The sequence below is a fragment of the Pipistrellus kuhlii genome, unplaced genomic scaffold (genome assembly GCF_014108245.1).
Source record: "Pipistrellus kuhlii isolate mPipKuh1 unplaced genomic scaffold, mPipKuh1.p scaffold_m20_p_2, whole genome shotgun sequence".
NCBI lineage: Eukaryota > Metazoa > Chordata > Mammalia > Chiroptera > Vespertilionidae > Pipistrellus > Pipistrellus kuhlii.
This window is the reverse complement of record NW_023425515.1, coordinates 108575419-108863776: the sequence shown is the minus strand read 5'-3', so window position 1 is coordinate 108863776 and position 288358 is coordinate 108575419. Positions and strand designations below refer to the sequence as shown.

The following is a 288358-nucleotide window of genomic DNA, read 5'->3' as shown; positions in this document are numbered from 1 at the left end:
TTGGGACCAACAGCCCCCAAAAGTGTCAGGACTTATTGTCAGAACCAACCAGTTTGCCCACAAGAGACTAACATTATCCAGAGGATTTGTTAACAGACCTTAATATCTTAGAACAGTTTTGGGTTCAAAAGCTTGCAACCAGTTTACTCTATTATTAACATGTTACATTTATATGGTACATTTCTTACAATTAATTAACCAATATTGAAACCTTATTAAGAAGTAAATTTTATAGTTTACTCAGATTTCCTTCATTTTTACTTGTCTCCCCTTGCTCGCCCCCACCTGCCTTCAGGAACCCAGCCAGAATACCAGGTTTCATTTGCTGTCACATGTCCTTTGGCTCCTCATGGCTGTGGCAGTTTCTCTTGTCTTCTTTGTGTTTAATCACTTGAACAGTTTTGAAGAGGACTGCTCAGGTATTTTGCAAAACACTCCTCATTGGATTTTTGTCTGATGTCAGTTCATTAGACTGGGCTTATGAAGTTTTGTTTCTGAGATAAAATTCACAAAAGATAAAATCAACCATTTTAAACTGTACAATTCAGTGGCATTAAGTATATTTACTTTTTTCCAATTGCAAAATATTTTCATCATCACCAAAGGAAACCCCATAAACAGTCACTTTCATTTCCCCCGCCTCTCCAGTCCCTGGCAACCACCAATTTGTTTTCTGTCTCTATCAATTTACCCATTCTGAATATCTGTATAATAAAAGCCTAAGTGACATTACGGCGAATGACCAGAATAACCGGTCGCTATGATGCACACTGACCACCAGAGGGCAGACACTCAGTGCAGGAGCTGTACCCTGGTGGTCAGTGCTCAGCCAGAAGTCAGGTTCACTGCTGGTGAGCACAGCAGCGGTGGCAAGAGCTTCTCCCACCTCCGTGGCAGTGCTAAGGAGCAGTGAGCTGAGCTGTAAGGGTCGAGTAGGCAGGCATTAAGGAGCGAGGGATCCCAGATTGCAAGAGGGATGTCCGACTGTTGGCTTAGGTCTGATCCCTGAGAGGATCTGGCCTAAGCTGGCAGACGGATATCCTCCAAGGGGTCCCAGGATGCAAGAGGATGCAGGCCAAGCTGAGGGACCTCTTCCCCTCCACTGCCCAGTGCATAAGTTTAATGGCTTCACACAATATGTGACCTTTTTTTCTGGCTTCTTTCACCTAGCAAGGTTTTCAGATTCATCCATGTTGTATCACATTATCGGTATTTTTTAATAATAATATTCCATTGTATAGACATACCACATGTTGTATATTCATTCATTTGTTGATAGAAATTTGTATTGTTTTCACATTTTGGCTATTCTGAATAATGTTGCTATGAACATTGTATACACATATTTTTTTGAAAATCTGCTTTCAATTCTTTGGGGTACATACTTAGGAGTGGAATTCCTGGGTCATATGATAATTTTATACTTAACTTTTAAGGAATCACCAAACTGTTTTTACTAAGTGGCTATATCATTTCACATTATCACAAATATTATGTGAACTTTCCAGTTCCATTACATTTTTACCCTTTGTCAGAGCAGCCAGAGCACAGCTGCTCTGACTCCGTATATTCTTTTGAATACTGCCCCACTAAACTAAGTGTTGAGTCTGAGGCCCTCTGCCAGGGGCCAGACCTTCTTGGATGCCGGGTCTTAGATGGAGAAGCCATGAGAAGTTGTGGGTGTATAAGAATGAGTCTTTATTGTAGAAGCCAGTGGCCATATAGCCATCAGACAGAACAGTTCTTCACAACAGTCCCATATAGGCAGCTGCACACTGGCTGGTGAACAAATACAGCTTTCCCTGTTTTATTCTAAGCATTCGCCTCTGTACTCACAGCTATTATCTGAGCAGCCACACGCTGCCCCTAGACTCACCACCTCACATAGTAGCAGCACCTGAGCTTTCTGCCCAGAAGCCTCAGTAGCCTCTTCCCTAGGCCTCTTCAGCCTCTCTAGACTCACATAGTAGCTACATCCTCTGTGCCTGCCTTGTCTCCCAGCATACTGGCTGGCTAAAATGTATTACACTATTTAGACAAAAGAGGCTTTCTAAGTAGTGACCTTATTGTGCAGCTGCACATAATCCTTAGACATTTTGATTAAGATTCCCATATTCAGAGTGGCCTTGGCCATCTGGCGTACTATCAACAAGGCTTCCACACTCTAATTAGCAGTGGCGACTATGGCATGGCTCCCACACCCTGGTTATTGAATGTCTTTTTTTATTCTAGCCATCTTAGTAGGTATGAAGTGACATCTCATTGTAGTTTTGGTTTGCATTTCCCTAATGACTAATGACTGAGTATCTGTGTATGTGCCTCATGGCGTCTGTCTATCTTGTTTGGAAAATGCCTATTCAAATCATTGGTTCATTTTTTAATGGGGCCTTTGGATTTTTGTTGTTAAGAATTTTTGATACATTCTGAACACTTCGACCCATATTAGACATAAATTTTGCATTTTTTTCTTTTCACAATATCCTTTAATGCATAAATGTTTTTAATTTTGATAAAGTCAATTTTATTTTTTTCTTATGCATTTATAGTCATATCTGGGAAACCACTGCCAAATCAAAGGTAAAGATTTTTACTCCCATTTTATTCTAAGACTTTTATAGTTTTAGTTCTTACATTTAAATACTTGATTCATTTTGAATTAATTTTTGTAAGTGGTAGTACTCCAAATTCATTCTTTTCCATGTATATTTAGTTGTTCAAGTACCATTTGGGGGAAAAGACTGTACTTTCCCCCATTGAAGTGTTTTGGTACCTTGGTCAAAATCAATTGGCCATTGATGCATGGGTTTATTTCTGGACACTTAATTGTATTTATTGACCTATAGGCCTATCATTACAGCTATACCACACTGACTTAATTACTGTAGTTTTGTAGTAAAATTTCAAATTGGGAAGTGTAAGTTCTTCAACTTTTTTAAAATATTGTTTTGACTATTTTAGGCCCCTTCCAATTCCATGTGAATTTGAGGATTGGCTTTTCTATTTTTGCAAAAGATCATTGGAATTTTGATAGGAAGTGCAATGAATCTATAGATTGCTTTGGATAGTCTTGGCATCTTACAATATTAAATCTCCAATTCATGAACATAGAATGTGTTTTCAGTTTATAGGTCTTTTTAAATTTCAACAATGTTATATAGTTTTTAGTGTGCAATATCTACACTTCTGAGTTTCAATTTATTCCTAAGTATTTTATTCTTATAAATGTTGTTTTCATAATTTTTGCATCATTAATTGCTAGTGATTTTTTTGTGTTTTGACTGGTACATTGCAACTCTGCAGATTTTATTTATTAACTCAATTAGGTTTTTTTGTTTTGTTTTTTGTTTGTGTGTGTGTGTGTGTATTCATTAGAAGTTTATATGTATATACAATCTGTCATCAACAATAGAGATCATTTTACAATAGGGATTACTTTATCCTTTCCAATTTGGATGCCTTTTAAACTTTTAATTAATTAACTAATTAATTAATTTCCCTAATTTCTCTGACTAGGACTTCCAATACACTGTTGAATAGCAGTAGTAAAAGCAGGAATTCTTGAAATTAGGGAAAAAAACGTATTCTTTTACCATTGAATATGATGTCAGCTCTGAAGTTTTCATAAATGTCGTTTATTGTGTCAAAAAAGTTTTCTTCTATTCCTGGTTTGTTGAATGTTTTTATCATGAAAAGTTATTGGATTTTGTCATACTCTTAAAATAATCATATTTTTCCCTTTATTCTATTAATATGTATTATATTGACTGATTTTCACATTTTGAGCCAGCCTTGCTTTCTTTGTATAATCCTCTAATACACTGTTGGATTTGGTTTCCTATATTTTTAGAAGATCTCTGCATCTGCATTTATAAGATATATTGGTCTTTACTTTTCTTGTAGTAACTTTGCATGGCTTTTATTTCAGGGTAATGCTGGACTCATAGAATGAGTTAGGAAGTGTTCTCTTTTATTTTTGGAAGAGTTTAAGATAAAATGGTATTAATATTTCTCAGAATGTTTAGTGGATGTCACCTCTGAAGCCATGTGGTATTGGGCATTACTTTTTGGGGGAAATTTTAAATTGCTGATTCAATCACTTTGGTTGTCATATTTCTGCTCAGATTTTATATTTCTTCTTGTGTCTAGGAGATATTAATAGAAACTAGGATCTCACAAAATAATACTCAAAATGTATAGGATTCAATAAAAAATTAACTGACATATGAAGATCAGGGAAATGTGTCAAATTCTCTAGGGAAAAGACAATCAAAAGCTGCAGCCCTGAGATGACCCAGATGTTGGAATTATCAGGCAGTCTTCAAAACAGCTATTATAAATGCAATATATGAGATTTTCAAAATGAACCTTCTAAACAAATGGAAAAATAAAAATAATCTCAGCTGAGAAACAGAAAGTATAGAAAAGAACCAAATGTAATTTCTAAACCTAAAAAAATATAGAATATCTTCCATTAAAATATCCCAGGTGTGTTCTATAGCAAAATGAAGGTGACAAAGGAAAGAGTCAATAAACTTGAACATAGGTGAATAGAAAATGCACAGTTTGAAATATAGAGGACATTAAAAAACTGAACCAAGTGCCTGACTGACATGGCTCAGTGGCTGAGCATCGATCTATGAACCAGGAGGTCACAGTTCGATTTCTGATCAGGGTACATGCCCAGGTTGTGGGCTCCATCCCCAGTGTGCAGTGTGCAGGAGGCACCCAATCAATGATTCTCTTTCATCATTGATATTTCTATCTCTTTTTCCCTCTCCCTTCCTCTCTGAAATCAATAAAAATAAAACAAAAATGAAACAAACAAAAAACAGAACAAAGCATCAGGGACCTGTGGGACAATATCAAACAATCTAACATTTGTTACTGGAGTCCCAAAAGAGAGGAGAAAAAGACTGGTGAGAAAAATGTATTAAATAGTAAGAGCCAGTTTCCAAATTTGTAGAAGACAAAATTTTAAAGATTTGAGAAGCTAAGCAAAATGCAGTATGAAGAAACTCATACCCAGACTCATTTAATCAAATTTCTGAAAACCAAAATTAAAATAGCCTTGAAAGCAGCCAGAAGAAAACAAGACATCCTATATAATGAAGAGGTAATATGCAAATTGACCCTCACACCCTTACAAGATGGCTGCCCACCACCGGGCTGGCAGGGGGTTTAGTGAGGGACAACCAAATGACTGAACAGCAGGCTGCATAGGGTGACCAGGTCGATGAGGGCAGTTGGGGGTGACCAAGCTGGTGGAGGGGGGGCAGTTAGGGGCAACCAGGTCAGCGGGTGTGTCTGTGTGTGTGTGTGTGTGTGTGTGTGTGTGTGTGTGTGTACAGTTGGGGGAAAACCTGGCTGGCAGCAGGGGGCAGTTAGGGGAGACCAGGCTGGCAGGGGGCGCAGTAAGGAGTGATCAGGCAGGTGGGGGGAGGGGCAGTTAGGAATGACAAGGCCGGCCGGGAGGGGGCAATTGGGGCAACCTGGCCAGCAGCAGAGAGCAGTTAGGGGCAATCAGGCTGGCACGCAGAAACAATAAGGGGTGTCAGGCCAGGGGTGGGGAGGGGGGGCAGTCAGGGGTGACCAGGCAGGCAGGCAGGTGAGCGATTAGGAGCCAGAGGTCCAGGATTGTGAGAGGGATGTCTGACTGCTGGCAGTTGAAAATCCCTTAAGGGGTCTCAGATTGAAGAGGGTACAGGCTGGGCTGAGGGGGACCCCCTTGCCCCCATGCATGAATATTGTGCACTGGCTTCTTGTTACATATAAAGGAATAACAATTTAAATTACAGATACTCTGGATTTCTCATTAAAAACCATGGAGGCTAGAAAACAGCGGAACATATATTTAGAGTCCTAAAAGAAAATAACCATCAAACAGAATTTTATATTGAGTGAAAATATTTTGAGGGCTAATGTGAAATAAATATAACCTCAATGATTAAAAAGTAAAAGCATTTGTTATCAATGGACATCAAGTAAAAGAATTATAAAGTTCTATAAGCTGGAGGAAAATTTTGTAATCTCAGGAATCAAGGATAGGCAACCAGCTTTGCAGAAATCTGAATGAATATTAAATAACTTTTCTCCCCTTACATTTCTTAAAATATACATGACTATTAAAAAAAACACTGGTGGGGTTTTCAATGTATATTAAAGGGTAATGAGAACTATATGGTTGTAAAGCTTCTATGTTGTTAATCCTCATCTGAGGAGATTTTTCCCATTGTTTTTTATTTTAGAGAAAGTGGAGAGGAGAGAGATAGAGATAGAGAGAGAGAGAGAGAGAGAGAGAGAGAGAGAGAGAGAGAGAGAGAGGTGAGAGAGACACATTGATTGGTTGTCTCCCTTTCCCACCCTGACTGGGGCCTGGAATGGTAACTACACCTGAGTTATGTGCCCTTAACCACTGAGAAAAACCGGCTAGGACCATCTTGTATTTTTAATAGTAAAAGTTGGTAATGATAAATGGTAATTATATATATATAATTTATTCAGAAAAAAAAACCACTTAAAAATGCAGAGAGAGAGAGGCAAGAAGTGAAGTGATATCAAACCAAACCTAAATAAATAAATAAACAAACACTAATAAATGTTCTAGCAATTCAAAGAAGTCAGAAAAAGGGGAACACAGCCCTAACCGGTCTGGCTCAGTGGATAGTGTTGGCCTGCAGACTGAAGGGTCTCAGGTTGGATTCTGGTCAAGGGCATGTACTTTGGCTGCGGACACATCCCCAGTAGGGGGTGTGCAGGAGGCAGCTGATCGTTTCTCTCTCTCATCAATGTTTCTAGCTCTCTATCCTTCTCCCTTCCTCTCTGTAAAAAATCAATAAAATATATTTTTTAAAAGGGGAGGGCTGGCAGGAGAACAAAGAAATGCAGAGGAGAGACTAACCAAAAACAAATGATGAAATAGTAAATAAAATAACTTTTAAAATGACTCTCAAATGCATTATGCTAAGTGTAGAAAAATCTAATAAAGTTAAATACTATATGATTCCACTTATATAAAATTCTGGAAAATGAAAAATTATAGGGATGAAGATAGAGGTGCAGAGGTTGGTTTGATGCAAAACAAGAAAAGTTTTTGGCATTTTTGGTATAATGGAGTGTTCTGCAGCTTCATGATAGTGCTGATTACAGAACTGTAAGCATTTGTCAAAACTCATAGAAAATATTCCTGTATGTAAATTTAAATATAAAAAATTTAAATTCCTGAAAACATGACTGCCCATCACCTCATCAGCGTTTAGCTTGATAGCTCCTCTCACCTCAGCGACTTAAAAAAATTTTCATGCTATAATGAGCACTCATTATGGAAACAGGGTAGCCCACTTGAGAAAGCAAAATTTAAGGCCATTAGCTAGCTGGATGATATTACTAATTATTCCAGAAAACCAACTCACTCTTTTTAAAGACCATTTAGAAAAGCTACTATCATTTTAAGTTGGAATTTGAGGATACACTTATCATGGTACAGCCATGGAAGTAAATCCAGGGCTCCTCCCCCTGCTTCCCTCCCAGGAGCCTAGATGGGGGAGGTGAACAGGTGTCCTAGGAGTGTCCAAGAGGAGAAGAGATTTGCACTGATTGGGCAGCTGTTCCTAGGTGGTCGTAACAAGTTCCAAATGCCTCTAGGGGGTTTGGGGGAGTCAATATGAAGTAAGCATAGCAGCAAAGTGTAGAGTAGAAAACCAGTAGTAGGAAAAAGTAAGATGTGTACATTTTCTAGATGACATTTGGATGTACAATATATATGTAATAACACAGCTAATTTCTAACGTTCTTTACTATGTATCTCAATACTTGACTGGTTGGACCTGTATGTTGAGAAAGGTGAAACCACCTTGCTCTGCAATAGTATCATGCCCTGGGTGTTCCCCAGACAAATCTGGGCCTTGACTTTAGTGCTCTCCTTGCCTGGACATGACTCCGCCTTGAATGTCCCATCCTCCTCATCAGGCACATGAAACTGCTGAATTGGCACGGCTTGGAAATATTGTTCCTGCTTGTGAAGGGGTTCAGACAGGCCTCCCCATGATGTGCTCCTGGCATGTAGATGATTTTAAGCTGAAAGCAATTGGGACCCTCAGAGCTAAAGAGAAACTTCTACCTCTCCCTTAAATAATTTAAATTTAGGACCTTGCCTATAAGAGTTATCACCAGAAATAACTTTTTATGGCCTACTCACAGGGCAGGGCAAACTTCTATTATTAAAATACCTGCTCTTCTTATCATTCTGTGAATGACCCTCATCCCTCTTGAAGCCCTGGGGTCAGGATCTCTGACTCTCTCATGTATGTCATTAACTATGGTTATTCTCCCTTGCTAATCTACCTCAGATCAACTTAACTATTAGACCAGCTGGAAGAACCTAGAAGAGTAGAGGAAAATTTCTTCCTCCCTCACAGCTGCATAACTAGAAATGTGCTTACATTAAACTTAGCTTCTGAAAGCCATGCGTTATCTATGAGCATCTGCACCATCATGTTCATTTGGAAATTTCTAACTCAAGGGCTACTGATTCTAAGAGCTTTGTAGATGCAGGTGCCAGCAACAAAGTGAAGTTCATTGAGGAGCTGGCAGCAGTGTTCATGACACAACCCAAAGTGGGAGTGTGATCCCTCAAGCTAATGAGGGCAGCAATGGGTAAGCTGCCATTAGTCTAAAATGTCTCTGCGCAGACTGGCTACAAAATTCATTGAAATGACTATGGGGTTTTTAAATTCAAATATCATACTTATGATTGATTATTAAGCAGGAATTCTTGCTGATTTCTGGTTTTCCTCTGCTTTCATGAATTTCTAGCAGCCTTCCTGCTCTGATAGTGGGAGCTGAGGCCAGCTCGGCTGACCTTGCTTATTATCCCCATCATCTCCTATCTCTGCTGGGAATGCAAGCCCTGCTGGACACCTGTCCTCCCTGGCACTGCCATCTCTAGCAGCTATCCCAATTTCTTTCCATTCAACATGACACTCTTTCCCATCTTCCCTATCCTCTCTTTGGTTCCCTTTGGATTCTTGTCTCCTGGAAACAAATAAAAATTTAAGCTCTTGCCAAATGTTTTTTCCACTTCTAAAATCTGACTCTACCCTGAAGACCTGGCCTCTTTAGCCTCTCCAAGTGGTACATGCTATTTTTCTAAATCTCTTTATCCACAGGTGAGGCTGCATTTTCATATAACTTTTCTAGTAGGGGAGGAACACCAATATTCCTCCCCTGTGAGGCCCGTGCCATCAGCTCTGCTATACTGTCTCTTAATAGACTCCACCCTCCTATCCTGGGCTCCAGTTCTTCTCCTGGAATGTCCCCTAGGTATCTGGGAATTCTTCATCTTTGCCCAAACCCACTGCTCCTCCCAGCCTCTCCTTACATAACCTCAATCCTTTAGCTCACGCTGGTCCTTCTTCCTGGCTGCTTACTCATCCCTATGACAAACTGGTCAGTCTCTGAACTCAAGTTTTGAGACACCTCTCTAAAAGAACACCAATTGTTTTCCAACTTCCAGGAAGTGTGAAGACCTGACTCCTCCTTTCTTCTAATAAACACTGTGCATTGCTGTAGTACAAAAATTACTAAAACTTTTTGGAATTAGTTAATGCAGTTTCTCCCAATTGACCTAGAACATACTAATGGCATTCTTCTTTTCTTTCTGCTCTCCCCCCTTCTCCAACAGTGTCTTCTCCTTTGCCTCTTCTCCTTCTTTTCCCTCTTTTTCTTTTAGTAGTTTATTTTTGTGCATAGATTTATCTGGCTATGGATTCTTCCTGAATGAAGAAATGAATAATTTTAGTGGGATGCAATATGTCTGAATAATCTATCTTTATTTGACAGATAACAAAACTGGAACTGGGGTCCACAAAGGTGATATGATTCCTGAGTCATACGGCTTGAGCCAGCACTAGAATCAGATATCCTGAATTTTTCTCCAGCTTTTTCACTGTGTGCTACACTTTCTGTACTTAGATGCATTTCAGTTTTTAAATTAACAATTCCAGCCATTAAAATTATATAAATATACAGAAAGATACATTTATTCTGTTAAAATTTGGGGGAAGACTTCTAAAAATGTCAACGATATGTTTATGATTTAAAAATAATATTAAAAACCTTCAAGACACCTGCTAAAAGGAACATAAGGATTATAACTCCACTAAAACTAAGGAAATATTCTATGTGATTTTTACCAACTTGAAAGACTATTGGCCAGAGGGAGCATGGTTTGGATTGAATTAAATGACATCTTTATTCTCTGAAACACAACAATGTAAACTGTTAAGTGAATCAGCTATGGGTAGGTGGGATGGGCCAGGGAACCACTGGGACAGCTCAGAGGCTCTCCAGCAAAGTAGCTGTTTTACCTCCAGTATCTTCATCGGAGCTGGAGGGGGTTTGTCAATCAGAATGTTCTGAAGAGGAAATTACACATTAACCTATATTACATGCTGAGGGAATCCTATCAGCCTGGACTAACCTATCTAATAAAAGAGTAATATGCAAATTGACCATTACTCCAACACACAAGATGGCTGCCCCCATGTGGTCAAAGATGGCTGCCCTCATGTGGATACAAGATGGCTACCACAAGATGGCTACCACAAGATGGCTACCACAAGATGGCTACCACAAGATGGCCACCACAAGATGGCCTGCAGGGGAAGGTAGTTAGGAGGGACCAGGCCTGCAAGGGAGGGCAGTTGGGAGAAATCAAGCCTGCAGGGGAAGGCAGTTAGGTGTGACCAGGCCAGCAGAGGAGGGAAGTTGGGGGCAACCAGACCTGCAGGGAAGGGAAGTTGGGGCAATCAGGCCTGCAGGGGAGGGCAGTTAGGGGCAATCAGGCTGGCAGGAGAGCAGTTAGGCATCAATCAGGCTGGCAGGGGAGTGGTTAGGGGGTGATCAGGCTGGCAGGCAGAAGTGGCTAGGGGCAATGAGGAAAGCAGGCAGGTGAACAGGTGGGAGCCAGCAGCACTACCAGGATCGGGCCTAAACGGGCAGTCAGACATGCTTTGAGGGGTCCCAGACTGGAAAGGATGCAGGCTGGACTGAGGGACACACATCCCCCATGCACAAATTTCATGCACTGGGCCTCTAATTCTATATAATAAAAGGCTAATATACAAATTGTTCCCTCGGGAGTTCGACCGACCTGAAGTTTGACTGCTCGCTGTGACGTGTGCTGACCACTGGGAGCAGCGTGGAACTAAGGAGGACCCCAGTGGGCAGTCGGCATCCAGGGGAAGAAAGTCCCTGATTGCTGGCCAGGCCTATGGACCCTACCCATGCACAAATTTCTTGCACTGGGCCTCTAGTAATTTATAAATACAATCAAGCAAAGGTAAGTTACATTTTAGAAGAATGAGTAACCAGAAAGAAGGAGGCTAGACTAGGCAACTAGCATAAATGGCTCCTAATTAAAAAGATTTAATACAAAAAACAGAAGATAATTGTTAATAAGTTTTGATTAGTATTTACAGTTACATCTAAGAGGATAAAATAACAAGCAAAGGCTCCTATACAAAAGAACTCACTAGAGATGTAAAACATTGTTGTAGAGAGAAAATAATAATTAAAGAAATGTAACCTTTAATCAAGCAACTGACCAATAGAAGAAGCACTGGTAAAAACATAATATTGAAATTAGTAAATGAACTCAAGAAAGTCCCCCAAACATGATAAAATGGCAAAGGGTCTAGAAATTGTAAAATGAAGAAAGAAAATAACTCACAGCATAAGTATGAGTCCATATCAATATATCTTTAACAGCAGCTACATAAATTAAAAACATGCAATGAGCAAAGCCTTTATTAAGAAATACTAGATGATTAACACTAACAACTTTTATTTTCTTCTGAGTTGTACCAACCTAACCCAAAGCATTTAAGCCCATTCTCATAGGCAAGTGAAGATCAGCTTAATTACCCACAATGCTTTCTCCCACACAATTGGGCATTTCTCCCAAAGAACAGTGTTTGGACAGCACTGAACCAAAACAAGTCAGCTCTATGCCAAGCCTTGTAATTCCTTCTACATGAGATGGAGAAAAAAATGACCTTGCATGAAAACCATGCTGTGGACCAACCTAACTCCTGCACAAGTGACTCGCAAGAGGAAGAGCTCATCATGTGTGAGCAAACAGTGATCTTTCAGCACAGGCCAGTCTTTGTCCATTGTAACCACACAGAACAAAACACTTAGTATTCAATTCAAAGCAGTTGTACTTGGGCTAATTCAAGTCCTCTCCTAATGAGTGGATTCTTTTCTTATACGACTAAAAGGGTTCATCAAAATGTTCTTTGAGAACAAAGGGTTGTATACATTCCAACATGATATTCTTCTCCATCCTAAAATATTAAAATGATTTCAACCTCCAATTCTCACCACTACATATAATATTGAAAATTAATTAATTTTAAATTACTTTTAAGGAATGAGTGGGAGAAGAAATATGAATAAGAGTTCAGATTACATAATAGAAAACAGTTGATAAAAGGAAGAAAAATGAAGAAAATGCATGTTAAAATTCTTGACTGTGGAGGCTGGTGATTGTGAATAATATTTAATTCTTAACTTTGATAGAAGAATGTAGAGTAAAATATGTTTATAATAATCTAAGGCTAATCACTATTAGAATATATTTAGATATAATATTTCATATCACTAGAGAAAAAAGAACAAAACAAAAAAAAAGATCAAACAAGGAAGAGGTAGGAAAGGTGAAAATTAGAATAAAAAATTACAATGAACATAAATCCTATATTATAAAAACCTAATGTGCTAAGTGTCCAACTGTTCAACCATTTGACCAGTCGCTATTATCCATACTGACCACCAGGGGGTAGACGCTCCAACTGGTAGGTTAGCTTGCTGCTGGGGTCCAGTGTACTAGGTGAGATGGGCTGGACACATTCTGGAGCCCTCCTGTACTCCCTCCCTGGCCCCCTGGAGCCCTCCTCTGGTCCCTCTAGTTATAAAATAAGATGTCAAGAGAGATTGAATGTATCATTAATCACTATAGGTAATGCGCATGGATAATATTATTCTACTAGAGGCCCAGTGCATGAATTTGTGCACCAGTGGGGGCCCCCTAGGCCTGGCCTACAGGAGCGGGCCAAAACTGGCTCTCTGACATCCCCCAAGGGGTCTCAGATTGAGAAAGGGCACAGGCCAGGCCAAGGGACTCTACCAGTGCACAATTGGGACCAGGGAGGGACGTGGGAGGTTGGCCAGCTGGGGAGGGACTGCAGGAGGGCTCCAGAGCATGTCCAGCCATCTTGCTCAGTCCTGATAGGCAAGACCCCAGCAGCAAGCTAACCTGCAGGTTGGAGCGTCTGTCCCCTGGTGGTCAGTGCATGTCATAGCAAGCAGTTGAGTGACCTTAGCATATTATTAGCATATTACACTTTGGTTGGTTGAATGTCTGACCAGACACTTAGTATATTAGTCTTTTATTACATAGGATTAGTCTTTTATTACATAGAATTTATATTCAATAGAAAAAGAATAGATTAAGTGACAGAGCAAATATCAGCTAAATGCTATTTTTAAGGTATATATAATGAAGGAAAGGATAGAAAATGAAGAAGTGATCAATATATCAGGAAAATGCTAACAATGACTAATGGTAGTAACATTAATATTACACAAAGTATACTTTAAAATAAAAACAAAATAAGGCTAGGATAAATTTTATTGATAGAAGATACTATCTCTAAAGAAGTTGTAAGAGTCATATTTACACACTAAACTACACTGTATGGAAATTTTGACAAGATCATAATGTGTTTTAAATTTTTATATCAAAATGTAACAGATCCTGTGAAAAAAATAATTACTATGATTAGAGTATTTGAATTATACAACAAGCTTTATTTAATAGACATATTACTTTTTTATAAAACAGAAAAAAATTAAATATTCATGTACTATTTCCACAAATTGTTTATGGACTGTGCCATAAAGAAAATCTTAACAAATTTCTATTGGCAGCTGTTTCATTTTAAGAAACATCCAAACTTGTAAAATATTTTTGTAAGAGTTTATTGGAGCCAAACTGACAATTGCAGGGAAGCAGGATCGCAAATGTACCAGAGAAGGACAGTTTTGCTGTTTCTTTTTCACACTTGGCATTGGGGAGGGAAATTTACATGAAAGTGGAATTACGGGATAGTTAAGCTTATGTGCTCTCTTGACAATGGTTATGCTTATTTTAAAGGTGTATTAACCTAGATGTGCAGAAAGAATAGACAAAGCTTGCTTAAGTCAAAGATTAACTTTTATTAAAAGTATATATGACTGAGCATGACTACCCACCATGGTTTGCCAAATCAGGAATTCAAGATCAGACCAGCCTGTGAGATTCCTTTCCTTGGAACCCTGTTTTCCCCCCCAGAATATATAGATGATAGATTGATAGATAGCAATTGAACATTCCACATTATCTGGCAACAAAATAAACTAAAATAAAACAACAAAATATAGCCCTCCTAATATATTTAGAAATTTAAAAGTACTCATAAGTAACTCTTAAATTAAAAATTACGTTATTTACTTCCCTTTTAGGACACCTGCTGGGTCTGATGTGTGGCCCGGGGGCTGTCAGGGAAGGGCAGAGCAGTTGGCCATGGCTGTGGGTGAGACGGCAGCAGGATGTGCTGTGGGTCTCCTTCAGTACTGGGACAGACCAGAGGGGGAAAAAAAAAATTACATTATTTAGAAATTGACATATAAAAGAGCCCTGCATTTCGTAACCTATGGAATGTCACCAAACTCTTAGCAAAACAAGAAGCATGCAAAAATATTTGATTTGAAAGAGAGAAATACCCATTTATTGTTCCAAGTATTTATGTACTTACTGGTTGCTTCTTATATGTGCCCCTGACTGGGGATTGAACCCACAACCTTGGCATATGGGCATGATGTGCTAACCAACTGAGCTACCTGGCCAGGGTAAATATTTGAAAAGTAGTCTTTTAATTGCTTAAGAGCATAGTTTCCAGAGTCAGGTTACACAAGTTTGAATCCCAGCTCTTCCACTTAATTTGTGTGACCTTGGAATCATTATGTAACTATTAATAAAAAGTGCTCAGTCTCCTCATATTTAAAATGAAAATAATAATAGCACCTATCTAAGGGTGTTGTGAAATGAGAGTAGATATAGAGGGAGAGAGGTTGAATTAGAGGGAGAAAATAATAAGATTGGGAGGGTGATTGATTGATTAAGAGATTTCAATAATATGGGCTGAAATTTGTCCCCCTCCAAAAATTCCTATGTTGAAGTCCTAACCCCTGCACCTCAGAATATATATATTTGGAGAAGGGCCTTTAAGAAGTAATCAGAGTAAAATGCAATCATTAGGGTGGGCCCTAATTCAACCTGACTGGTGTCCTCAAGAGAAGAGATTTTTTCAAACACACACACACAAACCTCCAGAGGCAGGCATCCTGACCCACTTGGCCAGGGTAGAGACAGGAAGGTGAGGAGATGAGAAAGGGGCTGTTCAGCCCAGGCTGCTGCCCACCAAGGCAGGAAGCCCAGGCCAGGTAGTGGGTCTGCCAGGTAGACTGGTCCCAGCAACAGAATGAAGGGATAACTAAGCATAATGTCATCCTAGCAGTATTTCAGGTTTCTGATTCTGTTCAGTCATAAAACATGATTTTTCCTGTTTGGAGGACAGGGGAGAGTATGTGGAAATGAAAAACTCCATCCACAGCAGTCACTAGGAACTCAGGTTGTAGCCTTGGCATTTCAACAGGCGAGGGGAGGGTGGTGCTTCCTAAGTGGCGCTGGGTGACAGAGAAGGTGGAGGAATCGATAGATCCCCTTTTCAACTTGCTACCATGAGACAAATAATTCCCAGGTAGCCAAATTACTTAAAATACAAGAAGGTCTTTCTCTAACTGTAGGTTAGAAAATTCTAAACATACCACAAAAACCCACAAGTTATTTTTAAAAGATTAAACTGACTAATAAAATTATATAAAGACTTAAATATTAAAAACATTATAAATGAAATTAAATATCTGACAAACCATAAAAATATTGACTAAAATTTACAAATAAAAGACAAGAATTAATAAAGCAATGAAGGCAAAATAATTGTTTTAAGGAACAAGTGACAGGAACAGAAAATCCACAAAGAAAAAATAGAAATGACTAACAAGCCTATGAAAAGAAACTTTATCAAAAAACAAGAAAAGGCAAATTATCACAGAAGTGAATATCCCTTTCCATTCATCTGATTGGTAGATACCATCAAGGATCTATGAGAGTGGGGAAAACAGGCCTTTTACTCCTGGTAGGAGGTCAGTTGGAATAAGAAGCATTTGTATTAAAATTTTAAGAAGATTCCCTGAGGGCACTGCTGGCCCAGGCCCCTTCTGCAAGGACCTGTCCAGAGTCCCTTGGACCCTTTCACTCTTATGCCAGGTGGGGGCAGCAGGTAACCTGTGTGGACTGGGGTAACCTGAGGTCTGATGCTGGAGGGAAAGGAGCCAACCCCCACTCCCCTGACTCTGCCCTGGCTGCAGGAATGTGGTTAAGCTCAAGGCCTGCACCTTCATTCCCTCCTGCCACCCCTCACAACTGAGCCCACCCATCTTCCCCATCAAATGAGAACCAGACACTTCCTGGAGCCAGGTCTTCAGCTACTATTGTCATTGCTTATTGTGAAACCCACTGAGCCAAGCCACCCACATGGGAAGACATTTTCACTCTGCCAACCCATAGTCCTCACCTTTGGGGATCCCCCACCTGCCTTCTCACCCCACCTTGTGATAGGCCTGGTTTAGCATCTTTCTGGTCTAGACCTGGACTTATCCATAGGCTCTGCACCACAGGGTCTAGCAGCATCAGTCTCGGCACAGCCAGCTTCACCCAGCAAAGCTCTCTAAGAGGCAATTGGGGGTTGGGCACTATTATCTGTGCCAAATCAAGGCATAAGTGTCTCGCTGGTCATTATTAAAAATGCTGTTAGAAGATATATACATTTTAGCTCGTGAGCCCCCTTAGGGATACCTACCCCAGAGAAAGCTGACACATGTAAAAGGAAGTGTATCCATCGAAGCAGGTTTCTTAATGCTGATTTATTATAAGCAAGCAAGCACATTTACCTGCAGGGAGTAGAGTGCTGTGTCTATATTATGAAATTAGAGGCATAGTGCTTGACATTTATGCACTCGGGGACAGAAAGGTACTCCTCAGCCCAGCCTGTGCCTTTTAGCAGTTCAGGAGCCCTTGGGGGATGTCCAACTGATGACTTAGGCCTGCTCCCCCTGTGGGAGTTCTGTGTTCAGTATCTGCCCCCTGTTGGTCAGTGTGCATCATAGCGACTGGTCATTCCACTGTTTGGTCAATTTGCATATTACCCTTTTATTATATAGGATACCACAATAGGCCTAAGAGAGTAAGGTAACTGTATATGCATTGATGTGAATGCTAATCAAGACATATTTCTGAGTGAATCAATAACCTTCAGAATAATGCAGACCACAGCATTCATTTACATATATGCATACCACATATGGATATGTGTATTTGTGGCTATGTAGGCCTCTCTCCATATATATTTATAGATATAAAGCCACAAAACTGTAATTTTATGGAACATATGTACAAGACAGTGCCCAGCTTAAAAGTCAGAAAGAACACATACAAAATAAGAACAGTAGTTATTTCTGAGGAAAGGGTAGGTGCCAAATGTCTTCATTTCTCACAAGAAGAAAATAGTCATTAAAGTTAATTATGCAGATAAGAAATTCTCAGAATAAATACAATTGGCCAATAAACTTGTGAAAAGATGCTTAGCCTTGCTACAATCAAAGGCATGGGAATGTTTTCAGCGGTGAGGGTTATCATTCTTGCTAGACGTAAAAAGTGTGGGATTTCTGCTGTAGGGAAGGTTGGATAAAAGGAGTGTCAGACACCTTTCACGGCGGCGCACACCCAGAGACTTTTTCATCCAGCTGTTGCTGCAGCAACCAGCTGTGAGGTGCAGTGATGGGTTCTCTCCTTAGCGTGCTCAATCTTTTGCTTCCTCTGTTGCTCTTCAGTCTTCCACCCCACCCTTTCCCCAGATGCTGGACCATTCTGGGCCTGTGGGACACATGGTAAGTGTTCAGAAGGTAACATCCAGTGGCAAAGCTTGGCCGGAGCTTGGGACACTCTGCTCCATTTCTCTGAGGACAATTCTGAGCACGGTCTACACAGCTCCTTGGTGGGTCCCCAGCAATGACTTGCTCAAGAATTTGCCCCTGCACTGTTGACACTTCCCTCTCTCCCACTCCATTCTTTGGACTTGCTTCCCAAAGTCATAACCTGCACAAAGCCCGTCAGGCTCTGCATTCGAAGGCCACCTCCGATGTTCAAGAACGGACTTGGAGCCCAGTCTGGTTACGAGTAAAGAGTAAGTGTGCATAACTCTGGTCTCTACAGTTCCACATCTAGAAACATATTCTGCAAAACCTTGCACAAGAACAAAAAGATACCTTCATCTATCCATGTATGATGAATTCACTTAGGATTAAGTTTACTCATCCATTTGTGTTCATCTGTTTGTTCTGTTCCAGGCACAGGTGACTAAGGCAGATAAACTCTTACTTTCTTCTATTAGGAGAAAGAGAGTAAACAACAGGCAAATGCAGATGAATGATTATGCAGGAGTCCTAGTCCTCATTGTTCCTGATAGCAAATGCAGGAAATCTGGAAACTCCCCAAATCAAAGGAAAGGGGTCAAATAAATTGCATTGCACTCATACCCAGGGTTAGCATGAAGCCATGACAAAAAGCAGTTCCTGAGATGCCAATATGGGAAGATGTAGAAGATTTATGTAGTGAATCAAGCTGGCTATAAAGTGACAGTCTGGAGAGATTCTATTTTTCAAAAAAAGAGTTATTTATTTCCGTACACATCCTCATACACACAGGATTATATCTCAACTATTATTAATGAATTTTCCACTTGTTCCTAAGTCCAGAATCCATTAGCATCCATCTGCCTGGAGATGACTTGGGTCTGTTAGAGAAAGATAAAAAGAGAAAAGAGAGGAGGAGGCAGATCTGACATGCAGAGTTTTATCCTGAAAGGGGACCACCAGCTGTCTTGCTTCCCTCAGGTCCGCCTGTTTAGAGAAGAGGTGTCCTTGTTCACCCCCATGGCAGGGTCTGGAGCTGGAGTAGAGGAGGGTTTGGTGCAGGAGAGGGGAAGGGGGACAGGAAAGGAGGAGAGGAGGACCCACCCATTAGAGCACAAATATAATTGTTATTTTCCCCCACCTTGGCCTCAGCCCAGATAAGCACAGTGGATAAACGCAGGACACGGAGTAAGATGGGCTTTCGTTCCCGATGCCTGTCTCAGACTCTGAAAAGTGCTCATCGACTAGCTGCCCCACCAACCTCAGGTGTGGCCACATCAACCTGGTGGAACAGCTGGGCAGAGGTGGCCCTGGACTGGTCTCAGTGTCAGTGGGGTGTGGACAGTGGCCAAACATCATGGGCCAGCTGCAGCCTGTCATGTTGGTGATGTTGGTGGGCACTGACCTTGCAGAAGAGCAAGTGAGCAGGCAAGGGTCCTGGGTGGTGAAGGTCTCTGAGGCAGAGAGAAATAGAGAGAGAGAGAGAGAGAGAGAGAGAGAGAGAGAGAGAGAGAGAAAGAGAGAGAGAGAGAGAGAGAGGGAGAGAGAGAGAGAGAGAGAGAGAGAGAGAGAGAGAGAGAGAGAGAGAGAGAGGTGAGAGGTTCAGGGTCCACAGACAGTGGTGGCAGGCAGGGTTCCCTTTGCCAGTGGGAGAACAACAGTGGGGACATGGGACAAGCCAACTTTGCTGTGTCCTCAGAGCCACCCCTAGGGCTGGAGACCCTCAGTGCATCTGCAATGCAAGCTTTCCCACCCTTGTTTGGAACCTCACAGACCTTTCTGTAGGATCATGTCTGCCACCAGCCATTTCAGAACAGGGTTTGGGTAAGTCCACCTGAGTGCCTCTGACTCATTTATTCACCCTCTCAGCACTTTTTGAACACTTTATTCATTCAACACAAATTTATTGAGCTCCTGTTATGCACCAAGGCACTCCCCTCCTTTTCAGCTTTAGGCCCCTGGTAAGATCCTCATTATGCTCCAATGATCTGTGCAATTAGGTTATTGATAGAGAAAGAGGTTATTTTGCAATTTAACCTGTCATTCTGACCTAAGTCAAAGAGTAGTTACTTTTCCTTAAATTTATTTCCAAACTTAAATGGGGCCAACTTTCTTTTGATATACTACAACTTTGATAATTTATTCTTATTAATAAACTGTAATTTCTCAATATTGTACAGCTTGAAATAAGGTTTTATCCTCTGAGCCTCGAAGAAATACAATGTGATTGGTGATGACAGATTTTGCAGGGTCCTTTCTTGTGTCTTAGGAGGGCTGAGCTGTTTCTGAGGACAGTGATGGTGGGCATACATTTTGGGGTATATTACACTAGAACAAAGAGGAGAAGCTCTTTGAAATGTCAATAAGCCCTTCAAGATATTCTCCTAAAATATCTATATTTCAATTGCTTTTATCTTGAAAAACAAACAATGTGGAGGTGGTAAAGTCACAGCCCAACTCCCCAGGGTGGAAGTAGAGCTGGCCCCAGCCCCACCAGTGGCCTTGCTTCCGCAGGATGCACAGGGGACCTGCTGTGAACCACCAGGAGTGCAGGGGGGCCCAAGACTGCTCTTCATTCCCTGGATCTCATCAAGGCAGCCTCCCAACACACTGGGAATAGTTCAACTGGGAGAATGGAACTTCAAAAATTGATTCTTGACACTAGAAATGGCTGTTTGGCTCTTCTTCCAGGATCAGAATAATCATAAAATAAATTGTTCACAATGAGCTCTACGTTCATTCTCGTAAAATGAAAGCTGAAAAAATCCCTCTCAGCACTGAGTGGCTGACCAGAATCGATGTTGCCATCATAATTTCTGGATGACAGATAAGATCCTATAGATAATTGAAGATTAGCTAAGGGAGCTCGCTCCCTGCAGCTCAGTTCTGAGGGACTGAATCATGCTGCCTATAAATGTCTCCATAGTCTTTACTAAGATCCACACTTTAGAAAAGAGAGGCTGAGCAAAGTCATTCACATACCTGCTCGCTCAATCATTGCTGCAATAAAGTCCTCGTTATTATGGGGGGAAATCAGAACTGATGTACTGAAGGCTCAGGTATCCTAATATATAAAAGACCAGGGACTGTCACACCGAAACAAACAGATGGATGACTGAACACAGGCTGTGTGGGGTGATCAGGCTGCTAGGGGGTGCATTTGGGGGCAACCAGGCCAGCAGAGGGGGCAGTTGGGAGCAACCAGGCTGGTTCCCAGAGCATGTCCCAATAAACTTCCTGCAAGTTTCCTGCTCAGGGTCTGCTCCTGGAGAATTAGAATTAATTAGAATCTAAAAGAGTCACTACCTTTGCCTGTCTAGTCTGTCTCCATCTCAAAGAGCTGGAAAAGGTACAAACCAAACAACACATACAGTGTCTGAGGAATGGGAATCACAGTGGCACCCAGTCACCATGTGACAGAAGCGCAACACAGTGGATGTTGTGGGCTGCCCTCCCAATCTCATATGTTGGAGTCTGAACCATCAGGACCTCAAAATGTGACTATTTTTGGAGACAGAGCCTTTAAAAAGGTGACAACATTAAACTAAAGTCTCAGGGTGGCCCTAATCTAGTAGCACTAGTGTCCTTATAAGGAGAGGAGACCAGAACACAGAGACGCACAGAGAATATATTTACCTACAAGTCAAGGAAAGGGGTCTCAGAAGGAACCAACTTGCTGATACTTTGATCTTGGACTTCAAGCCCCAGAATTGTGAGAAAATGAATTTCTGCTCTTTAAGCCTCCCAGTCTGGGTATTTCATCATGGCAGCTCTAGCAGACTAATATAGATTTTGGTGCTGGGAAGTGGAGTGCTACTGTAACAAATCCCTAAAAATGTGGAAGTGGTTCTGAAAATGGGTATTGAATAGAGGCTGAAAGAGTTTTGAGTGCATGCTAGAAAAATATAGATTGCCTGGAAGAAATTATTGGTAGAAATAAAGATTTTTAAAGGCAATTGTAGTAAGAGCTTAAAAAGAAAAGAAGAGAACTGGAGAGAAAGCTTATATCGTCTGTAAGGACAGAAAAAAAGGACTTTCTTTTTATTTGCTGTGGCCTTCCACAATTTATGAGAAGCACCTGGTAGATAAACTCCAAGATTATTAGCTCCTATGATTCAAACATCTCTTTTGTTAAAACTGTAAGATAAGATAAGCTACTCTCAAAGCTACATTCTTGCACCATCCTCCCTACTGTTTTTACAATTCAAGGATAATTCCCACGTAGGAGTCTCTCTAGTTAGTAGAAAGTTCCCTTCTCCTCCCCTTCAAATAAATCTCTTGAACTCTTCATAATTTTTGCTCTAAGCATTTTTTACATACTAATAAAATACCTTCCTAGGACAACTGCCTGGACTGTCTCCGAAAAAGCAAACAAACTTTTCAAGACAACACCCAGTCAGTGCTTTTCCTAGTTTTCCTATTGAGTCACTTCTCACTGATTTGTAGTAATTCTTTATATCCTATGGTTGTCAATCCTTTATCAGTCACCTGTGTGGCAAATACCTTTTCCTAGTTTGGTGGCTTGTCTTTTATGAACACTGCCTATCTCTGTGCTATCACCGCCTCTGGGATTGCTGACTTTTGTGCCTGACAGGTAGAGGCCAAGAGCTAAGTTAGGACCCAAGACAGAGACCCTGGCCCGGAAGGAGATGGTTAGGCATGGCTTAGAGAGAATCAAGTCCAAGAGCCTGCCTCAGCTTGGCTTGCAAGGCCTTCGGGGCTTGCCACCTGCTCACCTCTCTTGCCAGGCTCACCTCCTCCACCAAATGTTCAAGCCACAGTAAACTTTTCAGACCTCTAAGTGTGCCCTACTCTCTCTGCTTTGGGCCTTTCCCCATGCTATTTCTTCTCCCAGAGCCTCGTTCCAGCTTCTCCCAACCCGCTCTACCTGGGAGATTCTACTGGCCCGTCAGTTCTCCCCTGCCTGTCTTCTCCCAGTCATACCAGGACCCAGGCTCCTGGGGAAGCTGAGAAGCTCCTTTTTACTCCCTCCAAAACTACATTTATTTCTCCAGGTAGATTTTTAACTTCCGTGGGCAATGCCTTCTACTTCTTTTGCCAAGTGCTTGGATGACTATTTAATACATTTTTTAAAAGAATGAAATTACTTGATAGAGGCATTTTGGATTGTAATGATACTTTTAAGCCAGGGTTTCCTGATCACTAGTATAAGTAGAGTCATTTCAAAAATCAACATCAGGTATTTCATAATCTATATTTGACTTAGATGGCAACCTGCTGCCAGAGTTACCTGTGGTGGATGCAGTGACAGAGGCAGCCCAGGCCCACGTCACTGTTGGCGGAGAACCCTGAGGCTGACATTGGACTAGGCCATATTGCACTATGCTCATTGTGTGTGAAGCCTTCACAGCAGCCAGGTTTCCTTTATTCAATCTTCCTGGCTAAAACAGTTATTTTGGAATTGCCTTTGAAATCTATTTGGAATATTCTCAGTGCTATCAACCCATTAGCCTTTGAATAGAAATGAATTCATTGATTCCAGTCAGTTCAACAAATGAGTATTGAGCCTGTAGTGTTCAGATAGAATGGCAGGGCAAGAAATAACAGCAGGCTCAGTTGGTAGCCTCTGCTCTCCTGAGCTCACTGTGTGGTGCATAGGAACACCTTTGTAGCCAGCTGTACCTCTAGGTCTGGACGAAGTATGTGGCCAGGAAGATGTCAAGGGGATAACCTGAGTTTTAAGTTTTAAGGCTGCTTTCTTGGAAAACTCTGTATTGAGAGTACCTGCTATCCTGGTGACTGGGAGCACATGTGAAATCCACAGCCAGTCCAGCAACAATGTTGAATAGCCTTATTCTTTACCTAGGGAGACCTGCTCCTGGCTTTGGGTGTGTGGTGATAGGCATCCACTCGAGAGGGATACAGCCTGCAAGGGAAGGTGATGGGCTGGAGACTCTCCCTGTCTCATGTTCAGTTATCCAATGTATCTAGATAAGACTGACCACTTTGGTGGCTCTGCTTCCCCACAGGTGACCCAAAGTAAAGAAGAAACATATTTGTGTCGCATCACCAGACTGTGTAAGTCCAGCAAGTGCTTTGAGCTCAGGAGGCTTATTGTGATGAATAAATCATGGCGAGTATTGATGCCATTATCCATGATGGCTGGGCTCCCAAAGCACTCACTTGACTGCTTTTTTAAAAATTTGTTTCTGAAGGGACGTATTTAGCAAGAGTGTAGAGATAAAACTGATGGAGAAATGGGGGACTATAAAGACTGCCCCATTGGGATAAATAAAACAGTTTACACAAATAGAATAACATAATGAGGGCTCAAGCACCTGTCAAGCTTCAGCTCCAGCTTCAGAACATGCCCCTGGCAGCACCAGCGGCCCTAACAGCTAGACTGATGCTAGGGCAAAGCTGGAGGCAAGGCTAAACAGACTTCTCCAGCTGCTCATCTCACACACTAGCTACCCCACATGGTAAAGTGAGATCTGTAGTCTTGCTCTGTAGCTCACATTTCCACTCTGGGCACCACACAAATTCCAGTGCTTACCATCTCCTTGGAGGTAGGCTAAGCTTTTCTGGGCTCATCCAATCTCTGAGGGCCCCAATAAAACAAAACAAAACAAAACAAAAACAAAAGGAGGAAATGAGGAATTCCTTCTTTCTTTCTTCACCTGATTGCATGAGCTGGGACATTGATCACCTGTCCTGGGACTCAAGGACCAATACTATTGGCTTCTCTGGTTCTCAGGCCTTCAGACTCAGACTGAACTACACCCTCAACTATCTTGGGTCTCTGCTCTTGCACACAGCAGAGTAATCATATGATCCAGGTCTTTATAATAAGTCTCTCATTAGATAGATAGATAGATGATACATTCTATATAATAAGAGGGTAATATGCAAATCAACCAAACAGACAAATGACCAGTTGCTATGACATGCACTGACCACTAGGGGGAAGATGCTCAATGCAGGAGCTGCCCCCTAGTGGTCAGTGTGCTCCCACAGAGGGAGCACTGCTCAGCCAGAAGCAGCTGGCAAGTGCAGTGGCAGTGGCAGGAGCCTCTCCTGCTTCCACAGCAGCTCTAAAAATGTCTAACTGCCAGCTTAGGTCTGCTCCCCATGGGAAGCAGGGCTAAGCCATCAGTAGGATATCCCCCAAGGGCTTCTGGACTACAAAAGGGTGCAGGTCAGTCTGAAAAAACCCTACCCCATGCCCGAGTGCACAAATGTCATGCCCCAGACCTCTAGTATAGATAGAAATGTAGATAAATAGATAGATAGAGATCTCCTATTGGTTCTGTTTCTCTGGAGAACCCTGATTAATATACTGCCTCTCAAGCCAAAACCATCTTTTGTGGTTGTGGTCCTTTGTGATCTTTTCCTCTTTGCCAATTCCCTAGGTTAAGGATAATGGAATGGAAAGTCTGAGTAACAATATATTTATTTATCCATCTACCGATCAACATCAGTTGCTATTATGTTAAACATAACTTCAATCTAAGTTCACTATTTTTAAGTTAAGATCACTTTACAGAATTTCTCTTCCCAATTTCAAATAAAAATAAGAAAAAAATTAAACTGGAAAAAAAATAATTTTTCAATAGCAACCAAGAAGGAAAAGGGAACAATAATCTTCTTAAGTGCATTTCAAAACCTGGAAGCCAAAGAAAGGAAGATTCTGGAGTGGAGCACAGAGTACAGACCCATCATAGCAAGGTCTTGCGGGCAGCCCCCATACCACTCCCAGAAGCCATAGTAGGACTGTTGAGAGCTGAGCAGAAGGGAGAACTGGCTCTCTCTCCTCTTCTGTCCAAGGAGTACTAGAATCAGCTATGAGAGAAATGGGTACAATAGGGAAGTGGGCAAACTTGGCCTGAAGTAAGGCCACTTGGCTTGCATATTCCATTAGGAACGTGATCTAGAGTGTTTCCCATGGAAATGGGGTATATCTGCAACTGGGTGGAGTAGATCCTGGTACAAGATACTTAACAAAATTCCCCTTCTTTAAATAAAATCCAGATAATACAACAAATATACCATATCTTGCCAACTGAATTCCTTCCATCTATGCCTGAAATTCTCTATGACAACAGAAAGAGAAATAGTCTTCAAATGGCTTGCAGATAAAAACTATTCTGTCTCAGAGAAGAGAGAAGGAAGGAGGAATGTCAAGTTGTAACTAAAACTAAGGCTCAGCTTCCTGCTGTCACTAAAGCCAAACTTGTGAGACATGTGCAGATTAAAAAAAAAACAAAAAACACACAAAAAAACCAAACAGGAAAGGGGTTTATTCAAGTACTGGTCACCTAAGAAGATGAGAGACTTTTCACAAAGCCCATCTCAAGATCTCAGTGCAGGCAGAGGTTTTTATAAAGAGGGAGAGGGAGAGAAAGTAGAACAAAGAGATCAAGGTGAGAGGGTTAACTTGAAATGCAGGCAGATAGGGCAGGAGGGGTCCAGTGGAAAACAAAGGTAGGTGAAACATAGCCAGGGGCAGACATGGCAATTTGAGAAACCAACCAAGCAGAAATAATAAAATATTTCTGGACTCAAAGTGGGAGGCATGGGAAAACAAGGGAAGGCCTGTAGCAACAAGATGCATGAACACATAGAAACAGTAAAGGTTCAGCATAGGAACAGAATAACAACACATAGAAACAGGGAAAGTTTAGGTCCATTGCTGGGCAAAAACAACTAAGGGAATCAATCACGTGACAACACAGTTAGATATAGAAGCAGGCTTGTAGCAAATATATACCCCTGGAGTACCAGGCTTTAAGCTGCAGCCCATTAGTGTGTCCCCCTTCCCTTGCAGGGAGTATGAATCTGCTTATGATAAACTAGAGGCATGGTGTACAAATTTGTGCACCAGTGAGGTCCCTCAACCTGGCCTGTGGGATTGGGCTCTCTGACATCCCCCAAGGAGTCCCAGATTGCAAGAAGGCATAGGCCAGGCCTAGGGATCCCACAGACGAATGATCAGGGCCAAGGAGGGACATGGGAGATTAATAAGCTGTGGAGGGACTGAAGGGGGGCTCCAGAGATTGTCCAGCCTATTTTGCTCAATCCTGATTGGCTGGAATCCAGCAGCAAGTTAATTTACTAGTTGGAGTGTCTGCCCCCTGCTGGTCAGTGCACAGCATAGTGAGTGATTGAGTGGCCTTAGCATATCATTAGCATATTATGCTTTATTTGGTTGAACGGCTGACCAGACAACCAGACACTTAGCATATTAGGCTTTTATTATATAGGATTTTCCACACTTATACTTAAATCTTCTGGTTCTCATAGTTCATTATTTGGCATTGTGAGACATGACCCTGGGAAAATACCTTGGCTCACAGTTCTGGTTATCAAAGGGAGGGGGTTGAAAGTATTCTATATGCACTCCAGCACAGTCCATTAAAATAAGAATCTTTTTTGTTGCTAATCCTCATCTAAGGATATTTTTTATTGATTTTAAAGAGAGTAGAAGGGAGGCAGCAAGGGAGGGAGGGAGAGAGAGATAGGCACAGTGATTGGTTGCCTCCCACACACAACCAGAGCTGGGAATTGAATCTGCAACCCAGGTATGGTCCCATGACTGGGAATCAATCCCATGACCTATTGATACACAGGCCAATGCTCTAGCCATTGGGACACCAACCAGCAGGATCTTGAAACTTGTTGGGTCATTCTAGTCTTTATAATTCTGGTTCTCAATCATCCTTTGTTCTAGTTGAATGTCAGCAAATCTTCCAGAACTGGAATAACTGAAGGTCAGAGCCTGCATCTTCTGAAGTTACTATATTTTCCCATGTATAGGATGCCTCCATTTTCTAACCCAAAATTAAGAAATGAATATTTTAAACATAAAACAAAGCAGATTTTTTTTAGTAATTACTGCAGGTAATGTTTACATACTAGTACTATGATATGCAGCATACGATTTTATTCAGCCTCTGTTGCTTCACTACTCTCTTCTTCATCACTATTAGTTCCAGACATATCAAGTTCTTCAACTTCTATTGCATCACTGCTGTCTTCTGAGTCACTGTCTATATATGTGAGATCATCCTCATAAACTGGTGGTATTTTCTGAGCTAACTTTGTTCATGTTCTCATGGCCAACCCTTCTCTCCTCATGAAATTGAAGCACCATTTTGCCTTTCCTATAAAATCAACAATGTTCATTTTGCTTGCAAACATTCTTGTCTGACATTGAATAAGCTTGGTTGACACACATCAACCACTCTGGCACTGCTCCATAACCCAAGTCTTAAGTTTCTGCTCCAAGTTTGTCCATTTTGCTGGTTTTCTTCTTAAGGACTTTTTCTTTTTTGGCATTTTAAGGAGTTGTTATTCTTTTTTTCTCCACTGTCTGATCATACACTCAGTGGGAGGAGGTCCAAATTGTCTCTCTGCAGCTCTATTTCTATGCTCTTTTGCAGAGCTAATTACATTCAGTTTGAATTTTGCAGAATAAGACTATCACTTACCGATATTTATCTTTTTTTTTTTTTTTGACATCTTTATGGGCTCAGAACACTCTAGTCCCTGTTGTATTTGCTCACTCTCCACTTCCACCTCCAATTAGAACATCAGCTGACGTCAGTAACAATAAGGTTCATGATTGGAGGAAGCCTGTTTGACAAGGTATGGGCAGCTATACACTTGTACAGCTCCCTCCTCAGCTGACTTCCACATATGACATCCCTCAATTTTCAGTCTAACAATGTTAGAAAAACTTAGCATCTTATACAGAGAAAAATATGGTAGTTCCATCCTAGCCAGTTTAGCTCACTGGATAGAGCATTGGCCTGGGGACTGAAGGGTCCCAGGTTTGATTCCGGTCAAGGACATGTACCTTGGTTGCAGGAGTCAGTTGATCAATGTTTCTCTCTTATTGATGTTTCTAACTCTCTATCCCTCTCCCTTCCTCTCTGTAAAAATAAATAAATAAATAAATAAAAATAAAAATAAAAATAAATATATATTTTTAAAGAACAATATGGTAGTTCCTATGATTCTTTTTTATTTAATTTATTTATTAATTTGAGGGGGGGGGAGAGAGGAGGGGGAATGAAGGGGGGGGGGGGAGAGAGAGAGTTGTTGTCCCACTTATTTATGTATCATATGGTTGATTCTTATATGTTCCCTGACTGACCAGAGAGATCAAAACCCCCTGACAACCATCAAAACTTTCAGAAAGCATGTAAGGAGGGAATCAAGATGGCAGGGTAGGCAAAGGCCTGTACTAGCTGCCTCCCACAATCACATCAAAATTACAACTAAAATACAGAACAACCATCATTCGGAACCACTGGAAAGCTGGATGAATATAAGTCCTACAAATAGGGAAGTAAAGAAGAAAGCACACTGAGACTGGTAGGAGGTCCAGAGGTACAGAACGGGGTTGGTCTAGCATCCACGTGGGTAGCTTTTTTAATAGGGAGGGAGATTGTTTATGCAGAGGCCACCCAGAGGAAGGGGTCCTGGCCCTACACCAGACCCTTAGCCCAGAATCCCAGACCTGGGAAAAGAAGTGCCTATGAGCAGTAAGAATTATGGGCTTTAAAAATCATTGCAGATTAGAGCTCAGTGATACAGAGGCTGCTGGAAATCCAGATGTTCCTCTTACAAGCCACAAACTGGACTTACAAGGTTCTGCTTCCTCTGAGCTCCAAGACTGGGATGAGGCTCTGAGGGGACACATTTGTCTGGCATTGGGGCAGAAAACTAGGGGTGGCTTTCTCCTAGATGGAGGTCTTTGCAGGGATCATTGTTCCTGTGCATGGCTGAATGGCAGCCATTCTGTTTGCTCTGCCTTGGTGATTCCCTTAGACTTTACCTCATCCTATTTATAACCAAATTCAAGCAGTGGATTTTGCATTTGAATGGCCTGTCCTTGAAAATCTCAAACAAGCTGCAGCTGGGTCAGGAGGCCCCAAACTTATCAATAAAAGGCCCAAAGATCCAGCACCAGCACCAACCTGCCTTGCTTCATAGCTGGGCCTCATCTGGGCAATTCCAAACCTCATACAAAGAAGAGAAATCTGTATAACTCTCTGTAGCTACTGCTGGGTGGCCCCAGACAGTGTGACTTTGCACCTCCCTGGAGACCCAAGAGCCAGTGTACCCAGTGGTCAGTGTGAGACCATACCAGATTACAACTCTACATATCCATAAGTGATATACTCAAGGAACAGACTCAGTGAGTACCAAAGCCCCACTGAAGCAAGTCCTGCTCCATAGGGGTGTTTCCTGCAGCTCTCCCACTATAGTCAGCTGGTCCTCAGAGCGAATTGGTCTGGAGATCTATTCCTCCCTGTGACACCAATAATAGTCAAGTCTCAACTACAACTACACACAGCCCACAGAAGGTGCACCTAAAGCTCCCAACTCAAGTGACTGGGGAAGCTGAGCCACTGGGCCCTATAGAACACCTACTACACAAGGTCACTGTATCAACTCAAAGAGATATAGCAGCTCTACCCAATACATAGAAACAAATTCAAGGAAGCAGCTAAAATCCAAATACAAAGAAACATGTCACAAAGGAATTAAATGGAAGAAAGCAAAGTACTTGATATAAAGTTCAAAACCACAGTTATAAGATTACTCAGGAATCTTTTAGAAACCCCCAGTAGACTTAGTGAGACTTTCAAGAATCTTAGTGAGAAAGCCAAATACCTGAAAAAGGACCAGTCATAAATTAAGCATACACTGACTGAAATAAAGAATAATATACAGGTATTCAACAGTAGAATAGAATATTCTGAGGATCAAATCAATGATTGGGAATATGAGAAAGCAAGCAAAAAATACTCAATCAGAAGAGCAAAAAGAAGTAAGAATAAAAAAATATGAACATAGTGTAAAGAGCCTCTGGGACAATTGGGAGTGCCAGAAGAAGGGAGAGCACATTTGAAGAAATGATGACAGAAAACTTCCCCTACCTGGTGAAAGAAATAGACTTACATGTCCAACAAGCACAGAATCCCAAACAAGAGGAATCCAAAGAGGACCACACCAAGACACATCATAATTACAATGCCAAGGGCAAAAGACAAAGAGAGTATCTTAAAACAGCAAGAAAAAAGCAGTTAGTTGCCTACAAGGGAATGCCCATTCAAATATCAGCTGATTTCTCAACAGAAAGTATGCAGGTCATAAGGGAGAGGCAAGAAATATTCAAAGTGATGAATAGCAAGGACCTACAACCAATGACCAATTCTACCCAGCAAAGCTATCATTTAGAATAGAAGATTAGGTAAAGAGCTTCACAGACAGAAAAAACTAAAGGAGCTCATCACCACCAAATCATTATTATATGAAATGCTGAAGGGTATTCTTTAAGAAGGGGAAATAGAAGAAGAAAAAAAGATAAAAAAATACGAACAACAAAATGGCAACAAATACATACCTATCAACAAATGAATCTAAAAATAAAAATAAACAAATAAGAAATCTAATGAACAGAATAAATTGGTGAATAAAATAGAATCAGAGGCATGGAAATGAAACAGACTGACGATTCTCAGAAAGAAGGGTGTGGGGAGGTGGGAAGAGATTAAACACAGATTATAAGGTGGCAAAGGCCTGGGACAGGGCAGGAACCAGGTGGAGGGAGGCAGTGGGAGGAGGGGTAAGAGGGACATCTGTAATAATCTCAACAACAAAGATTTGGGGGGGAGGGCGGGGGAGAGAAATAAAGCATGTGAATAACCCTGATTCTTTTTTTTTTTTTTTAATATATTTTATTGATTTTGTACAGAGAGGAAGGGAGAGAGATAGAGAGTTAGAAACATCAATGAGAGAGTCATGGATCAGCTGCCTCTTGCACACCCCCTACTGGGGATATGCCCACAACCAAGATACATGCCCTTGACCGGAATCGAACCCGGGACCCTTCAGTCCCCAAGCCGACGCTCTATCCATTGAGCCAAACAGGTTTTCGGCTAACGCTGATTCTTAATCATCTGAACCTTCAGAAGCTAGCAACATGCCTGCCTGCTTAATATGTGCTTGTTAAATTGGATTAGTTTGTTACTAATTGTGCAGAGTGTTGAGCCAGTTAACACATAACAAAACTGAAGCCACCATGTCCTGTGGAACCTGGCATCCACAGAGGTACAAGGTGTTCAGCCTTCAAAGACTTCATTTTTTCATTTCTCTTTTGCTCCTAACAGTTTAGTGTGGAGGATTGGTCACAGCGATAGTTGAGAGGAAAAGACCAAAGCTGTCCTCTGATGGGCTGACCCTGTACTGAAAGAGAAAACTAATCCCTTCCTTTTGTCTGTGTTCAGGAGCCCCTGCTCTATAGTCATATTCTCTGGCAAAAGTAATTGCATCCCTGGCCAACAGAATCTGCTGGTAAAAGGCCAAGGGTGAGATCCATCAGCCCCTCAGGTTGGACTTCTGCCCCTTAGAGGGCATTATTGTTGTTGATGAATTTAGCCTGTCCAGGAGTGAACTGACACTACTGCTGACAGGTGCTGCAAGGCATGCTGGGGCACCTCTACTGTCTTCTCCTCCCCTCCCATGCCAACTCATCTCCAGCCTCTTTGGGAGGCAACAGAGAGTGGCTCAGGTTCAGTAAAAATCAACTTGCAAATATGGCACTAGCCTTAGTTCTTATTAACAGGCTCTTGAAAAGAAAAACCAGAGCCAAGTGCCTTTACCTTTTATCTGCATCTATTTGATGTGAATGTCTCTCTCTTCTTCCCCATTTTCTCTCTGTTCTTTGCACCCCAGTGAAATCAATTTCCTGCTCAGTTTAGACTAAGGGCTGCCAGGCTGTGTCTGATCTGATGCTGACTCATCCTTGAAGCTCATCATGGGCCAAGTGCTCCCTCTGATCAGAAGTGCTACTTGGTGGAAACTCCAGCTCCAATCAGCTTCCTTTTTCCTTTCCACGGAGTGTCACTGGGTCTTCTCCTGCACCTGCTACTCCAGAAGTCCCTGAAAGGCATGAGTACAGGCTCAGGGCTTGCAGGACTCAGCCAGAGGTTGGCGCAGGAGAGCCTTGTCCCTCGGAAGTGTCAGGAAGCAGCTGCTAGAGAAGAAAGCACCAACACTGTGGACCGAGGGCAAGGTTGCAGCCTATAAACACATGGTGTGGCTTCTGCCTTAGCACAGGATTTCTTGTCTCCATGTCGGTTTTGATTTTCTGGTTTTGTGTGCTAACTAAGAAGAATGAGGCGTCAGAGAAAAATAAATGCTCACTTGAGCATTCTTTCCTAGCTGTTGAGTGATAGAGGTCTTACATGGAGGAGACAGAAGAACGCTGAAGTGGCTTCCCCGAGGTCACAGGGGTGGATAGGGTCTCTGTCCAGGGCTATTCTCTTGCTTCTTTGAAATGTGATCTGTCTGTGCTACCATCCAAAATGTTGATTCTGTCCAGCATGTTACTCTGCAAGATCTAAGATTTGGACCACACAAATGAGAGCAGCACCAGTAGAGTGACCTGCTGGGAACTGGCAGGTGCTTCCTCAGCAGTGATGGAAGGTCACAGAACAGTAGGGCTCTGGGTAGAGGCAGGGCAGCTGGAAGCACAGACTGGGGGAGCTTCATCCTAGAGGGGTCCTGGGAATCACAAGGGATGAGGCTCATCCTGATTCAGTAGCAGAGAATCTGAAGAAGTTAATGAACAATTTGGGGTTCTGTGTCTTTGGGTCATGAAGCAACCTGATCTCTTCTGAAAAGTTCTCTTTGGCCTGTGGAAATGTCTGCAGAACAGTGTTTGGCTCCTATTCATTCTGCTTCCTTGGTTTGCAGTGAAGTTGATGGGGGTGGGGTGGTGATAGGGAGTAAGGGGGATTGGGGTAAAGGAAGGGAGTAGGGTGGAAAGGTAATGGGAGGGAGGGAGGACAAAGAGAGGAGGCAGGTAATGGGGAGCAGGGAGGTTTCCTTGGGAAGTCTGGCTATTGTTCTGTGACCCTTCAGAAACATCAGGGTTAATTAAGCTGAAGTTTGAGGTTCAGAGGACACTGGTGCAGCAGAGGAAGGGGGAACTATAGGAACATACCATGCCAAAGTGCTACTCCATGGTCAGTCAGCCCAGGGCTCTCTTAAAGGAGAATTTGGAAAGAATGTTTGTGGATTCAGGCAGCCATGAGCCCCGACAGTGGCAAGGCCTGGGGATCAGGCAGCTGTGAGCCCCGGGTTCAGGCCTTGCAGCCACCATGGCTGGCAGTGGCAGCAGAAGCGGGGTGATGGGGGCCACACCTTCCCCTGATCAGTCCAGTTGCCTCCTGCAGAGGGAAGCTGTCATAGGACATCCCCTGAGGGCTCCTGTACTGTGAGAGGGGGCAGGCCAGGCTGAGGGACGCCACCCCTTCCCCCCTGCCAGTGCATGAATTTTTGTGCACCCATCCTCTAGCTCATATATAATAATTAAATAGTGAAAATGTATGTGAAATTCCATTTATGCACAGGCAGATATAATAACAATATAAGTATGTTCCTTTGGGCCAGCTGCTCTTTCAGATGCTTTACATGCATTTCCCACTTAATTCTCATAGCAGCTCTATGACCTCAGGTGTTTTGCACCTAATTCCAGATCTTGTCTTCCCCTTCACAACCAGGTACTTTATGCCTTATTGAGACTGAGCAGGCCTTGTACTCTAGCATGTCTATTTAGACACAATTCATAACCCCTGATATGTGAGGAGCTAGCCACACCAGAGGCAGGCCTGCTCCTCATAGCTGGTCACCTTGGTTCCCATGGGGCTCCCACACAAGCTAACTGAGTCTTGAGAATTGATATATAAACCGCTGAATGATCCGTTTATTTGTTCATTGCTCTCTGCTGCAGATATTCACCTGGTCACGCCTTTAGTATATCTGTTAGACACTGTGGATCATGAGAAAAAAGATATCTACCAAGGACTCCTGGTGGCTAACTGTACTCAAATTTAAAAGCAGAGCCTAGCATCCATCTTTAGTGTTTAATCTTTGGCAGTTCAGTCCAGCTGGAGAAAAGATGCCTTCATCTTTAGGGGAAAGGGGAAGTGCATCTCATGCAAACTGCATCTTCAGGGCGAAACCTGTACTGAACTGCCTGCCTCTGCACAGAACTACCTGTCTGCACTGTGTTCCTGCCACCTGAGCCAGCCCCTTAGAAAGGAGTTCCTGGAACCCTATTTCAACTGATATGACTGAGGCTTTCACCCTGTAATCAGAGCCACCAGCTATAGCTCCATCAGCTTCTTCACCAACCAATCAGAGTAGCTTCATTCTAATCAATCAGTACAGTGTTTTTTGGACCAAACTGTGAGGATTTGGAGTCCTCATTTGCATGAGTAGAGCCCAATCGTGGACCAGGGGAGGGACTTCTGTCTATATTATCTGAGTGGGGCTCATACTTCCCCTTTCCCCTAAAGACTGAAGATGTCTTTTCCCCAGCTGGACTGAACTGCCAAAGATGAAACACTAAAGATGTCTTGCTGGACCAGAGTTGAACTGACCATCACAGGAGCAGACAGGCTCAGACAGGCCCAGGGCAGAGTGGAGTGGAATGGGGCCAGACTGGGACAGGTGGAGCAGAACAGAACTCCACCCCAGGGCCTCCTTACCTCAGGGCCACACCACAGCTGTGCTGTCTCATAGCTGGGCTCTTTTCACAATTGTGCTGTATCACCATTGAGCTATTGGAACTAAATAAGGTTTTCTTTTTCACTGTACCCAAAATTGGGGATTCCTGTCGGTGTTGAATTGGTGCCAATGACCACTGGTTGATAATCCATTAGTTAAATGTTATTTATCCTGTTAATTTGCTCATGACACAGAAGTTCCAACAAAACTCAGACCTGAACATAGTGCTGATGGGTGGTTGATAGGGAATGGGCCCACGCCTCTATTGACCTCATAAAGAATATTCCTTTACTTCTCAGACTTGTAGATGAATAGACCCCCAACTGTGACTGGTCCCACACAGCCATGGAGAGTTGCTTCTGGTTCCACTGTCTGACATACGCTGGGAAAGGGACCAGGAATGGCTGGTCAATAGCATCTTCTGCTTCCTTCAAGGACTTAGTGCCATACAGATGGCCCTTCAAACATGTAACTCAATCCTAGCAGTCTGTGCCTTTCCTAGCTGAAAACACACCCCTTTCTCATTAGGAAGCAGGCATGAAGAGGCCCAAGAAAGCTAACATTTTTCTGAAATCTAACATTTTCAATATCTTTATCAAGGTGTTACTGAGTGCTGCTTCCAGCCATCCCTCTCACTCCTCACTCCGGACAAAACTTAAGCTCTATACCATTATCCCAAGCAATTCTCAGGCTCTCAATTTATCTATCTATATAGATCAGAAAACAAAAGACCCACAGGGAACTGCATCTTTATTCTCTGGAAGGCATGTTAGCCAATGTGTTGGGGTGGGGAGGGACTACCCCTAACACTGAATTACCCAAGGAGCCTTTCCAAACACAGTGGGTGATCTCCCTGAGCCATGCTCTGTAGCTAAATGTTTTTCTTTTCCCTGTGACTTTTCTGGACTGTGCTAGTGATTGTCTTGGGTCAGGCTCCCAGAAGCAGGCCTGAGACAGGATTGGTGGTTACTTGTCCCCTTGGAGACACTCATTAAGGCATGAGGACAGCAGGACAGGAGATGAGAGGTAGTGACACTGGGCTATACAAGAAGCCTCAGAACATCCCAGTGGCATGAAATTATACCTTGGAGTGTGTCCTCCATCAAAACAATGGACCGAGATATTCATGACTTTCCATCAGTCAGTCATTGCTAAGAGCCATGCCCAAGGGGATATGATTCTGGACAATTTGGAGCTCTGTGAATGAAGGCATAGGGCTCCAGTCACCCAAGGACAGCCCAGGCACAAGGGTCACCATGAGCAGCAAAGCACAAGGACTCAGAGGTGTGGGCACATAGGAACGATGAGAGGGGACCACACACCCTGGGTGGAGCACCCACAGTGCCCATGTTGAGATCCATGTTGAATGACACTTTGAGCAATTGCTGCCCAGCTGGCTTAATCTGGCTCTGTCAAAAATTGGGGACTAACAAATATCCCAGTAGAATGAGTTACCTCATTCTCAGGTAACCAAAGTGAGTCTCAATCTTAATATCTTAGTCTCTCCTCTCTTCCCCTCTTCCTCCTCCTCTTCCTCCTCTTCTTCCTCCTCTCTCTCTCTCTCTTTCTCTCTCTCTCTCTCTCTCTCTCTCTCTCTCTCTCTCTCTCTCTCTCTCTCTCTCCCCCCCCCCCCCGCCCCCAGCTTCTTCAGCAAAAGCTGGATCTCATTTATTGGTAGCTTTGAGAGAAATGTCCCAGGTGGGAGCCCCAATCCCTGACTCGGGGATCCCTATCATCTTACAGCCTTGCTGCCCCTTCCTGCTCTCGCCTCTTAGTGCTTCTGTGTCTCTTTGAGAAAGAGCACCTATTTCCCAAATCCTGTTTCCTTCCTAACTGGCCCTGTGTCTTCCTCTGTATCTGCAGGATTTATCTGTGAATCCTTTCCTGGCACACACACAATTTGTGTGCAAACCTTTCTCACAGATTTCTGGAGACTGAGGTACCGACCACGAGGGTTCCACTCTCTGGAGCACTGATCCACATCTTGTAAGGTAAGGAGCTGTCCTTTCTTAGTATTATTGTTGTTTCTCCCAATTTTACTGTGGCCAGAGCCTGATGGCCGGCTGGAGACCAATCCATAACTCCGACCCCAAGGTTGCACCCGACAATGTAGGGCATTGTGGGAATGCCACATGGAGTATAAGGAAAATATAGTGTAGAAGCACACAGCCAGCTTTTAGTCCCATTCCTACCATGTGCCAGGGAAGGGAGCATTAATTCCCTTTCCCCATCTGTCAAGTGGAAATAATAATAGTGTCTACCTACAGGTTCTGAGAGAACAAGATCATGCTGTCAAGTGAATAACACAAAGCCCCGAGCAGTGTGGGTATTCCCTAAATGGTGGTGGTGGGCACAGTAGCAGCAAGTATTGTTCTTATCATTGTGGGGATGGACCCAAGGGAGAGATTTAGTGAGAGTCCCTCTTGGTTTTGCAAAACAAAATCAACTAACATTTTCTGGTCATTGACACTACAAACATACACACACCAGGAGCAAGCCTGTTCTCCTGGTGCCGTAGAAGGAATTACTAGCTTAGGGAAATGCCCTCTCAAAACTGACCAATTGGCCCTACCTCGAGGAATTAGTGGCTTAGTGGCTGGCTGTGTGTGTGTGTGTGTGTGTGTGTGTGTGTGTGTGTTTGTATTGTAATCAAAATAGCGGGGATTGATTATGGCAGTTGAAAATAGAATTCACTGACATTGATTGATTGATATCCTTCTGGGTTAGGGGCAATGTATTAAAAGGCAAAACCAAGCAGGAAGAAGTTCATACCTTTTCACATTCTCTTCTCCTGTTCACTCACTCAAATATTTTTCTATTTTAATAAGTTTAAGTTTACAAGAGTTACAAGAATAGTTCCAAGAACCTGGTTATTAATAGATAACATTTTTCCAGGTTTACTTTATTATTCCACTCTAAGTTTATGTGTATACTTTCTTTATTTTTTTTAACATATATTTTATTGATTTTTTACAGAGAGGAAGGGAGAGAGATAGAGAGCCAGAAACGTCGATGAGAGAGAAACATCGACCAGCTGCCTCTTGCACACCCCCTACCGGGGATGTGCTCACAACCAAGGTACATGCCCTTGACCGGAATCAAACCCAGGACCTTTCAGTCCACAGACCGACGCTCTACCACTGAGCCAAACCAGTTTCGGCTTATGTGTATACTTTCATTTTTTTCTGAACAATTCGAAGTTAGAAGCATACATCCACTAACTACTTCATCATGCATTTTGTAAGAACAAGAATATTCTCTTACATGACCACAGTACAATCACCAATACTATGATCAGTCATAGCACATGTTCTATTTTTAATTGTCCCATGAACGTCCTTTATGGATATCTCCCCCTGATTGCAGGATCCAAACAGGGCCACACAGTTTTTGAAGTTGTCATTTCTCCCTCATCTCTTTAATTTCGACCAGATCCTAAGCATATTGGTTTTTCAGCTTTATCGAGGTGGAGTTAATCATGCTGGTGTTTTTTAAGAGGACAGGCTGCTTCTTTGGGAGAACACTACTATTTGATTCTGTATAGCATGTTCTTGTTATTATATTCAGTTGTTCATTTTGGCAGGAATATGGCCTGAGTGATACTGTGTTCTTCCTGATGCAGCCCACCAGGAGGGATCTCCCATCAGCTATGAGCGATAACTTCTATCACTTGCCAAGGCAGTGTCTACCAGGTTTCTTGACAAATCATTATTTTAAAGAACATGTGAGTACTAAACATGTGAGTTCTCCATTAATAAATTTTTTAAATTTAACACAATCTTCCAAATTTTTCTAACAAGTTTCCTTTCTTCAGGAGTAGAAAACGTAACTTGGCTCAATAAACTCCTATAAAAATTATAAAAAGCAGACAAATAGATTCACTCATAAATAAAATAAGAAAGGAAGGCCCTGGCCATTGTGGCTCAGTTGGTTGAATGTTGTCCCATGCAGCGAAGGGTCGTGAATTCCATTTCCCAGTTAGGGCAGATACGCAGGTTGCAGGCTTGATCCCAATTTGGGGCATGTATGGGAGGCAACCAATCAATGCTTCTCACATCTATGCTTCTCTCTCCCTCTCCTTTCCTCTCTCTCTAAAATCAATAAAAACATATCTTCAGATGAAGGTTAAAATAACAATAATTATTATTATGAATAAATAAATAAAATTTAAAAAGCAAGCATAGCTAAGGAGAACTCTAAAGTAGAAGCAAAATGAAGCAGAATTGATCTCACAGTTCTTAAAACACATCATAAGGCCTTAGTAATTAATACAGAATGGCCCATTAGAATACCCACAAAGCCCAATGAAGAGAAAATCCAGAAATAGGCCTAAATGTATATGTGATATTAAAATATGACAAATATGGACATCCTAATCATAAAGGTAAAGGTAGACTTTGCAATAAACAGCATGGGACAAGTGAACAGCCATTAAGGAAAAGATAAAGATGGAACCAGACTGCACTTCGTACATCAAGATGAATGCCAATGGATCAAAGTTGTAAATGTACAAAATAAAGCCATGTGAATACTTCCAGAAGGTGTTCTACAATGGGCTGGATCTCTCCCTCCACCCATCCCAGCTCCAGGGAGTACAGACCTATGCACTCTCCCTCATGCTCCGCACCCTTTGGCTATCAGGGCGCATGACAGGATACAGGAAGGATGAGGAAAATGAAGGCAGGGGATTCACCTCCTGGTTTCCTCCTGCAGGGGCCATTCCCAGACAGACAAGAGGGCTCTTCTCTAGGCAGCCTGGTCTACACAGCTCTCTCCTTCCAGGCTGCCATCACTGCTCTTTCCCCTCATCCTGGGGCCTCAGGGATGATGCCATCTCTGCTGCTGCTGGTCGTGACTCTTGTGCCACCCTTTGGAAGGCCCCCAACACTTGCCCTTATAAATGAGTCCCTCTGTACACAAACCCCTCCTGAATGACCCTAATGTGAATGTGCCATTTGCTTCCTGTTGGGACTCAGATGGAGAGGATAACCTTCGGCGAGCATAGCTGTGTCTCAAACTCAAGAGCAGAAAGGAAATATTAGTAATTGTAAATAAATAACAACTTTGACATAGAAAACAAAACTGAACATGACACAAAGAAAAAAAAAAGACAAAAACCAGGGGAAATATGTGTACCTCATGCAACAGCAATGTGTTTTTCTCCAATGTAGAAAGAGCTCTCAGAGATGAAAAAGACCACAAGACCAATAGAAAAGCAGGTACTGTCATGGCACTTCACGGAATGGAATTGCAAATGGTCCTGAATACTTACTAGAACTCAAAATCAGAGGCATGAAAATTAAAACTATAATAGGATGCAATGTTTCCTCGATCAGATTGGAAAAACTACAAAAGGTTGACCAAGCACTATTGGCTGGGGGCTAGGGAAGCAGACGCTGCTGCTCTTTCTCAGGGGACTGCCAGCAGCGCAGCCCCTGTGAGGGAGGGAGACATCAACATCTCAGGCACTTTCCTCGGACTCAGTGACCCCACTTCTGGGGTTACATCTGAGGAATGGGAAGTGACATGTGACAAGATCATCCCTGCAGCATTGGTTATGATACTAAAAAACAAACATCCATGGAAACTGTCCAAGCATCCATGGCTAGCAACTGGCTAAATAAATCTATACTTCCCTCTCTGGCTGGACTAGCCTGGAACTGTGAAAAGAATGAAGAAGCTCCCTGCAAACTGAAATCAAAGTATCTCCCAAACACATCACTAAGTACAATCAGAAGAATGCCAACCAACCTCGGGGAAAGGAAGTAGGAAATAAGAACAGGCATTGCCATTTTATTGTGTTTGCATGAAGAATCACTGAAGGGTTTACCAAAGAAACAAATGCCTGCCGATAGCCCGAGAGGCAGGAGTGTGGTGGGCAGGATAGGCGTGAGATTTCTCTATCACACACTTAATTATGAGTGCAATTTAAAAATGTGTGTGCGTGTGTGTGTGTGTGTGTGTGTGTGTGTGTTTATTGATTTTAGAGAGAGGAAGGGAGAGAGAACTACAGATCAGCTGCCTCCTGCATACCCCCTACTGGGAATCGAGCCCTGCCCAGGAATCTAACTAGCTGCCTCTCAATGCATGGGATGATGCTCAACCAACTGAAGCCACACTGGCCATGGCTGTTTGATTTTTGAATGACATGAAGGTAGTACCTATTCTAAAAGATGGTGATGATAAAAGAGGTGGAGGAGCTGACAGACATGGAGAGGATGAAAAATAAGACCAGGAAGAAGACAAAGACAGAAAAAGGAGAAGGAGGTGAAGAAATCGAACGTGTTGCTTGCGTCTGAGGCTTGGTGAGTTCTGACTCTCCTGTAACTGTCTCTCCTGTTATCAGAGTCATGGACTGGGAGTCCAGAGGTAAAAAACACAGGCTTTAGGAAAAAACAGGTCTCGGTTTGAGACTTGGTGTTTCTGTCTTCTTGCTGGGCAAATGGCCTTTCTGAGCCACGTGTGCATAACCAGTAAAAGGGGCCTTTAGTAGTACTCACGGCCCAGTGTTGTTGTCAGGACTGAATTAGGTAATCTGTGTCCTTAGAAAGTGCTGGCTCATAGGGAATATAAAACCTATAGCTTTTAAGCAGATATGTTGAAAAATAAGAATTTAACTGCCTATATAAACTCTTTTTACTGAAAATTCTCCCTGGAAAATGAAATTACTGTTTTCCATGTAAATACTGAGACTTCTGTTTTGAGATGCATTGCTGAGGGCTTTTTACTCAGCTGCAGTTCCATCATTTAATCATCCTCCATTAAGGATACAGAATGTCAAGGCACGTACTATATTCCAACAAAGGCAATGCTGGGTTCTCCTCTCTTCCCCTTTTCCTCCCCCTCACACTTCTCTTTTCATTTCATCCTCTTCTTCCACTTCTGCCGGCTTTCCTCTTCACCTCTGTAGTCACAAATGACCTGAATGTTAAAAGCAGAAGCAGCCTTAGGAGACCATCAGTTCAATCCATCCATGTTGCAGAGAATCAAGGCCCAGAGAATAAAAAGGGTTCACCCACAGCCACCACTGCCTCCTGCTCAGGTGGTCGCTGACCGGAACCGGAGCTAGTCTTCCCATAGTTTCACTTTCAACTGGCAGTCGGAAGTGCAGTTATACTAAGAGAGGGGGAAAAAAGGACGAGGAGAAAGGGAACAGAGGAGGGGAAGGAAGGAAGGCAGGGCAGGAAGGAAGGTGGAAGGTAAGCGAAAGGAAGGATGAGGAAGGAAGGTAAGGGTGAGGGGCAGGAAGGGCAGGAGGAACGAATGGCTAAAGGTGAGGTAGAAGCGGAATAGACAGTCAGAAATGAAAGAACTAGAAATGAATTACGGAGACGGAAGGCAGGAAGGACGGCAGGAAGTAAGGTACGAAAGAAAGAACAGCAATGAAGGAAAGCAAGCCGGAATGGAAGGGCAAGGCGTTAATGAAGGAAGGAGGAACGGAAAGGACACGAGGATAATCGCCGCGGAATGAATTGGAAGGACGAAGTACGGAATAGGATAGGTAAGGACGGAAGGAAGGAAGGAACGGAAGGGATTTAGTGAAGGAAAAGGAAAGAAGGAAAGAAAGGGAAGTAGAGATAGGAAGGACGGAAGGAAGGAATGAAGAAAAGGACGGAAAACAACATATCAAAGAAGGAATCACACATAAAGCCTGAATGCTACCGCGACCTAACTCAGACCTACCGACCCTCCCTCCCTCTCTCTCCTCCCCCTGTCCCTTTCCCTCCTTCTTTGCTTTTCTTTCTTTCTTCTGCTTTTTCTTTCTTTCTTCTTTCTTTTCTTTCTTCCTTCTTTCTTCCTTCCTTCTTCCTTTCTTTCTTTCTTCTTTCTTTCTTTCTTTTCTTCTTTCTTTCTTTCTTTCTTTCTTTCTTTCTTTCTTTCTTTCTTTCTTTCTTTCTTTCCTTCCTTCCTTCCTTCCTTCTTTCTTTTTTTGTCTTCACCCAAGGATAAGTTTATTGTTTGAGAGAGAGAGGAAAGCAAAGAGAGAGAAGAAACAAAAACATCAATAGGCTGCCTCTCGCATACACCCTACCAGGGATAGTCTATCTCCCACATATGCCCCAACAGGGATCAAACCCCATACCTGAGTGTGTGCCCGACTGGGAATCGAATCCACCACCTTTTGATGTGCTGGATGACACTCCAACAAACTGAGTGACACCGGCCATGCTGTAGACACATTTTCAATTGATTTAGAGGGATCTGATCCTCCCACCCAGTGTGACTCTAGGTCATATTGTTTTGGAACAGACCACATCTCCATCATTTCAGAGGCAAACAGAGGCTATCCTGTTGGATCCTTTTCCTTTTTAAACACAGATTTATTCTGTGGGTGACCTGAGACTTTTTCCTATAAACATGACATGAAAAAAAAAAAAATATTGGGTCTCTGGGTTTTCCCCATTTTGACAAGTTGTTATCCTTCTCACAGATCCCAGTTAATCTGCCTATTTCTTTTCCCATTCAGTGATGCAAAAGTAAATTCAGTCTTTTGGTTTCTCTGTGACACAAAAGTAGGACTTCTCATTGCTGTAATAGAGACCTAGAGAAAAACCAAAGTCAATATTTCCCTGATAAATGAAATCTTCAATTGGATTCTCTTTCCACAATTAAATTTGCTAGCTCAGTGTCCTGGTTTTTCAATGTAGTGATTAGAACATTAGCCCACTTAAACTCTCTGTAAATCTTCACATTTGTTTGCATATTTTTTTAGAAGTGCACATACAGAATCAGTCTAACAAAAGGTGAGATTTATTTGTCTGCTATCTGAGTCATGGAGGACCCTCAGGGTATCTTTCAACTTGTTTTCCAAATCTTGATGAACTTTTTCTCAAAACATGCTATTTCGTTAAAATTTAAACAAATAAAATAAGGCTGCCTAGCACAGAGCCCAACTGTTCAATGTTTTCTATTTCAGTGTTGGCTCACATGACTTTAGAAATTTTGTAACTGTGTACCTGGGATTTTACAGCTCTAAATTGGTATATAGTGGTGAATATTGTTACTGTGGCTGCTTTATCATATAAATTGGAAAAGTTACTCTCCCTGGATATGGTTGTCCGTGTTAGAAAAGCAAAGCAACAATACTGGAGCCACAGCCTTCACACACCCTTTCAAATCCATTAAACTCTATGGCAGTACAGCACTAGATGGTAGTTCACCTAAAGGTCTTCCTAAATATTCACTTAGATTTTGGCCTTGAATTGAAGTAAAGACAATCAAAGGTATACTCAGTGATTCAAACCCAGATACAAGACCACAGTCTTTTTCCAGATCCACACCTCCTCTAGAATATTCATGAACTCTATGTTTGTGGCTTAGAAGACACCAGAACTCAAGATGCAGGTCTGCTGCCACTTCCCATGTAAGGGTGGGTGAGTTACTGACCCTCTCTGCGAATAACAGCTGCTAGGCCTACCTCAGGAAGTAGTGTTTGGTTTCAAATGATTTAGTGCCTGTTGGAAGCCCTATGCAGTATATGAGTTTGTCCAAACATAGAGAATTATTATGTGGCTTTTTCTTATTGTTTGTAAATAGAGAGGTCTACAGCAGGACCAGTTTGAGGGCAGGAAGAAAATATCAGAATGCCTGAATGTTTACTCTCTTTTTGTGTGCATTTGTGGAGTGTGTGGCTCATGTTTGATGATAGATTGGTCCTGCTTGGACTTCCTAGACAGCAAGAGGCTGGAAAGCTGAATATCCACACTTCCCAGGCCCCTATGGCTAAAGAACAGGTAACTTAGTTCTACATATTAACCCTGTTTCTAGCTCCTGTAAACTTGATGCTTACACATCTGTCCTACAGGCATATTCCAGACTGGTCTTATTCTGGACAACCCAGTGACATGCCTGAGCCACCTTGCTTCAGCCTCCTGCCTTCACTGTCATCCCCAGGAGTCCTCCTCCTGGGGTGAGTGTGCAAATACAAGCCAATCTGTCCTGAGCTCACAAGCCCACCACCTCCTCTATGAGCTCCACACTGGCCACTGGCCACCTGCCCAGTCACCCCAGGGCCAGGTACCAACCACCAGGACTAGCCATGTATCCCAGAGCCAATCCTAAGTTTGCTTACCCTGCCTCACCCATGCCTTCCTCCAGGAAACCACAATAAAAGCTCTTCTCACATTCCTCCTCCCCCTCTGCCTCTCCACTGATCCTGGTATTTCCCTTGTGATGCTGAAAGGCCTGGTGCTGCCCTTCTCTTGGGATATGTGAGAAATAGGCTCTTTCCAATGAAACTGTTTCCTGCTCTGTTGGCCTTTCTATACCTCATATTGTCTATTAATACACTGTATTTAAACATGTTGCCAATTGCTGCGCTCACAGGTGACTTGCATTTGGAGGATTAAGAGGGGAGCAGGTTCCAGATCCATTTCACTGGGTCCCCAGGTGCAGAGGGCTCTGGAGCTGAGAGCTTGGTAACGACCCCCTGGCCTCTGTTTGCAGCTGAGGCACAGTGTTCCTGAATCCAGAGGCTTCCCATGTACTTGCACGTGTCCTGACTGGTGGAGGCATCAGTGCCCTGGTCAGGCCCCATCCACGGAGTGCAGGGTCATTCTCAGGTTCGTGTAGGCACCAGATTCTCTACATTAAATCCCTGTTTAAACTCTCTGGGATCTGCTGCCACCCCTGCCTGATGCAATGTTTCATAATGAAAGTATCACTCAGAGTAGATAGAATGAGAGATTCACTCTGGGAGAAGTGGCTGTAGGGGAGTGACTGCTACCTAAAGGCAGCCACAGCGCACACCCCTGGCAAGGGCTCCTTGGCTCTCACAGCAGAGTCACACCCCACTGGGAGGAGCTGCAGGCCGGGCTGCTGTATAGGAAACTGTTTGCTGTGGTGCCAGCCAAACTGGATGTCAAGGCTCCTGTGGGGTGTCAGAGACTCACTTTGGAGTGTCAGCAAGAGTTCCTGGCTGGGCCGCTGGGAAAGTCACTGCAGGGAGTGTTCCAATGCTCCCCACACCACTGGGCAGCTGGGTGGGGGTTTCAGGTTGGAAGGATGATGGACTCAGTTAGAGAAGCCTGGCTTGCTGGGTGTATAACTCAGTATAACTCAGACAACTGAATCTGAAACAGGCAAACTTGAGTGAAAAGAATGATTAACTGCCCTAGTTGGTTGGCTCAGTGGATAGAGTGGCCACCTGTGGACAGGAGGATCCTGAGTTCGATCCCAGTCAAGGGCATGTACCTCAGTTGTAGGCTGATCCATGGCCTTGGTGGGGTGCATGAGAAAAGCAACAAATCAGCAAACAATCCATGTGTCTCTCTCACATTGATGTAACTCTCTCTGTCTCTTCCTCTTCCTTCAACTTTCTCTAAAAATCAAATGGAAAAATATCCTTGGGTGAAGATTAACAATAAAACAATTATCTATATATTAGAGGCCCATTGCACAAAGATTCGTGCAAGAATAGGTCTTTCTTCTTTGGCTTCACTCCTGGCCACCCGGGAGCCTGCAGGTCTTCACTCCTGGCCACTCGAGAGCCTGCAGTCTTTTCTCCCAGGCAGCTAGGAGCAAAGACTTGCCCACTCCTGTATCTCCCTCAGCCCTCCGCCCTCCCCCTCTGGGTAGGCATCCCAACCTTCCCAGCCGCTCTGCACCTGATTATGCAAATTAACACATCATCTTAATTTGCATACTCACTCCTGATTGGCTGATTGGCTGGTGGGCATTGAGAAGGTATGGTCAATCTGCATATTTCTCTTTTATTAGTGTAGATTAGGGGTGTCGAACTCAATCAGAGAAGGGGCCAAAATCTAAAATCCAGCCTAAATCGCGGGCCGAATGGTTTACTGAACAGTCATAAACTGTCATTGTGATGGAAACGCAGCGGAGTGCAGTGATGACAGCGTGGTGCGGGCCACATTGCAAGGCCTGGCGGGACGGATTTGGCCCGCGGGCCTTGTGTTTGACACATGTCGTGTAGATATAAAAGCCTAAGCAACTGTTACAACTGGATGACTGGATGACTGGCCTGAAGCTATGACATACACTGACCACTAGGGGACAGGCTCAAGACACAGGAGCTGTCCCCTGGTGGTCAGTGCATTCCATAGCCAACCTCCCACAGCCAGCCAACCTCCTGTGGTCCCTCACCCTGGCCAGCTGGTCCTGATTGGCCCCATCACTGGCTAGGCCAAGGGACCCAACCCATATACAAATTGGTGCACCAGGCTTCTAGTTTTATCCACACCATTATCCAGGGTGTGGATAATGGGGATTGACTAGAACAAAGTAAAGAGAAGTCTAAAATAATAGAAAATGCAAATTTAAGAAGCATCAATGACCCCAAGGGCTGAAATCAGAGTTCCCATGGAAGCAGCATACATCCTCCACCCCAGGCTGAAATCTAGACCTTTCTAGTAAAGTCATGGAGGACTAGGTCAATGGCAAAGAAGTCGCTGTGGTGCCTCAACAGGAGAACTTGCTGGAAGCCTGTGCCCTAAGGTACTGCGAACAGCTGTTCATGGGAGCTGTGACCAAAGGCAGTGCTGTGCAGGACACCGTGCCAGTGAGAGGCATCTGGGGCTGACGCCGACAGCCTGGTGAAGCAATTGTGACAGGAAGGCTTATCCACGTCCAGAATAAGTATCTATGTCAGAGAAGCAATCATTGCTGTCTGCGATGGGAGAGGTCCAGTGCAATTGCCCTGCCCCAAGTGGTGGGCTGGTCATCCCGGGGACGGGGCATGTTGGGACTCGGTGTTGTTCCCCACCTTAAGCCCAAAAATTGGTCTCTCAAGTTTAAGTGTCAGTTTAGGTGTTAGTTTTCACAACAGACACCAGAGTTCACTAATATACAATGCCAATTTACTTTCCTGTGTGACTCTCTTTCCCTACCAAGAAAGAAAAATAAAAGGGAAATCCTTGATAAGCCAGCTAGTACACTGTCCCTTCTTTTCTGTATTCCTGTTTTCTTTCCTTTTTTTTTTTTCTGATTCAATTTTTCATCTGTGTTCTTAAGGATAACCCCCTAAATTAATGCAAAGTTATCCTACTTGAGTCATTTTTAAAAATACTGACAATGAAATTGGAATTAGCCAGGAAAGGTATTTCACCACCTCATCACCACAGAGTCCTTTTCTCTCCCACAAGCATGGGTTTCCATGCAGGAAGCCTTTTCCTACCAGGGATCTATTCCTTTCAGGCTAGTTTGTGTGTAAAACAAGTACTTTAGGGGCACCAAAAGAGCTTATTGATTATCAATGATCCATTCTGTGGTAGGTACTCAGACAAGGGAACCAGAGGAAAAATATAAATAAACCCCAAGTTTACTTCTGCAGAAAGAAATGGACCCAATGCCACTCTGGACCTCATTAAAATTCAGAAGCACTGATCCAAGCGTGTCCTGGAGGACGCTTCCCAGAGTCTGGCTAATGGGTCTGTCTAGCCTTCTCCCCTCCGTAAAGGCGCTCTGAGGGAAGAAGGGGAGAAAGGCTGTGCTTCTCAGAGCGGAGCATGCATCAGAGTCACCTGCGGGGCTTCTTAAAGCACAGCTTGCTGGGCTCCACCAGCAGGGGGCCGGGGCCAGCCCAACAACTCACATTTCTAACAAGTTCCCAGGCGATACTGTTGCTGCTAGGCCAGGAAACATTCAGAGACCCACTGGTTACGAGACTGAAAACTGAAGTGGCTAAGAATACAGACTCTAAAAGTCAGACCACTTTGGTCCAAATCTTTGCTCCACCACTGATGACTGTGAATGACAATTACTCATTGTGCTCCAGTTTCTTCATCTTTAAAATGCGGATTGTGGTAGTCAGGTACTTACTTCATAGTGTTGTCAAGAGAAGTGAGTTAATATGGACAAAGCACTTAGAACAACACCTGTTCCTTGGTAGAGACCACATGCAAGTACTAACTAATGAAACGTTTTGCTTTAGATGACACTGTGGTTTGTTCTGTGACCCCAATCTGGCCCGCAATTGGCAAACCTGATCTGGTGTGTGAGCCCCATTCTCCTCTCGGCTCTCCCAAGGTTTTGCTGTGAGACTGAACCTGGCAAACTCATAATCGGTTTCCTTATCCATAAAATGGAAGGATTGGCTAGTTGACTTTTCCTATAAATGCTATAGCTCATTGGAAGTTCTTTGTGTATTCCTGGACCATAAAGACACCCAGTCATAGCTTCTTTCTTAATGTTCAGATATAACAGTATCTGAGTCCTGCACAGCTCAGCCTATAGCAGAGGTGACTGTGTACACTAGCCCTTGGATTCCCTGCTCTTTGTTCTTGGTGTATCTCCTGCCTACCACGTGGTGATGGTAAAAAGGGGAAAGGAGCTGAGTTGGGTGCTATATAAGTACCTCACATATTCCATATGGCAGCCCCACGGGGCAGGCGACATTGTCCCACTTTCCAGATGGGAAAACTGAGGTGAGTAACCTACCCAAAGTTACCCATCTGGCAAGTAGTGAAACTGAGATCTGAGCCCTGTTTGGAGGCCTGTGCTCAATGCTGAGGGGTACAGGTATGGGCTACATAGACACAAACAAACAAACAAACAAACAAAAACAAACAAACAGTAATACCCTAAAGGTCCAACGAAGCAGAGGGGAACACTTTTAGTGTTGCTACCAAGCCACCTCCCAGGGTCTACACTGAGTGGCCAAATTATTGTGATCTCTGAACGCATAATAACCTGGTGACTCAGTGTATATCTTATATAATAAAAGACTAATATGCAAACTGTCCCCTGGACCAGGAATTTGACCAGCAGGCAGGCAGCCAGCCACCTACGTCCCCTCCCCCTGGCCAGGCTGGCTGGACCCCACCCATGCACAAATTCATGCACTAGGATATATATGAGCCCTGATCTGGGCCCTGGCCAGGGAGGACCCTGCAACCTAAGTACATGCCCTTGATCAGAATCGAACCCAGACCCTGCTGTCTGCAGGCCAAGGCATTATCCACTGAGTCAAACCAGCTAGGGCAGGATATGACATTTCTTAGCCCTCCAGCAGCTGACCTTCATTTTTTCCTCCAGAAGTGTGGTGGAAAAACCCTAGATCACCTTTTTGAATTCTTATTACTCAAGTTACTAAGAATATTACAGGTGGCATACAGGAAGCTTAGCCTATGTGCAGTCAGAAAAGGTGTTTCCTCTATAGTTCACACCAATCTCAGGCTGGACCCTGCTCAGACCTAAAGCCTCTGGCAGAAGCTTTAGTCCTGGGCAGGGCCCCTCCAGCTCCCTCTGGTCACCGGCTCCGCCCCCGCCCAGGCCTGCTCAGGCCGAAAGCCTCTTGGGCAGGAGCAGAGTCCCAGCTCCCTGCGATCACAGGGGGTCTGCTCCTGCCCAGGCCTTACCTCACAATAACCTGGATGCCAGGATGTTCCTGGGACACAGGCGCTGGGCATCTATGTATGCAAATTAACCGCCATCTTGTTTGGGTTAATTTGCATAGTCACTATGATTGGCTATGGGTGTAGTGAAGATACAGTCAATTTATATGTTTGTCTATCATTAGGTAAAATACACACACACACACACACACACCTACACACACACACAGTGACAAGATTATTCATTTAGAGATCATAATAATCTGGCCACTCAGTATATTTCACACAATCCTCCCAGAATAAATGATTTAATGAAGGGTAATTGTACCCCTCATCTCTGCCCCAAAGACTTTATAGGTCCTATAGGAGAACAAGAGGCGACCAGCTGCCCTTCCTTGAAGTTCCCTTCTCACGGTTATTCCCTTCTGGTGGTAAGAAAGCTCTACTTCTTCCTCTACCTGGCCCCATTCCCTCAGGAGTCAGTGCTCATCTGTGAGGATCAGCCAATCATCACTCCTCTAACCTCCATAACTGCTGGTTTCTGAGACCTACTCCCTCACCCTGCAATGACCGTTCTTCCCTCCCCAAACCAGAACCCACATGTCCCTACCTTGGCCTCGGGGACACTTTAAAATACTTTCTTCCCCCTCTCTGACCTCCTATTATGGGCTGAATTGTGTCCCCCAGATTCACATGTTGAAGCTCTAACCTAGGGGTGTCGAACTCAATCAGAGAAGGGGCCAAAATCTAAAATCCAGCCTAAATCACGGGCCAAATGGTTTACTGAACAGTCATAAACTGTCATTGTGATGGAAACGCAGTGGAGTGCAGTGATGACAGCGTGGTGCGGGCCACATTGCAAGGCCTGGCGGGACGGATTTGGCCCACGGGCCTTGTGTTTGACACATGTGCTCTAACCCCAAGAGATAATTAAGCTTAAATGAGGTCATTAGGGTGGGCCCTCATTCAACATGATAGATGTTGTTATAATAAAATGAAATCAGGACACACATACACACATACACACCCACAGAGAGAGAAGGAAGACCATATAATGGCCCCCACCCCCCAGTCTGCCAGTCTGAGATATTAGTTATGGCATCCCTAGCAAATTAATGTCCCTGCCCCACAAATGTAATAAACACCTGGGTATTGTTTATCCTGAACTCCTCTTGCCTAGGAAGTCCCTTTGATAAATGGATGCTGACTGAATCAATGGGATGGTATGCAAATATATACTATCCTAGTATTGCATTATATACCTATTGTATCCTCTCCCCTGACACATGACATATGTGGTAAAAATTGAGGCCCCTCAGTCCTACCAGAACTATGCTTGAGAAACAATAAGCAAAAGGGATCAGGTGGAAACTACAGGTATTTCTTTTGCTGAGTGCTGAAAAAAGTTTAAAAGAGCTATCTCTGATATCACAGACTGTCCTAGCTGTGCTATTCTCTTATTGGACAATGCCCATAGCTCAGAACACCAACCCCTGATGTCACTCTGAAACCACAACAAAATGAAACAAAGAAAGGCCATTTCATAATTTCGTCTAAGCACAGACAAAAACAAGTTCACTGTACTGCCCCAAAAATACTCCCTTAAAATGCCTCTTTGGGCTCAAATAAGAAACTACCACTTTGCCAATTACAGCTTTATCTTGTTTGAGTCTCCCTTATTTATAAAGAAGATTTATTAAGATACACAATCGAATAATTGTCCCCTCTGTCTGACAGCATCCAATCTAGAGCCAATCCAAGCTTCTTTAGATCCTCCCCAAAACCCTCCAACAAAGCCCCAAATCCCATAGTAGGTCTTTTCTAACACCCTCTTACTGAGACACCCCTCCCTGTCCTTCCTCATGGTGAGCCTCTCACCCATTGCAGCCAGTAATAAACCCACCTTGTCTGAGCACAGGTGTGTTCCTGAGGCCCCAGTCTCCCTGGCAGTGCTGTTCAGTGGCTTTTGTTTGATGGAGTGGGATAGGCTAACTGCCAACATTTTAAGAAGGGATATTGAAAGGAAGATAAAGTGCAGGTATTGAAGATTAAGGAGGGATTTGGCAATGTCCAAAGGGAGAGAGAAGTTGAGAAGGCATATTAAAGTAGGCTGCCTCTGGGGGAGGGGGAGCAATACAAGCCTTTCCCTGATGTCCCCCAAAATAACCTTCAGTAAAGTCTGTATTATTCATGAAGCTCTTAAAGTTGGATCTGAGTTTGGGGCAGGGAGGGGCTGGTTCTTACCATAATTGCCTGAAAAAAAGTGGACTATAAGTAGATGTCTTAAGAGAGACGAGTGGCCTGAAGGCTCTATGGGGCTACTCTGATTTCCTCTCCACCAGTCTGCTAATGTCTACAGGGCGGTTTAGTAATGATAAGAATAATTTTTTCCACAGTGTCCTATACCATGTGCTAGCTATGGTGGTGCTCAAGACTTACTGAGAGACTGCATGAGAGTGACACCCCTCTATGACCAGTTCAGGAAACCCTTCAGCCTTCCAAAGAAAGTTGGCCAGGGGATCTACCCCTACCTGCCCACAACTGATGGAATGAAAACTGGGATCCTGACCCCAGAGCAGCCCATCTACAGAAGTGTCAGGCTTGTGGGCGTTGCTGATCAGGGGTGACAGTGGCTGATGGATTTATGCTCGTCACTGGCAGTTTGGATGTAAAATAGTTAAAAGACAGAATAAGTGGATTACTTTCCAATGATTGCTATAAAAAAAAAAAGGTTACTTTATTAAGTGACTGAAAGAGACATTTATTGTCTCGGACAGGGAGGCAAGATGGCAGCCGAGTAGCTGGAGGCTGTGTGTCCTTGCTCCCAGCCAAGGACTGAATTTACAGCTAAAATACTGCACAATAAACTTAAAAAACCAAGAGAAGTGTAGCTGATTTGACATATTACATCTAAGGAGCACTGAAGAAACAACAGAGTCTGGTAAGAGTCGAGGAAAGGGGGAGACCCCAGAGGCAGGTGCATGGCTGAGAGGCTGAGTTGTATCAGCTGCAAATCCCTCCCCTTGGGAGTGTGGGGTCTCAACCCTACACAAGGATCCCAAACCCAGAGCAGCTGTAGCATTGGGCAGAGGGAACCAGCGGGATTCTGTCTGCCTGGGGGACTGGGACCACATCTTCCCAGTGAAGGAACACTCTGATTGTTAGCAGCCCCAGCCTGAGAAGTTTGTTTAGGCTCTGACTGATGAAAAGGCGGTGGTGTGGTATTTGAGTCCAGGAGAGGGGCCGGTGGGCTGAACTTAGCAGTGACTTTCAAGGACTCTCTATTTTCTTTCCTTTTTAAAAAAAATTTTTTAATTGATTTTAGGGAGGAAGGGAGATGGAGAGAGAGATAAAAACATCAATGATGAGAGAGAATCATTGATCAGCTACTTCCTGCATGCCCCACACTGGGGATCAAGCCCCTGACCTGGGCAAATGCCCTGACTGGGAATAGAACTGTAACCTCCTGGTTCATAGGTAGATGCTCAACTTTAGGGCCACACCAGCTGGGCAGACCCTCTACTTTCTTGAAAGTCACTATGCAGAGACCTAGTTAGTAACTGAACTGTTTGGTTGGGGATAAGGGAAAGGATTCAATCCCTCCCCCAACCTGTGGACCCCAGGGGATTTTTGGCCCACCTTGCAGAGAGTTGGGAGCATGCGTGGAGCTGGGAATTTCGGCCCCCACTTTGCTGAGTTCAGCCATGTCGAGAGATTGGAGTCCTGTGTGGAACTGATTTTGTAACCCTTCCTGCTTGGGCCGGTGGCATGAGAGTGCTGGTTCTGAGCAGAGCTGGGGTTTTTGAACTTCATATCTTGGGAAGGCTTCTGATGGGGAGACAGATGAGTGAGTACTGGGTATTGTGACTGAATGGTAGGGAGGTTGATCAGAACTCCCTGTGAGTTCAGCCAGGCAGCCCTAGGAAAGAAAAGTAGAGCCTGTCTCCCCCTCCTGCAGGCTGAGCATACCATCCCCAACAGGAGACTGTTTAATTCAGCTCTGTGAAATCCCAGAAACCCCCCGCTGGGTGCAGTTCTGTGTGGGATGGGAGAGCAGCTCAGAGTGGGACATTCCAAGTGTGAGACCCAGTTCAGGAAACCCTTCAGCCTTCCGAAGAAAGTTGGCCAGGGGATCTGCTCCTACCCTGCCGACAGCTGATGGAATTGTCTGGGACCAGGAGGAAGTGCTTGGCCCCTTCTTGCAGACTGGGCAGGTAACATCCCGAATCAGAGACTCTATTGATCTATCTCCCTGATCCCAGGTTGTCTGAGCCTGCTCCAGGAGGGGATGACTGCAGGCTGTACCAGCAGTAAGTCCCCTTAGGGAGAACTGGAGTTGGAGTCTCTGGTAGAGACTAAGGAGTTTGGCTTTGAAGCAGAGACTAATTTCCCCTCATTGAGTTCCTGCCTGTATAATTCCCAGGCATGGGTCCCACTAGCCCAAGCTAGGCTAGCCTGAGTTCATCCTAAAGACTTTCTTTGGAAGGCTCAGGAAGAAAACCAGACAACCTCAGCGGGTAGGTTGGAATAGCTGACAGGTGGGTACAGACTTCAGGGAGCTTCAGTCCGGCCACAGATCTGCCCCCAGCTCTAAGCTAAAGGAAGCCGACCCATTTACACAGATTGGCCCCTCCCATGAATAACAGGTTTAACAGACACAGACACAAATAATGAGCAGAGTGGTAACTATACACAGGTAGCCCAAGGCCAGTAACGCACAACATCTGACAGTGACCTGCATCTGAAACCCACCCAAAAGGACCCAGAACCAACCCAAATAATGGGCTTCAGACCATACTAGGGCTCAACTCAAATTTGCACACCCAAAGGCCCCAGATACTGCTGGGAATGATGCACAGCATTTCAGACTTGGTGATAAAGATTCACCTCTATAGACACCGAGCCTAAAAGATTAACGATTGTGCTACTGAGTCCATGAAGAAACCTCAAGACTGCACCTGCATAGCAAATTGCACATTATGGTTGGGGTTGAACCTCATAGTCAACCAGCCTGAGGGTTGATCCCAACCATGAAAGGGACTCTAGTAATCAAGACCCAATTACAACAGGAGAGCCCAAACAATCCACCCAAGAGACATTTCTAGACACTTCTAGAACACCACTGGGTCCCACAGGAAATGTGCAACAGAAGGTCACCCCACCAAGACTGGGAGTCATAGCCGTCCTTTATAAAACATAAAAACAAACACAAAGAGATTACCAAAATGGGGAGACAATGGAACAGACCCAAATGAAATAACAGAAGGAAACTCCAGAAAAATAGCTAAATGAAATGAAGACAAGCAATTTCTCAGAGAGAATTCAAAGGAATGGTTATAAGGATGCTCAAGGAACTTAGTGAGAATGACAACATCATGAAGAAGGAAACAGAAACCATGAGAAATAATCATTCATAAATGAAGAATTCCATATCTAAAATACTGATTACACTAACGGAAGTGCCAGTCAGCTGGATGAGACAGGAGATCCATCAGTGAATTAGAAAACAAAATAGGAAAAAATAACCACACTCAATCAGAACAGTAAAAAGATAAAATAATTAGAAATCAGGAGGATAGTTTAAGGAAACTTTGGGATAACAAGAAACAGAACAACATACCTGTCATAGGAGAACCAGAATAATAAAGTGAGCAAGGGATACAGAACCTATTGTATTTGAAGAAATAATGGCAGAAAATTTTCCTAGCTGTGGGAAGAAAAATGTCACAAAAGTTCAGGAAGCACAGAGAGTCCCAAACAAGATAAACACAGAGACCCACACCAACACACATTATAATTAAAATAACCAAGATTAAACACAAAGAGAGAATGTTAAAGGCAGCAAGAGATGAACAGTCAGTTACCTACAAGGAGCTCCCAAAAAGGCTGTTAGCTGATCTCTCAACAGAAACACTTCAGGCAACAAGGGAGTGGCATGAAATATTCAAAGTAATAAAAAGCAAGAATCTGCAACCAAGACTGCTCTATCCAGCATTTAAAAATTGAAGGCAAAATATAGAGCTTCCCAGACAAAAGAAGACTAAAGGTGTTCAGTACCACCAAACCAGCATTACAAGAAATGTAAAGGGACTGCTTTAAGAAGAAGAAATATATAGAGAAGAATATAGCATTAAAAATTGCAATATATAAGTACCTATTGATAATAAACTTAAATATAAATGGATTAAATGATCTAATCAAATGGATATATGCTGTCTGCAAGAGACTCACTTCAGAACAAAAGATAAACACAGGCTTAAATGAAGTGATGGGAAAAAATATTCCGTGCAAATGGAATACTGAGATAGCAATACTTATATTGGACAAATAGATTTGAAAGCAAAAGAGACAAAGAAGGCTGACTACATAATACTAAAGGGATTGATCCAACAAGAGACTATAACCCTGGCAATCATATACACCCATTCTAGGAGCACCTAAATATGTATAAGAAAAAATAAATAAATTTGGTCCACTTTAAGAGAGAGATCAATAGCAATACAGTCATACTAGGGGACTTTAACATATCACTGTCGTCTATAGATAGATCTTCCAGACAAAATATCAACCAGAAAACTGCTACCTTAAACAAAACACTAGATCAGATAGATTTAATTGATATTTATAGAACATTTCATCCCAAATCATCAGAATACACATTCTTCTCAAGTACACATGGAACATCCTCAAAGACAGACTACTTATTAGGACACAAAAGAGGTCTCAGTAAACTTAAGAAGACTGAAATATCAAGCATCTTCTCAGACCATAATGGCATAAAACTAGAAATCAACTATGATAAAAAGATTTTTAAAAATATTCAAACACATGGAAGCTAAGTAATATGTTATTAAACAATGAATGAATTACCAATGAGATCAACTAAGAAATAAAAAAAATTACCTAGAAACAAACAAAAATGAACACATAACCACCCAAAATCTATGGGACATAGTAAAAGGAGTTCTGAAAGGGATGTTCATAGTAATATAGGCCTTCCTCAAGAAGCAAGAAGATAATAAAGGCCACATATGAAAAAATATACAGCCAACATCATATGGGCAAAAACTCAAAGTGTTTCCCTTAAGATCAGGAACAAGACAGGGATGTCCGCTTTCACCACCCTTATTCAACATAACTCTGTAAGTCCTAACCATAGCAATCAGACAAGAAGAAGAAAGAAAAGGCATTTAAATTGGAAAGGAGGAAGTAAAACTGTCATTATTTGCATGCGATGTGATGATATTGTACATAGAAAATCCTAAAGACTCCACAAAAAAATCACTAGATTTAATAAATGAATTTGGCAAATTGCAGGATACAAAATCAACATCCAGAAATTGATGGCATTTTTATACACCAAAAATGAACTATCAGAAAGAGAAACTAAGAAAACAACCCAATTTACTATTGCAAATCCTATATAATAGAAGTCTAAGATGCTAAGTGTCCAGTCGTCTGGGTATCCGTTCAACCAATCAAAGTGTAATATGCTAATGATAAGCTAAGGCTGCTCAATCGCTCACTGTGACATATACTGACCACTAAGGGGCAGATGCTATGACTGGTGGGTTAGCTTGCTGCTGGAGTCTGGCTGATTGGGACTGAATGAAACAGGCCAGATATGCCCTGGAGCCCTCCCACGGCCCTTCCCCAGCTGGCCAACCTCCTGTGTCTTTCCCCAGTCCAGATCGTTCACCAGTGGGGTCTCTTGGCCCAGCCTGTATCCTCTTACAATCTAGGACCTCTCAGGGGATGTCAGAGAGCTGGTTTTGGCCTAATCCCACAGGCCAGGCTGAGGGACCCCACTGGAGCATGAATTCGTGCACTGGGCTTCTAGTAATAATAATAATAATTACCAAGGAATAAATTTAATCAAAGAGATAAAAAGGCCTGTACTCAGAGAAATATATAACATTGAAGAAAGAAATTAAGGAATATACAAATAAATGTAATCATATACCATGTCATGGATTGGAAGAATTAACATCATTAAAATGGTGTTGCTACCTAAAGCAACTATAGCTTCAATGCAATTCCTATTAAAGTACCAATAGCATATTTCACAAAACTAGAAAAAAATATTCCAAAAACTTACATGGAAGCAAAAAAGACCCCAAATAACCAGAGCAATCTTGAGGAAGAATAATAAAGTTTGAGGTTACAAGACTACTGTAACCAAAACAGTCAGATACTGGCATAAGAACAGAACACAAAAGAGAGCCCAGAAATCAACCCTCATCTCTATGGTCAATTAATATTTGATAAAGGAGTTAAGAGCATACAATGGAATAAAGATAGTCTCTTCAATAAATGGTGTTGGAAAAATTGTACAGACACATGCAAAAAAATGAAAATACGCCACTAACTTACACTGTATACAAGACTGAACTCAAAATGCATAAAAGACTTAAGTATAAGTAAAGAAACCATAAAAATTCTAGAAGAAAACATGGTTAGTAAAATCTCAGACATCTCGTGCAGTAATATTTTGCCAATATGTCTCCGAAGGCAAGGAAAACTCCGGATAAACAAATGAGACTGCATCAAGCTAAAGAGATAAGCACAGAAAAAGAAACAGACACCAAAATGAAAAAAGAGCCCATTGTATGGAAGAACATATTCACCAATGATACATCCAATAAGGGCTTAATTTCCAAAATATATAAAGAACTTCTTATACAATTCAACAGCAGTAAGACAAACAATCTAATATAAAAATGGGCAAAGGGTGTGAATAGACACTTCTCCAAAGAGGATATATAGACATATGAAAAAATGCTCAATGTCACTAATCATCAAAGAGATGCAAATAAAAACTACAATGAGGTATCACCTTATACAAGGGGTGTCGAACTCAATCAGAGAAGGGGCCAAAATCTAAAATCCAGCCTAAATCGCGGGCCGAATGGTTTACTGAACAGTCATAAACTGTCATTGTGATGGAAACGCAGCGGAGTGCAGTGATGACAGTGCGGTGCGGGCCACATTGCAAGGCCTGGCGGGACGGATTTGGCCCGCGGGCCTTGTGTTTGACACATGTGCATACCTTCCAGAATGGCAACCAACAATAAATCAACAAACAACAAGTGCTAGCCAAAATGTGGAGAAAAAAGGAACCCTTGTGCACTGCTGGTGGGAATCAGACTGGTGCAGCCACTGTGAACAGTATGGAGTTTCCTCAAAAAACTAAAAATAGAACTCCCATTTGACCCAATGATCCCACTTCTAGGAATATATTTCAATGAACTAGAAGCACCAATCAGAAAAGATATATTCATCTCTATGTTCATAACAACACAATTTACCATAGCTAAGATTTGGAAACAGTCTAAGTGCCCATCTGCAGATGAGTGAATTACAAAACTGTGGTACATCTACACAATAGAATATTATGCTGCTATAAAAAAGGAAGGAACCCCTGCCATTTGCAACATCATGGATGGACCTGGAGAACATTTTGCTAAGTGAAACAAGTCTGTCAGAGAAAGACAAATATCGCATGATCCCACTCATTTGTGGAATATAATAACAACATAAACTGATGAATGAAAACAGATCCAGAGACAGAGAAGCATCGATCAGACTGTCAAACTTCAGGGTGGGGAGGAGGGGGAGAGATCAACCAAAGGACTTGTATGCATGTACACAGCATAACCAATGTACACAAACACTAGGGGGAGGTGAGGGCATGGGCAAGGGGGTGGGGAGGGGACCTTGGGGGATAAGGACACATATGTAATACCTTAATCAATAAAGGGAAAACAACAACAACAACAACAAAGCTGCCAGATGTTTCTACCACTACTTTCAGGTATCCTTCCAGGTCATATACTTATATTTAACAGATACAATTGTTTAAAAGTAACCCTAACTATAAAAATGTCAACACTAGACAAAACCGGTTTGGCTCAGTGGATAGAGCATCAGCCTGTGGACCGAAGGATCCCAGGTTCGATTCCTGTCAGGGGCATGTGCCTTGGTTGCGGGCACATTCCCAGTGGGGGGTGTGCAAGAGGCGGCTGATCAGTGGTTCTCTCTCATCGATGTTTCTAACTCTCTGTCCCTCTCTCTTCCTCTCTTATTTATAAATAAATAAATAAACAAATAAATTTAAAAAATGTCAACACTAATTTCAATGGTGAGAAAATATTTATGGACAAATAAGTCTTTTGTTCTTCAAATAGCAACAGAATGAGGTCATTTTAGTGCTTTGTAGGATCATCCTTGCCAGAAAATAGAGGGTTGACACTTGGGCTATAGTGTCAGCTCCTTTATTTGGAACAGAGAAATGTATTAATTCTCTAAGAATGCACTGAGTGTGCTCCAGGCAGGCACCAGCTCCTACTCTACACACCCCTTGGAGTCCCATGAGACAGGAAGTAGTCTTTCCATTGTTGGTGGTGCTTTAGCAAAACAAGGATTTCTAGATGGGTCTACCACCATGACCCAGTAAACACTCCCAAGACAAGATACTTGAAAATCTTCAAATATGTCTGAGAGAGATAGCTTATGTAGATCTATAATGTTAGTAATGAGAGCTGATAAAAGTAGAGTGGCATTGCAGTGATGCTATAAAAAAGAGTAGTTTTTAAAAATCATATAGAATTTGAAAGCAAACTAATAATGAAATGCGCCCCTATTAAATAGTTGTACTTGCCTCCTTGTCCAAGTGTATGACATATGAGCACTTAAGTCCTAAATACTGTACTATTTTGAATGCTCATCACACACGGTATGGTAACTGCCTCCTGATGACTGTTTTCTCCCTGACCAGAAGTCTCTTCTGGTAAAGCCTGTGTTATCTTTATCAAAGACTCCGCAGTGTCTAGCAGGATGCCTGACACAAAACATCACAGGCATAACAGATTGGTTACAAATACCAAGAGGGCAGGATGTGCATAGAATTTGTTCACTGCCTGGCACAGCAAGAGGCTCAGCAAATATTTGGTCAATGAGGACCAGGTCATGGAATCCTCGAAGGTCAAGCTCTTACTACCCACAGGTGTGCCCATGATTTTCAGTTTATTTAATTTGCCCAGATTGATGCAGTTTTAGAGCAAGGGAGGATGGGACAGGTGAGAGGTGGTGGCCATAAGAGGCAGGGAGAGTGAGGCATTTTTTATCTTGACTTTCATTCACTCTTGCCCTGAGACAGACGGGGCTCCAGCAGCCCAGCCACCTACCTTCCAACCCAACACTGAGCTCTGAGCGTCAGGAATCCAAGTGGTCTTTCTAGAGAGAGGTGTTTTTTCATAAGAAGACTGAGGTGCCCCGTTCCACAGCTCCTCTGTCTCGCACGTGCCTACCATGCAGCCCTGCCCTGATGCTCCCAGTCTTGCCCTCAAGTGACCCTGGAAGCTGTCTTTTCCAAAGGGAGAGACCCAGCACATGTTTGTCACTGGCAGGCACCTCAGATCAGGACTGCACATCCTAGATTTTAAATAGCACAGCTGATATTTGGAAAGCTGACTAGTAACCTGATGTTTGCTCAGCACAGCTGCCTAAGTTGAACTCTATTCATATCAATCCATTTGTAGCTGTTAAATACCTACCAGGAGTTTAGGACTCTGCTAGGTCAAAAGTGGGCCATACCCAGACGCAGTTTCCTCCTTCCCCAGGGAGGCACAAGGATTCTGAGGACAGCAGCTAGAAGCTTCACTGTGTGACATGGTTGCTGAGGGTAACAGCAGCTGAAGAGTGGAAAGATGACTAGGGACAGTAGTAGGCAGAGGACATGTGGTTGGGACTTGAGCAAATGGGGCACAAAAAGGAGGAAGTATGGCTGTGATGGTGATTGTAAGAGCAAAGGAGTAGAGGTGGGGAAGGGTATGATGCCTCAGAGCACCTCGGGGATGCTGTCCTGCCTAGACTGAGGGTGTGTGCTGGGACTACTGATCAACAGGGTTAACTGGCTGAGGTGGGACCAGCTGCTGGGGACATGAAAAACCTAATGAATGAAGCATTAGGTGGGTAATTCAGAGAGATCCACTTTCTCAGCTGGCCCAATAAAAAACAGCCCAGAGGCTGCCGGGACACCAGCCATGGAGGCACACAGCAGGCATAAGGTGCTGAGGCCTGGACTAGAGAAGCAGGGTGGGGTGAGAAAGAAAGAACAACTCCAGGTAAGAATGACAGGATGCTGTTAGCAGATTGGATGAGAAGAGTGAAGAAATGAGAGACCCTCAGTCCCTGGGAGGTAAGACAAGTAAAAAGTTTGGGGCAAGTTTTAGTGGCATTAGGATTAGCTGGAGAGCTTTTCTCTTTCTTTTCAAAATATATTTATCAATATTTTTTAAATATATGTTTTTATTAATTTCAGAGAAAGGAAGGAAGATGGAGAAAGAGATAAACATTGATTGCTGCCTCCCCCATGCTCCCTACTGGGGATCGAGCCCGAAACCAGGGCAGGTACCCTGACCCAGAATCAAACCAGTGACCTCCTGGTGCCTGGGATGATGCTCAACCAACTGAGCTGCACCGGGGGAGGGGCAGACTTAGCTCAGACTCCCTGGGGCGCTGGGGCCCAATCACTGGGCTCTTGTTTTTCAGTTTTCTAGGCTTTTAGTAACCCTACTAGCACTCTCCAGTGTGGGGATACATTGTTCAAGGATATGAAATCACACTGTCAGAAGACAGTAAGTACTGTTTAATGATTAAACCAAAAACTGCTATCCTGTCAATCCTCAGTATTCAGAGAAATAAGCATTGTGCCTACACTAAGTGAACATTCCACCAGTGGATTCCTGTGCATAAGCACCATGCATTGCTAAGGAAGCATGGGTAGACTTTATGCCTTGAGCATCATACCTTGATGATAAAGCAAATGGACAGGAGACTATCACAGGTCATCTCAGACAAGATATCTAAATATACTATACTAGTAAAACCCTAATATGCAAATAGACCGAATGGTGGAACAACCAAACAATTGGTTGTTATGACGTGCGCTGACCACCAGGGAGTGTGCACAGAACATGGCAGCATTGGCCACAGTGGGATGGTGGAGCAGGTGAGTGGGAGTGCCAGACCAAGGCAGAGTACCAGTTGGTTGCTGACATCAGGGTGAGCCTTTGGTGGTTACTGAAAATTCTTTGCTTGTGCACGCCATGGTCTGGCCGGGCACTCACACCTGCTGCTGACACTCACACCTGCTATTGCTATTGGCACTGGCCCTGCTCCCACCCACTGCTAGCACTGGAGCCACTGCTCACACTCACTGATAGCGCCCAGTGCTAGCCCCAGTCACTCAGCACCATCAGCACATGTGAGCGCCTGCCAGCCCTGATTGCCCCTCAGGGCTTCTCCACTTCCCCCTGCTCCTGAGGGGTGATCGGGGCTAGCAGCCACACTTGCACCTGCTGACAGTGCTAGCTATGGGTGTGAATGGGGACAGTGGACAGGGGCCGTGTCAGGAGAGGCCTGGCAAGAGTACAGAGGATGGGCCAAGACCCATCATAGTCTTGCCCACCGTAGCCTTGCAGCCCACAATTCCTTTCAAGGTGCATGAATTCATGCACTGGGTCCCTAGTTTAACAAGCCTATAAATAGTTACAAGTATATTTCCCTATGTTTACATGCCTCTCACTTCTGTATGCTCTAATAGCAGTTTTTCATTCTGTCATTAACTGTTCTCATAAGGTATTATAATTACATGATTCTACTTCATCTCTCTCACTAGACAACGAACTCCTTGAGGGCCAAGAGCACCTCCTATTAATCTCTCTGTTGCCAAGGCCTGGCACCAGTGTCTTCATTGTTAAAGTTGTGTGTGGGATGATGTAGCTGGTGAACAAAGGGAGGCGCTGTCAAGATCCAGAACTGGAGATGCCAGGCATGTCTTACTTTCCCTGCCCCTTTCTCCCATATCTCATCACCTGTGGGTCGAAGCAGGCACCACTTGATTTATTTTGGCCTTTGTGTCTGTAAAGGCATACATTCACTGGTTTTTAAAAGAGGTGTCTATTCAAAGGACAGAAATTGGATGTGATATTGGATGCTATTAGAAATAATTATGGGACTAAGAAAATGTCCTTACCCAGCATAGTAATTGTGATGCTTTCTATTATTTTAATGTAAAAAGTGTAGAAAACACAATTCACTGTCATTTTTAATGTCCTGGTACATTTCAGAGACCCATTTAAGACAAATAATTTTCAAATGGCTTGTCATTTTTTGAAAACCTCTATGGAATTAATGTGCTATAATATATTCCAATTATTTTCAATCCAAGCTGTACTTTGATATTTGTCTTTTATTGCCATCACTGGTCAAAGTCCAAGTTCACATAAACAGGGCTGCTGGGATGTGTCTTACCCCGGCCATGCATTTGAAGGCTAATTTTCTAGCTCAACCAAGATCAGCAGAGAAGTTCCAAGACAAGCACTGGCAATCTTTATTGTGAGCCACATGCAGTGAGTGGGGCTGAGATGGAGGAGCATAAAGATGTGTGCCCAGCTTCAGAGAATGTAGCTATGCACAGAGGAGAGATTTTTACATTTTGAAATCTATCAGGTAGAGTGAAGTGTTTTTTAAGTAAATATCCATGGTTAAAACTCAAGACAAATGAAAAATAATTTTAAAATATGTACATTAAAAAGTCATTCTCTGCCGAAAGTGGTTTGGCTCAGTGGATAGAGCATCGGTCTGCAGGACTGAAGGGTCCCAGGTTCAATTCCAGTCAAGGGCATGTACATTGGTTTTGGGCACATCCCCAGTAGGGGGTGTGCAAGAAGCAGCTGATCGATGTCTCACTCTCATGGATGTTTCTAGCTCTCTATCCCTCTCCCTTCCTCTCTGTAAATAATAAATAAAATATATATTTTTTAAAAAGTCATTCTCCCATCACTTATTTAGTAGTCTGGTGTGACTCTCCAGCTTTCCTTTATGTATATGGGGATATATTTTATTTCCCCCATAAAAGGATGATTATGAAGAAAGAATGCTTATTGCAAATTACTTTTTTAAAAATTCTCATTCAAGAACTTGCTTAGAAAGAGGAAGAGGGGTGAAAAAGACATCAATGTGATAGAGAGAGAAACATTGATTGGCTGCTCTCCAAATGCACCCCAATAGAGGATCTATCTAACCTACAACCCAGGTACATACCCTGACCTGCAATTGACCACAACAACCTTTCAGGGCAAGGGATGATTCTCCAACCACTGATCCACTCTGGCCTTGCCAGATTACATTTATTATGTACTTAGAACATGTTCTAAGAGGTATTACTGTAATACCCATTTTATAGATGCAGAAACTGAGACAAGTACAAACTGAGTTAAGTAATTGAACCAGGCAGGGTTGGAGCACCTAACCTCCACTTGCTTGGCTCTCAGGCAGAGAGAAAAATCTGCAGAGTTTCTGTTACCTCCCAGCAATACACTATTCAGAATCAATTGCTCCCTACATCCTAAAGAGAGACCAAGGAGGTCCCTGGAACATGAAGCCAGCGCAGCAGAGTGTTCCCAGCCTGGGAACCATAGGGGAGTCCTCAGTGCCACAGGCTGTCTTAGTATCTGTGAGAAAACCTGTGTTACTTAGGAGGCATGTCTTGGGTGTGGCAAAAATGCAGATAAGCCTGGGTGGTCCTTCTGTCTCCTCCAGAGTGAAATCCAGGCCCACTGGAGTATGAGGTTCTAACTAGCAGTGACTTTGTGTGCTCGATATCTAGTGCAATCTCCCCCACATGAGATGCTGAATAAGTGGATGCCCAGAATGAGAGATGGAACCATTAGCTGATCCATTAAAAACTGGTTGACAATCACTATGAATCTACTATTGGGCTAAACTGGTGGGGATGCAGAAGTGAACAGGGCACATTTCTTCTTCAAGGAGTCACAGTGTAGAGAAGAACCTGAGCAGAAAACACAAGATACAGTGCAGTGCTATGAATGTTGTGATGAACATGCATATGGAATACCTAGCATGGCCACTGTGTCTGCCGAGAAGTTGCAGGTATAAAGATGGAAACATATTTCATCCATATGATTCATCTGAACATAAGGTGTGAATAGGGTTAGGGAAAACAAGGGAAACTGGTGTAATATCTATACTATAATAATAAAAGAGTAATGTGCTAATTAAACTGGATAGACCAGATGTCTTCCAGATGTCCATCTGGACAAAGTCATGGTGGTGGAGGCAGAGGCAGAGGTAGAGGCAGAGGCAGAGGCAGAGGCAGAGGCAGAGGCAGAGGCACTTAGGGGCAATCAGGCTGACAGGCAGATTGGTTAGGGGTGATCAGGCAGGCAGAGTGTTTAGGGGCGATCAGGCAAGCAGGTGAGTGGTTAGGAGCCAGTGGTCCCGGATTGGAGAGGGTACAGGCCAGGCTGAGGGTCACCCCCCCTCTTAGGCATGAAATTTTTGTGCATTGGGCCTCTAGTCCTATATAATAAAAGGCTAATGTGCAAATAAACTGAACAGTGGAACAACCAAACAACCAGTCACTATGATATGCACTGACCAGCAAGGGGCATGCATGGAACATGGCGGGTATCAATTGTGGTGGGATTGTGGAGCAGGTGAGCAGGGGTGCCAGACCATGGCAGGGCACTGGTTGCTGTCATCAGGGCAAGCCTCTGGTAGTTAACTGAAAATTCTTTGCTCCCATGCACCATGGTCCCACCTAGCACTTGCATCTGCTGCCACTCATACCCAAAGCCTGAGCCAGAGCCACTGCTGGCATCCGCTTCCAGTGCCCTACCCTGACCCCAATCACTCAGTGCTGTCAGTGTGTGCGAGTGGTGGTAGTGGAAGCGGGGCTTCTGGCAGACAGGGCACCAAGGGGGCCACGGCAGGAGGAGCTGAAACCTGCCCCTGTGCCCATCACAGCCTCATGACCCACAGTTCCTTTCAAGGTGCACACATTCTTGCACTGGGTAATAAAATAAAAAGAATGTAGTCTTTGTCCTTGGTTCCTGGCACAGAGTTCCTAAAACTTTTGTACCTCCTGAGTATAGAAGTGTCTTTTGTTATTCATGATGAGCCCTTTTTGACCATTCAATTAGTGTATGCTAATTAGGTGACTCCTGGTGGGCTCCTGCGGTTTTAGGATACGGCTAATTCACAGAGGAACCACCATGTTATTAGGGGGTTGGAATTTTCAGCCTCACTCCCTGGCCTCCTGAGAGAGGACAGGGCCTGGAGATCCAGTTCAGTCATCAATGGCCAATGTGTCTAAGTTATGAAACTTCCATAAAACTCTGGACAATGAGGCTCAGGAGAGCTTCCTGGTTGGTGAATGTATTGATGTACCAGCAGGGTTGTACACCCTGACTCAATAGGGATGAAGTGCTTACATTTGAGACTTCTACAGACATTACCCTATTTATCTCTTTCATTTGACTGTTCCTGAGTTGTATACTTTATAATAAAACTTTTTTGTAAGTACTGTGCTTTCCTGAGTTCTGTGAGTCATTCTAGCAATACTGAACCTAAGGAGGCATAGTGGGACCCCTGAATTTGTCAACACGTTGGATAGAAGTATGGCTCATCTGGGGGTCTGGAACTTGTGGCTGGTATCTGAAGTGGGGGCAATCTTGTGAGACTGGGCCCCTTAACCTGGGAGGGTCTGCACTAACTTTGGGTATACAGTGTCAGGATTGAATTGAATTGTGAGACATCTAGTTGGTATCAGAAAACTGTAGAATTGTTGTTGAAAGGTAGAGGGGTGTTAATACACCCAGAGTCTGGCAACAGAGAGAAATTTTTCCCACCCTTATAGCTGGAAGGACAAGGGGGAAGAACTGTGAAAACCAGAATAGCAGGAGGGGTGTGGAGGACCTCCCTTGACATTGTCTGTATAGCTTCAGCTGTGCTCAAAGTACTGAGAGTTGGGGTTGAGGGGACATAGATGAGAATAATTGGCCTAAATTAGAAGCAGTAATGATGGAAGTAGGCACTGACTATGGAAATATCAAAGGCTGCTGTGTAGTGTGTTAGTATAAGTCAGCTGACCATAAATTGTGCTAACACCATTTGCACTATGAAATATATTTCTTCAGCAAGGCTTGCAGCCTAGGTTTAGGAGCAAAAAAGGAGAGTAAAGGTGATATAGGAATAGAGGGTTTTGTTTTGTTTTGTTTTGTCTTGTTTTGTTTTGAGAGGTGGGTTACATTAAAACAACAATGGAATTTGGGATGTTAGCCAGATATTGTGAAAATATTGGGCTAAGAGTCTAGGTAAGAGAAGGAAGAAAGCAGGGTGGTAAAGAAAATCAGATGCAGGGAGAAACCAAGATGGCTGCATAGGTAATCACTTATACTTGCTGCCTCTCACAACCACATCAAAACTACAACTAAATGGCAGAACAACTACCACCCAGGACCATGGGAAAGCTGGCTGAGTGTAAGTTCCACAACTAGAGAGGTGAAGAAAATGCATTGAGACTGGTAAGAGGTATAGATGCTTGAAAAGTGCTGGCATCTAGATGTGTTGCTCTTTAAACTGGGAGGGAGATATAAGCTCTCACTTGCTCTGAACTCCAGTTCTGGGTGAGACTCTGAGGGACCCAGGCACATACAGGGAGAAATTGGACTGTCTGACATTGGGACAGGAATGCAAGGGTGGCTTACTCTTAGAGGTGCTCGCAATAATCATTGTTCCTGCATGAGGCACAGGAATGGAGAATCCGGACTTCTCCAGTTCAGGGCTGACTGGCAGACATTGCTGTTTGCTCCACCCTGGTGATTCCCAGAGACCCCACCCCACCCAATTTACAACCCCACCCAAGCTGTGCACATCAGCTTTTGTATATGAATGGCCTGTCCTTTTGCCTAAAACAAACTGCAGCTGGGCCAGAGAGCACCAGAAATTCCAAAAGAAGCCCCGCAGCCTGGCAGCAGCAACAGCCTTGCTTCACAGCCGAGCCTCGTCTGGGCACCTTCAAACCCCATACAAAGAGGAGGAATCTGTAGATCTCTCTGTAGCTCCTGTTGGGCAGTCCCAGAGAGTGGCTAAACTTGCACCTCCTTGGAGATCCAAGAGCCAGTGTACCCAGTGGTCAGAGTGAGACCATACTGGATTACAACTTTTCACATCCATAAGCGATACATTCAAGGGGTAGACTCAATGAGCACCAAAGGCCCACTGAAGCAAATCCTGCCCCATAAGGGTGTCTCCTGCCCAACAGATCTTCCAGTGTGAACACAGCTGGTCCTCACAGCCAATTGGCCTGGAGATCAATTCCTCCCTGTGATACCAACAGCAATCAAGGGTTAACTACACCAAGATTGTGCAAACAGCCCACAAAGGAGTGCAGCAAGAACATCCACCTCAGGTGACTGGGGAGGCCGAGCCACTGGGCCCTATAGGACACCAACCATACAAGGTCACTCTATCATCTCAAGGAGACTTAGCAGTTACCAAAACATAGACACAATCACAGGGAAGCAGCCAAAATGTGAAGACAAAGAAACAAGTCACAAATGAAAGAAATGGATGAAAGCAAAATATTGGATATAGAGTTCAAAACCACCTTTATAAGGTTACTCAAAAATCTTCTAGAAACCTCAGAAATTTAGTGGGACCCTCAAGTGCTGGGAACCAATTCCAGCATGTCATAATTACAAGAGTTTCACCAAAAAGTTGGTATAGCTTGGTCAGCTCAACCAGGGGGAGTCACATATGTAGTTTACTTGTTGGAATGGCTAAACGGCACTTCCCCAAACCTGAATAGGATTAACTGCCAGACAGCTCAGGGCATTTTATTGTTTCCTGTTAGCCAAACACCTGAACAGCTATAAGCTATTCCCCAAACTGACAATGCTTCTGTAAACCCTTTGAAACCTCACCCTTTGAATTGTATTATCTCCACCTTGCCTTAGGACAAATTGTGTTAAATAAAAAGCATGGATTGAGTCTTCAGTTCCTTTAGCAGCTAGGAAGTTTCCAGCTCTCCAGAGAAATATTTAGCTGAAGCTCCTCTGACTCCCAATGCCTTTCAAAATTACCTTTCGTCTTTGAACTCTAATCATCTACACATAGCCCCTTTCTCCAAAATGCTGAACCCTTTGTAAGGCTGAGAAAAGAACCCCAGCACTCAAGAATATGAAAAATGACCAATCAGAAATTAAGCATACACTGACTTAAATAAAGAATAATATACAGAGATCCAACAGCAGACTAGAGGATTCCAAGAATCAAGTCAAGAATTTGAAATATGAAGAAGCAAAAAACACCCAACCTGAAAGGCAAAAAGCAAAAAGAATCCAAAAATATGAAGATAGTGTAAGGAGCCTCAGGGAGAACTTCAAGCATACCAACATCAGAATTATGGGGGTGCCAGAAGAAAAGAGAGAGCAAGATATTGAAAACCTATTTGAAGAAATAATGACAGAAAGCTTCCCCTACCTGGTGAAAGAAATAGACTTACAAGTCCAGGAAGCACAGAGAACCTCAAACAAGAGGCATCCAAAAAGGACCAACCAAGACACATCATAATTAAAATGTCAAGGGCAAAAGACAAAGAGAGAATCTTAAAAGCAGCAAGAGAAAAACAGTTACCTACAAAGGAGTACCCATATGACTGTCAGCTGATTTTTCAACAGAAACTATGCAGGCCAGAAGGGAGTGGCAAGAAATATTCAAAGTGATGAATAGCAAGAACCTATAATAAGATTACTGTACCTAGCAAAGCTATCATTCAGAATTGAAGGTCAGATAAATAGCTTCATAGACAAGAAAAAACTAAAGGAGTTCATCACCACCAAACCAGTATTACATGAAATGCTGAAGGGTATTCTCTAAGAGGAAGAAAAAGGTAAAGATAAAAATTATGAACAACAAAATGACAACAAATACATATCTATCAATAAGTGAATCTAAAAATCAAGTGAATAAAAAAATCTGATGAACAGAATAAATTGGTGAATATAATAGAATCAGGGGCATAGAAAGGGAGTGGACTGACAATTCTTGGGTGAAGGGGGGTGTGGGGGATTTGGGAAAAGACTGGACAAAAATCTTACACTTGTGGACAAGGACAGTGGGGTGAAGGGGGTAAGGCCATAAGGTGGGGTGGAAATTGGGTGGATGGGAGCTATGGGGGGAAAAAGGAGAAACAACTGTAATAATCTGAACAATAAAGATTTATTCAAAGAAAAAAAGAAAAGAAAAGCAGATGCATAGAAAAGCTAAACTAACCGAAACCAGTTTGGCTCAGAGGATAGAGTGTTGGTTTGCAGACTGAAAGGTCCCAGGTTCGATTCTGGTCAAGGGCATGTACATTGGTTTTAGGCACATCCCCAGGAGGGGATGTGCAGGAGGCAGCTGGTTGATGTTTCTCTCATTGATGTTTCTAGCTTTCTATCCCTCTCCCTTTCTCTCTGTAAAAAAATCAATAAAATATATATTTAAAAAAAAAACCTGTTTAAAAAAAAGAAAAGCTAAACTACTAAAAATCCCAGTGCAAGTGAAAACAGGTATAATGGCAATGAAACAGCACCAAATGTTAGATTGGTGGAGTCAAACCAGATCTTGGTTCAGCAACCTCAGTACTTGAGTTCTGGCTACGAAAGATTTCAGAGCCAAGACTCACACTATAAGAATAAGTTTTATTTATTTAGAAAGTCACAAAGGTAGAAGAAGTGAGCCATAGAAGAAATGGGCTCAGGAATCAAGTTACAGAGGCCAAAAAAGGGCCCTTGGAGCTTAGGAGAAAGAGAAATATAAGGAAAACAGGCTTGGAAGAATGGGATAGGAAAAGGTGCAGGTGTGCTCCGTAGAGAGAGCTACACAGGGTCCTTTGTTTTGAGAGTATTTATTTGTAGGTCTCAGGAGTGGATCCCAATAGAATATTCATCAACTTTCCAGGTGTGTCCTTTCAGGGTCATGGTCTCTGCTGATTGGTGGGCAGCAGGTCAGAGGATCATTAGTTAATGCAGCTGGTTCTGACGTCAGCTATGGCATCACTTGTCTGGTTTTGCTGCTTTTCTGGGCCTGGAGCTGAAACACAACTGATGACTAGATGTTATCCCTAGGGGTTAATGCTTGAGGGCGAGGTCTAGCAAGGGCCTGATTGGGAGTCAAACAAGGCCACTCTTCAGCCCCTTGTTCTTCCTCCAAGATAGTGTGCCACATGACTAGGGATATGCCAGTGGACGAAAGGTCAGGGAGGGGTCTGAACTGCATGACCAGAGATATGAAAGGTCAGAGGGTGTAAACTGTATGACCATCGACATGAAAGGTCAGGGGGTCCAAACCGCCTGACCAGGGATATGCTAGATGAGGAAATGTTACCTTGGGAGCTAGGTCCTTGTTTTCCCAGTTTTGCCCTTTCGTAGGCACCTGTGGTTTTCTACCTGGTGACCTTTTGTCCCTGGCCCATCGTCCTTGCTCTGCTCATGTCTGCTAACAGACTACCACAGAGTGCCTAAATGAGGGATCTGGAAGCTGCTAAGCTGTATTCAAGCTGGGATAATCAGTCTCAGAATTGATGCCATTTATGGTAACAATGAGGTCAGGACATTGCTATGGACTAAATTGTGGCCCCCCAAATTCATAGGTTGAAGCTCTCACCCCCAAATATGACTAATCTGGAGTTAGGGCTGCTAAGGGTTAATTAATGTTAAATGAAGTTACAGGAAAACAGTCCCTATATATATATATATACATAGTTCTGGCAGCCTGAGCTGACTAATACAGTTGTGGCCATGGGAGAAAGAGTTATGTGGAGTGGAGAAAAAGGTCACTGAAGTTGAGGAAGTCACAGAACTGAGAAGTCAGAATTGCAGAGTTGAGTCAGCCATATAAATATTAAAGTCACCAGAATTGTGGTAGGGCATAGAGTGGTGAAGACAATGAGCAATTGCTTAAGTCATTAAAGCACATATGAGGGGACTGACCAGGAGGCACAATGCAGCATATCATAGGGAGAGAATACAGACTAGCCAGACAGGGGAGTTTCAAAGCAGTAGAAGTGACTGAGAAGGCACAACTTCTAGTCCTGATCCTGAGATCTGAGGATAACAAAGAGCAACCGCTGGTGAGGATCACTGGGAAAGGAGTAGCCCGCTATCCTCAGGAGAGTTCGACTTGGTTACAGCAAGGAAGTGTACGGCATGTGCAGTGGGGAGTTGTGAGTATACATGTTCCTTATCTGATGGACTGGGAATAACAATAGAGGAAGGGCTGAAAGGCTGGGTCAGAGAGGAAGTTTCCAGCTCTTCTGAGAAATATTTTCATATTAGTCAACAGTTTTGTGCTATGGTTTAACCAATAGAAGGGCATAATGTTACAAATACATAGATTACAAAGCACAAACCATAATCAATTTATAAGTAAAATTCCTATCTATTATGTTCAATTATCAAAGCAATATATTCATGAACCTTACTCTAATCTCATGGACCCTAAGGATAAAAAGATAAGAAGTGATAGATGATAAAAAAAAAAAAAAGGGCTTCCATGTTGGGTGATAAGAAAGGGTAAGAGGTGTGTGAGCTGTGAGTGTCTGGTAGGTAGCAAGAATTACTAAAGTGTTGGTCTCTGTGCAGATGGAAGTATATATCTGAGCCTGCAGAAGTCAGGAACCCGGTCCCAGAGCTCAGGCCGGTGACAAGGTTGGCTGATCCCATTGGGGACAGCAATGGCCTCGACTAAAGGGGAAGAAGAGCAGCTCTAGGACCCAAGGGTGGGGCACAGTGAGAATAAGAAGGTAAACCACGTACTCAACAGACAAGTGACCTAAAAGAAATCTCACTATATTTACTCTGCCATCCAAATATTTAGTTCGGTACACAAATGCTTCAGGCTCAAAGTACCCATGTAAAGTTTTGTGGGGCTAAGAAAAACTATATCTTTCCTCCCACCTTCTAAGTCTTTTAGCTGGGCTAATTATCAAATTAACAGAAATTAACAGGAGAAACATCAAAATTTTACTGTATGTGCATGGGGATTTTTTATAAGCATGAAAATTCCAAAAATAGTGAGGCAACATTTGGCATAAGACAATTTTGAAAAAAGAAGAAGGGGTCTTAGATTTCAGAAGTGAGAATGGGCAATTTACAGGTAGTTGAGAAAGAGTGGAACACACGTGGCAGGAAAATTCTTACCAGGCAACTCAGAAACAATGGGACACAGGGGGTGTCTAGCTAACACGCCTGGCTTGAAGTCACCCTAGTTACCATATTTAATTCAAATTGGGCTAGGGAGACATCCTGATCTCTCCTTCCCAAAGCAGGATTCTCTGTCTGAATCTCTTGGCCATGAAAGGAGGGAAGGTTAAAAATTCCTTAAAAAAAAAAAAAAGTTTTGTGGGGGTTTGAGAGTAAGGGGAAGAGATCAACCAAGAGACTTGTATGCATGCATATAAGCATAACCAATGGATGCAATAGAGGGTGAGGGTGAGGGTGAGGGTGAGGGTGAGAACAGAATTGAGGGTTGAGGGAGGCAATGGAAGGTTGACCACACATTTGTAATACCTTAATCAATAAAAAAGTTTTTATTGGATTTTAGAGAAAGAGGAGAGAGAGAGAAACATTGATGTGAGAAAGAAATACCGATCATGTGCCTCCTACACACACCTCGACTGGGGATCAAGTTGGCAACCTGGGCACGTGCCCTGATCGGGAACCAAACCGATGATCTCTTGGTGCACAGGACGATGCCCAACCACCCTGAGCTACAGTGGCCAGGGCTGATGGTTCTTTCTTGAGACTTGCCCTCACTTGTGTTAGAAATTGCTTTCCATCTATTTTTCATTAGGAAACTGAAGGGAACCAAAGTTTTGCCACCTTTAAGTACCTTTTGGGGGTATGAACTTTTAAGCTATTTATTAAGAAACAAGGATCAGAAAGAACATAGGGTTAGTGTCTGAGAACGAATCCCATGTGCCAGCCCTTTAAAAAAAGTGACTTTGTCTCCAGTAGCTCAGTGCCCTGGCTGCTAGAAGCCCCTCCACTGGTTGCTTTATGGGCAGCTGCTCCAGGCTATGGCTGTCAAGCTGGGGGCCCTGCCTGCGGTGCAGGCCGCTCTCCAGTCTGGGGGAACCCTCTTCACCCTTGGCCAGCCCTTCTCACCACCCCTCTCTTCCTACCAATCTCAAAGGGTGTCTGCCCTTCTTTGTTAAAAGTCTCCTCTTCAGCCAGACTTCAGCTGGTATTACAATAGGTCTAGTAATAATTAATGTCGTTTCCTAATACTTTTTTAAATCGAATTTATTTAAACAATACAACAAAATTTAATCAACAATATAGTTGCCGTTGTTTTCTACTACTTGTGCCCAATGCTCAGGAAGCATTTTAATCCCTCTGTTGTAAAATTCTTGTGATTTTGATGCAAAAAATTTGGTCAATGCATTTTTGAGGCATTCTTCATTATTAAATTTTTTTTCCAAGAAGAAAGTTTTGCAAAGAACGAAACAAATGGTAATCGGAAGGGGCAATATCAGGAGAATATGCAGGTTGAGGGAGAACTTCCCATTCCAACTGGCGCAGTTTTTCAGCAGTGATTCTTGCAGTATGCGGTCGTGCGTTTTCGTGGTGAAGAATTACGCCCTTTCGATTAATCAGCGCGGGTTCTTTTTCTCTTAAAGCTTGGGCTAACCTTTCCAATTGGGCACTATACACTGCACTTGTAATGGTTTGGTTAGATGGTAAAAGTTCATAATGAAGAATTCCTTTAAAATTCCACCAAACACACAACATCACTTTTTTCGCATGCAAGTCAGGTTTTGGCGTGGGCTGCGGAGCCTCATTTTTGTCCAACCATTGAGGCCGCCTTTTCAAATTAACATACAGCACCCATTTTTCATCTCCGGTAACAATTTGCTCTAAAAACAGCAAACGGTTTTGACGAGAGAGGAGCGAACTGCAAATTGTGACTCTTTGATTACGGTTGTTGTGGGTCAACTCATGAGGAACCCATTTTCCAAACTTTTGGACTTTGCCAAGTGCACGCAATTGATTGGAAATTGTTTTCTGTGAACAATTTAAAGTTGTCGCAAGCTCTTGTTGGGTAATTTGAGGATTTTGCACCAAAAGAGCTTGAAGAGCTTCTTGATCAAAATTGGACACACGGCCTCGACCACTCTTGTCATCTAATGAAAAATTTCCCTCGCGAAATTTCTCAAACCAACGCTGGCATTTTCTGGCGCTAACTGCATCTTGACCAAGAGCACTACAGATGTTTTTTGCAGCCTCACTTGCTTTTCTTCCTAAATGGAACTCGTAAAGCATGCAGTGCCGAATATGCTCTTCATCCGCCATCTCCTTAGCCCTAGTTTTGCAACAAAAACCAAACCAAACACAAACTTTTTCAAGCAAAACTTGTTAATTGCACTTCACACGTTCTGTAGATACCACGTGTTTGAAGGTTATGTCAATACAAGTCAACGCCAAGCAAGATTTTAAACGAATGTTTAAAAACGACATTAATTATTACTAGACCCGATATTTCAGAGTAAATGTTCCCCAATTTAGTTCTAATTCCAGTGACATTCTGTGAGGAGGTGGGAAAAAGATCCACCTACTCTGCTGCCATTTTCCAAACTAAATCACTGTTTTTAAGACTGAATAAAAGGAAACAACCCAAACTTCATTAATAAGGATATGGATGAATAAACTATAGTAAATTCATAGGAATACTACTAAAATAGCAGCTCAAAATAGATGTATTGTTTCCAGAGAAATGAGTGAGCCAAATTTCCCTGTCCCTCGTGGGAGTGGGATTCTTGGGAAGATGAGATGTGGTAAAAGACTTTGTTTGCATGGAATTACATTCCTAGGGTTGTATAGTTCCAGGCCCCTAACCTACTCCTGGAAAAGATGGAGCTGGGACTTCTGCAAGCCAAAAGCAAAGCCAGAATCCAGAGCATCGATTCCATGTAGCAGCTGGGTCCGATGCAGCATCCGGCTAATTAAGGTCCCTCAGTCCATTGTGTGGGTCCCACATGGCCATGCATCACATGGGCAAATGTAGGGGAGTGTGCACCCTGTAACAGGAGTCCCAGGAGTGTAGGCAAGTAGGAGAGGCAAGCGAGAGAGGCTCCTTTGTCCAGGAGTTTAAATATTTAGGTTTCAAATTCTTGCAGTGGCCACTGACTTGTTTCCAGGTGTGATTGACAGAAAACACCTTCCTATGTTACTTAAACCTTACTGGGCTCACATCTAAACTGCCTTTGCCCAGTTATGTCCTCCACTAATAAGTAGAGATCAGACTTGGAGAGTGTTGACAGTGCTGTCTGGCACAGCTGTATAAATGACATGCCTATATTATTGGTCTCCCCCTCACTCCTTTCCCATTAAATAATAACCAGGTTATCACTATGTCTCCAAATACCAACCAGTACAAATTTTGAAAACATAGAATTGAGAAAATACATTAGCTGCAGAACACTGTGTGAAGTGCTATTTATATAAAATACAAAAAAAAACTGAGACATATTATTTACACATACACATGTGAAAATATAAAGATGTGTTGGAGTGAACAGACCCCAGGTGAGAGGTCCTGTTGAGGCAACGGGAGGAACATGAAGAGTTACTACCACGTGTTTAATAAACATGAAGCAGGCATGTCAACATGTGTAAAATCTGGATAGTACATGTTTATATTGTTTTTTTGTACTTTTCTGTATGTTTCAAATACTTCAGAGAGAGGGGCTCTCCTGGCACCCTGAGCCCCTTCTTGAGCCCCGGCCACCCTGAGCTATTCGTTGGCCCCAATCATCTAGCAGACCTCTTCTGCTCCTCAAATTGGGGTCGGTGTTGTGGACATAGACAATATGGTGATAGCCTGGGAAGGGGGTAGTTGGGAGAGGAGGGGATCATTGAGGGGAAAGGGGAACATCTGTAAAACTTTCAACAATAAAGATAAATTAAATTGGGGCCAGCCAACAGTGGATCACCTAGTAGCTTCTTGGAAATGTTAATCCACAGGTCCCTCCAGATCTGCAGATTCAGAATCTGCAATGTATCAAGTTCCAGGTAATACCTGTGTACAGTTAAGTCTGAGAAGGCTCCTGACATTGCTCCCACTGTCTCCAACCTTCTGCCCACAGTCCCTGTTACCTAGCTAACTCCTGAAGATCTGTCTGGATGTACGTCAAGCATGGTCTGTTCTGTGATTTCTTTGAACCCTTATCTAGCTCTGGAGCCTTCTATGTACACAAATTTTTCTCAAAACAGACAACATTATTGTCCTCTGCTAACTGGACTGTGAATTCCTTATCAGTTCCTACAGCTTTGGGGCACTTGTCTAGCTCAGGTTCAAAGACTGTGCTATGGATGAGTCAGAATCTTACTTTTTAGGTACCAGTAAGACCACCAACCTTACTAACCTATCCAGGGAGTGGGAGTATCTGCTTCTGGAGCACTTAATACATAGAATTAATTATTTACAGCCCAGCTGGCGTGGCTCAATGGTTGAGCATCAACCTATGAACCAGGAGGTTACACTCAGGGCACAAGCCCAGGTTGTTGGCTCAATCCTCAGAGTGGGGCATGCAGGAGGCAGCCAATCAGTGATTCTCTCTCATCATTGATATTTCTCTTTTTCCCTTCCTCTCTGAAATCAATAAAAAAATATGTTTTAAAAAGGCTAATGAAAGATGTGGACCTTCTCCTCAGATAAATGCACATGATTATATAATTTCAGTATTCACAAAAGCTTATGCCTTAAAGTGGGAAGGCTGTGTAGAATCCCCTTCCTTTGCATTTTGGGAGTTTCCCACTGTGTCACAGGAACAAAAATGTGTCCATGACAGTAACGTTGTTTTTGTTGAGAAAACAATCCCAGTAACCCATGGAAAATCAGGACCACTTTGAACTCTCTAACCATTACTGGCTGATAAAGTGACGTTTTGAAGTGTTCTCAGTTTGGATTAATCCCATAATTTCCACTTGTAGGTGCAGAAGAAAGGAAGTCACCCTGAGAATCGGCATTTCCTGGTCAGAGGCAGTCATGGGAGGAGGAATGGGGCTGAATGAGCAGCGAGTCCTGTCCTCAGTGATCTGGACCAAAGAATTTTATCCAGTGGCTATTTTTTTTCTTAAAATAAGTAGCAGTTAGAAAAGCAGTGGAAATGTTTCATTCTACTTACAAGCACCATCTAACTACTACATGTTTCAAACATAATAAACAAGCAACTGCTAAAGGGATCAAGAAATGGGAGGAGCCCTGCAAAGACCAGGGTGATGTAAGAAGCCCAGAGCATGAGCTCAGACTCAACCCAAGTTGGTGCCAATTGGCCTCAAAGAAAAATCTAATGTCCACCCCCCTCACAAGTATCCCCCAATCTCTTTGGGAGAAACATTACCTTCTCTACAGTAGTCATCTCCCTGACATTCAGTGGTTGGACCTCTGTGTACTTATATAATAACTAGAGGCCCAGTGCATGAAATTCATGCACAGGTAGTGTCCCTAGACCTGGCCAGCAATCAGGGCCAATCAGGGCTTTCAAGCTGCCAGCAGGGGCCTCCCTTTCTTGGCTGCCAGCTGTCAGCTAGGGTCTTCCTTCATTCCATGCCACACTCTTGGTGGTCAGCACACGTCATAGCCAGCAATCAAACTCCTTGTCTCAATCAAAATCCCAATGGGACATTTTGCATATTAGCCTTAGCCTGGTGTACAAAATTCATGCACAGAGGGGGAGATAGGGTAGTGTCCTCAGCCCAGCTTGCAACCTCACACAATCTGGAACCCCTCGGGGGATGTCCAACTGCCAGTTTAGGTCTGATCCTGCTTTCACAATTCAAGACTGCTGGCTCCTAACCACTCACCTGCCTGGCTGATCACCCCTAACTGCCTCTGCCTGTCTGCCTGTTTGCCTCTAACCTCTTGCCTGCCTGCCTGCCTGATAGATCCAACAGTCTCTGTCTTTACCCTGGATGCCGCAGCTTCATCTGGAAGGTTAAGTTGAAGGACGTCACCCAGAATGACATCCAGAAGGTCATTGGCTGTCCAGTCTAATTAGCATATTATGCTTTTATTATTATAGACTAGAGGTGCATGGATTTGTGAACCTGTGGAGTCCCTCAGCCTGGTCTGTGCCTTCTCACAGTCTGAGACTCTTAGGGGGATGTCAGACTGCCAGTTTTGGTCCAATCCCTGCAGGCCAGTCCAAAGGACCCCACTAGTGCAAGGGACCCCACTAGTGCACTGGGCCTCTAGTATGCATATAAGATCTTTGGTTAATCTCTTCCTGCCCTCTTTCTTTCCCCCTTCCCTCTGAGATTCATCAGTCTGTTTCATGTTTCCATGCCTCTGGATTGAGCATTTGTCTCCTGGTGGTCAGTGCACATCATACCTACCAGTCAAAAGATCCAATGGTCTAACAATTGAACAGTCACTTAGGCTTTTATATATATAGCCATTTTGACAGGTGTGAGGTGATATTTCATTGTGGTTTTAATATTTATTTCTCTGATTAGTGACAGTGTGCATCTCTTCATGTGACTATTGGCCATCAGTATGTCCTCTTTGGAGAAGTGTCTATTTAGGTTCTTTGCCCGTTTTTTAAATTAAATTTATTTTATTTTATTGGTGAGTTATATTAAGTACTTTATAAATTTTGGATATTAATCCTGATCAGATGTATCATTGGTGAATATGTCTACCCATTCAGGGATTTGTTTTTTCATTTTGTTTATGGTTTCCTTTGCTGTACAAAATCACTTTGCTGCAATGTAGTCCCATTTACTTATTTTGTTTCCCTTGCCCAGAAAAAAACATTGCTAAGAGAAATGTCTAATATTTTACTGCCTATGTTTTCTTCTAGGAGTTTTATGGTTTCAAGTCTTATATTTAATTCTTTAATACATTTTCAGTTTATTCTTATGTATGGTGTAAGAAGGTGGTCTAGTTTCATGGTTTTTTTGTTTTTGTTTTTTGCACATATCTGTCAAGTTTTCCCAAAGCATTTATTAAATAGACTATCTTTACTCCATTGTATGTTCTTGTCTCTTTTGTCAAATATTAGTTTACCATATTTATCAGGTATATTTCTGATTCATTGACCTATATGTTTGTTTTATACCAGTACTATGCTGTTTTGATTACTATGGCCTTATAGAATAGTTTGATATCAGGTAGTGTGATTCTTCCAACTTTGTTCTTTTTTAAGATTGCTATTGCTATTCGGGGTCTTTTGTGGTCCATATAAAATTTTGGAATATTTGTTTTAGTTCTGTAAAATATGGAATTTATATCTTAATAGACTGCTTTGGGAAGTGTGGACATTTTAATTATGTTAATTCTTTCTATCCATGAGCATGGTAGATGCTTCCACTTGTCTTCATCTTTTTCAATTTCTTTCTTCAGTGTCTTATAATTTTCTGAATGTAGGTCTTTAACCTCTTTGTTTAAATTTATTTCCAAGTATTTTATTTTTATTGTTTTTATGCAATTGTGAATAGGATTGTTTTATTATTTTTCCTTTCTGAACTCATTATTCACTAGAGGCCCAAGGCATAAAATTCATGCAAGAGTAGGCCTTCCTTCCCCTGGCTGACGGCACCAGCCTTCCCCTGGCACTCAGGATCCAGGCTTCCCTCCCAGTCCTGGCTTCGTCCGGAAAGTACCCTGTCTAATTAGCATATTACACTTTCATTGTTATAGATATTTGCACCATTTTTAACTTCATAACACTTTTTCATGTGTTGGTCTAGCATTTTAAGTATGTTGTCAGAAAGAAAGAATAACTTCTTCTTCCACTCAGCCCACAACCCGCAGACAAGTTCACACAGCTTGAGGGCCTCCCACAGACCCCAGGCCTGGTCAGGTAAGCCTTGTTAGTGTGGAGCTCTCCAGTGTTTGTGAGATGAGTCCCTGAAAACGGAAATTAGCTCTTCCTAGACTTTGAGTACTGAGGCTAGAGGCTGATGGAATAAAAGATTTAGTCATTTTGAAAAAAGCCCAGAAATTTCATGCAGTGTAGAGTTTATGAGAGGCTAGCCTTTCCACAAGAATTGCCTCTTGTTTGAGGACTCAAATTGTCTTTCAGTTTTGGAGGTAAAGTGACACTTTGAGTGGATAATGTTTTTGTTTTGGATTTTAGATTATTTTAAATATTTCATTGATTTAAAAAAATAAGTCAAATTTATCAAAATAATAGAGGTGTAAGATAGTGGAACTTGTTTTCACCTGTGGCTGGTTAACTAAGTTAACTGGCACTGACAGGAGAGTGGATAAGGTTCTTAGTGGGAAAGCTGGATTTGCTTTGTGTTATTCATCTCCCTATTCACAATATATTGAGCCCCTCCCAGGTACAAACTATGAAGGATATCCAGTTGGGTCTTCAGAGATCTAAAAGTTTCTTGGAGGAACTCAAAGAGAACCTATTTTCATACACTTAAGCTACTTGTTTATGAGAGATAAAGCTGGAGAATGGCAGGGAAAATGCCGTGTTGATTGTGTGCCAATAGTTCTGATATTGATTACAAGGTAATCTACACACATTCCATTTCCAGGGAGGCAGCGCCCAGAATTTAGTGACTGGGAATCAGAAGAACTAACTATGCCCTCATCCCAGGCTGACCTCTGAGAAATTCTTTGAGTTAGGTCAAAAATTTCAATTTTTCTGAGGCCTCAGTTTTCTCTCCCAGAAAACAGAGGTTTAAGGTAGATGACTAGAGGTTCCATTTAGCTTCATTATTTGTTTTTATTCCAAAAATGGTATTTTCCTGCTCAGGCAAGGGAGAAATTTTTAATTTCATGTTGTCCTGGAAGAAAATGGTTGTGGTGCTCTGGCAAATACACTAACAAGCTCCTCCCACTCTCCACCCCCACATTGCTCCTTCCCTGCTTATATTTTGACGGACCACCTCTGGACCTTCAGGTCTCTGTTAAAACAAATGAAAAGAACCCTATTTCTCCTCGGCCTGGGCAAAAGCACAGTGGCTATTTGCAAAGGTACATAAAGGCATTAATTAGTGTTAGTTCACACTTGGGTTTGATGCAAAATAGCATCTCATAGCAACAGAGAACTTCAAACAGTGTGGCCGGATTCCAGTGTAGATACTAATGGAAGCAAGCGAAAAACAAAGGGGAAGGGGAAAATGAGAGACTTTGGGACGGACTCCAGAAGCTTGGGACTTGGTAATTAGAAGAGGGCGAGGAGCCATTGGAATTATTTTCCCAAGTAGCCTCAGTAGCTGATTAGTATGTTCATCTGAGGAACGGAAGATCCCTAACAAACTATCCATAAAGGGGCACTTGTGTTAAAAATTGCCAAGTCAGGACCAGCAGGACTTCACACCCTGAGATTTAGTTAGGTGGGTCACACTCTGAAAGGGGGAGAAATAAAACATGTGGAAGATGGAGCCCAGAGGAACAGGACACTGTTTTGACTTTGTTTTCCATCCCTTTTTCTTACCACAGTTAGAAAGCGATGCCTCTTTGGCTAAATCAAATATAAAATATCCCTTTCTGTGGAGGACATGTGAGCTGGGAATGATTTAAATTCTTCTCTTGGGATTTGGACACTTTCATTAAATGAAAATGTGAAGGGTAAACGCTCAGCAGAGGTTAAAGTGGAGAGGTGTTTAAAGAGCATGGAGAAGAGAGCAAGCTCTGTAACAGCTAGTCAGAGCCTCCTCTCACATGGCCACCAGGCTGGCTTCCTCCCCTCAACGGCTTTCACGTGCTCCAAGGAACCCGTACCTCCAGAGCCACTTTAAGGACACAAAAGTAATTCTATATTTTATAGTCACAGGTCATTTTAAACCCCCAATGATATTTCTCATTTAATTACTAATCAGCCACTTTTCTTAAAGTCAAGAGTGTACACATTTTCACAAATGAGAGTATTCAGAAAAATGTGCTGTTGTCTACTGCCATACCACCCTGAACGCGCCCGATCTCGTCTGATCTCGGAAGCTAAGCAGGGTCGGGCCTGGTTAGTACTTGGATGGGAGAAAAATGTGCTGCAAACTCCAAATGTAATTTCAGGAAAAGAGGGCCGGGAGGTGTGAACAACAGCACCTCTCTCAGGAGCCTACTGATCCCACTGGAAGAGCAGAGACTTGTGCTGGACACATTCGAGCCTGCTTGTTACAAACATCCACTTCTGTTTGCAAAAGCCTCATCTAATGCACGGCCTTATGGTCACTTTCAATGAACTAGAGGAATTAAAAGGGCAAAGACGTAAAATAGAACTCAAAGCAAGTGAGTTGAGGTTCCCCTTTTTTGGACCTTTTTGGCAGAAAGTTCCCAGCAGGATCTAGGAAACTATACCTGCTGCTGTGTTGACTCAAACCAGTTGCAGCTCCAGCCTGAGGGGCGAGTCCTCATAAGGCTCCCATGAAAGGTGAGGACGGGATGGTTTGCCTGAGCTACTGCTCAGTGCTGCTTGGAGCAGGCAGAATTTCTGAGCACTCACACAGTGAAGGCAGGGAAGAGAGAATTTTATACTTCAGTGCAGTTTAGGTAACTTGGAGTCCATGGTGGACTTGGTGGTCTTGCAGGTAGTAGTTACCTTTATTTGCTGAATTTTCTTTAAAAAATGGAGGATTCTTTCTTGACATAGTTTGCAGCTAACACTTTATCTATTTTTCCCTTTTAGATTAAGGGTCCGAAAAGACAGCTATACATATTTTTTAAAATCTAGAATTTGCATGTCATTTTTAACAGGAACAATTGAAATGGACGTTGTTGTTTCTCCTTCCATGTCATGTGGATCAAGCCTGGCTAATCAGAGCTTGATCTGACTGGCCACAGTCCTGGAGCCACAGGGATAGGCTGAAAAATAGCACATGACCCAGCCAGCAGCAATCATATGTATAGCTGTCTTATTTTGCCTCTCTTAGGAAGTGAAAGTTTCTTCTCTTAAACCTTGCTACTTGACGTTATTCCCACAAACCCTCCTGATGATGCTTGTCTTCATATTGCTCATCCCTTAGGGAAAACATAGGTGTCCATACTTGAAACCTGAAACTCATTTGCAACTTTTGGGATGATAAGAGAGAGAAAGAGAGAGAGAGAAAGAGAGGAGTTGGGGATGGAGAGGCTGTTTCCTTGCTGGAATGAAGAATACAATGTTCACCTGTATATCCTGGCATTCTATCCATTTTCCAGTGTGTGGGAGGAAGACGAAGAACATTGTTAAGCACAATAAAGAAAATGTGACATCTGTGATTTTTTAGCAAACAAAAGCCAGCATCCAATTCTAGATCAATTTGTTGTGCTAGTTTGTGTTTGTTTTTTTTTAACTCAGTAAAAGAATTGAAAATTAAAAATTGAGCATGCTTTTAAAAGTGATTGAGCCCTATTGAGCCCCCAGATGTGTAGCTTTTAAGACATCACCTGTAGGTTTCCTTGGGATAAATTATGTCATATTTTTATTACTTTTATCACTGAACTAAAGCAGGTTTTTCATTTATGTTTATGATAGGTTTTGTAAATGTCAAATTCCTTATTAGAAAGTCAGAGTTAATATTCCAAAAGTCACAGGCTGATGTAAGTAATATTCATGGATACTCAGTTTGAAGTAATTTCATATCACGTTTCTCTCCAAAAATTAAGATAACCTACTTTTCAAATAAATATTTGAAAGAAATCAAGCTGCAGTCAGAATAAAAAAAGACACAGATTATTCTAAAATATGATATCTATCTAAATTTCAAGTATAAACAAACAAACAAACAAACAAAAAATGAACGTACAGGTAAGACCAATGCAAAGTCAATTTGCTATGACTAAGTTTGTAATTTTGATTAATTAATCCTGACACCAATTCCTTGGAACTTTTATAAAATTATGAAGGATTTGAAATTAGGTTTCTATCAACTTTAGCTATTGCTTTTGACTCCTGTTATCTTTAAGGAAATAAACTTGTTCAAGTATATTGGGGATTAGGTTGCATCTTTCTTTTCTTTCTTTCTTTTTTAAATGTAATAAATCTTTATTATTCAGATTATTACAATTGTTTCTCCTTTTCCCCCATAGCTCCCCTCCACCCAGTATCCACCCCACCCTCCACCCTACGTCCCCCCACTTACACACACACACACACATACACACACACACACTGTTCTCATCCATAGATGTACGATTTTTGTCCAGTCTCTTCCCTCACCCCCTATATTCCTTTCCCCCTGAGAATTATTAGTCCACTCCCTTTAGGTTGCTGCTGGGTTTCCCTAGTGGGAGGGAATTAGAAGCTCCCGACTGCACTGGACCCTAGTTCCGACTACACTGCCCCTGATTCTATTATATTCACCAGTTTATTATGTTCCTCAGATTTTTGATTCACTTGATTTTTATATTGTTGATAGATATGTATTTGTTGTTCATAATTTTTATCTTTACTTTTTTCTTCTTCCTCTTCTTAAAGAATACCTTTCAGCATTTCATATAATACTGGTTTGGTGGTGATGAACTCCTTTAGCTTTTTCTTATCTGTGAAGCTCTTTATCTGACCTTCAATTCTGAATGATAACTTTGCTGGGTAGAGCTGTAGGTTCTTACTATTTATCACTTTGTATATTTCTTGCCACTCCCTTCTGGCCTGCATAGTTTCTGCTGAGAAATCAGCTGACAATTGTATGGGTGCTCCCTTATAGGTAATTAACTGTTTTTCTCTTGCTGCTTTTAAGATTCTCTTTTTGTCTTTTGCCCTTGGCATTTTAATTATGATGTGTGTTGATCTGGTCCTCTTGGATTCCTCTTGTTTGGGGTTCTGTTCACTTCCTGGACTTGTAAGCCTATTTTTTTTTCACAAGGTGAGGGAAGTTTTCAGTCATTATTTCTTCAAACGGGTTTTCAGTATCTTGCTCTTTCTCTTTTCTTCTGGCACCCCCATAATTCTGATGTTGGTGCACTTGAAGTTGTCCCAGAGGCTTCTTACACTATCTGCAAATTTTTGGATTCTTTTTTCTTTTCTGGTTGAGTGTTTTTTGCTTTTTTTGTATTTCAAATTCTTGACTTTATTCTTGGGATCCTCTAGTCTGCTGTTGGGTCTCAGTATAATACTATATATTTTAGTCTATGTATGTTTAATTTCTAGTTGGTCCCTTTTCATATCCTCGAGGGTCTCACTAAATTTATTGGCCCTTTCTAGGAAATTCTTGAAAAATCTTATAATGGTGATTTTGAACTCTATATTCAGTCATTTGTTTTCCTCCCTTTCTTTTGCTTGTGATCTGTTTCCTTGTCTCCTCATTTCACTGCTTCCCTGAGTTGGTAGGGTAGCTTTGTGTGCTAGGTGTCCTGTATGGTCCAGTGGCTTGGCCTTCCTGGTTATCTGAGGTGGATACTCTTGGTGTACCCTTTGTGGACTGTTAATACAGCCTTGATGTATTAAGTTTTGGTTTGTTGTTGGTATCACTGGGAAGAATTGACCTTCAGGCCAATTGGTTTTGAGTATCAACTGTGTCTACACTGGGAGAACTTCTGTGCTGGAGACAGCCAGACTAACAAAATTTCAGAATCCTCTGTGCTCAGCTTGGGTGGGGCAGAGTCTCAGGGCTGAGCATACAGTCTTGGCTTCCCGTCAGTCCTGCCCTATGAGGCCCCTGGGTCTCAGTGTCCCTCGGTAATCACTGCAAGCATCTCTGAGAGAAAGCTGCCCTCACGTTTTGCCTGTTGCCAGACAGTCCAGTTTCTCCCCCAATGATTCTGGATTCCCAGATTCTTGCCCAGAACTGGAGTTCAGAGCAGTTGGGATCTTCCTCCCTCCAGCTAGAGAAAGCCTGTGGTACACTTAGCAGTCAGTCCTCTCTTTGCGCACTTGCACATGCACCTCTAGACCTCTGCCTTTCGTGGCTTCCCTGAGTTTCCGCCTGACAGTCTAGATCCCCTGTAAGAACGTGGATCCCCATGGGGCTCACCCGGAGCTGGGGTTCAGTGTAGTCAGAACTAGGGTTCAGTGCAGTCAAGAGCTTCTGACTTCCTCCCGATAGGGAAAGCAGTTAATCTTCTCTGCTCACACTCGTGAGTGAGCTCCTCCAGACCCCTGCCCGCCTTGGCTCCCCTGGGTTTCCGTGTCTCCATGTGCCTTTCTCTATACCTGACAGTCCAGACTCCCCAGGATGAGCCTGGGTCCAGTGCAGTTGGAACTGGGGTTTAGTGCAGTCGGGAACTTTCTTCTCCCTCCCACCAGAGAAAGCCAGCCAGGCACTCAGCCACCCTTCCTCTCTGTGCGCGTGTCTCCGTACCTCAGCCCTTTACAGCTCCTCTGATTCTCTGTGAATTTTTCTTTTTCCTTCTAGTTGTTGAATTTCCACTCAGTCAGCTTTCCTATGGTTTCGGATGATGTCCATTCTGTCTTTTAGTTGTAGTTTTGAAATTGTTGTTCGAGGCAGCAGTTTAGGTACTTATCTATGCTGCCATCTTGGTTTCTCCTCTGCATCTTTCTTTTCTCTTTCCTTTCATTTTTTAGGAAATGACAAGTTGGTAGTGTTAGGTTTGATGGAGCAATTGAGTTAATATCCTTCCTCTGAAAACTGGGAACTGGCTTCTCAAGTCATTTCACAATGGACATTCCCATTGCTGAAGACCACATTTCACTATGGTGACCACATTTCAGTATCTCCCCATCGAGTATGTATAAAAAAGTCTCCACCCAGAAAACAGCCCGCCAAAAGTCCTTTAAAAGCCGCTGACTACCGTCACTGGGTGGCAGAGCCATCCAGCCACCTGGTGTGTGGATGATCGAATAAATTCATAATCCCTCACCACTATGGCTTTGTGCTTTCCTCCTTCAGTGGCCCAACAGGTAGGTTATTTAATTAGCTTTCAAAGGAAGAGAAAATGGCTCAGCTTCTTTATGGAGATCAGTAAGTTCAGGAAACTCACAAATTGGGGGTCACAGATCAGATGTCTTCATAGGCCAATCTCCTGATTTTCAAGTGCTGGCAATCGTTTTTCTTCAAAGATCATGTTTATTCTGTGAGCTGCACTTAGCCTACTGCCTACAAGCCAATAACTGCCCACAATTATTTCATATTGGGAGCAAATCCAATAAGCACAATTATTTATAATAAAGAATATAATTGTCAAGTTCATTTAAATTCTCATTTTTGGCTGATCTGAGCACTATATTTGAGAACTTAAACAAATATGAAAAGGTTGCTTGGTGACTTAAGAATTAATGTAAACAGAGTTATAGGATTCTGATAGATAACTTGATCAAATAAATGTTGAGTGTTTTACATGTACCGGGCACTGTTTTAGGCATCAGAAATACAACTGAGTACAGTTGTAGTACCTATCTAGAAGTGGGTGGTAGTCAATAAATAATTAAACAAGAAAACTAGCACTTAGTGGTAGCTACCACTCAGAAAAGTAGCCTAGGGCTGTGGTTAGAAATCTGCGGCTCGCGAGCCACTTTCGGCTCTTTGGCCCCTTGAGTGTGGCTCTTCCACAAAATACCACAGCCTGGGCGAGTCTATTTTGAAGAAGTGGTGCTAGAAGAAGTTTAAAAAATTTGGCTTTCAAAAGAAATTTTAATTATTGTACCTTTAATATTTGGCTCTGTTGACTAATGAGTTTGCTAACCACTGGCCTAGGGTAATGCGATAGTAGATGCTGACTGGTTTCCCCAAAGGAGCCAGTGAACCTAAATCCTCAAGGCTATCACAGTGCGAATTCTTCCTGAAGACTCCTTTTGCTCTAGGTCCCTCAATGAAATCACTTGAGGTATGTCTTAATGAACTGAAGACTAGTTTATTTTAAATTGGTTACCTTTCAATCTTGTTGGCTAGATTTGGGGGTCATGTTGATCCCTCAGGGATTTAGGGAACTCTCTCTCATCGAACCAGCAACTTACAGTGCTGGTTACAGTGCCTGGGTGTTACAGTACCAGCAAGTTACAGTGCCTGTGTGGGTGCTGCACATGGCTGACTACAAACATTTTGTGTCGATTCCTTTAGCTTGAGCTTTAGAGAGGACGATTTTCTGAATGTCCCCAAATCCTGGGAATGTATCATTTGAGGATTTCTACCATCTTTTGGGAACAAGGACTAATAACAGCCTGGCAATGAAACTCCCTGCCAGAGCCAGGGCTTCTCCCACCTAAAAACGCACATTAACAGATACCTTTCAAACTAGTATTGTAATATGTCCCTTCACGTTGACAGGAGAAAACCTGGAATGTCAAGTCAGAGGATCTGGATTCAAAGCCAGCTATTGGCTCTTCTGTGGGCCACCTCTTTGGTTTGATAGTCACCTAACTCTCACAGCCTCATCTTGAAGACTTACTTCTTGGAGGTCCTGGGAGGACTGAATGACAGCGTGTATTTGAAAGCCAGCCCTGAAAAGCTTCATATTATATATTATTATGATTGGAATGGCCATCAAGGTCATGCATGTTACCAATGTTATAATCCAACAAATGGGTAAGGCGGCAGAGCCAAACACAGGTAGACCTCTGATGTAACAGTAGGCCACTGAAGAGCAAATAAATAACATCTTTAAAGTTAATTCTGGAATAGAAATGCAGATGGTATATAACGGTAATTGTAGTAGTGGTAATATTGATAATAATAAATGGCTGACATCTACTGATCACTTTCTCTGTTCCAGGCATGGAGGCAAACACATTGCATTTATAGTATATTTTAATGGGGTGAGGAGAGGGAAGAAAAAGTCAAGCCAATAAAGCAAAGTTGAAAATAAAACATTACTGCCAGCACATTGTGCACTATTACCCCCAGAAGCTCTTTAAATTCAAGCGGGTTTTGAGAACCCATTTCTTAGAGATTTGGTGAGTTCAGTCTTCCCCTTCTCAGCAGGAAGACCCACTACCTTCTGCCCCAAGGCCCAGCCCACTGGCAGCATTCAGAAAGAATTATCTGGGATGTGCCAATATTTTACCTAGTATCACATGTTGCTCATAACAAAAAAGAACTTCAGGTTAAATATGTAAACAAAGAATAGAAATGCAGAAGAATACATTCAGTGGATATAGCTTAGAGTGTATCCTTTGAAAAGCAAAACATTTCTTTCAAAGCCCCCTCCCCCCGATAAAACTGGAAATGGATTCTTCTATCAAGACTTCCATAGGCTTCAGAATATAAAACGTGTCCAACAAGTGGGGACGCTGGGGTGAAAGGAGGTGCCTCATTCTCAGCTGTGCATGGGTGCAGAAGGAAATAATGCTAATGTAGCCATTTGCCGCAGGGCTGGTGTTATTTATATAACGCCTCCGGCTAGGCCGGGTTGGCACTGGAGCGCGGAGAGGCGGGAGAGGCTTGTCTCATGTGCACACATACAGACGTGTGCGCCTGTGCACTCAGCGTTCGGCTTTTGAAATGTGAATTCTTGAGGAGGGTGTGGGGAATGCCATCACCATTCACGTTTCTGTATATGTCATTATGTTGGCAACACAGCCTTCTAGCATCGTACTTGTACAGCATTCATTTGGGAGTAGGGAAGACATGGCGATTTGGGAGTGGGTGCTGCGGTTGTCGTCTTCGGGTGACCTGACGCTGCTGGTTACTGAGGATCTGAAACTGGCAAATGCGCCCCCTTGATCCTCCACCAAGAACACAAAAATCAACTATATATGTGCTTTGAAACATCTTGAGAGGGTTGCTCCCGAGTGCTGGCGAACCTTGGACTCGCGGGCGGGAGTGGGATGCAAGCAGGTGGGCGGCTGGCATCTGTGAGGCGAGCAGAGGTCACCTAGATCGGGCACAGACCTGGTGGGTGAGAGCTTCGCGCGGAGGCGAGAGCCGAGCTGCGAACACAACCCCATTCATAAGCTCTGGGCACACACCGACTCCTCTGGGATCCCCGGTCCCCCCGCGCCGGCTGCTCCGCGCCTTCTCCTCCCCCGCCCACCCGGCGCGGGAGGGGGACGCCTGGGGACCCTCGAGAGAGGTGGGCCCGAGTGGCCGATTTCCCCGCCCGCCTCTCGCGGATCCCGGGCGCGGCGCATCCCGGCTGGAGGGGGCGCTCGCGCCCAAGAACCGGGCGCAGCAGGTGCCGCGGTTACCTCCACCTCGGCGGGGGGAGAAGGGGCGGGCCGGGGGCAGGGAGGAGGAGGAGAGCTGGAGCTGGAGGAGGGAGGTCGGCTCGCGGAGCCGGAGAGCGCGGCCGCCTCGGCAGGTTGGGACCCGAGCTCGCGGCTTCCGGAAGGCGCCGAGGTCGGATAAATACATCCCGGGCGCCGGGAGCAGGGGACGCGGCTCGCACCGCCCGCTCCGCCGTCCGCAGGGCGCCGAGGCGGCCGCTGAGGCGCGGCGCCCGCTCCCCCTCCTCCCGCGGCCGGCGGAGCACGGAGAGCCGCGGGCTCGGCCGCCGGCGCCGGGCCGCGGAGCGGATGAGCGGCGGCGGCTGAGGCCGGGGCTGGCCTTTGCCCGCCGTCTGCCCGGCGCCCGATCGGGGCCGCAGCGCCCGGGGCGCGGGGTCCGCGCCGGTGCCATGGGGGCGGCCTGACGCGCCGGGCGGCCACTCTCCCTCCAGCCGCGGGCCCTGCCGGCGGCGGCGGCGCGCTCTGCCCGGGGCGCCCGGGAGCCTCCGCCGCGCTCTATGCGCCTCTGCGGGCGCCGCGGGCCCGGGCCATGGCCATAGACCGGCGGCGCGAGGCGGCGGGCGGCAGGCCCGGGCGGCAGCCGCCCCTGGGCGAAGAGAACGGCTCTCTGCCGCCCGGGGACGCGGCGGCCTCGGTGCCCCTCGGGGGCGGCGCGGGCCCCAGCAGCGGCGGGGAGATCCAGGCGCTGCCCTCCCCGCACCCCGGCGGTGGCGCGGCGGCGCCCAGCCTCCTGTTGCTGGACTATGACGGGTCGGTGCTGCCCTTCCTCGGGGGCCTGGGCGGGGGCTACCAGAAGACCCTCGTGCTGCTCACCTGGATCCCGGCGCTGTTCATCGGCTTCAGCCAGTTCTCGGACTCCTTCCTTTTGAACCAGCCCAAGTTCTGGTGCCGCGAGGCCGGCAAAGGCGCCGAGCTGGCGGGAGTCACCTCCACGGGCCGGTGGGGAGCCTACGACGGGGCCACCTGGAACAGCCCCCCGACCACCTCCTTCTCCACGGCCGCCTGGGGGCCCGCGGGCAACCTCAGCAACAGCAGCGGCGCGGACAGGGGCGACCGGCCCCCCTTCGGGTCCCCTCCGGACAAGGGGGACAACGCCTCTAACTGCGACTGTCACGCGTGGAACTACGGCATCCACACAGGCCTCGTTCAAAACGTGGTCAGCAAGGTAAGGGCCGCGACTGTCCCGGCCCCACATCCTTCTCCCAAATCCCTTTCACTCCTAGGTCACCTCCACCCTTACCTCTGTCCCTCTCCTCCTAAACCGAGGTCTAAGCCAAGCAGCCTGGGACGAAGGATGGAGTCCCTAAAGTGATGCTAACCTGTGTGTATGGGCATCCCGCATTGACGTAATAGCCTCCTGTCCCCCAAACAAATGCATTTTCCTAAGCGAGGGCTTTCTGCCGCCCTCCGCAGTGACACTGCCTCCCAGCTCTAAGGGGGCATCATAGCCTCTTCTAGTTTGCACCCCAAGCTTGCCCCAGTGCACATAGGGAAAGAGTCTCCTCCTGTCCTCCCCCCCAAAAGACTAGAGCTTCCTTCTCGCATCCTGCCGGCTGTCCCCTCATTAGGGCAGGAGTGGCCGGTGGAGGGTAAGGCCTCGGACCTGTCACCAAGCCTGCCTCAGAGGCCGTGCCTCATTCAAGGTCTGCTGGCGGTTCCAGGCCCAGGGCCCCGCTCTTCTGCCTGGCTTGCTATCGCTATGTCTGCTATGAAGAGCTGTCTATCCATGAGCATAGTGCCCTGTTCCCAGAGACCTTAGCCATCTCCTGCTTGCTTTGGAAACAGGCTAAAGCCAACTAAGGAACTGAAGCTGTAGCCAGAGAAGCAAAGAGCTTCCCCCCTCCCCCCACCCCACCCCCACCCCAGGCTCAGTCTCCTCATAAGATGGACAAACTTGGCCTTAGACTTTGACACCCCACTGTTCCTTCTAATGATTGCTCAGGACTATAGTAAACATCATGGAGTACAGGAAGGACCTAAGAAGGTTTTGGTACCCAGGGAGCCCCATGCTCCTACAGAGCAGCTGCTTTATCTGAGGCATTGGGACCCTGATCAGCTTTAGCTGAACTTGCAACTTGTGTCCAGTCCACTGGAGCTCCTCTAGCAGAGGAATTATGTTGGAATGGAACAATGTTTGTTGAGAGATGTGTGGCCAGCATAAAAATGGAGAATGAGCAATGTTAGAAAATCAGTGCGCAGGACATCTATAATTTTCTGGATTTCTTAACATATAAGAGATATCTTATGCCAGTTTGTCAAGCAGTTTGTGTTTTTTGCTCCTTTTGTGTTTTAAATAACTAATTTGCATTTCCAAGTAAATGTAGACCTTTTCCTTTTCTGGGCAGTTCTGGGCAGAGTTTTAAATGATTTGTTTAAATGTGAGACTGAAATTTAACAGTTAATGATAACCAATGTGCATGTATCCCCTCCCCCCCAATGCGTGCTAGTAAACTTTGTAGCTCACAGATGTGTAAGATGAAACTCTTACATCATCATAACCCTTGTTTTAATCTTGGTAAGAAATGATCTGTCCTGTGGGAACTGTCTGGATTAGCTGTTTAATAGGGAAGATCTTTTCATTTTAGTTCACGCTGACATCCAGTGCCCCCAGTGAGGTTGGCCTTCCCAAAGGGGTTTCTGTGATTCTGCTTCCCATTGATGGAGGGCAATATTTGGTTTTTATTTTGACCAGCATGGGAAAATTAACAATGACTATTTTAATAGTCTGTATTTCTGTGAAAGCAAAGATTTGGCAACATTTTCATGTACTTTAAGCCCCCTTTTAAAGAGAGGAAGAATAAAACAGATCAAAGCAAATGTGAGAGGAGGGCATTCTCTCCTGGGTCAAATGGAGGGCAGACTCAAAAGTTAGGAGGCGGGATAGACTGTCATTAACCTAGTGGTGGGAAACCAGTAACAGCTATTCACACTTTGCCCATGGGTGGTGGGAAGAGAGAACTAAAATAGTTCTTGAATACAGACTATGCAGGCTTGTTGGAGAGCTGGAAGTTTTTTCTAAATTAGCATTCAAAAGGTAAAAAATGGCACTAATCTGTGCAATGTGTTTGGGAGTGCTGGGTAAGCTACAGTGACAGAGCTGACAAGCAAGGCTGGGAGGAGAAGACTCTGGGACAATAGGTAGACACACATTTTATTGTGGGATAAGGACTAGAAGGCTCATATCGATTCTCACACACAAACAAGATCTAAATAAAGGACTGTCCTTCCACAGTGTTCTGTTCCATAACAAATGCTTTAAAGAGCTTTTAGAGCACATTTTGGCACATGCACCAGGCAGACATTCTCCTTCGTTGGCTGTGCACTGTCAGATATACAAAAGTGGAAGGTATCCTGTGGTGGGTGCTGAATTCTAGGGGTCAGATGCTTGTGTGCTTTGTAAGTAGAAACAAAAGTGGAAGGTTTGTCATCTGTCAGTGGAGGGAAGTTCAGCGTCTGAGAAGTTGCCTTTTGTGTCCTCTTTTCTGACTCCCATCATAGCTGCAAATAAGCCTCAAGGAATGTCTTTATCATTAAACATAAAACTGTCAAGCCAGTTAGAATCCCAGGTTATTATAGTTAAAAGGGATCTTCAGGCCTTCAGGCCTCTCTCCCCTCTCCCTTCCTGAATCATATCCGTTATGTGGGTCTCTCTTCTAGGGTGGGAAGGGAGCCCCATGGCCAGGCAGTCCACTTCATATTACTCTTCCTTGCAGAGAGGCCTGTTTTTGGTGATTAGAATGGGGGTCATCTCATGCCCATGTGTGCAACTTGTCCCTCTGAAGGATTCTTCTTCCTTCATATAATACATAATTCAGGTGGTTGAGGATGCCCAGGTCCGTAGTTTACTTCCTGGCTAAGAAGTCTCCAGCTGCTTCAGCTGTTTCCATACATGACACACTTTGATGTACTGACTGCTCCACTTGACATGTCTCTTCAGCGTGGCACCCAGCACACAGCCGGCGGGCCCCACGTCTTCTAATCTGGAGAAAGGAAGAATGGACGCTGCTTCCATGAACGGAGCCTGCAGTTGATGCATTAGGCTTTTAGTACATGCTTCTCTTTCGAGACCTCAGTCACCAAATCTTTATGAGATTATACTATGTCAGGGCTTTCTCAGCCTACATGTTGCACAAGATAGGTTTCATCTGAATAGTTTTTGGGTTATTAGGTCTCTCCTATTAGGATCTTTTTTATTTCTGTTTTTGCCTTGGTCCTTGGTATTTGTTACCTGTTCCAGAATTTGTTGTGCCTTCAAAATAACAACAATAATAGCAACAATAATAATATCAATTTTATTTTGTGTAGTCCTATGAAGTTTTCAAAACCTTTGGCATATATTTCCTTTCATTAAGAATGTTGAGTAATCTGAGACTAGTCTTAACACAGAATTTTCTTGTAGTTTAAATCAGTGGATGTGAGCACACTTGAGTGGGCAGGGCCCAGTGTTCAACTTCCTGATGTCACTTATAGCTCTGTATTTATCTCCCAGTCATGTTGGAAGATACTGTCAGTGCCTTTCTGAAAAGAAGAGCCTAATAAATTCCTGCGGTCACTTATAAGGGCAGTTCTGGGGAGCTTGGGGGTGGAGAGAGGAGGGGAGGGGTTGCTTGGCCTCCCTGACCCACACCAGCAGTCCCTGTGTAACCCAGAGGCCAGGTACTTCTGAGCTTTTACTCAGCAAGGTAAAAAAAATCAACCCTGCTGACTCTAAAATATTTTTCTTAATAGCTTGCATAGTGTATTCCGCATCGTTCTGAGTGAATTCTTATTGGTTTTAACGCTCACCACTTACTTTGAATAATAACTAGAATTTTGCAAAAAGTCAATGTCAGCTAAACTTTTTTTTTTTAATATATTTTATTGATTTTGTACAGAGAGGAAGGGAGAGAGATAGAGAGTTAGAAACATCAATGAGAGAGAATCATCAATCAGCTGCCTCTTGCACACCCCCTACTGGGGATGTGCTCGCAACCAGGGTACATGCCCTTGACCGGACTCAACCCGGGACCCTTCAGTCCCCAAGCTGATGCTCTATCCATTGAGCCAAACCGGTTTTGGCAATGTCAGCTAAACTTTCTAAGCTCCATTCTTTTTCAGTAAATGAAGTTTGGGATGCTTGTCTATCTTCAGTCATCTGCAGTTTCTTCTGTTCTCCATGAATGCTCAAAGATTGCTAGCTTTTATTCTGTAAGGACACCTGCGAGGTGTTTAAATAACCCGAGAAGTAATTTGTATTCTCTTTCTGGTACTCAAGACAAAAAAAGTGACTCAGTACAATTTAATTAGGATTAAAAATAATTACAATTTAATCGCAATAGTAATATTTCAAAAAGAACCCACTGTTAGGTCATGCTAATGGTGTTTTAATTTGTTTAGTATATACAACTCAACAGTGAACATCTTTATGCATACCTATTTTTAGAAATTGACTAATTAAAAATGCATGCATGTGGTATGTAAAGCAGATGGTAGGGTAACATTTCTTGCTATCCCTGCCTCTAGTTTCACTCTTCAGAAGCAACCATGATTACCAGTTTCTTATGTATCCTTCCAGAAATATTCAAACTATATTTTCATTTATATATTTTTCTGCAACAAACAATAACATTGTATATACTGTCCTATGCCCTTTTTTGGCCTATATTGGGGATGAATGCATAGAGAGCCCCTAATTCTAATCTGTGTCTGCACAGTATTCCATTGTATGATTGGGTCATAATTTCTCTAATTAGTCACCTAAAAGGGGGCATTTAGGCTGTCTCCACTCTTAGCTAATACACAGTATAGAATGAAATCCTGGCACAAATGAAATTCTTAGCAGTGGAGGGTCAAAGTGGGCTGCATTTTTATTTTGCTAGATGTTGTCAAAGTGCTCTCTACAGAGATCTTACTACCCAGTTACACTTGCATCAGTGATGTGTGAGGTGCTCTTCCTTCCCCGCATCCTTCCTGGGCAGGGAGTTAACCACATGGCTAAAAGTCTCCCGGCTGGATATGCGAGAAAGCTGTATTTGGTAATGGTTATGGATTCACATTTGCCTTGCTTTGAGGGGGTTAAACATCTTCCTGAAGTTGGTTGAGCCATCGTGTTTCCTTGTCTTTGAACTGTCTCTCCATGTTTTGGCTTCATGTGTATGCATGTTGGGAAAGTTATTTTCTTATTGATTTTTAAATATACTTTATGCACAAAGTCAGTTAACCCTTTGGATGTCTCGTAAATAAATGCTTTTCCCTGGTTTGTTGTTTGACTTTTGATTGTGTTCATGGTGTTTTTGTTAGGCAGAAACTTTGGGTTTGGATAGAATCAAATGAATTAATCTTTTCTTTTCAATAGTTTCTGGATTTTGTGTTTAATTTAGGCTTCCCTAATCCTGAAATGTTGGAAAAAACTCATGTTTTCTTCTAATAGTTTTATGATCTCAGTACCTCTTTAATTTGGTGTTACAGGGATCTGTGTTGCTTTTACTGAGCTGTTAGGTTAAATTGCTAGGAAAGAAAATAAATACTAGGCCAGAGGATATAACTTCATTTCATGCAGGCTTTCACTTGCTTATAATGTCTTAAACCTTGAATGTGTCAAAGGGCCTCACTGATGGGAAGATTGGAAGCAAACAGCATTTTCCATCTCCCTTTGGAGAAAGCTAGTTTTGTGCAGTGGGTCTCAACCCCTTTCATCTTCTTGTTCTGAACTAGCTGCAAAACATCTTTGTTTATTCTTTTTTTGTCTTTAGCACTGTTTTCAAGTCTCAATTCATTTTGGCCATTGGTCCAAAGTAGAATTGAACCAAAAGTTGATGTCAGTTAAAAGCATATTAGACTCTCTGAGTGTCAGTCCTGGGGTCTCCACAAACCAGTGGCATGTGGGAGCCAGCCTGGCTTCGCCAGTGTGCACATCTGTATCCAGCTGCACATTCAGGAACATTGTGTTGGTGACTTGGAATCAGCTGTGGTAGGAGCACTGACAGGCATGGGAATTGGCACAACAGGGTTTTTTGTTTGTTTGTTTGTTTGTTTGTTTTTCAGAAAGCTAGTTATTAAGGAATTATCAGCCCACTGAGCTTGACCCTGGACCACAACTTTCCTTTTAAAAAAACCAAAAACCACAAACTTTCCTTTTCCCCTCTTCTTTCATAGATATGAGGGCCAATTCTAAGCCAAGCATTGTGTTGTGTGTTGGGAATAGGTGGAAATAGATAGTTCAACTCCTATAGAGCCTATAGACAAATGAGGGAGCTCAACCTTAACAAATTAAATAGTAACCTTTTAATTACAAACAGTTAAATGTGTGGAAAGAATGGGAAATGAGAGACTAGAAGAGCCTGCCTAGACTGACTGATCTCTGAGTGAACCCAATAGGAGATGAGCTCTGAGGTTTGAGTAGGAGAGGAAGGCACAGAGGTGTGTGTGTGTGTGTGTGTGTGTGTGTGTTCCAGATTGAGGAAACAGCATCTGCAAGGGCCCCGTAGTGTGCAGGAGCCTGGGGTTGATAGAAGGCTCTGTAGCTGGGAACATGGGGAGAGGTGGCTTATGGGAATGGAGGGCTGCAGGGGAGAACCTGTGAGGTGATCGGAGGGCCTAGGGCCCAGCCTCTGCCTGCGATGGAGACTTTGGGCTATGCAGGTAGCAGAGGGGAGGGAGAGGGCATTTGAGAGGGGTAGAGGCAGCTGGACCAAAGGTTCTGTGGGAAACGGGGCCTGTTTATGCTGCTGAAAGGAGACCACCTGGCCCGCGGAGGGGCCCTGAGGAAGAGCTGTGGAAAGCAGGCTGGAGCTGCGGTCCAGGCCCGACTTTGGGCAAATGGGCCTGGAACCTGATCCCAGGTCTGTTGATAGGAAACAGCACTGGCTGTGGAGTGTTCTAGTGTTTTCCATTGCCCTCCTGCTCACAAGGGAAGTATGCTAATTAAATTTCCACAAGGCTGAAAGGCACTGATATGGGAAACTATTGGTCTAGAATTTACTTCCATTTAACCAGCTTCACCTTTGCCAAATGCCTGGCATAGGTAAAAAAGGCATCCTGACATACATTGTCTTCTAATCCAAAGTCCTGTTTATAGATGAGAAGTCTGAGGATTAGAGAGGGGAACACCAGGATTAGGGTTATAACCCAGCTTTCCTCACCCTGAAGAGCATTCTTGCCTCTGTCCCCAGTAACCAGGGGAGAGGGTTGTTCCTCTTAACCAGCCTAGCACAGCTGGTTAAGAGGGTTGTTCCTCTTAACCAGCTCCCGCCCAAAGTGACATAACTCTGCAGGTTGGTTACTTCAAGGTGAGCTGCAGTTGGTTTTACCGTGGCTCTGGGAAGGGGGCTTGGGCAAACCACCTCTCTGGGCAGATTTCTCTAATCTCTGCTCCTTCTGCCTTCATTTCCCACTTGCCTGGAACTACCTTTCCTCCTTCCTTCAGTTAGATAGTTCCGTTCACCCTTCAGATTAGCTCAGTCCTCATCTGGTGCCCACAGCATCAGCTCTTCCTTCGTCGTAGCACTCACTGGGTGTGATCAGAATGCTGTCTGTCCTTCCCCCACCGGAAGTGTGTCTTACTGGTCTTTTGCCCACAGTGTCGTCATAAATGTCTGAACGCACCTGAAAACTTGATGTTATGAAAAGAGTGGGAGTTTTCAGTTCGGCAGGTGTGGGTCCAAGTCTTGACTGAGTTGCCCATGACCAGTTCACCTTGGAGAGCTGCAGGAACCTCATCAGCAAACCAGGTCATTACTCACCTTTCCTGGAAGGCTGTCCTGAGGGTTGAAGGAGAGCATGGGGGAGAGCCCTTCCTTCTGGAGCTTGGCAAACAGGAGGCACATGGGGAATCTCAGATACTTCCTGCATCCGGGGTGAGGACTGGCTAAGTCATCTGAGAAATGCCTCAATGGGGAGGAGCTGACAGGCCACACCTGGAAGGGCGATTATTCCTTGGCAGCTTCTACGGTAGGTGTCTTCCTTTAGAAACTGATGATGTGGGAGCCAGGTGTGCCATTAAGACAAGACATCTGAATCCGGAACCACTGACCTGCAGGGGTTTGTCTAAAAGACCCTTGAAAGGTTTGTTTTCAGAGATCTCATCTGAAGACAAAACAGGTCTCCAGCACAGAGAGGGCCTGGTAAGGAAAGAACCCTCCTGGGGGCCAAGTCCCTGAGGACCTGAGAGCTCCCCTGTTTAGAAGTTGGGAAACTATCAGAGGAAGTGGAATTTTAGAGTTGATGGTAACCTTCAGCTGTAATAGCAGGAATCAGAGATCTAACTTCAGGGCGAGGGGCCCCCTTCAGAGCTGCCCTGTCCCACCTGGAATGCTGTTCTTGCTGGGTTCTTGTGGGAGAGCACTGCCTTTGATCTCACTAGTCTACAGACTTTGATCTTTACTGAGTTGGGATTTAGTCGTTTTGTTCTTTCAATGTTTGTGCAATGCTGGTCATTACCCACAGGCAGACCTCCTCCCAGCAGTGCCTCACAGATTGACGAGGCCTACCTTCTGGGAAGGGGCAGAGGTTATTGATCGGTTTAAGTGGAGTTCCTCTGAAGTAAATTGTTGCTGTAATAGAACAACGCCACAGCCCGCCAGGCCATCCATTTGCGAAGTACATACCCTATCCAACCTCTCTTCTTAGGTTGCAAGTAGACAAAACAAATTTCAAATTACATAAATAAAACGGAAAAGAAACATATTGGGAAGATGCAGGGATGACTGCATAGGGAACCCTAGGGTTGGATCTGAGATCAGAAAATGTGTGCGTGAGGGAGGCATCTTCAAGAGCCCTCCGGCCAACCCTCGCTCTATCAGAAGCCACGTCTGTTCTCCTTTTGCCCCTTCTCCAGAGCTGGCCTCCTTCCCCTCCATACTCCTTTGTCTCTGCTGTTACTTCCTGGTCCCTGGTCAGCAATGGCCAGCATGGAGACCAGTGATCCTGTCAAGCTCCCAGTTCCTGGACTGAATCTGATGTTCAGCTTGGGCCGGGCTGGGGAAAGGCAGGCTTCAGGGCAGTGTGCTGGGCTATCCAGGGCTGTGTGTGTGTGTGTGTGTGTGTGTGTGTGTGTGTGTGTGTGTATGTGTCCCCTTCAAACCATGGGACAGGAGGGTCTTCATTAGGGTGAAAAGGGATTAGGATTTTTTTGGGGGCAATTAATCAAGAATAATTGAATATTGATGATTTGACATTTAAATGCTTTACACAAAGTATTTTTTTTTTTCTTCACAAGGACTGAGTGTAACTTACCTGGCTGTCTGAACTGCTTACGTTAAGTATGGAGTTGGCAAGAATACCCCTTCTAATGCTTATTTTCTGGGGGGAAAAAGTTATAGATGGCCTTAGTTATCGGCTCCTGATCACTAAGGAGCTTGGAACAAGCCCTTGGGCAGTCACTGAAGCAGTTTGGCAAATTCCCCTCTGCCCCTGCGGGTTTCCAAACCTTTCTCCTAATCAGGACCAGCTGCGGAGCTGAGGGGCCCAGTGACGAATGAAAAGGCAGAGCCCCTTGTTCAAACATTATCAAGGTCAAGACAGTGACAGCCTGGCAGGAAGCCAAGGCCCTCTGAACGGGCCCTGCTTCTGTGACCCCAGCCTGTCATCAGTCAGAAAACAGGTTGTCACCACTGCAAAGCTTTGCGTCTTTCTCTAGGTTTCTGGTAGTAAAAGTGACCCATACTTATGGGCCTATTTTTCTCAGGGACTGTTCCACAGAGGCCTTACCAGTGCTGTTTAGCACATCGAGGCATACAGTACCTGAAGGAGCCAGATGCCTTCTCACATTTGAAAAGGCTGCTCCTGAAGTGAGCCAGCGGTTTCCTTATCTGAGGAGTGAACCAAAGAGCTGAGTCATGGGAGCATGTGGTAAAGAATGTTAAGTCATTGGGAATGCTAGTGAAGTGTTTATCAGCCTTCTTTTTTTTAAGTGGGAAGGAGGGACGGTCCTTTATATAATTTAATTCTACTAGGTAACAACCACACTTTATTTCTTAGTGTCATTTAAAGAATAAACACCAGGCGATGATGCCGGCATAAAACAACCACAAGTATCCCAGTGCTCATATTAAATTATGGACGGTTATGCACTCAGCATCATAGTTTGCACTACAGCATGTTTCCTCCCAGATTAGATTAAAAGCTGTTTTCTCTCTGTTTGTTTAAAATATGCCTTACAAATTGGGCACCCTGCTTGCTACATGCTGGGGAACTCCACTGCTCTCCAGTGGAGACACCTGAGTGCTTGCAGTTAGCACAGAGGTTTGTGTCCTACTTAAACATTTTAAATTGTGGTAAAATACACGTAATATAAAACTTACCATCTTAGCCATTGTTAAGTGTACAGTTCAGTGGCATTAAGCATATTCACATGGTTATGTAACCAGCACCACCATATATCCACAGAACTTTTTCATCTCAAACTGAAACCCTGCTCTCCCCATTCTCTATTCCCCGCAGCCCCTGGAGGCTACCATTCCGTGTTCTATCCCTGTGGATTTGCCTACGATAGGAACCTGATATAAGTAGAACCATACCATATTTGTTCTGTTGTGACTGGCTTATTTCACTTAGCATAATGTCTTCAAGGTTCATCCATGTGGTAGTATGTGCCAGAATGTCCTTCCTTTATAAGGTTGAACATATCTCATTATATGGCTAGACCACACTTAGTTCATCCATTTACCCATCAGCAGATGTTTGGAATGCTTCCACTGTGCGGAGCCAGCTCATTCAGGTTCGGTGAGCCTGGGAGGGGGAGGTGAAGGATTGAGAAAAGACAGACAAGAGAAGAAAGCTGGGTCTGGGTGGGACGCTGCCCTCTCTGATGGAGAGCTATGACAGTGCCACAGCCTGTGAGCAGAGTCTTTTTTTATAGCCATATTCCACAAGGCAAAGTAAGGGCATGGTTACAACCTTTCGTGGGTTTCGAATCTACTCAATTACATGCACCTGAACTCTATCAAACCCACATCACTCAGGCACGTGGGGCCACGTGTTCGGACCGTAGGTTCAAGCTCACAACTATTGCCTTTGGCTATGATTGTGCTGGGAGGGCTTTGCCCTCCAAGCTAGGACTTGCACGTGGCAGTGAGAGGACCGTGCCCTCTCATTAGTCTGAGGCTTGAATCTGTCCAAACACTGTAACCGCTCTCCACATTCCATCTTTCAGCTCTTGTGAATAATGCTGCTTTTGGCATAGTGTTGTCTGACTTTTTGAAGACAGCTGCATACAACTCCTCCATCCCTCCTCTCACTGTCAGGTGATTTCTGCAGCCACCTGTGTAGTACTTGACCCTGGTTTTTCTCTCAGAACATCTGCTCTGTGGCAGACCTTCTGCTGTGCCCTGGGTAGGTGACAGATGGATATATCGCCTCTGCCCTGAGCAGGAGCCAGTGGTACAGCTGAGACCTTTCATAAGTGGAGGATTCCAGGGTAGTATGGGATGAGCTGAGGCAGGGGGGCAGGATGCTATGGCATGTGAGCCAGCCTAAAGGAGGGCTGGGGTTTGGACAACCCATCAGACAAGGAGAAAGGACTCCGAGGAACCAGCCCTGCTGACACCTTGATCTCGGACTTCCAGCCTCCAGAACTGTGAGGAATAAGTTTCTGTGGTACTTGTTTCAGCACCCCAAGCTGACTGATACACCTTGGAGCTACCACAGGTGGGGATGAGTGACTGAGGATTCAGGCAGGAGACTGGAAGAAGAGGAGTGGTCAAGAGGTAGAAGGGAAATCAAGAGCAAGCACACTCCGCTGTTATGAGAGACTGAGGTGTATGGAGGACTGCCTGGTCACTGCCAAGGCCACCTCAAACCCCTGAAGCTGTCCTGAGGAACCGAGCAGCAGGGGAGCCTGACCTGTCTGGGGCACAGAGACCATGTGGCCAGCAAAGCAGAAACCCTTGGCACAGCAGGTGCTTGCCTGGAGCACAGACCAGTGGAGGAGAGGGCAGCAGCTGCTTCCCCCGCACTGTGGTGAGGGAGCTTGTCCAGGTGGTTTTCAGGAAAGGCCCCACTCACCTGTGTGCTGTGGGCGCATGCAGAGGCTGAGAGGCAGCTGAGGGTGGATGGGCACCAAGCCCCAGGGGACAGAGGCCTGGGCTGGAGCACGACCCCCTGGTCTCTTCTGTTGTTTCTTGGCTTAGGAACCTCAGATGCTCCATAGCCCATGGGGAAACATCAAACTGACCCCCAGGAACTGATCATGGACCTTGGGGATTAGGTCCCAGGTCCTCCTCCAGGTTTCTGCCCCCATGCACCATCCCTCCATACCATTTGTCAGCTCCTTGGCAGATGAGGCCCTTTCTCAGTCCTTTCCATTCCTTTCTCTGCCCCACATGGTCTTTGCACCCTAGACCATGTGGAGCTCGCCTGATGCTGGGTCCCTAAGGACTGCTCAGTGGTTTCAGTTGGCTTCTGTGTGGCCTTGGCAGTGACTGGTTAGGCCTCGACTGTCTCCTGATGACAGGGGAGTGTGCTTGCTTTTGATTTCCCTTCTGCCTCTTGGCCACTCTTCCCTATCACTTGCCTGAATACTCATTCACTCACCCCTTTGTGGTAGTTCCCAGTGTATCAGTCAGCTTGGGCTGCTGAAAAAAGTACCACAGAAAAACTTATTTCTCACACTTTGGAGGCCGCAGTCCAAGACCATGGTGTCAGCAGGTTGGTTCCTCGGAAGCCAGTCCCCATGGCTTGGGGTCGTCTCTCTTTGTCCTCATAGGGTCTTCCCTCTGCATGTGTCTGTGTCCTCTTTTCTTACAAGAACACCAGTCCTGATTGGTTAGGGCCCACCCCAGGGACCTCATTTTACCTTAATTTCCTCTGTAAAGCTCATATCTCCAAATAAGGCCACACCCTGAGGTACTGGGGTTGGCACTTCAACATGAGGGTTTTGGGTGAGAGAACAATTCAGCCCTTATCTTTAGAGTTCCAGCTCACATCCTAAGTGCAGCACCCCCCCCCCCCCCCCCATCTCTGTTCTGTGACTCTGATATTTCCTTGAAGCCCAAAGCCTAAGTATTGTTTTTAGGTGCCTGCTGGGATGGACTTCTTATTTGGCCTTTGACCTTATCTACCCCACCCCCACCTCAAGTTCAGTGTTTTGCTCTATTAATGTCCCTGCTTCAGATAACTTTGTGGCTCCTTGTAGCCTGTTGGATGATGTGGGGCCTGCGTGGTGATTTTCTAGGTCCCTTGTGATCAGCTCCCTGCCTGCCTCCTCTGCAGCCGTCCCATCACGCAGCCTCAGAAGCTGTACTCCAGCCCTGATTGGGTCTCAACACTTGACCTTTGCCAGTGGCATCCCTTCAGCCCAGAATCCACCTCTCCTTCCTGCCAGTGTATCACTTCCCTCGGGCCTTTCCTGACTCCCTGTTTTCCATCTCAGTCCCCACCTCTGCTTTCTTAGCCCACATGCATATCTTCAGGACTTGGACCTAGTAGGTTAACATTTCCTGAGGGGTGTAGGCAGAGAGGTGGTGAAGGGGCTGCCGCTCTCTTCTAGGTAAGATTTGCTGGTTTAATTCTGGGATAACGAGAACAGGAAGAAGAGGACAAACCTAAAGTCAAATTTAGGTTTGACTAAGTTAGCTCAAACCTAAAGTCAAATTTCAGTGAGTTACTGAAGACTAAGAGGCATGTAATTTATCTGAAATAGAAATGAATCAAAGGGGAAATCATACTGGACAAAGGAGTGTCTTTACTTTAAGCCACTGGTTTTCAGAACTTCAAGTCACAAAGCTACTTCTTCCTCTGAGAGCTCCATATTGAACTGGTGTGTCTGAGCCAGGACTGGGGACAGAAGTGATGGGGTCAGCTGGGAACTTAGGGAAATACCTGAGGCAGTTGTTTTAAAAGGTTCTCTGGAGGATTCCCCCTTACCCAGGGGACTTTTGGTGTCTGGAAACATTTGTTTGTCATACAGAGGAGGAGGGAGCTGCTGGCATTTAGAGGGTAGAGACGGGGGTACTGCCATACATCCTATAATGCATGGGACAGCCCCACAGCAGAGCGTGACCCAGTCAAAATGTGGAATGCCAAGTTTGAGAAAGCCTGGTCTAGGCTAATGTAAAAAGTTCATTGTATTTTCTAACGTCACCTGGTAGATGGCCAGGGGTCAGCCCGGGAGCCTTCGGCTGCTCTGTACACCATAGGAGCAGTGTGGTGGCAGCTCATCGTGCCGAGAATCACCCGGACACAGTCCCACCCCCTTGCCCTCTGTGAAGAAATGGATTGCTAAGGACACTAATGGTGTAAACCAAGTGTCCGCGGGCACATGTAGTCTACCTAAAAAAAGCACATTATGAAAGCCTTAGGAGATTTATGTCCAAATGAATGTTGTTAATGACCACTTCACTCATTAAAGTAGGTCCTTTGAACCTCTGCTTAGGATAATGCTTGATTACTTGAAAAGGAAACATCTATTTGGATGTCAAAAATGTCTCTTATTCAGACTAATTAATTCCTGTTCAGGTAGTGTTTTCAGCAGCTGGAAATGAGAAGTCCCCAAGAGACCCAGCCACCAGGAGCTAGTGGCCAGAGCCAAACATGAGGCTGGTTTATGTTTGCTGAGGAACAGATCAGGGCTGGCCTCCCCTCGGGGCACAGGCGGACCTAAAGTGGTCTGAGTGTGATGTCTCCAGTGACGACACTCACACCTCTGAAGGTAAGTGTGCCAGGTGTTAGCCAGGGCTGCCCGCGAGGTACACTCTCCCGCTTAGATGCTCACAGCTCCTGCGGTCCGTCCCACTCACTTGTGCTTCTTTTTGAGGGTTTGTGCTGATATTCCGGTGTTCCTCGTACAGAGCTATCAAGGGGATAGATGGAGAGACTAGCTGAGTGTTCTGAGCTGGGTAGAGTGTCTGGTGGGGACTCAGAAATAGCTTCCGAGTGGCAGATAAAGATGTTTCGACTATCAGTCATCCAGGGAAAGGGAGGGAGTGAAGTTCAAGAAGGTGATGCAGTTCTGTAGGTGTACTGCATGATGAGTCAGCAAATCTGCATTCCAGAATAGGGTTTTTTATTATTTCATTTTAATAGAAGGTTTATTTTTAATCTCGGTCTGGTAAGTCTCATAGGAAGCAATTTTTCAAAAATGGGTATCATCAAGGTTATGAGGGTATGTGTTTTGTTTTGTTTTGTTTGTTTTAGTGTGTCTGTTGATAACATGTTTGAATTTCATTTAATTGTGGTTTAAATATAAGCTGTGGTATCTCTAGTTAATTAACTTTTCATCTGCCATATGGTTTTCCCCATTTATAACCCTACTTCTCTTTTGACAGATTCTTAAGTAAACGACTAAAGGGAAAGCAAAACTACCACCGTGGTTATGAAGCTCATTTCCAATAGCCACTTTTGGGAAACTTAAATGACCTTCAATAAATGGAAGGTTACCAAGAAATTTAAAGAGTCGTAGGTTATCATACTGAAAGCAGGTTTTTAAGTCTGCAAAAGGCATTTTTCTTTTTTTAGGATGAGGAGGCAATGACATGCAGCAGTCTTTCTTAGCTGACCTGTATGAACCTGTGCAGTAAATATAATGGTGTAATCTCATATAATAGTTAAAAATGTATGCAGGGAAAATATCACAGAAGTAAAACCCAGAGCAGTGTGTAATATTCAAATGTTTATTGAGCAGCTACTATGTGTAAAACATGGATCAGGAGCTGCAGGGGAGAAGGAGCCTACGAGTTATGCCTGAAGAATGGGTGGTCCTGGTGGACAGAGTGGGCTGAAAGGGAACATACTGGGAAGAGGGAAGCATTGAGCAAAAGAATGGAGATGGGAAGGGTGGAGTCTGAGTTGGGGATAACTAGGATGTGGGTCTTCAGATGGGAAGGAGTAAGAAAAAGCATTTGTTCTAATTAGGAAGAGAGAATGCACAATAGTATGAAGAGTTGGAAAGCTGGGGGACATCTGTTAAGATGCTGTCTGCTACAAATAGCCAAAAACCTTAATTCAAATATACAGAAATACATATGATGTTTCTGGAAGTCAAGAGATAGGATCCTGGTAAGCTGTAATCCACAGTTCTTTCTGTCACTAGGCCTTCCTCAGCTTGGGCTGCCATAACAAAGCCCTAGACAGGTGTCTTAAGCAACAGAAATTTATTTCCTAACAGTTCTGGAGGCTGAAAGCCCAAGATCAAGGTGTCAGCAGGGCTGGTTTCTTCTGAGGCCTCTCTCCTTGGCTTGTGATTAGCTACCTCTGCCCTGTGTCCTACATGGTCTTCCTTCTGTTGCAAGTGTGTCCCAATCTTCTTACAAAGACACAAGTCATATTGTGTTGGGGTCCAACCTAATGATCCCATTTTGACTTAATTACCTCTCTAAAGGCCCTGAATTCTCAGGTGCTGGGGATTTTGAGTTGACACGGTTCAGCCCATAATAAATGCTGAATTATTTGTAGTCACAAGGTGGCTTTCCCTAATTGGGGTTATTTGCTACCCCTGTCCCCAGACTTGGAGGAGAGGAATTGGCAAAGGGAACACCAGTCTGCTTTCTTCCCTTGGAGGTGAGTCTTCTCTTACCTGCACCACTGACTGGTACCACTCACCAGGGGATGATGCCACGTGTGCATTGGAGATGGGGCTCCTTTCTACATGTCACGTGGGCTGTGGGGTCCTGCACAAAACTGGGTTCCAAGTGGAGCAGAACAGGAGAGAGGAGGTGCTGTAAGTCACCAGCACAGCTCACTGTTCCCTGCAGAGAAGTCCCAACTTCCCCTTGGCAGGCGATGGAGACCATCGAAGGCGTCTGAGCAGGGTTGTCACAGCATATCCCAGGCCATTTCCATCCCAGCTGCCTGCTGGCTGCCGTCAGCAGGCTGCTTGTTTCACCTTTGCAGTGGCCCCGCCAGGCAGTCCTGTCACCAGCATCTGGCAGGTAAGGAACCTGAGACCAGAATGCTGAGAAACTTGGCCAGGGACATGCTGTTAATGGCTGGTAAAATCCGCAGTCTAAGTGCTGGAAGGTGTGCACTCCTCAGTGTTCCTTGGCTCCTGGATGCATCACCCGAGCCACGAAGCTTCCCATGGCCTTCTCCTGCATGTCTTCACTTCATCTTCCCTTTCCATGTGTCTCTGTGTGCAAATTTCCCTCTTTATGACCTCTTTTTACCTCAATTATCTTCAAATATAGTCAAATTCTGTGGCACCAGGACTAGGACTTCACCAGATTTTTCTGGGGCCTAACTCAGCCCACCACAGAGTCCTGTCAGGGAGAAGGGAGGAGGTTCATGTGGTTAGAACAGAGGCGTTCTGTCCTTCGCAGAAAGAGGGCTTTCCACCCATCTTGTCCTCAAGTGAAGGTGGCCGAAGTGGTTGGAATCCAGGTGGAGATAGAAGGGGGCAGATAAGGGGAAAAGGTGGCTGTAAACAGGGGTGGGTGCCTGTGGGCATTCTTCATGAGGGAGGGAGTTGGGGAGAGGGAGGGAGGTGGAGGGGGCTATGGCAGGTTTACGGGCCGAGTGTCTTAGGTATGTCAGAGCTGAGTCCAGGCAACAGCTCTCCTCAGGAGGGTCCCGCCTCTCGCTTACTCACTGTGCAGCTGGAGTGAGAGATTAAGTGATGTGGCTGGCACATGGCGTGGCGTACCACCACACGTCCAGGACTTCAATATCAACAGCACAGACTCCTTCAGAACCCTCTCTGTTCTCTCCTCGCACTGAGCGCCATCCTCTTATCTCCTCCACCATGCCAGTTTCATCTTCTGAAAATGTGGAAGCGGGTGTCTTGGAAAAAGCATATATTTTGGAGCAGGGGCGATGAGGGCCTGGTGGGAGGCAGCCCCGGGCTCCAGTTCTGGCCGGTGCACCTTGCACCTGGGAGGCAGGATTGCAGTGCTGAGTCTCCTCCTTTTTATACAGGAGTGTAGACCAAGGAGTGTAGACTGTTTTTTTCCCTTTTAGTACAGTTGCAACAGACCTTGTTTTGGACTGATATATGACCCATGAACATGTTTTTGAAGAACCGAAGGCCTTGAAATAGCAACTGTGTTCACTCTCTGTTCTGAGCTTGGCCTAGAGATCAACTTTGAAACTGCAGGGAGTGTGCAGACACTTTATCCGTGAGGTTTACCGCTATTTGGATTCCTCTCTCAGGGAATTGTCCACCCCGGCATCTCTTCCCCTTTGCCTCCTGTCAGTGCAAGGACCAGTGCAAGGAGGAAGAGACTGGATATTTTGGCCTCATCTTTAGGGACCCATTTAAAACAATTTCCCAGATTCTTAAAAGTGGAGGTATAATTAACCTATAGTAAACTACACATACGTATTTTAGTGAGTTTGGGCTCATATTACGCCTGTTAATCATCTACTAAATTAAGATAAAGAATTTTTCTCAAATTCCCTCAAGTTCATCTCCAGTCTGCCCAGCCACAGGCAGCTGCTGCTTTTATCTCCGTCACCACAGCTTCATCAGGCCTGGCTCTGAATGTTCTGTAAGAGGAATGATGTGGTGTGTAGACTTGTGTGTCTGATTACTGTTGGCCAGCACCAGCTTTGCAATGTGTCCATGTTACTGTAACTCGTGACTGTGTCTTTGCGCTGCTCAGTAATATTCCACTGTGTGTGCAGGCCACACTTTGTTTACCTCTTTACCTGTGCTGGACAGGAGGGTTGTTTCCTGTTGGTGACTATGATGCTTAGATGGCCGTGAACATTGTATCCCGAATTTTGTAAATTCTTTCTACCACTTATCTCTTTCAAGTTCTAGCATTTAAAAGTCGATTGACAGAATCAGAGCAGCTAGTGAGAAATATTGATTTTTTAAAAATCTACATAAGTTTCCTTCTTTCTCTTTTCTTTCAGAGGGTAGGAAGCAGGGGTGTGACAGGGGCATGTGGGGAGGAGACTATCCTCTCTAAGGGGCAGGAATCCAGCATCTGTGTCCCTAGCCTGAGAGAGTGTGGCCACACAGCTCCGGTGACCCATCCCAGGGTTGAGGAGGAGGCCCTAGGAATGGCAGTGTTGACAGGGGTATGTGTGGGTGGGGAGAAGCCACACCTGGAAATGGCATTGCCAGTCAGCTGCTGTCCTGTCACCCAAGTGGGAGTTCACCAGTTGTTCGATGTTTGCTCCTGCCTTCTATAAACAGGGGAGTGTCCTTGAGCAGCTAGTACTCCTGGAGCCTTAGGGATCCTTGAGGAGACCCTCCACACCCTTTCTTTCTATATGAAGACCTGGGCCAGCCCTGGAGGCAGGCAGCCTCCAGGTTAGGGAACTTTTGGAGCAAAAACCCCATCACCCAGCCCCCAGCTGGGTGTAAAGAGTAGTGCAGCCCCAGTTTGTACAGGGTGGCAAGGGGAGTTTTTTCTCATAGGGCCCGCCCTGCAGGATCCTGTTTGTTCCCTGCATTGGGATCTGGAGGGAATTAGAGGAGTATTTCCCAGCAGGAAGGAGGGACTGAGAGAAGGAGAGTCAGCCCTCCCAATTTCTCATCTCCTATCTAAAAACCATAAAGGGGCCTTGGCTAGGTAGCTCAGTTGGTTAGAGCATCATTTCCATTTACTAAGGTTGCTGGTTCAATTGCCTATAATGGCACATACAAGAAGCAACCAATGAATGCATAAACAAGTGGGGAAAAAAGGAAGCAATGAAAAGTAGGCAGACATTTCCCACCATTTTTAAACATACAAAAAATGTGGCTTGTTCATAGGATTTCTCTGTGTTGTGATCATTCAGCATTTTGTTAGAAGTGTGTTTGTGCTTCGGCACAAGTGTTGAACTGCATTTCTTTTAAAGCAGGTTAAGTAACTGGTGATTGACGTTTATTGAGTTAACTATGTAGAGATTGTAGTTCCCAAAATGCTCAGCATAAATGATACATTTCCCATGATGGCTGTTGAAATTACTGAGCCAGAGAAGAACTACAGGAGTGACTTTACCCACGTTTGGAATAGTAGCTAGAGAAGCTGTGTTCCTTTAGGTTTTGTTAAAGTAGTCACAGGACTTGAAAAACAATGTTTTTTGTTCATTTATTTAATCCTCATCTGAGGATCTGTTTGGGGAGAGGAAGGAACAGGGAGAGGAAGGGAGAGAGAGAAACACTGATGATAAAGAAACATTGACCAGTTGCCTTCGGTACAAACCTGCAACCCAGGTACATGCCCTGACCAGGAGTGAAATCAGCAACCTTTGGGTGTACTGAATGACACTCAACTGAGCCACCTTGGCCAGGTTGAAAAAGACATTTTAAAAACAATTTTCAGTGCAGGTTTTCACTGTCTCAGTCAACTTCACCACGCGTGGAGAAGCCAGTGTCTTTCAGCAGAGGCCAGGCCCCCTGCTCGCAGGCATCACTCAACCGAGGGCCCTGGCAGAGGTGGGAGCCCAGCGTGCAGCCCAGCGTGAGGCCCAGGCGCAGTCCCAACACTGGCTGACTCCCAGTGCTGCCACATCACCGCAGTGAAGCTCAGGGGGTTCCTTACCTCAGAACCTCATTTCCAAAGTGGAGATGGTACTCACCACACAAGCCTCCGTGGGGATTGAATGAAACTGTCGGCCCCCGGGCTCCCTCTCAGCAGTGTGTGCTTTGAGACACACTTTTCATCTGGGTCCTTTCTGCAGTCACGTAGACAACTATTATGCCTTATACAACTAAGTGCAATATTCCAACCATTGACGTTAGACTTTAAAACAGGAAATATGGGAGATCACAGGACGTAATTAAAATCACGGCAATGGCCGTCTTCGTGGCCTAGAGCCAACCAGCCATGGACACACACCCAGCTACTCTGCTTTCTCACTTTCAGAACCCTCTGCCATTAGCCCACAGCTCACCCAGCTATTCAGCATCTTAGGTGAGTTTTCCAGGTTCCCTAAAATGCCCTCTTTCTTAAATTTTCCTCTCTTTCTATTCCTACTTTTTAAAAAATATCTGGGAGACTGACCTTAGCTAGGAGATTACAGCAGTTCACCTCAAGTTATTTGTGACTGACAAGGGTTATCCTTCTCCTTTGGGACTCATCCATATCTTTAAACCTCTTTCTCAATGATTGACCAGTAGCCTGCAACTATGGGTGGTATATTTTGATATTTCTGACACAGCAGCAAAAAGCAAAAGCCTATAAAATGACATGTAATTTCTGTAAACATTTTAATTCCATTTAAAAATTGTTGTTTATACATTTTTCAATTCTGTAACATGATACCCAAGGCCCCTGCAGGTCTGCTCCTGTTTATCTCCTCATCTCTCACTCAGAGTCTGCCCCACTGCAGGTCTCCTGCCTGCCCACACTCTGGTCTCTTCTCATTGCCTACCCCCACACTTGACCAAATAGAAGAGAGAGCTCAGGCCTCTCTGTGTTCTCAGGGCTCAGCTATATACCTGCTCTTGTCAGTTCTTACACTCTGAACTATTGAGAGCAGAGACGGCACCTGCACTGTTACTTCGCTGGGGCCTGGGACTCAGTAGGTGACCGGATAGTCATTAATACCGAAGTTGTGCCATTCGCTCCAACATGCAGGTGAGGTCGCAGTGGGCTTGGACAAGGATGCTAGCTGTTGGGTAGTGGCACAAAGGGATCAAACCTTTTTAAATAATTTATATATATATATATATATATATATATATATATATATATATATATATATATGTGTGTGTGTGTGTGTGTGTGTGTGTGTGTGTGTGTGTGTGTGTTATTGATTTTTAGAGCCAGAGGAAGGGAGAGGGATAGAGAGATAGAAACATCAATAGAGAGGAACATCATCTATCAGCTGCCTCCTGCACACCGCTACTGGTGATGCAGCCCAAAACCGGAGCATGTGCTTTGACCCAGAATAGAGCAGTGACCCCTTGGTTCCTGGTGGACACACAACTGCTGATTCACACCAGTCGGGCAGGAGCGAACCTTTTTGCATGAGGACAGAATTTGGGTTACCTGCCTTGACCGTCGTGTGCAGTTTAAGGCACAGGTGAGGGAGCAGTTGACTCTGTGAGGCGGGAAGGTTTGGTCACTCCTTTTTTTGTGTGTGAGTGGTGTCCCTTGTACCTTCCACTCAGAGGTAGCTTTGAGGAGAAGGGATGTCTCACTGCGAAGACTAGTCTCTCCGGTGGAGAGCAGATGCTGTGCAGAGGTCTGGCTGGATTTTGGAGAAGGTCTCCCTGAGAGTATACTACATAAGGCTGAGCATGTGCAAGAAGGAAGCGATAGCGCCATTACTTTCTGCCAAGATCTTAAAGCAGATTCTCTTCAGAGTGTTGCCACTGGTGTGTAAATGAAATGGAACTGCACCTCGCCCATTTCCCCCCATCCACTTCTTGGGTTTGTCATTGCTATAATAGAACTGAAATAGAATTGAACATTTCAAGCTAAGACATAAAGATACACTTTTTAAAATTGTGATAAAATAAAATTAATCACTTTAACCATTTTAAGTATACAGTCTATTGCATTAAGTACATTGACAATGTTGTTTACCCATCACCACCATCCATGTTTAGAACCTTTTCATCTTCCAACACTGAATGCCTGTCCCCATGAAACTCACTCCTCATTTCCCCTCAGGCCCTGGCAGCCATCATTCTGTCTCTAGGACTTCTCTGGGCACCTCATCTCAGTGGACCCATGCAGAATTTGGCCTTTTGTACCTGGATTATGTCATTTAACACAATGTCAAGGCTCATCATGTTGTAGCAGGTATCAGAACTTTCTTCCTTTTTAAGGCTGAATAATATTCCACTGTGTGACATATCACATTTTGTTAATCTATCTGTCAGTGGACTCTTGGGTTGTTCCTTCATTTTTGGAACAGTGATACTGTGAACAGGGGTGTACAAATATCTGCTCTGTCTCTGCTCTCCTTTTTGGGGGGTATGTAGACCACTTTGCAAGCAGTTTCCTAGAGTATGTAAGTGCCCTGGACTCGGGCTGACTGACTGACTTCCTGTGGAAAGACAAGGACCTGCAGTGCATTTCTTTCCCAGGAGATGGAATGTGACACAGGGATTGCTTTTTGTTGTGATGGACCTTTTGCATATAATTTCCTAAGAGTATTTGATATTTGTCCATCTGTTACTCATTAGTCCTTAATACGTCTGTGAAGATGGAAATGTAGTTATCATTTTTATTTTCTCTGATCAAAGGTAGGAAAATATTCCTTTACTTACTTGGATTACTCTTTGATATTCATGAATAGCAGCCTTCCTCCCTTGTGTAGATTGCCAGAGGTGACAGGACTCAAATTCCAAGATTGTCATGTGTTATAATTTGCATTGTGATCTCTCATATTCTGCAAAAATAGGCCTTGTAAGGTGTGTTTGTAGGTTTGGGAAGGATGCATGTAGAGTCCCCACAGTCTGGAGGAATAGCTTTGCATATGGACCATTCATTTCATTTTGTCTTTTGCTCACTTGCTTAGAGAGGAAAAAGCATGGGAATGCTGAATGCAGGACTTGGTCGTCCCTGAAAAGCGTTATGAAGTCTAATCTGTTGAATCAGTGGTTAATGGGAAGTAGTATTTGGGTAGTCTGTGAATTATACCTCTTCAGGGCATGTCTTAGGGTTGGATGGAACTCGGGTGCCCTGGCTTAGCTGAACAAGGCTAGGCCCTTGGAACCGCAAACACTGACTGAAAATTAACACAGAGCAGAAGAACCACGAATGCAGAACAACTGCATCTCCTGTTCCTCAGAAGGGCTTCCCTACCCGGTTCCTAAGTGCTGTGATCCCAGATGCATCAGCACCAAGAGGATGTCCTCCCTGAGCTGTTGTCTGAGGCCGGCCACCTGTGCAGTCCTGTATCATCCTGTCACCGGAGGGCGGGCGCGGAGTGCTGGGGAGTCTCCCAGGAACTCCAACTCAGCAGCTTTGCAGCTACTCTGGCTTGAGAGGGTCTCTGACCCCCTTTCTCTCTCTTCTTGCTGAGGTTCAGATTGTCCACTCTATTCTCCATGTGTGTTTCCCACCCACCTGGCCATGCCCTGTGTGGGCTCCTGGGTCTGTGCCAGGAGAATCGGTTCACAATAGCGGTACTTCTCAGGGAGATGGTCTGGCATTGGCTGAAGAACATGTTTTGAGCTGTATTTGAGGAAATACCTTGGTGAGGTACCTATCAGTTAGCATGTCACCAGGATGTCAGAGGCACCCTGAGTGGAAGGGGAGGCCCTTTCCTTGCTCACTGTCCTGGGGCTCGGCTGCCCCTTCTTCTCCCGCCCGGTGGACTGTGCTGCACACCAGTGCGCTCCGTGGGAGCAAATGGCACAGCCACACTTTGCCTTCACATTGCCAGGGGGGCACAGTGTTTCTAGGAGATTGATAGTTCAAGAAAGAAAAAAAAAAAAACCAAAAAGCACCCTTTTGGGTATAGGATGTTGTTAGCTTTTGAGAATAAACTGACTTCTTTTCCTTTTGATCAGAGAAATAGTTTGTTGAATGAATGATGGTGGGCCATCTGGGAGATGGCTCTGTGCTGCTTTCCTCAGTGGGCTGCTGGAGGTCAAAGCAAAGGGCATTGCATCCTGTGCAGGTGAAAGGCCCAGAAGGAGTGGAGAACCCCTCCAGCACCCCCTGGCTGTGACTGTAGCAGTACACCCCGATCCCCCCACTCCCACCCCACCCCCCTGCAAACACCCCCCCTCCACCACCACTCCGTTTCTGTTCTGGAGCTGGCTATGCACACAGGACGTACAACTAGTTAAATACCCCTTAGTTTGGAGCAGTTAAGGATAAGGTTCAATGAATAATGCAGATTCTCAAAGTCAAAACCCTTTTAAAACCAGTTTTATTATTCTAACAGGCAAATGTTACTTTCCAACAGACTTAAGCCCCCAAGGAGCTGCTTAAATGATTGACAAAATTAATGAATCATAATAACCTGTGCCAGTTACCACGTGAGTCATGTTCTTTACGTTATTTTGGACTCATAGCAAAGCTATTGAAGGTTTTGTGACTCCTCTATTACAGCTATTGCAACTGAGGTCCCCAGAGGCTAAATAACTTACCCTGGTCGTAAGACTGCCAAGGGAAAATGCCCAGGCTCCGACACTCAGTCCATCTGGGTTGGAATCTGCACTCTCACCACCATGCCCAGCTGCCCCCACAGTTGCACCTGGGCCCTGGGCCCCGCCCTTGGTCAGTCCCTAGATTCAGGCCTCCTCCAGGCTCTTGCTTCTCCATGACACCCTTCCTCAGAGGTGGTGGTGAGCTACAGTCCAGCCCAAGTGCAAAGAAGACAAAGACCAAACGGGTAAAAGTTCAAGAAATTGGGCTGCCCTCATGCTGGTCCATCTGTTGAGTTCAGTAGGCCAGGTGCTTTCTGTGTACCTTTGCAGCGGGCGGGTACTAGCTGTCCTTCAGGGAAAACTGGAAGTTGTATGGCTTCCAGTTTGAGTTGGACAAGGCAGACAACATTAGTTTGAAGAGGCCATTTTACTTCACATCATTCTTGTCCTTTCAAGATGGTTAGACTGGTTGGAACAGGAGGAAAACTGGTTTGGCTTCTCCGTTATTCTGATTCATAAGTTATAAAAGGGATGACTATTTGACACGAAGCCTGAGTTAGTCTCAATTAAAATGTTGAGATGATTTGAGGTTAGGAATTGGATGTTCACCTTACCATCGTGCTCAGCAGTAATTGCCTAGTAAGGCTTGCAGGGAGAGCCTCGCGTTCCTGTGCGGCAGGGTGACCTGTCCGGAGGTGAGATTTTCCATGGAAGCTGGGATAGAGCCACTGAGACTGGGGAGACAGCTCTGCCCACGCTTGGCTCAGCGGCATGCTCTGTTAGTTTGTGTCACTTCACCTCTCTGGTCTTCAGGTTCCTCATTCTTAATGTTAGGAGGTTGACCTTGACTTTTTCCAGCATTTCAGTACTAAAATTCTATAAAAAATAAGAGACAGTTACTTCACAAGTCATTTTTGTTTGGTCACATAACCATGAAATAACAGCAAGCCTGTCCCAGTTCTGGAACACTGTGCCTCCCTATGCATGAGTGTATTGAATACCTGGAGACAAATGCTGTGAGCTGTAACAGTTTAACATAAATCAGAGAATTGTTTCTATTTGCATGAACAAGGGCTGTTTCTGTGAGTTTATTGGGGGGGGGAGGGTGGTGGTAGTAAAGAACATGAGTTCTAATCAGACCTGGATTTATAATCTTCTACTTAAGCCATTTGACCTTGGACTAGTTGCTTCACCTCTCTCAGCCTCAGTTTCTTCACCTATAAAATGGACACACTGGTAATAATGCCTGTGTCACAGGCCTGTTGTGATAGCAGAATGAGAGAGCTTAGTCAAAATGGCTAGCAGACCATGGTAGGTACTTAACGAATCTTAGATTCCTTTCTTCTTAGAACAATGCCTAATTTATATAATAGATTTGTTTTATTAAAAGAGAATTATTCATTGTTTTAAATATATTTCTCTATTACCCAATATTCTGTTGGCTTTTATAATAAAACTAGAGTTATTTTTCTCTGGGGGAAAATTACTAGTAGTGAAAAGTTTGGCGGAAACATTTAAAAACTATATTGCCTATATAAATTTTGTATAATAATTATGTATGAATTATTTAAATTAAATTATAATCACAGAGAACAAAGAATTAAGAAGGTACTTGGCACAGTGAACCCAAGCAGACACAAAGAGCATTCGATTTGTGGGAGTGACAGTTTCTATAGGACACTCCCTTCCTTTGCACCTCCTCCTTGCAGATACTAGCTTAGGGACTAGGGATGTAGAAATCAGGCAAAGTCCCTTTCTTTGAGGAATGCAATTACTGGGTTGAAAAATTTCCTATGAAGGGTCAAAGGGTTTTGGCTTCATAGGCCATGTGATCTGTGTGACTCTACATAAGCAGTCAGGGACAATACGAAATAAATGAGTGTGGCTGTGTTCCAATAAAACTTTATTTACAAAACAGGGGCAGGGTCCTGTTTGGCCTGCAGACTGTAGTTTATTAACCTCCGGAGCCAGTGAAAGAGAGACTTGTACATAGTCAGCAATGATAGTATATTATGATAGTCTGGGTGTTTATCATGAGTACAGGATGCCATAGAAGTACAGAGAAGGCTCACCTGATCCAGCCTAGGAGGAAGAGAATCCCTCACCTGAGTTTATTAAACTTGATAGAAATATGAAAATGTATTCATTTGAATCTTTGTAATTTTGTACCTCTTTCCCTTTTCACTTAATTATAAATAAAAAAAGGCAATATATGCCATTGAAAGAAAAAAAATGCAAGAAAATCTGCCCTACTCTCATCCCTAGGTGATAAACAATGTTAAATAATTTTGGCTGAAATGCACTTTATCCTTTGAATAATCATTGATCCAGAAAAACTGGCGAGGGGCGGGGGAGCAGGGGGAAGGGGATGTGGACATTGTGGAGCAGATGTTGAAGAGCAATTCAGCAAAGGGCATGAGGCTCTTTGGGAGCTCATGAGCACTTTGGCATGGCTGGCTCGTGCAGGGTTGGCAAGCAGAGGGGCAGGCGTGTGGATGGGGGTTGACAGATGGAAGGGATGACTCAGATCATAATGGGAACGTAACAGGGCAGTGTTGAGTCCGAGCCTGCCAGTAGTGGGAAGGGATTGAGGCATTTGCTACTGGCAAGTGAAAGATGATTTTCCTCCTGCCTCTGAGTTCTTCCACAATTGATCACACCTGTGTGATTATTAATCTTTTCATTCCAAGGGTTTCCTGATCCTACTGTCAAAGTTCCCGATACTTGACTCCTTTCCAGATGAGTGGGATCATTTTAAATGTTAATATTATAGTCCAGTTTTGCTCATGTACTTTATTATACCAAAGGATATCCTCTATTAACACGTGGAACAACTTCTTAATTTTTTAAGTTAGAGTCTTCCAGTTACTTACTATAAATTAATGTGCTTGAAGCCTGTGCGTTGATTTCTCCTGAGAGCTTTAGTGGTTCCTCCCATTTAGTGCTTATAGCTGTGGGTTTTCTTTTTTCATTTTCCTTTTTTTTTTCCTTCTGATTTTGCAATAGGCTCCTTTACTTTATAAGGCTTACTTTAAATTCCCCTTTTTAGGGGTAGTTGGTGAGGGCCATTAGTAAAATATGACTTGCAGAAGTTGGAATGACTCTTTAAGATTTTTGTTGCTAGAAGGGCATTCATTGCTTATTATAATCTCTGCTGCCTGTGGGATATATTTTTAACCTCCCCAAATGCCATCAAGGGCAGTGTACCAAATGAATAACATTCAGTGATTTAAACTTCTGCTTAGAATTCTGGGTACCCTGTTTCCTTTAAGAAAGACTAAAGAAAAAACCCGAGAAATAACCCTATATCAGTTCCCTTGGCCTGTTTCTGTTTCCCTTTGAAATTGTCTTTGAAAGAGGTCTCTATTCCTTTAAAAAATGCTCAGATTCAGTAAGATGGGAAGCCCCCATGTCAACAACTCAAGCTGTAATTCCCATTTCAGCAAAGCCCAGCAGGCATAAGATTATTATGGAAGAAAAAAGAAACCTGACAGAGACCACTGTGAGAAGGGATCAGAATGAACCCAAAATTACTACATTAGTCGAAAAAGGGACCATGTGAAGTTCAAGAAATTTAACCAGCTTGAATGCTGTGGTTCTGGAGTGGGCTTTCTGCAAATGAGTGGGAATGCAGGTGCCGGTCAGGTGTGCCTCCCACCCAGCGTGAAGAGGTTGCAGTAGATTTTTGGTATAACTATTTTCCTCAATGTGCCATGTGTGTTTTGTTTGTTTGTTCGTTTGTTGTTGTTGTTTGTTGTTTTGTCACTAAGGGGGGGGGGGAAGTTGAGCAGCAATGAATAAAAAATGGAGATACAAAAAAACAACAACAAAACAACAACAACAACAACAACAACAAAATTATCCCAAAGTACCTGGCAAGGATATTCATTATGTCATTTTAGGAAGCTTGCAAGGATGCCAGCCTAACTGGCAGCTGTGTCGGCTACTGTTGAAAGTGGATCTTCTAAAACTGGAGGATGAGCTTAAGAGCAAAAAGCAGCGAATGATTTTCAAAATACATAGCATGGCTTACATTTTGATAGTCTTTTAGGAAGGAAAAAAAATCATATACCGATAGATAAGAACTACTGAAAAACACAGGGAGCATATCCTGCCTGAATGTTGATAAGCTAATTGTAGCTAATATGCTGCATCAGGCCTGTTTGTAGGGTGTTCCTTTTGTCTGTCTGTGACTAATCTTTTAGGGTGGACTTGTGCATGCGAGTGCCTGGGTGCGTGCGTGTTTGTCTGCATTTCTATCGCCTCCAGTTGAGAAATGCAAGGCGGGGGCGAAGCTGTGATATATAGAACAGTGGTTCATGAGAGGCTGCTGAAATGCTACTTTGGGGGAGGGAAGTGTTGCAGAAGATTGTTGACCCTATATTTCTCTAAATTTCTACCACTCATTCAGGAATTTTGTTTTACTTAAGCTTGGCATTCTACGGGTTATTATCCCCTTTGTAGTGCTGAGCAGAAGTGTATGGTCCTTTTATCTCAGCTGACTGTTCTTAGGTTGTTAACAGATGACTTGCACAGGGATGGGTAAACCCATTTGGTTTCTAATGGAACAAGCTTAAGTGAGGATCTCCACCACAAAAGGTGAAACTCGGGGAAGATTTTTTATTTAGTTCACCCCGCCTCCTTCCCCCTCCAAAAAAAATGTGTTTGCTTTAGTCAGTGTGCATAACATAAAGAAAATTCAGGCTATGAAGACTTGATTTGCTCCAAGTTGCTTCCCATACAAGCTTCCCCTAGGCCTGAGTTCTTCTTAAGATTGTGGTAAAATGCATATTCCTGAAAAGGCTGTTGTTTTTTATCTTTTTACTAGAAGCCCAGTTCACAAAATTTGTGCATGGGTAGGGTCCCTAGCAGCTGTAGGCTGCTGGCCAGGGCCTTCCTTTCCCAGCTGCCTGCTGCCTGCCTGGGCCTTCCTTTGTTCCGCACCGCCCCCTGGTGGTCAGCGCATGTCATAGCGAGGGACTAAACTCCCTGTCATTCGAACTCCCAAGGGGACACTTTGCATATTAGGCTTTTATATAGATGATTTTGTCTTAACACTCACAAACATCACTGCCTCCTATCACCGTAGGTATTTATGTTACTAGTATATTTGTCTATATATATTTCTCTCATTATAAGATTTATAAATGAATTGTAGAAAATTTGAAAAAGTTAAAACTATAAAACTTAGTCTTTTTTAAAAAAAATCTTTATTGTTGAGATTATTACAGATTTCCCTCTCCCCACCCCCATTGCTCTCCTTTACCCAGTTTCCACTCCACCCCAGGCCTTCTTCACCTTATTGTCTATGTCCATAGGTAATGCATATATGTATATAAAGTCTTTGTTTAATCTCTTCCTACTCTCTCCCCCCCCCCCCCCCCGCACTCCCCTTCTCTCTCAGAATCATCAGTCTGATCCATTTATATGCCTCTGATTCTATTTTATTCACCAGTTTATTCTGTTCATTAGATTTCTTATTCATTTTTATTTTTAGATTCAATTGTTGACAGGTATATTTTTGTTGACATTTTGTTGCTCATATTTTTTTATCTTTTTCTTCTTTTTCTTCTTTCTCTTCTTAAATAATACCCTTCAACATTTCATGTAATACTGGTTTGGTGATTATGAACTCCTTCAGCTTTTTCTTTTCTGTGAAACTCTTTATCTGATCTTCAATTCTAAATGATAGCTATGTTGAGTAATCTTGATTATAGGTCTTTGCTATTCATCACTTTGAATATTTCTTACCACTCCCTTCTGGCCTGCATAATTTCTGTTGAGAAGTCAGCAGGTAGTCATATGGGCATTTCCTTGTAGGTAACTAACTGCTTTTCAGATTCTCTCTTTGCCTTTAGCTTTTGGCATTTTAATTATGATGTGTCCTGGTGTGGTCCTCTTTGGGTTCCTCTTGTTTGGGACTCTCTGTGCTTGTTGGACTTGTAAGTCTATTTCTTTCACCAGGTAGGGGAAGTTTTCTGTCATTATTTCCTCAGAGATTTTCAATATCTTGCTCTATTTTTTTCTTCTGACACTCCTATAATGCAAATGTTGGTATGCTTGAAGTTGTCCCAGAGGCTCCTTGCACTGTCTTCATATTTTTGGATTCTTACTTCTTTTTGCTCTTCTGGTTGGGTGATTTTTGCATCCTCATATTTCAAAAATCATTGATTTAATTCTCAGAATCCTCTGCTGTTGAATCCCTGCCTATTATTCTTTATTTCAGTCAGTGTATGCTTAATTTCTGACTGGTTCTTTCCTTTTTTTTTTTTTTTATTTTTTTTTGGAGTTTTCTAGAAGATTCTTGAGTAAACTTATAACCATGGTTTTGAACTCTACATCCAAATTTGCTTTATTCCATTTCTTTTATTTGTGACATGGTTCTTTGTCTCTGAATTTTGGCTGCTTCCTTGTGTTTGTTTCTATGTATTGGGTGGAGCTGCTATATCTCTTTGGGTTGGTAGAGTGGCCTTGTGTAGTAAGTGTTCTATAGGGCCCAGTGGCTCAGCTCCCCAATCACCTGAGCTGGAAACTTTAGGTGCACCCTTTGTGGTAGTTGAGACTTCTTGTAGTTGAGACTTTATTGCCAATTTGTTCTGAGGACCAGCTGCAATTACAATGGAATAGCTGCTATGCAGGAGATACCCCTATGAAGCAGGACTTGCTTCAGTGGGCTTTGGTGCTCACTGAGTCTGCCCCTTGAATGTGTCACTTATGGATATGTAAAGTTGTAATCTGGTATGGTTTCACACTAACCACTGGGTACATTGGCTCTTGAGTCTCCAAGGAAGTGCAAAGTAACACTGCCTGGGGCCACCCAGCAGGAGCTACAGAGAGATCTTCAGATTCCTTCTCTTTGTATTGGGTTTGGAAGTGCCCAGAAGAGGCCCAGCTAGGAAGTAAGGCAGGCTGGTGCTGGTGCTGGATCTTAGGCATTTTATTGATAGGTGGGATCCTTGACCCAGCTGCAGCTTGTTTGAGATGTTTTAGCCTGAGAAAGGACAGACCATTCATATGCAAAACCTCCACACACAGCTTGGGTGGGATTGTAAATTGGATGAGGTAGGGTTTGCAGGGGTCTTCAAACTTCTCTCATTATGAGAATCACCTGGTGGAGTTGTTAAAACACAGATTCCCGGATCCCAACTATAAGAAGTGCTATCAGGAATCTGTGTTTTAACACCTCCACCAGGTGATTCTCATAATGAGAGAAGTTTGAAGACCCCTGGTTTAAGGGAATCACCAGGGCAGAGCAAACAGAATTGGCTGCCAGTCAGCCCTGGGGCTAGGTTGTTCCCAGCATAGGAACAAGGATCCCTGTAAGCACATCTATCTGGGAGAAAGCTGCTCCCAAGTTCCTGCCCTGATGCCAGACAATCCAGTTCCTCCTCATGTATGTCTGTGACTTCCAGAGCCTTTCGCTGGTGCTAGAGCTCAAAGGAATCAGGATCTTGTAAGTTCATTTCATGGTGCCAGCCTTTTAAGAGGAACAGCTAGGTCTCCAGCAGCCTCTGAGTCACTTAGCCCCAATCTGCACTGGTTTTTACAGCCCATAATTCTTACTGCCCATAAGGACTTCTTTCCCCAGCTCTGGGTCCCTGAGTTGGACCCCTTGCTCCTCATGGGTAGCCTCCAGAGAAATGATCTCCCTCCAATTAAAAAGGCGGCACACGCTGGTGCTGGACCAGCCCGTTCTGCACCTCCACACCTCCTACCAGTCTCAGTGCACTTTCTTCTTTACTTCTCTAGTTGTAGGACTTCCATTCAGTTTGCTTTCCAGTAGTTCTGGATGATGGTTGTTCCATATTTTTGTTGTAATTTTTATGTGGTTGTGGGAGGTGGCGAGTACAGGCATCTACCTAAGCTGCCATCTTCCACAAACCTCAAAACTCAGTCTTAATTCAACCCTCCAGAGACAATCACTTCAAATTTTTTTGAATGTTGTCTTTGGATTTCCCCTGCACCCGTAAACAACCATTTACTGCTTTCTTCTTCAGAAGCTTTCTCATTACATTTTATCATGAACATTTGCCTCAATCATTAGTTTTCAAAAACAAAATTTTAATGGCCTTACAGTAATGTTGGACATTTAGTTAAGTTCCCATTTTTTTCTCTTACAAGTTACAACTTGGACATTATTACACTGGGACCCCTGTGGGCATCTGATAATTTCCTTGGGGAAAGTTCCATGAAAGGGAATTGCTGAGTAAGGAGTGCTCACTCTTTAAAATAATGTCAAGCATATTGCCAATTGCCTTTCAAAAACTCAATGCTGAGTTTATATTCCAAGCACAGATTTGTACCTCTTTGTTTCGCCTGCATCTTTGGGAAATTAAAAAAAAAAAAAAAAAAAAAAAAAAGGAATGTTGTGTTCTGATTTTCATTAGTAGAATTGAGGATTTCCCAAGTATTTTTTAGCCATTTATATTTTGAATGTCTGGGTGCTTTACTTATTTCTAGTTTGAATATTAGTCTATATTGTTATGTAAATACTTATTAAATATGAATGATATTAACCCTTTGGATATTGAAAGGGAGGAAAAATTCCTTTTTTCCTTTCCCCTCCTAGGTTCTGTAGCTGGGATCCTGAAAATTAGACTGATGACAAACAAGTGAACAAGAGAAAGCTTATTCATAGGTGTATTTAGAATGTACAAACTTGGGCTTATATAGCATCTTAACAAAAGAAAATAAATCTGTAGAGAAGTAATAAGACAGAGGAAAGGGAGTTTAGGCTTTTAGGGGCAGCAAACTTGGAAAGATAAATATATGAGGAAAAATAATGGAAAATAATGGTCATTTTAGTAAGATTGTTTGCAGACCCATCTCAGGACTGACTCCATCATCTTGGCCATAAAATTTCCCCAGGAGCCGGGATGATGGCAGCCCTCGCTTCTCAGAGTGTCTGCTCTTAGTCAGATAAGCAAAGCTTTGAGGAGGCTTCTTTCAGCATCTGTTGACACTCATTTGCCTCCAGTTCAAATCATCCTTATGCCACAGTGGCATCTTTTGGGCTGGTACATTCTGATCCCCTACAATATATTTTACAAATTTGGGACTTTATTATTTTGTTTATGGTATTTTTGATGCATGGATTTTAAAAATGATTAACATGAATAATAATTAAGTAGTCACAGTTAAACTATTATAAAATCTATCAGTATTTCCTTAGGTAGTTTTTTCACCTTAGTGTTTATCTTTAGGAATTCCAGCTCCACTTCAAAATTGAATAAGGAATGTTTCTTTTCAATGGTTTTTTTTTTTTTTTAAATATATATTTTATTGATTTCATAGAGGAAAGGAGAAGGAGAGAAAGATAGAAACATCAATGATGAGAGAGAATCATTTATCAGCTGCCTTCTGCTTACACCCCCTCTCCCCCCACTGGGGATTGAGCCCACAACCCAGGCATGTGCCCTGACCAGGAATCAAACCATGACCGCCTGGTTCATAGGTTGACGCTCAACTACTGAGCCACACTGGCTGGGCTACATTGTTTTTCTTTTGTTCTCTGTTTTTATGTTCTTGTTTTTACAGTTTAGTTTATCATAGTATTATTGCTGAAAATAAGGTTATTTTTTTTTATCTCCCATTTATTTTCCATCTTCATTGGAATTTTCATTAGTTTTCTTGATGAATATTTCTCTTCTCTGGCAAGTCAAGCCATTAGGCTATTGTTTTGAAAATTGATAAATTTTATTTACTTTAGTGCATCCTTAAATATATATGGGTAAAGAAAAATCTACCAGGTTACCTGTAACCTCTGCCTTTTTAATTTTTTTTTTAATGGAACATGTGCAACTAAATATGAGAACGCCTTTAGGGTTAATTTTCTAATTGTGCAGTCTTGGCTCATAAGCCTCATGTGGCATCACCATAGACATCCCTGGTCTTCAAACAATGGCAAAGAAAACAAGCCTATGATTATGAAATGGTGCTGAGACTTTAAGGATTTTATGATCTTGTTAGAACTGTTGATGAAGTGTTAACGTGCCTAATTAGAGGACTTTTCTTTGTTCTGCAGGGAATGGATTAGAGGAAGGCCAGAGTTAATGCATGGAGACTCTGGTATTAGTTTAGGAAGGGGGGATGGTGACATCCAGTTCTGCAAACCCCATCCCTAGGAAATTTAATTAGGGAGTAGGATTCAATTTGCAGATAACAGATACCATACTAGACATTGAAGGAGATAAGGATCAAACACAGGGGAATCATGCTCACTACAATGCAGGAGCAGCTGAGGGTGCAACCTCTGAAAGGACTCTTAGGAGAACTCCCTAGACTGGCCTGCCTGTGAAACTGAGTCACAGCCAGGAGTCTAGGGACCCAGGGACCACTGTTTAACCTCTGGCTCCAAGGTCATACCTTAGCCACCTCCAAACCAAGTCCTCCTGCCAGATCTGAGCAGCCGAATGGATGTCCCACTTATCCCCTGCTTCACACGCTTCCTAATTCAAGTCATCCCAAAAATTAGAACTAGGTTGTGCACTGAAAGTTATTTTGGGTTGTGCAGCTGATTGGCAGAACCTACATCACATTTAAAACCTTAGTTATAAGGGAGGCTCGAAGTGGTGTTTTTGTGGTTTTTTGTTATTGTTTTTGTTTTTGTTTTTGGGGGGTGTTAGCCTCCCAGCCCCACACCTGGAGAATGGTGAGTGAACCTTTTTCTTGCCCATGAAGCAGACTATCCTGGTGCGGGAGTGTGTGAAAGGGAGAGTTCCTGCAAGTGGTGACTGAGTGTTGGGGAGAGGGGATGAAGAGATGGGTAATGTCAGAGACCAAACTAGCTGTACTGAGTCCTGTTTTTTGCACGTTTTAGATGTTTTAACATCCCTCAGGCTTTGCTTGTGAAATGACCAATTGCCATAGTGGAGCAAGCAAATTTTGAGAGCAAGTTCATCTCGAAGCTTCCTCATACTTCTGAGATTCCTTTGAAGATAATATGTCTTAAGTATATTTTCTTTTCTCAGTACATTTTTTTAAGTACAGAAGTAGAAGTCAAACAGAAGATGTTGTCTCAAGGGTGCCACCAGCCCCCTCTCAGGCTGTGGAATGTGCCTGGGGTGGCCCTGCAGGCTGTAAGGGTGCTGTGATGGGCAGAGCCGCAGGCATGAGGAGCCTCACCTTGGGGAACCTGTTGGGCCTGCAGTGAGTTTGCTCTTAGACTCCGGTATGCCTCCTACTTCTGTGCCTGACTGAGGGGTTAATGCACCTATCACAAGCCGATCGGGATTCCTGGCCCCGCCCCCAGACCTAAGCAGGTGCCTGAGAACTCCTCTAGCAAGGCTTTCCCTGCCAGCCTGTCTCTCTCAGCATTTTCCCTTCCCACTTTAGTGTTGTCCATTGGTTAAGGTGCATTGCAGAGGCCAGCGAACTTCTGATTTGGCAGCACCTAAATTGGGTCTTGGCTGCCCACAGCCAGTCAGGTAGAGTTGCTATTCAGGTGGCTGGGTTCACTGCAGTGTTGGCAATTTCCCCCACCTCTCTGATCCTATTATAAAACCCTGGCTTCCTGGCATCTAATAGAAGCATGATGTGCTTCTTTGTATCTATCCCTTAACCTCAAGTAAACTCACCTGCTGGGTGGAGAGCTGAGCCCGTGACTCCCTGCCACAGAGCCAGCAGCTGGTGTCCTCCCTTTTCAGGAGCCAGCTGGGACCAGGTGTGCCCCTCTTCTGCCAAGAATGTGCCAGGCTGAGGCACAGGCAGGTGTGGTGTGATTGCGATATTGTGATTACAGGTGTGGTAGCACCTCCTCTCCCAGGTTAGCCAGCTGTGCTGATAGGTATAGCTCTTGCTCTGAAAGACTTTGTGGGCAGGTTCCTGGGCTGGGCAGCAAGGAGAGAAACCAACTCAGATGGCCTCAGTGTGTAAACCCAACTCGGAAGCACACTCTCCAGTTAGGGTGCTACAACTCGCAGTGCAGGCAGAGCCTGCATTCCTGAAAGGGTTGATTATTAAGAATATGTTTTCTCCTAGAAGTAATATACACATGAATGTTGGTTCTCCAGATGTGCCATCAAAAGCCCACTTAACTCATAGTCTATTTTCACAATTCTGCATTTGCAGCACAAAACAATAACCAGTGTACTGTACAGAGTCACCCAGGGTCGGCTGCATGCTGCAGCTGAACCCAGCCCAGGCCTGCAAAACTCAGTCTTTGGCTTCAGAGTGGCAGGAAATGGCAGGGCAGGGCCGTGGTGATCAGACCTGAGCAGGCCTCAGATTCACCTGGAGGGCTAGAATTTGCATCTCTGTCACATTCCCAGGTGGCGCTGATGCTGCTGTCTCACCACCTTTGAAGAGCACTGGGAGAGATGTGGGAGGAAGTTACCCACCTAAAGAAGTCCTGTATTTGAATTGCAAATGACAAGATTCTGTGTGCCCAGCGGTGCCCCACTCCCCAGTTATCCACTATAAATGAGGCTCTCAGTCCGTCTGTCAGTCTGTGCCCGCATTCCCTTTCTTCCTGAGCCTGGTGTTGGCCGTTGCTCTGGAAACCGATGGTAGAGGAGTTAGTCACTTTCCTAAAGTCTCTGGAAAGTCGGCCATACCTTGGGGACATCAGTGAGCAAGTGTGTGTCCCAAAGGGTGCAGGTACACCGTGACAGGCGCCTGCCTTCTTGCTCTGTCTGGGCCAGGTGCCTTTCTCCACAGTCTGCGCCGAAGTCCAGCTTTTCCCGAAGCCCATGGAAGCTGAGATCCACAGCTGAGGACTCCTGGGGGCTCCATCAGGTTTTCCAGAAATTGACCTGAGCTTACCATGCCCTTTAAGGATTTCCTACATTATACTCTGGGTCTCAAGACAGATAGACCAGGGGGAGATATTGAAGAAGGCAGAGCTAAGATCAGATCTCAGCCCAGCCTTCCACACAGCCTATGCCACCCCCACGAATCCTGCTTTTGCTTCCACAACTCCCTCTGTCTGACAGTCCCCACGGCCTTACCCATCCTGCACCTCCCCAGCTTTCTGCTTCACTCCCCCTCTCCACTGACCTGAGTGACTAATCTTCCCAGGGCTGGAAGCTTTAGCCACTTCTTTCCCCAAGACGGAGGGTGACACGGGTGGTGCCACCGGCAGAGGCTCCCCATCTGCCCTTTGAGCCCCACGCAGACGGCTGTGGATCCCGTGCTGTATGCTCACGGGGGCTCCCCTGGGACACACACCAGTTCCAGGGAATAAACATGGGCTTCTCTCCTGTGTCTGCGAAAGAAGGAAAGACAATCGGAGGATTATTTTGTTTGTTTATTAAATACCGTATTTTTCGGACCATAAGACGCACTGGACCATAAGATGCACCAGTTTTTAGAGAAGGGAAATGAAGAAAAGAAGATTCTGAAACAAATAGTGTCCTAAAATATTTTATGTGCATTAAAACCCAACATCACAGTCATAAACACATGTAATCAACCCTGTAAAGTAAACAGCAGCATTTAGAACCATTTTAGAGCCGGGCAAGCACACAGAGACCACACAGAGCCGGGCAAGTAAAAAAACTTTTTTTTTAAAGTATATGTGTAGGCTATATTTGGACCATAAGACGCAGGGACTTTCTCCCCCCACATCTGGGGGGAAAAAAGTGCATCTTATGGTCCGAAAAATACGGTAACAACAACACGTAGTTTCAAAAATAGTTTATATGTTTCACTTACTGATTGATCAGCTTTCTCTCCAGGTGAAGCAGATAGCTTTAGAGTGGAATATGGAAAAACACGACATGTTTACAAGCAAAATAATAGGGATGCTTAAAGTTGATACCTGGACACCTGCTATTAGCCCTTTTTATTTTTGGCTACTTAGGAAGTTTGGGGGGGATGAAAACACAAAAACTGCTTTTAATTTCCTCATGTCATTATCACACCTGGTGTAAAAAGTTGGCGGGGCCTTCCCGCCTGCCGGGCCCTTCCCACTCGCAGGTGCTGGTGGCCAGGAACGCAGCCTCCGAGCTGCTCCCGGCCTTCGGGTGACCTTCCCAGGTGACCTGAAACAGAAGGAGCACCATCCCCAGGTTTCACGGGGGCACTTACTGCAGGCCTTCATAATCTGCCTCAGCCTAACGCATTACACTGCCTGCTGTGGGCAAATTTACTTCTCATTTTGGGGTTTTCCTAAACACTGAAGAGCCACCTAATGGTATATGTGGCGTCACGGCCCTCACCACAGTTATGTTTGCCCTTGTGATTGACTAGGACTGGCACCTGTGTATGCTTCTCTCTGATCTGTTTTTTATTTGCCCCTCTCTAGTGGGATCTTGTGTGCGATAATGCCTGGAAGGTCCATATCGCTAAGTTCTCCTTACTGGTTGGATTAATCTTTGGCTACCTAATAACTGGATGCATTGCTGACTGGTGAGTACCAAAGTGCCCACACACAAACCTTGGGAAGCCACTGCGAGACTTTGCTGGCTAAAGAGGAGTGGTCAGTGTTAGAGGGTGCTATTGTCTTTTCTCTGCCCCGATGTGATGTTAGTGCCGGAACAGGAACTGAAGCCATCACCTGGAGAATTCACAATGAAAAGAATTACCAATGCCCTAGCAGTCCCTTGTGAAGTGAGAATTTAAATTCACTGCAATTCTTTAGCTGCAAGAATGTGGCAAAGCCAGCCAGCGGCCTGCAGCCCTCTTTCCTACTGACAGTGTTTCGATAGGAAGAGATGGAGGATGGAGGCCCAGGGCTTTCTGGGTTGAGCCCCGATGGCTTGGATGTATAAGACGCATCAAAAAATGGGGAGAGAAGGACCTAGTGAACTTATCAGGTCACACCTCAAAATGTCCCACAGACACATTTAGAGAGGGACAGACACTCCTGAAGTTGGCTTGGCCGGGAGATGCCTCTGTGGGGTCCATGGGGAGCCGGGCCTGGAGAAGCGGCAGCATTTGGGTAACAAACAGATGGGCATCGCAGGCAGAGGCAGGGCAGTGACCAGGTGAGAATGAATATGCTTTGCCTGGATGGGTGAGGAGGCCTGAGGGCTGGAGCAGAGTGCATGGTGCAGAATGAAGTGATGAGGTTGGTGAGGAGGGCGGGGGAGGTGTAGCAGAGATGGAAATGATAATAATAATAGCAACAGTGTTAGCAACTGAGAGGTACTGACTGATGACTTTTGCCGGGCACTGTGCTAAGTATTTCCACATGTGAAGATATTCCATCTTCACAGCACCCTGTTCGGAAGGTACTGTTGTCACCTCTGTCTCAGAGTGGGAAAACAGAAGCCCAGACGTTTAAGTAAAATCCCCCAGTGCACTCAGCTTTCAGGTTGGAGAGGCAGGATTTGGGGCTAAGTCCCCTGGCTCAGAGCCTGCCTCTTTTCGAGTGTGCTGCCACTGTGTCTCAGGCTTCCTACGGTCACAAGGGCAACGGCAGCAGTGACACGTCTGAGTAGGGAGGCAGCTGCCCAGTGTTGACAGGGTTTCAAGTAATGTGACTACTCAGAGAGAGAGGCGTGGGCTAGCTATTCCCCTCAATGTTCCTTTGTCGGTCAAGGAGCTGTTGTGTGTGGGTGGGGAATAAGGTCGTCTTGGGCCAGTAACATAAGAATGATACAGAGCAAACTCCTTCTGCCTGTGCCTCCCCATGGAGCCCTTTCCCTTTGGGCCGGTTTAGCTGAGAAAGCTGGCCAGCGGAAGCCCCCAGGAGTTTGGATACCACTTTCAAGTTCTGGACATTTCTTCCTAAAAGCTAGCATCTATTTGAGAGTTCCTGGCATTAACATGTGTGACTTCCTATGTGTTCAGAATTTGCTTAATCGTGATTTGTCAATGTTTCTTAAGGACACATTCCCTGGGGACAGTAACAGAGAAGCTGTGAGTGAAGAGGCCTCTGGAAAGCTGTGCACGGCCACTGGGGGCTGGCAGGTGGGGCAAGCTCAGGGGCTTTCTCCTAACCAAATACTAGAGCTTAATGGTTTTCAGAGTAAACTGGATGGATCGAAACGATACTCCAATGTTTTAACCACAAGGACTTTTATTTCCCTAATGGGCATTAAAATTGGTTAGGAAGATACACTCATGTAATTCACATCACTTCTTCCTAAAGAAACACAGACTGGACTTGGATTCCAGTTTCCTTGTTCAGTGAATTTATAGGTAAAGCAGATATGGGCCTGTACTAATATCCGTCTGTAACGGGGTTTAGCTTACTTAGGGCTGGTTTTGTGAATTCTTCTCACAAGCACAGGCTGTTTGGCCTCCCTGAACACACACCAGGCCTGGGGACAAAAAGCAGAAGCGTTTGGTCCTCCTTCAGGAGCAGCAACCAGTCGATGTTGCAGACTCGCTTTGCCGAGGCCCGGGGGTGGGTGGGGTGCCGTGGGTGATGGAGAGACAGGGAGTGCTCTGTGCCATGGCTCTTTGAGCATTTGAGTGGGCCTCAGTTGCACTTGGAAAGTTTGGTGTTTTTCACTCTTAGTTATTTAGTTTTGGCACCGTGCTCCCTGCGAGAGCCTCGCTGAAAAGGAAACGGACACGTGTAGAGGGAACTGCAGATTCACAGCTGGCCCAAGTCACGGCAAGTTGAGGAAGTTGTCCGAGCCGGGGTGCGCTCTCTGACTGCTGTCAGCACATAAAATGTGAAGTGGTGCACTTTGTCCTTTAAGAAGTTACTGTTCCCGCACATGTTTTATGTGGGAACGTACATCACTTGTTTCAGGAAGTGCTAGTTTAGATGTTCTAGGAGACAGCTGAGGTGGTGAAGTGGCCAAATGACACCCCTCCCCCCATGGCTAGTTCTTATGCTAAACATTTGCATTCTCACCCCAGGAGCCCTTACCCCTTGCCCTCTAGCTCCTGGCAGATCCCCTTTGCCAGGAAAGGTAACATATTCCCAGCTCCAGTATTTAGGGTGTGGATATACTTGGGGGCCATTATTTGCTCAGCACAGGGCCTCGCTGATAAAGCCCTCCGTGTCTCTGCCTTACCAACTTAGGGGTGTGGTTTTATCCCTCATCCTGCATGGGGTTCTGCCCAGGGAAGCCAGTCCACACTAAAACTCCAGGGGTTCTGACTGACACTTGTTGACCATTTGCTAGATCACTTGCATAATTGATAATTGCATAATTGACTTATCCCTGACAGCAAGCCCATTAGGTTGGCACTGAGCAGCTGTTCCTAAGGAAACAGGAGGCCGGTTCGGACAAGTGTGGTCTTTCTCGTGACCGTGTATGTAGTTTATACGTGGTGGGCCTGGATAAACGACCAACGGCTCTGACTGTGAAGATCATATGTGCCCCACAGTTCCTAATTGTAATTTTATTCACTGACTTAGCAATCATTTCGAAGGGAGAGATTTAAATAGTTTACACAAGTAAGAAAAAGATCGAGGATCTCTTCTAAAGCATCAGAACATTGTTATTGATCTCATAGCTCGGCCTCATTTCACTAAACTAAAGTGACTACGGGAAATGTTAGAAGCCTAAAAAATTCTGAATGAAATTGTGTCCTCTAGCACCCACCCCCCTCCAAATTTTCTGGAAATTATATTCATCTCCTTCATAGCCATGTGTTACTGAGCATTGCTGTTGCTTTAACAGCTTTATTGAGAGATAATTTACATATCATAAAGCTCACCCTTTTTAAGTGCACAATCCAGTGAGTTTTAGTATATTTACAGAATTATGCAATCATCACCACACTCCAAAACATTTCTACCACCTTAAACAGGAGTCACCTGCTCATCCTCATTCATTCCTCATTCTCACCCCCAGCCCTAGGCAATCACGAATCTACTCTCTGTTTTTCTCTATTTGCCTTTTCTGGGCATCCTACTTTTATGTAGATGCCTTTTTATAAGCACATATAGGCTAATTCAAGGCATTAGCTACTCTCCAGGTATTTGGGCTGCCAGGCTTCTTCCTTTGGCAAATAGAATTTCTCTCCACTTTCTCTGTGAGCTATTCTTCTGGTTCAAGCTGGTTGGGTTATATTAATTTCTATGATTTTTTTCCTCCCTACTAAATATTATAGATGAAGGAAAACCTGGAAGGCTAGGAAGAGAGGAGAGAAGAACTAGTTTCCTTCCATTCCCATAGACCCCTCTGCCCCCCTGCGGACCTCTCAGCCACACCTAGGAGCACATCACACCTAGTAGTAGCCGATCTGGCCTGGCTCTGTAATCTGCCAGTCTAGTTTTTTTTTTCCTGAAAACCTTCCACCCCTTGCTGCCTGGTGAGCTTCACTTTCAGGTTCACACCCATTATTTAAAGTCCAAACTATCTTAGTTTATTTTAAGTTTAGTTTAAAAATGACTTCTCATCATAAAGTTGAAACACACCAGCAGCTGGCATGGCCCTAGTAGGCTGTGTGAGGTCAGACACCTAACTCTTTTCCAGCCCTGACTAAGGAGATGAAGCCACTCCACTCAGTGTCTGTTGACTTTGGTGCCAGGTCCAAAGGTCAGTGATTTCTCAGGACGTTTTATGCTGGGTGTGTCGAGGTTTACATTTGGGGAGTTGTTATTGATTTTGTTACTCTTGCCTTGAATTACCCTCCTATTCACTCAAAAATAGACTTACCAACAGGATTTGGGTTCCTGTTTCAATTCGATGATGCAGTAGCTGTTCAATCTATGCCCTTTTTCTGCACAGTGAGGGGGTTGGGCTACGTTTTCCCCAAGGGCCTCTCTATCCCTAGATATGCCACAGGGGTCTGGACAGTAGGAAGTGCTCATTCAGCATCTATTGAGCATCTGCTGGGTTTTCGAGGCTGGCATCACGGCCCTGTGTAATGATGACTCCTGCCATTTCCTCTCTGTGCACAGGGTCGGCCGGCGGCCTGTGCTGCTCTGTTCCATCATCTTCATTCTGATCTTTGGCCTGACCGTGGCCCTGTCCGTGAATGTGACGATGTTCAGCACACTCAGGTTCTTCGAAGGATTCTGCCTGGCTGGAATAATCCTCACCTTGTATGCATTACGTAAGTAGGAGTCTTCCCGCCCAGTCTTGAAGAAATTGGCGGAAGTGTTTCTGGCGCCTGTGTGGTTCCGCGAAGGGGCTCTCTGTGCTGGTGGTTTGGGATGGTAGTCTTTTGGAAGCACAAACTTGAATGGCCTCAACTGCTGAGAAGAAGCTTTCCCAGGTAATGTTATCAACACCCAGTCTCTCCTGGTCTCCGGCATGGGCCCAGGGCACACCAAAGGACCCGAGGGCTATGTAATTGCTTGGAGAAGCAGGAATCAGCCCACAGCTGGTGTGGAGGGGGGTTTTGCTTTCTTCCAGAATTTTCTGTGTTAATGTTCTGTGCACTTTCAAGTTCAGGACATCATTAGGCATCGCTGTGCTTGGTTCCAGAAAAATATACCCACCACTGTTACCCTTTCTTCTGGGCTCAATGTTTTAATTGCCTCTTTAAGAGTTTTTCTTCCAGCCCTGGCTGGGTAGCTCAGTGGGTTAGAGCATCATCCTAATACAACAAGGTTGTGGGTTTGAGCCCCTGTCAGGGCATATACAGGAAGCAACCAATGACTACATAAATAAGTGGAACAACAAATTAATGTTTCTCTCTCCCCCTTTCTCTTAAAAAATGTTTTTAAAGAATTTTTCTTACTGGTACCTTTTTTTTTTTAATAAGGCTGTGCAGAGTTCGAATTCTTATGTGCCTGCATATGGCTTTAATGTTCTGGACTCAAATCCCATGTATTGGTGCTAGAATAGTAAATGACAGTATTTGTTAGTATTTGTTCTTTTTAGAGTGAAGAAAAATTTTCCTCCATTAATTCCTCATGTTTGTTGGACATATTAACTCCTCCATCCAATCTGGTTATGTTTTACTTCTTTGAAGTTGGTGTTTTCTAGAACACAGCTACAAACTCCTACAAAGGAAGAAGGTTTTTGGCATAAATATTTTTACTTATTTTCTAGTTTAATGCTTTCTAATCACCTGGTGGAAAGAACTGTTAGGAATAATGTAAAATGATTTACACTATGTTTTGTCTTTTTCTTTCCCTTTAACTACATGGGCAGGAGTCAGTTATAGATTACGTAGCATTTTCCAGTGAGGTCAAATAGCATATCATTAGCATATTATGCTTTGATTGGTTGAACAGACAACCAGACACTTAGCATATTAGGCTTTTATTATATAGGATAGAAATATAATCAATTTGTAACATAGATAGTGTTAGAGTCACAGAGAATCAATGGGCATAGAGGAAGTCTACAGGTATATTCTCTGAATCCACAGTCAGCGGTTTTGTCATCTCCTCCCAACACTGAACTGTTTCCAGACCATTTGCATTTATTTTGGAACCCTTGCTTCTTAGAGGGTTCTTTAGGAATATATATGTTCAGGGTCAGTGGGTCATGGTCATGGCTGTTTGGAGGTTTTGTTTCTTTGAACAGCATGAATTTCCAGTGAAATTCCTGTGCTGTTCTCTGACCTTGTCTACCCATCGGTCTGTGCAGAGGAGCAGCTTCCTCACCTTTTAAAAAAAATGTTTTTACTGATTTTTTTTTTAGAGACAAGGGAAGAAAGAGGGATAGAGAGATAAAAATGTCGACGAGAAACATCAATTGGCTGTCCTCCTGTATGCCCCCTACTGGGGATCCAGTCTACAACCCAGGCATGTGCCCTGACCAGGAATCAAACCATAACCATGCCCTCTTGGTTCCTGGGTTAACACTCAACCACTGAGCAACACAGGCCAGGTTCCCCACCCTTTTCTTGAGGAGACTCCAGGCCCTGCTCTCAGACACTCATCTGAGATGCATCTGTGCAGGTTTATGAGGCTCCTGGCTCTCACAGGAATCCAGAATAGCTGTGCTTCAGATACTTTGCAGAGAGTGTAACATCTGCCTACTACACGAGTATCAGACTTGGAGAGAATATCAAGCAAAGATGACCTATCGGTTTTATCTTGCATGCCAACTGCTCATGATAGATTCAGATGGCTAGGGAGCCCGGGGAGCTCAGGGAGCAGGAGGGAACACCTTGATCCATTAGCCACATCTGCGTGGGAGAAGGAAGGAGGGTGGGTGGGCTGCCTGGACCTGATACTCACCTTCTGCACAGATCCTCCCTGAACTCAGCCAGACCAGAAGAGCATCCCCCTGAACTACATCATTTCAGCCTCACACAGAATCATTTTACTGACTTGTGTTGTGATATCATGCCATTGGCTCTGTGAAAGTTGTTGTTATAGTTACTATAAAAATGAAGCTAAGGCTGTGTGTGTGTGTGTGTGTGTGTGTGTGTGTGTGTCTGTTTTCTTCAGGAGATTACATAGTAAGCTCTTTATAGTAGGAAGTTCTCTTTCCTTTCAGAACCATACAAAGAATGTGCTTACCCTTGAAAATTGCTGTGCTTTTGTCTCATAGGCACAGAATCATCGGCAGGCACCTGCAAACTTTTTTTCTGTAAAAAGCCAGTTAGTAACTATTTTAGGCTTTGCAGGTCTCTGTTACAACAACTCAGCTCTACTATTGTACCATGATTGCAGCCATAAATAACATGTAAGTGATCAGGTGTGGCTGTATTCTAATAAAACTTTATTTGCAGAAATAAATGGTGGGACAGATTTGACCAATAGGCTTTGCTGTTTCAGCTACCAATGTAAGCAAGTCTCTCTTCCCTTTGACTGCTATGAAGCTTACAAAGCTCTGAGTCTGATCTGGCATGTGAGTGGGCCTGATAGGTTGAGCTTTAAATCAGGCCTTAAAATTTCATCTAAACTTTCCTACTTTTCCCCCTTTTCCCACTTCCTGTCTTTAAATAGAAGTGTTATTTTATTTATGTATTTGTAAAAGCAGTCTTAAGTTTTTTTCCTGAAATAAAGCAAGGAATAAATAGTTATTGTTTTTCTTAGATTGGAATTACAAATGAAACATCATGATAAATACTATATCAATGAACAAAATTCCAAGCATCAACCAGTGGCCCACTGACTGAGCTAATACAATATCTGGTATAGCAAAATTAAAATAAAGCAAAAGGACATAAACGATTACTTGGAGTTCACTGAGATAATGTTTAAGCAATATAAATAAGGGGCCAATGATTGAGAGATGGCAGGGGAGAATCAAAGAGAGGCCATAACGTTGGGCAGGCAGGACTGGGGAAGGATGTGGTGCTCACTGGCCGGGGGCAGCCCGTCTCTGTCAATCCTAGGTCAGGACACTGTGTGATGGAAAGTTAAGAGGCCAGCTCCCAGTCATAGGGCAGATGACTGAATCTCCAGATCAGTGTGCTTGTTAGCATTTTATACAAGAGTAGTCTATGGGCTTAGTTAATGTTTAAGAATTTGTTTTGCTTAAAGGAAATTATTGATAATTTCTGTCATAGGGTTGAAGTATTTCTTGACTATAAAGGGAAGTTTTAAACTTTTGGGCATTGATTGTTTGGAAAATACATTTTTAATGGTCCGGACTTTTTCTACTCCTTCATGTGGTTTTCATCTCACCGAGTGTGCTGGAAAGGCCTGCACTTCCTCAGAGAGAACTGGATGTCATTCCTTTTTTCATCTTGCAGGTGCTTGGCAATGCACACAGGGAAAGTAATGATTTTTGCAGATTCCTGTTTCTTGTGTAGCCTGCAGTGTGGGTGGACTCTGAGTTTTAAGAAATGCTGCTGACATAGGAAAGTTTTCTGCTTTATAGGCAAGGATTTCTCATGCTTTGGAATTTTTCAAAGGTACATTCTGGTTACATACTCTCTCCTTTAAACTTTTGTTTCCTTCAAGTCAACATAGGAGCACGTGGTTGCTGGCTGGGACATATTGGATCTTCCCCAGGAGCCTTTACATGGAGGCAGAGCGCACACTGTCCCCAGCCAGAGAGAACAAGGGAACTGAGAGAGTGTGAGTAGGGCTGCAGTCTGTTTCCTGCCTGCCTCTGAGGCCACCGGAGACACTGAAATAGAGAACACACTTGGGCTTCATCAGTAGCTTAATTGTATCCCTTAGCCTCTGAGCAACAACAACAAAAAGGATAGAAAATCTTAGCTGGGCAAGGGGCAAGGAACTACAGACCCAGGAAAGAGGAACTGAACACTTAATTGTTTATGAAAATAAAAGTCTTATCAAAGACTAAAGAAGAGGCAGATTTCAATCAAGGCAGACATGGTTTTTCTTTTTGAAGCTCAGATCATAACATTATGGACAGGGTAACACAGCATTGTTTAAGATGTGACTTTCAACAGAGGCCAGTGAGAGATTGCTTTTTAATCTGATTTGATGCTGCATGTAATAAATCCTTGGGAGAGAAATATTTTCTGAAACATGAATACTTTTAGTTTTTCTTCTCATTTGATCTATGTCTTCCCCTTCTCTACCATTAAACTATCCCCACCCCCATTTGAAATAATGAGTACTGCTTTTTGTTGCCAGAGACTGTACCCAGTTACTGTGGGCAAGTGAACACCTTCCTTCCTTCCTCCCTCCCTCCCTCCCTCAATCTCTCCCTCCCTCCCTCCCTCCCTAACTCCCTAACTCCCTAACTCCCTCCCTCCCTTCCTTCCTTCTTTCCATTTATTTATTGCCTAATAACAATAAATAATTTTCTTGAGAACTTTTCTTAAAGCTTCATATTATCATAATAACCCTCCTTATACCCAGATAGCTTTGTATATAATCAAGGCGTGACCATAAATTTCACAGGTGACTAAGTTACTGATTACATTACAAAATTACTTTACCAGAAGCCAAGTCTTAACTGGTAAATAGACTCAGAAAACTCTCCAGTTTGCCCTGGGCGGGGCAGTGTTCTCTTTCTCACATTGCACGCATAGCCTTCGACTCTCACTGAAGTGGCTGAGTAATTTCTCATGTGCTGGGGTGAGGTGACTTTTTCCTCCTCACTGTTGCATCTATTTCTATAATGTGGTGTTTTTCTGAACTAATATTCCTTGGAACATATTTTATTCTACAGGGTTATTAAGCATCAAAGCTGTGCTGTCCATTTTTAAAAATCACCTGAACCAGACAGCTCCATGTAGCGAGTTATTGAACAGTGGGATGAATGAAGTGAATTAGTAGGATAGAGATTGCTACTGTCCAATATGCATGACTTCAGTGGTTTTGTGCTTCACTTCCTCTGAGGAGGGACAGTTTCACGAATGCATGCTTGGGTTATGGTCATCTATAGGTCTCTCTCCGCCCCACCCTTGTGCCCCTCAACTTCAGATACCTGGGCCTTCCTACTGGCAGCCAGCCCTGGAACCATAATCCCATTCTTCTTGATGGTTTTTCCACCAAGGAAGTGAGTTACGATTTCCAAACACCTTTGATAAATTATTGTCCATATTTTTAAAGAGCTTCAGAAGAATCTCGGTTGTATCCAAGACAGGCTGGGAAATCTGTGTGATTGAAGTTTCACCCATGTTTGTCTTCACTGGAAACACACTGCTAACCCTGCTGACAAGCTTTGAAAAGCAAAGGAATAAATGTATCAGCAGAAAGTACTGAATCATTTGTCCTCCACCACTCATCTTCCTCTGTCACACCTCTGAGGAGTCACCACGCCTGGTGTAACCGTGGTGTTGAGTGACCACAGCTCCTGGTTGGAAGTTTAATCCCTGGGCAGGGACGTGTGGCAGCTGGTTAAGGCAGTGCTGGTCACTGTCTGAGACTAGAGGGCTGAGTCACCCAGCACGTAACCATGAATGCCACTGAGGACTAATGTTTCTGAAAGTTGTACCAGCCCTTCAAATAAAAATTATTGAACGGCTCTCTGTTCCTACTTAATATTTGCCAAACTTGGATTTATAGCAAGACTTTTCTTTGAGAGAAAAAAAAAAAATGACTGCCTGTATGTCTTTAAGGACTCGTAAGGATGCATCACCTTATCTGCATGTTAACAGTGGAGAGTCAAGGGCATCCTTGGGACTCATACACCCACTTTTCTTTTGTCCAGAAGTTAGGGCAAGAGACTATATAAATAAGCTTGTAAGAGCATATTTTTAGGGAGTGTTTTGAATTTATTGAAAATAGTTCTATCTCAAAACCAGAAGGAAAAATAGCAAATATGTAGATATCTGGCATTTTAAAATTAGAGTATTTGGTGGACATTGTTATTAAAGCTGTGTGTGTCCCTAAAACTAAGTTTCCTCCAGACTGGTGTGCTAGTGCTTCATTTGAAACAAAGATGTTTCTCACACTATACAGGGAAGCTGAAAGATCTGGAAATCAGGAGATCCGAGCTGTAGTGTAGGCTCCACAGTGTACCGACTCTGTGTCTGACAAATTGCTTTATTACTAAGCCTCTGTCTCCCACTCTGTACAACTGGGGCACTGGTTTTCAATTTCTCAAGTCATTTGAGGGGAGAAATGGGTAGAAAACAAATGGATTCTATATGACCCGATTTAATACTGCTGCAAAAATAACATAACAACAAAACCAAATGGAAAACCACTGTCTCCTTGTACCTTCCAGTTCTAGAATTCTGTGTCTTTTGAATTCTAAGATCAACCAGTAAGCCTCCTCCTTCAGGGTTGAAGATTTCATAGCTCTTAGAAGGGGGGCACAAAACCAGGGGTGCTTGCTCCCCAATGATGTCCTCATACCCACACTTTAGAGTTGTCGGACTTCCCTCTTTGCTTTCTGTGAGGCTGCTGCGCTGTGTCTACCAGGGTGATCTGGGAAGAGATGGAGTGATAGGGGAGGATTAATAGTTAACAGCTTCCCTTTCCCCATGGTTCTAGCCCTCATGTCAACAACTCCCTTCCCAACCCCTCTGGCTCACCCAAGTCTCCTTTCTTACCGTACTTTCGCTGGGCGGACTCACAGGTCTATTCCAGGAAGCCTATTGCACTCTATAGAATTTTCTGTTCTCACCTAGAAAAGCAGGATGAGACATAAAGCCAAAAGCTGTGCTACCTAGAACAGGGGGTTGTGGAGAAGTGATTGGACTGATTTTATTTTGTTTTATTTTTTCACTCTTGATACAAAATAAAAGAGAGAGGAAATAAATCAGTTACCTTGAAACCAAGTAAGGACACCAGGCTTCTTCGAAACATACATGGGGGGATTACTGGTTTGCCAAGTCTACAAAACATACAAAACATACATTACTGGTTTGCCAAGTCTTATGTGAGATGTTAGCAAAAAATATGATCTGGGCTGAGAGGACAGAGAGAAGCATAACTCAGATGATGCAGCGCCATACTATAACTCACATGATGTCGTTAGCCACTGTGTTACTCTGTCATGCCAGATAAACTCCACTGCAGATAGTTTGTTTTGTTCATTGGCGACTCTCATGGAAATATAATACTTCTTTCCCCCTCACTCATTTGCTTGGCAAGCATTTGAGGGCTTACCGGGTGCCAGGGAATGACAATTGGTTACCTTGAGTGCTTACCAGGCATTGTCAGATGCTGTGCACACACAGACAGACCCACTTTCCTGCCTCCAGGACACTCAGGTCAGTGAGTAAAGGTGCAGGCACAGGCCCTGGTTAGAGGAGGAGTGCTGGAAAGTGACCTCTAAGTTATGAGTTTTGTAGGAGGGTAGGTGTTTGCTATTTGCAGTGGGTACTCAAAGGCTAAAGGAGCCCTGGGTGTTTTGGGTGCTGTGGATGGTTAGAGACTGACTGAGCCTGGTGCATTCTGGGTACTGTGGTGGTTAGGAGCCGGTGGAATAGCTGAAATCACCTGGAGAAGTAATTGAGTTGAGATAGGAGAACCAGTTGAGGGAGAGAGGATGGAATAGCCTGACTGGTCAGTGGAAAGTATGAATAGGCTGATAACCAGGGAGTTAAGGAGGGTGCCTAAGTCACATGATGCAAGACAAGGATTGAGAAATGTCCATGGGATGTAGCAATCATTGCCCAGTAGGTCAGAGGTAACTGGAGCAAACACAACTTTAATTCAGTTTAGTGATTAATGTAATCTAAATTATTTCACGCAAAGGTTTTAATTCATGTATTACCCAGAAGAGTACTGTCTTGTTATTATATCAAATGTTTTAGAAAGAAAATACATTTCTTATTGTGATAAAATAAAATTTACCATTTCTACAACTTTTAAGTGTACAGTTCAATGACTTAAATACATTCACTATTTTTGTGCAAGAAAATCATGTTTTTAACAGTGGTCAATGTTCATCATAATTGGGTAGAAAAAATTGGAAGCCAAATAAGTAATGACTTTTTTTTCCAAGTCACCTTAAACTAAGTTATTATGGCTCAGTAACTGGGAATTCGGAACTGCAGTTGAGTTAGATGCTTGTTTGTTCCCCACATGATGCCAAGGGAACAACAATTGGGTGCCAGGGGAACAACACTGAAGGCAGAGCCAAGCCTTGCCATGCATCTGGCCCGGCCACTTGAGCTCCTGTGCGTGGTCACAGTCAGCAGCTAACCAGACCCGGAGGAGATCCCAGTGCTGGATGTAAGCCAAGCCCCACCACTTGCACACAGTGACCTTGGATAAGGTATTGTACTTAACGCTAACCCACTTTTCTCACTGATGAAAGATTGTGCGCAGGGTGGAGAGCATGAATGTCATCACCATCAGTAAACCGTGAATATCTAGAGAAATGGTGGGCAAGTGTGTTTGTGGGCTGCTTCTGTCTATGTGCAGCCCGGGCTGGGCTAGCCCTTCCTCTGGCAGCCGGCCCTCTCAGGTGAGGGCTTCTCTCTGGTCGCAACAAGCTTGGAAACATCACTGAAGAGGAACTCTGAATTGGGGCTGGCTACTAATTTATGATCACACTGAGAACCACTGTGGTGGGGGGGGCACAGGCTAAGAGCTTGCTTCATGATCGACTCTATGGCCAGCTTGATAAAATATCTCTTCCTTAACATCCGTTCAGAGCTCCATGGACTACACTTTAAAAGTCCGAACTATGTGAGGGTTGGGAAGAGGTAATAGACCAACGGAAAAGCTCTCCTGGACAAATCATACACAGGAACCTTGACTCTCATGGACATCAACACTCGAGTATTCATCACACCCAGAATACTCTGTTAATCTCTGAGAAAAGATACTGAAGAAATAGAACACTGGTAGCCATCGTCAGGATTTATCTTTCACATGTTCACAAACGCTCTCCCTTTCCCTTCCCTGTATTACCAATCTGCTTTGTAAAACATGCCTCTACACATTTTCTCTGTATTGTTAAACGTGAATTCATGCAGCCTGCCTGGTGTCCCCTCCTGCAGCTGCTGACCTGCTCTGTCCTCTCGGTGGTTGTGTTCTGCTGTGAATCTTCGTTTGTCTTCCTTCATGTCAGGATGATGGCAGTTTATTTGTGATATGACCTGTGTGCTCCCAGGATAGGTACCTGTGTGAGGAGTGTTGCTTTGAAATGGTACAGGATTTGTTTTCTGTTGTGTTTCCAAATGAGTCTCCTCGAGGAAAAGCTGTTCAGGCACCACCTTCCAATTGCTGGTCCAGGAACATGTAAGACCTATAAATATTGGTTGGCTGGTTTTGATGACTCTGCTGGAGAAGCCCTCCCTGTGTGAACAAGCCCTCCCAATCCAGATCAGCCTTTAAGGTCCATGTGCCCGAGGCTGAGTAGTGAGGTCCTCTTGGGCTTTTTCTGGGTTGTGTGGACCCACCCATCTCTTCTCTCTGGAATCAGCTCCATGACAGACTCTCCCTTTGCCATGTTTGCTGCTCCCATTGGCCGAGACCTTGGGTACCTTTCTGGTTTTAGTCTGAGAAATTGGACTCACAGAACCTCTGGGAGTCTTTAAACTTAAACCTCTACCCTGATAGAAACCAGCCTAGGGAGTCTGAGGAGCTAGGAAAGAGTCACACTGGTTCGGGATGCTCTGCTGTCTGCATGGCATTCCCTGGTGACCAAGTGGGACAGCTCGTAGGCCCTAGAGTGGCGTCCCCTCTGATCCTTCTCACGGAACACAGAGACCTGAAAATCGTGGGTGTCTGAGTGAGGGTTCTGCATCCCCTTCGTCTCCCACTCTGTGGGCCTGTGTCCAGCCTGAGTTCGTCTGCCCACTTTTTGAAAGCTGAAAGGTGCTGAAAGGTGCTGATCCCTTGGGCAGCATCTCTGCTTGATATTTGTTGGGGTCAGATCTGGGCAAGGGCTCAGAACTCCCTCCAGTCCACGGGCAGGGGAGAAACTAAGGACCAGTTCCTCCCAGCCTAGCTCCCCAGCCATATCAGTCTTACAGAAGAGAGAAATTTTGCTAGTTCCAGTGTGACTTGGGATTCAAGACTGTTTCTTCCCTGGCATCTATTTAATTTGTCAAACTGGCATTCCTGGGTTCAAAATGCAGATGCTACAAGGGGATCCTGAGATGGAGAACATGGGGGCAGATATACCTTATCCATGTTGATACATATTCTTGGCTTCTTTGTGTTTGGGTGGCAGTATGTGACTGTTCTTACTTACTATATGGGAGGTGCTTGCTGGGAGGCCCCTGGCCCTTCATCCCTTGTCATTTGCTCTCTATTTAGCTGGCCTTAGTGCCTGAAGCATGATTTTTGTCTGCTTGCATATATCACTTCCTTGCATGCAAAGATGAAAAAAAGAAAAAAAGATAGATGGGTAGACTCAATTCTTTCCTGTTGGAAAGAACCAGACAGTATGATGTGCAGAGAATAGCCGAGGTAAGCCTTGCGCCGAGACCTCCCTTCCTATGCCCTCTAGCATGTGCATGGCATGAACATGAGATAGTAAGGAATAAAACAGAGAGGCTGAAGAGGTCATGATGATAGTAGTTTGATAACAGTAATAGCTAGTTATTGAGCATTTTCTAAATTCAAATACTGGGCTGGGCTAGATTACTTACACATATTTTAAAAATTTTATATTGTCTATATAAAGCAGATCCTATTAATAGCCTCACTTTACAGATAAGGAAACTGAGACCCCTAATCTCTGGACCATATTCTTCACTATCAGAGTCTTTAAGCAAGAGCTAAACTAACATTTATTAGACCTTTACAGTGTATTTTGATGCTGTTCCGAGTACAATATTGGTATTTCATTCAACTCACCCCAGAATCCTATGATCTGGGTACTATTATGGTCCCCTTTTCACAAATGGAAACCTGAGTATAGGTGAAATAACTTGCCGAGGTCACATACCAAGAGGAGACAGTACAGGTCTCTGTGGCTCTAGGGCTCATGCTTCTTAACTTCCTAACTGCTGAGCTGGTCCAAACAGCCCTCTTCTCTGACTAAAATGCATATTAGTTGGGATGCCATAACAGTCACCACTGGCTCAGGGGGAGGCTGTGTACACAGCAGAGTGGAGAAGGGCCTGCAGAGCAGTATGGGCCTGCCTGCCGGTGTGCAGCGGTGGCTGTGGTAAGCAGGCAGGCCTGCCCGCAGGGAGCAGGGAGGACCTGCCTGCTGGGGCACACCTGCAGTGAGCAGGCAGGCCTGCCTGCAGAAAATGGGAACGGGGCAGGCCTGCCGGCTCTCTGGGTGCACCAGCAGTCCCGCCTCTGCTCATGAGCTGCAGAGGAAACACCTTTTCTTACCGCTCATTGGCTAAGCTCCCAGTACCCCAGTCACAGTGTCCTTGGTAACTTACATAATAAGAATCCAAGAAGGTGGTTCTAGGGTTTTTCTACCTCACTCCTGGAGGGAAAAATGAAGGTCTGCTGTTGGAGGGGCTAAGAAATGTCATATCCTGCCCTAGCCAGTTTGACTCACTGGATAGAGCCTCAGCCTGCTGACTGCAGGGTCTGGGTTTGATTCTGGTCAAGGGCATGTACCTAGATTGCAGGCTCCTCCCTGGCTGGGGCCCAGGTCAGGGCTCATGTAGGAGGCAACCAATCCAAGTGTCCCTCTCACATTGATATTTTGCTCTGTCTTTCCCTCTCTCTTCCATGCTCTCTAAAAATCAATGGAAAAATAAGCTCAGGTGAGGATTAAAATAAAGAAAGAACTATCATATTCTATGAAAGAGACATCTTGAAAATGCCTAAAGAACATTGTCATTTTTCGTAAAGGAACTGGAGTCTATGTTAATGAAAAAAATGAAAACACCTTGGTGGCAGTGGCAGCAGCAGTGGGGTGATGGGGCCCTCGCCTTCCCCTAATCAGCCCAGTTGCTTCCTGCAGAGGGAGACCAGACTGCAGTTTAGGCCCGCTCTGGGTGGGAGGGGGTGGGTGCGGCTCTAAGCTGTCAGTAGGACATCCCCTGAGGGCTCCCAAATTGCAGAAGGTGCAGGTTGGGCTGAAGGATCTCCTCCCTTGCACAAATTCCATGCACTGGGCCTCTAGTGTTATTATAACATCATTTAAATGTGTGCAAGCATCCCAAAGGGGTTTGGGCTATTTAGTAAGTCTAAGACCAAATGTTAACAATATCCAATTTCAAAATGAATGCAATAAAAATTAATGATGGTCCGTGGATGTGATGGATGGTGGTTGTCTCCTGGAACGGAGTCACCCTTGCTGGTTAAATAGCAGGAAGGCATAGCTTCACATTCAGTTTCATATTTTAATCTGTTTTGGCATTTAGACTTGAAAAATTTCAGTGCATACAGTGTCTCCTTTCACAGATTTTGTCTAAAATGGCGTTAACAATTTGAAGGCTTTCCCAGCATGGAATACTCAACCTCCATATTTTCCCACTGCTCACAAGCACGCTTCCATCATTCACGCTGATGGGTGCCTCCTGACAGCTCTTAACCTACCCACTCCTCCTGAAGAGAAAGCTTGGTTTGTGGCATTATTAAAGATTACATAGGTATTTAGTCCCTGATGGCTGGAAATGTGACGAGGAACCTACAGTATTACATGTTTCCTAGTGCTCTTCTGCTAGTGAGCTGCTCTTACAGAACCCACAGGGACACACTCATGCACTCGGCCTACATCAGGCTCAATCACTGTACAGTGTGGTACCGCAGTTCTCCTGCTTCTTTATTCAAACCACCATTAAGTTCATGTGTGTGGCCTTTCACAGTGACCTTTGGTCTTTGCAAGTGCAAATCTAGATGTGGTGTGGACTCAGAAATCTAGGTTATAGTGGCTTATCCAGACCACCCAAGTTACACTTACATTAATGTAGACTAAGATTTTGAGAACATAAAGTTTGAAAATTCTCATAGACTGCCAGGAATGCATCCACAGATGTACAGTTTTCCCAGCCTGCTTCAGGAACCACAATTCCAGAGTCTAGCCCCCTGGTGACCCACTGTCCTCCTCATTACTGCCCACTGCACCACTGAGTGGGTAACTGGGCACATGCCTGCTCCCTGTTCCCGTACTCCTTCCTCGATTCAGCTTCTCCTTGGCCTCTGGCCTTGTTCTCCAACATCCTGAAGGTTAAGTACCTTCCTAACAGCTCCTCTTCCCAAGGAGCTCAGCCTGCCCAGTGTGATTTCTGCCCAGGGAGTCACTATACAGAAGCTGGGCAGCTCCCCAAGGGCTCAGGCCACCGAGGGACATGTGCGCCAGATGATGTGCTTGGAGTGGAGAGCTATCGCTGGCTTTTTGAGAGAAAAAGTTTAGGGGCAATAACTCTGTGTGTTGTGCCCTTCTTGTTATTTGGGCTGCCATGAAGCAGTAATAGTTTGTGCCATTAAACAGGCTTGAACCAGTAATTTCCTCTTTGATGAAGAAGGCACCTCTGATAAAAATTAAGTGGAGAACTAGACTTCCATGTCTGTATTTCCCATAAACAAAATGCACCCAGATCACTCCGCTTCTTGGTGGTTTTGTCACTAAAACAATGGTCGTCTTCTCAGCCATCTTTCAGTTTCCTCGTTTCACGTGGGCTTCTTGAGTCCAATGCCACACCGCAGACCCACCACGTAGAAGGGTTATGGTCAGAAGTTTCATGTGAGCTTGGGGTTGTCCAGAGAATCGGGTTACTCTAGGAGACATGAGTCTTGTTCTTTCAAAGGATTTAATCGAATTACAGAATGCGCCACCCAGGGAGGCCCACGCTGGAGTCCTGGGATCTCACAGTGCCCAAACCCTGTTTTTCCTTTGTAATCATTACCCCAAAACACAGTGGTGTTCTCTGACCTGTGGCTGGATCGGATTTTCTATTTCCTTTGTGGGGTCACTGTAGGTTCTTATTTCATGTTCTCTTCAGGGAATAATTGCTCTTTTGCTGTTTTTCCAAGCTCTCCTTTTTGGCATGTTAGCTGTGTACCTTGTGACAGTGGAAGCGAATGTTTGTACAGTTGGCTTTTCGTTCTATCACTGCTTTCCTGGCGTCTGTGGGGAGGAGGGGGGAAAGTGTGCAGAGTGAGGACGCTGCTGCCTTCAGCAGGCTGGAAGATAGCCCTTTGGTTCCCATCACCTCCCTCCATTTTTTTAGTGTTTTTTTTAATTGATTTTAGAGAGGAAAGGAGAGGGAGAGGTATAGAAAAATCAATGATGAGAGAGAATAATTGATTGGCTGCCTCCTGCATGCCCCTTACTGGGGATCGAGCCTGCAACCTAGGCATGTGCCCTGACCGGGAATTGAACCTCAACCTCCTGGTTCATAGGTCAATGCTCAACCACTGAGCCATGCTGGCCAGGGTCCCACCCCCTTTTTAAAAGGGATGGCAAGGCTACTTGGAATGAAAGAATAATGGAAAACCTTGGGATAATTAATTTCCTTCCAAAAAGTTATGCACACCTCTGATCTCTTCAGTTGAAAATAATTAGGAACAGTTTATAAACATGAACCTGAAGAATTTGGGCAAAGGAGCAGGAACAATGGTTGGTACATGTCTGAGTTATGAATGAAATAAATGAAACCAAGTGGGAAAATGCATGGTTTTATTGTTTCCCCAATTCTCTCTCACACATACTTTACTAGACAAGGCAAATCAATGATGGTAAATGACTGTAAAGAAGTTTAGAGCAGAGTTCTGCACAAGAACTCGCTGCAGTGATGGGAGTGGTGTCTGCACCATGCAGCGCTCCGGCTGCCAGGCACATGTGGCAGTAGTGAGCACTTGAGATGTGGCTACTGTGATTGAGGAACTGAATCTAACCTTAGTTCATTTTAATTAATTAAATTTGAGTAACCACAAGGAGCCCATGGCCACTCTCGGTCAGCTGTGCTGGAAATGTGTAATTAAATCATCTGTGTGTGATCTATGTATGTCATTGCCTCTGACATTCCCATCAAGTTCCAGATTCATATATCCAGCTCCCTTGTTGAGATTGTATTTGGATGTCCAATATATATTTCAAATACAGTGTGGCCAAACAGAACCCTCATTCCAGTCTTTCCAATCTCAATAAATAGACTCACCATTCATGTAATTGCTCAAGCCAGAAACATTTGTGTCAACCTTTATTCTTCACTCTCCCCCTTGGTCAGCAATTCCTCTCAGCTCTTTCTCCAAATTGTATCCTGAATTCCTCACTTTCTCTCCACCTCCACTGCAGCCCTCTGTGGCAAAGACACCTTGTTTCTTGCCTGGGAAACCATAGCACTTCCTGGTGGATCTTCCTGCTTCCCACTCAGACCTCTACAGCTAATTCTTTACTTACAACCAGGCTGATATTTATACACTCACCCACGTCAAACGCTCTGATAGACAACAGTAGCTTCCTTATGATTCTTCTCATGTGACATCTGCAGAGCTTTCTCACACCACCCATATACTCATCACCCAAATAATTCCTTTAGAGTCATCTACCTTTTTTCAAGCATCTACCACTCCCTGAAAATGTATTTATTTATTTGTATCTCCATTCATATCTCCTAGTTGCTCTAGAGTGAACTCCACCAAAGCAGGAACTTATTATTCTTGTCCTCCACTATATCTTCAGTATGTAGATTTTTGTCCTCCACTATATCTTCAGTATGTAGATTTTTGTCCTCCACTATATCTTCAGTATGTAGATTTTGTCCTCCACTATATCTTCAGTATGTAGATTTTACCTGGACAGAATAAGTGTCTATGTATGAGTTGGCTGAATGAATGAATAAATTTATGGAACATGATGAAAATCTATGCAGCACTATAACAGAATAGATATAATTGTAAAATATTACAGTTGGATGAACTAAAGTTCTCTTAATTCAATTCACACATATTAAACATGAGGAAAAAGGACAAATGATACTGTCCATATGTGAATAGAGATAATTTGCTAAAATTTTTGGCATAAAATGGATGCCAAGGAAATTGGTTGGATTCTAAACTGATCCACCTCAACCGTATCCTGGAACTGTCGATTGATAAACTCAAATCAGTCAGAATAAGTTCTCAGTGACTTGGTGAGGACATATGTGTGCAAATAATGTTTTAACGAGCACAAAATGGGGGATGGTCCATTATGAATGAGAACATGGGGTCACTATCTTCCTTTTCCTACCTTACCACTATTAGTCAACTCTCCCTGAGCCTTGGCTTTTTTTTTGGTCCTGGCCATAATTCCATGAAAGGGCTGCAGCTGCTCCTCCATCCTCTGAATGGAGCATAGTGCCTGCCCCAGTAGATACTCAGAACTTCTGAGAAATGAGTAATCATCACAAAAAATGGGAAAACTCATCAGTGGGTATTGGGTAAGTTTAAGAAACTTTCCATCATTGTGAAGAGTCAGGGTATCGTTTATCTAAATCCCATCAATTCAGTTCATTTGCAGAGTGAACCGGCGTCAACAGTGATCATGCTGGGTAATTTGTGTTGGTGTGCAAGGCTTTCGGGCAGGACTCCCACATTAGGTTAGCTTCCTTGGCTCAAATTCTGTCAAGCCTACAAAACCTGAAAGTAATGTTTAGAAAATTTAAAGAGACAAGTTCGAAATACTCTACATCCTCAATTGGGGTTCAGTTGTGTATAACAGACAGGAATGCCAAGGATCCAGCATGGGGGAGATGCCAGCTCCCAGTTTTCATCTAGCCTTGGCATAGGAGAAGGACTGAGGTGGCCACAAGCGACACCTCTCAGCCTGGTTACTCCTTAGAATGTATTTAAGCTTCGGGTAAACACCAAGAATACCCAGACCTCTGGGCCCCTGGGAGCACTGAGTTTACTTCTTGTGGGAGAGCCTGTGGACTAAAGTGATTGCAGACGTGACTAGAATGCCTGGCCTGCACACTGTCTCACACTAGAACTCGATGAGGTTTGGACATGGAGGAAAGGGGGGGGGGGAGGGGGATGTGCTTAGCGCTCTCTGTTTTATTTTTCTTCTGTACTTCCTTTTATTATCTTCATAGCCTTTGCATCAGGATACACAGCAATGATAATTTTATATTACTCTGCCAATAAAAAAAAATTAAAACTCAAGTTATCTGAAGCCTGGCTGTCTCAAAATTGGTGACTTCTTCCTGCTGTCAGCAGATCCAGGCCCCAGAAAGACGGGACAGGTTACAATAATTTCTGAAAAGGATGCTACAAAATGGATGGCCTGTTCTAAGCCAGGTTACAAAGTAAGGATGGGGGTAAGGGAGGGACATTTCTTTCAGAAATAGAATTTCTGAAGAATCACAGCCCCTCATTTTTTCCCAAAATGGTTGGAGGGGAGATAAAATCTCAACATGAGCTTCAAAGCACTCCGTGCCAAAGGGACAGAGTTGCCTTGCTGAGGAGGGCTGCTAAGGAGGAGCATGGCCAGGTGGATCACCCTTTCCTCGGAGAGGGACAGGAAAGGCTTATCTCCACCCCGCCCCCCCTGCCCTGAGGGGGGCTGAACCCTGGCTGAGACTGAATTCTCTAAGAGGTTTTTTCTAGAAACAGACAACGTGGACGCTTCCTTTCACTTCAGCAAAGAAGTTATTTTTTAAAGCACTTGGGACGTCCCCCTCCAGCCTTGCGGGGGAGGCTCAGAGAAGAGAGTCATCAGTACAGCTGCCTTTCAGGCTGTAGCGGAATTCCTGAAAGTTGGAGACCCCGTAGAAGAGGACAAAGGCTGCTGCCACCACCAGGACGTGAAAAATCTGATGAGACTGGAACCATATGTCAAACTTTCCAGGACAGAAGCGCTCAGGGATTCGAGCAGCAAAGAGACCAGCCCCGGTGATGTACATCACAGCCATGAGGATTAACCAGCCTACCTGGCCCACGGTGGTGGCCTTGACAAAGCCCTCGGAGATCGTAAAGTGCATGGCAGGCACAATGGCGCTCAAGCCCAAGCCCAGGAACACCCCTGCCCTTGTCTTCCGGTATTTAGGCGTGCTAAACTGGTCCACCTGTGCCACAATGATGGCGGAAATGCTCAGGACACAGATGATGGAGAGGTAGATGAGCCGTGACTGTGGGGAGCAGTAGAAGGAGTAATAGAGCCAGGGGACAAAGCTCCCCATAATTAGTATGGCAATCCCTGAATAATCCAGTTTGGAAAAGGTCTGCGAGACTTTCTCTGAGTGACAGTAGACGGTGTGAAAGACCCAGGAGGAGCTGAGGCAGAGCAGCGTGCTCAGGAAGAACATCCCCAGCACCACTTTCTCCTGCAGGGGGTCGATGAAGTACATGTTTGGTCTCAGCATGGTCAAGAGCCCCAGACACAGAAACAGCACAAAACCAAGCAGGTGGATCCAGATGTTGCCTGTCTCCGTGTGGATGCGGAAGATGCTCCGGAAGCAGGCCCGGAAGGAGGGCATGGGCGGCCTGTGGCCGTGGAGCAGGTAATCGTTGTCCTTCAGCCAGTCGGGGAGCACATCGTACGGGATGACCCTCCATCGTCCCTCCCAGACCTTATACACGTACTCCTCCATCTTCTCCATGGCACTGTATGCTTGCAGGGGAAGCGTCAGGACGCTCTCCTCCCCCTCCTCCTCCTCCTGCTGCTGCTCATGGGGCACTGCGCATGCTCGCTCTGCTTCAGCCTTGGCTGGGTCAGCGACCCCCCGTGTGCCCCTCTCTTCTAGCCGGGACCCCGGTTCGGCCAGCTCCACCGTGTCTGGCTCCCTGTTGTTGGCAGGAGCCCCACTGCCCTGTGCCGCCGCCGGTCCTCGGTGAGAAGACATCTAGCTGGTACCTCAACACACCGCCGCTTCAGCCCGGGGCGACCTGGGTTCTCCGCCCCGGGGGCAGAGATCTCCCTGTGGCCTCGGGGGCAGAGATCTCCCTGTGACGGCGGACAGGCGGGCATTGGGCTCCGCTGTGGCCAGGAACCCCGTGCTACATCCCCCAGCGCCGCAACAGGCTGCAACCTAGCGACCCATCTTGATCTTTACGAGCCCCACGCTGGAAGGGGGCCCAGTGCTGACGTCATTTCCGCTCCCTGAGCCGGAAGGGGGCCTGGCGCTGACGTCACCTCCGCGCATTGGCCCCTGCCTTCCCCCCCTCTGCATTCTCATGGAGGAGGGATCTTTAAAAGTCATACTAGTGAGTTCTGTAATTGGAGGCCAATTTCTTGAGATGGCTGAACGTGAGTTTTCTCGGCAATCGTGCATTTTCTTCCTTAGTGACGTTGGATATGAGGTTTAGTTTAGGCCGAGAAGATGTAAAGAAAGGCCCTTCCCTTATGCCTGATCGTGGCGCCCAGCTGGGGGCCGCTCCAGAGGAGCGGACAGACAGATGGTGGCAGCTGCCCTGGTGATGCCACGGCAGGAGCAGTCTGCTCGTTTCATTCCAAGCTGGGTCTTTTCTGAAATGCAGAATTCTGACACTTTCACTCTCTCTTCCTCCTTCCCTTCCAATCTGTAAAAATCGATGGAAAAAGGCAAATAGGGGAGCCAAATCTTTGAAGCTGGTTCCAGCAAGGCAGTTTTCCACTTGTTTATAAGGCGTTAAGTGGGCGGGTTTCAAGCCCTTGGCAACAGCTTGAAATGCAAGTGCAAATCCCATCACTCCCGGTGCCTGTTCTGCACGGGTCTGCCCTGCTGCCTTGGCTCATGAAGGGCAGCCTTTTCCTGTAGTTCCTCCTGCAGGGGCCCCAGGACAGATAGCCTCGCTGAACTCCACCACCCCGCCCAGCTCAGACCTTCCTGAGGTGGGAGGAGGAGGTGATGCAGGAACACCTCCGGAAAAGGTGGGGATGTGGGGCGGTCAGAAAGCAGCAGGAAGAGTCCAGAGAAATCCATACAGACATTGAGCCCATCTTCCTCCCTCCTTCCCTCCTGAGAGCCCTTCCCTGGCTGCTCACTCAGAATTCACTAGCTACCTTCTCTTCTCACACTCATTTTCTGCATTCACTTAAACTTTTTAATGTGGTAAAAGACACAATACAAATTTTTCCATCTGAATCATTCCTACATATGTAGGTTAGTTGTGTTAAGTACATTGACTGTTGTGCAACACCACCACCTTCCACCCACAGCTGAAACTCTGTGCCCATTAAACCCGAGCTCCCCATCCCCTCCCCAGCCCACAACCGCCATCTACTTTCTGTCTCTGAACCTCACTACTCCAGGGACCTCATATAAGGGGAATCACAGAATATTTGTCCTTTTGGGACTGGCTTATTTCACTGGGCATGATGTCCTCAAGGCTCATTCGTGTAGCATGTGTCAAAATTTCCTTTTAAGACTGAATACTATTCTATTATATGTATAGACCAATTTTGTTTATCCATTTATCTGTCCACGTACACTTGGGTTGATTCCACCTTCTGGCTATTGTGAATATGTACAAAATTCTACCTCTTTTGTACAGATATCTCTTTAAGAGCCTGCCTTCATTTTTGTGAATACATACGCTGAAGTGGAGTTGCTGGAACAGACAGACAGACAGACTCACTTTCTTTATCTGCAGAACTAAAGGTTTGGCTCTCAAAGCCACTCTGAGCTGGGCTATCAACATGCTCGGCATGGCTACTGAGAAACAAGGGCCTACAGAGCCCCCCACCCATGGCATGGCTGTCACCCAGTGGTGCCAGTCTCCTCTGTGGCCCTAGGAACAAGGCTGTCTTGGAATCATGAGTCTCCCATGTCTGCTTTATTTCCAGATAGGCTCACTTCTGAGGAGGAGAAGGGAGAAGCAAGGTCCCAGTGCCACTTACAGGTTTCATAGATATTAGCTCTGTTTGCAGTTTTTGTGGAACAAGTGAATTTCTTCATCTCTCTCTTCACCTCTGAGGTTTGTCTGCCTTCCTGCAGTGCTGCTCGGCCTCTCTCTCACCTCTCCTAAGATGGGCTCTGGACTCCTAATGGCTGCTTTCAGGGCCCTGGTGGGGTCATATCATTTTTAGCTAATGTGGAGCGGGGTCAGTTAATAAATCCACCAGGCTGGGTAATTAAAGATCGAGGAGGAGTGTGGGAAGGTGTGTTTTTAAAAGCCTGTTAAAATCTCTGTATCTGGCAAGGACTGCTATTTAATGTGGAACTTGAGAGCTGCGCCATTCAGTGTGATGCATTTAATTTGGCAGCATCCTGCTTGAACTTGGAGCTGGCACCTGTTGCAACATCCTGGTAGCCTAGTGGTAGCATGTGCTTTAGAGAAAATGAGCTGAAGAAAATTGGGTGACATTTGCTCTCACAACATCCCATTTGTAATGTACCTCTCCTGGCAGCAAAGTGTCCTCTGAGGAGTGTCTTGTCTTGAGGACAGAGGCTTTTGTTTTTTCATGTGGGCCAGTAGCAGCACATGTGTTAGGTGCTGTGATGAGTGCGTGGGAAGTCCTGACCCCTGGCCATGCACTTGCCTCGACCTCAGAGGACTTCCACAAGAAGCCCCCAGCCTATCAGCCAAGCTGATAGGCCCAGCAGTGAGGGACAAAGCTAGTCTGATAAATGCCACAGATGTGTGGTTCAGTTTAAACATCCATGCTTTGGAATTTTTTACTTTATTGTGAACAAATACACATGATGTGAACTTTGCCAATTTAGCCATTTTTAAGTGTACAGTTTAAGATACTGTGGCATTAAGTACCTTCACGTTGTTGTGTAACCGTCACCACCATCCATCTCAGTATTTCATCTTGCAAAACTGAAACTATCCCTGTTAAACACTATCTCCCAGTCACTGACAACCACTCTTTCCCTTTCTGTCTCTGAATTTTTCCCCTCTGCAAACCTCATATAAATGGAATAATCTAGTATTTATCCTTTAGTGATTGGCTTAACTCACTGAGCATAATGTCTTTAGGGTTTGTCCATGCTATAGCATAGGTCAGGATTTCTGTCCTTTCTAAGGCTGGGTCATCTTCCACACCATGTATCAGTATATACACCACATTGTGTGTATTCACTCACCCGGGGATGGACACTCAGGCTGCGTCTGTCTTTTGGCTACTGTGAGCAATGTTACCACAGTCAAGTTCAGAGTAACAAGTATCTGTTTGAGACCCTGCTTTCAGTTCTTTTAGGTTTGTACTCCTAAATGGAATTCCTGAATTATATAGTTTTGAGAACTTTTGCTATATTCCTTGGAGGCTGTTTTTGAAGAATTTATTGTAAGCATTAATAAAAGCATATGTTGACTTTTTTTTTTCTTCCAAATAGAAGTAGCAGGAAGCAAAAAAAAAAAAAATATGGTCATCTTTATAGTAATGAAGGTATAAACTTGAACGAGGTGGTGTGATGATAAAACCAAATGGCAGTGCTGTTTTTACGCTTTGTTTTCTTTACAGCACATATATCCATGCTTGTTTTTGCTGCTAGAGAAATGTGTTTCTAACTGATTTTAAAGTATTCATAACATTCGTAGTTTCCAGTTATCTATATTTTTAAGTCTGTATTTGCAGGAATCATTTTACAGTGAGTGTTTAAAATGAGTCTGATAGAGTAAAATCTATTACCATAAAGTTGACAAATGGTGGGAGATTATTTTAGAGAAGGAGTGTATGCTTTGTGGATTTGCTGTGGAATGTCTTTCCCATTGTAAGCTCCACGAATGCACAAGTAGTTAGTTCAGTGTACATAAATGTATGTACACAGCATTGTGGTGTCCTTGCTCATGGCAGCCAGGAGTTGGGAAGCAGCTGCTGTGTTAATGGAGGGTTGTCATCTTGGCTTGACACCTTCTGGATGTTGTTTGTTGAAATGCTGATGGTGTGTACATACAGTTACTGGCATTATTCTCACCCCAGCAGAAACTGAGAGGACTTTAGGATCTCAGAACAAACTGATGTTGCCGCAGCAAGAAGAATCGTCTTCAAAGGCACTTCTGATGGTGCCCCTTTATCCCATGGCATCCGTCTTTCAGAGGCTCACGGTGCTGTGGTCATTTCCACGGCCCTGCTTTCCCCACTCGCCACCTCACTTGCCAGTTTCAGTTCCTTGAAAACCCTGTAATCTGCCGCATCTCTCAGCTCTACACAGGCTCCTCTTTGCTAGAACACTTCTTGAGACTTTTTCTCAGGACAGAATTTGCTCATCAAGTCCTCACAGGACTTGTGCCATTCTTCCCCGGGATTGTCTCCGAGTGAGTGGCCCTTCCTGGCTGCCCACAGCACGCTCTCCTGTTCTGTTACAGAAGCAGAGTACTGAGCATGTCCATTCTAGTTGCACATTTTACTTGGATTAAATATTGAGTAGATATAAAATACTAATAGATGCTAGATATGAAGGATCTGGCACCATGCCCATGTGTGTGCCCAGCTTTAAATAATGCCAGTAACTGTATGTACACACCACTTTTACATTTGATGTGCCCTGGGGCCCATTCTCCACCCATCTCACTCCTGCCCTCCCATTCACCACCAGCCTGGCTCTTGTATTACTCCTTCCCTTGCTTTTCTTTATAATTTTGCCTCATCTGTTAGTATTCATAAACAATATATCACTTAATTTTGCATGGTTTTGAACTTTGAGTAAGTGAAACCATACAACAACGTTCTGTATTTGCTTTTTTTTACTTAGCATCATTCCTAAGGCACATCTGGGTTGACCTTTATAGCTGTAATTCACTTATTTCACTGCTCTGTGAAAGTACCGCTGTGATTTGTCCTGTACTTCAACTTTTACATATCTCTATTCCCTCTCTTTCTTTTATGCCCCCATTTTTACCCCAACACACAATTTTATTTTGTTTCTTAATTGATTTGAGAGAGAAAGGAAAGAAGGTAGGGAGGGAGGAAAGAAAGGAGAGAGAGAGGGGGGACAGAGAGAGAGAGAAAGAAAGAGAGAGAGAGAGAGAGAGAGAGAGAGAGAGAGAGAGAGAGAGAGAGATTTCTTCATTGTTCCGCTTATTTATGCATTCATTGGTTGGTTCTTCTATGTGCCCTGACTGGAAACTGAACCAGCAACTGGGCATATAAGAATGATACTCTAACCAACTGAGCTATCTGGCCAGGGCAGTTCAACACACTATTGTCAATTCCCAAAGGGCAGAGATTGTGTTTATCTCGCTTGTTATGTCCAAGTGTAAAGATATTTGTTAAATGAGACTCGCCCTTGGCCTGAGGGTCTGCCTTTGGATGGGAACCAGCAGCAGTTCCTTCGTGTTTGGCCAAAGCTCTTTCCTTCCCTCACCTCCCCTTGCCACAGTCCTCCAGGCCAGGGCTCAGCAGACTTTCTGGAAAGGGCCAGGTGGTAAGTATTTGGAGTTTTACAGGCCATTTAGTTTCTCTCATAACTTGATTCTGCCAGAGTAGCATGAAAGCAGCCATAGATAATAGGTAAACAAATGTGTGTTCTAGTAAAGCTTTATTTACAAAAACAGGCATCAGGTTGAATTTGGTCCAATGGCTATAGTTTGCCAACCTCTGCTCTAGAGAACTTCCTGGTTGGGAGGGAAGACAGTGCTGCTACTGGATCAGTGAGAGGAAGCCTTGGTCACGCCTGTGCTTCAGGGGACCCTCCCAGTCTAGTGCAGACAAGGTCAGAGGGGGCTTGTGGCACCTTATAAGGTCACAGGCAAAACAGTATGGCTCTATTCCTGGCCAGTGTGCTCACTCATGGTTAGAGCATCAGCCTGTGCACCAAAGGGTCATGGGTTCTATTCCTAGTCAAGGGCATGTACCTGGGTTGCACATCCATTCCTCTGCCCAAGGGTGCATGCAGGAGGCAACTAATCAATGTGTCTTTCTCACATCGATGTTTCTCTCCCTCCCCCACATCCCCATCCCTCAGTTCTTTCTATTCTCAGGCAAGGGTTAAAATAATAATAATAACAATAGTAATAATAATAATGTGACTCTAGTCAAGGTGGAAAGGTAGCAAAATGCATCAGACTAGGACCAAAATGCACCTTGCCTGTCAGCATGTTGTATGTTCAGGCTATGTGGCAAAGCCAGGAATAAAATACTACAGCCTCTGAGTTGCAGGCTGGGATAGTCCCTCCCACTGTCTACAATCAGGGGTCTTCAAACTACGGCCCGCGGGCCACATGCGGCCCGCAGAGGAATCTGATCTGGCCCGCCAGGTTTTTTGGGCAGTGAGCGCAGCCGAGGTGTTACAGTAGGAATTAGTAGTTCATATAGTCCGGCCCTCCAGCTCTCTGAGGGACCGTGATCTGGCCCCCACTTTAAAAAGTTTGAGGACGCCTGGATCCTCCCCACCCCCTTTCTTCCCAGATTCACCTCCAACACCTGAGGCTTGAGCCTGGCTGGCTCTTGTGCGCAGAACTGGGAGTCGGTGCCTCCGCTCCATCAAGCATACTGAGTGTATTCTGGTAGAGAAAACACTGTCTCGTGTTTGTCAGATTGAGCAGAACAGCTTCTTCAGAGAGTTCTGGTACATGTGGAGGGATGACCTTGACAGGGTCATTTCCACGGCATCACAGACCAGGGAGAGCACTGTGCAGAGTGCTGCCCAGGCAGCAGCTGTGGGTCTGAGACATCTCGGTGTTTTCATTAATTAAGTTGGGAGTTATACCCACCTCACAGTATTATTGTGAGAAATGTGACTTGCTCCTTGTGGTAGCAAATTAGTTTGAAAGAAGCTGCTTAAGGGAGGTCGAGATGATGGGGATAAGAAAAAGGACAGGAAGAAACAGGCACCTGTGCTTACTGAGCTCTGGGCTCCTCCTTCCCTCCTCACAGTGACCCCGGACAGAGGTGCTATTTCTATCCCCCTCCCACAAGAAGGCCACCTGTCCGGGTTCGCTGGGCTGGTGATGGGACTAAGATTGAGACAATGTGTCTGGCTGGTGAGTTTCTGCCCTTCCCCTGACAGGGCTTCACGTGGCGTTGCTACCCATGCTTCCGGTTTGGCCACTGTCACATCGTGCTGAGGAGTGGTCCTGAAGCCCTCGCCACCAAGTGACTCGTTCAGCTCTGTTCTGCTTTCCTGCCATTGATCATGCCCAACCTGTGGTAGAATAGAAAAAAGCTGCCTCAGTGAAAGGTCCCTGAGAAGAAAATAAGGGAATAAAATTGCAGAGAGCCGAAACTTCACTGTGGTGCTGGCACTGGGGTCAGTGGCCAGGCAGGGTTGCTAAGTTAAGGTTCTGGTTTTACCTCCCAGTGATGTTGGGTTCCAGTGATGGCATTAAGACTCTTATGAAGGAGACACAGAAGTTGGTCTAGACCCGTGGTTGTCAAAGTGCGGCTCACGAGACACATGCAGCTCTTGGGCCCCTTGAGTGTGACTCTTCCACAAAATACCAGGGCCTGGGTGAGTCTATTTTGAAGAAATGGCATTAGAAGAAGTTGAAGTTTAAAAAATTTGGCTCTCAAAAGAATTTTCAATCGTTGTACTGTTGATATTTGGCTCTGTTGACTAATGAGTTTGCCGACCATTGGTCTAGACACATCAGCTATTTCTCTAAGGACAGAAAGTATCCAAGAGATCATGTCACATATGATGTGTATTTAAAACATTTCTTAAAACTCAACATAACAAAGTGTGGAAGTCGCCCTGGCTGGTTGCTCAGGGGTTAGTTCATTGGCCTGCACACCAAAGGGTGTCGGCTTTGATTCCCTACCAAGGACTGTACTTAAGTTACAGGTTCAATCCCTGACCTGCTGCAACCAATTGATGTGACTCTCTCATATCAATGTTTCTTTCTCCCTCCCTTTCTTCCACTCTCTCCTTCTAAAACAAACAAACAAACAAACAAACAAACAAAACAAAAATCAATGGGAAAAATATCTTGAGGTGAGGATTAACAACAACAAAAAAATGTGGAAGTCATTGTTGCCTTTTGCCACTCTTTCCCTTGAGATTGGGCAGTTCCATGTGTCTAGTTCTGGCCAATGAACCAAGAGCAGAAATGATGTTGTTTCTTCACGTGTAAGAGACCCTCTATGCTTCTGGAACACCAACCAGCAATGTTCAAGAGGGTGGCTGCTCTTTCAGCCTGCATCCCAAGTGACAGTGATGGAAGAGCCCCCCGCAAGCCTCAGGCGGCAGATCGTTTGAGCAGGAAATAAACTTGGATGTTTAAAGTTCTGAAATTGCCAAGAGTTGTTTGTTACTGCAGCGCAGCATAGCCCACGACTAATCCACAAACCCGCCGTAGTGTTCTGCTGGCAAACAGGCTATGTACTTTTTAAAAACAAATTTACAGGAGTTAGGACTGGCATGAAAGAACGTTAGTGTTGACTTTGGTGTATAGCGTTTTATGTAGAGTAACTAAGAAGTTTCAAAAATAGAGTCCAGTTCCATGGGACTTGATTGTACATATTGATAAATCTCCCAGAATGTCTGGTTTCCTGTTGTTAGGAAATGTTTGTTTCATTGGCAGGCCAGTGTTAGGGGACACAAATGTATATAAATACTAACTCTAAATCAGTTACTCCCTTGAATAGTCTTCTTATCAATGCCTTATGATTGTGGTTTAAAATAGTTCTTTGCAGGAATATTTTATTAACATCTTACCCAACTATATTAGGGGATAGGTTAGTGTAGATGTTGTATTCAAAAAACCATTTCTTTTTGCCCAAACTGACTCCTGTGTGTTTAAAACTTTGATCTAAACATTTCCCAAACCTGCTTAACTCATTGAGTTTGGGCAAACCATCCACCCCATTGGCCCTGTGTGTTCGCATGTTGTCCACATAACACACTGCTGCCCCTGAGCCTGCTCTCTGTCACCCTCTCTCCCCTTATCCCTCATCATGCGCTTTATATTTTTCTCTTTCTCTTGCTTGCACAAAGGCATACACACACACACACACACACACACACACTTTCTCTTCAGAGGTTTAAAGTGATCCTGTTCTGCCGAAATCGGTTTGGCTCAATGGATAGAACGTTGGCTTGGGGACTGAAGGGTCCCGGGTTCGATTCCGGTCAAAGGCATGTACCTTGGTTGCAGGCATTTCCCCAGTGGAGGGTGTGCAAGAGGCAGCTGATCGATGACTCTCTCTCATCGATGTTTCTAACTCTCTATCTCTCTCACTTCCTCTCTGTACAAAATCAATAAAATATATTTGAAAAATAAAGATAAAAAATAAAGTGATCCTGTTCTAAAATCTCTGACACGGGGTGGAAATGTCTGCACATTATTCTTCGCTAATGAACAAAATTGCAGGAACCCTTTGAAACTCTCCTGCTGGGACCTGAGGAAGGCTTGCTCAGTGGTCAGTAATCCGAGGCACCTGGCTGTGTGACCTCAGTGGAATTGCAGAAGTTTCTGTCTTAAGTACAAACTCCACGGGTTTAGGTTTTCAGCTTGTGTTCCAGGTGATAAGGAGCTGGGAGTTAGTGGGAGAAATTTAATATTGGGGGAAGGGAAAAAAAAAAAGTCAGCTTTCTAATTCCCACAAAGTATGTTTACCTTTCTCTTTCTCATAAGCTAAAATTTTCAAAACCAAGTGGAATTCAGTCTATCCTCTCCTCTCCCACCTCGTGCCCTGGTGCAATACCTTGAATTTGCTGCACATATTCTGACAGCTACCAATAGTGTGAGATAAAAATTTCATCCTTGACAGTGAGAAGTGCACCCTGAACATTCTCAGGGAGGATTTGGTGATATTTAAAGTTTATAAATGATCATTTAAAAGGTGGGCCTTTTCCTCGAGTTTCTGTCATCTAGTAAGTTGTAAGACTTTTGCCAAAAAAGAAAGAGCACATTTGGGGGGAGAAGATGCCTAAGCCCCTTTTGTAGAGGAGGAGGATGTTTTCAGTGTCTGCTCCAGCCTGTGCTCAGCAATGTGGAACTTGCCTGGCGGGCAGGCCAGGGAGAGGAGAGAGCCTGCAGGAGCCTCAGACTTCCGTGGTGGAGAACACCGGGCTGACGGGCAGGGGGGAAGGGCCCACCAGGCTGTCCTGTGAGACGGGCTTTGCTTGAGCTGCAGCTTAGCCCCCAGAACTCAGTTCAGCTCATCCTTCATGTTAAAATCTGATGCAGAGACAGGATAAAAGATGCAGCTAAGACAGGTGTCTGAACTCGAGTCAGAACTCAGACCTCCTGAACAGCAGTCTAATGCCCCCTCAAATAGTGAAAGGAGCTTGAAGTTGTCCAGGGATATTAAAAAAGGAAAGAAAATGATTGCTTTTTAAGGGCCATTAAAGCTTATTGTCTGCAGGTATAATAGCAATGATGGTCATTGTGTAAAACTTCTGTTTAAATGTCCCGAGTCTTGTAGGAGGAAGTGCTCATACACGCTGGGAGGACCACCCAGGTTCTCACCGCCTGTGCTTTGTGGACTTGTGGCCATGTTGACCTCTGGCCTCCCAGCATACCCGCCTGACAGATGTAGGCCCAGCAAGAGGGGCAAAGGATCCTAGGTCAGCTGAGCGGGAAGGACAAAGTCTCCGGGGCGTTGGCAACATGAATGTTACAGGAGGACTTGAGGACATGCAGGAATTAGTCACAAGTGGGTTAGGTATGTGCTGTTGCCAGTTTCCATGTAAACAGGTTCCGTAACGATGCTGCCCAGCCCTTCACACACCTCAGACATCCTGTGTGTGTCCTGGTCTGGGGTGGAGCCACTCACAGCAGTTGCCTAACAGCAGTGTCTTCAGTCGGGCAAAACTATGTGTGTCCTGTTCTTACTGGGGCCGCCAGGCCGTGGAGAGGACTTGATGTGCTCGAGAAGGAGCAGAGTCTCTGAGGGGAAGCAGAAGTGCCTGCTGCCAGGGCCACTGCCCTGCTGCCCTCAGATCCTGCGGGTGCGTCAGCAGTCTCCTGCCCAGTCCCTGCTTAGCCCCTCCCTTTGCCAGCACTTTTCTTGGGGCCTTGAGTACGGCACAGATGATCTGCAGCCGCTGCTGAGTGGCGTTCACCGCAGCCCACTTTCAGAAACGTAACAGTCTCACCTCTTGGTTCCCATGTGGCTGCCCTGGAGGGGACAGCACCCAAGCCAGGAGAGGTGGTGCCAGCCCTCCTGCTGCCTACAGACTGCAGAGAGAGGGTGCCCACGCTCAGTCTCCGCACTGCAGGCCCAGGAGGGCATGAGGCCTGGGGAGGAGAGATCTGAGCAACTGAGGGCTCTTCCCTGTTATCCCTGTTGTTCTCCTACCTGTGTTCCCACCTCTTGACTCTACACCAGCCCTTTCTGCATGCCTTCCCTGTCCCCTTCCTTCCACCTCAATGTCTTAGTCCTCTGTCCACCATCTGCATTTCTAAATTCTACCAGTTTCTCATTGGACCAACTCAGAAGGCCCTGTCTCTTTTTTGTTTGAAAATGTAGAATGCATCACATTTTTGTGTGCCATAAATCTCTGCATCCCTCCAACTTTAGCACACGTGCTGCCCAGGTGAGCACAAAGGCCCTTTTTCTTTACGGATCTTCCCACTCCCCAACCCCAAGCTAGGGGCCAGCCTCACTCTAGGAATCCCTGCAAGACTTTTCTTTCACCTTTCTTATGATCTATGTCGTCTCTCTCTCCAGCTGGCCTACAAGGTTAATATTTGTCCAAATAACCCAACACAGAAATTGGTTTTTGTCCAAAATAACCCAACACAGTGTTGTATGGTGAGCTGTGCCAGAACAGTATTCAACAGACTCCATAAGGTAGATGAATGAATTAGGCATTGGCATGGGGTGGCTGGAAGTAATTGGAAATTTAGCAGAAGGCAAGAAAGACATGAGCTTTGAGAGATGGGAGTCTTCCTGTGAAAAGGAGGGCTGCAAACGGGAGGTATTTAGTGACCAGGAGATGAGAAGGTACATTCAATAGAAGGAGATGCATGGCAACTGAAGTGGGACTTACATGACATGAGCAGAGGGCGGTGGAAGGAGTGGTGGGAGGTGTGGCGTTGGTAGAGGCTCCAACCTGGCTCAGAAAGTTGCTTTAAGAGGAGAGCAGTGGGAGCATTCATTTTACACTGAGATTTGGTGTTGGCTTCACTTGATCAAGGCACAGCAATGGTTAAATGAGGAGAGGAGAGGTGGTGGCTGGGTGTCCAGTCTTTGGTCTGGCTTCACACTAGCGGATGCCACTCGGGAATGATTGCACAATAATGGTTGTGTTCTGAAGCCAGCATTGGTATTTACTGCTTTGCTCTTGCTGGCATGGTTGCTTAATAAAATCTTTATTACCCCAAATGCAATTATTTTTCCAAAGAAATATATATGGCTATAAAATACTCAAAGATGAAATATGGAAGAGGCTTCCAAATGCTATAGAAATGGAATTGAAAGACACACAGCATCAAATGAATGTCTATTAAATTCCCAGTTACCAACTGCCTATAAGACAAATGTAAGTAAATAGACTAGTCATGTGTTCTTCTCTAAGAGGAATATTTTGATAAAAATAAAGAGTTGGTAGGCATTTATAACTGGGTCACTCCTTTCTACCCGGGTAAATCAGAAATGGTCTTTGCGAGCGGTGACCTAGAGTATGTGTACAAGAAGAGAGAATTAACTGGAAGGGGGCAGTTGCAGAATTGCTTATCCTGTCATGTTTAAGAGCAGCAGTGTGTATTCAATACAGATATGCACATTAGGAGCTTTAAGTCCCATCCCTGGAGACAGACACTATAGAAACAGTGGCAAGTTACATATCCTGGAAACAGATTGTGCAGTAGGACTGAGCAGTTTGTCCTTGGAACTCCCATCTCTGCCCACAGTCATGGCCTTGGCACTAGCCCACCAGTCCATGCTGATCCCTGGGCAGAAAAGCTCACAGTGGTGCCCACCGCTGTGGTAAGTGAATGGTTTAGATGGCTGAATAACTGTGCTCAATGTGAGGAAAAGCAATTAGCTTCCTGAGGGCCAGCAGCTGATATTCTTTTCCAAAACACAGAATGTGCTCAGATATAATCATGAACGTTCAACCACAGTTGTATAAGCAATATTTTGAAAGGGGTAGTTTGTTTTGAAGCTGGGAGTACTAAAAATGCTAAATGATGAATAAGGGCAGATAAAGCAACTACCAGCTAAGTCATTTTCTCTTGGGCTTGCTTTTAATTTTTCTCTGCCTTTTTTTTTTTTTTCTTGTAGCTTGTTATCATTTAAAATCTCACTTCTTATAGCTATTAAGATTGTTTTTGCCATTAAACATATTTATGTGTGAAATAAATAATGTATTTGAATTTTTCTTTTTTTAATAATTAAAATATGTTTTATACTGTCATATTGCAGTGTTTAGAACAGAATTCAGAAATCTAATTAAAGTCATAAAATATAGAAAGATACCATAACAAAAATTATTTCTAATCCTTAAAAAAATGGCTGTAAAATACATTTTAACCAGTACATAGTGGTCTGTTTACTAAAAATATATAAATAAAATCAGGAATTTTTTGTATATACTCCATTATTACTAAAATTAGTGGTTTAGGAATAAATCCAGAGCACCTGTTTAACAAAAAATTATGTCAACAGTACATTTTTGATGGCTATCCTCTTCCATTGGATTTTGCTCATTTAACTCTTAGAAGTCAACCTTATTTTAGGTTTGCCTCACAGTGCTCCATCTTCAAGGAAATTCCCCTTCTTTGCAATACCTTTGTGACCCTGAGTATATTAAGTTCTGTTTGAGCTCGAGGTTTGCATTTATAAGACAGGGAAAGCAAGCATGCCTGCAGAGTAATATGGCTTTCTAGCACATTGCAAGTGCTCAATGAACCTGTATTAGCAATTACAATGTGGTATTACAAATACAATGAACTTGTTATATGTGTTAATCAGAGTAACAGATCCTCACTGCTGTAACACAATCCCAATCCCGGTAGCTCAATGATAGTTTATTTAACATTCATGCATTGATCTGATGCTAGCCAGTTTTCCTGGACAGGTTGCTACCAGTTAAGAATGACTCGGTGACTCAGAAATCTCCAGTCTTTTGATACTGCCATCTTTATAATCTTGCCTCCCCTGTCACTACAGGAAGGGGTGAGATGGCAAATGATTGAACAGGAATTTTAATAACCAGACCCCAATGTGGCATACTTCCCTCTACATCCCATTGGCTAGTACTCAGTCAAATGGAATGCCAACAGCCTGTAAAAAGTGCTAGTTAATGTCTTCTTCCTTTATGTCCAAGAAGAAATGGGATTGTAGAACACCTAATCATTCCTTATCACACTCTTTGTTCCAGTTATCATTGCTGTGAAACAAATTACCCTAGATTTACTAGCATAAAACAACCACCAATTTCTTTTATTTTGTTGAGTTTATCGGGGTGACATTGGTTAATAAAATTCTATAGGTTTCTGGTATACAATCAATGCCATCATCTGTGTATTGTATTGTGTGTTCACCACCCTCAGTCTAGTCTCCTTCCATCACCATTTATCCCCCTTCACCTTCTTCTACCGCCCCCTCTCCCTTTTCCCTCTGTAAATCATCATGCTTTTGGCTGTGTTCACCCAGCTCCATAATCCCCTCTGACAACTGTCGACTAGTCTCTGTCTATGAGTCTGTTTCTATTTTGTTTGTTAGTTGATTTTGATCATTAGACTCCACTAGAGTGAAATCATATGGTACTTGTCTTTCTCTGGCTTATTTCACTTAGCATAATGCTGTTGCAAAGGGTCTACTTCTTGCTCCCATCATGCTCACCATTATTCTCTCAGCTTTCTGAACTCACTCTTCAGCCACCTGCCACTGTTAATTAGTTACTGCATTCCATTCTCTTTTTAGAATGGTTCTTAAAATCCACAGTCACCATTCTAGATCCAAGCCACACCTATTAGACTCATAAAAGGTTAAAGTGGGGAAAATGTCGGAGATTGTCAGCTGCCACCTCTCAGCTCAGAAAGGATACGTCCAAGATCTTACTCATTATGGAGGCAAATCCAGCACTGAAACACCCCCAGTCATGCACTCTTACTGAGAATCGTGTTGATTGTTGTCCTGTTGAGACTCTTGGAGCAGTTTCTGAATTCCTTGCCATGCTCCAAGGCTCTGGCCCATTAAGTCATTTCTCTGTTGTGCCCCCAGATAAATCTTACCAAATCATCACTTTTGTCACTGTCACTTTCTTGCTTGCTGGCTACCCATTGCTTATAACTCTTGCTTTTCATTTAATCTTAATTTGATTTCACCCAATTTTACCAAGGCAACCCTTTATTCCAGCCAGTCTTTCCTTGGTCCTGTCAACTTATCATGGTCATTGTTGAGTTCACCTCTTTGCTCATATTGTTATTGCCATGCAGAGTACCTATCTGGAACTTACCTTTGAGATCCTCCTTAATGTCACGTGTTCCCTGAGACCTGCCATCACAATTCTAGACTGTGCTGAACTCCTACTGCTGGTCATTATTCTCTATCCATTTGCATCTGAATGCTTACTTATCTATAAAATGTGAGCCATGGAGGCAACCCAAAGATACACTGGCCACAAACCTCGCCAAACAGAATCTGGCACAGGCATCAAAACATGCCCCAAATATTCTGATGTTATGTAGAATGTAATAAATACTATACTTTTTAAATATGTAGGTTCAGTTGGGCCTGTTTATATTAGTTAGGAGTTATCTCTGTGTCCAGAGAGAGAGAGACAGTATGGTGTACCAGTTAAGAACTTGGATTCTGAAGCCAGAGGATATGTTGCTAATAACTAGCAATATGGCCTGGGTCAGTACTTAATCTTTTTGTGCTCAACTTCCTCATCTATAAAGATGGAGACAATACAATTGCCTATCTCCTAGGGTTGCTATGAGGAGGATTAATTGAGTTAATACAGGAAGTACTTGAAGAGTTCCTGGCACATAGTAAGTACCAGATACACATTCGCTATTATTGCCTCCATCATCATCACCATCATCACCACCACCATTATCATCACCATCATAATCATCATCACCATCATCTTCATCATCACCAATATCATTATCAACATCATCAACATCATCACCACCATCTCCATTGTTGTCTCTTATACTTGACTGCAAATTTCTGAAGAACAGAAATCACAAGGTTACTATCTCCTGAGCATGTGTCCTCATTTGAATGAAACAATAGATAATCTGAAGCCTGGCTTCTCCCAGGATCTATATAGCAAGCACCTCCATCTCTCCCCTAGGCCTTCCTGTGCTGGCACAGCACTGACTCAGAAAGACAGTATCCCAAATGGTTTGGCTGGGTCTGGCTCTGTCAGCAATCCCCAAGACCACCTCCAGGATCAATGATTCACTGGAGGACACAGGACTCCGCACCTCAGCATCTAGTCTGGCTGTAATTTATTATTGCAAGAGGACACACAGCAAAATCAGCAAAGGCAGAAAATGCTCGAGCCAAAATCCGGAGGAAAACAGGCTGGGTTTCTCACAGTCCTCTCCCTGTGGAGTCCCACAGGATGCACTTCGGTCCCCAGCAATGAGTCATGACAACATGTGTGAAGTGCTGTCTGCCAGGGAAGCCCATTAGAGACCCAGTGCCCAGGGTTTTTACTGGAGGCTGGTCTCATATACACCCTCTGCCTAGCACATCCCAACTTCACACCCTCCAAGGGAAAGCAGGTGCTCAGCATACAGCACATTGTTTGTCTAAACCACGTTGTCAGGGAACGGAGGAACAACTCCTGAAACCCAGACGCCATCCAAAGGCCAGCTTGCAAGGAGGCCTTGCTGAGGAGTGCTGGCAGTGACAGGCCATGGTGCTGATTCCTTTCTGCACAGGACACAGCCTGAAGTTACATGTTCAGCAAGCTTTTGACCAATTGGAATTTTACAGGAGAAAAAGAAATCCCATTCCTCAGCATATTTTAAGCACTTCATAAGTATTTGGTGACAAAATAATGAGGAAAAGAGAGATTTGAGGCCAAAATTTTGAGAGGAAAAACAAATCAGAATTTGAAAGAGTTTTGGCCTAAATTCTCCTGTAATTCCTATATTCAAAGGCTTGCATTTAACACCTGTGTTGTACTTACAGCTCTCTGACTGACACAGTTTGAAGTGTGTTCTGAGCCAAGCCAACAGGTTGAAGTGTGAGCAACCCTGTGCAGTGAGGATGGTGGACTCAGAGGAGCATGGTTCCCTAGGAGACAGAGCCAACGGGTGGCCACTGGCCTTTGGACTCCATAAAGAAAACAGAGGCTTCTCAAGGATAAGAAACCTCTTCCTGACCTCCTCTTCCTGTCCAGTCCCATTCGCATTACATACTCTCAGCATCTGCTCCCATCCTTCCCTGGTCTGGAAGGACTCCCTAGACAGTGCTAAGAGGAAGCTTCATGCTGGATGTTAGTGCATCTTGCCATTCTTACTCTGCGCTTTAAAATCTCTGTTTCCTATTACCTCTTTCTGTATTCATGCCCTACTTTGGAACGCCAGAGGGGTGATTGACTGGTGTATTTCCTCGCATACTGAGGAGGAGGTTCATTTGTGACAGACTTCCTGGACCTTGATGTTTCATACTTCAAGTTCCGTTTCTGCCTTCCAGGCGTCCACGTTTTTAAGGCAGAGCACGGTGGACTCTGGACAAAGTTGCCCATGTTTAAAATCCCCGCATTGGCTCCTGCTAATGTGGCTCAGTTGGTTGGAATGCTGTTCTCTACCAAAGGCACATACCCAGGTTGCGGGTTCAACCCCCTGGTCCGGGCACATACAGGAGGTGGCTGATCAAGGTTTCTCTCTCACTCTTCCTCTTCTTCTAAAACATGTCTTTGGGTAAGGAATAAAAAGTAAATCCCAGCACTGACACTTCTAGCTGTTAAATGTGGACTAAAAACTGTTTCTCAAAATAGGGACAATAGTACCTCCCTAGGTACTAGGTAGTACCTGTCCTAGGACAGTTGTGGACTGAAAGGAGAAAGTGAATTTCATTGGCTCTAAAACACACCCCAAGACCCACACACTCACACATTCACATTTGTGAATCAGGATACATCTTACATCAAGGTTGTGTCAGGTTAGCTGGCAGCTCTTTCTTTCTTGGTAGCACATTCAGCAATGGTGCATCTTAAAATCAATAGCATAAGAGATTAGATAAAATGCTGTAACAAGCATGTAGCACTGAACACAACTTATTTGTAGGAAACAAATACTCTTGTAGGTTAGTTGTTATTGTAATTGTCATTATCAATGTCATTATCAATATCAAATAGGATGTCCCTCCAGGAAGGAGATCAGCTAACAGTCACAGAGTTTTCTCTGTTTAGATATCGAATTCTTAGAACATAAGACAGAGGTTCTCATCCCCATTTTATAGATAAGAAAGCGAGTCTTAAGAGTAGTGAAACGTCAAAAGAAGATTCTATGTTGTGTCGCGTGAAAATTGTAAGAACTTTGAGTTTCAGCACCCATCAATCAGTAAAGGTTTGTTGGAACACAGCCCTGCTCAGATGTCACATAGAGCCTCCGGTGGCTTCGCCTACAGTGCCAGGGCCGAGTCCTTGCAGCAGAAACCACGTGGCCCACAACACCTACAATATTTGCCATGTGGCTTTTCACGGGGAGAGTTTGCAAACTCCTGGTCTTGCTCTGGGCACTTGGGCACTTGGGCACGTGTCCTTGGAGGAAAGAGGGTATCTTGTTCCTCTTTTCACCTTCCACACTTGATAGACACTTAATATGTGTTTGCTAAATTGAATTTCTGTTATCACTCCTGAGTCTAAAGTAAATCTCAAGTTGTCCTGGTACCATCGCACCAGGTAAACAGCAAAATGAAATGATCATTTGCTCAAGGACAGGGAAGCCAGTTATACAGACTCTCCAAGACTCCTTTTCACATAAGTTCACCTTTGTGATGCAATGTCTCTTAGAATAAATAAAATAAAGCAACTTCCAAAGGCTGTTTCTGGGAGCAGCTGAGTGGGCAAATGAGTCTCTGGTAGGAGATGTTTTTGGGAAATTGAACATTTGGTTTCCTGCTTGTTGGCCCCTTAAAAGGGCAGCCGTGCCCCTGGAGAGCCACATGCGGACGGCAGGGGCTTCTGCTGCCAGGATCCTTCCGCAGTATGCAGAGGAATAAGGTCATGATGTCCTGGCTTTGAAGGCCCTGTTGGTTTCAAGAGATCAATCAAGTTATTAAAACTAAGCCAGAATCGATGTTTCCAAGATAGGCACGTGCAGGCACATCAAGGTTGCTGGGAGAGTTTGCTCAATGTGGAGTTGGAGCCAGCTATCGGGCACGTGGGCCCCTGTCAGGTGAGAGGTTCTGAGAGGAGCTGGAGCTCCACTCCCTCAGCCCTCACAAGAGAGGTGGCGTGGGGCACCCCAGGAGCAGCCCGGACAAATACAGCCCTCTCGCCCACCTAGAGACAGCTTCCTCTTAAAAAAGAAAAAAAAAGTATATATTTATTGATTTCAGAGAGGAAGGGAGAGGAGAGAGAAACAGCAATGTTGAGAGGGAATCATTGATTGTCTGCCTCCTGCACACCCCACTGGGGATTGAGCTTGCAACCAGGGCATGTGCCCTGACCTGGAATTAAACTATGACCTCCTGGTTCATAGGTCAGCGCTCACCCATTGAGCCACTCAGGTTGGGCGAGACAGCTTCCTCTTAAACTCAGAGGTCCCATGGGAGAGAGCACTGTTCTTTACACATGTGGGGAGAAAGCTTCATGCAAAGTCAGAACTAAGAGCCAAGACCACTTCCCTGAGAAGTCAGCATACACCCTCTCTGCCCTATCAGACTCATGGGCCAGCTCAGGATTCTTCAAAATGTTAAATTGTTTTATTAAGTAACTAGAGGCCCAGTGCACCAAATTCATGCACTGGGAGGGGAGGGTCCCTCAGCCTGGCCTGAGCGCTCTTGCAGTCTGAGACCCCTTAGGCAATATCAGACATCCCTCTCACAGTCCAGGACCCCTCGCTCCTTACCACCAGCCTGCAGCGGAGGCAGAAGAGGCTCCCACCACCACCGCTGTGCTTGCCAGCCATGAGCCCTGCTTATGGCTGAGTGGGACTCCCCCTGTGGGAGCGCACTGACCACCAGGGGGCAGCTTCTGCATTGAGTGTCTGCCCTCTGATGGTCAGTGTGCATCATAGTGACCGGTCATTCCACTGTTTGGTCAATTTGCATATTAGGGTTTTATTATATAAGATTTCTTTTAAGTCATTTCCCCGAAAAGCCTAATTTTGTAGATTTTTTTTTCTTTTTGTATTACTATATGTAGCTAACTACCTTTAGTTTTGTAAGGAAAATCAAGCCTATCTGGTTTTACTTGGTGGTTAGAGTGTAAGCCCTCAGACTGAAGGGTTTCAGGTTCAATTTCAGTCAAGGACACATACCTCAGATGCAGGTTCGATCCCTGGCCCTGATGTCTCTTTCACATCCATGTTTTTCTCTCTCTCCATCCTCTTCCTCCCTTCCACTCTCTAAAAAATCAATAGAAAAAAAGTATCTTTGGGTAAGGATTAAAAAAAAAAAGAAGAAAATCAATTTCAGGGTGGGTGGTTGGGGAATCCCCAACGAAGGTATCTTTAAGAAATGGAAGCATATACCATATTTCATAAAGTGAAGTGCAGGGGCATACACTGTAGTCCAGTCTCTTAACAGTCATCCTGATAAAATTGGGTTTGTCTTCTTTCTTCCAAAAGGAAAGTATGATGTTCAACAAATATTAATGGTGATTACAATGTACTGCATTTTTCTTTTTGCTCCTGAATGTGGAAGTGCTCCTATATGTAAAAGAAATATTCACAAGAAAAAAAAGATATGCTTAAAATATATTAAAAACCATTTCTAATATCGAAATGAAATTGTTTCAACACACATTTAAGTATGAAGCATTTCAATAGCTTTGTGTTGACGTACTTGTGTGGACTAGTCTGGACCCCTCAGGAATCTGGCTTCTAATTGAGAACCTAAGCATATATTTATACCATTATCTCTAAAAAGCAAGTTACACATGAACTTTTGGAAAACATTTGTGAGACGGATATTTCCTTAAGCATGGGGTTAGAGGAAAATTACAGGGAGGTAGTGGTGATTTTTAAAATGCTAGGGTTACAGTCCTTTTTTTTCTTTTCTTTTCTTTTTTTTTTTTTTTTTTTGTCCTTTTATTTTTAACCAGGGATCCTGCCTGCAAGATGGGACACAAGGATTCATGTGGTTTTATCAGCTCCTCATCTGTCTTTAGAAGACATGCTTGAAGGAGACAGGAGGGATCATCAGCCAAGCTAAAATATCCATGCAAATATTAAGAAGGAAGAAATACTTTCTTAAAAAACACAAACGCCATACTTTAAGAGACAGACATAATTGGGATAAAAGCAGAGCCATCTCTGGGGAAGAGCATGGAGTGGTAACTAGTTCCTCACTCTGAGCAGTTGGCGCATCAGCAGGTGGATCCCAGAGGGGCAGCCAGGACTTCTGTGCCGTATCCACACTTTTCTCAGTGGGTTTACTAGAAGTGGGAGCTGGTGTGCAGCCTAAACAAGCTGCTTGTGAAGCCTGCCTTGGACAGCGCAGGCCTGGGAACTGGACCCGTTGCCTGCCCTGCAGGCAACTTCCTCTTCCGCTTGGTGTTTCTGCCATTCTTACCCTTTCCTGACTATATTATCCGTGCCCCCCACCCCTTCCACAACTAAAGGTTCGCCAGTTTATTGGAATCTTTTTGTGTGTAATTTACTTCATTGGAGGATTTGTTTTAATTTCCCTGAAATTTTACAGTTTAAATTGTCCATCCTTTACTTTCTCCAGCTTTAATTGCTCTGACCCACTTTCTTTTGAAATCTTGCCAATTAGACAGACATGAAAGCGCCTTTTAAAACAGTGCTTTTGAGTCTTCTGAATCATTTTGGGAGAGAGACCACCCTCTGAAAGTGTGATGAAATCTATGGGTCCTTCCCCTGGAAGAATGCATATCTGACACACACACACACACACACACACACACACACACACACACAGCTTCGCATAAAACCACAGAAAGTTCATGGCTGTTCACAGACACATCTTTAGGCCCCAGGCTAAAATCTGCATAGCTCTGGTTGGGCACAAGGGGAAGTGCCCTGCAGGAGGGGGGACATGGACGGTGCCCGGGCCAGAGTGGGAAGCATATTTCCAAGATGTGTGTGCTTTCAAGTGCTTTGTCATAGGAACCAAGGGTTGAAATTTTGCTTAAAATCTATTTCCAGAAAAGACTTGTCCAAAACAGTGGGAAGTGGTTGTGTCCCCAGAAAGCCTCCCACTTTTGCTCTTCACCCTCAGTCACCTTGACCTGCTGGAGCCCGGTGGTGGGCTTTCCACGAGACGGGCTTTGGGCTGCTGGTGAAGATGCAGAGAGCCAGATATCTCTGCAAGAAGTTGACACAGCACAGTAGGACTTAGCTTTCAAGAAAACACGCCCTAGCTCAGTGAGAGATATGGGAACCAGTATCCGGGTTCTGCCCTGTTCCAAGCAGAGGGAACAGAAATTGCTTATTTGAGTCCCAATCAAGGTCATTGGGTACACCCAGTGACAGCATCTATTCCCTTTTCATCTCATGTGACTAATCTTTAAGTGCTGACAAATAGCCAGGAACCACTAGCAAACCTCACCTAGGATCCAGTCTGTGCCTTTCCACTGCCACCACTAGCTGTGACTCTGGGTAAGCTGACTCACCTCACTGCCACCACTAGCTGTGACTCTGGGTAAGCTGACTCACCTCCCTAAGCCCCCGTCTGCTCATCTATGTGACGGGAATGCTAATGTTTTCTCCTTGGGGCGTGCTTAGCCCATGTTGGACAGTTGTTTGGTGAATGCCTAGCTCCTTGTCCACACTCTCCCAAGGCCCAGAAGAGTCACTACTGGCACAGTGGCCATAGCCCATACTGTCTTCTGGAAGAATCTGGGAGTGAGATGACCACAGAATGATCTGCAGACCCTGTCAAGGCCAGGTCCTGAGGCCACGAGAGAATGGCCCTGTGGGTACCGATCAGGCCTGGCTCACTAATGCCTGAGTGATGGTGTGTAGAGAAATATATATTTTAAATGCAGATCAAAGGATGAATATCCAGTTAACTGCAGCATGACTCCTTATCCTGCCTCGGAGGTGTGGTGTCTGAACTGCCTTAGAAATGCACTCTGTGTTTCTGAAGCCTGTAGGAGGATGCTTTGGCTACAGAAGCAGCTGTAAGCTCCAAAAGCCCAGGCAAGCCGAGAGCTCCATGGAGAAGAGTCTTTCCCCTGAGCTCATGTGCATTCTCCCTAGATCAAGCATGTCAAACTCGCACCGTGGGCTGCATGCGGCCCACAACGAATATTTCTGTGGCCAGCCAATATAACAGTATATAAGAAACGTTTTAATAACATTTTTGTAACTTAATTTTTACAATATCCTGTTATACATAATATTAGTAACAAACTACAACATGTGCTAATGACTGATTACTATAATCATGCTGCATTCATTTCCTTTACACACATTATGTGCAGGCGCACCATTTCTCTCTACTAATGATAGCAGCGAATATTTTAGCAGCCAAGTGCCACATAACATTAGTCTTGGACTGACTTTTTTGATGTGCGCAACAGGAAATATTTCGCTTTTGCAGAACAAAAAAAAAACAGGTTTATTTGCATTACACTTATTAATTTGTGCAGTTACACAGTGTCTAATAAGTTAATGTTTAAGAAAAAATATTAATTTTTATTAAAATGTTCTATTATTTTATGTTAACGTTACTCATTTATTTCAGCCCTTTGTATTCAGCATGTCTCTATCAAAATAAAACTATGTTTCTTATGAAAATTGAAGCTTTTGTTTTTTTGTGGCCCACATAAACTTAAACCTTGTTTATTTGGCCCCTGTTAAGTCTTTGAGTTTGACATGCTTGCTTTAGAGAGCAATGGTTTTCAACCTTCCTAATGCTGAGACCCTTTAATACAGTTCCTCATGTTGTGGTGTCGCCCAACCATAAAATTATTTTCGTTGCCACTTCATAACTGTAATTTTGCTACTGTTATGAATCGTAATGTAAATATCTATGTTTTCCGATGGTCTTAGGCAACGCTGCTAGTGGTTCTCAACCTGTGGGTGGTAAACAGGGGGAGCGCCACTCAGCCAGAAGCTGGGCTCACGGCTTGTGAGTGCAGCTGCAGTGGCGGGAGTTCCTCCCGCTTCCGTGACGACACTAAGGATATCCGACTGCTGGCTTAGGCCTGCTCCCCGCTGTCGGACATCCCCTGAGGGCTCCTGGACTGTGAGAGAGCACAGGCTGGGCTGGGGACCACCCCCTCCCCAGGGCATGAATTTCATGCACCGGGCCGCTAGTAGTAATAATAATAATAATGTTATTTATTCAGTCAGTAACTGTACTGGACAGTTGCCACATATTAATCCTTCTCCCCACAATACTTTGAGTGAAAAATTGAACACCACTTAACAGACGGGAATACCGTGGCTTAAAAACTGGACCAAAGCCACCCACCTTATAGTGGTGGAGCCATAGCTCATCCCCATGTCTTTGATCTTTCTCACTTTGGCTCCCAGGGTCCTCCTGCCGTTCCCTGTGTTGTTTCGTGATGCTGTAAACCCGCAGTACATGCATAATGACTTTGACAAGTTAAAGGAGTCAAAGAAAAATTAAGTGAATAAAAGAATAAGAAACCAACATAGTTTTTGGTTGACAAATTAGTAAATTGTTTTAAAGATAAAGTTTTCTGGTTCCTGTTTTTCTTTTGCCTCTGATGTTCCCCTAAGAATTCAGGATAAAGATGCTTACATTACACACCTGATGACATGTGTTGTTTTTTTTTAATCCTCACCAGGGATATTTTTTCCATTGATTTCTAGAGAGAATAGAAGGGAGGAAAAAAGGGGTGGGGGTGGGGAGAGAGAGCGAGAGAGACATGTTGGTTGCCACTACCAAGGCTGGGAAATCTGCAACCCAGTATATGCCCTTGACTGGGAATCAAATCCAAGATCTTTTGATCCTCAGGCCGAGGCTCTAACCACCAAGAAAAACTGGCCAGGGTGACCTGATGACTATTTTTTTAGTGTTTTATCATTTTTAGGGGGGCAGGGGGAACCTAATACATGGCCAACACCTGTCTTATGATAATAGCAGAAAAGAATTTTTTAATGGAATTATTCTGAACCATGAGGGGTAGTTCCATAGTTATAGGTTTAACCTCTGTGTTCTTTAATGTTTAATTAGTTGCTAAAAAAACAAACAGTTAATAGAGCCTCTGTGCTCTCCATGGACAGGTGTTCATGCCGGTTTGCTCGCTGCTGCACCCTTGCTGCAGGGCCAGCACGGTTGACTGTGAAAAACCCTTTGCCTAGGAGTCTGAAACCATGGATTCTGGCCCTGAATTGAGGCTTTAAAAAAAATCCTCACCTGAAGATATTTTTCTATTGTCTTTTCAGAGAGAGCATAAGGCAGGCAGAGAAGAAGGGAGGGAGGGAAGGAAGTAGGGAAGGAGGGAGGGAGAGAAACATTAATGTGAAAGAAATATCAATCGACTGGTTGCCTCCCACACACACTCCAAATGGGGATGGGGAGTGAACCCGAAACCCAGGTACATGCCCTTGAGCAGGAATCGACCCTTTGGTCCATGGGCAGATGCTCTAACCACTGGGGAGCACCAGCCAGGGCCTGAAGTGTGGCTTTTATTAGCCATGTCGCCTGGGGCACTTTACTTCAGAGAGCTGGTCCTTGGCTTCTTAAAATAAAAAGTGGGAACTGTCTATTTTGTCTTATCGGTTACTGTAGGGACCAAGCTCTGGGCGAGTGTTTGGTGGCATCATCAGGACTCTCTGTTCCTTTCCAAACAAATAATATTGTGCCTTTGTGTGTAGATTGGAGAATGAGCTCTCGCCTCTGTATGTGCCTTACTTACCTTTGTCCCATGGCTCACGACAGTGCCCCAGAGTGGCGTGATTCAGTGGGATGCAAGAACGCTTGCTCCTTGGGTGCCTGGGCCTGCAGGCTGGACATGGGAGGTCAACCCCAATCTGAGCCACCACCTAGGCTAGGCTGGAATGTAGTGGCCTAAAGTAAAAAAATATCCTGTGTAGTTCACCTGTGGGGTCAACCGGTCCTTGGCTCTGCCCCACATCCCTATGTCCTCTCAGAATGTAAAGCTAGGTCCCCTGAGCGGCCAGGACCGGAGGGCAGGGTCGGGAGTCATCATGGACGTGGAACTGAGCAGAGGCCAGCACAGGTGGCTCCCACCACCCCTGGAAAAGCTCCCTTCTTCTCTGGGGCATGCGGCTGGAGCAAGGAAGGCCAGAGTTAGTGCTGTGTGGTCCTTTTTGGAGTGGAATGTCATTGTGCTAGGAGGAAAGCAGCTGGTCCCTCGGCACTGGGGTACCAAGTCTCAGTCTGGGTGTGTTGCTGGGCCCCCCCAAACTGGGCCTGGACTTGTGGCAGATGCAGCCTGTGCCATCAAGGTGACCCCAGCAGCCAGGCAGTGAGCAGGGGCTGAGCCCATGAGCCAATTTCCGCCCATTCCTTCTTCCCTCCCCTCCAGCTCCTCCTCCCTCCCAGCCCCCTCAGCCTGTGCTCTTGGGCCCTGGTTCCCTGAGGGGCAAGGCGGCCAAAGCTGCCACATCCCAGTTGGACTTTGTCTTGTGTCTTGTTTTGGCTGATAGCCTGGGCCCTGGGACAGAGCCCCACAGCCAACACCTTCCCCCTCCCCCACTTGCCATCCGTCCTGGTATCACCTGGGTTGGGCTGTCTGAGCGCATCTCCTCCTGCTGTGCTAGGTGAGGACAGGTGAGCAGAGCTATAGGAAGAAAAACTGGCTGGGTGATGGGAGATGCAATTGTGTGTTTTGTTTTGTTTTGAAATGGCAGGAACTTAAGTCACACAAAAATGCCATTGCCTCACTGCCCTGTGCTCACATCCTCAGCCAAGTGCAAGCCCCTTTCTGATGCCCACTGGAAGCTCTGGGCAGTGGCCCTCAGGGTGGGTGCCCGAATGGAGGAAAGGACCCTGGATAGACCTTGTCGGGGCAGGGATGTCACCTGCTGCTGCAGGCCCAGGGACCAGGCTGCCGAGGCTAGCCATGGACTGCGGGAGCCGCGTGGCAGATCCAGCAAGGCTGCCTGCTTGGAGGGAAGCGGGTGAGCAGAATGCTGACAACAGAGCAGGAGACTGTTCCCAGCTGACCTCGGGCCAGTCCAGTGAGAATACAGATCAAAACTCCACTCCTCAGCTGAAACAGTCTGCTACCGAAGGCTGCCAATTGGCTGGGCCTGCTTAGTATTTGGTTCACACGCATGGAAAGGAGGAGGCTAGCCTTTGGCAGAACTTTCCTTCCCCTCCACCCTGCCCCCCTTCTGAGCGGTGGAGAGATGGAGAGACCAGGTGACGGTGGGCACCTCCTCCTGGCCCAGAGTCTGGCCCCGGACTGCCTCTTTTAAAGAGATGGGCCCCAGGAGAGAGCCCAGGAGGAGCAAGGCCCTCAGCTGACACTATGTGGATCAGGAAAGGGCTTCCTCAGTAGGTGTTTCAATTCTGATGAAAATGTATTCTCATTTTTTAAAGTATGCTTTCAGCAACTTTTTTTTATTAGAGGTTCACAGAGCCTTTAGTTTGCTGATCTGCATGCAGACCTCTGAGATGTACAAACGGAATGTTTCCTCCGTGTTCTCCGGTCTCTGCGTGGCGGCCCGCAGCCTGCGCTGTTTTCTGTATCTGGCTGTCATTCCCTCCTAGCTGTGTCAGCGCTCGTGGCTTTGAGCATGGGAATTGGCTCACATGTCACACTTCACTAATTACTACTGCAAGAATGACTTTTGTTATCAATCGAGATGGTCTTGTGTTTCCTATTGCCTCCAAAGTGTGATTCAGAAAGAGGCTGGGGAGGGTTTCCATGGACTGCACTATTGGCGAGGGAGTGCTTTGTAGAAGGGAAACCAGGAGCGACTTCTCCAGACTGCTGCCCCGCCCCTCGCCCTCTTTGAAAACTGGAGATGGAAGCAGAAGTCTGGAGACGTGGTCCCTACAGTTTTAGAAATGGAACCGGTGCCAGGAACCTCCTGTGGGACGTTGGCCTGTGTGGCCTTTCTCAGCTGCTGACCTTGAGACTTTCCATCACTGGGACATGCTGGTCCCCACCTGGTCATTGTGATGCTGTCAGAGGAGCCCCAAGGTGTTTGAGGTCACGAGAGAGAAGGACAGGACGTGGGATAAAATAGTCATTGCATAGATTTAATTCATCCAACTTTGTAAAAAGATTAAAAAATGAGGAACTGACCCTCCCACTGACCCCTGTGGACCTCCACCTCAAGGAGCACCTTCCTCCCATCCTGGGACGAGTCCTCCGCTCAGCCAGGAAGGATTCCCCACCCCCCACCCCCTCCGGAGGACACGCTCCTGCGAGGCGTTGTCTGAGTCTTTGCTCTGCCTCCATCACGGAGGCCCACGTGGTCCTCTTTGTTTCCTAGGTGAATGGGACAGAGCTGAACACAGGAGTGAGTGGAAACATGGAGATGGGGAATGAGGTTGTCGGGGTGACCTCAGGAGGTGAAAGATCCTGGAACCACCTCTCCAGCCATTGAGCGGCTGCCTGAAATCTGACCACAAGAACGTAGTTCTCTATTTTAAGCCACAGAGGAGACTTGACCCCTGAGAATGATAACACAAGCTCTGTGAATCACTCCCACTTCTTGGAGTTTGGGTTTATCTGACTTCCCTCCTGAAGGGGTAGGGGTCACTGTGAGGATCCTCATGTGGGTAGGATGGGGTGGGCACAGACCACCGGGGGCCCCCAAAGGCAAATAGTCCTGCTTTACCTTTTGGGACTTGTTTATTTGCAGCGGGGAAGGGGGAAGTATTTTGGTCATATACACATAACATAAAATTTACGATTTTAACCACTCTTTTTTTTTTTTTTTCATTTTAACCATTCTTAAGGGTACAAATCATTAGCATTAATAGCGCAGTGTGATACTACCATCATCTCTAGAACTTTTCAACTTACAAAACTGAAACTCTGTTCCCATTAAACTGTAACTCCTCACTCTCCCTCCCCACAGCCCCAGGTAACCACTGTTCTACCTTCTGTCTAAATGAATTTGACTACTCTGGGTTCTGCATATACATGGAATCCTACAGTATTTGTCCTTTTGTGGCTGGCGTATTTCACTGAATTCAGTGTCCTCAAGATTCTGTCATGCTGTTGAGTGTGTCAGAACTTACTTTTTAAGGCTGAGTAGTCTTCCATTGTATGTATAAATCACATTTCACTTATCCACTCATCTGCCAATGGACATTTGGCTTATTTCCACCTTTTGGCTATTGTAAATGACATAGCTGTGAACATGAGTGTGGAAATAACTCTGGAGTCTCTGCTTTCAGCTCCCAGAGGTGGGACTGGTGGGTCATGCAGTAATTCTGTGTCTAACTTTTCGAGGAACTGCCACGCTGTTTTCCACCGTGGCCGTGCCATTTTATAACCCCACCAGCAGTGCACAGCGATCCCCGTCTCTTCACATTTTTTACATCCTAATGGGTGTAAAGTGAACCTCGTGTGGTTTGGATTGGCATTTCCCTCATGATTAGTGATATCGAGCACCTTTTCATGTGCTTATTGGCTACCTGCATATCTCTCTGCTTCCTGTTTTGTTTTAAACTTGTGTGTGACCTGAGAAGAGCTGCTCAATCAGAGATGGAAGACAGTGTGCCTGGCGGCCAGCTCAGCTTAGCGCGGCTGCCGTCTCCCCGATGGTGGCAGATCTCAGTAGGTGCTCGTTCCACATTGCGCTGGAGTCAGATGAGGTTCGGTTGCTGTGCCCTCGCTTCCCCTTCTCAGTGCCCATCTTTTGCTCAGTTGAAACTTATCTGGGATTCTGGATGTGGCCTGTATGTCTCCTTGCTGTCTCTGTGTGCCTATAAATTAAAAAAAAAAAGTTTCCTCCTTTGCAGTTGTATGGCTCCCTGTCCTGTCATCCTAAATGACTGAGATGCACAGGAGTAGGGGGACGGGAAGGAGGGGACAGTAGACCTGATGTGCAGACACACAGTGTGGAGACCGGGTCCAGATGAAGCACGGGGAGGGGCAGAAAGCAGAGACCTCCCAGGACACTACCCAAGGGGAGCGGGAGCTTCCCTGTGAATCCGAAAGATCTGCCAGCACCTCCCAGCTCCCAAGGCCGATCCCTGCACTCCTTTCTCAGCAGAGCTGCGCCTCCTCTGCTGTCCACGCTGCTTGATAAAGCAGAAACCCTCCTGGGGACTTTCTGATACTGACAACCAAACTGTTCTCTCCGGCCCTCATTTCTCATCTCCCACAAAGAAAGCACCACTTGTTTCCCCTTGTTAAACCATTCAAACCTGTAAAGAATTTTTGTGAGTTTATTTCAGCCAAACTGTCTACAATTACTGGGAAGCAGAACCTCAACTAATTGAAATAATGCTCTGGAGAATGGCAGATTACATCTGTATTTATACATTGCAATCTAAGGAAGGGACTAAGTGGGTTACATGAAATCCATTGGTGATAGACTAGAGAGGTGGAAGAAAGCCAAGCCAGCAAGGGCTGGGGGGGGGGGGGGGGGGGGGGGGGAGAACAGACCCTGGGATTGGATAAAAAGTAAAATGATAGAGGAGTACTTAGGTGGGTGTAGGAATAATTAGCATGATAATGAAGGAATTTGTCTTGGTGCCCAACACATTAGGTTGTGCTCCAAGGGGTACAGAACAGGGGAAGTTACAAGTTACCTAGTCATTCCAAATGGCATGTTATTATAGATGCAAAAAGGCAGATAGGCTCAGTTAAGGTAAAGGTTGATCTTGTCAGTGAAGATACCGGCCTTGGACATAACTGCCCACCATAACTGCTTTTAGTTGAAGTTTAATTTCAGACCATCCTTTGTGGTTACTTTAGGTCTCTGAGTTTGCAAGATCGCCATGCAGGCCTCCCCTGAGCTTGTCAGGTTAGCATATGGCTCCTTTCGTCCACACCTTTAAGGTGAAGTTCAAATACTGCTTCCTCTTCAAAGTCATCCCCAGCATGGACTCCCTCATTTGCATTGCCTGCAAGGTGTCTTTCACGGCACAGAGGTGACACCTGACACCAGGTGTGCCTTGTCTCATAGTCATGGGTCTCCTTGGCAGACCGTGGCCCCTGTGGTCAGCACTGCAGCTTACTCATCTTGGCATCTCCCCTGGCAAAGCCCCACTGCCTAGTCCTTGGTGACTGAGGGAATGGGCACTGATTATTATGCACACCTATCCTTCTATTTTCCACTTTTCATCATCAATCAGCGTTTTCTCTGGGTTGAGAGATGGGCCTGGGACGTTGAATAAGAACACAGTTCCTAAACTCAGGAAGTTTTTAATTTGGTAGCCAGAAAGGTCATTTCTGCATTTTTATTTATGGCATGTTTTTAGATGTATGGTTGATATTAAGAAAGAGGTAAACAACATAGTACATGGAGTTCTGTTTTTTAAATAGTTGGGATCTGTGGCTAATACAGTGTCTAGGCAGCTAGGGAAAACAAACCTACTCTGTGCTTGAAGCCATTTCCTCCTGTGGATTGATAAGGGGAGTAGTCTGTGCATTGTTGCTGCACCACCTGCGTTTACATAAGAAGCTGCTGGGTAATTATTGGCCATGACAGGTCCTTACAGGGCGGTTTGCAGTTGACATTTGCTTAAGGAACAGGAGGATTTGTTTGGCCAAAACAATGATAACTATTCCCATGGCATTTAAATGCTGCTGGATTTCTGAGACTGAGAATGTGATGTGGGCACTGCATGAAACGTGAGCATCCTATACAGTGCCTGTCTTGTTTCCTGTTTTGTTTTGGTTTTCTCTCCCAGGCTGCTTTGCTGGCTTATCTGCTTAAAAGTGTGTTGCAGACCACCACGGCCTCTGGGTGTGTCATGGTGGTGGGAATCCAGAAGCCTGTGCCTGTCCTGGAGGCCCCACTTGGCATCACTTGTCCACGAATTGACCATTGAAGGGGCCATTTCCCATCTTAGAAATGGGGATAACACCTAATATCCTTATCTTTAGGATTTGGTGAGGGTTTAGGAGGTAATGTGTCTAATGCTCAGAAGGGCTCGGGTGTAACCGGGCCCTTGTTATGGGTGCTGTTGATGTGATGGGCCTGATTGCAAAGCCCAGAGGCCCAGGCCAGCCGGTCCCCACTGCTGAGCAGGTGAGGAGGGAGAGGACAGGGTTACAGCGGAGCTCAGGACTCGGGAAGAAATGTCCTATCCAGACAGGGTCCCAGCCAGCAGATTGGCTATAAATAAACACTCCTGTGTCTTAAGCTAAAGATTTGCCCAGAGAAATGGAGAAGCTGATGGGAGGGTGGTACAGAGTGGCCGAGTTCAAGAGCAGGTGAGGAGGTGAGAGGCGGCCAGGATTACCCTCTGAGGTTTCCCTCCTGAGAAGGCTGCTGCCTTCTCCAAGGTGGGGTATGGCCCTTAGCCTCACAGCCGTGCAGGTTGGACTGCATACACTGTTTTATGATCCAATTCTGTCAGCTGTTTAGCAGCTCACCATTTCCTGTTGAGCAGTTCCGGGAGCCGGCAGTCCAGATCCCAGCGGCTGGCGCACCTGGGGAGAGTGCGCAGCAGCAGCCTGGTGTTTTGATGGTCTTTGTTATTGGTAACTATGAAATATTTTTTATATAGACATCTGTGGACCCACTGCACAGACTCAGAAGCAAAGTGTTAGTGTAATCCAACACTCCTGGCCCCACTTCCTCCTCCCCCCTCCTCCAGAGCCATCCACATTGTTGTCTGTTAGCCCCATGAATCCCCTTCCATGCTACCACCTCTGTAGCATTCCTGAGCAGTGTTAGAATTCTCCATGCTTCCGTGTTGCCTAGAAAATTTGTCTTTCTCCTATTTTATTTTAAGTTAAAAGCTTCTTACCATACACAATAACTTCATCTTTTTCCTCTGATATTCTGCTATCTTAAGATGAGGAAACGAATAGTATTAGCATCTTTTTGTTCATCATTTTATTTTCACACTAGTGACCCGGTGCCTAAAATCTGCGCGGCCCCACCCACCTGCCACCCCGCCTTGACACCCTAACCTCTCTACCCAGAGCTTGAGCGTGCCTGGCCCTGCCCCCACCCCGCCCCCTTCGGCCTTCTCTGACCACTTCAGGCCCCACCCTCAGTCCTGCAAGTTGCCTCCAGCTGGTCCTGCCTCCTCCGGGCGCCTTCCCACTTCTGTTCCATTTCTGGAGCAACGTGGCAGCTTCACCCCGCTGTGCACACAGCCTCCTGCTGATTGGTCGTTATGGCATGAGGGCATCATGACCATTAGCATATTAGCTCTTTATTATATAGGATGTAAAGGGGAAGAGACACTAGTAAGTATCTGGGAGGAAGATTATTTTTTTGATTGGCAGAGGCAGTGTCACAGAGAGAGAACCATTTCTTTCTTTCTTTTTATTTTTTTAATGCTTTCATTGATTTCAGAGAGGATGGGAGAGGGAGAGATAGAAACATCAATGATTCAATGATGATTCAGAGAGAATCATTGATCGCTGCCTCTTGCACGTCCCACATTGGGGATCAAGCCCACAACCCGGGCATGTGCCCTGAACTGGAATCAAACTGTGACCTCCCATTTCAAGGGTTGACGCTGAACCTCTCACCGTCTGGGAGAGAGGAAACCATTTCTCTGTGGGTGGAGGATGCGAGACCATAGGTACAGAGACACCATTTTTTTATTTTTATAAACTCAGTATTAGGAACCTCAGTGTTTTTCCTGTTTCCTAATTAAAAGAAAAGGTGCAGACAAGGCAGCAGGTGCTTCATGCTCTTAGGGACGGAGTCAGTGCTGTGACCCTCGACCCAGAGATCATTGGTTTTCTCTTATACCATCTTGCCTACCCACAACTAACAAAGCTACCTCCTTAATTGACTAAGAAGGACGAGTATTAATGGAAGAAGATGACATTGAATTATGAGATTCAGCAACCAATTACATGGTAACTTGGCCCAGCAGAGTACCTTTCTCATTGTCGACACTCACTAATCATTTGATTGATTAGTAGGAAATTAGAGATGGTGTGAATAATTGAAATCTAGACAATGCCCCCAAGTCCTTGTCTTCCCCCAACACTCTTAAAGGGGCATCTCCTGAAACCCGGGACCATGTTTCAGTGCATTATTCACATAGTTCATCCACTAACAGATGGTTTATCCATCAGTGCTTGAGTGCTTGCTGGGTCCTGGGGCTCCAAAGCTGAAAAGACATTGTCCTTCCGTTGAGGTGCAGAGTAGGAGGTGGCATCTGACCACAGCACAGTGCTCGCTGTGACGGAGCACGTTCTAAAGGCAGGAGGGACAAGCGAGGAAGAGAGCCTCGATCTTTCTGAGATTTTCTTCCCTTTACCCAAACCATCTCCATGTAAAGGTGCTGCTTAACCAAAGGGAGGAGAAGGGAGGAGAGCCTCGGAGGCCCTTGTGTGTTAACTTCTTGGCACAGGTACATCCTTGTTGAATTTACCATCGAGGTGTCCTGGAAGGGTTATCTCTGCTCACCTGGGCCCTCACTGCCTCAGGGGGAAACATCAGTTCGGTCCTGTCAGCTGAGTGGTCTGTGTATTCTGATTGGGAAGTTCCCCTGAGCCTTTCATGTGGCTCTTATCTTGGCCTTGCCGAGTCCAAAGGAAAAAAATGATTGTGATCGTCATCGAAATTCCCAAAGCCATCCAAGTCTGCCAGGGAGGCGTACCTAATGGGGAAAACAGTTTCACTACCTGTCACTTAAGGGAACATCAGGGAACACAGCCAACCTGCCAAAGATATGCATTTCCCCCAACTGTTTTCCTAGAGAAAGCTAAGCTCCCCATCCATAGGAGATGGAAAAAGCAATGGCTGGGGTTTGGACAACACCTCTGCTACAAAAGAGGCTGTGGTGCTCCCTGACTCACAGCCTTGGGGAACAGTGATCCTGGAAGCAGAAAGCACATGAGCACGTTAGGGTGGCAAGGGGTGGGACAGAAAGAGCCCTATCAGTCAAGCTTCAGAGGAAGAAGAGGACACCCCCACCACCACCACCTAGGAAACTCAGTAGTAAGTACCTCAGTGTTTTTCCTGTTTCCTAATTAAAGAATAAGATGCAGCACAAGGCAGCAAGCGCTTCATGCTCTTAAAAACAGAGTCAGTGCTGTGACCCTCGACCCAGAGATCATTATTTATTTTTTTTTTTTATCTACACCATTCCTAGGAAAGCAGTGCTTGATTGGTTTGGTGATTTGGAGACAAAAATCCCAGTAGCTCAGTAGCTCTAGTCTTTTGGTTTTCAGTTGAACTTTTTTCCTGATGTTTATATCTGTATGATTTGAAAAGGGTAACAAGCACCTAAGTCCGAGCAGTGTGATGTTTTAAAGCCCAGGGACTCAATGTTCTCACTGGGGTGAGATCCACGCCACGAGGTCTAATGACTTTAAATGAACCACCATGAAGAATAGTGCATGTGGCCGCTAGAAGAATCGGGGTGAAGGTGCCTCTTAGTGGGAGTTCTGGCTGTGGTATGGGGAACCTCAAATGCAGAACTTCTATTTTTTGTTCAAATACTGAAGATCCAGGCTTTGATTCAGACAGTTACATAAAGACCCCAATGACACATGCCTTTGTAGCCCTCTGCCATCTTTTCTTCAAAAAAATTAAATAAATAAAAAATTGTTGAGCCCTAGCTGGTTTGTCTCAGTGGATAGAGCATCGGCCTGTGGATTGAAGGGTCCTAAGTTTGATTCCAGTCGAAAAACACATGCCTGAGTTGTGGGCTTGATCCCCAGTAGGAGGTGTGCAGGAGGCAGCCAATCAATGATTCTCTCTCATCATTAATGTCTCACTCTCTCTCTCTCTCTCTCTCTCTCTCTCTCTCTCTCTCTCTCTCTCTCTCTCTCTCTCTCTCTCTCTCTCTCTTCTTTCCTCTCTGAAATCAATAAATCTGTTTTTAAAAAATTGTTTAACAGTGGCCATTCTTGTATGTAATTTTTAATGAAGCCGAGCATTGTAAATCTTAACATTGGATGTGTTGTGGGACCAGTCAATATTTGTACAGTAATTATATTTATTTACTTACCACTTTCATTTTTAAGTACAACTTTTTACCCTGTTCCTCAGCAACAGAATTCTGTTGAAACAAAGCTAACCAGCAGAGGCTGGTTCTGTTAGCAGTAGGCAGGACGTGTGTGCTGTCCAACATTGTCCCAGGTGTTTCCCGAGCTTTCAACACGTTAGACTCGCATGTGTTTCCACACTGTTGTTCCAGAGAAATTCTGCTATACGTTTTTCCTTTTCAGCAAAGTCCCTCATTCACATTAGTGACAGAATTGTAATTATTTTTAAATATTGAAAAACAACATGAGTCATTCTCAGAACTAAAGGAAACTTGCTGCTGAGTAGTTGGCAGTTTCCACACGACATAAGGATGTGATTTAAGGACCTAAGGGATTCCATTTCCCATGATTAAGGTGAGTCCCAGTAGAGGTTTCTTATTTACAGACTAGAGGCCCCGGTGCGTGAAATTTATGCACGGGGGTGTGTCCCTCAGTCCAGCCTACACCCTCTTTAATCTGGCACCCCTCGAGGGATGTCCCAACTTCCCATTTAGGCCCAGTCCCGATAGGATCAGGCCTAACCAGGCAGTCGGGACATCCCTCTCACAATCCAGGATTGCTGGCTCCCAACTGCTCTCCTGCTTGCTTTCCTGATTGCCCCTAACCACTTCTGTCTGCCAGCCTGATCACCCCCTAACCACTCCCCTGCCAGCCTGTTTGCCCCTAACTGCCCTCCCCTTCAGGCTTGAGTCCTCCCCACCCCACTGCCCTTCCCTGCAGGCTTTGTCGCCCCCAACTGCCCTCCCTTGCAGCAGGACTGGTCTCTCCCAAATGCCCTCCCCTGCTGGCCTGATTGGCCACAGCTGCCCTTCCCTGCTGGCCATCTTGTGGCTGCATATTTTGTCTACAGGGGGGCAGCCATCTTGTATGTTGAAGTGATGGTCAATTTGCATATTATTCTTTTATTAGATAAGCTGAAAAAATGAGAATGAGACAGAGGCAAAGATAAGAGTCTGTAGAATTAAAACAGGCTTTCTCTCCCTTTTGTTGTAAATCATTGTAGTTAAAACTTAAAGCCTGGCACACTTTCTTTCCTCCTTTCTCCCTTCCTTCCTCCCTCCCCTCTGCTTTCTCCCTTCCTTCCCCTCTTTTCTTCTCCCCTCTTCTCCCCTCCCTCCCCTTCCCCTCCTTCCTTCCTTCATTCCCTCCCTCCCTTCCTTCCTTCCTTCCTGTGTGGTTTCCTCATCACCATAGGAGGACAAGAAGCACTTACACATTTTCTTTCATAACCTGCCCTCCTCCGTGGTCCCAACAGGCTGAGGCTAGCTCTTTGCCTTGGTGCCCGCCTCCAGCACTCCCTCACTCCTGCTAGCAGAGGAGACTTGCATTTCAGGTGTGGGAGGAGGAGCAGTCCCTCCAACTGTTGGTCCTCACTCCTGAACATCCATCCCTCCTGCTCTCCTGCTCTCCCATTTTCTGAGGCCATGAGGGGCACAGCAGCAGCCTTGGGGTGGTCCCACATCTACAGGGCACAGGGAAGGCCTTGGCATTGTTTTCCTTCACCCTGCCCAGGTGGAGGCATCTGTATTGGATGAGAAGGATTAGAGCCTGGCTCTTCCGACTCAGCCCAGAAGGGAGTGCCTTGTCTCCTTGCCTTGTATTTGGTACCAAATAGCAGAAATGTGGCCTCCATAGGCCTGCTGATGCTGGGTAGTGGGGGGTGGAGAGGAGATGTGCTACTGAATCTTCGGGGTGGCGGATAGCCTGGTCCTAGCCTAAAGCCAGGAGAGGCTTCCAGAGCTGTTTGCTGGGGAAGGAATGGGGCTGGGGTAGCCCAGGGCCGGTTATTCAGCCAGGATGCCTGATCCTTGGGCCTGGCTGTACAGATGCAGCTGAGTGCTCCACAGATCAAACCCCAGCATTTATACTTCAGGGCCCATCTCAGCCTCCAATCCCCAGAAAACTTTGAGATTTGCCTTTCTGCCAGCACTACTGAGAACGTAGATTATGTTCACTTTACCTTTCCCTACTCTCTCTCTTCTACCCCAAAAGGCTAAACCCCAGGCCTTTTCCACCATAGTCCGGTTATGTTGGACCAAGACACACCTACTGGTGCACTCCCAGGAGATTTCTTTTCTGTCCAGTGTGCGCTTCACCACGCAGGGCCTTAACTGCAGGGCCTTCCCAGCTCTCCTTTCTTCCCTGTAATTCTATACATACTGCATCAGCCTTTCCCCGGGCTCTGTTTGCAGCTGTTCAGAGGGTACTTCTCATCTGTCTTGGGTGTCTTGAATTTTAAGTGAAGTTTGTTCTGACCATCCTGGTGTTACCTCATGTAGAAAAAATGTAGGTTTGTGATTATAAGTTATGAAATGCAAAAGGGATGAATAATAAAACAAACTTTCTCTCCCACTACAAATGAAATGCCTCAATAAAAGCACAGCGTTAAAATTTGAAATGCCCTTTGATACTAACTTGTTGCCTTCGGAACACGTGACCGAGAAGGACCACCTCCCCCACTGGGAGAAAGTCCGTCTGTCTCTGATGTGGCTCATGTTGCATTCTCTAAGTGGTATTACTCATTTCTCTGTTACAAACTGAAGTAAAACTAAAACACCCTCGCTGTGACAACCAGTTTGACAAGTTGGCCAGAGAGTCCGTCTGCATCTGCCGGAGCCCCCGCACGTCTCCAGCTCCGTGTGTGGCCACTGTCTGCAGCACGGCTGCGCGCTGCCTTTCCAGTGTGAAAGCAGCCACAGGCAGCTGGAAACCAAAGAGCGTAGCTGTGCTCCCATAAAGCACTGCTTGCGGACACTAAAATTTGGACTCTTCATGAATTTCACAGAAGAAATACTGTTTTTCTTTGGTTGTTTTGAACCATTTAAAATTATTTTTAAAAACCATTCTTAGCTCACAGGCTGAATGAAAATAGGTGGCAGGTTGTGTAAACATGGGCAGTGGGTAGGGTTTGGCCCACAGCCATGGCTTTCTGAACCTACTTTCTACCTGTTCTCAGCCAAAAGGCTGAGGAGCAATTCTGAACCCTGCTCTCAAGCAGCATTTCAAAACTACAGTTCAGAATGTGTTAGTGGGTTGTAGAGTCCATTTGGGGACTCCTTTCCAGCATGCTAAAAGAAAAAGAATTGAATTTAAATAGAATTTGGTGCATTCCACTTAATAAAGGTTAAGTACTGTATCATAAAACTGTGTGTGTGTGTGTGTGTGTGTGTGTGTGTGTGTGTGTGCTGAGTGTGCCGAGTGTATTGAGACACTATGCTATCAAATATTTGGAAGGAATTTTGTATCAACCATGGCCCTCCCTAGCCCCCAGACTTTGTGTACTCAGAACTGATGGAGTGCTAATGTTGTTAGCCAACAAGAAGGAACTGTGTTGAGTGTGACCTTCCTTCATGTATTGGGGAAATTAATTCCTAGTGTAGGTTCTCTCTCCAAGGTCTATAGTGGAAGCACTAAGTGACTCTCTGTCCTTGAGATATTGGGTTGTTTGGGGCCATGCCCACTAAATATGAATTTCCTGCTTTCAGGTTTTGCTTATTTCTAAGAATCCATCTTCATCTCTGTTCCTCTGTCTCTCCAGACTCAATGATATTAAAAACCCTTGGTTGGGTATTCAGTATTCTTCACTAAAATGAGAAACAATTGCGTGTGGGAAGAGGGATGGTGCAATTCAATCTGATAAAAACAGCTCATGCCAAACATGACTGCCAGCCGAACTGCAAGCCAGGCCTTGAGGAGGTGGAGGAGGAGGAATGCTAATAATTCAGCTCCCATAGAGATGCCCTGTGCTGACCCACATCCTAGAGAGGGTCCCAGAAACTCCAGGAACCAGAGGGCAGTCTTGGGCTCTGGCTTTGTGCTTTGCTGGTCAGGCAGTTGAGCTGAAGAGTGTCTGGGAGCTAGGAGAGTGATGGAGGGAGGGAAGTGGAGACAGACTCTTAGGTTCCCGCCTTGGAATGAACTCTAGACAATGGTGTGGAGTGGGAGAAGGAAAAGTGGGGAATCCAAAGATGTTTGGGGGTTCTTACTGAACAGTTTGAAGCCCCAGCTCAGCTCTGTACTTCTGGTCGTTGAGGGCGGACTCTGGCTCCCAGCTCTGAAGGCCCTGTAGAGAGGACTGGAGGAGCAGGTGTGAGTAGCCCCCAGCCAGCTGGATGACTCAATGGGTGAGAAAGGCTCCATCTACAGACTGTGGGGAGAGAAGGCATGCTGGCAGAACCAGGAGCCTCAGACTTCCTTGTTCTCCTGCTCAGATGATGCGTGCAGCTTTCTTGTTTACCCAGAGGGAGAAATGTTTACTCTTGTGAGGGATAATAAGAGATTAGCTTCTATTTCTAGGGTGGTGATTAAGGCTGAGGTAAAGGGTGAATGGAGAAGCATATCAGTTACTTCCTCTCAGGAACAAAGACTCGATAAGTTGCACTGGGCATCTTGTAGCCTGTGCTGGCTTTGTGAGGTGTCTCTTCAGTCAAGGACTCTGCAGCCATGCCTTCCCTAAGTGGTTTCCCAGTTGCATTTGGAGTGAGCAGACATGACTGCGGTGCAGTGCCTGGCCTCAGGTGTTGGACAGGTGAGAATCAGGAGCAAAGAAAAGCACCACCTAGTTCAGTATCAAGAGATTGTTGGATTAATAAGTGCAGGATGCACTTATGTGTCATGCTGTCTGAAGGGTTAGTATCTGTGTGTGTACTCATACAGAGGCACAGATGGGAGCCAGTAACCAGGCAGTGGCCTGGCTAAATAAAGAATTGTGAGAGGAAAATGAAGAAAATTCAGATGGCTTTTGTCACTAAGCAGATGGCTCAAGTCAGCCAGAGTATATCCTTGCAGAGGTAAGAAGATAAAATGGAAAGTCAGAGTAAATATAACCCATTCCCCAGGGAAGATGCTGCTTGAACCTTAATTTAAAGTTAGAGCCAAAAAAAAGACCTAGCCACAGCAGTCAGACAAAAAAGAAAATTAAAAGGCATCACAATTGGAAAGGAAGAAGTGAAACTGTCATTATTTGCAGATGATAGGATACCATATATATACAGAACCCTAACAATCCCACTAAAAAATAAAATAAAATACATTAGAACTAATAAATGAATTCAGTAAAGTAGCAGAAAACAAAATTAATATTCAGAAATAATTACATATTACATATCAATAATGAACAATCAGAAAGAGATAATAAGAAAACAATCTCATTTACAATTGCATAAAAAGAATAAAATACCTAGAAACAAACTTAAATAAGAAGGTGAACTACATGTACTTGGAAAACTATAAGATAATGAAGAAAGAAATTGAGGAAGATACAAATAAATGGAAGCATATAACATGCTAATAAGTAGAATTAACATAGTTAAAATGTTCTATTACTTCAAGCATCTACAGATTCAGTACAATCCGTATCAAAATACCAATGGCATTTTTCACAGAACTAGAACAAATAATCCTAAAATTGATATGGAACCACAGAAGACCCTGTAGAGACAAAGCAATCTTGGAAGAGAAGAACAAAGTTGGAGGAATCATGCTACCTGATATCGAACTATACTATAAGCCTATACCTATCAGGACAGCATGGTACTGGCATAAAAGCAGACACATAGGTTAATGGAAGGGAATAAAGAACCCAGAAATAAACCCATACTTACATGGGCAATCAATATTGACAAAGGAGGCAAGAATATATAATGGGGTAAAGACAGTCTTCAATAAATTATGTTGGGAAAACTGGACAGGCACATGCAAAAGAATGAACTTGGATCACTTTCTTATACCATATACAAGAATAAACTCAAAATGGACTAAAGACTTAAATGTAAGACTTAAATCCCTAATACTCGTAGAAGAAAACATAGGCTATAAATTCTTTGACATCACTTTTAGCCATACTTTGTTGGCTATGTCTCCTCAGTTAAGGTAAACAAAAGAAAAAATAAATAAATGGGACTACTAGTACATCAAACTTAATAGCTTCTGCACAGCAAAGAAAACTGTCAACAAAATAAAAAGGGAACCTACTGAATGGGAGAAGATGATTAGTACATGATACGTGTGATAAGGGGTTAATGCCCAAAATTTAAAAGGAACTCATACAGCTTAACATCAAAAACACCCCCACAAACAACCAAATTTAAAAATGGACAGAGGACCTGAATAGACACATCTCCAAAAAGGACATAAAGATGGCAAATGACTATGAAAAGATGCTCAACATCACTAATCAGCAGAGATGCAAATTGAAATCATAATGAAATATCACCTCACACCTATCAGAATGGCTATCATCAGTAAATCAACAAACAGGTGTTGGCGAGGATGTGGAGAAAATGGAATTCTCATACACAAATTGGTGCAGCCACTATGGAAAACAGTATGGAGGTTTCTCAAAAAATTAAAAATAGAGCTACCATATGACCCAGTGATTCCACTTCTGGTTATTTATCTTGAGAAATCCAAAACACTAATTTGAAAGACTATGTGCATTCCTATGTTCATTGAAGTGTATTCACAGCAGCCAAGATAGAGAAGCAACCTACGTGTCCTGTAATAGATGAATGGATAAAGAAGAGGTGGTGTATATATGCAATGGAATATTACTCAGCCATGAAAAAGAATGAAATCTTGCCATTTGTGACAGCATGGATGACGCTAGAGGATATTATGCTAAGGGAAATAAGTCAGACAGAGAAAGACAAATACCATATGATTTCACATATATGTGGAATTTAAAAAACAAAATAAACAAACTAAGTAATAGATACAGAGAACAAATTGATGATTGGACATGGCATGAAAAAAGTGAAGGGATTAAGAAGTACAATTTTTCAGTTATAAAAATACGGGATGTAAAGTAGGGAATATAGTCAATGACATTGTAAGAACTGTGTATGGTGCCAGGTAGGTACTAGACTTACGTAGGTGATCACTTTATAAGTTATATAATTATCTAATCACTGTTATACAGGTGAAATGATATAATTTTGGATCTTAACAGAAAAATAAATAAATAAGATTAGGACCCCATATGTTGGAGTAATTGAACCAGGCAGTGATCAGAAACCAGCTCCCTCCCTCCCTTCCCTGCTTCCTTGTTTCATGATCACAGAATAACTGTAATATGTAGGCACTGACTTAGAGGTGTGGATTAAAGAAGACAAAAATAAGGTCTCTTTTCTCCTGGAGCCTTTAGTCTCATGCAGGAGACAGATATTATACAGAGAAACAGGTACATGTATCCCACAGTTGGGACTAGTGCTATGGAGGAGGAATTTTGGGTGATATGAAAGGACATAGAGAGACTTGATTTAGATGAGGGATCAGGGACCTGGAGGCTCAGTGGGGGAAGGACAGGAGGACATTGTCCAGGCAGAGGCATCAGCCCCACTTCCCGAGGCTGGGAGAGCCGGGCCTTTTAGGGGTGGAAAGAGAGCTGCAGGCATAGAGGGACTCCTCAGCCACACCTCAGTGAAACCTGGGAGGGAGTGTCTTGGGTCTCTGACAGGTGAGAATCGTAAAACAACATCTGCTTAGCATCAGATAGGGCAGTTTTATTATACCATCATGTGGGATAGAATGGGGCATGCCATCTTGAGTCTGTATCAGTACAGGTCCTACATCTTGCCCTGCAAAAGCACCATGTTTCTAGAAATGTAGGCTCCATGCACTTCCTTTGTAACTTGAGTTGTTTCCCTGTAAGAAACTATTCCCTTCAGATGAATGAAGAGGGGCTGTGTTTGTCCAGTACAAATTTCTGACACATCTTTGCGTTTGTTTCTCAATCATTTGAATCTCCATATCCATTGAAACACCTCTGTGTGCTCATTCCTCAAATGCTGATGCCTAGGGCCTGCTGGGTTGGAGAATAGAAGTGACAGTAAATGAAAGAGTGTAAATATTTCTGACAAAACCAGCAAATGACATAGTGACATACTTATTGCAGACTTAGCTATGGATCTTTTGTCAAGAATTGGACAGTAAATGTCTATTTTCTGTGCAAAGGACGATTGCTCAGTGAAGGTCTCCTTGTTTTATGATACTTAAAATTTACTGAATGATTTACAAGCCTGGAGAGATGTCTCAGCTGGGCTCCCAGAGCTGACATTGAAGGAGTTTGTGATTGCTTGGCCATTACTTATTTTTATGTGCTTAAAGTCTGAAAATGGTTTTTTCAAGATACACTCTCTGTTTCTACCTTTAGAGAAAGAATCTTTATGCATCATTCTGTGAATTCACATTAATTTTGCTTTCACCTTCAATGGAACTCCAAATATTCTAGAATTGTTATTAGTTCTACAGGACACTTAGGTCCCATGCATGTGGTCCTAGTGCCCAGGTCTCTCTCCACACGGTTATGTCCAGCACCATCGCTTTTGTACAATGCACTTTGAACTTTTCAGCAAGGTATTTCTTTATTGAGCTAATTAACGGGCTCCCTTGGGGCTTCTACATATCTGTGTTTACTTTTTACTCTCACTGGGAAAGAAAAAAAAAAGTTGGGGGAGGGGGTGCTAAATGTAAATATTTGACATTTACATTGGGTACACATGTGTTCTCTATTATTTCTTCGTTTTTTTCAATATACCTGAAATATTTAATAAAAATATTTAGGTTCAGTTTTCCCTCCTTCTTACTTAAACATCCTGGAGAGTGCTGGCAATGTTTCTTCTTCATTGCAATACTTTGCCACCAGATTTTAAACCAGTGCTGTCCAATAGAATGTTTGAAATGGGACTGGTGTAACTGAACAGCTAGAAGTTTAATTTAGGTAATAGCAATTAATTTAAACTTAGGTTTAAATAGCCATATGTGGCTACCATATTGAGCACTGCAGTCTGGAAGAAAAAGCTGCCGAAGCCAGGATACTTCTTCAAAACCACCAGAGACAGGGTTGCGTATTCTATTTTATGCCCCATTCCTTAGCAAACATCCTCTTAAAACACATGTGTCAAACACAAGGCCCGCGGGCCAAATCCGTCCCGCCGGGCCTTGCAATGTGGCCCGCACCGCGCTGTCATCACTGCACTCCGCTGCGTTTCCATCACAATGACAGTTTATGACTGTTCAGTAAACCATTTGGCCCGCGATTTAGGCTGGATTTTAGATTTTGGCCCCTTCTCTGATTGAGTTCGACACCCCTATCTTAAAAGATCTTAGGAATTACTGAACCAAGTCTGAAATTTCCTAAATATGGAATGTAAGTTTCTTCTTCCACTGTCTTGTACCTTCTGCTTGACTTTTTCTAATGAAATGGCTTTTCTCTTGTGTAAGTCTGCTCTGTAATAGGCACTAATGTTTGATAATGATTAGCTCTTCACTGGGTTGAACTACACCCTAGCCCCTGAGGTCATCAATCACCGAGTGTCATTATATTTGGAAGCAGATGGACAATTCAAGAGCAACCTATGGTCCTTAGACCGTTGGCTGGTTGCTGAGTATTTAATTATGTCTCAGCCAACACTGGAGTGAGCCATGGTTCATAAATTTAGCTTATTACAGGCTGGTCTCCTTAATGGTTGTGTTGATAAATTGTGCTAGTCTATTGAAAAGAGATGACTGAAAGGAAATCTGTATGTTTGAATCAGGGAATTTGTGTATGTATTTGAGGGCAAGGTTGTTTGCTTTGTTCTTAAAGGATGGTTAATTTTAAAATTAAAAGATCTAAATTCAAGTCCTAAATACTAGAAACCATATGACCTGAGCCCTGTTTGGTAACCAGCTTATTAGCATCCTCCTTGCCCTCCTTCCCCCTCTCCCCCTCCTGCCCCCCTCCCCATACACACACACACACACACACACACGCACGCACACACGCACGCACACGCCTGTGAAATACAGTAATTGTTGTTTACATGACAAGAATTTGTTTATGGAATGAGAGAATTACATGGAGACTTTAGTTAGGAATAAATATCGAAATCTGGTGACTGTGTTTGCTACTGAAGCCTCCCCAGTACACCACTGTGGCAGGAGCATTATTTTGAGCTAAAGGCATTTGAGAATCAACAGATGAAAGATGAGGCTTTCTCTGGACCCCCTTAACAGCCCAAAGGAGCAGATCTTTTCGAAACAATTCCACTGTTATAAGACCTCCTTTAATTTCAGGGGAAAGCACGACTCATGTCACCAGAGATGAGAACTGCGAACAGACTTCTGTTAACACAAACTTGCCTCCCACTAGTTTCCCTCATCTGTTCTGCAATCATTTCCCACCATTTAATTGTCCCTTGAAGTCCTAACTCCCTCCCTGTGTTAAGACGATGTATAAACTCCAAATTCTAACTGCTTTTTCTAGCCACTTCTTTGTGGGCCCACTGCCACTCCAATACAAACCTTCCTCAGTAAACCTTTATTTCCTCTTGTTAACCTTTGTCAGTTTAATTCACAAGCCCCCAGCAATTGACTTAAGAGGATAGAGGAAAAGCTCTTCCACCAGCACTCACAGGGGAAAGTGTTATTTGTGTGACGGTGGTTTGAGGGGGATGAGACTTAATGACAAAGGTCCTCAGGCTTCCTTGTGCAGCAAGATCTCCTTCCCAGGCCCTGTCACCCTCTGGCGGCTTTCCCCTGAGCATATCTGATTCCGCCTGGCACAGGGCCCCAGGGAGTCTGACTCAGCAGGTCAGGAGGACACACTTTGGGGAGCATTGTTTCCAGGGCCTTTGCATCTGGGAAAACCAAAGAGAGGGAGGTGATCCAGGATGGCCTCACTTTCAGTGTCCAGGACTATACTATATTCTGCACTTCAGTTTCAAAGTTGCCTAAATGAAATGGTTTGCTCCTTTTGTTATCAGTGGGGTGCCATCTGTGTCCCCATCTGTTACCTGTGGAAGTGGAGTTCTTGTGATGTCGCAAGGAAAGGAATTTCCTGACACTGACACGGGAGGATGAGTGATCTTTATTTTCGTGAAATTAAACCCCTGGGTTTCCAGTGTTGCATTTCCCTCCATCCCACCATGGGAAAAGATCAGTTTTGTCTTCAGCATGGCTAGAATTAAGGCCACTGCCCAGAGTCTCTGCTTATATTGTGGAGTCCGCATGACCTGGACATGCAGCTGCTTAAGGCCACATGGCTATGATGAGAGGACAAATGCGTGCAGGTCACTGAGCAAGAGAGGAACAGGAAGGCATGAGTAAAGCAAGAACTAGCAAGAGAGAGAACTCTTTGTTTGGAGATTTTAACTAGGAGCTTAAACAATTAATCCTTAAAGATTGGATTTTACCCACTTGAATTATCTGTTTCCTAGGTTAGACCAGCAGACAAGCACTTCCCTTGTCTTCACCATGCATGCTCCATCTGCCCTTTATTCCATCCCTTCCCCCAGTCATCTGCGGGTTGGGTCCATGGTTCCCTGGGGAGCATGAAGTTACAGCTTCCTGGTGAAGCTACCCAGATGACCATGCTGTCCCAGCCCAGGTGATCAGGGCCTGCTGGCCAGTGGGAGGGTCCAACCACCATCGCTGCAGCGAGCAGTGGGCCAATTGGGGCCTGCCAGCTGGGGGGAGGGACCGGGAGGTTGGCCGACAAGACCCATCAATAATCAGGGCCTGTGGGCTGGGGGCAGCTCCTGCATTAAGCGTCTACCCCCTGGTGGTCTGTGTGCATCATAGTGACCTGTCCTTCAGGTCGCTCCAGTTGTTCTGTCGTAACGGTCTCTTAGGCTTTTATATAGAAAGACTAGCTAATTATGACAATAGCACTTTCAATTTTGCTTTATCTCAATTTGCTAGACACACTGTAACTTTTTGAAGGAGTTGAAATATGTTAAGGAGACGCCTATTTTTAAAATATTAAGCCCTAATGAGTTTGATTTGAAACTCAGGGTTACATCTTAGAACAAAATGGTGACTGGAAATAATTTTTCACACAGACACATTTAAACCCATATTATTTACCTAAATGAACAAAATGGTAGTGAGAAGTTACTAAACTCGGATTATCTTCTTTACCCTACTGGGCAGATTGCTTCCTCTGTCCATGAATCAAAATATATTTAACCACTTGGGCCCTAGGATTTGTTTATGGAATGAGAGAATTACATGGAGACTTTAGTTATAAGATTTTTTAAAATCTGTTAACTTTCCAAGAGTTTACATTACTTATTTTGTATAAGGTACATCACTTGAATTTTCTTTTTCTTTTTCCCAAACCAATGTCTTATAGTTTTCTTTGCTTGTATCTTATTGCCAAACAGGCTTCTTCTCTCCCGCTGCCCCACCCCCGATGCTGGCAGGAAAGCTCTGGTCACCAAAGATGATAAATGAATTGTTCATTTTGTTTCTGCTCTCTTGCCTCCTTCTCTTCTGTCAACATAGTCAAAGGCTGCCCAGCATGAATCAGAAGTGCTGGCTGAACACTTACCCTGGACATCTGGGGTTGTTTGTGTGGCAGCATTTACATTTGAATTCATCTCATACCATAGAAGAGATTAACTAGTGGCTGCCCATCCTATCCAGTGGGGAGCAACAGAATGGCTTTTTCAGTGCTTTTATGTTCTGGACCATAAAACACATTGGTGAGGTCTGATATTTGTTTTACTGAAAAATGCACCTTGCATCATGTTAAAGGTAGGCTTTCACATAAAGTCTTTTGAACAGCAAAAACTGTGATTCCATGGAAGTTTTTTAAAACTTTGAATTCTTTGTACTTAACATGTTTTCTCTCAACTTGATATGAGGGAATGCTTTCTGAGAAATTATCTGCCCACCAACCCTCCCAAGGGCGTCTGTGAACCGGGGCAGCCTCTCCAAGGCCTTGAAGTAGAGTGACAGTTCTCTTCAAAGTGCTGTATGTCCTGAACACGTTTCCTTCAGAACCAAGAGCTCTCAGCAGGTCGTTCTGAGTGTGTGACACGATTGGAATGTGTCTGTGATGAAGATGCCCCTGCACGTGTGGAACAGTAAGTGTGGGGCTTCTGACCACTCAGCTCTGTCCTAAAGAAGGAACGTAGTGTGAGAACACTATTTTAAACAGAATTACTTTAAAACTCTATTGCCTCCACTTCTGTTTTTCCAAATACTAAACATGTGCCTTCCAAGATGATGGCATCAAAACCGCAAACACCTTGGGGAAACCTCTCTGTTCTCCCATCTCCAGCCCAGTGGGTCCTGTCTTTTCCCAGAAAGCCCCATCCATTTTTCAGGATTGCTTTCTGCATTCACTGTGGTGACTATCTCACCCTTTTTCACATGGGACCTTGAAAATTGGTTTTATACAATGGATCATTAAGAAAGGGCCTTATACGCCCTACTCGGTTTGGCTCAGGGGATAGAGCTTAGGCCTGTGGACTGAAAGGTCCCAGGTTGGATTCCAGTCAAGGGCATGTACCTTGGTTGCTGACACATCCCCAGTAGGAGATATGCAGGAGGCAGCTGATCGATGTTTCTAACTCTCTATCCCTCTTCTTTCCTCTCTGTAAAAAATCAATAAAATATATTTTAAAAAACAACAAACAAACAAACAAACAAAAAAAAAAACCAGAAAGGGCCTTATACTGCTGTTGGAAATCCAGTCATTCTGGAAATTGCCATTCTTAAGCAAAAAAAATCTTCAACTTTCACAAGGGTAATCAACTTTTACAAAAGCGTATTTATATCCAGGTCACCTGGAACTGCAGAGGCATTTTGTTACAGCCTCTGTGTGGTTGTTGACCTGCATCCTTAAATTATTACACTAATACGCCATGCCAGGGCACCAAGCACACATGCCAGGCGTTTTGCCTTATATTTATTTTCACTCTCATGCCAAGTCTTCCAGACAGTATCTGTCATCATCTCATAAGAGAATCATGAGCATGTCAAGTACCTTGTTTAATGCCACCCAACTGGTACTTGGGAAATGGAAATTCCAACCAATTTCCAATCTTCTGCTCTTCCTACTGCCCTCTCCAGACTGTCCTTCTTGGACCTCTCGTTCTGTGGGAAACAAAAGGAGGCATGGTGGACTGGACTCCAGTGGAGAGTCATTTTGATTCTCAAGCCCTGTGTGCTGATAAGCTGAGGCTCTCACCCAGGAGGGAAGGGGCCCAGGCTTGGGAATGGGAAGCCCCTGGGGAATGAACAGGTAGCAAAAAGCAAAGCTTGACTCTTTGAAGACAGATCATCTTCGGCTTCCATCCAAGCCTGTGCACATGGTGCTGGGTTATCAGAATGGGGAGGGAGGTGGGAGAAAGCATTATGGTGTTATTTTTATCAAAATTTGGGAAGAGGCTGATGAGGGTGTTAGTGGTAGTGGGAATAATATGTGCAAAGCTATTGTGTCACCTAAGGAAGGATTGGCTACTCTGCCCTTAACCCGCCATTCCCTCTGCCAGGGCATCCTCTCCCCACCTGGTTTCACTTTGGGGTCACTTCCAAGCTCTCTTTCCGGGGCTCTCACCTGGGGCTCTCTTGCCCCTTACTGTCCCAACATGCTCTACCTGAGCAGCAGCACCCACAGTGGGGATGTGGTGGAGAGCTGCTCTACCCAACAGCCTGCCGGCTTCTCTGGACTGGCATCTTTAAGGAGCTCCATGCATTTGAGTTTGGTTCGGAGCCCCTGGAGGTCCCGCTCATGACAGACCTTCACGCCCTCGTGTGAAGGTGCTTAATACAAGCCACAGTCCTTTCCACGTTGACCCAGTTCTTTGGCTGCCATGGAAATGTGTGTCTCTCTTGTTTTTGCCATTTTAATTCAGCATTAACTGAGCATCTGATAGGTGCTGAATACAGTGCTATTCCTTAAGAAAAATGCAGAGAGGAGCAAACATGGTTTTCATTCTCAAGGAGCTTACGGCTGTGTGGGAGACACTGACAGGCACAGAGGAAAGAGAATCCGAGGTTCTAGAATGTGGCTACTGAGTGCTCTGGGTCCAGGCGGAGGTGGCCTGGTTGACTTGCATTTTCAGCAGTGTTGAAATATAACAGAGCTGGGCTTTAGGTGCCATCATCTGTCAGCAGTTTGTGGGAATTAAAGGGAGAGTCGCCTGAACACTGCTGGAGCAGTCAGCTCTGGTGAGACATGTGTGGTGTGACAATGGAAGAGGAATGGTGATGGGCGCCCTCTCCTACCTCCACTGCCTGGAGCAGGTCACCCCAGGACATTTTGATTCCCAGTTTGTTAGGAACATTTGCTTAACTGCTGAGTGGGGTGAGGTACAAATCTCTGTGTGCACACAGCTTCTCACAGCCACTCCTGGAGCTCAGCAAAGCAGAGCAATGTAGTGCTTGCTCCCCAGGGTCCTGGGGTTAGAATTTTGTACATTTTAGAGATAGAGCCCCTTCCCACCCCCACTCCAACCCCCCAAGAGACACGCTCCTGACTTCCAGGAGAGAAGGAGGCCCTGACTGAGGGTTTAAGTGGGTAAGTGGCCGCCTCAAGGGCACACAGCTGTGAGCAAGTGGAGTCACAGTGAGGCACTGTCCTGAGCTGTGAACTCTAGTTGAGCTGTGAGGAGCTGTGCCCACAGTGGGATTTAAGCAGAGGAGGACTCTGATACTTGAAGGTTACAAATGTGTTACTCAGCATCTATTCACGAGCCCACACTGTCCGCACAGCGGGCGTGGGTGTGTGGGTGTGGTGACTGCCACGTGACCTTCGGGCTCCCTGGAGGGGACTGCAGACCATGCCCTCAAAGGCTTGTTTCCCACATGGGCCAGGGGGCCTGGCCACAGAGGGGCTTTGTCCCCAAGTCCCGGGTAGGACTTGGCTGAGACCCAATGCTCTGTAGTGTCAGAATTCTCATGCCACCCCACCCCCGTGTGCAGCAGATTCGAAGGCAAACGTGTCATGGAACAAAACTGTCAGAAGCAAGGAGGCCGTGGGACAAGTTTGGCCCTGGGTCCCTGAGCCTCTCAGGTCCTGCTGCAGCTGCTGTTGAGGATACGCCATGCTCCCTCTGGCAGGATAGCCTCTCCCCAAGGACCTGCTCCCTGAAAATCCCTTCACAGTTTCTGGCTCTGACCCTTTGTTCAGTTGGCTGGTGTTGTCGGGTGAATATAGCACACAGGGGTTTCCTGATTTGGTGGAGGAGGCGAGAGCTAATTTTAACTGCCTTATGTCACATTGAGTTTGCTTCTTGTTTTTATTGTAATCTCCATTTAAAAATAAACCAGCAGCAATCCAGTGACTCGTGTTCTCCAGAGCACCCTGGGCTTGGAATTCATGTCAAGTCTTTGGTACCAACCAACGCTGTGACCTTATTTAACCTCCATAAAGCGAGCAGGTCGGGTGATGCCTGCGTCTGCAGGCTGCCCTGTGTGGCCATCCCCTGACCCCTGCCATGTTTTCTGTGACGTAGACAGTGTTTTATTTTCTAATTGAATTTAAAGGCCTTTAAACTGGGCAAAGCACTCAGGGATTTGCCAGGGCCCCGCCCCTCCCCCACCAGGTCAGTTTGGCACCTTTCTCACCTGCCTGGCATTGGACTCTGCTATCCCTGATAGGTATTCTCTGGTTTTCCTTTCAGCTGAAATTGTCTGGGAGTCTAATTTCTTTGCAACTTCAGGTCTTTTGTGCCTCTGCCTGACTTGCCCTTTGGACATTGGAAGAAATATTTTCTTCAATGGAAAAAAATAAATCACATGTCTGATGATGGGAAAAAGCAATGATATGGTCACTCTGAGATCAGTAGGCCAATAGGTGTTATAACTTGTAATGTAACTTTATTTAATTTTTATACTAGGGGCCCAGCGCATGAAATTTGTGCATTGGGGGATGTTTCCTTAGCCCAGCCTGCACTCTCTCCAATTTGGGACCACTGGCTCCTAACCACTCACCTGCCTGCCTGCCTGATCACCCCTAACCACTCTGCCTTCCTGCCTGATCACCCCTGCTGTTATGGGGCAGGGTTGCAATCTATTCAGCCCCACTCTCTGAGGGTTACATCGGAAGGCCTGTGAGGCCTCCTTTTACTTGATTGTATTGTATAACTTGATTATGCATGCACAAGCACTCGATACGTGTGAGTTTGATTCATAGTGGTTAGAACTTCAGAAAACGAGAGTTGAGAACTGTTACTTTGGAACTGGCTGCTGGAAAACCTGGATGGCAATTTCTAAAGTGTATTCTCGACCCTAAAACAACCCACTCTCTGTCTCTGCTCTTTTGCTCAGCTTGAAAATGCTGAGCAGGCTCGAAATGCAGGGATTTCCACAAACTTGCATTATCTTGCTGTTTGAAGTCATGTCTCTCCTTGGGTATTTCTTCTCTTAGTAAACGTGGAAGACTGAGTGACATTAAAGCCTTAATTGTACCACTGAACATTGGTCACTGTTTACAAACAGTGACACTGCTGAGCAGAAAGGCTAGTGAGCTTTTAAATCCCTATTCCTCATTTTGAGTAATTGCAATATTAGTTAAAAGAAAAAAATATGAGGTGATAGAAAGAACTTGCCTGAAAAGGAAACTGAACTCTATGGATAGCTGAATTTTATGGTTCTTACGTTTTATCAGCATATGTACACATGGGGCCTGACGAGTTCCACATACTAGTAAGACTGGCTTCTTCAGAGCCACTGACTGGTCTCACCATCATGACCCTCACTGGTTTCATTGTAGAAATCTAAGGGAAGAGGAAGGCAGGTGAAGTGACTGAAGTAGACAGAAAGAGCCTCTTACACAGTTACTTCTGCATTGGACAGCTCTCGGGGCAGGGCCCTGCTGTGTGCCAGATGCCCTCCTGGGCCCCGAGGAAGAGGCTGTTGCCTCCATGGAGCTCAGATTCCAGCCGGGCTCAGGGAAGAGACCAGAGCCACCAGGGGCTCTGAGGACCACTCCTGCCTGCACAGAGGGCTGGGACGCACAGGGTGGGAGGAGGGGGGCTGGCTTCAGTTCCTACCTCATTTCTTCCTTAGCTGTGTGAGCTTGGACTGGTCACTTAATCACTCTGAGCTTCAAGATCCTCTTGTGTAAAATGACAATAAAAACAACACCTACATTATAGAGTTGTTGTGCAGATTACATGAGTTTAATGCATGAAAAATGCCTCCTGGATGCCTCCTCTGTGTTTGGCCCACAGCAAGTGGGACTTGTTACGTAGCCCAGCACTGGAGACGAAATAGGTACTCAGCAGCCAACTCATTCGCTATTTCTGTGTTTGAGCATTAAAATGGCCATGTGTCTGGCAGACACTTGAATGGGATTGCTAGGGAATGTTTACATTTCGTAGTTTTTATTTTCTCTTCCTCTCAGGGGAGAAAACAGCCTTCAGACTCTTCAGACCATTCCTTTAGGTTGGCAGGTCCTAAATTAAGTGGGAAAGCGGTTTCCTATACGGAAGAGAAGATTCGGAGCTGCCGAGATAATAGCAGCCTTTCACAGTCAGACTCTAAAATGCTCTTTGAGTCTATATGACCCAGCAATTTTAGGCCTTCCTGCTATAATAAGGAATTCCACAGTCGATGGCCAGAGGGCTGTTTTGCAGGGCTCCTAGGGCCCCTGTCCTTGGCCAGGGCAGGAGTTAGGGCGTGGCCCACTCCAGTCCAGGCCCTGCTGAGAAAACAGGCTTTCCTCCCTCCAGCAGGGAGGTTTTCCTCCAGGGCTGCCATGCTCAGCCTGATTAGCAATGGCTGTTTGGATGCTAATAGAGGAGGATGGGAGAGGAAAGGGAGACTGGCTCAGTCGGAAGGAAGATGAGTTGGGGAAAGTGGCTTCTGTGAATAGCGTGTGTCCTTGCCACGAGGCTGTCAGCTTGGTGGCAGCGGCCCAGGCGGCCCTGCCCCCGTGTGCGCTGACCAAGCCACTCAGCAGTACCCTGTATTTTGATGGATTTCTCATTCCCCAGGCCGGCCCAGGAATAGTATTTCACTGTGGTGCTTGACTCCAGTTTGGGCTGGGGAGTTGCTGCCTCTCCTGAGCCTGCCTGGTCTCCCTCCTCCAGTGACTGAGCCGGCTCGTCCTATGTGGGGCACTGCCTGGGTCTGGCAGAGCAGCGGGCAGTGCTGTCTGGGAGACTGCCCAGACTGGCTCCTCCCGTAGAGTGAGTGTGAAATAACAGTGGTTGAATCCTTGCTGAGCGTATAGAGACGTGTTTCTCCTCCATTCAGCTTCTCCAGTTCTTCCGTGGAATCTGGTGCATGAATCTGTGCTGAGGGGGTCAGGGAGTCAGGTGGTGGGAGGGCAGGTTAGAAAGAAGCCCTGGTGAGTGAGGAAGGAGAGGGACAGCTGATGCCTCACACCCCCCTCCCCCCCATGCCCTCACAACCTCCACTCACCCCGAAGAGATCATTCTTTTTGAGGAGCCTCCGCAGCACTCCCCAATGAGTAGAGGCTCCTGAGAGATCGGAATCCTGTCATATGGAGCTTGTACACTGTATCATTCTGTCAGTTCTGACCAAGTTTTGCCTAAAACACAGAACAATGAAGGTCCCATGTGGAAGAACTTAGTTCACTGGAGTGAGTCTCTTAGTGGCGTAAGCCCACCCAGAGCCTCACCGAGGAGGCCGGCCGTATGTAAGGCAGCAGCACCTGGGAAGCCTTCTGTAGAGGGTAGACATGCCCTGGTGTGGAGTGGGCACGACACTGTCTACTTCATAGACCAGGCGACGGGAGCACACGCAGGCTGAGCGATGGCCCCAGCCTGGAAGAGGCAGGGAAGGTCTTTAACCCCTGCTTCCCACCCTCAGCCTGGGCCTCAGCCTCTCCTTCTGCGGAGCACATTCCTCGTTTCCTCCCGTAAATGTTGTCAGTCAACTTCACATATTCCTCATTACTACTCAACTCTGACCCAGAAAAATCCGGTGGCTATTTTAGAGAACCTAGGAACATTTAGCAATTCCAATAAAAGATAAATTGTAGCAAACATACCTACAGTTTTTAAAAATGTATTTAAGAAAGAACGAGAATTGTGGCCCTGGCCAGGTGGCTTGCTTTAGTTGGAGCATGGTCCTGTACACCGAAGGATTGCGGGTTTGATTCTTGGTCAGGGCACATACCTGGGTTGTGGGTTTGATCCTTGGTTGGAGGGCGGGGGGGGGGGGGGGGGGGGGCAGGATTAGGGAGGCAACCAAACGATATTTCTCTCTCTCATCGATGTTGCGCTCTCTCCCTTCCTCCCTCTCTCTCTCTCTCTCTCTTTCTCTCTCTCTCTCTCTCTCTCTCTCTCAAATCAATAAAAACATATCTTAGGGTAAGGATTTAAAAAAAGAAAGAATAAGAATTGTATTTTATTTACTTATATATTATAGAAGGATGGGACATATCTTTTTAAGACTGGTTCCAAAAACATTTTTTAATTAGATAATCATAGTTCCCAAATGCCCTGACCAGTTAGGTAAGTCAGTGTGTTGGTGGGGGTTGGGACTGGGGGAAGGGAATGTCAAACCTCATTCTCTGGCTGGTGTTTCCGACAGGCAGATAGCTGAGACACTGGAGCAGGCTGAGTCCTGCCAGCACAGTACTTTGTCTCTTACCCAGCGCCCTGCCTGGGAGCTTCGGCGTGCGTGTCTGGGCACACAGCACACCCTTGTCCGGCGCTGCACCTCCGCCCAGGCCCTGAGCTGCAAGGCCGCTGTGCCTGCCAGCCCTGAGCTAGGCTCTGTTTGACAGAAACAGGGAATCTTGTTTGTTTGTTTGTTTGTTTTAATGAAATTGTATAAGCAAGGAGTTTCTAAAATCATCATTTGTCATCGAATACCAGCCAAACTGTAGACTTTTAAACCCCGTCAGGCTGAGCATGGGTGAAAGTGAGTGAGTGAGTGAGCGAAAAGACAGAGCCTTTGGTGTTGGCCAGAGGAGGGTGTTTGCATGTTGAGGACATGGTCAGGGGTTTTCAGCACAGACTTAGTTTTTCTCAGAATAGTCACCTGACCTCTGGGTCCCTCTTGCTGCACTACCCACATAGCTTGGTCCCCCAGAGGGGCTCGTCACTAGCCCACGGAGCCGCAAGAAGGGCTGTTGGTCGAGAGGTAACAGGGGAGCTAGATTCGAGTGATGGAGCCACCTGGGGGTTCTGCACCCTCCAAACCCTTCGTTCAGACCACGTGGTCATTTCCACTAGTTCTGCTTTGCTGCCATCACTCTACGTGGGAGAGTGTTGGAGGTTTTGTCCACAGCCTCTCTGCAGCTCCTGTGTAGGATCTGGGAATTTCCCAGCTGGATGGGGCCTTGGAGAGGTGTTTGCTTCCTTTTCAGATTGGCCCTCAGATTCCTGGTGGGGAGGTAGTCGATGGGACAGAGCATCCCCCCAACCTTTCTGCTGCCCACACAATACAAGCCGTTGTGGTATTTTCTTATTATTGCAGAATTTATGAAGGAGATACATAGGAAGAGGTTTCCTGCAAGGAATTGGCTTACAGAAATGTGGGGGCAGGTGGGGCAACCCTGAAATCTAGGGGTCAGGCCGGCAGGAGGGGAGTCCGCATGTCAGGGTGAAGCTGCTGTCCACGGGCAGATGTTCTGTCTTCCACAAGGAACCTCGGCTCTGTGTTTAGAACCTTGCAACTGATGGGGTCAGGCCCATCTAGATTATCTGAGAATCCCTTTTTCTTAAAATCAGCTGACTGAGAACTTCAGTCACCTCTACAACATATCCTGACAGCAGCACCTCCATTACTGCTGATAGAACACCTGGGATTGTAGCCTAGCAACAAGCTACAATCAGGCCAGCAACACTGACTCAGCAACACTGACTCAGCAAACAGAGCTGATGACCCCGGCTCTGATGCCTCACTTCCCTTTGGGCTTTGGCCTTCCTCCTTCCTCACCCAAAGTGACTGATCTGGGCAGCACTACTTTCTTTTCTTCCAGGAAAAGTATAAGAATCTGGAAGCTTCTGGATCTTGTACCCAAACACCATATTTTCAACAGAACTCGCAGAGGGCCTTGGGGCTCTGCATCCTGTGTGCTCAGATGATTGTGGTCATGCTCCCATTTTTTACAGGCCAAATGCCTCAATTAAATCTTAATTATGTGCTATTTAATTTTCATAACCTTCAGTAATTTCTCTGTTTATCGACAAAGTATATTAAGCTTATAAGAGTGGCTTCTATGCTTTCTTCATTAAGGTGTTAAGGGAAATGTGATTTTAACAAAGGGATTTTGTGGTGGTTTCCTTGAATTCGCTTAGTTCTGTTTTTCAATTGATGGATTGTTTCTGGTTTATGAGAATATGAAATAAGTGTAATGAAAAGAAAGAGTGTAAACTGTCATGGTAGGCTATTTCTCTTTCTCAGTCTTTTTAGAACAAACTTCAGCCCTGCTCTAAAATTCACTAGGTCAGTGAAGAATAAAGAGGTCAAATGAGACTCAGGAATGTTTTGGCAATAATAATCTTATTATATATGGTAATTATGTTGTTATATATGGAATTATTATTTATAAAAACTAACATATAGCCATAAAGTAGGACTCATGGTTCAGAGGTGACAGTGGAGCTGTATTCGAGTGATGGAGCCACTGTATTCAGGCATTTATGCTTCTTTGGTGCTCATAACAGCCCATTTTACCGATGACAAATCTGAGGCACAGAACTCCAGATGGCTGAACCAATGTCACTAGTTCATAAGCACTAGAGACAGGATTTGAACTCAGGCTGTCTGGCACTGGCCTCCAGGCTCTTAGCTATGAGTGAAAGGGCTGCACACAAGATACTTGAGATATTTTGGAGTTCGAATCTATGATGCATCACCTCAGATGACAGTTTTTTGTGACCTTTAATTGTTTTGCATAATGAAGGAGAGGTTGCTGCCATAAGTGAAAACCTACTCAGATGACTTGAGGTCGGCCCATTGGCAAAGAAAGGAGCGCTAAGAAGTGATGATACTATGTGCAGCCCAGGCCTTCACAGGTGCCTCTGGCAGCTGGCAGTTCAGAGCCATGGACACCTGCCTGCAGGCGACCTATTATTCCACACATCCCCGGTGCTTCCCAGGTGGCTGGGATCTACCTGCCACATCCTCCCTCCTGCATGTGCCGGGACGTAGGCTTTTAACATCCTGATGGATTTCTCCCTCTCTTTCACTTAAAAAACCTGATTCTCATCACCCAGAAGGAACATGGGATTCATGGCAAGCTTCAAGCGCCTATGGTTCTTTGGTAATTGCTTTACAAGCACACATCTTTATAGCCACCTTTAGAATGTAGCTGATTTCAGGCAGTTTGGAAAGACTTTCTGGTGAGTCGAGGCAAAAAGGTGATTATCTGCAAATGTCATACCTGTGTCCTCACATCAGATTGCCGTGTTTTCCATCGCCCCTGCAGGAATGCTAATATGCCACATAGCTGCGTCTTTCACAGTGAACTCCCGGCTAGGATTCCTGCAGATGCAGGAGTGCAGAGGTTGGGAAGTGATTTTAGTAAGCCGTCTGTCAGAGATGTGTGTCGGAGGCAAGAACATTGCTCCTGATAGAGCACTGGGGACCTTGTTAACCTGCAGGTGCTGCTTCTTGGGTCTGGGTGGGGCCTGAGCTCACACCTCTAACACACTCCCAGGAGCTGCTGATGCTTCAGGTCCAAGTAGCAAGGAGCTAGAGGATTGCTCAGACTACTCATGGGAGAAGAACAAGAGAGGCCCACTAAGGAAACACCGGCCATGAACGCATATCTACAGGAACACTAACATGTGCACCGCTCACGGCATCCATTTGCAGGGAGGGAGAGGGAACAGTGAGACTGGAATCATTGGCCCACAAGGGGCAACTTTCCTTCCTCATCCACCAGCCTAGTCCCCTGTTTAGAAGGCCGCCGTGATGCTTGTGTGATGGTGCGTGGCGTGGTTAGTGTGTGGGATTGGACATCCCCTAAGGGGGTCTGTGGGGCGGAATTGGAATTGCAGGTATTTTCCCAATCTGGTCTCACAAAACTAAGGAGAAAGGCATGCCCGTTGCACCAGCTTCATGCCCTGTCCACATAAAACCATGCTGTGTTGGCATCAAATATCTCTGTGAGTTTGCTTAAAGGTCACCTGAGTAGGCAGGTGCTAAAGTTCCTCATTTGATATGAGCCGGTGCTGCACCGCAGACGCTGAACTTACCCCGCCTAAAGCCCATTTCGGATTTCCATAGCAAATCTACCGCTCGGGCTGAGTAAGTAGTAGTAGTCTTTTCTAAAAAGATTCTGGTTGCTTTATTAAGATTAAGAGCAGAGATGCCAGACCCCGCGTGAATGCCCAAGCCCCGCTGGGAGGTCATCTTTGACGTGAGCCTGGCCTGTGCGTGGAAAAGAATATCATCACAGCCGAGGGCCAGGAGACGGCTGTTTAATCCTGTTTTCTTAATTAAATGGAAACAAAGTTCTTTAGACTCTGTTCTCTCGAGGTCAAGTTTCTCTCACTTACCAATAGCTGGGCTCATGATGCCTGCTTATATGGAGCGGGCATGGAAATTCTGATCACTTTATTATCTCTTTCCTACAGATGAGCTGGTGCAGACATTGGCTGGCGTGGTGCCCTCTCCTTGGCGGGGCTGGTTCTGTCCTGAGTGTAGTTTGTCTGTTCCCCCCTTTTATCTCTTCCCCTTTTATCTCTTCCCCTTCACTGCCTTGCAACTCCCACCTCTGCACTGGCCTCTACAGTCCAAAGGTGGGCGATGGGCTGTGGCAACTGACCTACAAACAGTGTCTAGACACAGATGCATGAAAAGTATTTTCTCCTGAGAGTCTTCTTTTTAAAAAAAAAAAAATAGTTATTTTACCTGCACTTAAAGAAAGGCAAGCCAGCTTTAGGGAGAAGAAGAGCAAACGAACTTGTGTTCCAAAGTATGTAAACCCTGCTGTCTGCTGTAGGAGCTCACGCAGCATTCTCTGCTTATTGGCAGCTGGGCACTGCCATCTACGTTTGGGACCATCTTTGACTCCAAGTCAAATTGAGAGCCTAGATTCCTGCAAACAGGAGGGACCATGATGTCCTTCCATCCGATAAACATTTGGTGGAGGCAGACACTGGCTGTGTATGGAGCTGTGAAGATCAAGCAGACACACACACACACACACACACACACACACACACACCCCACAGCGGATAGGACCAGAGAGGGGGATGCATCACACCCAGGTCACAGTGGGCAGAGAACCCGCATGGGGAGGAGAAACTTCCCATGAGAACATCACAAGATCCAAGTCTGCTATACTGATTGGGTTTTGTCTTGTTAAAAAGGAGGGACGTGCAGGTGGGTGGGCGTGAGCAGACGGTGCTTCTGGGTGCCCTGCACAGAGAATGAGGGTCCCCTAATTCAGCCTGGGAGAGGGAAGGAGTGGCGACAGTCGGCACGATGGAGTCCAGTCTATAAGACACTCAGTGGCCTCCAGAGAGCAGAGGTGGGAATAATGTGCTATGCAAACACTCTGCCCCCATGCAGTGTTTACTAGCTTCTCAGCTAGGCAACTCTGAATTATAATGTTCTCTTGCCACTACCTTGCTCTGTGACCTTGAGCAATGATCTCTCTCCCTTCCCCATCCGATCCTCAGCTAATCTAGCTGTAAAAATGAGGATCTCAACCTTGACTTACTGTAGAGGGTTCTCAGTTGACCAGCAAATAATCCCGGTCTGACAGTTCTTGGTTGATTGAGAAGTGCGTTTGCCCCTCTACCCCCATGGCTCCCCCAGGCCAGGGGCAGGATACTCATGTCTCTCTTGTCCCTTCTGTGTTCCAGGAATAGAGCTGTGCCCTCCTGGAAAACGGTTCATGATCACCATGGTGGCAAACTTCGTGACCATAGCAGGGCAGCTCCTCATGCCCGGGCTGGCAGCGCTGTGCCGGGACTGGCAGGTGCTGCAGGCGCTCATCATCTGCCCCTTCCTGCTCATGCTGCTGTACTGGTCGTGAGTATCCCGCAGGCTGCCCGTGCCGCTGCCCGCACGCAGAAGGCCGTGCCCGCCCCAGGAGACACAGACTTCCCCTTGTGTCAGCTTGTGTGCTGTGAGGGAATGCTGCTCTTTCTTTTTTATTTTCTTTTATTTTTTAAATGTCTTACCTTGGGAAATGTCCAGACCTACACAAAGAACATAGAAGATTGGAATGAGCCCTAGGTACCCTTTGCCAGCTCTGACCATATGCCCTCCACATCTGGTGTCACGCCTGTTTGCTGGGTCATTCCGATGTGATTTTCATGAATGGATTTGCAAAGGGGAATCCTTGTGTGGGGAGAAGCCATAGGGAGATGTTCAAGGAAATTCAGCAAAGCCGCCTGGTCTCCTCTGGATGACGGAGGGGCAAATGCCAGGCCCTCGGTCACCCCCCAGCAGCTGCAACCCAGGCTGTGTGGCCCACAGAGCTGAGAACACCTGCTGTGTGGTCCTGTGGGGGAGGTTCAGGAGGATTGTTAGGGCCATGCGTACTTTTTCAGTTTCTAAGTTTTAAGTTTGGGGCTTGCTGACTTCAGGAAAAAAGAAGCAGCTAAACACACTGGTTTTAAGCTATGACTTGGGCAACTAGATTTTTAAAACTCCCAGGGGATTACCGGGTAGCTGAGATTGAAACCACCACTCTTAGACAGTTGTTTGGGGGAAAAGGAGTGTCCTGGCCTTTTTATAAATAACCCTTCTCTTTCTCTGCCTTCGTCCCCTCTCCACACACACACCCCTCATGCCAACACTCCTGCTTCCCCACAAGTGCAGGGTACCGTAGTGTAGATTATAATACTGCGCTATTTCTATTCCTTCGTCACCAGTGGCAGCCAGATGTCTGGCAAGAAGTCAGTCAGTTGTGTCTCAGCTTTGTTCACAGAGTGGAGAGGGCACTACTGGGGCTTCCTTTTTTTAAAGGTGCCAGGGAAGAGAAGAAAGTCCCTGCCTTTTCCCTTTGCCAGGGCCACCCACCCAGGCCGTCATCCCAGCAGATAAAAATTGGTGAGCGAGGCGCCTTTTCCTCTGGAGCCCTGCCCCTGCTCACGCTGTCACAGAGCCTCAGCAGCAGCGAGGAGCCTGAGGCCACCTGCTGGTGAGGGCCCCATCGGGCAGCTGCCACCCTATGCTCCTCTCACCATGCCTCTGCCAGGCTTCTCAGCCTGAAGTCCTCCTGCGGGGACCACACAGGTTTCAGATCCTGTCCGTCCAGCAGGATGGCCCTGGCCAGTGTGGCCGTGGGTTGGGGTGTCCCCGGGCACCAAAGGGCTGCCTGTTTGATTCCTGGTCAGGGCACAGGCCGCGGTTGCTGGATTCCCAGTGGAGGGTGTGCAGGAGGTGGATGATTGATGTTTCTCCCTCCCTCTCTCTCTAAAAATCAACAAAATATTTAAAAAATAAGAGGCAAAGAATGAAATTGTTTCCCTGGAGCAGGAAGCAGTGGGCAGCTCTTCCCTTAATCAGTCAGAGGAAGCCCTTTCCGTTCCTCCCTTTGCCCGGAGCTGGGCTGGGCTTGTTTTGGAATTTGGGACATTTATTTATTTAATAATGTTTATATAGTGTCTGCTCTGTGCCATATGCAGATGCTAACGCTACACAGAGAGCAGGCCATTCAGTCTTCCTATTCACCACCCCGCTGAGAAGATGACAGAACTGAGGCACCCAGCTGGCCCTGAAACCCAGCACTTGTGCTGTCTCCCACCTTCCCTCGCTGCCATCCACTTGTTCTGGGAGGGGCTCCCCATTGTCACAAAGCATCTTCTTGTGTGGTCTGGCACCCCCCACCTCCCTCCCCTCACTCCCTGGCCTCCACAGCACCCAAGCGCACAGTGCTGTCTGCTGGCCCCTGGGGGTTGGTGGCCCGGGGTAGGCACAGCCTGTTGGAGACTCGCACTCCTGGAAGGACAGACAGGGCTGTCTCCTTTACCGCCTGGCTCTGAGTCTCAGCCCTGGTTCTGCTCCTATCTGTCCCAGGTAAGGAGGCACCTGATGGGGAGAAGTAGCAGAGAAGGGTTTCCTGGAATAGGTCTGGGATCCTGGCTCATGTGGGAAAGGGCTTGGGGGGGGGGGGGGGGGGTTATTTGTCCTATTGTTGTTTATTTAAATTTAAAATGCATCAGAGTTAATGATAGGCAAGGTGAGGCATTCATTTACTTACGTACATTATCAAACCTAAGGAAAGTTCTTTGAAACAAAACTTCACAGTGGAAAGTATATCCAGGGTACTCTGGCAAGTAAAATATGTGTGTGGACAGACAGATGGACGGATGTCCCGGTGCACTGACACCATGTAGTTACTTCTCTGGCCCCACAGTCTGGATCGACCTGCTCTACTCACACATGTTAACTGCTGTGATCCTAATCAGCATTATTTTTTATTTATGTCATTATTTAAGGTGCTTGGCGCATGTCTGGCCTACAGCAGGTGCGCACTAATATTAGCTACTGCTGTTACGATGATTATATCACCTCTGAACACGTGTGGCAGCCTGGGTGTACGGGCACGTAAAAGACACCAGGGGTGAGAGACGTATTCCATTTCACCAGCAGATCTAAAGCCTCCGTAGCAGTCATTGGCTTTTAAAGGCCCCTGTCGAGCCTCCCACCCGCTGCAGGGGAAGCTGTGGCTCCCGAGGCTCCGGTTGGCAGGTTGAAGTGGGCTGTGGGGGAGATGGGGAGCTGAGCATCAGTCCCAGGATCAGCTATTGGTGACAAAATATTGAAAGTCACTTGCTTTCCTTTAATGAGCAAATGTTTATTTTGTGAGCCCGGGGGGCCAGCAGTGCACGTGATGCTTTGCAGTGACTCTGAGACTGTGCGTGAACCAGTGTCATAAACCAAACTGTATGACACAACCTTCACATCAAATCCAATTTCTAGCATTTCTGGTTTCAATTGTGGGCTAAGCCGACGGGGACCCTCCAAATACACCCAGATGCCGACCAAGATACACATTGGCCAAAGTGATACACGGCGCTGAGCTCCAGCGACCTGGGAGTGCCCTGGGCCCAGACCACGCAGAGCATTGGAGCAGGACTGGCCAGGCAGCTGCAGGGCATCTGAACCAGAAAAAGGAGCTTGGGCTTCAACACCTGCACAGGGGCTGGAACTGAGCCCTCAGGCCGTATCCTTAGACTCCGGGCTTTAAAGGAAACCAGGGGTCAGACTGTTGGTGAAAGCAGAGCTGAGGGTGGAAGAGTTCATCCCACCCAGAGACTTAGCCCCGAAGCTGGCTGACGGCCTGGGCTGAGGGTGGAAGAGTTCAGCTGTAAACACTGGAGCCTCGATGTCTGCACCACACATGCTGTGCGCTCTGAATTCCAAGTCCTCTCTGAGGCTCGGACGTTAAGGTAAAGCCAGCGAGTTCCTCAGACCCTCAAGGCCAAATGGAAACCACCCGGGGAGAACCACTGGGGCCAGGCACTCGAGACTCACTCCGAAGAAATGTTCGCCAAGAATAAGCTAACAGGCAGAATGCACAGAGCGCATCACAAGGGCCAAAAGCTATAAATTGGGGGGCTTGCCTACCAGGAATCCCAGAAAACAGAGCCCTCTGAGATAAGCTCATTAGCTAACTTATTAAGTAGTTACCACAACCCCACACCAATTGCTGTTCTAGATACTGCACATGCATAGGAGCAGGTCCCCACTCACGTGAAACCTCCCTTATGGTGGGGCTTGTGGGGTGGGAGGGAGCCCACTGAGGGAGCCCGCTGACCATGAAGCCATCAACAAGCGAAGGGCATGGTTTCACTAAGCAGCACCTGAGGACGGTGAGACGCAGGGACAGAAAGGGGCAGCAGGGTGATCAAGAAGAGCCGCTCTGAAGAGGCGACATTCCTTTCTGAGACCTACATGATCAGAAGGAGGAAGTCACACACAGTTCTGGGCGGAAATGTGTTCCCAGCACATAGGAGCAGCCAGGGCAACAGCTGGCTCCCACTCGGCTTTTTCTGGAAGAGGAAGTGAGGCCGGTGTGGCTGGAACATGAGGGCAAAGGGGAGAGGGCCAAGCTCAGAGACAAATGGGTCAGACCACGTGGGGCCTGAAGCCCAGTGGAGTTCTTCTAAAAGCAGGAAGACACGTTGGAGGTTTATGCAGGGCAGGGCATGCTCTGGGGTCACTGTCTGCTGGGTGCCGAGTGGTCGTGGGCGGGTGAGGGAAGCAGAGGGCTGCCGCACTGGCTGGTCTGTGAGAGGTGGTGTTGTGTCTGCCCCGGGGTGGGCGGTGGTCACTGGCAGGGGTCTGACCCAGGTACACTCTGTAAGTGGCTTTGTGGAGGCTTGCCAGTGGGTCTGCGTTGGCAAGGTGGGTTAAGGAGTGGTAGGAACTCAAGTTTGGATGGTTTGCTGAGACGGGGCTGGAGCTCCCTGAAACGTGGAGGCCCATGCAGGAAGTGGAGCGTGAAGTCCTGTCCGGAGAGGAGCTGGAAGGGTGACAGAAATGAAATCGCGGGCTGAGGGGAGCTTTGAAAAGGAGGGTTTTGATCTTGGGGACAATAGGGAACCACTGTAAGGAGAGCAGAGACTTGATGGAAACTACAGCCTGCATTAAATTACAGGGTTTATTAGCATCGAGGTCTGGTGAGGCCAACAGAGCAGGAGGCGAAGTCACGGAGTAGTTACTCAGTTCCTGGGAGGAGGGGCGCTCCACATCATGGGGGCCACACAGGAGGCACGGGGTGGGCCAGGAGGCTGAGGGGAGGAGCGGGCAGGAGCCTTCACTGTGGTTTCCAGCCGGTGAGGCAGGTGAGCAGGCTTCCTGTAGGCTGGTTTGAATAACTTCAGGAGGTCTGGGCACACGGACTGTCTGGTACCTGGCCCTGGGTGGCTAAGGCAGGGGGATGGTGCCAGAGAGTGTCAACCCCATAGAGGAAGTGGCTGGGGTGTGGTCTCTGAGTTGCGGGGTTTGTATATATTTGAAAGGTGCACTCATAGGTTAGTTGTTTGCTAACTGTAGAAATTTCCCTCCCAGAAACATAAAAAACATAGGAAATAAAAAGGCATGATTAATGTGTAGCCCTACAGCAGCTACAGGGTTACAGAATGATCTGGAACAATGTGCACCGGAAACTGGAATAGCCAGCCAGAAAGAGGTGGACTGATGTGCCCGGGACTGGATGGGAGTGTGGGCAGGGATGTGGTGAGCACAGGTGATTCTCCAGAATTGGGGAGACACAGTGCCCTAGCAAGTGGAGCTAAGATAGGAGTGACATCATTGCACATGTTGTCTGTGGGTGCTGCTACCTCCCAGGTCCAGCTGTGGTTGTCCAAGGGCTACAGGCAAAGGAAGAGTTCAGGGCTGAGTGGCCCAAGAGAACAGAAGGATGTGCTTCTTAGCTGTTGGTGTTTCCGCATGCTTTGTAGAGCCAAACTTAGTCATGTCATTGTGAAGTGCAAACAGAAGAAGAGAGGTACTTGGGAATATTTTTACCTGAGTGTAAGTGCTGTCAGAGGTGGAGGTTAACTCCACAGATGGGTACAGGTCCCTGAGACCCAGGCGCCTTTGAACCTCAGGGCACTGGGGCCAGATAGGAATGCTCATCTAGTCATCTTGCTTGGGAATTTACTATCTCTCAAGATAGTGTGGCAGAACATTGGTGCTAATGTAGAAGGAAGTCCTGTTTCAGGGATAAATGTGGGATTCCCCCAGGGTCCCAGAAAACAAATTGGGCATGGGGGGTGGCGGGGAGAGAGGAAGGGGGAGTCTAAAAGAAACTTGGATTTGATATGCTAGGAATTGGCAGATGAGGACAGAATGGAAGTGGGGGCTGCTGGGAAGCTGCCTGCTAATTACAGATTGTCCAGAAGGTTCCTTTCCAGGAGGCTCGGCCCGCTCTGGGCCACGGGGTGACACGCCTCCCTGTGCAGGAGCTCTCTCGGAGCGCACAGCCTGCGGCCCTGCCTTGGGGGGCCAGGCATGTGTTAGAACATCTGGGAAAACTGCAGGGTGGAACATCAGGAAGATAATACGTGGAGTGGGTGACAGAGTTTTCTGAGTGGAACTCACTGTTCAGGAGTGACACAGGAGTGAGAAGGCTGCCCACATGGTACCTACCTAAAGGTTATTTTGGTGGAAACAATGGAAGAGATGGTAAAGATGTTAGTGACACTTTCCCAAAATGTTAGTACATGTCATCACCGTACCTTCACATGTAAGGTAAGGGAGAAGAGAACATGGATGCTTTGTGAAAACAAGGATGTCCATGTCTGCATGTGCTGGGGACAGTTGTGATGCCATTCAGTAAGCTCCCAGTGAGAGCTCTCACTAGATATGAGAGCGTGCACCCTTCTTCCAGCGATGTTTGCTGAGTGTCAGGGGTCATCATAAACTAGGAGGACCTGTCCTCCCCCTTGAACAGCCTGGCAAGGTGGCTGGTGCTCTGTGACGTACGTTAATGCACATGTCTTAAACTGTTAGGGACACGCTTTCCCAGAGATCAACAACAAATCTCCGGGAAAGTGTGAGGCTCCATTAACCAAAATATTCCTGGGATAGGGAGGGGTGGGGCGGGTAAACAGTGGGATTATTCTGGTGTTTAGCGGGAGAAACCAGGGCATCAGAAAGCTTTCCAGAGCCTGGCTGGTGTGGCTCAGTGAACGAGCATCCACCTATGAACCAGGAGGTCATGGTTTCATTCCCAGTCAAGGTCCATGCCCGGGTTGGGGGCACGATCCCCAGTAAGGGGCATGCAGGAGGCAGCCAGTCAATGATTCTCTCTTCTTCTCTCAAATCAATAAAAATAAATATATTATTTTAAGGCTTTCCCAGAACATTCAGAAAAGTGGGAAAGTCATTAAAAATTGGTTTTCTGATGTCAGTGGTTCTCAGAGTGCAGCCTCTGAACCAGCAACGTCCTCACTACCTTGGAACTTGTTAGAAACACAAAATAAAAAAAGAAAATAAAAAAAGAAACACTGCCGAAACCGGTTTGGCTCAGTGGATAGAGCGCTGGCCTGTGGACTGAAAGGTTCTGGGTTCGATTCCAGTCAAGGGCATGTACCTTGGTTGTGGGCACATCCCTAGTAGGGGGTGTGCAAGAGACAGCTGATCGATGTTTGTCTCGCATAGATGTTTCTAACACTCTATCCCTCTCTCTTCCTCTCTGTAAAAAATCAATAAAATATTAAAAAACAAAAAAGAAACACAAAATCAATGTCAGGGGTGGGGCGAGAGTTATGGTTTAGGAACCCCCCAGGGTATGTCACTCAGCCCCAGTGCCAGAAGTGCTGTCCTAACCACTTCGTTCCCGCCTGCAATTAACACAAAGTAATACTGAATGTCGGCTATAATTGAAAAAAACTTTTAAAAAATTATTTGATCTTCAATTTTCAGTATTTATCATTTTTGGAAAACATTTTAAAATTACATTTTAATTACAGCTTTTAAGTCTCTTTTAAAAAAATAAAATAAAAATAATGTTTTAGAAAAAGAAGTGCTGTCCTGTGCCAGGCTGCCCATCACAGATGAGAAAGCCTGACACAGGGCACAGGGCACAGGGACCCTTGGAAGCAAGGTGTTGTTGGCGGGCAGGGACAGAGCCCAGCGGCGGCGGACACACCTCCGTGAGAAGCCGTTTCTGGTCCTGCAGGGAAATGAAATGTGCATCCTTGAAGAGCGAGGTGACACCCTGCGGACCCAGTGCTTGCCCAGCTCCACCGCAGAGCACAGAGCTGTCTTGATCATCTGGACAGCAGAAGTCGTAGAAATTCCCGGGACTGGTGGGTGAGGGCATCAAAATCTCAGCCCTGGATCTAAACATTTTACCTGCTCTGTGAGAACGTAAGTCTGTGTGCATGTATGTTCTGGAGTTTTAAATGATGCCTCACATGGACAGCAATGTGGGGCACTGGCCACACCTTCCTTCCTACCCTCCTCTCCCCCCCTCCCCCCGGACTGTTCACAGGGACCTGAGAGGGAGGAACCAGCATGGAGGCCTCACACATGCAGCGCAGGAACCGCCTGGGGAAAGAACAGCAGGTGGAGATGTGTGAAGACAGTGAATTATTAACACACTCAGTTCAGCTAGAATTTCATTCTGATGAGAGGAAAGTGCTGTTGGCAGGCACCACAAACATCGAGAGCATCTGGAAAAGCAAGAAGAAGACAAGGAGCATGGAGAAATAATGAGGAAATCAGAGAAAGACCGAGCCCCCATGGAACTGTGGGGAGTAACACTGTCAGTCCCCAAGGGGAAGAGAAAGCCTAAAGCGGAGAAACCTGGAGTGTGCTCTGCGGGGAGGGGGTGGCACAGTTGTACCCTTAGGGGGAAAAGATGCTAAAAGGATTTTAATTTTTAAAAAAATATATTTTATTGATTTTTTTTTACAGAGAAGAAGGGAGAGAGATAGAGAGCTAGAAACGTTGATGAGAGAGAAACATCGACCAGCTGCCTCCTGCACACCCCCTACTGGGGATGTGCCCGCAACCAATGTATTATACATGCCCTTGACTGGAATTGAACCTGGGATCTTTCAGTCCACAGACTGACGCTCTACCACTGAGCCAAACCGGCTTCAGCAAGAATTTTAATTTTTAACAATTTCAAGAAAAAGCCAATGTAAAATATTTTAAAAGACCTCCAGTTAGATAATATTCAGAAAAAAAAAATGCTAACAATTCCAATATGTAAATGGTCCCAAATAACACTGGCTCTTTAAAATATTATCAGAAATATTTTGGAATTTTCTCTTCCAGTCTTCTTTTTTATTTAGTTTATATTGCTTGAAAAAATACAAGTGAAAACTTATCTGCTTGAACCAATACTATATTTTGTAAGAGCTTTGAACCAGAAACTTAAAATATTCTCCCAATTGGTATTTAATTCAATGCTAGACTTTGAATTATTTTTTTTAATTGGAGAATCTTTTCAGAATTTCATATTGACTGTGATACTTGGTAGAACCCCCATAATTTTTAATATTTCTACAGAGTTTGCTTTGTCAGGTGCTGCTAAGAACTTTCTATAATTTAGCTCTTTAATCCTCCCATCGACTCTCTGGACTAGGAACTGAGACGATCCAGTGTGGATGGAGAAACTGAGGCACAAACAGATTGCTTACCACCTCTACGGCCTGACTGCCAACAGGGGCCCCTGAGCCAGAACGGGGATGCCAGGGGCTGAGCTCAGGTCACAGTGCAGTGGTGCTGCAGGGCCCGGGCAGGACCTGCTGGTAGAGGGAGACTCCTGGGCGGCCAAGATCAGGCGCCGAGCTAAGCTGCTCACCCAGGAGGAATTTCCTCTCCAGACCTCTTTTTCATTTAGTTTATATTGGTTAGCATTTAGAAAAAAACATTTTTTTTTAAATCTCTGGGGAGTGTCTTACTCCTTCCCCTAATGGAAGTTTAATGAAAATTTAGGTAGATGAATCTTTTTTTATTCTTACATTGTTGAAATGATTTTACAAGACCCTTTAAAATTCATCTCAGCAGTTATGAGCTTTTTTTCCTGCCCGCACACACTTCCTCTATCAAAAGCGGTTTTACTAATATTTTGCCTGGCCAGCAGCCAATCAGTGATTCTCTCTCATCATTTATGCTTCTATCTCTCCCTTCCTTTCTGAAATCAATTGTATATATATATCAGATGGTTATATTTCAGCCCTGGTCAGGTAACTCATTTGGTTGGACCATCATCCTGTACACCAAAAGGTTTCAGGTTTGATTCCCAGTCAGGGCACGTACCCACGTTGTGGGTTGAATCCCTGATCAGGGTGTGTACCAATCTGTGTTTCTCACATCAATGCCCCCCTCCCCCTCCCTGTCACACACATTCTCTATCTCTCTCTACCTCTCTCTTTCTCTCTCTCTCTTTCAAAATCAATAGAAACATCCTTGGTGAGGATTTTTAAAATGGATTCATTTCAAAAAGGACCAGAGTACCACATTATGTCAACTCTGTTCCAGATAAAATGGGGCTGTGAGATTCCCTACATACCAGGGGGTACAAATTCGGTTATTCCAACAGTTAGTCACGCAGGAAAATGTTTTCCTCAGAGGACTCTGAAAGCAGTGGATCATAAAAAGCAAATATAGTCTCTGGGAGCTCGAATAAACCTGCAATAATTCTTTTATTAATTTATTTATTAATTTATTAATTTATTAATTTATTAATTTATTAATTTGAGGAAACTTATAGGAAACATAAAGCAAACACATTTCTTTTTTAGTCGAATTCTATTTGTTTAAAAATTATCCAGGTGGGTAATACTGGCCAAAGGCAAAGTATAAATAAAAACAGTGGTCAACACTTTATTCCGAATCATTGAAGGAGCAACTAAAAGTGAGATAAAAGTGTTCTCTTCATTGGTGCTTTGGGAGCTGCTGATGTCATGGAATGTTAGGTAGCCCTCAGGCAAGAGGCTGTCCAGTTTACAACTTCTGAGTATGCAGAGATTACGTAAAAAAGCAGGAACCCTGTGGTCAACAAGAGTGCTTCTGGGTAGAAGCAGAGAAAGGCCTGTGCTGGGCCAGGGTGGGGGAGGTCTAGCCTCTGCTCCAAAGGCCAGTGGGACTGTCCCCATGCCCAGAGGAGCGCCAGCACTGCCTCTCACGACCCCCCCAACAGAGGAAGAGGGGTCCCTGGGCCCTGCCAGCAGGCTGGCCTCAGGGCCTGTGTGTTCTGTGGGGGAGTGGCAAAAGTCAGGTAGATGGCCCTCGGGGGACAGGGTGATAGCTGCTAAGCAGTCGCTGCAGCAGCTGGCACAAGTCCATGTGGGTGGACAGAGAGGCCAGGGCCCAGCCCCGATTCTCGGGGCCTGGCGAAGCACACATCAGTGTCACAGGAAGTGGGGGTCGGACAGACCAGCATGGCCGCCCTCAGTCGCTGGGATTCGGTGGCCAGCCGTGCGTGTTTATGTAGGAGTTAGGAGAGAGAGGCGAGCATGGCAGAGGCAAGAGGCTGCTTTCCAGAGCCTTGTGTGAGGTTGGGGCAAAGCCTGCAAGGCACAGGGCGAAGGAGTCAGTGAGTGAGTGGCCTTGGTGGCTCCGTTGCCTCCTGCCCAGGTAAGAGGGGAGCCAGCGGGCAGGAGAAGCTCGGTCCGGGGAGAGGGGTAACTAGGCGGCTCAAACAGGGGCTTAGCCAGGGGCCCCAGTAAACCTCCATTTATAGAACGGCAGCATACACTTTCCTTTGTTCCTTCTGCCCGCTTACCTCTTCAAATTGGTTTTCCACATCACGTTTATTTTTATCATTTGTAAAAATGCCAGATTAATTCCGCCTGCAGCATTACATTTTGAATGCCCCATGGGCTATATACTTTCTGCAGCCTGATAATTGCTTATGCGGTTAAAAAACAAAACAAAAAAAACAAAAACAAAAACACAGAAGGAGAAAGCACAAGAAGGAAGAAAGTGGAGAAAACTAACCCAGCTACAGAATATTTTCTGCTGAATTCCTAGTATTCATCTGTTTGCAGTAGTCACTGAGAAACATTTTAAATGTGTCCCAATTATTACACATTCAGAGTTACTTAATCTAAAAGGCTAGCTCCAAACACATCTTAGTTCTGACTGCATTCCTTATGGCCAAAACTGAAAGCATCAATACAACATTTGTCCAGTGCATTGCCATGATCAGCATCATCTGAATCTTCCAGAAAGAGGCAGCCATTACCACTAGTCCCTTGAAGCAAATCTCGAAAGAGAATGTTGGAGCCAAGTACGGCCTTAGTATCATTCCACTGCCCATTATCACCCATTCTACAGATGTGGGGAAATTTAGGCCTGAAGGTGACCTGTCCAGTCACCTAACTGGTCTATAAGCCCAGGACTTCTGAATGTTCCCTCCACGTTTCTATTAAGTAGAAGCAGTAGGAAGCTTACGTATGCATTATTTGGAAAAGCAACAGAGCCAATGGTGTAAGTGTATGTGACAAATTAGTGGGGTGGCCATTTAAATAAAAGAATTCCTTGTTTTACAAAAAGATTTGCAAGAAGAGTCATTTGCATTGGGGAAATTTTGGGTTTTAACCATCCTAAGAGCCAATTTTTAAAATTTATTATAAAATTTTTTTTCATCCTCACTCGAGTATATTTTTTCCATTGATTTTTTTTTTTTTAGAGAGTGTGGAGGGGAGGGGAGAGAGGAGGTGGATGGGACAGAAGGAGGGAGGGAGAGAGAAAGAGAGAGAGAGAGAGAGAGAGAGAGAGAGAGAGAGAGAGAGAGAGAGAGAAAGAGATGAGAGAGACATATCAATTGGTTGCTTCCCATATCCACTGTGGGACCTGGGATTGAGCTTGCAACTGAGGTACATGCTATTGATTAGGCATCAGACCCTTCAATCCACTGGCCGACACTCTAACCACTGAGTAAAACCAGGGCAGAAGAGCCAGGGCATAACTTTTACTTGATTACATGATACTCAGCTCTTCTCCCTACATTACTAAGTGTGACTCACATCATAAACTTGATATTTTTAAAGAGCTAATTCATATCCATTTCCTATCTCTTGACCTGAACCTATTTATCTACAAACAAAACTAGTTGGGACTTTTTTTAATCCAAGTGAAAACTTATCTGCTTGAACCAATACTATATTTTGTAAGAGCTTTGAACCAGAAACTTAAAAATATTCTCCCAATTGGTATTTAATTCAATGCTAGACTTTGAATTATATTTTTAATTGGAGAATCTTTTCAGAATTTCATATTGACTGTGATACTTGGTAGAACCCCAAAATAATAGCTAGAATCACCTCTGTGAATCAAAAGCACCTTCCTACAGTCTAAGGCTTTCTTCACATACGTGTTCAGGGAAGCTTCAATCCTACAGAGCCCTTCCTGATTCTTCTTCTCCCTCCCCCGTCTCACAGTGTCCTTCCCTCTGCATTGGGCAACCTATTTGATAGAAGCTCTTACCTGGAAGGCATTTGTTAATCTACATGTTTTTCTTGACTGGCAGGTTGAGCATGCTCAGTACATGTTTATTCCAGGAATGATGTAATATTGCATCACAACATGAAGGCATACCTGTCTACACTAAGTCCTAAAACTAAGCACCTCAGTAAAACAAGTGACTGGAGGATAAAAATCCAGTTCATCTTATTTCCTTCCCATACATTTTAAAATAAATATTCTCATTTAATTTTAAGAGGATAGATATGCTAAAATGTAGAGAACGCCAAGCTGGCATTTTATCAGGACAGGTGCTAAATGAGTTAGCAGGAAAGCAGCCCAGATAGTACACCTGTCTGTCAGATCCTCCAGTTGGGAAGAAGGAATGCTTGGTTTTATTCTTAAATGTCAAGAAAAAAATATCAACTTTATTGTATTAAGAAAGGATAAAGTCTTGAGTTTTAATGACTGATTCTGTGGAGTTACAGGTTGGAACTAAGATGTTAAACAGATCCATGAATGTGAATAGATGGGCTTAACTCTTAGCCAAAGAGTATCGAAAAGGCAGGAGTGCAGACAAAACTGGGAAAGTGTCTGAGAAGCAGCATGGTACTATGAAACCATAGGCGCTGTGGTCAGGAAGGCAGGGCCAGTGGGTGCTGCGGAGGAGGGCGGGCAGGGTCTTGTATCATTGCACACTGACGCTGGGCTTTGAGGAACAACATCTAGTGGCATCAGTCGGGGAATCAGAAAACGTTTCTGTCCTGCTGTGGTAACGTTATTTACGTGATGCCCATGGGGAAATGGTTCCATGTAAATAAATGTTAATTCTTTAAGAATTACTAATTTATTGTGGCTATTTGATGGATATCTTTCTAAAAGATATTTTTCTACTTTTTAAACAACACTATAAACATATTGTGATGTGGAGAAATGACACTGGCTTAGGGGTCCAAAGACCAAGTTTTGTGTCTGTCCCTGCCCAGATGTCCCCGGAAGGCATTGTCTGGGCTCCACTCACCTGTTGTCACTGTGGGGCTGGGCCAAGTGCCAGCCCGACACCCTCTCTACCTCTGAAGTCTTCAGGGTTGTGACTTCATCTGTTCTTGGTGAGCGATTCAAAGATGTTCACCATGGCATCAGGCATGTTTGTGGTTGCTCAGTGTGAGCCTTCCAAAGGTTCCCAGTGTGTGAAGTCCTGTACCTGCCTGGTGGAGGAGTGGACACCTGGCTTTCCCACGCCCTCTCTGGGAGCCAGGGTGCCCTCTCTGCTCCAAACTCCTCCCCTACCCCTGCTTGTGACCTGGGGACTTCTAACCTGGAACTCAGGGTCCTCTTCTGAAGAAAATCCGTTTTCAACGGTTAGCTTCTTTAACCTCTCTGTTATTCAGTCAGAAGCATTTTCCACTCACTTTCTAGTTCTTGGCACTTTGTAGAATATTTGAGGCCATAGGACCATGTGGTGGCTTTAAGTTTTAAGAACTGAAATTTGTGTTGCTCAGGTTATTCTGAGGCTGGATAGCCCTTGCATTGTGCCCTCTGCTCATGAGTAGATCATTAGTGTGGGTTGTATCCAGATAGATACCTGTGTGTATAACACACAGGGGTGACCCTTTCTGGACCGTGGGTGGGCAAAAGGTGGGAAGAAAGGGAAGTTTTGAGAGCAAAATTGATATCTTGCACTGAAAGTGGGCAGTGGCTATAGCGGAGGAAACACAAGATCGACGGGTATGTGAGTGCCCACAATGTGATTGGAAGGGTCCACACCACCATCGAGGGCTCAGCCCCTAGTGGGGAAGAGGCAGTGCAGGGGGACCAGATTGAGACGAGAAGTCAAGGAGGGTTTTGTCTTCTCTGGCATATTTTAATTTTTAAGTAAATTATGAATTAATGTGTGAATTGCTTAATTAAAAATTACTTTTCTAGCCAAAGTTGTTGACTCCAGTTCCCTCAGCTGTAACTCTTTCTTTGCCAATGGTAATCCCACCTCTGACTGTGGCTGGGAAACCTCAGGGGAACCAGGCAGGTGTCCCCCAGTGACATTACTGGGCAAACACCTTATGCTATATCTCCATGGGCAGCCCTCCCATCGCCTATTGGAAATACGGACCGGCCAAACTCTCATCACGGACTCTGGCTACTCAGCTCAGATAGTCGGTATTTCTACAGTGAAATGTCTGTGCCACCTAAGGTGAGATCAGTCCAGGTTCCATTGCCACTTGGGATGAATGGGAGGGGTTGTGGATTTCAGAAGCCTTTGGGTTCTGGAATTATGACTAGGGACTGTGGACCTCTAACCATCCTGAACATGTTTGGGAGAAGGCCTGTGGATGGCCAGTCATTGGCCTTGGGGTGAGAGGTCCATCAGCCACAAGGAGATGAGACCTCTGCCCAGCAGTGACCTTTTTTTGCTCTTATTGTGCCCCTCGTTTCCTGCAGTGGCTTTCAGACTCAACAGGACCAGTTTTGCCCAGTTCCTTTCCACAGAATCCCTGGGACTCACTGAATTGCCAGCTTAGTGATCACAGCCTGAGACTCTCGAGTGGGACTGTCTGCTTTCAATCTAGCTCAGCCACTTTAAAGCTGTGTTATCTGGGCAGTGTACTGGGACTTCCTTTGTCGTTTGCCCATCTGTAAAGAGGTGTAACAACAGGAATGCTGCATAACAAGCTTGAAAAAATTAAATGATTCCCAGTTTTTGATACTTCCCATTTCACTATTCACTCCACGGACTATTTCTTTTTCCCGTCGCCACAGCTGCTTCTAGCAGCCACTGCAAACCTATCCTCCCGAGAAGCCGCCATGGCTCCTCAGCCTCATTAACCTTTGGTGGTTGCAGAAGTCATCCTCAAGGTCGCTTTCTCACCATCCACATGCGAGTGTGGACCAGGCAGACCTGGCCTCCGGCTGCCCACCATGCACAGTTTCTCAGCCCTTGCTCCTCACAGGTCCTCTGCTGTCGGCTGGATTTGTGATGGTCCTGGTGTTATTACATTATGTACTTGTCAGGAGATATTTCATTAAATTTTCATAATGTGGCCACACTGCACATTATACAAACTGGAATAGCTGTCTCTGGGCTTTCTCATAGGCTGACAGTCCAATGAGTTCTTTATGACTTTGAGGCAAATTTAAACACATGAGCTTCAGTATTCTGTACATATGCTTGTGGGCCTGTGGCATTCTGGAACACTGAAGGGGCATTGCTTAGAGCAGTACCATCTGAACGTGTCACCTGAGTACCAGGTAAGCACCTGGGGTGAGTTTCTCCACTGTGGGCTCCTGCGTCAGGCTGCCTGGGTTTGAATCCAGCTCTGCCATCTAACAGCTCTGGAATCTGGACTGTGTCCTTGAACGTTCTGTGCCTGAATTTTCCCATCTGTGAACTGGGGATGATATTACTGCCATATAACGAGTTTGAGAGAATCAGACCCTCAGGAAACATGAGAAGAGTGCCCGGCGAGTATAGATCCAGTTGTGGGGAGGGTGGTTTGCAGTGCAGTCTGTCTCTGGACATGCGCTAGGTAGCCAATGGGAGCTCTTCCATTATCTTATGCACAAACCTCCTGGGAGTGCCCTGCTCCTCTGCTTCAGTTCCTTCCAGTCGGATGGCTGCTGCTCATTAGATTCCATAACGTGTAGCATCTTCCACTCCCTGGGCCCTGCCTCTCTCCTATGCCCTCATCTCATAAATAGCATTCTGGTTTTACTAGTTTGCTCCTCCTTAAACACAAAAGATTGTTTCATCACCCTCTGCCTCCTCCCCGGTCCCCCACTCAGGCTCAGCCAGGTAGAGCCAGCAAGGCCCTGCACTGACACTGTCATGTGTGATAGAAGGTGGCCTGTCCCATTGTGATGTCATCTGGGGCATCTTGAAGATGAGGACTCTTCTTAGCTGACCTGAGTCTCTTTAGCCTCCGACCAACACCTAGAATCCTGCCATACCCATTGTGGGGCCAGCTGCTCAGACCAGCCCACTCACAGAGGGCTCTCCCCAGGTCAGGACCTGACATCTGCAGTCGGAGAGGCAGAGTGACCCGCTTCTCAGGCTCTACCACTCGATCAGACAGGCTAGAACAGAGAAAGTGTAGCACAGAGTAGCCTGGCTTCAAGGTTGCCCACGGAACCTCTTGGGAACAAAGGAAGCATGTCCTGTGTCACAGAGCCAGTCCCAATGTGGCCACACTGCACAAAGAGGCCAGTAGTGCACAGTTTTATGGTCATGATTTAGCAACATTAATGAAGCAAGATCGCAACCTGACCACCACCCCCAGCTCAAAACCTGTATATTTGGAAAATCTTGATAGAAATCATGAAATATTTAGAATCAAATCACTATAAGAATTACATATCTAAACTTTTAAAATGTCACTAAAGTGATGCCTGAATTCATATGTTAGAAAGGAAGAGTTAAAGTTGATGATCTATGTGTCCATATCAAGAAATGACACTAAAACCAAATAGATAAAAAAGATGGAAATATAAAGAATGGCATTTGGGTTAGGTTATGTCATTATATAGGAAAAAAATCTGATAAAACTATAGCCAGACATTTGTAACTATATTAGCATCTATATATTCTGAATGTTTCTCTTTGCTTGCATTATAGTTCTCAAAATTGATTTGTAAAAACTACAGGCCAGTAAAGCAAACATTAATTTTGATTTTTTTTTTTTTTTAAATGAGTGCCTACAATTTGAAACATATGTTTTAGTGGTTTTCCCATTGGGCTCTCAGATGAACAGACACGAGGCTTTCTGATCCTGTTTTGAAGTTTGGACGATGCCTACTCTGTGCCAGCACACAGCCCTCCCCTACCTCCGTGCAGCTGTGCAAGAGGGACCTCTTTAACAACTCCCCCACGTCTCCAGCATGGATTGGTGTTCAGGTTAAACCATCCAAAATGTACCACCAAATTCAGTGGGAACCTGCCTGGCTGTTTCTGCAAAATGCAATCACAAGCAAGTAGAAACTTGATTTTTGTTCAGCTAGGTGAGAGAGAGAGAGAGAGCAGTTATTAGATATCATTAGTGATGTGACTTGGAAATAAAAATCTTCCTCTGATAACTTTTGCCAGCTTCTGAATTACTTTAATTAGAGCCTCTCTGAGCTTGCAGGATAGATGTTGAGTGGTTACAGTGAAGACTCTTATCATTGCCAATCAGGACTCCTCTTCCAGGTCACTGAAATAAAAAAAGAGTGGTGACTGAACAAAGCAGTGGGCTGACAAAGGCTATGACTTTGATTTGATTTCCAGTATTTGCTTCTCCCAGTCAGGGGCGCCGCCATTTTACAATGCAATTCTCAGGGAGCCAGCAGCACCTGTCCTACACATGCCACCTCGCTTCTTGCACGCCAGGCTGACCCCATGGTTCTAAAAAGTCTAAATATGGACTAATTGAACTTTTACAGGAAAAGTGAGCTGACCCTGCTCCAAACAGGAACGTTTTTCTCTTTGACTAGTTAATCTCTCTCTCTCTCTCTCTCTCTCTCTCTCTCTCTCTCTCTCTCTATATATATATATATATATATATATATATATATATATATATATATATATATATAAAATTCTAAGCAACTTGTTGACTGGTAGACCATTTGACTAGTTGCTATGATGTTCAATGACCACCAGAGAGCAGACACTCAGCACAAGAGCTGCCCCTGGTGGTCAGTGCACTCCCCCAGCAGGAGCACTGCTCAGCTTCCCAGCCACAAGCGTAGCTACAGTAGTACGAGCCTCCCAGCCTGCCTGGCAGCACTACCAAGTGGCAAAGGTGGCAGGTACAGTGGGGCCGGGATAACCGGGAGCAGCACAGTGCCCAGCCCGGGTTCGGGCTCCTCCCTAGCGCACTACTACATCCCCCGAGGGGTCCTGGATTGTGAGAGGGACCCCGCTGGTTCACGAACCCGTTCACTGGGCCTCTAGTGTTGTCATAAATATAAACTTACAAAATGCATAGAAAGTAAATGCTAGTTTTTCTTCTATTGGTGCTTTACACAAGATTTTATCCTAAAAGCAAGCAAAGGAACCTGTTGTTACCAGAACTGGGGGACTGCTGCGTTACCGCATCATCTCAGGGAGGTGTCACTGCAGTTTGCAAAATGAAGCTAATTCTATAGGTAAGGCCTGGGAAAGTCAGTCTTCAAATCTTCAAGAACTGAAAATAACTATCAGGTTGCTATTATTGGAGGCATTTTTTGAATTTAAAATTATCCTATTAACATTTGTTTTTCTGTGACAAAATATAACAAATGTAGCCCTTCAATGATTGCATAGACATGGTTTAGAAATAGCTAGGTTTATTTTTTAAATGATTTTATTGATTTCAGAGAGTGGGAGAGAGGTGGAACACCAGTGATGAGAGAAAATCATTGATTGGCTGCCTCCTGCACACCTCCTATTGGGGATCTAGCCCACAGACTAAGCATGTTCCTTGATCAGGAATCAAATCATGACCTCCTGGTTCATGGGTCAACACTCAACCACTGAGCCACACGTGCTGGGCAATACATGGTTATTGTTTTAAGTTTATGTATACTAACAAAGTTGATAGGATATTGTTCCTTTCTGACAAATTTTAAAAATCACAATTATTATCCTATATAATAAAGAAGTAATATGCAAATTGACCCTTACACCTTTGCAAAAGATCGCCGCCCCCATGTCATCAAAGATGGCCACCACAAGATGGCCAGCAGGGGAGGGCAGTTGTGGAGGACCAGGCCTGCAGGGGAGGGCAGTTGGGGGCAACCAGGCTGGCAGGGGAGCAGTTAGGCATCGATCAGGCTGGCAGGGAAGTGGTTAGGGAGTGATCAGGCTGGCAGGCAGAAGCAATTAAGGGCAGGAAGGCAAGCAATCCATTGGGAGCCAGTAGTCCCTGTGGGATGGGGCCTAAACTGGCAATCAGACATTCCCCAAAGGGTCCCAGATTAGAGAGGGTGCAGGCTGGGTTGAGGAATGAATTTCATGCACCAGGCCTCTCGTACTTTCTATAAGAAAGTTAGCAACACTCCAGCACCCACAGTCTTATTGCCCCTAATTGGGCTAATGGGAGTCCTAAGTATTCATGGGATTCCACAGCATGAAGGCAGAAACTGAGTGGGACACCTCCTCAAAGTTCACCTGCCTTGGCCATCAGCCCAACTCAATGTCCTCCAAAACTAGAAGGTACTCACCAATTCCCTCTGTGTCTTTGAAGGGTATTCCCCGAGTCCCTCCGGTGGCTGATGGCTACCCAGCAGTTTGAGTCTGCGAAGAAGTTGATCCTGCACTTCACCCAAAAGAACTCCATCAACACCGAGACTGACATCAAAGGTGTGATGCCGGGTGAGTACAGGCCCTGGAAGAGGCACTCCTGCCCTGGACTGAGTGGCAGAGCAGTTCCTTGAATGGCTGGGTTCCCAAGCAGCTGTCCTGGCTAGCTGCTTAATGTCCTGTGATGGTTGGTCTGCAGCTAAGCTAGGGACATGGGCCGATTGAAATTCTCTCCACCCTCTAGGAGTTGGGTCTTTCCTGGCCAGTTCTGACACACTGCGGGGCCCTGCATGGCCTGCCTAAACCCCAAAGTACAGTGTGAGCCTAATGTGCCCTGATTGTCAAGGGAACGTGGGGGTGGGGGGCAGGTAAAAATGCCTGATCCTGGCACAGCCCTGCCTTCCTTCCTGCCTGCCTGCCTGCCTGCTGCCAGGTCCAAAGGCCCTCAGAGCACTGGCTGGGAACATCTGGCTTCACTTCCTCTCTTTTCCCCAAGTATGACCTCGGGGAGCTGCCACTCTCTGTACTTGTCATGACCTTTCTGTGGGGCTGAGGAAGTAGGAGAGTGAAGCATTTCTGCAGATGGGTTCAGGACAGATCCAGCTGTCATGCTGCGGCTCCACAATATCACCAGAAGGCTGTTAAAACCCAGGCTCCTGGGCCTTCCCTGGCACCCGAGGTTCTGATCCAGTCAATTTGGAATAAGCCCTAAGAACCTTCTTTTTTAATAAACACTAGGAGAGATTCTGGTGCCCAAGGTGCACAGGTGCCTTTTGAAAGCCCCTGGTAGGCCCAACCCAACCCCTACCCACTCCCCCAATGGAAGACTGGTACCGATGGCATTGTTTTTATAAATTTCCCAGGCAGATAATCTGCAGGCCCTTGTCCCAGAGTGACATGCACATTTCCCACTGTGATCTAAACTTCGATCCCACAGACGTTTACTAAGCGCCTCCATGTGCCAGGCACTGCTCCAGAGCACAGACAGCAAGAGGCAGAGCTTGCAGGCAGGTGTGAAGGCCAACAATGCACACTGGAATGCCTAATGGGTCCTGGGGGTGAGTGCTGTAGGGAAAATCTCAGAGTGGAGATCTAGAGGGTGATGGTGAGGACCACCCTCCAAGGGGTGGGAAGCCTGGCTCCAAGTACAGGGGAGCAGACACCTGCATGAAGTTGGAGAATGTGCCGGGTCCCAATGGGAAAGGAGCACAAGCCGAGAAACTCAGAGCCCACTGGCGGGAAAAGGCTTCTGTATGCACTCCTTCTGTCATCCGAGAGGCTGCTCACAGCCTCCTGACTCAGGGGAGCTGGGGTTCAGTGTCCCAGATGCTGCAGCTCAGCTAGGTGGCCCCCTGCCTTGGCCTGTGCCCATGACCTGGGAGGTGGGGATAGCAAGGCTAGGCGCCTCCACTTCAGCACAGGCAGGAGTCCAGGAGGCCCAGAGCCCATGCTTTACTGGAATAAAGGAGGACACGAGCCAGGTCTGCTTTCTGAGCAGAGTGCTGAGTGCTGGTGCTCTGCAGAGGGCGGCTGTGGTCCCTTCTATCCTGCGGCAATGACCAGTCACTTTCCTAAATGGCTTGCAAATATTAACTTACGTCTGATATTTAACCCTAATGCTTGATGTGTATTAACTTATATTTAATCCCAACTTGAGTCCCGAGGGGGTTACTATAATCATCTATGTTAGCAGGAGAGGAAACTGAGGCACAGAGTGGTTTAAGTATCTTGCCAGAGGTCACATAACTAGTAAGTAGTTGAGTTGGGACTTGAACCCAAGAAGTCCAGCAGAAGTGGCTTCCCTGGCTCTTTTTTAAAGAGAGGGGTGAGCTCTGAGACAAATGTGCCTGTTTGGAGAGGAATTCATATTGAATTCACTTTCCTCCTTTTGGGCATGTTTGTTGATTTTGGAGTGTCCAGCTATCTTCCTAAAACTTATCCAGGCCCCATTCATTATGAAGATAATGCTCTTAAGTCTTCCCGTATAATTTGCTTCAGGAATTTTTCTAATCAAATCACATGTTCTGCTTCTTTCAGGTTGAAATACTGTCTGGGAAAATCTTGTTTTCTCAATCCAAATTATACTCATTCATTTCCCTCCTACTTCTGGAGGGAAATGGATTTTCCCCTTTCTTTGCCTCTGAGTTTTGCTGGTGTGTTTTTTATGCTGGTGCCCCTGCAGGAGGCTGGGGGGAGGTAGCTGGCACATGCAGCCTCCCCTCTGGAGGATAATCACAGCATCCACTCCGGAGGCACTGAGTTCACATCTGCCTCCTGATCCTGTTCACGCCCAGCTCTCGAACGCATCGTGGCACAAGCTGCCCAGTGCTTGCGGGAAGACAGGTGTCTGTTTCATCTGAATTGGTCACTTCCAACTTTTTTGGGCTGTACTCGCTTTCTTGCTGGAAATCTTCTTCCCTCCAACTCACCTTATCCACCTCCCAACACCTTAGTGTCCTACTTTGCCTCTTACGTTCCTTGACGCCATCCTCACAGCTACCCTTCCCGTCACATCACCTCCTACTCGGGACTGCTTCCCTGGACCCATAGGCTAGACCCCCAATCCTCCAACTTCTCTGAGACCCTTTCTCACGTCTGCCTGCCTCTTGGAGATGCTCTGGCCTTCATTGGGCTCTCAGAATGGACCCCATGCCTACTGGCTGCAGGGCCCTCCCTGTCCTCAGCCTCGCCCTCTTTGGCCACTCCTGGGAAGCCAGTCCTCAGGTTAGCCTGGCTCCTCAGACCCTGGCCAGCTCTCCAGTGGTGCACCATCTCAGCTGCAGGCACTGGGGCCCGTTGCCAGCATCCACTGTGACGAATGGTTTCTGTAGCTCCTCAGGGCCCATCGCCCTGTGTCTGCAGAGCCTGGTCCCACTGTTTGCCAGCACTATCAGAAGACCTTGACTCCTAGCAGGCATTCCACGAAAGCCAGTAAATAAATGAGACATGGTCAGCTCTAGATACTGGTTGTGTTGCCTGGAGGTAAATGAGTGCCTCGGGTGGGGCTGCAGGTGTGTGAGTTAGGGGGGCTCCTGCCCCTGCCAGCATATCCTAATCTTGGATTCAGGTGAGAAGAAAACCTCATGCTCCAAAGTGTTCCTTGCCCTTTCTCTTTTCAATAAATCTTCAGTTTATTGCTGAACATGGCAGACTTTCTCAGTGGAATTTGCAGCTGAATTAACATCAATATTTGGATCTGCTCTGGAGTGTCATTGTCACAGTATCACTCCTACAATCATTAGTGTCACATGGCATGTCCAAGTACTGACAGCTCTCCTTGTATCATAATTCCCAAAATTTTGAACATGTACTGCAGGAGTAGAGCCTGCTGGTTTCAAATGTGGCCACATGGACTGCAGCCACTGAACAGAGAAATCTTGGAATAAGAGCTCCACCCCTGCTCCTCGTCATAGCAACGCCAGCAGTCACTGGCAGTGCCCCTGCAAGGCCCGACTGAAACGCTACATCCTCCTCAGAGCCTTAGGAGAACCATACCCAGACCATCCTGCTGTACCTGTGAGGAAACGGGGCCCAGAGAGGCTGAACATTGGGGAGCACTGCCTCCCCACACCCCACATTCCCTCCTTGTGGGAGGAGCCAGACCCCCAAGGAGGGAGAGCGGACTCCCTCCTCTCCTTTTCTCCTGGAGACTGGGCCAGTGCAGGGAGCAGGTCCTGTGTCCTCAGACATTGGGCCCTCTCGGGCAGCACCGGGAGAAGCCAGCCTGCCCAGTCTTGCCAGGATGGGCAGATGAGTCTGTATGATGCAGGTGTCCCAGCCTAGGGCCTCTCCCAGTGGTGGAGCACAGATAGTGTCCTCACCTGCCTTGCTCTTTGTCTTCTCCATCTGTTTGGAACCTGAAGTGAGAAAAGAAGGGTCATGTATCAGACCACTCAGGGTCTCCATCAATAAGCAACTTGTCCAAAGTCCTCCTCCTGCCTCTCATGCTCCTTCTCTTCCTGCCGCTTCTCCCCCACCTCCTGCTGCTGCTCCTTCTCCTCCACCACCTGCTCCCCTTCCAGCTCCACCACCTGCTCCCCCTTCTCCTGCTCCTCCTCTACCTGCTCCTCCTCCTCTTCCACCACCTGCTCTCCTTCTTCCTCCACCACCTGCTCCCCCTCCTCCTGCTCTTTCTGCTCCACCACCTGCTCCCCCTTCTGCTGCTCCTCCTCTAACTGCTCCTCCTCCTCTTTCTGCTGCTCCTCTTCCTCCACCTGATCCCCTCTTCCTCCTCCTGCTACTCCTCCTGATCCTCCTGCTTCCCCTCTTTCTGCTCTTCCTGCTCCTGCTCCCCTCCCTCCTGCTCCTCTTCCTTATCCTTCTATTACTCCTTCATTTCCTCCTGTTCTTCCTCCTCCTCTTCCACCTCCTGATCCTCCTCCTGCTACTCCTCCTGCTACTGCTGCACCTCCTTCTGATCCTCCTCCTGCTACTTTGCACCTCTTCCTGATCGTCCTCATCTTCCTTTTCCTGCTCCTCCTCCTCCATCTGCTCCTCCTGCTCCTCCTCCTCCATCTGCTCCTCCTTCTGCTACTCCTGCTCTAGCTTCTCCACCTGCTCTTCTTCCTTCTCCTCCTCCTCTTTTTTTCCCCCCCTCATCTTCCTCCTCTTCTTTTTGCTTCCTCTTCCTTACCTCCCTTCTGTTTTGGCTCTTTCTTATCTTTTATTTCTGTAATGGTGTTTTTTTGTTTGTTTTTGTGTTGTTTTTTTTCATGTTTTACCAGGAATGCATTATCAGTGTACACAAACTTAAGACAAAGCCAGTTTATTTCACACCCCCATCCAAGTGAGTGCAAATGACCCTTGACAAGTGTTTCCCCTGCATCTCTGAGGCTGGCCTCTGCTGTTCTCGGGAAGCATTCTTTGGCCTCTTCCCTGGATATCCAAACCACGGAGAGGTCATGACCCTTCCAGTGTGTCTGCAGGGACATCTTCTCTTCTGCAGTCAGTGTTGAGAAAGTGGGGACAGACTAGGTCAGCATTTCATTCAGTTCTTGTCATAGTGCTCTGAGGTATGGACAGCATTCCGCTTAACAGATGAGAAACTGAGGCACAGAGCAACTAAGGAGCCTCAACTGAAAGCTGGGACTCTGCTGAGTCTGTGGGCCCCTCGCTGCCCCCTGTTCTGGAAGGGAGACCCCGCCCAGCCAGACCAGGGCTCTCTGGCTGCATCTCACAGGGACTAGCATGGGGGCAGGAAAGGGTGCAGAGTGACAGGAGGTGCCTGGCCTGGGTGGGAGATTCCTAAGTTGACTCTATTTGTTTTTGTTTTGAAATGTTCCTACTGGCTCGAAACCAGAGGGTGGAGAGTCCTGGCGGAGGAGCAGGAGGGGAATTGCTTTAACAGCTGTTTCCTTGATGCACAGAGTCTGTCGACCCTCATGCTCCCTTTTACCCGCTATTTCCGTGAGCAAGGACTTCACAAAGTCCCTGCGATTCCTGTCTGATGAGCAGAGGTGGAAAGGCCTCTTTCCATTACCTATTCAGTTACCTTTGGAGGTCCCAGGCGGCCTCTAGTGTTTCCTGTAACCCAACTGGTGGACTTTTGTCCCAGAACAGACCTAGTGCTGAGAAAGCTTACGTTGTTGGCCGTGGACTGGTGGGTGATAGGTCTGACAGACAAAATGTCAGTGGCCCCGACAGGCTCATTTCATTTCATTTAGAACGCAGTTTCTCTGTAGATGGCAGTCCGTTCTTCAGACGTGGGGCTCTGGAGTTTAATGTTATAAAAACAAAACTCGGTCATAGTTACAATTGCTACAGCTTCTTTAGCAGCATCTGCTTTATGTCTAATAAGTGTCAGTAGTTAAGTTGGGGCCACATTTAAAAAAAACACACACACACAACCTTTAAAGTTACATAAACATCTTAATGGGCATTTCAGTTTTCTTCTTGTAAGATTTTCATGGTGAGCAAGTGGTGCTAATTACAGTTGATTCCTGATAAGTTTTACAAAAGTGAAATTACTCAGGTCACTGGATCCAACATGATCTATTAACCATGACATTTCTATACTCTTTAAAAGCTTTTTTAGGTTTTTAACCAGGGCAAAGTATGTTTGTAAATCAAATTAGTCTATTTTTACAAAGGGGAGCACCAAAGTCAAGAAGACCTCAGGGGAGGGTCTGCGGACACAGCCGAAATGCCAGCATCTGGCTTGTGTACAGACTCCAGTCTTCACACCTAAATATGGGAAGGAAGAAAGTTCTGGAAACTCAGTCATAGGAAAGGCTTTTCCTTCTCCTTTCTATGCCCCAGCTGGTGACACTGATCCAAAAATTTTTATTTAAACAGAAAGCTCCTAAGTCCTTATGGTTAAGCAAAATATTCTTTTTCAAACTGTAACTAATGAGGCTGGCAGCCCTCCTGCCATTGGGTGGCAGGAAGGAGGTAGAACAGGAGAGAAGTAAGGGGGCAGGGGGGTGGGGTGGAGGGCACTCTTCAGAGACTCCCCGTGGGAGCTGCTGCTCCGGGCCCCTGGGGGGCAGGCCTGTTTCCTCTGAGCACTAATAGGGGTATAGGGGAACTTCCCATCCCCACTGCTTTAAAAAAAATGTAGTAGAATTTTTGGGATAACTTTAAGTTTTCAGGAAAGTTGCAAAGTTGTACAGAATTCCTGAATACCCCTGATTCAGTCTCCTCCTGGTTAACATCTGATATTACCACTCACAGTTGTCCCAGCTGAGAAACTGCCATGGGGGCACTGCCGCTAACCAAACGCCAGCCTTATCTGGCTGTTACCATCTTCCCATTAGTAACCTCTTCCTGCGCCAGGGTGGCACTTGGTCATCCCGTTTCCCCAGGCCCCTCTGGACCACAGCAGTTTCTCAGTCTTTCCTTGTTTTCGTGGCCTTAGCAATCTTCAAGAGCACCGCCCACCCACCCAATTGGTTAAGCCGTCCTTTTCTCTTGTAGCTCCCGAGTAGGGAAGTATTCCCCAAGGTCAGGCCTGGGTAGGAGCCAGAAGGGCCTGGGAGACTGGACAGGTGGCTTTTGTGCGCACAGCGAGGTAGGAAGGCATGGAGGTCCAGACATTGCCTATTTTGATCTTCCATGTTCACTGCTAAGTCAGCACCAGCACTTGAGCAAACTCACGAACCCTGTTCACACGGCGCTGAGACACCATCAGTCTGCTCAGAGTGGCTTTCGGAGCTCGTTCGAGCCTCACAGGAAACTGTCTCCTGCCGAAACCGTTTTGGCTCAGTGGTGGAGCGTCGGTCTGCGGACTGAGGGGTCCCGGGTTCGATTCCGGTCAGGGGCATGTACGTTGGTTGTGGGCACATCCCCAGTGGGGGGTGTGCAAGAGGCGGCTGGTCGATGTTTCTCTCTCATCGACGTTTCTAGCTCTCTATCTCTCTCCCTTCATCTCTGTAAAAAATCAATAAAATATATTAAAAAAAAAAAAAAAAGAAAAGAAAAAGAAACTGTCTCCTAACTGTGTGGCTGGTCATATCACTCTCAGCCAAAACATCATGTCTTTCTAGCTGCCAACGGCTCGAACTATTAAAAGTATACCCACATCTGGATTGTGCATATTTGTGTATGCACAGATGGGCACACAGTTCCTGCATTTATTTCTCTTTCGAAGATGCATGCTCTTGCGGGGCGGTGTCAGCAATAATGCTATCGTGTGTTCGCCCACAGTTAAGGAGCATGTCAGCATGTGCTTATCTGAGCAGTGGAGGTGCAGACAGATCAGACTTACAAGGAAGCCACTGTTATCATGCTCCCAGAGCCCAGTGAGTGCTCAGGAACCTAGACACCACCCTTCGGCCCGGTCCTCTGCGGTGTGGAATGGGCCTGCACTAATCACTTGTGTGTGCGCCCTGCCTGGTTCCCAGGAGAGGGTGACAGTGAGCCCGGCTCCCTCCACACCCCTCCCCGCAGGGCAGCTGAACACCAGGTTAGAGTCTGAACACCTCCGGTGTCCTGGCAGCCAGGCTCTGTCCCTGGCTAAGAGAGGAAAACCCAAAGCATTCTCCCTGCTCACAAAGCCTGACGGGGACCCGGGCTGCCTTGGAGGCCGCTGTCCGGGCCTGGCGGAGAGGTCATGCTTTCTGTCTCCGCAGAGCTGGAGAAGGAGCTGTCCCGGAGGCCCAAGAAGGTCTGCATCGTGAAGATGGTGGGAACCCGGAACCTGTGGAAGAACATCGTGGTCCTGTGTGTGAATTCGTGAGTTGCCGAGGGACACATCTGAGGCCAAGGGCAGGGAGGAGCTGGAAAAGGGCCTCTGGGGCCTCTTCCTTCCCAGCTGGTCTTTGAATTATGGCCCAGCGGGCGCTCTGGCCTGTCCAGGGCTCCGCTCTTTGCTGAGGGGCCCAGCTAAGTCTGACAAGCCTGTCAGCTTCCTAACCAGTGTTCAGAAGGCGACAATTGCTGGAGGATATGGGTCCCACCCCAGCCTCGGGGCAGGTAGAGCCCCAGCCAGCCCCTCCCAGCTGCACAGGCAGGGCCCTGGGCTGGTCCACACAGATGTGCATTCTCCTCACCCTCAGAGGATGGGCCAGGCTAGGCCTGCCATTCCTCACAGCCGTTTCTACCAAAGCAGCTCCATTTAATCAGTTCTCAGTACTGGAGTTCCTCATTAAATTTTGGGGAAGATACAGAAAGTGCTTCTGCCAGAGCGATGGGAGAGCTCAGACCTCACTTATACCCTGTCCCCCAGGTGAGGAGACCATGGCCCAGGCCAGGGACTGACCAGCCATGGCCACTGGGTACGCAGGGCCAAGACCTCAGGCCTCAGCCTCCTGGCCCAGAGTTGGCCCCGGGCACGGCCGCCGCACCACTGTCCATCTCAGGCAGACACTGGCTAGACCAATAGGATCATTGAGAATGGGGTGACTTCCCCAAGTTGTATTTTGGAAAAAACACAAAATGTGACAAAGACAAGATAACATTTTAATGATTCTTGTGGGAGGGTGTCCCTTTCTCTGTCTTAAATTGCCTTTGTGGTCAGAGGACTTCCTCTCCACCAGGACAGAAAGGTGAAGACATCCTTGCACCCCCCAGAAGCCAAGAGCCGGAGGGCTGGGTCTCAGCTCCTAGATGAGAAAAGGATGGCCCAGGGGCTGGGTCCTCAGCTGAGTGCTTCCCAAGCAGAAAGGCTTGTGTTTGGCGAAGAGCAGCATCCTGCTGCGGGGGTGGGGCCACTGCAGAGGGTCTGATGCAACTTCGAGGTGTAATGAGAGCACCAAGGGAGCTGGAGGAGAAGGGAAGTTCTCACTCTGGGATGGATGCTGAGCGCTGATGTAACTAAGCATGCAAGCATTTCACACCAGACCCCGTCCCAAAGGGCCCTTCAGAGCCCTGGGTTCAGTCCACATGGTGTGGTCACCACGGCTGTGGCCTCCCTAGGCGTGCACAGATGTTTCCCTGAGCAGACATCAGTCTGCACAGCTGGGACACATGTTGCCAGCAGATTTCTGTGATCCTATGGGGCAGACAAGAGGCTTGATCGGGGCAGTGGAGGAAGCAGAGGTAAATGAAGAATTGAAACAAAACCTCCAAGACCATTTGGCCTGGCTTCTCCTGGTTCTTCAGGGTGCCTTTGACAGGTAGTGACAGAACAGGGTTGAATAGGTCATTCTTTGGACAGTTTTCCAAGCCCCCAAAACCCCGAGTACTGAAGGAAGAGGCAGGCACAGATGGGCAATGTGTCTCCAAGGTTGTCCTTTGCCAGCTGAGTAATCTGAAAGCGGCCAGACCTCCCTCAGCCTGTGTGCCCGTCTGTGAAGAGGGTCTGACGGTAGCTCCCACGTCACCGAGGTGGGATTGAAGGGGTCGACGCGAGGGGAGCACTCTGTCTTGCATGTGGGGCTCCCGTGAAAGTTGCTGTTTGAACAGAAGGCTCACACCTTTCTCCTGGAGTGATGGCAGGGAGTGAGCATGCGCCCCAGCGAGGGCCGCTTCTCTGAAGTCTTCAGTCTGTGTGTCGCTCTCCTGTCCATTCACCAATGGCACACTTTGGATTGCACACAGAGCCACCTACACGATCCCCTGTTGTTGGACACAGTGACTCCCGGGGCGTGGCACGGTCCCCGGTGTCCCCGCACGCCCACACATGGCCCTCCCGGTGTGTCTCCCACAGGCTGACGGGGTTCGGGATCCACCACTGCTTCGCCAGAAGCATGATGGGCCACGAGGTGAAGGTGCCGCTGCTGGAGAACTTCTATGCCGACTACTACACCATGGCCAGCATCACCCTGGCCTCCTGCCTGGCCATGTGTGTGGTGGTCCGGTTCATGGGGCGCCGGGGAGGGCTGCTGCTCTTCATGATCCTCACGGCCCTGGCCTCCCTCCTGCAGCTCGGGCTCCTCAACCGTGAGTGGAGCCTGGGGAGTGGGGTGGCCGTGGGGCGGAGCCGGGTGGAGGGGCCGGTGTAGAGAGGGCTGGTAGGGTGTGAGACTAGTTTTCAGTGACCTGGCATTGGAAGGTCAGCCACTCTAACAGCTGTGCATGGTGACTGCCTTCCCCCTCCTCCCTCCCCAGCCCGGAGCTCCCGCTCAGTGCCGCCCTGACTGCACCTGCATGGCCGCGGCTACGCTAGCGGCCAGACTGTCTCTGTGAGAGAGCTTCTTTCTTCCCTGCGAAATGAGGGAGAAATAAATGTTGACACTCTTGCGTGGGGACACTGCTTTTCAGTAGAAATTCCAGAGTTCCTCAGCTTGTCTTTGGGCCAAAGCACTTCTCAGTAAACGTTTAAATGGTTTAAAGCACATGTGTCAAACACAAGGCCCGCGGGCCAAATCCGTCCCGCCAGGCCTTGCAATGTGGCCCGCACCGCGCTGTCATCACTGCACTCCGCTGCGTTTCCATCACAATGACAGTTTATGACTGTTCAGTAAACCATTCGGCCCGAGATTTAGGCTGGATTTTAGATTTTGGCCCCTTCTCTGATTGAGTTCGACACCCCTAGTTTAAAGGAACGCTAGGGGATCCACATAGCCCCTGCAACTATAAGAAGGCAAGCTCAGGAGAGCACTGCGTGAGCCCAGGCCCACCTCCATGTGTGGACGGAGCCACGGCATCTCTCTGGCCTGCTGAGGGTGAGACGTGAGTGAGCCCGGCAGTTGAGCCCGCTTCTCACCCATGCCCGGCCTCCCGGGACAGCCGGACACTGTGGGGACACAGATGCCACGGGGAGAGCTACCAGGCTGTGGGGACTGGGCTAGGGACCCTCATGCACCGAGGGTCAGAGCCTCTGGTATGTCAGGTGGGCAGGATGTGGCCGAGACATGAGTCAGGGTCCAGAAGGGAAGGAAGCGAAAGAAAGCTCACTTCCTCAGCCTGTGTGCAAACTGGGTTAGAGAATAGCTGGTTTCCACCTCACGAGGCATTTTTCTAACGGCAGGTCCTATGCATCCTGCATTTTACTGGGGACTGGTCTTTGTTTCAGCTGTGACTAACGAGGGACCGAAGAAGTATTGTCTGTCTCTCGAACCTCCTGTCCTCGGTGGGGCTGCCTGAGCTGCCCTCCCAGGGCTTGAGGAGTGGGCGTTCCGGGGGATGTGCAGAGGCAGCCCGGGGCCGCTCGGGCTCTCTTCCCTGAGCAGGGAGGAACGTCACAGGAACTTTGTGCAAAGGACAAGTCGCCGAGGAGCATAATGCCCTTGGTGGTGGGTCCGAGTCTTGTGGGCAGCGGAAGTAGTGCTTGGCTTCAGGTCAGGGAGTGAGCCAGCGTCGGTTCCAAAGTGTGCAGGCTTCTCCCCAGGATGAGGCCAGTAGGGCATTAGCCTGCCCTTCCCAACAGGAAGAGTTTTATTTAGTCGAGTGCTTATTTCAGTGCCTGGGACTGTCCCAAGAGGCCTTCTCCATCTCTCCAGCACTCGGGCCCAGACCTGGCTGGGAATTCACTGAGATACCAGCCACACAGAAACACGCAGTGGACTTGCCTAATGTGCTTTCTTTCTCCCCCTTTTCCCGCTTTCTTCGTCCTCGTCCCTGTGGTGCCATCATCTCCGTGGCCCAGTGATTGGGAAGTATATCCAGCACCCTGACTCAGGTGAGCCCCACATGCTTGTGCGTGCGGGTCATCATCTATCTTTGTATTGCATCCAATCGGGCAATTTCATAAACACTCACACACCTGTGTTTTCCCTCTCCTGTTTCTCCTCCTCCTTCACCCTCCAAGAGTTGCAGCTGAAGTTGGCCGTAGGTTGGACACTATAAGCATACATCTGTGTTCTTTTCCCCCTTTGCTTCTAGAAAGAGCTGCTCGTCCTCCCGTTTGTGCCCAGCTTGCACGCATGCCCTCGCCTCTTCCCCTGGCACCAGCACCCGCAGTCAGCACAGGCTTCAGCTGCCACCCACACAGAGATGCAGAGGTCTTAGGGGCAGTGCTGGGCGAGATCAGAAAGCCTGGCTGGCCGTGCTGCCGGGGGAAGCTGCTGTCCCGCTTGTGAATGAGTCTCGCAGGCTTGCTCTCCACTGCGAGGGTGGGCCGCCGCCGTGCACTGCAGTGCTGCTGGTCACCTGTGCCTGGCCTGCCCCGAGCCCATGCCCTCGGCCCTCCACAGGGGAGCCTGAGGTCCCTGAGCAGCCTCACAGGGAACTGAGCTCTGCTCCAGCGGCCCGCTATTGCTTCACGCTAGACACCACCTTGGCTTGAGGTCAGACTCTAGTGCCATTGCAAGATGCTTAGGTTGGTTGACCCCTTTCCTTCTAGGCCCATAAATTTTTCTGTTTGGATTATTTGAGTTTTTGTTCCCTTTAATCAAGCCTAAGATACCCTGTCCCAGGTATTGGACTGGGCAAAACTAAGGCCCAAATAGCCAAAGATCTCTGAGTGTGGCACCTTTTTCTGGAACCATATGGAAGGCTGGGACAGAGTGGACATTGCTATAGTCCTGAGACCGCCAGCCTTCCTTCTGCCAGGCCGGCTCAGCCTGGGAACCTGGCAGTCGGTGTGTGCCCCAGCCCTCAGGACCCACAGGGACCTGCAGGAACCCAGCAGTCCACTGCCCAGAGGGTCTGACCTCCTGCCTCAGGGCTGCTCGTCCCTCTGCGAAGGGACTGAGCACCCTGGCCTGCACCAAGCAGCAGAGAGGGGAAGAGGGAAGACCCTTCATGCGTCCCAGGCCTCCCTGCTCCCCTCTCCTGCTCTCTTAGCCTCAGCCTGACTAGCTTCCTTTCCCCTTCCCTCTGCCCCTCCTCACCAACCCTTTCTGATTGCCCTTCAGGTATGAGCGACAGTGTCAAGGACAAATTCTCCATCGTGTTCTCCATCGTGGGCATGTTTGCCTCCCACGCAGTGGGAAGCCTCAGCGTGTTCTTCTGTGCGGAGATCACCCCCACGGTGATAAGGTGAGTGGTGGGAGAAGCGCCGCAGGATGTGTTCCTGGGACCCTGGAGGGCTGCCCATTTGGCGTGGCTCTGAGTGAGTTCACAGCCCCAGCTTTGGCCCGCCCTGGCCTCAGGCAAGGGTGATGCAGGTGCTGAGTAGTGAGCTAGTGAAGGGGCACTCCACCCTGACCTGAGAGAACATGATCCTGGGCTCTGCCAGGAGGCAGTCAGAGGAGGAGGAGGAGGAGGAGGAGGAGGAAGGGAACATGGCAATGACTAGAAAGGAGTGAGATCTGATAACTTACACCCATACTTCAAGTGAAATCAAATGCTGCCAACTTCTCTGAAAAACCCCAACAAAAAAATCTTTTTCTAAACAAAAAAGGGAAATAAAAAGGGCCTTTATTTTTTCACTGGCCTGAGAAGTTGACAGGCCACATGGAGAGAAAGGCCCAGCAAGTTACAGCATTGATTAATTGAGCCAGTATCCATCACAGACCCACCCACGTGTCTGGCCGTAGCCAGGTGAGCAGCACCGGGACACAGCCTGGCAGAGTTCTGGTAAATTATAATTCCCTGAGAGGGTGCTGACTTGTGCTTAGCTCCTTTCTTTTGGTTCATGAAAGGAGGTTTGGTTCTTCCTGGTGCTATCCCAGAGAGTAGGGGGCTGGAGAGGGGGCAAACACCATTTGATGTTACTAAGATCATAGCATAATAAAAGGGTTTTCCTTTATTTAAAAGGCTACCACTTAACTGCAAAGCCATAGGTTTTCCTGGTAATTACTGTGTGGGATTATGGAAGAGCTCACCTTGGTTCACTTTGAACTTTGTATGGGAATATGATTAGCATTTCCAACACATGTTTTAAAATATAAACTGTGAATATGGGCAATTATTCAGCTGCGAAATAAAACCCAGAAGTCAGCATGACGACACCCTTTCTGCCCTGACTTTCCCACACGGGGAAACAAGTGGAGGCCATGATGGGCCGAAGGTGGGATTTGCTAGACTCATTATTTTAGCCGCAGGCTACTGGGAAGGACTCTGGGAGGAGTCAGAAGGTTCAGGGACTCTTCTCCCCACATTCCCAGCAGGCGAGCTGACAATAGAATTTTCACATGACCTCAGATTTTTACAATATGTGCCAAGCCCAAGCCTGAGGCTGCTTGGTACTATGGGATAAAATGCCAAGGAATTGTGTACTTAAGAAAAGAGCAGTGAAATGCCACACAATCATCCTGTCCAACCTCTGCCTGAGCAAAGTGAAGAGCTGAGCCTGAAGTTTGTTCTTTTCTGTAAAGCTGGACGTTGCAAAGTGCCTGAGGTGGACAGTAGCTTTCCCCCTCTTCTTTACCTAAACCACCTCCCTTTACAAAGGATTCCAGCAGCGAGGATTCTCTCTGTGGGGCAGAAGTCAGGCTTAGACCGGCTTTCTGCTAGCCTCTGCAGCTCTGCAGCTCTGTGACTGCAGACGCTCCCTGGGGTGGCCACCCCTTCCCTCTGGTAGTGGGGAGACTTTCTGTTCCCTGTGAGATTTTGCATAAGCAGCTGAACTGAATGAAGGAAACACCGTTTCATTTTCCTCTGTGATGCAAACCTGGGAAGATGATTTGGGGTAGAAATTCAACAAATATGTTGTCATATTGATCTTGCCAGGCTGACGAATTAGAAAAATCTTGGCCCTTGGTGATGTTTTTGTACTTGCCAAGAATGAAAGAAAATTCAATGCAAAGGGGTTCTTGTCTCCTGGCCATGATGGAACTGTCTGGTGTTACTGATGACCTCCTCTTGACACCATTTCCTTCCGAAGGCTGTCTCTTACACACACACACACACACACACACACACTCAGGGACAGCTCCCACACAGTCCCAGGACTGGAGTGGCTTTCTTATCTTCCCCCACTGCATGCAGATAAATCCAGGGTAAGCTAGCATGAGTGGCCTACGGTCTGTGAGCTTCATTGTTCTTAGTACAAAACTAGCCTTTTTCTATAAAGCTGTATTATAAACACATCTTCTGAACAAGAACGATAGTGCAGGTCAGCTGCCAGGACGGACTGTGGGCAAATGGGAGGATAAGAACCTTTCTGCGCAAAAGCTTGTAGAAGTGCATTGTCCAAGAATGACAGCAACTCCCCAGGGCTAATTAATCAATTCATTGTGTTCCTGTGATCCCACCCAAACCTCCCGCTGCTGGCAAGCTTCCCTCCGCGCAGGCTCCTGCACAGCCGTTCCTTACCACTAGCAGAGGCCCCAAGGGTTCTTCTCAGATGCGCTTGGGAGACATTGTATATAGGTGGATGGAAAAAGACCTGCATCTGCGACACCTTCTCCACTTTGGCTCCGTCTGAGCCCATTCACTCCCTCCTGGTTTCTCCTGCTCTGCTCCCCTCAGGCCACCCCACCTCCTTCTAGAAACTTTTCTTGGCATTTGACTGACCTGGCACCTTCATCCTAACCCTTCCTGGTTCCCACCTCAAGACTAACCCCAGACCCTGAGGTCTTCCTCTCTGAAGTTGCCTCAGGAGCCAGCACTGGGGACAAAAATGGCCTATGTGTAATGTGGAATCTGCTTAGCTTTTTTAAAGATTTGTGTCTTAAATATTCATAGCAAATGCTCAGTGAGTGACCACATTAGAAGTTAAACAGCAGGATGAGGCCGAGCACAGGGTAGAGGATAAGCCGGAGCCCAGGTTTTGGTCCTCAGCCCAGAGGACAGAGCAGAGGCGGGCCAGAGTGTTCCCAAAGCCACTCATCCCTGCATGGCCCAGGCACGTCCTCCAGCCAGCCGCCACCTCTGTGCCCACCCTGAGAGCACTCATGGCCACTGTGTGGTGGTGGTGATGAGCGGGGAGAGAATACAGGTAAAGGGTTTGGCCTTGTAAATGAAAACTGACATTAACAGCTATCCCAAGATACCGGCAAAGCTTATATGCCTATGGATTGATATTGAGCTCAGAATCCATTTTTTATTCTCTTTTACATGTCTGCTCATAATAATAGTTATATTTATTCTTTGGGGTTTTCTATACAGTCCAACTATATATCATTACTGAACATGTATAACTGTCAATACTCTTTAAAAAAAGAAAATTGATATTTGGGCAGTTGTATTTATTTCTGTAAAAATTGACACAAATATTTGTTCATCCTTGACTTCACAGAAGTCTAGTAAAGACAAGATAAGTAACATAAAAGAGGAAGTGATAAATGGGAGGTGTGTTTCTGGGATTCACATGTTCAATGGAATGATGAAGAGTCTAGAATTCTCAGTTCATTTGCTATTTCCAATAAGGAGGCTCCCTGTATGTGGATCTTCCTATCCTTGAAGTAATTTAGATATTATAACTAGTAAAGTAAAGATAGCTGGTGGAAATGAAAATTTTTATGCTCCTAAAGCACAGCAAGACAAAAGCTGCCCCTCCCCCATTATCTTTTATCTGTAAATTGAGGGTCTGACTGCTCTACTGTGTATATGCTGCCCTCTAGTGGCAACCAACAGAAAAACGTAGGAACCAATCGTGGGGAGGAAAAGGAAACTATCACCTAAATAGCCACCCATGCATGTAATGATCCCATTCTCTAAACTGAAATTTGAAAAAGAAAATACAAAGCCAAAAATGATGTACCAAATTCTTTTTTTTAAATAAATCTTTATTGTTCATATTATTACAAATGTTCCTCTTTCTCCCCCCCCCCCCATTGCTCTCCTCCATCAGGTTCCCACCCTACCGTCTGCCCTTTCCCCAACCCCCATTGTCCTCATCCATAGGTGCACAGTTTATGTTCAGTCTCTTCCCACACCCCCCTCTCCCCTTTTCCCCAAGAATCGCAGTTCACTCCCCTTCCATACCTCTGATTCTATTATATTCAACAGTTAATATTGTTTCATCAGGTTTTTTTTTTTTTTAATTTCCTTGGTTTTTAGATTCACTTGTTGATAGTCACATATTTGTTATTCATAATTTTTATCTTTATTTACTTTTTCTTCCAAAAGAACTCCCTTCAGCAATTCATATAATTCTGCTTTGGCGGTGATGAACTCCTTTAGCTTTTTTTTATTATTATTAGTGAAGCTCTTTATCTGGCCTTCGATTCTGAGTGATAGCTTTGCTGGATAGATTATTTTTGGCTGTAGGTTCTTACTATTCATCACCTTGAATATTTCTTGCCATTCCCGCCTGGCCTGCATGGTTTCTGTTGAGAAATCAGCTGACAATCGTATAGGTGTTCCTTTATAGGTAACTACCTGCTTTGCTCTTGCTGCTTTTAATATTTTCTCTTTCTCTTTTGCTCTTGGAATTTTAATTATGATTTGTCTTGGTGTGGTCTTCTTTGGATTCCTTTTGTTTGGAGTTCTGTGCACTTCCTAGACTTGTAAGTTATTCTTTCACCAGGTGAGGGAAGTTTTCTGTCACTATTTCTTTCAGTATGTTTTCCATATCTTGCTCTCTCTCATCTTCTGGGACCCCCATAATTCTGATGTTGGTTCACTTGAAGTTGTCCCAAAGGTTTCTTACATTATCTTCAATTTTCTAGATTCTCTTGCTTTCTTGCTTCTGCGGAGAAGTGTCTTCTGGCTCTTTATGTTCCAAATCTTTGACATGATTCTTGCGATCTTCCATTCTATTTTTAGGACTCTGTATAATATTTTTTATTTCAGACAATGTATTCTTTGTTTCTTGTTGATCCCTTATGATTTCAAGTTGATCCCTTTTCATATCCTCATAGGTCTCGTTTATTTTATCGGCCTTTACTAGGAGATTCTTGAACAACCTTATAAGTGTGGTTTTGAACTCTATATCCAGTCGCTTTTTGTCCTCCATTTCTTTCGTTTGTGATCTATTTTGTTGTCTCGGCATTTTCACAGCTTCCCTGATGGGGCGGAGTTTCAGGGTGGAGCCTACAGGCTTGGCTTCCGTCAGCCCCGCCCTATGCAGTTCCTGAATCTCAGTAATCCCCAGGGTCCTTCAGTACTCGTTGCAAGTACCTCTGAGACAAAGGTGCCCTCGATTTTCGCCTGCTACCAAACAGTCTAGGCTCTCCCTCAATGAGCCCAGAACTGGAGTTCAGTTCAGTTGGAAGTGGGGTTGGAGGTGGCGTTCAGAGAAGTCTGGAGTTTTTGTCTCCTTCCCACCAGGGCAATCCCGCGGCACAGCCAACTGTCCCTTCTCTGCGTGCAATGTGCGCGCCTCCGGGACCTCCTTTCTCTGCTCTCCTGGGGTTCCGCCTTAAGCCCAGCTCCCTCTGTTTGAGCCTGCATCCCCGGGGTCTGGCCTAGAACTGGGATTCAGAGCAGTCAGAACTGGGGCCCAGCACAGTCCGGAGCCTTTGTCTCCTTCCTGCCAAGGCAATCTGGCAGCAGAGTCAACGGTCCGTCCTCTGCACGTAATGTGCACGCCTCCGGGGGCTCTGCCTTTCACCGCTCCCCTGGGATTCCACCTCACAGCCCCGGCTCCCTGTTTGAGCCCCAGGGTCTGGCCTAGAACTGGGGTTCAGCACAGTCGGAGCTTTTATCTCCTTCCCGCTAAGGAACGCCAGCCAGGCACTCAGCCGCCCCCTCCTCTCCGGCTCCGTCCTCTCCGCGCACCGCGTGTCTCTGTACCTTGGGCTTTTACAGCTCCTCCGCTCTTCCTTCTGGTTTTTTCCTTGCTTCTCATTGTAGAATTTCCAGTCAGTCGACTTTCCTGTAGTTCTGGGTAATGTCCATTTGATATTTTAGTTGTATTTTATTGAAATTGTTGTGTGTGGCTGTGGCTAGGTGTTTACCTGTGCAGCCATCTTGGATTCTCTGATGTACCAAATTCTTCCAAAATTCTTTCTAATCTTATAGAATAATTTTAAGGTATCTTTGATAGAATACCAAACAGAAATTTTCTTTCATTGAAAAAAAATATAAAGATATATTGCACATTATATACTAGTATGCATGTGTACATACCTGTTTATGTGTATATAGTATATGTGTATATAGGTAATTTTAATGATCACTCTAATCCTACCAAAAATCAAATATATTTCATGTGACATGATTTATTAACATAATGTATTAGTAGGATGAAGTTCATTGGTCATGATGAAGGGAGACTTCTGTGTGGTGCTGAGCTCTGCTCCTTCAACCATGAATCCGTGTTCAGCCTTTCTCATGAGTCTGTGCACTTTACCTTCCTGCATGTTAACCCACATGCACTGAGCTGCCTGTCAGTGGCATTCACTCTCAGTGACAACGTCAGGTGGAAGCTGAGCAGGTTTCAGAGAAAAGGATATTTTACTGATATCAAAGGCCCCACTGAAACATGTTCACTTTCCCTGGCATCCAGTACGTCCCTTGCAACATCCTGTGGCTTCCTAAAGTGACTAGAATAATCAAAAAGACTAAGTGGCACCCTAGCTGGTTTGGCTCAGTGGATAGACCATCAGCCTGTGGACTGAAGGGTCCTAGGTTCGATTACGGCCAGCGGCATGTACTTCAGTTGCAGGCTGGATCCCTGGCCCTGATCTGGACAATCAATCGATGTGTCTATCTCACATCGATGTTTCTCTCTGTGTGTCTCTCCCTCTCTCTCTAAAAATAATGGGACATTATCTTCTGTAGTAACAACAACAAAAGACTAAGTGACTATGTTAGGAGTTCGTATTACTCATCTCACAGATGGAGTCCATCACGTTGCTGTTTCCAGTGGTCATCTGTATTTAACCTGTCCTGTTTGTTTGACCTTCCTACCTACGAAGCCAGTGTAATTCATAAACAGCCAATATTTCTGGGCATAAACAGTGTGTGCCCGTTGATATTCTAGGAAGTACTCCTGATCTTGAAGGGTCCATAAGCTAACAGGAATGGTAACCACATGAACAAATACTAATAGAAAGGTTCAGCGTGTCTTTAAAAGGTTCTCCGGGACTCTGTCTGGGAAGGGGTTAATAATTGGAGACACTCCCCAAAGTACTGCTGTTCCTCATTTGTGTCCCCGCATGGCTCAGCGGCACATGACGTGACCATTCCTCTCGTGCTTTGAGTCTCTCCCTCGGGGAAGGCGTTCTAATGCACAGACAGCACTGATGACACATACAGCCTGGGTGAGGGGAGGCTGGCTGCTTTCTTCCACGGCTCAGTGAAGGGAATGCTATCACTCATTGATTAGCGAATCTGTTACCTATTGCTTTGTAATAGGTTACCCCACAACTTAGTGGCTTAAAGCAACCTATGCTTACTCACGGCCCAGCTGGGCTCTCAACTTCAGGGTCTCCCCCAGGCCACAATCAGCTGGGCTCACTTCCAAGCTCATTCAGTCACCAGCAGGTTTCTTAGTCCATCTGGGCTGCTCCGACAGAATACCCAGAGTGGGTGGTGTACACACAACACAAAGTTAGTTACTTCTCACAGTTCTAGAGGGTGGGAAGGCCAGGGTGTCAGCGGGTTTGGTGTCTGGCGAGGGCCTGCTTCCTGGTTCACTGATGCGTGTTCTTGCTGCATCCTCACATGCTGGGAGGCAGGGAGCTCTCGGGGGACCCTTTTCTAAGAGCACCAATTGCATCATGGAGGCTCAACCCTCATGATGTAATCATCTCCCAAAGGACCTTTTCTAATACCATCACATTGGGGATTAGGAGTTCACATATGAATCTGGGGGCACACACACTCAAACCATAACAGAAGCATTCAGTTCCTTGCGGAAGAAGTACCTTGTTCCGTGCCGGCTTTAGGCTGGGGGCCACCTTAGATCCTGGCCACATGGACCTCAACAACACAGCAGCTAGCTTCATGGAAGCCAACAAGAGAGTTTGCTGGAAGCCCAGTCTTTTGTAAACTAATCATGGAGGGACATCTCATCACCTTTGCTGCATTTTTTTTTTAGTAAAAAGTGAGTTACCAGATCCAGCTCATCTTGAGGTGCAGGGTGTGAACACCAGGTGGGGGGAGTAACTGGGGCCATACCAAGTGAATACCCAAGTGCCAGCCAGCTCCCGGCCAGTGGTTGGTAGAGGCCAGGGCTAGCAAACTGAGTCAGGCTTGGTCCCGCCCTGGAAAACCACTGAAGAATAAGAGCCGCACAGACATGTAAAAATGAGTAAGTCTGGCTATAAAGTCTGAGGGTATGGTGGGGGCACTGGGAGGGAGGGAAGACAGTGGGCAGTGCACTTGGCAGCCCGCACAGCCTGTACCAGGGCGCTGCCTGGGACTGGATTCCAGGGTGCAGAGGGAGCAGCTAGTGGTGTGGGAGGAGGGAGGTGAGTGCACAGGAGCAGTGAGGGGGGAGGGAGTGAGCAGGAGCAGAAGTCTCTGGAAGGGAGAGGGTGGTGGGAAGAGGCAGCTTCAGGAGGCATTGTCTGCAGGGCCTGGTTGAGAGGACTGGGGAGGAGAATGAAGGACCAAAGTTGTTCCCACTCCCCAACCAGCCTGTGGGTCTCTACCTTATCCTGGAATCCAGTTAGAAAGAAACGTCAAACCCGCACCCTGACTGGGAATGAAACCCTCAACCTTTTGGTGTGTGGAGGCGCTCAGCCAGCTGAGCCACCCGGCCAGGCCTGGCTCCTCCTCTCTTTAGCCTCTCGGTTCTTGAACTTGTTCAGCTCAGGCCTTGCTGTCAGGTTCCTCCTCATCCCTCACCAAACACTCCCCAACTCCACTCCACTGATCTCAGTGGTCTTCCCTTCCCCTCCTGCTGTTTGTCACTTTAATATTAATGCAGCAAGAAAGAAGTTAGGAATGCATCAGTATTTCTGCTTTGTGCGCCAACAGAGAGGTGATGAGAGCTTAGACAAGCAGAGACTACCAGCAGCAACCTGTTCTCCTGGGTCGCTCGCTGTGCTGCTCTCACTACCCCTTTACAGATTCTCCTTCGGCTCACAGAGGGGACGGGACACTGTGGATGGTGGAGCCAGAGCTCTGACCCAGGCCACTGTTCTCTTAACTGTTGCATCTCCTGCCTGAGTAGCAACAAGTGTCTGTAAGGCAGCTCGCTCTGACCTGGCCTGATGTGTGGCTGCCCGAGGTGGGGTGGCCCTGATTGTCTTGATGTTCCTCTACTTGAACGAACACTAGTGACAAGTCATGTCTCCTTCTTCACTAAGCACATGAGGCAGTTACCTCCCCAGGAACCTGGCAGGGCTGGGGCGAAGCACTGGAGCTTAGCTGAAGCAGGGTGAGAGAGCCCCATGGAAAGCTTGGAGGGGACAGTGGGCAGGAGGGCAGCAGGGAGGGGGAGGCCTGGGAGCTGTGCATTCTCTGGAGGCAGGAGGGAGCCAGGGGAAGATTTGGAGCGAGTGACTGGCATGATCAGCTCTGTATTCTAGACAGGGCACTTTGTCAGCGGTGAGGAAATGAAGTCTGAGGAGATGGAGGATCCCTGTGGGAGACTCCAGTGAGGGGAGTGTAACCCCCATGGGCCTGAGCTAGTCAGAGGTTGGACAGGAAGGGAGCTGGGAAAGTCAAGTGCCAGGGACTCCCAGGCTTGCCTTTGTCCCTAGGGCAGTGCGCCTGGTGAGACTGTCTTGCAACCCAGCCTGGGTCTTAGCCTGCAGCAATCTAAGGAGAAGTGTTTGCCACCCTCCTCCCCACAGAATCACCCAGCACGTGCTGTGTCTGAGGCCACACCCACTGGGGGTGGGCTGCTACCTGCAAACACAAAAGGCCATTCCTAATTTAGAGAGAGAAGAGGAGAGAGAATTTTTTTTTCATTATGAAACATGACAAAATGGGGGAGACCACCCATTGTCCCGCCCATGCACACACAGTTGCCATTCTTAAATTCTGTTCTTTGAGAAAAAATATTCACAAGACTCTGCTATGTCCTATCTTTATCATAAAACTGTATGTCTGATTTAAGGTGGCCCTTTGGTCCAGCTGTCCAGCTAGAGAGCCCCAACCTGATTCCTGCAGGTTTGCTGCTGGTAGTCTCTGCTTGTCTAAGCTCTCATCACCTCTCTGTTGGCGCCACAAAGTAGAAATATCGATGCACCCTGTCACCCTCCCGATCCTGGACTGGCCAGCCAGAGGGGGTGTTGTAGTAGGACGGCAGGTAGCAAAGGCAGGGTCTCTCTTTCCCTTGTTGGGGACAATAACGCCCCTGAGAAGGCCTGCAGAGCAAAGCAGAACAGAAACTCCCACCCAGGCAGCAGGGTGGAAGGGGGAGGGGAGGCTGGATAATCTCTGAGTTCTCAGGAAGAAAGGTGAGGCGTGTGTAGGTGACCTTCTAGACTAGAAGTCTGGTTATTTGTATCAGCAGGAGGTCCCAGGTAGAAAAGTTTTGGGATTTTCTTAACAGCTTTATTGAGGTACTAGAGGCCCAATGCACAAACTTCATAAATTGGGGGGAGGGTTCCTTCAGCCTAGCCTGTGCCCCCCCCAAAGTCCGGGATCTCTTGGGAGATGTTCAACTGATGGCTTAGACCTGCTCCCCACATGGGCCTAACCTGTCAGTGGGACATCCTTAGAATTGCCGCAGAGGCGGGAGAGGCTTCTGCCACCACCTTGTTCTCGCCAGCCATAAGCCTGGCTCCTGGCTGAGTGATTCTCCCACTGTGGGAGCGCACTGACCACCAGGGGGCAGCTCCTGTGTTCAATGTCTGCCCCTGGTGGTCAGTGCTCATCATAGTGAGTGGTTGAACATCCTTAGCATATCATTAGCATATTATGCTTTGATTGGTTGACCGGATGACTGGTCACTTAGGATATTAGGCTTTTATTATATAGAATAATTAACATACCATGGCATCTATGCACTTTTAGTATATAGTGCAATGACAGTGCAATCCTCACCACAGCCCAATTACAGAACATTTTCACCAAAAATTACTCATGGCCTTTGCAGTCTCCCTCCCACTCCCAGAGCCAGGCAGCCACTCGTCTGCTTCCTGTCTCTATAGATTGGCCTTCTTTTGGGCTTTTCCTATAAATGGATTCCTACAGTCACTTAGCATGGTTCTGAAATTCATCCATGTTCCTTTTTTATTACGGATGCTATTCCACTGTATATGACAGACCACATTTTGTTTCTGTAGTCACCAGTTGGACAATGGAATTCTGTCCAATTTTTGGATGTTATGAATAATGCTACAATGAACATTTGCTGGTACGTTTTTGTGTGGACACAGGTTTTCATGTGGCATAGGAGTGGAATTGCTGATTATATCTTCCCAAAATTATATCTTTTTGTCCAAATAGCCATTAGTTGGAGGTTTGATGGTTTTCCCCGCTGCTGAGTATCTGCAATGCCTTTGGAGTGTTTGGCTGGTCCCCTCCTGGGGCAGAGGAGTGGCAAGTGTCTCGGGCTCCAGGCTTGTTCGGTGCTAGTTGAGCTCAGTGTGATGGGAATGTCTCCATCAGGGCGCGGCTGCTGGAACAGCCTTTCCCAGGGACGGGACACTCCCATTGGTGGGGTGCAGAATGATTGTAGGAAATACATGGGACTCGACAATAAATAACATCAACTCACAGTGAGAAAATACTGTTTTCACAAAGTGTCTTCAAATCTCTGGTTGTGGCAAAGAGAAAGTCTGCTAGTGTTGGTATGTCTTTAACACCTTTAACCCTTGGTAATCCAATCAGTCTCCCTAGTACTTTTCTAAATGAACAGCAAGGGGAAATAGCAGAATTTAATACTACTCTCTTTTTCACTGCATGTACATTATTTATGGCAAGGGATAGTTTTCCACTTACAGTGACATTATAAAGTTGTCTTTCCAATTAAATGAGGGAAAGTATTACGTGAACTAGAGGTGGTGTACAGGTGGCCCAGATAAAGGTGGTTTGGGATGTCCTGCATAGGAGGGTGCACAGGTGGGGGGCATGCCCGGTGCCCACGCCCCAGCCAGGCCTCGGATCTACCGTGACTTTGCCATGTCTGCACTCTGGGATCCAGTGTGCTATGCGCGGGGGTGGCAGCAGACACTAACCTTGGTGCTGGCCCTCCTGCAGGTGCGGCGGGCTGGGGCTGGTGCTGGCCAGCGCAGGCTTCGGCAGGCTGACAGCGCCCATCATCGAGCTGCACAACCAGAAAGGCTACTTCCTGCACCACATCATCTTCGCCTGCTGCACGCTCATCTGCATCATCTGCATCCTCCTGCTGCCCGAGAGCCGGAACCAGAGCCTACCCGAGAGCCTCTCGAACGGGGAGCACTACACGCGCCAGCCGCTCCTGCCGCACAAGAAGGCCGAGCAGCCGCTGCTGCTCACCCACGCGGAGCTCAAGGACTACTCGGGCCTCCACGACGCCGCGGCCGCGGGGGACGCGCTGCCCGACAGCGCCGCGGCCAATGGCGTGCGGTCCTGTGGCTCCGCGCGCGGCCTGCCCTGAGACCGGCCCGCGGGGTGGCTGCGCGCGGGGTCGCCGAGGGACCAGCCGTGTGGCTGCGAGCACACGTGGCTCCGCCGGGCACACGGGGCGCTGACGCCGGGGGAGCACAGGACCTTCGTTGGTGTGGGGGGAGTCTTTCCAGAACTCTAAGGATCACGTGAGGAAGCAGGCTCTTTGGAAATAAGACTTTCTTTTCTGCCATTAAATGTTTGTATTTATTTTGGTCATTTTTACGAGAAGCACTTTATTCCCTTTCCTCTCACTGATCTTGAAATAGAACCACGCCCTTCGAAAGAGAGACCCAGTCTCCCCGTGGGCAGCGGCCAGATGCCCCCGGCCGCAGGCTGTGCGCAGACACCACCCTGAGCAGCTCAGACTGAGCTGGCGCTGAAATGTAAATGATGAGGTGTCCGCCAGAGGCTGATAGTCTGAAAGTTTTTTATTTGTAGGGTCAGAGCTTCTATCTGGTCCATGCTTTGGGAGAAAGCAGCTCACGAATGTCATTAAAACCAGCTTAATCTTTCCTTCAAGATCATCCTTTTGTACTGAATGCTGGAAACTCTTTGGGGGAAAGCTTCAACATTTCACAACAAACATAAATGTTCGTGGCAGTGTCACCAGTTTTCTGACCCAAGTTTGCCTGGTTCAGTTCACGACAAATGCGCTGAGGTGTGAGGTGTTTAGCATTAATGCTTCCTTAGATCCGGCTCCTCCATCAGCTTTTCCCAGCACTACCTGAAAACATGGCTACTTTCTGAAGGGAAACCAGTGGGACAAGAACTGAAATAGAGGACTAAGGCAACCCCACAGAGGGTGAGGTGCGCTCCCAAAGACAGTGGCATGCACATCTGGAGCACACCACACAGCATCACCAGCTTGGATGACCATCAGCTCCCTCTGATTTCATGCTGAGACTACAAACCTGTGAGAGCCAATCCCCTTCATGCCTGCCTTTGCCTGCTTCCTGCTTCCTCCCACATCCCTCAGCACAGAGGTGGGGCTTGGGACAAGCAGTGGGATGCTCACAAGTTAGTCCAACTGACCTCCTGCCTCTCTAAAGCATCAAGACCAATTGAGAGGAAGCAATAACTCCCCAAAGTTCAACTCCTATCCCCAATAGCCAAGGGTTGTCATTGAGTTCACTGCTTGCCCCAGACAGTGCAGGCTTTCTCCACCTGAGGATGTTTCAGAGGGAGCTTGGAGGGCCTTCGCAAGGACACGTTGGGGGGAGAGGGAGAAACGAGCTTCATTGGCACAGGCAGGCGCCCCCTTGAGCAACATAGGCACCTGATTTTTCAGACAGCCTGGGTCCTTTCTAGAATTGTCCACCCCCCCCCCCCCCCCCCACTTTGTGACATTTGTCTTTGTCATGGGCTGTGTTTTTCCTAGGAAATCATAGTCTGGGGCCTGTGATGTAGGTGACCTCCAACTGACAGTTGCTAGAACTCAAAGGGCCTGAAAAGGGGTTGACTTAACTTCCCTTTCACCCCTTCTAGCTTTCTACCTGGCCTGTTTCTTACTGTCTCCGCCCACCACTCCCCTCTGCATCTGGTGTTCTTCAATAGAACTGGTGACTTGATTAAAAAAAAAAAAAAAAAAAAAAAAAAAAAAAAAAAACATGGTGAGGAGGTGAAACTTGTGTGTGTGATTCCAGTGACTAAACCGTACTTTCTGTCGAATCAACAGGGTCTGGGGTCTCCAGCCTCGTCCAAGGGCCACTGCTTAGGAAGGAAGGCCACCTGGCCAGTCTCCCTATTTCAAGCCCCGCTCATCCTCGCCTTCCCTCATCTCTTAGGTCACTTTTGTTCCATGTTTCCATGTGAGTCCATTCACCTTACTTTACAAAGGCCTTTCTTACAAATGTGCAGCCTCCGCGTGCCAAACTTGTCGAATACCTTCTGCCTTTCTTAGAGTACTTGCTACCAGCCACCTGACAGCAAGACCCATTAATCCAGGACATGACATATGCAGCCGCCAAGCACCTGAGCAGTTGAGGAAGGTGGGTGGGAGCCAGTGAGGTCCTGGGCCTGTACCTGGCCAGGTGTATGCCTGCATCACCCCAGCACCGGGGCACCTTGCAGTGCCCTTACTGTACTACGGAAGTGTTGTAGCATTCTCTCGCTGATCGCAGAGGCCTCTTTTAGAATGTGATGGAGCTGCAGAGTGCTGCGGGTAATCTGTAGGAAGGTGGAGGGAAGGCACAGCACTTACAAACTCCTATTCCTCTTCAGGGTTATGCCGAGCTCCTCTTCTGTTGCTGGGTTAGCTTAAAAATATCTGACGCTCTTAAGGAACACCTTTATCAAATGTAGCCAAAGCAGAAAAGCTTCCTTATGGGCTGAGCCCTGTGAAATCCCACGCCAAGTGGGCAAGGCGGCCAGGGCCCACTGAGCCTGATACACATCCAGCCCCGCCTTGCTCTGCATGGGAAGCCACCAGCTCCCCGGCACCTGGTGGTCAAGCTTGGACTCCTCAGTCCTGTTTCCTTTGTGGTCAGTAGGAAAACAGTTCACAGACACCCCCCATTTCAAGTCCACTTTCCCATCACCTCCTACCCACCCGGGGAGTCACCTCCAAGTGTGTGCTGCAGCCACTCTCCTCCACCAGCCACTCTTGCATCCTGCTATCCTCCTGGTGAGCTGTAACCCCTTTCAGTAAGTTATGCACAAATGTGAACGCCTGAGACAGGGCTGGACAGCTCTTCATCTGTTCTTTTCCAGAAGTCAATCATAACTCAGAGCAAGTACCCTAAGTACTAGCACTCAAGACAAATAAGGAAAAGTTCCAAGTGTTTTGTTTTCTAAAAGAGTATAATTACTTGCAACTAGAGGAAAGGGGCTGGTAAGTTGTTTTGGCCACAGAACAGAAAGTAAAAATGAACATCGTAGTGGAACTACTGCACTCAAACAATACCACTTCCTAGAGCCAAACAAGAAATGACTGAAGTGCCATTAAATGAATTGTGACCATCGCACCTCCCAGCCCCTAGGTGGCGCGCACGTGCTGGGGAAAGCCCATGCTTCACTTTCAAAGGATGCCTCGCTTTGCTGTAGCGTGTTTTGGAAAAGCAGCACAGTGTGTTCTGTCCAGTGGGGATATTCCCTCTGTCCTTTCTGCCACGCCAACAGTTGAGGTTCCTAGTCAGAACCGTGTTACTGCACATCCACCGGGCTCACTCTGGAGGTGCTCATTCATAGCACAAGCCTATCGAGTTCTGAACTGTGTTGTTCAAAGATAATGTCTGCATGATGTCACATCTGTTGTACCTTTGAGGAAAATTTGTATGTAAATGTACAAAAATAAAAATGTTGCCCCATTAACAAATTTCCTCTGGAATGTCTTCCCTACCTCATCTGATGGTATCCAATGAAGGGCATTTCATGACCATTGACTACAAGTAATAAAAACTCTTTATTCAGACCTTGCCGAGTCCCTGTTTTAGCGCCTCTGTGAACCGAGTCTTAACGCGGCCTGGGAAGGGTGGGTGGCCCTCATCTGCTTGCAGAGTCCTGGTCTTAAAGGCAGGCAGAGGCAGAGAGAGGATTACTAAACACAGACTGTTCATGCAGGGCCGGTCTAAACCACCTGAGAAATGGGGCCATCAGTAACTTTGAGAGTTCTTTTCTCTTGTGTATTGATGTCCTGCTAATCTGTGACCTGCAAGTTCCCAGAAAGGTCAAGAAATGATTATCTGACACTGTGATTCTATGAGGAAAGACTGATAACCAAAACCGTCTTCTCTAATGTAGTATTTTTTCACAAGAAAACAATGTTTCTTTAATAAAGTTTTATACCAAACTCTTCTCTCCATAGCCCTGATTTTGTGTTACTTACTCTTCCGAGAGAGGGTGTCTACTGAGCTCTCAGCTCCATGACACTCGCTGAAGCCTGGGAGGCTAGCACAGGAAGTCTGCTAAGGAGAAAAAATTTTAAACCCCATACCTACTGCTCTGAAATGCCTTTCTGTCCCAGCCACAAGGTCACCACCCCTGGCTGCTTACTACAGGCTCAATGCTTTTACCACTGCGTGAAGTGTTACAGCGCCCTAGAACAGTGGTCAGCAGACCTCGGCTCGTGAGCCACATGCAGCTCTCTGGCCCTTAGTGTTCTAATGCCACTTCTTCGAAATAGACTCGCACAGGCCGTGGTGTTTTGTAGAAGAGCCACACTAGAGGGGCCAAAGGGCGCATGTGGCACGAGAGCTGCCGTTGGCCAACCACGGCCCTAGACCATCAGCCTCCAATAACAAGACGGGTCCAGGTGGGCTCCAAGGATGGGGAGCGTGTTCCCCTGGCTTGCCTGTGCTGAGAAGCACTGGGAGCTTTTCAACCCAACGCCTGGGCCCCAGGCCATCACATCTCTGGCAGGGGAGGCATAGCAGCCTATGAAAACTCCCCCAGATTTGAATGTGAAGCCAAGGTTAGGAGCCACTGACCCAGGAAATATTGGCCATTGAGAAAAGGAGTGAAAAAAAAAACCAAGCAAAATGTGTAGCATTTGGTACTGAGTTGGGTGATCTTTCCTGAGCAGGAGGAGGCAAGGATGATTTCTTTCCCAGGTTCTTGTCCAGGTAGACTCAAAGAATGAAACCAGGACAAAAGGTGTTATATGAAAAGGTGGAAATTTATTGGAAACAAGTACAAACTCCCACATAGGGAGGGGTTCCCAAAGGGGTAGCCCACCAAGCTCCTTTTTCCTAAGGATTGTAAAGGCTGCAGTACTTTCTTGTTGCTGCCTTCCAACTGGTCACTATATCAGCTTCAAAGCTCAAAACCCACATGGGTCACCCTCTTTTTCTCCGTCAGATAGAATTCTCTATCTCCTGTGAAAATCTATTCTCTCCCATTTGTCAGCAATTCTCTATCCTCTGTGAAGTTTGTTTCCTTTCTCCCTATCTTCTGTGAATGGACGTCTTCCTTCCCCCTTATCCCGTGGCACCTTTCATTCTCCGTGAATAAATGCCTTTTGGCAGCTCCAAGCCCACAAACAACTGTCTTTCTCCCACATGGACCCCCTATTTCCTAAACTCCCTAAACTTGTCTATTTTACCCCTAAAAACTCCTTTCAGTACTAAAAAGATTAGAATCTACTTCAAGTGGTAGGCAGAAAAAGCTAAGGATTAAAGATGACCAAAACAGGTGCTTGGGACTTGGGACTTGGGGGGGGGGGGGGGGGGGGGGCAATGGTTAACAGGAGGGCAAGCATTTGGATCCACATATAGATAAAGCCATAACTGACATCTTCATTGCCACTGCACTTATAGTTTGCCAAGTATTTCTGTGCAGTTAATCCTGACCCTAACCCAGCAGAGTGGAGAACATTCCCATTTTGTAGGTGAGGAAACAGGGCCCAGAGGAGAGTGAGCCTTCACCAAGACCACAAGCCTAGTGAGCCGTGAGGAGTGAGGCTCCGACCCGGGCCCGAGGGTGAGCACAGCGGAGAGGCGTGCCAGGGAAGTTTATCATCTCCCATTGTACCTGGGAATGGACACAACAGAGTCACAACTAATTTAACCCTTTTGTCTTTTTAGCCCCCTTCCCAACAAAATTCCATCTGAACCCCTTTTCTCCATCATGAGCAGTCACAAGGCAACTATTGCCCATTTTGCTTTTCTTCTTCCAAAGCTTAATCAATGACAGCCTTTTGGCCCACAGACTGGTGAGGGAGAAGAAGGAAAATAAGTTAACCCTTTAAAGACAAGATGCAAACAGATTAACCTGGTGACAAATAGTGGAATTTAACTCATTTATTTAAATGTATATTGTACATAATATAGAAATCCTCACTTTCGCCTCAGCTAGAACTTTTCCGGAAATGCCTCCATTTCTTCCTTGATCCTGTTTTCTACAAGTAATGCGAAGTTATTGTCTGTATTTTGTAGGTTATAGCTGACAAACACCTGCTTGTTGGTCTTCCTGGCTAAAAAGAAAAAACACATTGACTCAGCCATGACTGAATATCTAGAGACCGTGTGCCTCGGGCAGACCTTACAGCTGAGAAATAGGGGGAAAGACAGTGGGCTTTCCTCAGGGAGAGAAGAAAGTTCTGATTTTTATGACCTGAAGCAGCTGCTGCAAATGCAGACTGAAGTCTCTGGGACCGTTCTAAGTCTCCAGAACAGTGGTTCTTAAAGTGTGGTCCCCACAGCAGCAGCATCCCCTGGGAACTCATCAGAGACACACATGCTCAGGCCCCACTCCCAGGCCAACGGGATCAGAAAGGCTGGGCTTGAGGCCAACACTGATGTCCACGAGACCTCTAGGGCAGCGTTTTTCAACCGCTGTTCCGCGGCACACTAGTGTGTCGCGAGATGTTGCCTGGTGTGCCCTAGGTGCAGACAAGACAAGAATTTTATAATTTTTCGCTATTTTGTTTACTTAATATTTCATAATAAAGTAATTATAAAATACTTTCTTTGTGTTTATTTGATTCCTATTCAAGAGAATTACTTTATATATAGTCAATATAGGCACAGAGTTAAATTTTTTAACATTTTCTAATGGTGGTGTGCCTCGTGATTTTTTTCATGAAACAAGTGTGCCTTTGCCCAAAAAAAGGTTGAAAAACACTGCTCTAGGGATCCGAATACTAATGTTTAAGAACCACTGTTTTTTTTTAAATTTCTTTATTAATTATGGTATCACATATTTGTCCTCATCCCCCCAATCCCACCCCCATCCTCCCCACTTATGCTCCCACCCCCCTACTGTCCTTGACCACTGGTTAGGCTTATATGCCTGCATACAAGTCCTTTGGTTGATCTCTCCTCTTTATCCCCACCCTGAGGTCCAACAGTCTGATCCATGCCTCCTTGTCTCTGGGTCTGTTCTTGTTCATCAGTCTATATTGTTCATCATTTCCCCTAGATGAGTGAGATCATGTCCTACTGGAAATATACTTATAAGAACCAAAAATGAGACAAGTAATAATGGTTATGCTGAAAGGCAAATGAATCAATCTGTAGTGAGTTTCTTTCTGAGCCAACAGTTCTTTTAAGACCCAATTTCAATGTCAAACAGTTCCTTATGTGTACATGTCAGCAATGATATTTCAGTTCTGGATGGTGGACAAATGGTGGTAATGCAGGTCCAACCCTCTCTGGTTTGGTCCTGGGCAAAGGAACCACTGTTTGTTTCACTTTTCAAAAAACACCAATAATCCTACATTTCTCCATTTCTGTGTGTGCCCATGCAGATACACACACACATGCATATTTATATGTGTGTGCAAACACACATACACACACAAATATCTAATTTTCAATTTGACGTTGGCTATGCTTTAGCCCCTTTCTGCAGAACCAATAATAATTAAGGTGTGCAGCTCCAACTGCAGAAATCAATATGAAAGATAAGACAAACATCCTGAGGACAGTCGGGCAGCAAGTCTAAATCAGCAAAATACTGTGACTGCACCAGAGCTGGGGCCTCCTCCCTCAGCCTCACACCACACACAGGGCAGGTGCGAACTCCTCCTCCCCACAGAGGCATGCACCCACCCTCCATCCCAAGGATTTCAGATGACCACGCCAATCCAGCATCAAAGGCAAAAAGGTGGTCAGCAGAGGTGAGACCCTCATTCAGAGGGCAGGAACTTCCCTGTCCACCAGAAGGGCTGCTCTGATCCAATCTCCCTATTTGCTAAGGCAGGGTCTTACAGGGACTACGACTGTGCACGCCACATCGTCTGCCCAGCAGACCCAGCCAGCGCTGCCCCCCAGAGCCACACAGGTAAGCGGGGGGAGGGGTTTCCATCCATACTGCAGCCTCCAACTCCAATGCTTCCAGGGTTGCCCTGAACTCTCTATCATCTCTTTTCTGACTTCTTTTCATCTTCCACAGAAGACACTGTTTGGGGCCTTGCTCTCTTCTCATTACTCCTAGACAAAGCCTCTAACACTTTACACAAACTACAAAAGAAAAATAACCCACCCTGGCCTGTGTTGTTCAGGGATTAGAGTATCAGCTAGGGCACCTAAGGGTCACGGGTTCAATTCCCAGTCAATGGCACAAACCTGGGTTGCAAGTTCTATCCCATGTGAGAGGCAACCAATCGAAGTGTGTCTCTCACATCGAAATCTTCCTCTCTCCCCCCCCTCCCTTTCACTTTCTAAAAAAGAAAAAATCCTCAGATGAAGATTAATAAAACAAAAAAATCAAAAGAACCCTAGTTTTTTGCATACAAACTACTATCAGCACCCCATCTCAAGGGCACATCTTCCTTTTTGGCACAAAAAACTTACAGCGCACCAAATGCACGCCCGCCACCCTGCACTGCCAGTCTGTCATTCACACTGTGGCGACCCACCGGTTTTCTGGCCCAGAGCTATGAACACCTTCATCTTCACTGTCTCAGGCAGGCACACAGAGGTGTGTGACATGAATGTAACCTCTTTTTTATTGTTTTTAAATATATTTTATTGATTTCTTACAGAGAGGAAGGGAGGATAGAGAGCTAGAAACACTGATGAGAAACATCGATCAGCTGCCTCCTGCACACCCCTTATGGGGGATGTGCCCTCAACTACGGTACATGCCCCTGACTGGAATGGAACCCGGGACCCTTCAGTCTGCAGGCCAATGCTCTACCCACTGAACCAAACCGGTCAGGGCTGAATGTTACTTCTTAAGCTCTGGCAATACACATGGAATGATCATGTCTTCAACTACTTTCACATGGTTCAGAAAAAACAATGACGTGAACAAAGGAACAGTAACAACTGGGAACCTGTGTGCGGGCTAAGTAGGAATGCTGGAGCTAAGCAGGAATGCTCTATATCTTTTCTTGCAACTTTTCTATAAATTTAAAATTACTTCCTAATACAAAGTTACCAAACAACTTACTAGTCAGGGTTCTCTAATTTCAGGCAAAAGAAAAGGTAGTGATGTTCCCACAATGCTGCTGCTGCTGCTGCCCCCGTGGCCTTGCCCTGTCCATGCACAGAACCGTGGGCGAGTCTAGAACGGCCTCTCCTCAGCCTGCCCCTGGCACCTGTGCCACCTGAACTGTGGGTGTTCGGTTTACGAGGGTGCCTTCCAGACTGACTTGTTTCCACTTTTCAGGGATTAAGTGGATAGAACTGTCAACACCACTAAAACACAGGGCTGGGCCCTACTCGCTGCACACGCCCTGCACCAGTACACGGACGCTATATCTGAGCCAGCTGGAAACACGGGTGACCATGAAGACTGAGAGACCATAGAGGCAGCCCTACTGTGCAAGGCCCGGGCACGGGTGACCACGCACACTGGCTGAGGCAGCACACATGCTGTCCTCACCCGGACTGCCTGGGTGCTTATAGGAAGTGTGTCTGCAGTGTAGGAGGGGGAAACCTTCAACTTCATGCTATAGCTTCACACCACCCTTCACCACACTGAACCTGACGGCATCCCGGGAGTGCAGGGCAGTCCCTCCTGCACAGGCTGCTTCCTGCTCCCCTGGATTCCCAGAGCCCAGGAGGCTCCTGCAGCACCGCCCACAGGCACAGGCGCCCTTCACGCTCGCCCGCACCAGAAGTAATGTGCTTACCGAAGGGCTCAAGCCACCCATCCTCATAAGCTTGGGCAGTAGCCAGGGCATGACCAGGGAGTCCACTAAGGCACAGGCTGATTTGGGACAGTGGTGGGACCACGTGATAGGGATGTGCCTCTTAAGAAGACAATACACCAAGGTCTAGGCTTACTCTGCCGTGATGAGTTGATTTATCTCTTGACATAAAGATTCACTTCTAAAGTGACTCGCCTCATGATTCCATCACACAGCGAGGCCCCATCTGGCCGCTCCTGCAGCCGCCATGGGTACGTACCTAAGCGCTGGGCAAGGCCAGTGGAGGTCGTGTCTGAAGTGTCTCCGAGGAGGGAGGTGGACACAGGGATGGAGTCCTGAAAGGAAAACAGAGAGTGCAATGCGGCTTCTCCGACAGCTGAACTTCTGTCGCTGCTGACTCTTCACACGGGCAACAGGGGGGGTCCTGAGAGGTCAGACACTTCCGCCGAGAGAAGGCCTCGCATCGGTGTCAGCAGCCAGGCGGCTGGCCCTCTACGCTCTGAGCTCACACAGCAAGAGAGATGAGGGGCAGCCGCTTGTTTCACACTAAGGGCCACATGGTTTAGTGCTGGGAATTCCAAAGCATGCTGATGGGCAACATCACAACCAAGATGGAAGCAAACAAGATCATTAAGGCCAGAGCTAAAAGGAAGCTTCGGAGTCTGGGTGCCGAGTGCCTGCAGGCGAGGGCCCTCACCCTGGCAGCCAGCGGCAGAGGAGGCAGGACACCTACCTCCTCCCTGATGGAGAACCACAGCTCCACTCCCCAAAGGGTGTCTGGCCTCTTCAGTGCACAAAGGCCCCGTGGCTCTGCAGAAGGGCATCAGCCATCAGTGTCCAAATAATGAAAATAAAAACTTCTGGATATATTTGGTCAATTCTCATTTCAGATAAAAAGCAATAAAACTAAAGATAAGTAAGTGTGGCTCCTTTGAAATCTAGAGGTAATCTTACTTCCAATTACAAAATGAAGTAATTCACCTTCCCGTTAAAAAGGCCTTGTTGAAAATGAAAAAAACCACTAACTTGTAATACGGCCAAAATTCCTTTCACTGTGAGCAGCGCAAAGACCAGAGACTGCTCCTTACCTCCTAAGGGTTCAAGTTACTTCAATACAAGACAGAATCTGTTTAGGTCTACAAAAGATGAAAGAATAAAAACATTCACTTCATGATTTTTCATGATACAAAAATGTGATCTTAATGAATTTGCAGTTTAGAGATTTCAAGTTCAACATTTTAACTATTATTAGTATTTACAGTTAAACCTCCTGAAAACAGAAAATCTGCCTTAACAGGGTGACCTTTTCTGATCAAAAACAAAACGAAAAACCCAGTTACCCTTTCCTCTACTTCTGAAATCACATTGTGTGAAGCTGGTCTTCCAGGTAGACACATGCCTACACGGAGGGCCACCTTCCACTCACCCAGGCGCATCCTAGTTCTCTGAGCACAAAGGGTTCCCCTCCCCATCTTCCCTGGTCCCAAGCCGCTTCCCTCCTGCCACTGGGGCCCTGCAGCTTCTCTTGGCATCACACAGACCTGCTCGCTGCAAGGCAGGCCAGCTGGATGAGTAAAAGCTGTATGGTTTTGTATTATACTACATAGTCTAGTCTTACTTACATGTGGGGATTTGGGGAAAAGGGAAGAGGGAGAGACTTCATAGACCATTTGAAGCCATCCCTGCTCATGGGCCAGTAAATGTTTTCTAAGGGCCAGATGGTAGGTAGACGATTTAGTTTTTACAAACTCTGCCCAAAGAGGGCATGAAAACGAAGGTGCCACCCCGCAGGGGCGATGTGACGGGGAGCAGAGGTCTCATGACGGAGCCCTCGGACACTCCAACTACTGAAGAGAGATGGAGCCCGCGGGACGGCGGGAGTGCCGAGGAGGGACCCGCCCGAGGTCCACGTGCTGGGCTGACCGCACACCGCACCCCTCCGGGTGGTGCTGGTGCGGACCGACCCTGTCCCCCGACATCACAGGAAGAGCTCCGAGAGCTCCCGCGGCCCCTGGAGCTCGGGGACCAGAGGGTCGCACCCGCGGTCTCCTCGGCGGAAACCGGGCGCGCGCCCTGAGGACCCCGGGCGCCAGCCCCCTCGTCGTCGCACCGGCCCAGCCCCGCCCCCGCCGCCCGGGGACCGCCCCCTCCGTGTCCCGAGCGCCCCTCTCCCCGCTCCCCCGGCCCCCCGCACTCACGTAGCGGCTGCACATGGCCACAGCCAGGTTGCGCAGGTGCGGCGTGGCCCCCACCCACAGGAAGAGCGAGTCCGTCAGCCGCATGACGTGGAAGTGCACCAGCTGCTCCCACAGCCTCGCGCTGAAGTTGTGCAGGGAGACGTCCCCGCCCGCGGCGGCCCGCGGACCCTCCATGCCGCCAGCCGCCAGGCCCGCCAGCCCGGACCCTTCCCGGCGGCGATGCCGGGCCCGCCAGACCCGAGCAGGCGAGCGCCGAGCGGCCGAGCGCGCCTCGGCTCTCCAGACCGGGAAGTGGGCGGGGCCTGGGGCGGGTTCCGGGAGGGCGGGCCGGGCAGCTCCGGGGCCTTGCAGACCGAGCAGACAGAGCAGACTGACGGGTAGCTGGCTGCCCAGCAGGTCTCACCCCGCGGTCCCGCACATCGTTGGACTCGGGGAAAACCTGCTCTCGTCATTCACAGGGCCGGCCGCCGAGGCTTAGGGGACCCCCGAGCGCCCGCCTGAACTTGCCACTCACGTGCTGGAGCCAGGCGCAAGGTCTTCCCAGGTCAAGACCTGCCCAACCAAGACAGCTCTGTTTTACTTAAGTAGTTCCTTAAGCACTCTGAGAGCACCCACCTCCCATCATACCATCTGGGTTTGGATTACCAAAATCCACCCCCTGCTGGCAGCCCTGTAATTCCAGAGAAGCCTTGAATGTATCATCCCTTTAGAATGGCAGTTTCAGACTCAGACCCTCCTAACCTGTAATTGTGTATAAACGTGGGCTGTGGGCTAATCTTTGAACCTCTCTGAGACTCAGATTCCTCATCTACAACCTGGACATAAGAATAGCTACCTCTCAGAGAAGTGGGAAGGGTTATGAGCAAGTACATGGAAAAGTAATGGATGGTGGCCATCATCATCCCAGCTGAGGGAACCTTTAATTTTAGTAAATTTGAGGCAATACAGAGTTGAAATAAGGAAGCCTTCGGTGTGTTAAGAAGGAATGTTTGAAAGAAGAAAGAGAGAAAGACAAAGAATATTTTTGGAAAAAGCAAACAGGGCCCATTTTTTCAGATTCTGTTACAACTGAATTTTGGGTTTTAAGCTAGAACTATCTCAGTTCTTTAAAAAGTTCTGCTTTTAAAATCTGTAATAAGTCTAAGTTGATTAAAAAGTTTTAAGGGTAAGTATTTTTATAAGTTTGTTATATTTGTAATTATCAATGATTCAATAATAAAATTAACTAGATGTCTGGTGTATGAAATTCATGCACAGGTAGGGTCCCAAGGCCTGGCTAGCAATAGGGATGATCAGGTTCCCTGCCTCCCTGCCTCCCTGCCTTCCAGTCTAAAGGTCACACTCCCAAGGAGACAATTTACATATTAGCCTTTTTTTATATAGAATTTTCAGGTCACTTTTTAAAAAGTTTTGTTAAGGTATAGTTGACATACAATAACTACACATTTAAAGTATACAAATCAAAGTATTGACACATATATAATCCATAAAACCATGGCTATAATCAAAGTAGTGAATGTGTCTACCATCCCCAAAAGTTTCCTTAAACCCCTTAGTAATCTTCCTGCTTCTCCCCCAACTGCTGATCTGTATTTTGTCATAACAAATTTGTTTACACTGCCTAGAGTTTTATATAAATGGAATAATACAGTATTTACAATTTTTGTCTGCTTTTTCACTCACCATAATTATTTTGATATTTATCTAGGTTGTTGGGTGTATAAATAGTTAATCCCTTTATGGCTTAGCAGTATTCTATTATGTGGCTGGCTATACCACTATTTATTTGTCCATTCACATGTTGATGTTCACTTGGGCTGTTTCCCATTTGGAGATATTACAATGAAACTGCTATAACTGTATGTATACAAGTAAGTCTCTGTATGGACATATGCTTTATTTATTGTAGAAAAGTACCTAGAAGTAGAATGGTTGTATCACATGGTAGTTATATTATACATGTAACTTTTCAAGAACTGTTTCTAAGGAACCTCAGTTCACATTTCACATCATACACAAAAGCAAATTCAAATGACTTATAGACCTAAACATAAAACCTAAGACTACAAAACTTCTAGAAGAAAACTTTTGTGGCCTTTAGAAAAATATTTCATAGGTAAAACACCAAAAGCATGATCCATAAAAGAATAAATTTATAAATTGAACTAATGGAGCAGGTGATCTCATCCACACCTCAATTCTAATATCCTTAATGCTTTTTCCTCTAGAAAACAGACACAATTTGTAAAATGTAGAGTTTATATCTTAAGAATCTTGAAGAACTGTCTGGGAAAACTAAATAGCTAATACCCTATTGCCTCACTCTCCTCCCCCGCATTTACCCAGCACAGTTGAGTCATGCTCTATGCTCCCATGTCTGGGCTCTGAGCACTGCTGGGAAAACCACATGACTCAGTCATGCCACCCAATATCACCTGCCCCTAACACACTGTCCTAAAGTCCCTAGATTTTGCCCTCTCTCATTTACCTTGAGGACTATTCTCTTCAAGCCCTACCCAAGATCAAGTTCAGCAGATGACCCTGCTTCTGATTCTACAAGGATAATAGAGACTATCAGGCTCGATTTCCACAATTCCTTGTACCTCTACTCAAATCCTCATCTTCATCTTAGCCTATAGGACTCTCTTTCACGGCCCGCGTAGAAAGAGTTCCAATTCAGGGTTCAGCTTCTGGAGAAGGGCCGCACACAAATGAAAAGAGACTTGAAGAAATTCAATTTGCCGATATGGGGGGCCAGGCGGTAGTCCAACTCTAGTGGGAGAACTACTACTGCTCTGGCCCTGCCATCCCCTTTTATTTAGGCTTTGGGGAAAACATCTTAAGCAACATAAACAGAAATTTACATGTAGCCCCTGGGAAGGAAATTACAGAAACTTACACAGGACAAATAAGGTAGATTCTGCTTCAGCTAACATAATCTCAACTAAAGGTTAGAGCAATTAAGGTTGTTGACCAGCCTTCCTGGCTTTCTGTCAACATCTCTTTTTCAGTGAAACTGATTTGGTTTCCAGCATTAGCCCATTCTTACTTTCTTTTACTCCTCATTACCATGAAATATATCAAATTTTAATCTATCCACCTCTGCTCTGACCCTATCCTCCATGTCCTCAGGAACCTCACTCCATCAACTGTGGTGGACTCTGAGATGTGCCACCTAGATCTCCCTTTAAGAAGGGACTTGTTATCTCAGCTGCTGGAAATGCTGTTACCAGAAAACTTTCTTCTCTGACCTCCTTTTGAGTGGTGATCACCAACTGGTAATCCACAGGCCACTGGTGGTCCGTGAGGTCCAAAAGGTTAGCGACCACTGCTTTAGAGTATGCACACACTTCCCAGGCAGCCCACATCCAATGACTGATGAAGGAAGCAGAATACAGGCCAGACCATTTTGTCCATTCTGGACAAGTTTGTCAGACCATTTTCACTCTAGAGCTCCTGTGGAGTTAGTGGAAGCTGACTACTAAAGGGTAGTATTCACTTTGCACCATCAGAAGAAATCAAGATGGACTATCAGGAGGCTGAGTGCAGTCATCTCAGTAAAATCTTATGGTCCATTGATCAGTTTCCAGACCTGGAACGCAGGTCCTCTGCAACACCATGACAAGTACACACAGAGTGACCACCCTGCCTTTCTCTAAAGGACCCAATGGCCATTTACTCAGGTAGCAGTACACTAGGGAGAGAGGAAGACACATATTTCAAGAGTCAGAGTTAGAATTGAGCTCTGGAGACGTGAAGTGTCAACATGGTCCTCCTTGGTACAGTGGGAGCATACAGGAACCAGACAAAAAAAAATGAAGTCCCACCAAAGGTCCACTGGATCAGGAGACCCATGTAGAACCATCTGGGGTCATTTTATGGGTCTCTGGATATACCATTGGAATAGACATACTTGAAAGTTGGCACAATCCCTACATTATGTCTTTGGCTCATGGGGTAAGAGCTATCCCAGTGGAGAAAGCCAAGTGGAAGACCATGACATTTTCCCTTCCCTAAACAAGCAATATTGCATATAGAGAAGGATGGTGGAAATTAGTGCCACCTTTGAGGATCCAAAGGATGCATTTGTAGTGATCATATCTCTACTTCACCAGTTAAATCCTGGGAGATTGCAGTGGACTACCATTAACTCAACCAAGAAGCAGTCCTGATGGCAGTGCCATAGCATATGAGGTATCTTGGCTAGAGCAATATGATAAGGCCTCAGGTACATGGATAAGAATTTGGGAAATTAATTCTTTTCTACTGCAAACAAGAAAAAAGGAGAAGAAACAGTTTGCATTTTCTAGTACATGGGATGAACAACAATATTCATTTATAGTTTTGCCCAGGACTATGTTAACTTTTCACACTCTGTCAGAATGTAGACTTGAGAAATCTTGACTATCTAGACATCCTACAGAATGTCACATTGATGCATTACATCATCGTCACCTTGGTTTCACCAATGCCTTGTCTACAGCTCACATCTATGGTTGATTGGAGATCCCATAGAAATAGTTGAAGAATGAGGTAAAAGCCTGAGCTTATTCTTTTGATATGTCAGTATAGAGGTGCAAGCTACAGGTGGATGGCAGCTGCACTGCAGCCTCATTCTGGCAGTGCAGCTGCTTGTCTATTTTGTGTAGACAGGGCAGTAGACCAAGGTTATAGTATTTACAGACCAGTGGGCAGTGGGGAATGACATGGCTAACCTGGTCAGGGGCCTGCAAGGTGAAAGATTAGAAGATGAAGGACAAGGAGGGTGGGGAAGAGGCATGTGGATGGAGTGTCCCCAGGCTGTAAACATCATGGTATCAGTGTTATCACCCAGGAGATAAATTAAGCAACAAAATAGAATGACTCAGTCATTTGATGGTAGGAGCCCCCGACCTGCCACCACCACAGGGATGGCACAATGTGCCGTGAACAGAATAATGAGAATAGCAGAGATGGAGGTTACACAAGGGCCAAAAGCATGGAATTCCACTCCCAAAAGCTGCTGCCACCAAACATCCTATTATACTTACCAACAGAGACCTGAACTCAGCTCTGTTATGGCACCATCCTCAGGGAGAACAACTGGCCACATGGCAGCAAGTTGGTGTTGTCATGATCCTTCCACCCAGAGGGGCCAACAATTTGTTCTAACAGAAATAGAACCATGTTCCAGGTATAGGTTTGCCCTTTCCGTCCATAAAGCTGCAGATGGTGCCATTATCCAAGTGCTTATAGAAGGTGTGGTCCTTCTTCATAGCATTTCACGAAAGAAGCGGGAGAGTGGGCCCAGACCCGTGGTAGCCACGGTCACATCGCACACTCTATGCCATACACCTGCAGCTGCCCACTGAAGGAGATGCACAGAGATGATCATTTCTGAGAATGAAAAGCCATCCTGCAGGGCCTTGTATAAAATTTGAACCCAAGTTTACTGTGGTACTGTGTCCTAGCAGGATAACTTCATGAGTCAGGGATCTAAGGGGTAGAAGTAGGAGCCACCCCACTTCTCATCACTCCCAATAACTCATATAGGGGATTGTGCTTCCCAGATTGTACTTACAGACCACAGGAGTAGAGGTCTTGTTTCCCTCCCTGGAGAACACTTCCACCAGGTACACGGCAGGAGTCCCACTAAGCTATGGATGGCTGTAGCTGGGTGCATAGGGCTCCTGTGTCCAGAGCCCCACAGTTGAACAGTCACCATCCTGAGCACCAGGAGAAGATAGGGCTGTTGTCACCAGTGCAGACAGGGCAGTAAAGGATGTACTTGCCCAATTGTGACAGTAGATAGACCAACTGCAACTCTGGCCTAAGCACAGGTTCTCTTTCCAGTAAAAAGTATTGCCCAGCCACTGGCAGAATGGGGCCTTCAGATGCTAACCCCTTTAGGATTACTTCAGTTACCAAGAGCTACTTTGCCCAAAAGTCTTTCCTGAGGTGGCCCTTGATAGAGGTAAGGAAATGAAGATGTAGCCACTTCAGCTCAACCCAGTCAACTCCAAAAGCTATTTCACTCCAGAGCACCCCAAGGGCCATCACAGCTTTCCTTCTCCCTTTACCCAATCCTACTTCCTCTCCTCTTAGTCAATTCCAGTGATACTCTCTAATAAATACTCATACTAAACTCTCTGAGTATCCAGCCTGGGACAGTCTCCTTCTGTGATCTGATCTTATCTCACTTTATGCATTCCCTGGGCAATTTCACCCGTGGCCATGGATGGGGTTTGCTCATCACTTAATCTTTAAAGTATAAATCTACTGTCACCTGCTCTTCATAGAGCCATATGCATACCCAACTGACTGTCATTTCCTAATTGTTCTCCTAGCATCTGGCTACTTAGTGTGTCTGTGCCCGATCTCATTATCTCTTTCACCCCTCCTTTCTGCTCCTAAGCTCTTCTCTTTCCATACATTGGAGAATATATCACCACTCAGTTTTCCAAACTGTAACTCAAGGATCTACTCTGTTCATGCAAACAATGCTGCAGGCGGTGTCTACTCCACACCCCCTCCTGTGTCCACACCTGCATGGCCATACTGGTGCAGACCCACCTTCCTCTTGCCTGGGCATTGTTTCACTGGCTCCCAACTTGTCTGAATTGCTACCTCCAGAGAGGTCTACTGAACAAATAAATTTGCTCATGTTACTGCCCATAACAAAAAGTCCTTCAGTGATGGTTGGCCTACACAGCTCTGCAGGCACACAAGGCCCTCCCCAGCTTCAGGGATGCTTCAAAGCCAGTCCTTCCCCACCCACGGCTTTGTGCTCTGGCCATATTGAACTCGAGAAGGCAGCGGGGACTTCCCACCTCCTTGTGCCCTGTACACCTTGCCCACAGTGCCCCTGCCTGGGCCTGCCCCGACCCATCTCCGGGAGAACTCCCTGGTCCTGAAGTCAGCCCCAACACTATCCCTAAGGAAAGCCTTCCCTGCATAGGCAGGTGCCTGCAACGTCACCTGGCCCTTGGATTTTGTCTCCCTCCGATCAATGATTTTATTAATTGCAATGGCCTTCGTGCGTGCCTATCTTCCTTCTCAGTAAGCTAGTTCAGGGCAGATAGGGGTCTTATGTCCGGTGCAGTGCACAGCAGGCACCGCATGTCATAGTCCTAAAACAAACATTGACTAAGTGGTTGAGTGGTGGAGTGCTCAAAGAGTACATACTGTGTTTCCCCGAAAATAAGACATCCTCCGAAAATAAGACCTACTTACAGGTTTCCTTCTGAGTGAAATATAAGGCATCCCCTCGAAAATAAGCCCCCCTCCCCCCAGGCTAAACATGAGAGATTTGGTCCACTGATTCTGAAAGAATTGGAGTCACAAGAAATTCACCAGGAAATTCAGGAATTGGATTGTTATGATGATGCTCCAGAAGATGATGACATGATTGTCATTGAATAAATGAGTAAATTCTTGATACTGTAGGATTCACAGTTTGTCTGGTTTGTGTTGACAACTACCGTACTACCATACCGTATACAGGTAATAAATTTCCTTTATTTCATTTAACAATAAATGTGTACCGTATTCTTCTTCATGGAAAAATAAGACATCCCTGAAAATAAGAACCTAGCGCATCTTTGGGAGTAAAAATTAATATAAGACACTGTCTTATTTTCGGGGAAACAGGGTACTATAATAGAAGAATAAATAAGGACTCCAAGGCCTTAGGCTCTGGGCCTGGCTCCACCACTATTAGATGTATACCTCTGTTCTAGTGTGACCTTGGCTATAAATTGAGAAGATTGGCTTAGATGATCTCTAAGGGCCTTTCAGAGCGAATACCTGTGAAGATCAGATAAGAACTCAATGAAAACTCCAGCCTTCTTGGGCCAGTGCTAAGCGGAAGGATGATGTTCTCCAGGAAGCCACTAGGTGGCAGGTGGGAGGGAGGCGGATTAGAGCCAGTGCAGCTTTAGCTTTCAGAAAGCAGGAGGGGAGTTCCCCGGTTCCCACTCTTAACCAGAGAACTCCACCGGGAGCAGTCTTTTCTCTAGACTGAAATTTTAGAATACTCCAATGAAACAGCCTGTCCCCTAGGAAGCACACAGCCCACAAAATGCAAAAGCACCAGCGACAGATTGCAAAAGAGGCCAGCCTGCCAGCTGTCTGCTTGGAGAGAGGGCAGGGGTCTTGAGTATTTAGAGTCAAACCTCTCCTCTTTCTGCCATCAGTTTGGGTTGTCAGCCTGTGTTTGTTTCATTAAAGAACAAGAACGAATTTTTTAGGTGATGAATAAGAAAATTGCTCTGTGGGGAGGACAGCTGTCACCTCTCTTCCGGGTGAAGAAAGGTTAGTCCTGGGTTTACAATGCGCACTGTCTGAAGATGGAGCTGCCCCTAGCATATTCATGGTGCAAGTGACAAGTCATGAGAACGTCCAAGAGTCTATAGCATCACAGGAATCTCTCTTGAGATTGCTGGGCCTTTCATTCAAAACCAGCCTAAACTCTGTTAAACGCCGCGGTTGGTAATGTGTGCTTGGGTTAGTAATAGCTATGTAACTATTTAAAATGGTAGCATTTTAACCCTGAAATGCAAATGACTTGATGCAATACAGTCTATCTTTAGCTGGCTGGGATGGGGGTGAAGGGGTAGGAGGCGAAGCCGGGCTCTGCTCCACATAGTTCTTCAGGGCCAGGGATACCTTGTGAGCAGCAGCAGAGGAGGGAGCTGCAATGCTGTGTCTGGCCTCACGCTCCAACCTAGAAATGACATCACATTTCCGGCCCATTAGCCAAAAATCACCTATCACTGCCCACCTGCCCAAGGGACAGAGGGCGATGAGGGGGGAAGGGTAGTAGAGGGGAACAGGATTGGGTGCAAAATGTGAGGAACAGATGGGATTTTTTTGGTGACCACCAGCAGCCTTCTGACCTTAATCCATTTCTCCCACAACTGGCAAACATCAATGTATTTTCTGTAGCTATGAGTTTGATTGAGGTTTTTTTGTTGTTGTTGTTTGTTTGTTTGTTTTAGATTCTACATATAAGAGACATTATATGGTATTTGTCTTTCTCTGTCTGACTTATTTCACTTAGCATAATACCCTCTAGGTTCATCCATGTTGATTCAAATGGCAAGATTCCCTTCTTTTGTATGGCTGACTATCTATCTAATGTCCTTATCCACTCATCCATGGATGTGCAGTCAGGTTTGACGAGCACCATTGTCCCTGCTACAGTGACAAAACTATCATGATAGTTACTAGATCTGCCAACCAACATTGGTCCAAGATTTTCCCCGAGGAACCCCAGTGGCCTGGTGTCAAGTTGCTCACTAACCCAAGTGGTTAAGCTACTTTCAGTCTTTTTCTAATCTGAAGATCATTCACATCCTGCTCCAAATCTGTCCCTCCTACGAAACCCAACAAACGATCTGCAACGGAACCTGCTGGGTCCACTCCTGAAAAGGAAAACAGGGGGCTTACAACCTAGTTCAACTGCAGATAAAACTGTGGTCTTACTTCCCCTCGCTGACTGACTTCTGAGGATCTGAGGGGACCCTCAGAGGCCCACCACAGGAGGAGATACATAGGTCAGAGCCTCTATACAAGTTCAGTTCAGGCCTTGGATCCAGAATTCCCCTGGACTAGCAGATCTGAGAAATAAAGGTTAAAATTTCCTCCCTCAGAGTGCTAGCTAGCATTCTGCCATAACAGTCCTGCTCATTTCTGCAGAGGAACTGCCCTCTGCCATCTGCAGGTAAGGCTCCCCTACACCCGAGGCCCCTCTTCACCCCCTCCTCACCTGTGAGCACAGCACACAGCACTTTCTCTCTCTCTCTCTCTCTCTCTCTCTCTCTCTCTCTCTCTCTCTCTCTCTCTCTCTCTCTCTCTCTCCTGCATCATCAGTTTTCTCCTCTCTACTAGACTATTTCTGTTGCCATACAGATATAATAATAAAAAATATTTTCTTTGTCTTGTGAAAGAAAAGAACCACATGCTAACCTGACAAGCTCAGGGAAGGCCTGCGTGGCAGTCTTGCAAACCCAGAGATCTAAGATAACCACAAAAGATGGTTTGAAAATTAAATATCTAACAGGTTATAGTAGGTAGTCATGTCCCAGATATTTTCCCAGACAAAGATCAACTTTGATCTTTTTACTGAGCCTATTTGCCTTTTTGCCTCTAAGATAACATATCAATATCTATGAGATGTCTGGATAACTTGTAACTTCCCTTTTTCCGGAGCCCCTGGGGCACAACCAAATGTGGTGAGCGCCAGGACTGAAGCCTCAAATTCCTTTGTTATCTTATTAATTGTTCCTGCACTCACCTGAGTACTCGTCCATCATTTTACTTTTTATCCAATCCCAGGAGTTTCCCACCGCTTTGCTTTCACCCGCCTCTTTACTCCATCACCAATGAATTTCATGCAACCCACCTATGTCCCTCCTTTGTTTTCAGTGTATAAATAGAGAAATGTAATCTGCCATTCTCTGGAGAATTATCTCAATCCATTGAGGTTCGGCATATGTCAACAGTAAGGCTCAAATAAACTCACAAAAAAATTCTTTACAGGTTTCAATGGTTTTTTTCGTTAACAGTCTCCACAATCACTCTGGCTACCACCTCATATCTTGGCTTCCCTCTACAGCAAAACTCCTGGGAAGCTTTCTGTGGCTGCATACCATTCTTATTCTTCCCTTCTCCCTTTTTCTAGAATCCCCTGCAGTCTGGCTGCCCTTCCCTTCACTAAGCTGCACCCTCTTCCCAGGCTCCCCAGTGGGAGGCCCAGTGTCCGTGATGCTCTCGCTGCCCTCCCTGTGAGCTGATCGCCAGCATCCTTGGCTCACACAGCTTCTACATGCCAAGCATGACTCCCAAACTTCTGTCTCTGGAGCCAACTTCTTTCCTGAGCTCCAACCCCATAGAGGCAGCTACTCAGCCAACATCTCCATCTGAATGTGTGCTGGAAACCTCTAACTCTGCGATTTTCACCTTTTTCATCTCATGGCACATAAACTAATTACTAAAATAATATATTTTTTTACCAATCCGACAAAAAAATAGATATAATTTTGCTTCATTCACACTGAACGGCTATTGTTGTGTTGGCTATTGTCATTTTTCTATTTGATAATCTAAGAGAAAAGAGGTTAGTGCCACTAAGTAAATAATCAGGTACCGCATGTTTTAACAGTTACTGTGGCACACCGGAAGGAAGTCGCTGCTCTAACTTAACAAGTTCTCCCATGAAGCCTGACCTTCCCATAGTCTTCCCATCTCAGAAGAGTCACCTGTCTTCTTTCAGACGGGCAGTTCAAAGCCCTTGGTGCCCTCCTTGGCTCTTCCTTTCACACCTCACATCCCCTTCCTCAGCAAACCCTGCTAGTTGGACCCAAACTCTGACCATCACCTCCACCTGGTCTTCTGTCTGGAGGTATGTGCTAACCTTGCAAATCATCTCCTTGCCATCTATTCTAAACATAACAATCAGGGCTATTCATTTAAAGCAGCTTTTCCTCTTACCTTATCCTATAAAATAAAGTGGTAATATGCAAATTGACCATCACTCCAACACATAATATGGCTGCCCCCATGTGGTCAAAGATGGCCACCCCCATGTGGACACAAGATGGCCACCACAAAATGGTCAGCAGGGGAGGGCAGTTGGGGGGAACCAGGCTTGCAGGGGAGGGCAGTTGGGGATGACCAGGCCTTCAGAGAAGGGCAGTTAGGGGCAATTGGGCTGGCAGGGGATCAGTTAGACATCCATCAGGCTGACAGGGGAGTGGTTAGGGGGTGTTAAGGCTGGCAGGCAGGTGAGTGGTTGGGAGCCAGCAGTCCTGGATTGTGAGAAAGATGTCCCAGATTAGAGAGGGTGCAGGCTAGGCTGAGGGACATACACACCTCTGTGCACAAATTTCATGCACCAGGCCTCTAGTTTTTTAAATAGGAGGATTGGATTCCCCTTCAGAAATGGCATAATAGAAGCAGTCTATTTCCAGGGGAGACTTCTAGAGTGTTGGGCTTTCTTGGTGCTATAAGATTGTTCATATAATTTTTAAAATGTTCCCTATTGGTCCTCAAGTCCCTTCAAAGGCAAGTATTCCCAATGTCAGCTACTGCTTCCCTGCCTCCTCACCCAGCTTCTCCCACTCACTCCTCACAAGTACTGACAAAATATTTTTTCGGCAGCAGCTGTCTCATCACTTTTCTTAGAACATAAAAGAAAACCCCTTGCCCAAATTCTGATGTCACCATGTTCCAGCATAAAAGGAAAATAATCCTGTCAGTTTGCTCCAGAGAAAGAGAAAAGCTAAAGTGGGTGGAAACAAATTGAACCATGCATCACTATGACTCACGGGCAGACTCAGCCATGGAACTTTCTCCTAGCCACTGTATTTAAGAAATGTCAGTGCAGTGTTTTGTGTGTTTTTTTTTTGTTTGTTTGTTTGTTTGTTGTGTGTGTGTGTGTATGTTTTAATCAACTAAGCTTCCATTCAGCTCTGCCTAACCTAGAAGACAGCTCTCCAGTTAGCTCAGCCTCTGCCATTAGACCGAGTGCCACCCCTTTTCCACCTTGCACTCTGCAGGAACTCAAATTC

At 45.7% G+C, this 288358-nt stretch overlaps 3 protein-coding genes and 1 long non-coding RNA gene across 27 annotated transcripts; 1 reads left to right on the top strand and 3 right to left on the bottom strand.

Annotated features, from left to right (window-relative positions):
• The first annotated feature begins 92880 nt into the window (after positions 1–92880).
• Positions 92881–264290, top strand: SLC22A23 (solute carrier family 22 member 23). 23 transcript variants are annotated; one of them, XR_004989426.2, is made up of 11 exons: positions 92892–94051; positions 133032–133135; positions 137541–137695; positions 218206–218374; positions 238429–238556; positions 246554–246656; positions 248572–248804; positions 250453–250485; positions 250615–250634; positions 251663–251786; positions 263685–263710. XR_004989426.2 is itself a non-coding variant. In XM_036446767.2 (11 exons), the coding sequence occupies exons 1-11, from the start codon at positions 93416–93418 to the stop codon at positions 264061–264063; spliced, it is 2088 nt and encodes a 695-aa protein (XP_036302660.1). In that variant the 5' UTR covers positions 92892–93415; the 3' UTR covers positions 264064–264290. The 23 variants fall into 23 exon arrangements, 20 of the variants coding, with proteins under 20 accessions (XP_036302676.1, XP_045440168.1, XP_036302672.1 ...); XM_036446767.2 differs by having other exon boundaries at positions 250615–250638; positions 263685–264290; XM_036446769.2 differs by lacking the exon at positions 92892–94051 and adding an exon at positions 118617–119031 and having other exon boundaries at positions 250615–250638; positions 263685–264290.
• Positions 154782–156586, bottom strand: LOC118723945 (adiponectin receptor protein 1-like). Its single transcript, XM_036446785.2, has one exon. It carries the CDS (start codon positions 156563–156565, stop codon positions 155423–155425), a length of 1143 nt encoding a protein of 380 aa, XP_036302678.1. The 5' UTR covers positions 156566–156586; the 3' UTR covers positions 154782–155422.
• A 4378-nt stretch (positions 264291–268668) lies between the features above and the next one.
• PSMG4 (proteasome assembly chaperone 4) lies at positions 268669–276103 on the bottom strand. Of its 2 annotated transcripts, none has more exons than XR_004989432.2 (4): positions 275808–276103; positions 273789–273944; positions 269850–269982; positions 268669–269718 (listed from the first exon to the last, which is right to left on the bottom strand). XR_004989432.2 is itself a non-coding variant. In XM_036446786.2 (4 exons), exons 1-3 carry the CDS (start codon positions 275979–275981, stop codon positions 269861–269863), a joined length of 372 nt encoding a protein of 123 aa, XP_036302679.1. In that variant the 5' UTR covers positions 275982–276096; the 3' UTR covers positions 268669–269718; positions 269850–269860. The 2 variants fall into 2 exon arrangements, 1 of the variants encoding a protein (XP_036302679.1); XM_036446786.2 differs by having other exon boundaries at positions 273869–273944; positions 275808–276096.
• LOC118723949 lies at positions 271911–273778 on the bottom strand. The gene is made up of 2 exons (XR_004989435.2): positions 272686–273778; positions 271911–272452 (listed from the first exon to the last, which is right to left on the bottom strand). It is a non-coding gene; the product is annotated as an uncharacterized LOC118723949 (long non-coding RNA).
• Positions 276104–288358: the final 12255 nt, after the last annotated feature.

Bases quoted from the DNA above. Each gene is read 5' to 3' on its own strand.
- SLC22A23 (XM_036446767.2), top strand. From the start codon at position 93,416: ATGGCCATAGACCGGCGGCGCGAGGCGGCGGGCGGCAGGCCCGGGCGG. The intron at 137,696-218,205 runs GTAAGTAGGAGT...TCTGTGTTCCAG, and splicing joins CCTCACCTTGTATGCATTAC to GAATAGAGCTGTGCCCTCCT. The intron at 218,375-238,428 runs GTGAGTATCCCG...GTGTCTTTGAAG, and splicing joins CTCATGCTGCTGTACTGGTC to GGTATTCCCCGAGTCCCTCC.
- LOC118723945 (XM_036446785.2), bottom strand. From the start codon at position 156,565: ATGTCTTCTCACCGAGGACCGGCGGCGGCACAGGGCAGTGGGGCTCCT.
- PSMG4 (XM_036446786.2), bottom strand. From the start codon at position 275,981: ATGGAGGGTCCGCGGGCCGCCGCGGGCGGGGACGTCTCCCTGCACAAC. The intron at 273,945-275,807 runs GTGAGTGCGGGG...TTTTCCTTTCAG, and splicing joins TGGCCATGTGCAGCCGCTAC to GACTCCATCCCTGTGTCCAC. The intron at 269,983-273,868 runs GTACGTACCCAT...TTTTCTTTTTAG, and splicing joins TGGCCTTGCCCAGCGCTTAG to CCAGGAAGACCAACAAGCAG.